The sequence below is a fragment of the Neovison vison genome, chromosome 10, assembly GCF_020171115.1.
Source record: "Neovison vison isolate M4711 chromosome 10, ASM_NN_V1, whole genome shotgun sequence".
Taxonomy (NCBI): domain Eukaryota; kingdom Metazoa; phylum Chordata; class Mammalia; order Carnivora; family Mustelidae; genus Neogale; species Neogale vison.
This window is the reverse complement of record NC_058100.1, coordinates 59,101,111-59,389,468: the sequence shown is the minus strand read 5'-3', so window position 1 is coordinate 59,389,468 and position 288,358 is coordinate 59,101,111. Positions and strand designations below refer to the sequence as shown.

The following is a 288,358-nucleotide window of genomic DNA, read 5'->3' as shown; positions in this document are numbered from 1 at the left end:
ATTTTTCTGATATTAAAGTTACTGAAAGAGCTATCTTTTAAAAATTGATTCAGGTTCTGGTATATTCAGGGTGTGCTGTAAGACAGGTCTAAAATAGTATTTAAAAATACTCAACTCAGCCTCTTCTACAAAGTAAGACGATGCTTATAAACATTGCTAAACTATTCCCTTACCCACGCTTACTTCCCAACCATCATAGTGTTTATATGGTATGACTCTGACTTACATTAGTCAAAATCTGCAGGGAAAGAACTAAGACAGTGTATCCAAGCTTTAGGGGGACTTCATGTTTAAATTAATGTTGTGACAATGAACTACTCTGTTTTATTCTGTAGTCCAAAGGATTAGTGCCAGACATCTCAAAGATGTTGGAAGGTTCTAAAATTCTGACTTTAAATTATCTTTGTGCTTCAGAGATTTGGGCAGGAGAAAGGGAGAAGCCCAGCCTCTGTGAACACCTCTATTACCTGTGTTGACCATGGAACAGGTAATCTGCTGTAGGCATCATTTTGATTTCTTGGTAGTATTGTTAAGGGTGCTTTTGTCTCAACTTCCTCTCTTTAGTAGTAATTAGAATAATAATGGAAATTTGTATCTTTTACCATCCATGGGCCCAGATCCTGGGGTCCCAGGGAAGGTATCCTTTAACATTTTACCAAGCTCAAAATGACTAGGCAAAACTTCAGAGCATGAGCCCTATTTCTGCCCCAAGCACATGTTGTACATCTGCTTCAAGAAGAAAAAGATTAAAAAATAAATAAATAAAATAAAATGCCATTGCAAACAAGATAAGAAAAACAAAAGAACCTCTCCTGCTCCCATAAGATTAAAATCATACTGACTTGCACATACTGAAAACATAAGAAAAAGTCTGTAGCTTTCTGGAATGTTCTTCCTCATGGTGATGTGTAACTCTGTATGTAAAACAAAACAGAATGAATATAGAAACCTGCCCCAGATGTTCCTTCTCCAGAGCACTCCCTTCCTTGTGAAGATTGTGTTTCCCAGGCAGCTGTCTTTAATAAAACTCTCTTCCTTTCTCCCTAAAATGTTTAAAAGGGTTTGTTCCTTTAGTGTCAACAGTAACAATTTTTTTTTTTTTTAATGAAAAATCCATGTTCCTGGTTCATCGCTCCAATAGCACAGAAGAGCGGTGGTTCTTGTTCATCCTGGAGCTTCCCTGCAGAACCAAGCACATGTATATATATTCTAGCACAAATGGCCTCATCCTAGAAGGATGCTCAGAAGGTCTGAGAAAACTATCCATTCCATGGATGAGACCAGAAAGTGAAGCCCCTACTGCTTAGAGCATTACTTTTTGGGTCTTAAAATTGCCTTGGAAATGTGGGAAGCCATTGCATTTCCTAAAGTCCAAGCCTGGGAAGGTCTGAGAGCAGCTGACCTTGCTGGGAACCAGGAACAGCTCTGCAGGCAGGACTGATGCAGGAAGGGAAGGGGCAGGGCTCTGAGGGTGGTCTGCAGCCAGACAGGTCCCGGATGGGGCTGGATGTGTGGTGAGGGGGGCCCTGCCCACCACCGGCCCAAGCCTGCCCCACCCAGACAGGTGTTAGGGTGAGGAGGGGCCTCCTGGAGTACCTGCAAAACCAGGGAGGTGTGCGTGTAAGGGCAAGTCACCAATTACAGACACGCATGGCAACCAGTGGGCTCAGGGCACCACGCTCTCTGACCTATCAGTGTGGGGGTGGAGCTACGTCCTCTGGGCAGACTGGGAGCTGCCTCCGGATGCAGAGGTGGGGCAGGCGAACCGGCACTCTGAGAAACCCCGGGCGGAGGTCCTGGGTAGGTCAGTGTGCTCTGCGCACCGAGGTGGGGGTCCTCGGGGTAGGGTGCATGCTCAGGTGAGAGGCTGGGGTCCTGGAAGGGTGCATGGAACATGCTAATTCTGGGAACTCAGACAAGTTCTCTTTTTCCCTTGAACAAGTCTCTTTTGCCTGATGTCCGTCAACTGGCCATATCCCCCAGACCCTTGAGCTTCAGGGCGCCTGCTCACTCGATCTTTTGTGGGATGGGTTGCAGACATTTCAGGGTTTCCCATGTTCCTTGGGAAGAGTGCATGTAAGGACTGCACACAGTCCCTAATTCATTGGGGTACCCCCTTGTCCCCTGGCATAGGCAGTGCAGGTAATGGACCTTGAGCAGCACCCCAAGTTCAGGAGGGTGTCCCCTGTTCCCTCAGGCACAGGTGTAGTGCTAACTAGCACTAGAACAGTGTCCCAACGTCATTCAGCATCCTGCCCCATGTCCCCGGGGATGGTGGTTCTGGGCTGTCACAATCATGTGGGATGGTATTCCAGCTTCCTGCTCCTCTGGGCACAGATGTGGCAGTAAGAAGCCCCAGAGCTGTCCCCTAGCTTCAGCATTATTGTGCCACATGTCTCGACCCCCAATTCCAGGGATGGTGGTAATGGGCTGTAAAGATCCTGCAGGAGAGCCCTCCTGCTGGGGCCTGGAAGCTGGAGTAAACCAGACTCCACTCAAGTTGCATGAGGAACAAATGAGTTGAGGTGTTCATTTGGAAGAGTAATTTTGGGGCACCTGGGTGGCTCAGTCAGTTAAGTGTCTGCCCTCCACTTGGGTCATGATCCCAAGGTCCTGGGATGGAGACCTGCACCAGGCTCCCTGCTTGGCAGGAAACCTGTTTCTCCCTTTCCCACTCAGCCTGCCTGTGTTCCCTCTCTAGCTTTCTGTCTCTCTCTGATAAATAAATAAATAAAGGAAGGGAGAGTAACTTCACTCCTCCAAAAAGGGCAAGGCATTGGTCAACTTTAGAATGAAGCTAATTACTACTTTAAAAAAAAGCACGTGTCTCCCTTCTCCCAGGAACTGGAGCAGGTGTGCCAGCCTTTTTTGGGGGGTGGAGATGCCTTTTTTTTTTTTAAAGATTTTATTTATTTATCAGACAGAGATCACAAGTAGGCAGAGAGGCAGGCAGAGATGGGGGTGGGGGAAGCAGGCTCCCTGCCAAGCAGAGAGCCCGATGTGGGGCTCGATCCCAGGACTCTGAGATCATGACCTGAGCCAAAGGCAGAGGCTTTAACCAACGGAGCCACCCAGGCACCCCAGGAGGTGCCTTCTTATCCCTACCTGACAACACTTTTCCACTCTGGCTCCATGAGACCCAAAGTTTTGAAATCAGCATCTGAGTCAGCCATGCAGCTTGTCACAGGACGTCAGCATTCAGAGAAAGCAGCAGGTACATTGGGCGCAATGTCACCTACATGTTAGGACTGGAGGTAAAGTTTCTTTAACCCCAGACCTCCTGGGCTTTTCTCTTGTCTCTAGTGGAGCCACAAAGTCAAACTGAAGCAGCTGTCAGCAATCTAGAGTGGGTGTAAGAGTTCCTTACTTTCCCTGCAGGTAGAACATGGAAGGGAATCCCATTTTCTCTGTTCGTTTCTGGCTTTCGAAGGTATTTGGAACATCTGTTTCCTAGGCAATCACTTTTATTAGAAAGGAAAGACGAGATTTACTCTGTGTGTGGTTTTAACATAGAATTTGTTCCTTCATCTAACAGTGTTTATTCCATTGGGCCTAGGCTGTGGCGGAGTGGCCAGCATCTAGAGTTAGGTGGCTGTGGTCAGATAGAGACTTGGATAATGTCTTGTCATTTGTCAAAGGTGATATCTCTTAATTAATTAGTTTTTTCATCCAAAGAGTTACAATGAGGGTAGAGGGAAAATTCAAAATGATTCCAAGGAGCCTTTGACGATTTAAAAGTGAAGCTTGACTTTCTGGTTTCACTCAATGGATCATCTAGATATTTGGACATGCCGTATTTTCTCTGTAGTTTCATTTGTGATGAAGTCAGAAGGAGAGTCTTCAGGAATTCTCCTGGATAGAGGCATGCTGGTGGCTTCAAGGGGCTTGGCATCAGGATCCCTGGGGTGAATATCTGGAACTGTTTGCCTGACGCGTTGGTGAGTCAGGTTATCCCCCAGGTTTTCCATTTCCTCCTTAGGAAATTGCTAGCAGGTAATGTTGTGCTTAAAGCAGAACCCTCCTGCACTGTCGCTGGGCATGCGGGCTGCTGCAGCCACTCTGGAACAGAGTTTCGTGGTTCCTCCAAAAGCTAAGAATTGAACAAACCTAGGATCCAGCAATTGCACTCCTAGGTATTACCCAAACAACACAAAAGTGCACATTGAGTGGATACAAGCACCATGATTAAGCTAAGAAAAATCTGTAAGGAAAGACAAATACCCACTACTTCACTCCTGTGGAATTTCAGAGAGAACACGGATGAACATAGTGGGGGCAGGAAGCTAGGCAAACGAGGAAGCAGACTCAACCTCAGAGCACAAACCGAGGGTTGCTGAAGGCAGGTGCGCGCGGGGAAAGGATAGAAGGGTGATGGCTATTCGGGAGGGTACTTGTGATGCGCTCGGGCTGTTGTATGCAGGTGGGGAATCCCTCATTCCTACCGCTGAAGCAAAGGAATGAACCCTTCATGGAAACTAACTGGAACTGAAGTCAGAAAGGAAAAGACGACCATGTTCTGCTTCATGAAGAGTGAGGTTAAAATGGAGGGATTTTTACTCTCCTATTCTGTAGATGATAGTTTTCAAACACACTGTGGTCAGATTCTCACTGCATAAGGAGTCCTCGGAAAGCTGCAATGAAAGATTCAGATCTCAGGGCACGTTCATGTTCCATTGATATGTTATTTACAGTTTGCCCAGATAGGAAGGTAAGTGCAGCAGAAATCTCAGCTTCTGCATTGGGTTCCATGACCAACAGCTCACCAGTCTCCTTGAAGCTCTAGTTCCACATGGGGCCTGATGTGCGGGACTGAAGCCCAACCTGGGCAGCCTGCTGCTGCAGGTTCCTTCCTGAAAACTGTGCAGCACAGCCTGGTTTGTGATGACATCCCAGGAAAGGAGGACAGGTGCACCATTCTGGTCCAGCACAGGAGGATGCCAGACATCAACCATAGGTGGCTGGTGTAAGGAGGAGGGATGTCTGTTTCCAAGGACCTTGGCCAGAGGGAGATTTGGACCCTGGGCTGCTTCTCTGCTCAGCTTTCTCAGATGACCACATCAGGCAAGGGGAGGAAGTATGTGTGCTCACGTGGAATCGAGGAAGGTGTCTGGTTTCAGGTTTCATGTGCAAGTGGATTCCTCTTATGGCTCATTTTCCTGATGGTCTTCAGGGTGCTGTAGGGAGACCCATTGTCCCGGGCAGGAATCATGGCTGTGCAAGAGCTCTGGTCACCTTTTTTCACCAGGGCTCTGGTCTGGAAGTCAGAGGGAGTCAGTGGTGAAACCATCCGAGTAGGCCTTCATTTCTCCCTTAACGAGATGGCCTGGTGACTGTGAAAACTGCTCCGGGAATATAAAGCAGGAGACAGGGCTGGATGCTGAAGGGGAGGTGGCGGTGTTGCTTGCTATTCACATAGGGGCCAGGTGGGCCTTCACTAGGAAGGTGATGCTTGAGTCAAGTTCTCTTTTTTTAAATTAAATTTTATTTTTTTGACATTCCAATATTCATTTATGCACCACATCCAGTGCTCCATGCAATACATGCCCTCCTCAATAACCACCAACAGGCTCTATCCCTATCCCCCCACCACCTCCCCTCCATAATCCTCAGTTTCTTTCTCAAGAGTCCACAGTCTCTAATAGTTCATCTCCCCCTCCAATTTCCCCCTCTCCATTTTTCCCTTCCTTCTCCTAATGTCCTCCTTGATGTCCTCGTAATGTCCTGCTATTCCTTATGTTCCACAAGTAAGTGAAACCATGTGATAATTCTCTCTGCTTGACTTATTTCACTCAGCATAATCTCCTCCAGTCCCATCCATGCCGATGCAAAAGTTGGGTATTCATCCTTTCTGATGGAAGTGTAATATTCCATTGTATAAATGGACCATATCTTCTTTATCCATTCATCTGTTGAAGGGCATCTTGGTTCTTTCCACAGTGTGGTGATTGTGGCCATTGCTGCTATAAACATTGGGGTATAGATGAGGTACATCTTTTCACTGCATCTGTATCTTTGGGGTAAATACCCAGGAGTACAATTGCAGCATCATAGGGTATTTCTATCTTTAATTTCTTAAGGAATCTCCACACTATTCTCCACAGTGTCTACACCAACTTGCATTCCCACCAACAGTATAAGAGGGTTTCCCCTTTCTCCATATCATTTCCAATACCTGTTGCTTCCTGTCCTGTTAATTCTGGCCATTCTTACAGGTATAAGATGGTATCTCAATGTGGTTTTGATTTGAATCTCTCTGATGGCTAACGATGATGAATATTTTTTCATTTCTCTGTTAGCCATTTGTATGTCTTCTTTGGAGATGTGTCTGTTCATGTCTTCTGCCAATTTTTTGATGTGATTATCTGTTTTTTGAGTGTTGAGTTTGAGGAGTTCTTTATAGATCTTGGATATCAGCCCTTTGTCTGTAGTGTCATTTGCAAATACCTTCCCTCATTCTGTGGGTTGCCTTTTGTTTTGTTGACTGTTTCCTTTGCTGCACAGAAGCTTTTGATCTTGATGAAGTCCCAAAAGTTCATTTTCATTTTTGTTTCCTTTGCGTTTGGAAACACGTTTTGAAAGAAGTTGCTTCGATACCGAAGAGGTGACTGCTTATGTTTCCTCTAGGATTTTGATAGAGTCCTGCCTCACATTGAGGTCTTCTAACCATTTCGAGTTTATCTTTGTGTTGGTATAAGAGAATGGTCCAAGTTTCATTCTTCTATACATAGCTGTCCAATTTTCCCAGCACCATTTATTGAAGAGACTGTCTTTTTTCCACTGGATATTTTTTCCTGCTTTGTCAAAGATTATTTGACCATAGAGTTGCAGGTTCATATCTGGACTCTCCATTCTGTTCCACTGGTCTATGTGTCTGTTTCTGTGCTAGTACCATGCCATCTTAGTGATCACAGCTTTGTTGTAAAGCTTGAAATTGGGCAACGTGATGCCCCCAGTTTTGTTTTTCTTTTTCAGCATTTCCTTAGCAATTTGGGGTCTTTTCTGGTCCCATACAAATTTTAGGATTTTTTGTTGCAGCACTTTGAAAAAAAGCTGATCAAATTTTGATTGGGATGGCATTGAAAGTATAGATCGCCCTGGGCAACAGAGACATTTTAACATTTATTCCTCAGATCCATGAGCATGGAATGTTTTTCCATCTTTTTGTGTCTTCTTCAATTTCTTTCATGAGTGTTCTTAGTTCCTCAAGTACATCTCCTTTACCTCTTTGGTTAGGTTTATTCCCAGGTATCTTATGGTTCTTGGTGCTATAGTAAATGGAATCGATTCTCTAATTTCCCTTTCTAAATTTTCATTGATAGTGTATAAGAAAACAACTGATTTCTGTGTCTTGATTTTCTATCCTTCCACATTACCGAATTGCTGTATAAGTTCTAGTAGTTTGGGGGTGGAGTCTTCTGGGTTTTCCATATGAAGTATCATGTCATCTGCGAAGAGAGAGAGTTTGACTACTTCTTTGCCAATTGAGTACCTGTTATTTCTTTTTGTTTTCTGTTTGCTGTTGCTAGGACTTCTAGTACTATGTTGAACAACAGTGGCGAGAGTGGACATCCTTGTCTTGTTCCTGATCTCAAGGTGAAGGCTGTCAGCTTGTCCCCATTGAGAATGATATTTGCTGCAGGTTTTTCATAGATAGATTTTATGAAGTTGAAGAATGTTCTATCCCTATACTTTGAAAAGTTTAGATCAGAAACAGATGCTGTATTTTGTCATCCTTTTTCTGCATTGAGAGGACCATGTGGTTCTCTCTTTTATTGATTTGTTCTATCAGATTGATTGATTTGGGAATGTTGAACTACCCTTGCATCCCAGGGATAAATCCCACCTGGTCATGGTGAATAAGCTTTTTAATGTACTCTTGGACCTATTAGCTAGGATCTTGTTGAGAATCTTGGCATGCCTATTCATCAGAGATAGTGGTCTGAAATTCTCCTTTTTGACGGGGTCTTTTCCTGGTTTGGGGATCAGGGTAATGCTGGCTTCATAGAAAGAGTCTGGAAGTTTTCCTTCTGTTTCTATTTTTTGAAACAGCTTCAGGAGAACAGGTATTATTTCTTCTTTGAATGTTTGGTGTAATTCCCCAGGGAATCCATCAGGTCCTGGGCTCTTGTTTTTTGGGAGGTTTATGATCACTGCTTTAATCTTGTTGCAATTATTGGTCTATTCATGTTGTCAGTTTCTTCCTGTTTCAATCTTGGAAGTTTTAGGTTTCCAGGAATGCATCCATTTCATCTAGGTTGCTTAACTTATTGGCATATAACTAACTGTTAATAATAATTTCTGATGATTGTTTCTATTTCCTTGGTGTTAATTGTGATCTCTCCCCTTTCGTTCATAATTTTATTAATTTGGGTTCTCTCTCTTTCTCTCTCTCTCTTTTTGGATTAGTTTGGCCACTGGTTTGTTGATCTTATTCTTTCAAAGAACCAGCTTCTAGTTTCATTGATGTGCTCTACTGTATTTCTAGTTTCTAACTCATTAATCTCTGCTCTAAGCTTGATTATTTCCCTTCTTGTGTGTGGGGTTGGCTTAATTTGTTGTTGGTTTTCCAGTTCTTTAAGGTGTAAAGATAGCTGGTGTATTCAGGATTTTTCAAAGTTGTTTTTTTTTTAAGATTTTTATTTATTTATTTGACAGACAGAGATCACGAGCAGGCAGAGAGGCAGGCAGAGAGGGAGGAGGAAGCAGGCTCCCCGCTGAGCAGAGAGCCCGATGTGGGGCTCGATCTCAGGACCCTGAGATCATGACCCGAGCCGAAGGCAGAGGCTTTAACCCTCTGAGCCACCCAGGTGTCCCCTTTCAGGTTTTTTTTTTTTTTTTTGGAGTGAGCCTTGGATGGCTGTGTATTTCCCCCTTAGGAGTGCCTTTGCCATATCCCATAGGTTTTGGACCGATATGTCTTCCTTTTCATTGGTTTCCATGAATTATATAAGTTCTCCTTTGATTTCCTGGTTGATCCAAACATTCTTGAGTGGATGGTCTTTAGTTTCCAAGTGTTTGAATTCCTTCCAAACTTTTTCTTGTGTTGAGTTCCAGTTTCAAAGCATTGTGGTCTGAGAATATGCAGGGAATAACCTCAGTCTTTTGGCATTGGTTGAGCCCTGATTTGTGACCCTGTATGTGGTCTCTTCTGGAGAAAGTTCCATGTGTACCTGAGAAGAATGAGTATTCTGTGGTTTTAGGGTGGAATGTTCTTTATATACCTATGAGGTCCATCTGGTCCAATGTGTCATTCAAAGTTCCTGTTTCCTTATTGATTTTCTGCTTGGATGATCTGTCTATTGCTGAGAGTATCATGTTAAGATCCCCTACAGTTAATGTATTCATATCAATATGACTCTCTATTTTAATTAACAGTTGGCTTATGTAGTTGGCTACGCCCATGTTGGGGGCATAAATATTTACAATTGTTAGATCTTCCTTCTGGATAGACCCTTTAAGAAGTTGGGTGCCTGGGTGGCTCAGTTGGTTAAGCAACTGCCTTCAGCTCAGGTCATGATCCTGGAGTCCAGGGATTGAGTCCCCGAATTGGGCTCTACAGGAAGTCTACTTCTCCCACTGACCTCTCTCCTCTCAGGCTCTCTCTCGAATAAATAAATAAAATCTTAAACAAAAAAAGAATGATGTAGTGTCCTTCTGTATCTCTGACTACAGTCTTTAGCTTAAAGTCAATTTATCTGATATGAGAATCTCTACCCCAGATTTCTTTTGAGGCCCATTGACGTGAAAGCTGGCTCTCTATCCCTTCACTTTCAGTCTGGATGTATCTTTAGGTTCCACATATGTCTCTTGTAGACACCATGGATGGAGTCCTATTGTTTTATCTAATCTGCAACCCTGTGCCATTTTATGGGAGCATTTAGGCCATTCACCTTAAGAGTGATTATTGAAAGGTAAGTTTTTATTGACATCATGTTGCCTGTGAAGTTCTTGTTTCTATAGATTATCTCTGTAAATTTCTGTTCTATGTTACTCTTGGTTTCTTTCTTCTTTTATAGAATCCCCCTTAATATTTTTCGTAATGCTGGCCTGGTAGTCACAGACTCTTTTAAACCTTGATGGTCTTGGAAGCTCTTTATCTCTCCATTCATTTTCAATATCAGCCTTGCTGGATAAAGTATTCTTGGCTGCATGTTCTTCTCATTTAGTGCCCTAAATACATCTTGCCAGCCCTTTCTGGCTTTCCAGGTTTCTGTGGACAGGTCTGACATTATTCTGATGGACCTTCCTCTGTAGGTAAGGAATCTCTTCTCTCTTCCCCCTAGCTGCCCTTAAGACCTCTTGTCTAAAACTATGATTTGTAAATTTCACAATTCAGTGGAGGTCTTTCCAGAATTGTTGATCTTGGGGGGTGACCTTCTGCCTCTAGGACATGAACATTTGTTCCATTCCCCAGTTTGGGGAAATTTTCATCCAGAATTTTTTCAATTATATCTTCTATTCTTTTCTCTTTTTCCACTCCCTCAGGAATCCCAATAATTCTGACTTTGGAACATTTCATGGTATCATTTATTTCCCTAATTCTGTTTTCATGGCTTCTAAGCTGTTTGCTTCAGGCCTCCTCCTGATGCTTCTTTTCTAGCAGTTTGTCTTCTAGATCACTAATTCTATCTTCTGCCTCAGTTAACCTAGCTATTAGAGTATTTAGATTAGATTGGACCTCATTAATAGAATTTTAAACTTCTGCCAGATTGGCTGTCACTTCCACCCTTAGAGATTCTATGTTGTCACTAATGGTTTTCTCCAACCTAGCCAATGCCTGGATAATTGTTACCCTGAATTCCCTTTCCAACATACTATTTATGTCCATATACAATAGTTCTGTGGCAGGGAGCTCAGTCTCTGAATTTTTCCTCTGTTGGGTGTTCCTTCTCCTAGTCATTTTGGTGAGAGGTGGTTGAGGGGATGTATAATTGAATATATGAACCACGATCCAGGCAAGGTGTACCCGGGAGCTTAATAAATTGTTTTCCCCTGATGTTGGGGGTTTTATAGTTTTATGGGAACCCTGTGGTGGTTGTCCTCTTGTTCTTTTGGCTTGTCTTCTGGGGGAGGGGCCTGCTGTACTGTTTTCCCATCAGTCTTACTTGGGTTGATTCACCCTGCCCACTATTAAGAGGCTGGGCTCTGTGGAAACTGGTTTTTCAGGCTTTTGTTCTTTGGTGGCTTTTTGTGGCTTTCCAGAGGGTCAGAGCAAAGAAAATCTGTCTACACCCAGATCTCCACCTCAGAGAGAAGCCTCAGACTGTTCCCCTCAAGGTGGTCCAGAACACACAGACTTCCCCTCTGCAAACTCCGCTGAACAGTGCAGCCTCCCACAGATGGTGCACACCCCCAGCCACCATCCCAGTAGTCACCCGAGGCCCCTGCTTCTTTCTGCACCCCTGTGCCACTAAAACTGCGAGATATATTTGTCCAGAGAGCCTGCTTCTGGTGGCTGCCATTGCTGGGACTTCTATCTAGAGTCCAGGCCCATGCCAGGTATGCTCAGACCCTGTGGTCATGCAGGTCTTGGACGGCTGCCACTGAGGGATCCCCCACCAGAGATCACTCGGGGTTCTCTCAGGCATGAGTGGGAGTGTGCCACACCTGAGTGGTGGAGCAAGTAGTGGAAAGCTGTAGGCACAGGAACCACAGACTGGAGACCCCACTGGACTCTCTGGCATGGGTGGTGGCTGGCGGTGACCATCTTGGGAACATGGGCTTAGGCCTGTGCCCATGACCTCCCAATTCCACCAGTTCCCCCTTAAGATCTTTTGCTCTTTTTTTTTTTTTTAAGATTTTATTTATTTATTTGACAGAGATTACAAGTAGACAGAGAGGCAGGCAGAGAGAGAAAAGGAAGCAGGCTCCCTGCTGAGCAGAGAGCCTTATGTAGGGCTCAATCCCAGGACCCTAGGATCATGACCTGAGCCGAAGGCAGAGGCTTTAACCCACTGAGCCACCCAGGCGGCCTCTTTTGCTCTTTTTGAGTGCTTTTAACCAGACTCTAAGCTAATGCTGGTCCCCAATCACAGGGCACTTTCATATTGGAGTATTACTTTGCAATGGGTCACTTCTGGTGGCTCCTCCCAACCTTCTGTTTATCCTCCGATATCAGTCCAAGTGTTCCCACTCTGCTTTACCTCTCCACTGATGTCTTCTGTCCCCAGAGAGATCCAGAAGTGTGTAATCTTACATCTCAGGCTGATTTCATGGGTGTTCAGAGTGTTCTGGTAGATATTTAGCTCACTTAAGGGAATTGGTTGAAACAGGGTCTCCTACTTTTGCTCCATCTGGCCCCTCCCTTTGAGTCAGGTTCTAAAGAAGGTGAGTGATATCACATCAAGAGTCTTTTAAATGGAAGGGAAAGCATATGCAAAGGCCCTGGGACAGAAGCATACCAGGTATGTCCAGGAGCAGCAAGAAGACCCAGTGCCACAGGAGACAGCTTAGGAGATGACCTTAGGGGACAGTAGGGTGACAGTAGGATGACAGAAAGCCATTGCAGAGCCATAACACCATGGGACTCTGTTTCACTGGGCCATCCTGGCTACAGTGTTGAGAACAGATGACACAGGGTTGAGGATGGGCAAGGGAGTTCAATGATAAAGCTTTTCCAGGAATTCAGGCAAGAGATGGCCTCCAGTGTGGACCAGACAGGTGGTGCTGGAAGGAGGGATGAGTCTGGGTACCTACTGAAGATGGAGCTCACAGGATTTGCCAATGGGTTTGATATTGGGAATAGGAGAAAGGAGGAAATTGAAGTAACTTCCAGCTCTGGTTGGCTGTCCTGAATAAGGAGAAGTAGAAGGTTTCTGGGGGTAGGAGGTAGTGGATGTTCCACCTGCTGAGGAAGGTGCCTATCACACTGGATCTGCTGATGTTTGTATCCAGGAGAACGTTGAAATTCTATCCCCTCAGCAACTTTCAAGCACAAATCTCCCCCACTTTTCTCAAAGTTCAATGGTAAGACACTTGGCTTTTTGGAAAGATCTACATTACCTGGCTCTAGTAGCAGGAAGAACCTGAAGAGGATTTCCCTCTCGTGAAAAAAGTCAAAAACTGTGCATCACATTCAGCATCTGTTTTGTGGGGAACCACAACAGAGGTGGCATGCACCTCAACCAGCTCCTTCCTGGACACTGCTCTCCATGTCCAGCCACCAGTACTTTGAATTGTGTCTGTGAGCATCTGCTGTGCTTCATCTCCATTTACTTTGGGCATCCCTTAGGATATTGTGTCCTGAGTCCTAAGAAGGGCCAAAAAGAAGGAATGTTTGGTGTCTGAGCATGCTTACTCATTTTTCTGTAGAAATTAATGGTCATTCCCTTTTCAGTTTACACCATTTCTGCTGTGAAAGGTTTCCTAGGACCACTGTACTTTCAAATAGCAGGGGAGACTGTACCGCATCTTGCAGGGTTAGCCTTAGTCTCCATGCTGCACAGAACATTCTGTGACTTATGGATCTTATCACGCAAACATGGCACCTTGGACCACCTTCACCCCTTTCCCTCCTTCCCTGAATCTGGCAACCACCAATCTTTTCTCAGTATTTATGCATTCAGTACTTTTTGGATTCCACGTGGAATGTCCATGAGCGTCTCTGGTGTTTGTTTTTCTGTCTCTGAGTGACTTAGCATAAGGCTCCCAAGGTTGATGTTTCCATGTCTGCTTATTGTGAATTATGCTGCAGTGAACATGGGAGTGCATCTCTCTTTTGGAGGGAGTGTTTTAGTGTTCTCCGAAGTCAGTGCTCAGTAGAGCACTGACTGGGTCGTGTGGTACTTGTATTCATTTTTTCTGGAATCTCCATAGCGTTTGTCTCAGTGTCTGCACCAATTTCCATTCCCGTCAGCAGTGCACAGGGTTCTTTTGTATACACACCCTTGACCACACCTGCTGTCTCTGGGATGATTGCTGTTCCAACATTTGTGAGGTGATAGCTGATTGTGGTTTTGACTAATGTTTACGTGATGACAATTAGTGATGTTGAACAACTTTTACTGTGCCTGTTGGCCAACTGGATGCCATCTTTGGAAAACAGTCACGCATTTTCCCCAGTTTTCATTTGGATTTGAAGGAGTCTTTTGTGTATTTTGGCTATTAGTCTCTTCTCACACATAGGATTTGCAGTTATTTTTTCTCTTTGGATAGGGTGCATTTAAGGGTTTGATGGTTTCTTTTGTCATGCAGAAATTTCAGTTTGATGTCCTTCTACATGTTTATTTTTGCTTTTGTTGTCTTTGCTTTTAGTGTCTGATATAAAAGACTCTTCCCCAAAACCAGTATTGAGAAACTTACTACGTGTGTTTTCTTCTTGGAGGTTTATGGATTCGGCTCTTAAGTTAAAGTCATTCATCCATTCATAATTTGTATTTGCAGTGTAAGAAAGTGATCTAGTCACATTCTTCTGCATTTAGTGTCCAGTTTTCCCAGTACCATTCACTGAGGAGACAGTCCTTTCTCCATTGTATCTTTTCTGCTGCTGTATTATAAGTTATGACCATACATGTGTCAGTTAGTTTCTGAGTTTCTCAGATGTCTTTCTCTCTCTCTCTCTCTTTTTCTGATCTTACACTTGATTTTTTGGGAAAATATTTTTCCTGGCAAAATATATGCAATGTGGACTTCATTGGTGACATCTTCATATTCTTTGTTAGGACTTTTTTCTGCCATCTGTGTTTTTATTAATGACTCGCTGGCTCTATAGCTTTCAACAGGTTAAACATTTGGGCAGAACTACTTAAGTAGTATTATATCTTCCATCAGATACCAGATTGTGTCTGATTGTCTTCTTTTGTGATGTTCTCAGTTCTGGTGTTGGATATCTATATTTCCTTTCCTGTGGCAGGTTTATTAAAGTGAATTGAATTTCTCTTAAAAGTGTGAATTCTAAGTCATCCTTATTCTATAATATATATTTATATAACACAGCATGTTTAAAGAAATGCATTTATTGGAAGAATAGTTGGAACAGGACATAAATATTATTAATTCCCATTCAGCGGTAATAATTCTATCAGTGCTAAGTTTAAATATACCTTTAATATACTAATGAATAAACTTTGCAAAAGTGCTATGATTATAAGTTTCTGAGCTTTCTATTGTGTTCTATTGACCTGTGTGTCTGTTCTTAGGTCAGTACCATACTGTTTTGATGACAACAGCTTTGAAATCTAGCTTGAAATTTGAGTGTGGTGATTCCAGGTTGCTTAGTCGCCTTTCTTTCTTCTTTCTCTCTTTCTTTTTTTTTTCTTTCTATCAATGAGATTATTTATTTACCTTCTCTTAGTTTACATTTGTATTCTAAATGTTTTTGTATTTCTGTGGTATTCATTGTAATAGCTCATGTTTCTTTCTTTCTTTTAAGTTTTTCACAATTTTTATTTAAATTCAGTTAGCCAAGGTATAGTTTTTGATGTAATGGTCAATGATTCATTCATTGCATATAACACCCAGGGCTCATCATCACTTGTCCCCTCCTTAATACCCATCACCCAATTATCCCACACACCTCAACGTACCTCTCCTCCAGTTTGTCTCCCATGAGACAAACTGTTCCATTCATGTTGATGCAAATGATGGGCATTCATCCCTTCTGATGGGTGAGTAATATTCTATGGTATGTACATACCACATCTTCTTTATCCATTTGCCCATTGAGAATGATATTCACTGTGGGTTTTTCATAGATGACTTTTATGATATTGAGGTTTGTACCCTCTATCCCTACACTGTGAAGAATTTTGGTCAAGAAAGGATGCTGTATTTTGTCAAATGCTTTTTCATCATCTACTGGGAGTATCATATGGTTCTTGTTCTTTCTTTCATTAATGTATTGTATCACATTGATTGATTTGCGGATGTTGAACCAAACTTGCAGCCCAGGAATAAATCCCATGTGGTTGTGGTGAATAATCCTTTTAATGTACTGTTGGATCCTATTGGCTAGTATTTTGGTGAGAAGTTTTGCATCTCTGTTCATTAAGGATATTGGTCTGTAATTCTCCTTTTGATGAGGTCTTTGTCTGGTTTGGGGACCAAGGTCGTGCTGGCCTCATAAAATGAGTTTGGAAGTTTCCCTTCCATTTATATTTTTTGGAACACTTTCAGGAGAATAGGAATTAATTCTTCTTTAAAGAAGAATTTTGGTAGATGGGTTAAGCTGCTGCCTTCGGCTCAGGTCATGATCTTGGGGTCCTGGGATCGAGTCCCGCATCGGGCTCTCTGCTCAGCAGGGAGCCTGCTTCCCTCTCTCTCTCTGCCTGCCTCTCTGTCTACTTGTGATCTCTCTCTCTGTCAAATAAATAAATAAAATCTTTTTAAAAGGGGGGGGGCGCCTGGGTGGCTCAGTGGGTTAAATGTTTGGTAGAATTTCCCTGGGAAGCCGTCTGTCCCTGGGCTCCTGTTTGTTTGGAGATTTTTGCTGACTGCTTCAATCTCCTTACAGGTTATGGGTCTGTTCAGGTTTTCTATTTCTTCCTGGTTCACTTTTGGTAGTTTATATGTCTCTAGGAATGCATCCATTTCTTCCAGATTGTCAAATTTGCTGGTGTATAGTTGCTCATAATATATTCTTATAATTGTATTTCTTTGGTGTTGGTTGTGATCTCTCCTCTTTCATTCATGATTTTATTTATTTGGGTCCTTTCTCTTTTCTTTTGGATAAGTCTGGCCAAGGGTTTATCTACCTTATTAATTCTTTCAAAGAACCAGCTCCTAGTTTTGTTGATTTGTTCTATTGGTTTTGTTGTTTCTATTTCATTGATGTCTGCTCTGATGTTTATTATTTCTCTTCTCCTGATGGGTTTAGGCTTTCTTTGCTATTCTTTCTCCAGCTCCTTTAGGTGTAGGGCTGTGTATTTTGGGACTTTATGGCTGTGTATTTGAGACTTCTCTTGTTTCTTGAGAAAGGCTTGTATCACTGTATATTTTCCTCTCAGGACTGCCTTTGCTGTGTCCCACAGATTTTGAACCATTGTGTTTTATAATTTGTTTCCATGATTTTTTTTTTCTTTAATTTCCTGGTTGACCCATTCATTCTTTAGTAGGATGCTCTTTAGCTTCCATGTATTTGGGTTCTTTCCAAACTTTACTCTTGTGATTGAGTTCTAGCTTCAGAGCATTGTGGTCTGAAAATATGCAGGGAATGATCCCAATCTTTTGATACCAATTGAGACCTGACTTGTGACCCAGGATGTGATCTATTCTGGAGAATGTTCCATGTGCACTAGAGAAGAATGTGTATTCTGTTGCTTTGGGATGGAATGTTCTGAATATATCTGTGATGGCCATCTGGTCCAGTGTGTGATTTAAGGCCTTTATTCCTTGTTGATCTTTTGCTTGGATGATTTGTCCATTTCAGTGAGGGGGGGTGTTAAAGTCCCCTACTATTATTGTCAATGTGTTTCTTTGATTTTGTTATTAATTGGTTTATATAGTTGGCTGCTCCCATGTTAGGGGCATAGATACTTAAAATTATTAGGGGGTACCTGGGTGGCTCAGTGGGTTAAAGCCTCTGCCTTCGGCTCTGGTCGCGATCCCAAGGTCCTGGGATCAAGTCCCACACTGGGCTCTCTGCTCAAGAAGCAGGGGAGCCAGCTTCCTCCTCTCTCTCTGCCTGGCTCTCTGGCTACCTGTGATCTCTGTCTGCCAAATAAATGAATAAAATCTTAAAAAAAAATAAAATTTTTAGATCTTTTTGTTGCACAGACTGTTGGGTCTGTTATCAAAGGAACAAGACCAAGACAAAGTGAAAATTATGCAAAGCCTTATTTTATGCCAAGCATTAGAAGTTAGACTGACTGGCCAGGGGAACGAGACTGAGACAAAGTGAAAGTTATGTAAAGCTTTATTCTATGCCAAGCATTAGAAGTCAGACTGACCGGCCAGGGCCGCCTCCGAAGAGAGTGACCCCCCTTGGTCTTACAGGCTAGTTTTTATAGGACACAACTGCAGACCTCTACATATGTGGCTTTGGCTGTTTGGATGTATTTTACCTGTCTGGTCTTATTTTAGAAGTGTGTTTTAGCAACGGTTACCCGGAACTGATATCACTAACTGCTGAGGTGTTTATTAAACAACAAAATGGCTACCTAGGCAACATGGAGTCATCTGGCTAAGCAGGCCCAGGCAGGCCCTCGGGGTTTAGCAGGTTTTAACATGGAATCGGCCCCAACAAGACCATTTGAATATGATACAGTGTCCTTCCTCATCTCTTATTATAGGCTTTGGCTTAAAATCTAATTGATCTGATATAAGGATCGCCATGCCAGTGTTCTTTGGTTGTCAATTAGCATGGTAAATTGTTTTCCACCACCTCACTTTAAATCTGGAGGTGTCTTTTGATCTAAAATAAGTTTCTTGTAGAAAGCATATTGATGGGTTTTGCTTTTTTAAAATCCATTCTAATACCCTGTGTCTTTTGATTGGGGCATTTAGCCCATTTACATTCAGGGTAACTATTGAGAGATAGGAATTTAGTGCCATTGTATTACCTGTAAGGTGACTGTTACTGTATATTGTCTCTGTCCTTTCTGGTCTACTACTTTTAGGCTCTCTCTTTGCTTAGAGGACCCCTTTCAATATTTCCTGTAGAGCTGGTTTGGTTTTACAAATTCTTTTAGTTTTTGTTTGTCCTGGAAGCTTATCTCTCCTTCTACTTTCAAGGATAGCCTAGCTGGGTATAGCATTCTTGGCTGCATGTCTTTCTTATTTAGTGCTCTGACTATATCAGGCCAGTTCTTTCTGGCCTGCCAGGTCTCTGTGGATAAGTATGCGCCTATCTAATATTTTTACCACTGTATGTTACAGACTTTTTGTCCTGGGCTGCTTTCAGGATTTTCTCTTTGTCACTAAGACTTTTAAGTTTTACTATTAGATGACAGGTTGCGGACCTATTCTTATTGATTTTGAGGGTGGTTCTCTGCATCTCCTGGGTTTTGATGCTTGTTCCCTTTGCCATATTAGGGAAATTCTCTACAATAATTCGCTCCAATATACCTTCTGTCCCCTCTCTCTTCTTCTTCTGGAATCCCAATTATTCTAATATTGTTTCGTCTTATGGTATCACTTATCTCTCGAATTCTACCCTCATGGTCCAGTAGTTGTTTTTCTCTCTTTTGCTCAGCTTCATTATTCTCTGTCATTTGGTCCTCTATACCACTAATTTTCTCTTCTGCTTCATTTATCCTAGCAGTGAGAGCCTCCATTTTTTATTGCACCTCATTAATAGCTTTTTAGATTTCAGCTTTGTTCGATTTTAGTTCTTTTATTTCTCCAGAGAGGGCTTTTATTTCTCCAGAAAGGGTTTCTCTAATATTTTCCATGCCTTTTTCGAGCCCAGCTAGCACCTTGAGCATCATCATTCTGAACCCCAGATGGGACATATTACCCATGTCTGTATTGATTAGTCCTTAGCCTTTGGTACTGCCTCTTGTTCTTTTTGTGGTAAGTTTCTCCGCCTTGTCATTTTATCCAGATAAGAATATATGAAGGAGAGAATAAAATACTAAAAGGGTGGTAAAGACACCGGAAAAACGTGTGTTAACCTAATCAGAAGAGACCCCAAATTGTGGAGAGAAGAAAGAGGGTAAAAAGAAGTTAAAAAAAATTTTAATTTAAAAAAAAAAAAAAAATATATATATATATATATATATATATATATATTAGACTAGAACAGAGCCACCAACTTGATTTGGGGTGTATTTTGATCTCTTAAAAGAAACTACCTTCCAAAATTTTAAAATACAAGATAAGGGTAAACAAAAATACAAAAATAAGGGTAAATACAATGAAGGGATGGAATATGACTGAAATATGAAAATTTTTTAAAAATTCTAAAAAAGGAGTTGATAAGATAAGTTGGTTGGGAAGAGAAATAGAAAGTGGAGAAAATTTGTTCAGGAGGAAGACTAGAAAAAAGTCCTGTGCTAGACTTAGGGTATATTTTCATCTATTAGAAGAAGTTGTATCCCAAAATTTTTTAGAAGAAAAAACCCTATATGTATACAAAAAATAAAGTTAGGTACAATGAAGGATAAAATATGACTATATTAAAGATTTGGGGGGCAGGAAAGGTATTGTTAAGATAAACTAGTTAAAATACCTTAAAAGAGGAAATAGCAAAAGTTTTAAAAATTAGAATAAGAAAAAAAATAAAATTAAAAAATTTAATTAACTTAGCAAGATTAAAGAACCGTGGGGAGAAAGCCATGAATTCCATGCTTTTCTTTCCCCGCCTCTGGAATTCCACTGTTCTCTTTGACCAATGAGCTTGGTCTTGGCTGGATGTTCTTCCTGATCTTCTGGGGGAGGGGCCTGTTGTAGTGATTCTTAAGTGTCTTGCCTGAGGCAGAATTGCACTGCCCTTACCAGGGGCTGGGTTAAGTAATCTGCTTGGGTTTGCTCTCAGGAGCTTTTGCTCCCTGAACACTTTCCATAGAGCTCTGGAGGACGGGAATGAAAATGATGGCCTTCCAATCTCTGGCCCAGAGGAACCACAAGCTTGGGGCCCCACTCCTCAGTGCACCCTCAGAGAAAAACAATCACTCCCGTCTCCCTGGTCTCTGGCTGTGCTCCAAGCTCACCCGGCCTGTGACAAAGCATTTCTATCTCTGGCACACAGCCCCATTTGGAGTATCCAAACTCAGCAGATTCCTGCTGCTCTGCCCTTCCAGGGGGTTCCCTGCTCAAAAAGCGGTGGTCTATGTCACGGATCACAATTTAAGGTAACCCCGAGTTGAGAGCTCACTTCTCCACTCTGTCTCTGTAGCCAGCTTCACTGTTCTAATACCTGTGAGCTCTGCTATATTCAGACACCCCTGATCCCTCTGTGACCTCGCGGGACCTGAGACCACGCTGTCCCTGTGCAAGCTCCACCCCCACTTAGCCTCTAGAGTGATGTCCCTCAGTGGAGCAGACTTTTAAAAGTTCTGGTTTTGTGATCCGTTGCTCTGCTGCTTGCCAAGCACCAGGCCCTCCCCCCATGGTCTATCTTCCCGTCACTTTGGATTCACTTCTCCGAACATACTATCTTTCGGAAAGCGGTTGATTTTGTTTCTAGAACTGCTGCTCTTCTCTTCAATATCCTGTTGGATTTGTAAGTGTTCAGAATGGTTTGGTAACTATCTAACTGAACTCCCGCGACCTGATGTCATGTCAGCCTGCTATTCTTCTCTGCCATTTTGACTCCTCCCCCTGTTTTGTTAATTTTAGCCATTCTAACAGCTGGAAGGTGGTATCAAATTATGGTTTTGAATTTACTGATGACAAGTGATATGGAGCATTTTTTTATAGTCTGTTGGCCACCAGGAGTGGTCAAGTCATGTTCTGCTGCTGACAAGTGTGTCTCTAGCACTTGGAGTGTGTATTACAAACCTAGAGATCAATAGTGAGGTGGTTACAGTGGTCAGCAGGCTATTGCTATTGATAATTTTTATGGGTGAATTCCACAGGATGAGAGGTTAGATCTTATGGTTAGGGATCCTCATTATGTACCCACAAAGGGTGCTTATTCTGAGTTTCATATTAAATGTTTTTTGTTACCTCTAATAGCCCTCCTTGTACTTGGTATTCCAATGAGCAGTGCATTGCAACATTGCTTGCATTTTACTCCTGTGTTGATGAGGCTTTGAGAAAAGAAAATGTTGTCAATGCTTCTACAAATTGTACACTGGAACAGCCAAATAATAAAATTTTATTTTTGATACAAAGTAAGAAAATTTCCTTCAAAGAGGCAAGCTGAGTCCTCTGCTATTGCCCAGGTATCTTGAACTCCTGCCCTTTGGGGCACGGCCACTGGGGATGGACTACTCAGTCCACTGAGATGGACTACTCATCTACTGGACACCCAGTAGATGGACTACTCAGTAGGACTACTACTCCTACCCAACCAAGGGTTAGGATTAGGGCTTAGAGGTATGGAAGGGCTGATCTAAAGGTGCTTTTGGGACTGTTCTGAGGGATGAGTTAAGGGCATGGGTCAGGGTGACTGCTGGCTCTGGGTTTGTGTCCAGAGGTCCACTAAATATGGGCATGGCCTGAGGTAGGCATGCATATTTCTCTTGCTCTGAATCCTTTCTGGTGTTCCAAATGGTGATTCCTTCTGGGTGGCAGAAGGAGTCCTCTTGTATTGCTCAGGTGTCCACAATCCCTAAGGCTTGAAAGCCAGGCCTCTGGGGACAGAAGACTCCAGGATAAACCTATTTTTAGGTTTAGGGCCTAGACACACAGCAAAGATATATACGCACACCTTGAAGCAAACTTTCCAGGGGGCTGAATCAGGGCATAGGTCAGGGGAGTGTCAGTCTCCCCTGTTGTGTCCAGGGACCCCTGAATGTGGGATGGATTCAAGTGGGAATGAACATTTGTCCTGTTCTGAATCCTTTCCGGAAATCCAAATGGCAGGGTTTCCTTCTGGGTGACAGAGTCCTATGGCATTTTTTTCTTCTGTCCTCTGGGGACAGAAGCCTCAAATCCAACTGAGGGTTAGGGTGAGAGCCTAGGGACATGGCAGACCAAATCAGCCAGAGTTGAGGCAAACAACTTCCTGAGGGCTGAGTTGAGGGCTTGGGTCAGGGTGAGTGGCTGGCTTCTAGATCAAGTGCAGGGGGCCAATAAACTTGGGGGTGGCCTCATGTGGGCATGCAGATTTCTCCTGCTCTGAATCCTTTCCACAGTTCCAAATGCCAAGATTTCTTTCTGGATGCCAGGCGAGTCCTCTGGTATTTTTCAGATATCCCCAATGTGTAGAGCTCAGCTACCAGGCCTCTGGGGACAGAAGCCTCCAAGTCCAACCTAGGGCTGGGGTTAGGGCCTAGGGGCATGGCAGGTCTGATTTTCTGGTGCTGAGGTGAACTCCTTTCCATAGTAAGTTTCCTTCTTATAAACATCAATTGGTACATGGAATTAGAATTTGTCAAAGAAATGTGTCACTTATAAAATGTCTTACGGTTTTTTAATACACCCAGACCTTTATTGATTTTGAAGTATAAGCTCCAATAAGGCAGGGATGTCTGGGTGGCTCAGACAGTTAAGCTTCTGCCTTCAACTCAGGTCATGATCCTAGGGTCCTGGGGTTGAGCCTCACATCAGGCTCCCTCTCCCTCTGCCCCTCCTCCCTGTTCGTGCTCTCCCAAATAAATAAAATCTTGGAAAAAAATGTTTTTTCAACAAGGCAATGTTAAATGTGTGCTACCACACATGTTTGTTTACCTTTACCTCAGGGTAAAAGTTATGCAAAATATTTTAAAAATTTAAAAAGCTTTTTCAATTTTTTAACCAAGCTAATTTTATAGACTTTCTTTATTGTTGGGGGGATGCAAACAGGGGGAGAGGCAGAGGGAAAGAGAATCTCAAGCCAACTTCCTGCTGAGCCCAGAGAATGAGTGAAGTCTTGTTCCCAGGATGCTGAGGTCATTATCCAAGCCAAAGATCATGACCTAAAACCAAAAGTCAGATACCCAACTGCCTGCGCCACCCAAGCACCCCTAAAACAGTATTTTTAAAGAAATCAAAATAAATATCCTACCTGTTGAATTCCTTATCCTTTCTGAATTCTGTCCATGTGTTGCTGGATTATTAAACATATCTATCAATCAAAGGACTAGGATACACTCTGGCTGAAGGAACTGGGGGCACATTTGGTGAATATTTAGGAGTTTCATAATCTTTCCCAATCTGTGAAAAATTCCTCATTAGTTTAGTATTAGTGTAGCACAAGTGATGGAATTACACAGATTCCCAGGGTTATTTTAACATGCTTTAAATTCCACTTTCTTCCCAAAGTTCTCTTGGTTGGATAGCAATGCCCCATTCTGAATTATTTCATGAATGTCACATTCTTTTTTTTATTTTTGTCATTTTTTTTTTAAAGATTTTATTTATTTATTTGAGAGAGAGACAGTGAGAGAGAGCATGAGCGAGGAGAAGGTCAGAGAGCGAAGCAGACTCCCCATGGAGCTGGGAGCCTGATGTGGGACTCGATCCCGGGACTCCAGGATCACGCCCTGAGCCGAAGGCAGTCGTCCAACCAACTGCGCCACCCAGGCGTCCCTATTTTTGTCATTTTTTTTTAAAGGCATTTACTTCCCCATTTCCTACCACCTCCTGGCAACCACTAATTTACTTTCTGTCTCTATGGATTTTAGGGTCCCTCCTAGGTGCTACTTAGCTACAGGATTCCATATTTATTTATTTTTAAAGAAGATTTTATTTATTTGAGAGATTGAGAGAACAAGTGGAAGGAGGGGCAAAGGGAGAAGCAGACTCCCTGCAAAACAGGACCCTGGACCCTGGGATCATGACCTGAGCTGATGGCCAATACTTAACCAAATGAGCCATCCAGGTGCCCTAGTATTCTATGTTTAAAATAAATTTCAAACATTTTGCATGCATTGCACCATTGATTTCTAACATCTTGTTTTGATAATAAGAAGTCTGGTACCAGTGGAGTTCTCTTTTCTTTGTAAGTTATCTATTTTCCCCTCTCTCTGTAGGTATTTAGAATTTTCTCTCTATCCCCTTCTCCAGCTTGACCACAGTCTATCAAGGTTTTCTTTTTTTTCCATTTGTCCAGGCTCACTGTGGCTGCTGTGTTAAAGACTAGGCAGAGCCAACTATAGTAATCTCTGCAGACTATAGTCAGGGCACTGGAGGGTTGAGAAGTGGCTGGACTTGGATATGCTTTCAAGGTGAAAACAATAGGGCATGCCCAGGGGTTGGCTGGGATGGGTGGGGAGGAGGGAAGGAGTGGGGAGAGAGAGGGAGAGAAGTTCACATTTGTGCCCAAGTTACTGAAAGGATGGAGCTGCCATCTTCTGGATGGGGAAGACTAGAGAAGACCATTTAGAGTGAGAAAATCAGTCATCTGGTATTAGACAAGTTGAATTTGAGATCCCCATTAGATATCTGGTGATGATTTTGAGAAGGCAACTGGGTATCTCCAACCTAACATTATGTTTACATCCTCTCTCGGTTTTCGTTCTGTGTTTTGGGAGAGCTCTTTGGATTAATTTCCCAAGCAGTTCCATTCTATTAATGAGCCCATCCACTGGTGTGGGGGTTTTCTTGTTTATGTTCTTTGTGGAAGAGGGGAAGGGGAGGGAAAAATTTAAAAAGCTATTTTAGAAAAATTTCAAGCATATATAGGAGAAAGAACAGCACAATAAATCTCCCTGTATCCAACACCCAGCTTCAACAATTAAGAATTCAAGGCCAGTATTGTTTCATATATGCTACACCTATCTTCCCCTGTGCCTAGAATACGCTGAAGCAAATCCCAGACATTTCATTTGTGAATAATAATCCGTTTTTAATTTCTAAAATCTTAATTGAGTTCCCCTGGGGATGTAGTATCTTTTCATTTCTTTCTAAAGATTTCTCCTCTGCCCTATGCCTCTGTTGCCTCCAATATTGGTTACTTTTGTTTTTTCTTTCAGTGTGTCTTTTCATGATACTGGTTTTCCTCACTTGTTCAGGAATTCCTGTTTTCTGTCCATCTCTGTATTGTACAGCATTCCCTATTCTTCTGCCTATTTATCCTAGTCTGTATTTTGCCTATCCTCGTTGCCACAGACTACCCACAGTGAGGTGGGGACAGGAAAGACACAGCAGGGAGGGTGTCAGGCCTCTTCTGTGGAAACACACATTTTCAGCCAGTGGACAAAAGCCCCTATTGCCTACTGGTTGGTATAAGTGGGACACGGGTTAGAAACCAACCAGCTTAGAGGATGCGAATCGTCTAGAACTGACCACATACAGGAACACCACATGCCACTCTCCACCTCCTCTTATACCCGCTGGCTTTGAGCTCACTGCTCCGCCCTCTGCTGCAGTCTTGCCCTGCATGTGCTCAAGGTCAAGATTTTCTTCTCTTGATTCTCCAGACACAGATCTTGCCTTTCTCTCTTTGAGACTCCTTCAGTGTTTCTGGCCCACTGACAGCACCTTCTCTTATTCCCTATGCAGTTTTGGATCTATTCTGTAGGTCGTCAACTGGTCTTTAGCATCTTGGCTTTAATTTCAGAGGTTAGGGTGGACCCATGTGTATAAACTATCCACAGAATCCAAATTTCTATGTTTGTGAAAAGTAATAAAGCTGAGGCTCAAGGAACGGCAAACTGCAATGCCTGATTTCATTACCTTGAATACTTCAGTAGCTATTTTTTTCTGAAATACCTTACGTTGTGATGAATGCCACCAGAGCTTTGCTAATTATTCCCTAAGGCACCTACGCCTCCTTCACTGGGAATAAACTTACAAAGTTGAATCATTACAATTAAAAACAGTAACAATAACACTTCTAAAGCAAAGATAATGGACTGAATACAGCACTACACAGTGCTGAGCACTGCACAGCTAATGTCAAATCTGAAGGTAAGAGGGTCAGAGTGAGACAAGGGAGGACCTAGAAGAGGGGAGTACCTGTGACTGCCACCACCAAAGGCCTACATCCTTCATGCAAATTTGGCCCAAGTCCTATCAGTAAATACACAACTGAAATCTTGCAGAGAACCCATCCCTAACACGCTGCTTCTCTCAATCATCAGTGAGGGCTGGGGCATCCTGGACACGGGGTCAGAACTTGGGGTCCTTCTTTCCTCCATCATATTCATGATCTTCTTGGGCACTTTGGTAGCATCACCACAGGTTTCCTGCCACCAGGGCAGCTTGGAATTGAGTAATTCTGCAGACGGTGGATCAGAGAGAAACACAACACAACAAAACAAAAATGTGTACTGTTCAAAGAGCTGAGAAAAGTCACGTCAAATATTAGTGATAATGTTTTACTGACTTACTCATCTATGAGCTATGTTATTTGTGTTGTGTTGAGCTGTTTATTTGCTGCAAGCGCTGTGGGCCCCTGTTCTACATGAGCTTGTCCTCTCCCTCAGTGTGAAGGCAGAGTTGAAGACTGATGCAGAACACGCTCAAACATAAAAAGGGAAGGGTTGAGCAATCTCATTAAGCCCTGTTTTCCCAAGTGGTCCCAGAAATGCCAATCAGTGCTTTCTTCCTCCCACTCCTAACAGAGGGCAAAACCCTCACCCCAAACAACATATGGCCTCAGACTGTAGCCCTGACATGCCGACTGCTTGGGCCTACTTTGTCCAAGAAGCCACTGAAAGGACTGGGATGCTGGAGTCAGAAAAAGGGAAGGCACAGAAGTGGTTTTCAGAGAGGTGAAGAGACTTCCAGTGGAGAAAAGAAGTGGACTTCCTTCATGCTAAAAAGCATAACTGGGATCCAAGGTTAAGCATAAGAGTCTGCCACCAACTAGAGCTCTCTGCAGATAGGCCAGATTGCCTTGTGACATAGTGAGTACCCCATCACTGGCAGGGCTAGGCCACAGGTGGAGCTTCAGGGTCACTTGGCTTATGACCCTGCCCCAGCAGGACACCTACACCATGGAAACAGACACTGCAGAACTAAGTACAAAGTGATCATCTAATACTGCAATTCTTTCCTTTCCTGTAACAATGTTAGATCTTAGGGCTTTAGATTTAGTAGATGAATGGTCCTTCAAGTTGCAAAAACTATGGAATGTGTAACATATGACCTATGCATACATATAAGGCCAAGTTGTTCCCCCTGAAAAAGAGGAAGTTGCCTTATTTTCAAGCTCTTACAAAGCTTCTACCATGGAGCACTCTCTAAATTATTATAAATAACAATGAATATTTGACTTCATTCAATGCTAGTTTTAGATGCTTATACAGGCCCAATAAAATTTATATTAAAAAAAAGGAAAGGAAAGTAACATATATTTTGTAATGATTCCTAGAGGTAAAACCTCACAACTATGTGTGCTGGAAGGAGGTCAGTAAAGCCAGCTCCATAGGTGATGAGATCACGAGGAAACACCTTGAAGAGGAATGAAAAAGGAACCACAACTGCCCTGATATTGTGAATGGGTCTGTGGCTGGGACAGAACTTCCAGGGACACCTCTCTGCATGGACTCACAAGGTGAACACTCAAACTACCCAGGTGGGGTGGCCCTGGGACCCACTGGGAAGGCACTGATGAAGGCACTGATCTGAGGATGCATCAGAAAGAGTCTGAGAGAAGCTGACTCAGAGGCGAGAAAAGAAAAAAAGTACTAATTGTTGATCATTAAGCATTATTTAATGAAAGATTTTAAATATGGATATACTACTAAATTAATCTTATAAGCAATATTTAACAATTTCATCCACATTTCTGAAAGTTTACATAACCAAGTGGGCCAAGAGGTGTTTCTCTGGCATCTCTTCTCATCTGTAAACTAGGCCCACCGCTTTACATTGAGGCACATGTAGAAGGTGAGGCATTCCAAGGATATTTGAATATGAAATTGAATTATTAATAACAAAACACTATCACAAACCCACCTATAAATGATAATAATGCAAGTTTTTTGCAAAGCTACAGTGTTTGTCGACCAGAAAGCAGAAGTGCCTTTTCTCTTCAAGTAGAGCTTCTTTGCAATCATCTGCAATAAATTTCTGGATTTCGCTCTGGCGAGATGTAATGGTTTCTATATACTAGGAAAATAAATAATAATTATACAAGTATGTCATGAGGAATGAAAGCTGAACAGCCAAACATTTATCTTGTGCCGTCTTTACACTTAACAAAGTTGTAAACTGACCTGAGCAGGTATCATCATTCTCATTAAGATCCCTGACTCATGTGTAGAAGGATGTTGCCAAAGGGCCTTACATTCTGTGCAGGGCAATCTGCACAAAATATTACTTCATACTTCAGGGATAAGATTGTGTTCTACTGGAAAATCAAGGGCTTTGAAACCAGAAAGTTCAAATTTAAACCCTAGTTCTAATTAACAACTATGTGACTTGGCCTAAGCCCCATTTTCTTCAGCTGTAACATGGGAGAGTAATGCTAATCATGGAACATCTCTTACCAACACCCACTGCCACCCCCAAATCGGGAGAAAATGCCAGTGTTTTTAGGAGGCTACTAATTATTTTTAACTCTGGAAAACTCTGTAGCTTTCAGCTCACACCAAGTCAAAAATGCTCCTTTTTTAACTTCAACAGCATCACAGCAATGAGTGGATGTATAGTATAGTGTAGGTTGACTGAGCTAAGTAAGCAGCCCTGTAAATTGTACAAATTGTCAACAACAAAATAAAATAGTGCTGAAAAGTTCACCTCAATTTCTCTGTGTTTGTATCTGAGTACATTTCATCCTCCTTGACTTTTCCTTCTCATCTTCAACTCAGCTTGAGATTTCTGTTTGGCATCTTTTGAGAGTTGCCTGTAAGTTAAACGTTGTGCTGATTTGAGTGCAGCACCATCCCAGCTGTTGGGCAGTTACACTGGCGAACATTTCCACTGGGCGCCGCCCTGCACACCCTCACCTTACACTGCTCCCTCCCTTCAACATGTAGCTTTGTCTGACCTAAACTCCCCTGTTCATACAAGGGGCTACTGACCCTGAGGGCAGCTCTTAAAAGACAACAATGTCTTGTCTTTTATTCCTTGTTTTCTCAAATTTTTTAGGACACTGAGTGTTAAGTGCTTTGGTGAATAAATAAATAATATTAACTCACATGCTCCTGTTTTATGACTTATAATTTTTTTAAAAAGAATGAACAAGTATAAGCACTTCAGATTATTTTGGGTGCTGTGTAGCAGTGTTTTGGGAGCTTCACAGTCCTGGGTTAGAATTCTGATGAAATCCTTCACTTCCTGTGTGATCTCAGCAACTACTTAATTTCTCTAAAATTCATGTTTTCCCTTTAATCTGTACAGTGAGGGTAAGAGTAGCTACATTATGGAGTTTCTGTAGGGATCAAGATCTCGTAATGTATGGAAAATGCTTGCCATTACATCCCCCTCAGCTATTGTCCACGGTCCTGCCGCCTTCCTCCAGAGTGCACAGAGCACACGCACACAGAAGCAGTGGGGTGATTTCAGGGTAACTACACTGCTTACTACCATGTGGGGTCTTGGTGAGAAGGGGACTTTGAATGCCAAGGAAAACAGCTATTTCACAGCATATAAGGGAGATGGCAAGAGCCATGTGACAGGGCTGGAGGGTCAGGCAGAAGGAGAAAACTGCTGGAGTCATCAATACTAGGTGACAGGCAAGGGACACCATACAGGAGCAGTCTCTGATGAACGGACCTGGGGGTCCCAGGGAGACCTAGGTGATGTTCTCCCACCCACATCTCACATCCTAAAGTGCTGGTTTGTGAAAGCAACAGCTGCACTCATACAGATGTAGATGTTGTCCCCATATACATGTTCTTTGAAAACAATGCTTTGTAGAAGCAGGAGGATTCCTTGCAATATTTTCCTCTCTGCTTTTAAATAAACATCTCAGGTGTTAAAGCAAACAGGGCACCCAGCTCCAAGAGACCTTTCCAGTTTCATGCACCTGTGTATATACTCAACACTAAGCTCTGTCCATGTTCTCTGCTGCTGGATAAACAGTGAGAGAAAATTCTCCTCTGGCTCAGAGATCAGGCAAGTACAGCCTCCCGGAACACCAGGCCCCTATGCCCATACCCACCTCCAACCATGGAGGTAGAGAAAACTGTGTACTCACATTCATGTATTTTCCATCAAGTTCCATCTTCTTCTCCAGCTCATGTGTAATCTCTTTAGGGAATTTTTTTTTTTAAAGATTTTATTTATTTATTTGACAGAGAGAAATTACAAGTAGATGGAGAGGCAGGCAGAGAGAGAGAGAGGGAAGCAGGCTCCCCACTGAGCAGAGAGCCCGATGCGGGACTCGATCCCAGGACCCCGAGATCATGACCTGAGCCGAAGGCAGTGGCTTAACCCACTGAGCCACCCAGGCGCCCCTCTTTAGGGAATTTTTTAAACTGTTAACAAAGGGGATTAAAAACTCATACCAGATTTGAGACATTAAGCAACATGAAGTTTAGAAATAAAATACATTTTATTTTTATAAGTACTTGAATAGTTTACATACATTTTCATGAAGACTCTCATTGAGTTTCTTGTGGGTACTTAAAATCTCTATGAGAACATGGCCTGTGAATAAAACCAGATGTTAAGGGGGGGAAAAGTCACTGTGTGGATTTTGTAAAGATATTAAATAAAGTAAAATAATGGAATGAAGCACAATCTACCACTGCCCTCTGGTGCCTGGAAGCATCAGGCCCTGTGGCATGTCGGAAACACGGACTGTGTGCCTGTGGCAGGGTTGGTGCCAGAGGGGGACAGGCCCTAGGAAAGTTACTCTACAACACCCTTCATCCAAAGAATGCCAAATTTGTCTTCAAATTCACATCATGCCTTCTATATTTTCTCATTCCCTAAGCTGAATCTTATTTATCTGATTTAGTTTTTAAATTATGCAAGATTATCATGGTCATTACAATAACTATAAGAACAAATGACTTATTTTTATCTAATCCCCAGAATAATCTGATTATCTGTCAGGCATAAAAGATAAAGGTTACTTTTTCTCATACTAGTTCTTGTATCATTTTGGAAAATATTAATACCATGGGAAAATGTAGCAAGGACAGTGCTCTGCCTCACATCTCCAGGGACTACATCCATTCTTTGAAACAAGTACAGCCACATGGAAAATGTTCCAGAACTGAGCACTACTCCAAAAGTAGCAAGACAACCACTTGATTTGCAAAGTACCTCTCCTGCAGTTTGAGGCAGTGTGATGCATCTCTGCTACTAAACTCTGATAAAATGAACAAGAGCCTCTCCCTGTTCACTTACCTATAGGAACCAAAAAGGTCTGATATCTAAGAACTGGAAAAAAACAGAATCATTTTGAACAACCACCAGACCATAATAAACAATAACAAAATATGTTCGGTAGATCTTCCCACAGTTGGTAGGAATTCCTTGGGAAAACTGAAAGGCTGCAGATGAAGGAGAACTAAAATTAAGACTGTGGTAGATACAGAGAAAGAGAATACCAACGAGACTGCGACTTCAGCTATCACCTTTACACAAATGATACTACAGTGCCCTGTTTTAGAAAGTATTAAGACGTGATTCTCAGGGCACCTGGGTGGCTCAGTTGTTAAGCGTCTGCCTTCAGTTCAGGTCATGATCCCAGGGTCCTAGGATCAGGCCCTGTATCGGTCTCCCTGCTTGTCGGGAAGCCTACTTCCTCTCCCACTCCCCCTGCCTGTGTTCCTCCTCTTACTCTCTGTCAAATAAATATAAATCTAAAATAATAATAATAATAAAGACATGTGACTCTCAATTAGCCACTCTAGTCCCCCTACTCTATCTTCAGACTAAGAAATTCAGCCCCTTCCTGAACATGTCCAACTGGATGTCTCATTAGGTAACTCACATTCAACATGTCTAAAAGTGAATTCACCCCAGAGTCTCCAATCCCAGCTCTTGGCTGCTAGCTCACAGCCAGTCACATGGAGTTGACACTTTATCCATATGTCACACTCAATGACAAAGACTCGTTCCCTTGTGCATATGTGTCATCACTTAGGCCAGCCTATAGGGTGAAATCAAGCCCCTTTACTCACCTTGGTTCCTTGGGCAATAAATGTGCCAGCCCTTCCCTCCCTGGGAGAGAATGTATGTGGGAATGACTTGTGATGTCTCTGTGGGCCCAATCATCTGTTCCATGAGGGGTGGGGGAAGAGTATCCCTAGTCTGCCCCCAACCAATGCATTCAAACCTACCACTTGGACCTCTTAGGTCTTGCCCCTCAAGCTCTTATCATTTCTCTTGACTCCCAGCTTGTACTCTTCCACACCCTCTTCCTCAGAGGTGCCAGGGATCCCTGAAAATCAACTGTACCAGATCATTCCCCCAGCCTCCATAGTGTCCAAGATAAACCCAACTCCTCAGGATAAAGCTTACTGTGAACAATGCTGCTTAAAATAACCACGGCATTGTGGGGACAGAGAATATCCTCATGAGGTTATATAATTACAGGTACAGTACTGGAGATATAGAGTTGGGAATTCAAGTCCCACCAAATGAGAAAGCCTTGGTAAATACCACAGGCTTCCCACTGACATCCAGTAGGGACATGCATTGAGAATAAGACTAAATCATAGGACTAAGGGCAATACCAAAATAGAAACACCAGAAAAAATCTACAATCAAGCCTCTACAAATCAGAGTTATCCACTAGTAATTTAACTGCCTGACAGAATAAAACATCACAATCTTAAGAGGAAGATAACAAGTGTCTCTACACATTTTATCACAATATTCAGCATAGGAAAAAAAAATCAGGAGAGAGGGTGAATGGCAAACCTACAAATTCTGAACTTTTAGTGGTTTTTAAAAATTCTAATATATATTATTTTATAATAATAATAATAATAAAAATTTAATAAAAATTTATTTAATATAATTTGTAATATAGTATAAATTGTGTAGTATAAATTGATATTAATTTTTTTCCTTTTATAACTGGTTCACTTAATACCATGTCCTCAAGTTTCATCCATTTTACAGAATGTGTCAGAATTTCCTTTCTTTTTAAAACTGAATAATATCCCATGTATGGATATTCCACATTTTATTTATCCATTCATCACTTGGGAAAAAATGTTCATGGACACCTGAGTTCTTTCCACCTCTTGGCTATTGTGAGTAATGCTTCTATAAAAACATGGGTGTGCAGATATCTCTTCAGGACTTTCTTTTTATTTTATTTATATTTTGTTAGAGATTTTATTTACTTTTTTGACACAGAGGGAGAGACAGAGAGAGCAAGAGCACAAGCAGGGAGTAGGGGCAGAGGGAGAGGGAGAAGCAGACTCCTTACTGAACAGGGAGCCCAATGAGGGACTACATCCCAGGACCCTGAGATCCTGACCTGAGCTGAAGGCAGATGCTTAAACCACTGAGCCACCCAGGCACCCAAGACTTTCTTTTTATTTTTTTGAATTTAAGTATAATTAATATACAATGTTACATTAAATTGATAAAAATTTTAAATAATTCCAGAACTATTTTAGATCTACCATAGATTGAGAAAATATATAAATATGTTAAGGTTATTGGGAGCCAATGTTCACACACATATCCAAAATATGTAAGTGTATATGCTTATTTTTATATGTCCAAGTGTATATATGCATATATATGTATATACATAGGTCTGTTTTTGTGTATATTTATGTTTATAATAAACACTATATATGTGTATATTTCCTAGCTCTGTTTGCTGGAAAGACCAAGATGATACCTCAATAGCAATGAGCATACCTAATATTAAAAATTTACCTTCTGGGACGCCTGGGTGGCTCAGTTGGTTGGACGACTGCCTTCGGCTCAGGGCATGATCCTGGAGTCCCGGGATCGAGTCCCACATCAGGCTCCCAGCTCCATGGGGAGTCTGCTTCGCTCTCTGACCTTCTCCTCGCTCATGCTCTCTCTCACTGTCTCTCTCTCTCTCAAATAAATAAATAAATAATCTTTAAAAAAAAAATTTACCTTCTAATATCATTCCCCACTATAAAAGGAAGTATCACTCCTCAGAAAAAAATGGCCATTGATTCCACAACTGAGAAGAGACAAGATGAGCCTGGAACATACTATTATGCAAGAAAGTGAGGAAGTATACAAGAATAAATGAATGAATGAATGAGTGAACAAAGGGATGAGAGTGAGCCTGAAGGAGCTCCTACTGGCCAAATAAAGGAAAGTTTGAGCACCAAAGTAATTAAGACAGTAATAAGTTATAAAACATTGAAAAAATCTTGGAATCCACAGGTCCACAACAATAAATAGATAAAGAGGCAAGAAAGCAGGGTTCCTGCTAAAAATAAAATGCCAAGTGCCAACTGGTAAACATGGAGGGAGCGTTAAGTGTTAGAAAATCATCACTCAGCAACAAGCAAGCACTGGCCCCAGGCAAAATTCATTAATAGATACTAAATCTAAGGAACAAATATTAATGAGGAATAAGATATTTACATAGTCTGAAAGTGTTCCCCCCTAGATAGCTTATTAGTAGCAGTAGTAGAAAAAAATATTAACTTTACAGTGGAGAAATGAGATAAACTCTTCACTGGGCAATCAAAATTAGTGTCACAAATGAGAAGCAGATGAACACTTTATGCCCAGATTTGATACTACAGGACACAAAATGACTTAGCATTCTAGCCAAGAATGTACCACCTAGATCTAATCACAAAGACATGGCATTTCAGAGGTAAGATCTTGTGTTCCTGATCATTCATCCCCTTTTAGGGTTTCTGATACAGGTTCTTTTCATTCATTCATTCATTTATTTATTTATTTATTTATTTTTGAAGAAGAATAAAATGATTTCACCTTCCTTTGGTGGTCAGTCCCGTGCTGGTTGATGAAGAAGTATGTTGAATTCTCTGAGCCAAACAGAAGTTGTAGCTACAAACCTAAACATTTCTTCCCTCTTGGAGAGGAGTGGAGTCCCTTTAGACACAGAACAAATGAACTTTTATATATTGGTCTATAATAGATTGCGCAAAGAACATTGTTCTTTTGTAATAAAAGGCCAGCAGCTACTGCTGATCTCTCAGCAACAGAACACAAGATGTTTAGGAAAAAGAACTCATGAAGATGAAAGGCTGGTCAAGGAGGCTGGAAAAGAATGGGGTCCTGTGAAAGCAAAAAGACTGGAAGCATTCTCAGATAGTGGGGTGCTCTGGACTGTAATCACCCACAGACAACTCAAGGGGAACAAAGATTTGGGCAAAGGTCAGAGCATCTTCAGAAGATGCAATGGTTTCAAACAAGCCTCTGGTAAGTTCCTTCACCACCTTTCTCCAGGTAACCTCAAGGAGCATCTGTACTCTCAGCTGTATGGTGATAACTAGAATATCTACTTCACAGGGTTGGTGAGTATAATGCCTTCCTGTGCTCTGAAGAGAAAAGCTGGCTGGTAAGGTGTGTGCATCCAGACATGAGTAGCAAATCTGTTCAATAAAGCATGATACCCAACAACAGACCCATATGGCTTTCTTTTTGCGTGAGTACTTGTTTTCTGGAAATAAAGTCCACATACAAGGCATCAACTTAGAACTAGTTACCGCATTTGTTTCTATGTGTGTATACACACCCCTATATATTCTTTCAAATACTTTAATATGCTTAAAATGTTTCAGACTTAAACATCTTAAACTTAAATGAACTCAAATTAAAACTTACAAAAAAAGACAAATGGACACCTACCTCTCCTAAACTGAGCTCAGTGCTCCTCCTATGTTTCTTCCCCCATTCCTAGGGTCCCCAAAAGAGAAACTGTCCATCTGCTATTATCAAAAAAGAACACACACAGTATACTCTACTTTCCTCCACCTCAGTTTTAAGTACTGACAATCTATAGCTAAATTGTAACAGGAATGACCCATTAGAGAACAGACATATGTGACCGACCACAGTTGGTTAGAAATAAACTGCTGAGGGTACTTCTGGTTTCTGCTCCAAACATGTAAAAAGCTTAGAAATCATCAGTCTCTTACTCACATCAAGAAACAAGCTAAACAAATAGAAAAACAACAGTGCTTCTTAGATTCATTAGAGAATTAAGCTCACAGGTAAAGATCTGCCCTGAAAACCAGAGTTAGGCAATATGGAGAATCATAGTTGACTGGCAACAGAAACCAATGCAGGGCCAGTACCGCTAGAAACTTTTCATCCGTAACTGATGGTTGCTGGAGGCCCATCCTGGAGCAGCTTGAGTTTTAAAAACTCCAGGGTGCTCAGTCTTACAGGGGAGTCTCACACTTTCATGATTATTACTGCTAGAAGTCCCCAAGAGTTCTTACTATGAAGACTGGAGAAAATCTCCTTGGGGCTTCTGGCAGGGGAAGGGGAAAATAACCACTTTGAAATCTGCCCAGTGTTGCTCTGTTCTTGTTTTGTCCTGTACAAGGAAGGCTAGCGCTGAAGAGAAACTGTTTTACTAAAGCCTTATCTGACCTGAGGAAGGACAATTAGCTAAATCCAGGCCTCTAGCCTTCCTGTCTCAAGTAAGTAAGGGGGGCGGGGGAGGGAATGAAGGCTAAGAAACTCTCCTGAAGGTCATATCCCAGGCACTCTGACTCACTAAAAACTACGAACACCCCCACAGAACAAAAAATGGAGATTTAAATCTAAAATTATAGAATTATCCCCCTCCTCAATTACTTTACTATTTATATGACCCATCAATGGGGTTTACATCTGACTTCATTTGGAAGGATTTCTGAAAGAAACCTAAAGACAAAAGGTGGTAGAGGGAAATAGAAACAAGAGCATCAGAGGAAAACTGAAGTCAGGTTCTTCCAGAGAAAATCATATAGGTCAGAAACTTGGATCACCATATAAAAATGAAAAAGAACAAAAGAAGCCTCATTTCAAAGGGAGTCAGTAAGCTCTGAAGGGGGAGTTCTGCACACCAACACTTGTAACACCTAAAGACCTCAGCAGGAAAAAAGCAGTATATCTGCATTTCCCAACAGGAAGCAGCTTACTGTTGGGTCCCCAATGTTGGGTCCCCCAATAATGGGTCTGTGATTAAGGGAGCGAGGCTGATACAAAGTGAAGGTCAGGAAAAGCTTTATTTTGCGCCAAGCATTGAGAATCAATCCCCAGCCAGAGCCAAGCCTCTGACAGAGAGCGGGACCCCACCCTGCCTCACAGACTAAGCTTTATAGAGCAAAGGCCATGTGGTTGGGCCTGGCCACACACAGGTAGCGAATGAGATTGTAACACACAGAGAAAGCTGCACAGTCATGCTAGGTCACACATAACTGACCAACTGAGTTACAATTTACCCTATAGTAGACATTTGCACTAGCCTATCACCTTGGTGAGAATTGGCACCCAAAAGGCGGGGCCCACACTCCTTGGTAGCTAGGGAGACAGTATGTGTGCTTTACTGACTGGGTGTCTCCACCCGACTGGACTCATCCCTGCATTTGGGCTGTTATCTCTACCTGACCTGACCCACCCTTGTATTTGGGCTTTGTTACCCGGGACTGGTTTCCCAGACTTGCTTTTAAATAAGTTCCCCTGGGGGGGGGGCAGGCAGGATCAATTTAAGTTTTACTGCATAAACAACAAAATGGCAGTTCAACCAAGGTGGGGTCGCTCTGGCTAAATAGGCCCTTACACTTACCACCCCAGGAGGAGGGAAAAATGTCCTCCAGCCCAGCAAGAGCTCAGCCATGAGAAGTCCCCACAACCCTGAACTCTCTCCCTCCTCCAGTAGGCTTTCATTCCACACAGCCCCTAACTTCCTCCTCTTCTCTATAAAAGCAAGCTCCCCTCCTTTGTTTTCTGCACTTCCCTATAGTTTGTTACAGTTTGTACACCCCAAATTGCAATTCCCAAATAAACTAATTTTGCTGGTCCACTAGCTGGCTATTTTACTTTTAAGGTTGACAGAAATGAAGAGCATTAAAGAATAAATGAAGATAATTAAATCTTGTATTTCTTATTCTTAATATAACAGATAACTCTTTATTCAAAGTCATAATAACAACAACGTATGGAGTGGTTCAAGCTTGTGGATTAAGTTCAATGAATGACAACAGTGCTACAGAGGGCAAGAGGGAAGAACAGTAATGCTCTGCCACAAGGAACCTGTGCCCCCTCTCCCCGATGAAGTATATGGTGGAATCTGAAAGTGAACCTAGACTGGCTGTAAATATATACTACCAAACCTGAGGGCAACCACTAGAATAACTTTTTTTTTTTTTTAAGTATAATCAATACGCTAAGAGAGGAAAGACAATAGAACAGAAAATGCTCAATTAAAACCATAAAGGACAGAAAATGGAGACGATTTTTTAAAAAGAAAATGAACAAGCGCAAAGAATACAAAACAATTACAAGTATGGTGATATTAATCTAATCATATCACTAATCATTTTAAATATAAATGGCTTAAATGTACCAATTAAAAGACCAGCAAAAGAGACAAGACCCAAATATATTCTGTTTACAAAAAAGCCATTTTTAAATATAAAGAAACATACAATATCAACAGTAAAGGGATGGAGAAGATATGCCAAGCTAACACTAATCCCAAAAGAAAGATAAAATAGCTATAGTAATTTCATTAAGAGCAGACTTCAAGACCAAAAATTATCCAGGATAAAGAGGGGCGTAACACTGGAATAAAGGAGTCAATTCTCCCAGAAGCCATAGCAATACTTCATGTGTATGTGCTCCTGAGAGAGAGCTGAAATGCCTGAGGAAACAGATGAACCAACCATACTGGCTAGAGACTTCAGTACTCTCTCTCAGTAACTGATCCAGCCAGCAGAATAACAGCAGGATAACAAAACTGAACAGCACCATCAATCAACTGATTCTAAACGACAGAATATTTCATCTAACAGCAGAATGTACATTCCTTTTTTTTAAATGGCCAGTCAGCCAACATATAGTACATCCTTAGGGTTTTTTTTAAAGATTTTATTTATTTATTTGATAGATAGAGATCACAAGTAGGCAGAGAGGCAGGCAGAGAGAGAGAGGAGGAAGCAGGCTCCCTGCTGAGCAGAGAGCCTGATGCGGGGCTCCATCCCAGGACCCTAGGATCATGACCTGAGCCAAAGGCAGAGGCTTTAACCCACTGAGCCACCTAGGTGCCCCACATCCTTAGTTTCTGATGTAGTGTTCTTTAGTTCATTGTTGCGTATCACACCCAGTGCTCATCACACATGCATTCTCTTTAAGTGCGCATAAAACATTCGCTAGGACATACTATATTCTGGGTCATAAAACATACCTCAGCAAATTTAAAAGAATGGGAATCATACAAAGAATGCCCCCCAGACCACAATGGGATTAAACTAGAAATCAGTAATAGGAAGCTGGTTGGAAAAAAAATCCCAAAATATTTGGAGATGAAACAAGAACTTCTAAATAACACTGGGGTCAAAGAGGAAATTAAGAGAAATGTAAAAATATTTGAATGAAAATATAACACATCAAATTTTGTGCAATGCAGCAAACGCAGTACTTAGAGGAAAATTAATAGCATTCAATATGTATATTAGAAGAGAAACATGTAAAGTCAATAATCTGAACTTCCAATTTAAGAAACCAGAGAAAGAACAATTTAAACTAAAGCAAGCAGAAGAAAAGAACTATAAAAGTTAAAGCATAAACAAATGAAAACAGGAAAACAATAAAGAAAGTCAATGAAATCAAAAGCTAGCTCTTTAAAATACTCCTGGTAAACCTCCAGCTGGGATAACCTAGAGAAAAAGAGAGAAGACACAAGTCATAGGAATAACTTGTTTTATTATGCTCTGCCTTATCACTTTCCAGATACTGCATTTTTTATAAATTGGAAGGTCTGTGACAACCCCATGTGAAGAAGTCTATCAGTGCCATTTTCCAACATCTGCTCACTTTGTGACTCACATTTTAGTGACTCTCAAAATTACTCTAACTTTCTCATTAGTATTATATTTGTTATGGTAATCTGTGACCAATGACCCTTGGTTACTATTATAATTGTTCTGGGGCACCATGAACCTCACCATATAAGACTGCAAACTTAATAAATGTTGTGCTCTCACTAGTCCACAAACCAACAGCTTCCCTGCCTCACTTCCTCTGCTCAGGCTTCTCTATACCCTGAGATACACAATATTGAAATTAGGCTAATTAATAACCCTATAATGGCCTTAAAGTGTTCAAGTGAAAAGAAAATAAATAAATAAATAAATAATCTCTCACTCTAAATAAAAAAACTAGATGTGATTAAGTTTAGTGAGGAAGGCATGTCAAAAGCCATGACAGGCTGAAAGTGAGGCCCTCTTGTACCAAAACAGTTATCTGAGTGGTGAATGCAAAGGAAAGGTTCTTGAAGAAAATTAAAAGTGCCACTGAAAAAATAAAGTTTTAATAAATAAATAAATAAATAAATAAATAAAAGTACCACTCCAGTGAACAAATGATAAGAAAGCAAAACAATCTGATTGCTGATATGGAGACAGTTTTAGAGGTCTGGACAGAAGAACAAACTAGTCACAACATTCCCCTAAGCAAAAGCCCAATCCAGAGCAAGGCACTAACTCTCCCCAAGCCCATGAAGGCTGAGAGATGAGGAAGTAGCAGAAGAAAAGTTTGAAGCTAGCATGGCCTGGTTCATGAAGTTTAAGCAAAGAAACTCTTTCCATAACATGAAAGTACAAAGCAATGTAGAAATACAAGTGCTGATACAGAAGCTGAGAAAATTATCCAGAAGATCAGGCAGATCATTCATGAAGGTGTCTATGCTAAACAACAGATTTTCAGTGTAGATGAAACAGCCCAATATTAGAAGAAAGATGCCATTTAGGATTTTCAGGATCTTCATAGCTAAAGAGATGTCAATCCCTGGCTTCAAAACTTCAAAGGGACAGGCTGATTCTCTTGTCAAAGGATAATGCAGCTGGTAACTACGTTGAAGCCAATGCTCATTTACCATTCCCCAAATCCTAAGGCCCTTAAGAATTATGCGAAGTCAACTCTGCTTGTATTCTGTAAATGCAACAACAAAGCCTATTTGTTGCAAAACAACATCTATTTACACTATTGTTTACTCAATATTTTAAGCCTACTGTTGAGATCTACTGCTCAGAGAAAAAGGTTACTTTCAAAATATTACTTTTCATTGACAAGGCATCTTGTTTCCCAGGAGCTCTGATAGAGAGGTACCATGACATTAATGCTGTTTTCCTGCCTGCTAGCCCAAAATTCCATTCCGCAGCCCACGGATCAAGGAGTCATTTCAACTTTCAAGTCTTATCATTTAAGAAATATATTTCATAAGGTTATTGCTGCCATAAACAGTGATTCCTTTAATGGATCTGGGCAAAGTAAATTGAAAGCCTTCTGGAAAGGATTCCCCTCTTAGATACCATTAAGAACATTTGTGATTCATGGGAAAAGGTCAAAATATCATTAACAGGACCGTGGAAGACATCACGGAAGATGTGGTGGAGACAGCAAGAGAAGTGGAATCAAGAGTGGAACATGAAGGTGGGACTGAATTGCTACAATCTTGTGATAAAATTTGAATGGATGAGGATCTGCTTCTTGTGAATGAGCAAAGAGTAGTTTCTTGAGATGGAATTTACTCCTGGGGAAGATGCTGTGAAGACTGTTGAAATGACAATAAAGGATTTAGAGTATCACATAAACTAAGCTGACAAAGGAGAAGCAGGGATTAAAGGACTGACTTCAATTCTGAAAGAAGTTCTACTGTGGGCAAAATGCTATCAAACAGCACTACATGCCACAGAGAAATCATTTGTGAAAGAGTTAATTGATGTGGTAAGCTTCACTGTTGCCTTATTTTATGAACTCACCACAACCACCCCAACCTTCAGTAGCTAACCCCCTGATCAGTCAGCAGCCATCAACATTGAGGCAAAACCCTCCTCCAGCAAAAAGATTACAACTCACTGAAAATTCACATGATGGTTAGCATTTTTTAAAGCAATACTTTTACATTAAGGTATGTATTTTGTTTTTCTAGACATTATGCTATTGTACACTTAAGAAACCAAAGTATAGTATAAACATAACTTTTATATGTACTGGGATACCAAAAAATTTGACTGGCTTCATTGTGGTGGTCTAGAACCAAACCAACAATATTTAGAACCAAACCTACTAATATCAGAAATGAAAGAGCAGGGCGCCTGGGTGGCTCAATGGGTTAAAGCCTCTGCCTTCGGCTCAGGTCATGATCCTGGGGTCCTGGGATCGAGCCCCACATTGGGCTCTCTGCTCAGCGGGGAGCCTGCTTCCTCCTCTCTCTCTCTCTGCCTGCCTCTATGCTTACTTGTGATCTGTCTGTCAAATAAATAAATAAAATCTTAAAAAAAAAAAAGAAATGAGAGCAGCCATCACTTCTGATCTCCTAGACATTAAAAGAATATAAACTCTATGCCACAAATTTGATAACTTAGATAAAACAGACCAAGTTCTTCCACAACTGAACCAGGAAGAAATAGAAAGCCTGAACAGACCCATAACCAGTAAGGAGATTGAAACAGTCATTAAAAATCTCCAAACAAACAAAAGCCCAGGGCCAGACGGCTTCCCAGGGGAATTCTACCAAACATTTAAAGAAGAACTAATTCCTATTCTCCTGAAACTGTTCCAAAAAATAGAAATGGAAGGAAAACTTCCAAACTCATTTTATGAGGCCAACATCATCTTGATCCCCAAACCAGACAAGGATCCCACCAAAAAAGAGAGCTATAGACCAATATCCTTGATGAACACAGATGCGAAAATTCTCACCAAAATACTAGCCAATAGGATTCAACAGTACATTAAAAGGATTATTCACCACGACCAAGTGGGATTTATTCCAGGGCTGCAAGGTTGGTTCAACATCCGCAAATCAGTCAATGTGATACAACACATCAATGAAAGAAAGAACAAGAACCATATGATACTCTCAATAGATGCTGAAAAAGCATCTGACAAAGTACAGCATCCCTTCCTGATCAAAACTCTTCAAAGTGTAGGGATAGAGGGCACATACCTCAATATCATCAAAGCCATCTAAGAAAAACCCATCGCAAATATCATTCTCAATGGAGAAAAACTGAAAGCTTTTCCGCTAAGGTCAGGAACACGGCAGGGATGTCCATTATCACCACTGCTATTCAACATAGTACTAGAAGTCCTAGCCTCAGCAATCAGACAACAAAAGGAAATTAAAGGCATCCAAATCGACAAAGAAGAAGTCAAACTATCACTCTTCGCAGATGATATGATACTATATGTGGAAAACCCAAAAGACTCCACTCCAGAACGGCTAGAACTTGTACAGGAATTCAGTAAAGTGTCAGGATATAAAATCAATGCACAGAAATCAGTTGCATTTCTCTACACCAACAACAAGACAGAAGAAAGAGAAATTAAGGAGTCAGTCCCATTTACAATTGCACCCCAAACCATAAGATACCTAGGAATAAACCTAACCAAAGAGGCTAAGAATTTATACTCAGAAAACTATAAAGTACTCATGAAAGAAATTGAGGAAGACACAAAGAAATGGAAAAATGTTCCATGCTCCTGGATTGGAAGAAATAAATATTGTGAAAATGTCTATGCTACCTAAAGCAATCTACACATTTAATGCAATTCCTATCAAAGTACCAGCCATCTTTTTCAAAGAAATGGAACAAGTAATCCTAAAATTTATATGGAACCAGAAAAGACCTCGAATAGCCAAAGGAATATTAAAAAAGAAAGCCAAAGTTGGTGGCATCACAATTCCAGACTTCAAGCTCTATTACAAAGCTGTCATCATCAAGACAGCATGGTATTGGCACAAAAACAGACACATAGATCAATGGAACAGAATAGAGAGCCCAGAAATAGACCCTCAACTCTATGGTCAACTAATCTTCGACAAAGCAGGAAAGAATGTCCAATGGAAAAAAGACAGCCTCTTCAATAAATGGTGTTGCGAAAATTGGACAGCCACATGCAGAAAAATGAAACTGGACCATTTCCTTACACCACACACAAAAATAGACTCAAAATGGATGACGGACCTCAATGTGAGAAAGGAATCCATCAAAATCCTTGAGGAGAACACAGGCAGCAACCTCTTCGACCTCAGCCGCAGCAACATCTTCCTAGGAACATCGCCAAAGGCAAGGGAAGCAAGGGCAAAAATGAACTATTGGGATTTCATCAAGATCAAAATCTTTTGCACAGCAAAGGAAACAGTTAACAAAATCAAAAGACAACTGACAGAATGGGAGAAGATATTTGCAAATGACATATCAGATAAAGGACTAGTATCCAAAATCTATAAAGAACTTAGCAAACTCAACACCCAGAGAACAAACAATCCAATCAAGAAATGGGCAGAGGACATGAACAGACATTTCTGCAAAGAAGAGATCCAGATGGCCAACAGACACATGAAAAAGTGCTCCATATCACTCAGCATCAGGGAAATACAAATCAAAACCACAATGAGAGATCACCTCACACCAGTCAGAATGGCTAAAATCAACAAGTCAGGAAATGACAGATGCTGGCGAGGATGCGGAGAAAGGGGAACCCTCCTACACTGTTGGTGGGAATGCAAGCTGGTGCAACCACTCTGGAAAACAGCATGGAGGTTCCTCAAAATGTTGAAAATAGAACTGCCCTATGACCCAGCAATTGCACTACTGGGTATTTACCCTAAAGATACAAACGTGGTGATCCAAAGGGGCACGTGCACCCGAATGTTTATAGCAGCAATGTCCACAATAGCCAAACTATGGAAAGAACCTAGATGTCCATCAACAGATGAATGGATAAAGAAGATGTGGTATAAATACACAATGGAATACTATGCAGCCATCAAAAGAAATGAAATCTTGCCCTTTGCAACAACATGGCTGAAACTAGAGCGTATCATGCTTAGTGAAATAAGTCAAGCAGAGAAAGACAACTATCATATGATCTCCCTGATATGAGGAAGTGGTGATGCAACATGAGGGCTTAAGTGGGTAGGAGAAGAATAAATGAAACAAGATAGGATTGGGAGGGAGACAAACCGTAAGTGACTCTTAATCTTACAAAACAAACTGAGGGTTGCTGGGGGGAGGGGGGTTGGGAGAAAGGGGGTGGAGTTATGGACATTGGAGAGGGTATATGCTTTGGTGAGTGCTGTGAAGTGTGTAAATCTGGCGATTCACAGACCTGTACCCCTGGAGATAAAAATATATGTTTATAAAAAATAAAAAAATTATTTAAAAAAAACAGACCAAGTTCTTGAAAGACACAGTCTATCAAAACACGCACAAGAAATAGATAATCTGAATAGACCTAGGTCTAATAAAGGAATCAAATCAACAATTAACAATCATCCATGGGACGCCTGGGTGGCTCAGTCGGTTAAGCAGCTGCCTTTGGCTCAGCTCATGATCCCAGGGTCCTGGGATCAAGTCCCATATCGGGCTCCCAGCTCAGCGGGGAGCCTGCTTCTCCTCTGCCTGATGCTCTCCCTGCTTGTGTTCACTCGCTCTTTCTGACAAATAAATAAAATATTTTTTTAATTATTATTTATTATTATTTTTTAAAGCTTTAATTTATTTATTTGACAGAGAGAGAGCTCACAAGTAGGCAGAGAGGCAGGGAAGAGAGACAAGTAGGCAGAGAGAGAGGGAAGAAGGCTCCCCACTGAGCAGAGAGCCCAGTGCAGGGCTCGATCCCAGGACCCTGAGATCATGACCTGAGCTGAAGGCAGAGGCTTTAACCCACTGAGCCACCCAGGAGCCCAAATAAAATCTTTTTAAAAAAATAATTAAAACAAACAAACAAACACAATCATCCAAAAACAGAAAGCAACAGGCCCAGATGGTTTCACTGGTGCATTCTACCAAATATTTACATATTTGGAGAAATGATACCAGTTCTCTACAATCTCTTCCAGGAAACAGAAGCAAAGGGAACACTTTCTAATTTATTCTATGAGGCCACCATTAACCTAATACCAAAACCAGATAAGGGTATAGCAAGGAAGGGGTGCCTGGGAGCTCAGTTGATTAAGCATCAGACTTTAGTTCAAGTCACGATCTTGGGGTCCTGGGATTGAGCCCCATGCCGGGCTTCACACTCAGTGGGGAGTCTGCTTGTCTCTCTCCCTGCCTGTCCCCCAGCTCATGCTCCCTCTCTCTCTCAAATGAATAAATAAAATATTTTTAAAAAGATAAAGTAAGAAAGAAAAACTATGAACCAATATCTCTCATAAAGAGAGATGCAAAAATCCTCAACAAGGTATTAGCAAACCATTTCCAGTAATGTATGAAAAGAATTATACACCGTGACCAATGGAACTTATCCTTTGTATGTAACACTGGTTCAACATTCAAAAGTCAATCAAGGCAATTCATCACATCAACAGGCTAAAGTAGAGAAGAAAAATCATGTGATCCTATCACTGACCTTCCACCTTCCCAAAGATTACACTCAAAATCCATCATGGCCTTAAATGCAAAATGAAAAACCATAAAACATCAGAGAAAATCTCTATGACCTTAGTTTAGCAGTAAGTTTTTAGAGACAACATCAAAAGCATGATCCATGAAAGAAAAAAAACTGGTAAGTTGGACTTCATTAAAATTAAAAACCAGGGGCCCCTGGGTGGCTCAGTGGGTTAAACCTCTGCCTTCGGCTCAGGTCATGATCTCAGTGTCCTGGGATGGAGCCCCGAGTCAGGCTCTCTGCTCGGCGGGGGGCCTGCTTCCCCCCCCCCCTCTCTCTGCCTGCCTCTCTGCCTATTTGTGATCTCTCTCTCTCTGTCAAATAAGTAAATAAAATCTTTAAAAAAAAAATTAAAAACCACAGGGCGCCTGGGTAGCTCAGTGGGTTAAAGCCTCTGCCTTCAGCTCAGGTCACAATCCCAAGATCTTGGGATCAAGCCCCGCATGGTGCTCTCTGCTTTGCAAAGAGCCTGCTTCCTCCTCTCTCTCTGCTTGCCTCTCTGCCTACTTGTGATCTCTGTCTGTCAAATAAATAAATAAAATCTTTTTTAAAAATGTTAAAAAAATTAAAAACCAATCTGTGGGGCACCTGGGTGGCTCAGTTAGTTAAGGATCTAACGCTTGATTCCAGCTCAGGACATAATCTCAGGGTTGTGGTGATAAAAAAAGAAACAAGCTATTAAGCCACAAAAAGACATGGAGCAAGCTTAAATGCATACTGCTTAGTGAAAGAAGCCAGTCTGAAAAGACTTTGTACTATTAAATCCCAACTAAATGACATTCTGGAAAAGGCAAAACTACACAGACAGTAAGACAATCAGTGGTTGCCAAAGAGGGTATGTGTGGGGTGGATACCGTAATGGTAGACATATGCCATTAAACATTTGTCAAAATTCATGTAAATACAAACAGTAAACCTTCTATGGACTTTAGTTGATAACAATGTATTGATACTGGTTCATCACTGAGTGGGGGAAAGAGGAGTCTGTAGGAAGTCCAGGTAAGATCTGCTCAATTTTCTATAAACTTAAAACTCTCTAAAAAAAGAAATCTATCAAAAACAAAGTAACAGGGCGCCTGGGTGGCTCGGTGGGTTGAGGCGCTGCCTTCAGCTCAGGTCATGATCCCAGGGTCCTGGGATCGAGTCCCGCATCGGGCTCTCTGCTCAGCGGGGAGCCTGCTTCCTCCTCTCTCTGCCTGCCTGCCTCTCTGCCTGCTTGTGATCTCTGTCTGTCAAATAAATAAATAAAATCTTTAAAAAAAAAAAAAAACAAAGTAACACAAAACAATAGAACATCTGGAACTAGCAGTAATTAGGAACTAGTACCCTGTTCGGAGGAAAACACAGGCACTGTCTGAATATTTCTGGAAGTTACTTGTGGACAAGAACTTCATCTTCTGATCCTAGTCACCTATGTGATGCCAGCGCCTACCTGGCACATAATAGTCCTTAAAAGTCTGATCAGTAAATAAATACACTGAACAAATGAATGAAAGGTAATTGCAGCGAAAGAGAATATAAAGAAGTACAGTGTGGGCAAAGAAGGAAAACTCTGGCAAGTTTGACCCATCATGAGGTGGTAGCTGTAGCATTTGAATTTATTGCTGTACACATAGGTGTTACAGAAATTCCCTCAGGAAGAATCATTTTTGTTGAACCTTTATGCCTGGTTCCCAACTTGCCCTCTCCTTCCCCTCCGCCTCTCCCTACCCCCACTTTATCCATTCATCTGCTGATGGACATCTTGGTTCTTTTCATAATTTGGCTACTGTGGACATTGCTGCTATAAACATTCGGGTGCACATGCCCCTTCGGATCACTACATTTGTATCTTTAGGGTAAATATGCAGGAGTGCAATTGCTGGGTCGTAGTGCAGCTCTATTTTCAACTTTTTGAGGAACCTCCATGCTGTTTTCCAGAGTGGCTGTACCAGCTTGCATTCCCACCAACAGTGTAGGAGGGTGCCCCTTTCTCCGCATCCTTGCCAGCACCTGTGTCGTTTCCTGACTTGTTAATTTTAGCCATTCCGATAGGTGTGAGGTGGTATCTCATTGTAGTTTTGATTTGTATTTCCCTGACGCCAAGTGATGTGGAGCACTTTTTCATGTGTCCAAGGTGAGTTTTAATGTGCCACTCTTATTTTAGTGAAAAGGTTGACATTAATTTATTCAAGCTTATCAATTATATAACACAAAGAAATAATTTATTAATTTTGCATTCATATACAGATTACAAGCAATTGTTTTCTTTACATGTGAATGTAAAAAACAGCATCAGAAAGCAGTTGTATTATCAATAATGAATGAAGCTGACAACTCGTTATTCCATATAGGATCACTAATTAACTATCGACATTTTCATGCAAGCCTAAAAAATGCCACATCTGAAATTTTTTAAAGTACTTAAAAATACCAAAACAGGTAGACATGTGAAAAGTCCAACTTGATTTCAGCTTAGGTCATGATCTCAGGGCTTTGAGATCAAACCCCTGCTTAAGATTCTCTCTCTCCAGCCGAGATGCCCTTCAACAGATAAAAAGATAAAGAAGATATGGTCCATATATGCAATGGAATATTATGCCTCCATCAGTAAGGATGAATACCCAACTTTTATATCAACATGGACGGGACTGGAGGGGATTATGCTGAGTGAAATAAGTCAAGCAGAGAGAGTCAATTATGGTATGGTTTCCCTTACTTGTGGAGCATAAGGAATAACATGGAGCATATCTGAGCATTAGGAGAAGGAAAGGAAAAGTGAATTGGGAGAAATCGGAAGGGGAGAGGAAGCATGAGAGACTGTGCACTCTGAGAAACAAACTGAGGGTTTGGGAAGGGAAGGGGGTGGAGGGATGGGTGAGCCTGGTGGTGGGTATTGAGGAGGGCACAAATTGCATGGAGCACCAGGTGTGGTGCATAAACAATGAATCTTGGAACATGGAAAAAATAAAATTTAAAAAATATAATAAAAATAATTTAAAAAATAAAAATGAGAAAAAAAATAAAGGTTATGGGACAATCCTAATTTTCCCCATTGATTATTAAGAAGGCCTCCAAGGGTTTTAACTTGCATGGTCATTTTTATGGTCCTGCACTGTGGTCTAAAAGGAGGTCTGCGGGGTGCCTGGGTGGCTCAGTCAGTTAAGTGTCTGCCTTGAGCTCAAGTCAGTTAAGTGTCTGCCTTGAGCTCAAGTCATGATCTCAGAGTCCCTGGATTGAACCCGGGATCAGGCTTTCTGCTCAGTGGCCAGTCAGTTTCTCCCTCCCTGATCTGCCTCAAATAAATAAAATCTTAAAAGAAAAAAATAAAAATAAAAAACAAAATGAGCTCTGTTTGTAAAATTAATGAATTAAATGTATCATTTCAGAATTCAGAAAAATAACAACAGAGTAAACCCAAAGATAGTAGAAAGAAGAAAATAAAGGTAAGAGTGCAGATTCATGAAATTGAAAACAAAGATACGGGGCGCCTGGGTGGCTCAGTGGGTTAAGCCGCTGCCTTCGGCTCAGGTCATGATCTCAGGGTCCTGGGATCGAGTCCCGCATCGGGCTCTCTGCTCAGCAGGGAGCCTGCTTCCTCCTCTCTCTCTGCCTGCCTCTCTGCCTACTTGTGATCTCTCTCTGTCAAATAAATAAATAAAATCTTTAAAAAAAAAAAAGAAAACAAAGATACAATGGAGAGAACTGAAAAACTGGTTCATGACTAATCAGGAATAATCAAGGAAAATGTATGTGCTTACACACTTACATCACCTACTCTAACTCTACAGAGGAGAATAATGTCAATGAAAAAACTGTACTTTTTTGAGTTCTCAAATATTTGAGCATAATAAGTGGCAACAGAGAGGCATCTTTCTGGTCTTCAAAACTTTAGAGTCCATAAGACACATTATCTCACTGCACTGTCAGAACAGTTCAGAAGGTGTTGTCATCATCCCCTTTAGCATGCCAACTGGCTCACAGACATGAAACATTGCCCAAAGTCAAACAAGTTGACAGCAGCACACTGAGGTGCTGGGCAGCCTGCTATCTGCCAGGGTCTCAAGGGAAAATAAAATTTAGCCTGGCCTCCTTGTCCTAGGTCATAGGATCTTTCCCATGCTTCAGGCTGACACTGAAGCCACCTACCATACTCTCCAGGGGTCACCAACTCTTATAACCCTTGTTCTGTCTCGCTTGGCTACAGAGCACATAGTCAAGGACCCAACAGGTTGTCCACCAAGTGGAAGAAGGTGACCACCAAGTTACCCTTAGGGCTTATTAGCTGCATCAAGGAAACCCTGGGTTATTGCTCATCCTGCAAATAATGAAGGGAAAAATTCATCCATGAGGATCCTGAGGATGAGATGAGGCAATGAATGAAGTACATGACACACAGTACTTAATGAGATTTGAGTTTCTATATGAAGCACAGCAATACAAGTGCAAAAGTAAAGCAGTCCCTGTAAGAGCCATATATGCTATATTATCTAACACACATTTTACATACATATAAAACTTCTCTGTAATTTCCATTCTTCCTAACCCTGTAACATAGCACCTGGCATTTATGGTCAGCACCCTAGTGAAATCACCACCCTTTCCCAGGGGACCAGTGAGCTCTCATCATCTCAGCTGCCAGCCTCTCTTTGGCCTCTGTGGCCACTGACACTCTGACATTCTGCTTCCTGCTCATCTCCCTCTAGAAAAGGGAGATCATGGGGTTCATGGGGTTCCCATGTTCTTTCTCTTTAATGGCCCCTTCTAGGCTGGTTGGCTCTTTTTCCCTTTGCCTCAAAGAAGTATGGTATAGTGCAAAGAGAGGAACTCAGATTCTAAGGCTGAACCACCTATTATCAACTGTGTGATCTAAGGCACACCCTTCCCTTCCAGGTCTCACCTATGAAGTCAGAGATAGTGAAAAGTGCCTACACCCAAGTCAGGGCCGTTGGGCGGATGAGGTGAAATGACACCCACTGGGTGCTGCACCCTATGCCTGGCACAGCGAGCACCTGACGTCTGCTGTGAGACATGCTGTATATGAGCATCCTCAAGGGAAGAAAAGACCGGAAAAGAATATAGTGGTGACAAAGTACTTGTGTTAAAGTGGTAAAATTATAGGTGACTTTTTTCCTCTGGTCCCCCATTTTTTTTTTGTTTTGTTTTTCAAGATTTTATTTATTTATTTATTTGACAGAAAGAGAGATCACAAGTAGGCAGAGAGGCAGGCAGAGAGAGAGAGAGAGGAGGAAACAGGCTCCCGGCTGAGCAGAGAGCCTGACTCTGGGCTCAATCCCAGGACCCTGAGATCATGACCTGAGCCGTAGGCAGAGGCTTTAACCCACTGAGCCACCCAGGTGCCCCCGGTCCCCCAGTTTTTAAAAATGAAACGAGGCTGTGAGGTCAGACACATGAACAGAGAGGAAGAAGAGAGGAGGAAAGAAAGTAAAGTAGCAGAGGCGGAGAAAATGCCCCTCAGAGTTCATGATTACAAGTCACCCAAAGGCTGAAAAGAAAAACAAAAGGGCAGAAAAACAGAAACTACCCCCCAAATCCCTAACTCTTCCTCTGCTTGGAGTCCCACTTCCCAAAAAGGAACAGACTGCAAAAGATGGCTATGGTTTTCAGATGAAAAAGCAAGTGTCCAGAAAAAGCAATGATCGTAATGTCTGAAGTATATACATGCTAGTGAAACCACACTCCATGTGGGAGAAAAACATAATCCCACTCAGAGACACAGAATGCCGGAAGCACTATGCAGTCTGAGGCACAGCTAAAGTAAAGGACATTTGTTTAAGTCCTTCCCTTTCAATGAAAATTGCTGAAACAAGACCTTTGATATCTGTCCTCCTAAAAGCTATGTCCTCTCCCCCTCAGATGTATTCCTTGGCTAACAATGCTGAAGAATGCTCTCTGGCTGCAGGGTCATGAGACATGAGAGGATGTATATGCTGGAGCTGCGAAAGAAAGGTTTCTTCCTTTGTAAAGGGCACAACTGAGAAGAAATTCCCCTTCCTGCTTTTGGATACAATGGGAAGAGACAGGATGTGATGCTTAAGACTAGCAATGGCAGCCATCTTGGCCCCATGAGTTAGACTTGAGGATGAGAAGGAAGAGAGAAGGGACATTAGCTCCTAGTAATCATTACCTAACTAGGAATTTGTTACCCCTGGCCTTCTCATGTGGGTTAATGAACATCGTTTATGCCTAAGCCACTAATAATTGAGTACTTGTTACTTTTAGGCAAAAGCATCTTAAAATAATTCACAAAGCATTTGGTGAGCTGTTGTGTTAAGAGGGATATTTAAATGAAAACACCCATAGCCAGGATCAGAAATGGCATGGCTATAGCTCTGTCTTAATAGATGCCAATCCAAATGACAACTATAAAATAAGCAAAAGGTGAATTACCTTTTTCCTCCAGCTTTTAGCTCCTTTCCCACCCTCCCCCCACAAAGTGAGAAGAGAGACTAAAATGCTTAGTTCCTAATTCATACTCCTAATACACTTGGTCAGGTTTTTCAAGTAGAATCCTCACACCCCTCCCAAAGCACAAAAGTATCAGAATATAACAGAAATTCCATGTAGGGGTGCCTGGGTGGCTCAGTGGGTTAAGCCTCTGCCTTTGGCTCAGGTGATCTCAGGGTCCTGGGATCGAGTCCCACATTAGGCTCTCTGCTCAGTGGGGAGCCAGCTTCTCCCTTTCTCTCTGCCTGCTGCTCTACCTGCTTGTGATCTCTCTCTCTGTCAAATAAATAAATAAAATCTTTTTTTAAAAAGTTCATGTAAAAAAGTATATAAAATCAGAAAGGTTGTCCTATAGCAACATTAAAAAATATTTGAATTCAATATTAAAATGAAAACTACTGCTGTAATCTCAGTTTTAGAAAGGATAAGAATTCTTCAGCATCCCTTTCAGTGCCTTCCTAAGCAAAAATTTTAACTGAAATTTTATTTTATTTTTTAAAGATTATTTATTTATTTATTTGACAGACAGAGATCACAAGTAGGCAGAGAGAGAGAGAGGAGGAAGCAGGCTCTCCACTGAGCAGAGAGCCCGATGCAGGGCTCAATCCCAGGTCCCTGGGATCATGACCTGAGCCGAAGGCAGAGGCCCTAAACCACTGAGCTACCCAGGCGCCCCTTAACTGAAATTTTAAAACTAGGATTTGTTGGGGATGGGGGTTGGGGGGGCAGCCACAAAGGTTTTTCAGAGACAATACTCTTCAGGAATGAAAATTTTGAATTGATTTGTGATCTTCACAATGAAATGCCCCTTCAGTCTTATCAGATGGGACTTACAATGTTTCATTATAAAGTTATGAATATCAACATCAAAAGTCAGTAATTAGACAATAAAACCTTCTTGAAAAATGAGAGAAACAGAATCTACCTTAGGTCTCTTTCATCTATGAAATCTGATTATTCTTTCATACATGGAATTTAAACAGACATATGGTAGTATTTTAGCCTACAGTTTAAACAAAACAAAAAACCAGGCACGGGAAAACAAATTAAACACTGGGCCTCCAGAAGCAAAGCTTGCTAGGGCGGCACTTTATTGTAAAATTGCTGCAGGTGAGCAGATAATTACTAACTAGACTACATGGTGACTATAAGCAAAAAGACAACTTGAAACAAAAATAAGACACAGAAGTTATTTCCACTCCCTCCAAACAGAACGCATATCCACATGAAAGAAATTTTGTCACTGCAACATAGTTTCCTCGTTGAAACTGAAATTTTCAGCCTGTGTTTGCAACAACATGGTTGCTGTGGAAATAGCTGATTCAACATTATGAATTCAAAGCTGAAAAAAGGTGTGGAACAGAAATCTTAAACAGTGGCAAGAACCATAAAACATTAAAAAGGCACACTAAATGACGGTGAATCAGAGCCCCATATGGTTTAACGTAGGGGCACCTGAACAAATAGGATGCTTTTCAATTTAATCCTATTTTTGGAAATCTCTAATCATCTCCATCATCCCAGTAAGTTTTACTACCTGCTTCTGTCTACACAAAGCAGTGTGTATTTTATTAAACAAACTCTGCTGAGGACAGAGTTTCTAGAATCCATACCTTGCCAGAACATGCACAAGTGACAACACCAAAAGAACACGAGTCAGGGCTTTGAAAAATTTCTGCATGTAACTATTCTAGTCTATTAAGTAGAGAAGTGCGGACTTACTCATCACATGACATCACTTCAGACTTGGGTTTCAAGACTCTTTACAAACTCTTCAAGAACCGAAGTTGTCAGAGAATGTTCCTGAGCCCCAGTTCCACTTCACATCCTGCAGCCCAGCCCCCAACCCCAACCCTGTTATCACACCTTCAATCTGTTCCTCCACTTCCATGGGCCAGGTAAGAGCTCTCCAAGCAATCTTGAAAACCCTTAAGACACTTTATATAGAAATGATGTGAATTATCTGAATCCTAAATGTGTATGTTCCCTACAACCTCCACCCCCACCTCCAGCTTCTCTTTCTGCTTTTTAATTGGAGAAACACTTTTCTTTACATACACACACTTTACCGATATTTTCCTCTGGTTCTGAACATTTCAAATTATGGCAAATATTTTGAAGCCAGAAATCTTACCTCCTGTAAAATAAAATATATTCATTTAAAATAAAACAATTCATTCTTTATTTAAGATTTTAAAATGTTTAAAAATGATGGTTAGGTGTGGGGCTATTAGAAAAGGAAAAACAGTGACTTTTCCACCTTTAGGAGAGGGCACAGTGAACAGACTCTGTAAACAGAAACCAAGGTTCCCTTGGTGGCTGGAGGTGCTAAGGGTATGGCAGCCCTCCGAGTGTGCACGGGAGATCAATTCACACCAGCAAACCCGGCAAAATCAAAACTGAGAGCAACTGTGGAAGAAGCAAGAGCCAAGAGCAGGATGTAAAGGAGTCTGACTTTGTGCTAGGTGAGTCACAGGAAACACTCCTGCCACAGTCAGGAGGCCTACCATGCCCATCTCCTTAAGAATGTAGGTCAAAGCTCCCTGGGCTTCATGCTCTAGGGATCCAAGGGGAAGGGCTAGGGCCCTAAGTTTAGAGGCAGATGCCCAATTCCTAGGGAACAGGGAAGCCAGCCACTGGCCTTGGCCTGCCCTCTAACTAAGCCTCCACTTTCAACAGATCACAGCAAACTCAATCATCCTAGAAGTGAACACACTGGAGTACTGGGCTAGCTCTTCTTACTATTCTGGATTTGGGCCACTTCGTATGTTCTTACAAGGGCTTACAGAAGGAAAGGCCCTGGAACCAGCTTAACTTGTGTTTGTATATAATGGATAGTCAACTCATACAGCTCTGTCGACACAGGGGACCCGGTGGCAATCTCACCAATCTTGGCCACTCCATCATAGTAGGCTTTTCCCACAAGGCTCATAGCTAGACAAGAAAGGTAACACGAAAAAATCATCACTTAGACAAAGGAAAGAGGAAGTGCCATGGAGGTTTGCTTCCAAATACCTCGGTTCCTTCAGGCTGCAGGAAGGTTTGGGCTGTGCCAAGGATGGCTTTCAGAAGGCATGACTGGTGCTTAATAGCTGTGCCAGAGACAGAGGTCCCTCCATTGCACTTCCAGAGGCCCCCACTCAGTGGAAAACCTTATAGGACCCTCACCTTAGACCAGATCTGGGGAACCTTAACAGCAGGCTCTGGAAGTCCAGAAAAGATCCTGCCTTCATCACGATGCCAATTCCAGAGTGGATGTGTTTTCAACATCAAATTAGGGCTGCAAACACATCCACTCCAGCAAGAAATCTTTCCTTAGCTAGTTATTCTACAGCTCTACAGGTCTGCAACATTATTAGTTAGAAGAACATTTGTATGGGATGCCCCAGGAACCTGGTCTTTCAATGGCTTTTACCTGGGTGGCTTGGTTGTTAAGCCTCTGCCTTCGGCTCACATCATGATCCCAGGGTCCTGGGATTGAGCCCCATCACAGGCTCCTTGCTCACTGCGGAGCCTGCTTCTCCCCTGCCTACTTGTGCTTGCTCTCTATCTCTGTGTCTCTCTCCCTCTCTCTTGCTTGTTCTGTGTCAAATAAATAAAATATCCAAAAAAAGAAAGAAAGAAAGAAAGAAAGAGGTATTCTGAGCCACAACCAATAATACATTTGTTGTCAGGGGAAAAAATCTATGATATTTGAAATAAATTATCATTCTAGAAACACAACAGAATAACCTGAAAAGTAACTGAAGGTTCTATCCTCTCCCCACCACCTTTTTGTCAGAGAGAAGGGAAACTTTCATTGCTGTAGAAATGGATTCTAATCATCTTAAAATAGTATCTCTCCTTTCAAATTGATTCTGATGACTAAATTTTAAGGTACAAAAATCTGTTTTTGATCTTTCTTTTCATTTCTTCTTCTTTAGGGAGGGGAATTGGGGGCAAGAGAGACCTGGGTTTGAATTCTACCTTACTTATAAAGTAAATTCTTACTTACTTATAGCTATCCTTTCTAAAACAAAAGACGGTCATCAAGAAAATGTCTTAATAGCATGAGCACTGAACAAACAAATGAAAGTTATTAATACGAATTCCTTCTTTCACTTTACAACAACAAGATCTTAAAAAAAAAAAAAGACTTTATTTATTTATTTGACAGAGATCACAAGCAGGCAGAGAGGCAGGCAGAAAGGGAGGGGGAAGCAGGCGTCCCACTGAGCAGAGAGCTCGATGCGGGGCTCGATCCCAGGACCCCGGGATCATAACCCCAGCCGAAAGCAGAGGCTTTAACCCACTGAGCCACCCAGGTGCCCCTAAATAAATAAAATCTTAAAAAAAAAACAACAACCCTAACTTCAGAATGGCAAAATATCCTTGCTTTTACATAAAGTAGAGCTAACTTTAAAAACTATATAATTTATCCAGAACTTAATAAAGAATCAAACAAAATTCTCATAATTTTGCCATCCCCACTTTGTGAATAAGAGAGTTTAAGAGAGTTTCTATCACTTATTGTTTTAAGGAAACAAAGCACATTTGTTCTATTTTAGTGGTTGACCAACTAATTTACCAATCTAATCTATATACTTCTACCAGATAATTTTCCCTTAAGATATGAGTTCATTAGGCTACAATTCTGCTCAAAAACTTGTAATGGCCTCTACTGCCCAAAGTGTAAGCCCATACATCATAGAGTTCATGGTAGATTTGTACAGTAATGGCCTTCAATAAACCACACCTCCCAGAATTCCCAACCTCTGTAGTTGCGATACATCGATGGGTGGCTTGGTCATCTGACTTGCCTTGGCCAATGGGATGCCAGCAAGCATAACTCCCACAGAGGTCTGCACTCTTGCAACAGCCTGCTGTGTCTCCAGGAGGGAGGCAGGGAAGTCAGCCCAGAGCCCTGGCTGACTGCAGCTGCAGGATTGAGCCCCTGGGGGCTAGAGAACTGCACTGTCTTTACAGGACCTTGAAAAATAATAAACTATTGTCTTAGGCCACCAAGTTTAGGGACCCTTAATAAGGTGACAATAGGTAACAGATGCTGCATTCAAATGCATTAATAACCTGACCCTACTCCACCCTGTATTTTACTATTCCCCAACAGCTTCCCACCCATGCCAATGTGGGTCTCAGATCTTGGCTTGAGTGTTGTCTTTTCTGCCTGAAACCTAACATCCGTCAGTTAGCACAGCTCCTACAAGGCCCCCTGCCTGCTCCGTTCCCCACCAGCCTTCACTACTCAAATTCCTGTGATGCTGCTCTTTCCATGCTCTTTGTTAGCTTCACATGTTGTCCTGATTTATGACCCAAGTGTAAAATGCACATCTGGCATCCTAAACTATGCTACAAATTCTTACCAAGGACTTTACAAATTCTTGATTTCTCAATGGCTTCAGTAAAAAAACAGATGGCCTGCAAAAAAAAAAAAAAAAAACCTGGAAATACTTTAAAAGTGCAGAATAGTCCCTTTAGGGAGAAGCCTTGTTAGCAAGAGACTAAGCTGCTGGCAGGTCACTGAGTCACTTTGTAAAACTCTGCCTCAGAGAGGTAGCAAGTGCCAGAAACCAAACAACCAACCACTGGGGGTCATAGTGATTTCCTTCACAGGGGCATCTAAGGCAATGACTTTGTGGCCTTGTGACTAAGCAGTCATCAAGGGAGAGTCAGCTGTGCAAGAATTCTAAAACAAGTCTCCTTCCTGCTCTTTGAAGGGGTGAGGGGTTACCTACAGAAGTCACTGACACTGCTTGGGGGATGAGGGAGGATTTCCGAGCGCTGCAAATTTCTGGCAAACAGCACAGAGATGCAGAAGAAAGTAAATAAGCACTTTACTTTTCCATGACTATGACAAATGGACACCTGTCATCCAAAGGCTAGCTACCATACCCCCCTTTTCCTAGGGCATGCTTATGCTGAGGGTGTGTAAGTTCATGAACTTAGGCCCAAGAGCACTTTCAACTAAGCTGTTATTCTTGTACTTATTTCCATAGTTTGGGATAATATTCTTGACCTTTCAATTTTGGAAAACAACCACTGGCTTTCTACTACAGTACATGAGGGCTCTGCTCTCCAAACCACCCCACTTTCCCTACTTCAGTCCTTCCTATACAATTAAATGGCAATTTCCTAGTAAGTTGATAGTGTTTATTAGGACTTTGTAAATACCCGTCATACAATGCAAGCAATATACTAAGGATTATGTTTCCTTTCTTGATACAGTCTCTCTTTCTCCTGGGATTAACAATCATCTCATCCCCCCTCCTCCCAGCTTAGTTTTCCATGAATCCACCTTAAATTTTTTCATATGCTCTATCACATCTAACAGAAGTCTATCAGCATTTTTCAAATGCACAAAGTTGTCAGCTAATCTTCCATTCCATTTTCTCCCAGAACTTCCTCCAATGACTCTCCGTCCTCTTGCTCAGTCTGGCCTGACTGTCCCTGCCATGCTGTTACCCTTGCATGTCCCTTTCTGATCCCTGTGTTAGAGCTTTCATTAACTGGACTCCACACCTTCCTCTTTCTTCATTTAATCCTATTTGCTGGAGATCATTTTCCAAGAGCAACCTAAGAAATGATACCTAAGAGGTTAAGTTTGAGTCCCCATGTGTCTGAAATTATCTTTACCTTGACATTTGATTGATATTTTGCTGGGTAGAGTATTACAGAGCATAAGTGGATTCTCCCTTAGAATTTTAAAGATATTGCTCCACTATTTTTAACATCCAGTTTTGCTACTTATAAGTCAGCTGTCATTTCTTCTTCCTTTGTATAGAACTTTGGTAGGGGGATGCTTATTTCTGGAAGCTCTGTATACTACGTAATCGTCTACCTCAGTGTGGGACTTTTTTCTTTTATTTTACTGGGCACTTGATTCACCCCTCCTATATACAAAATTACATCCTTTAGGTCTGAAAAATGTTCCTATTTTGTTTCCTATCTCTCCCAACTTTCTGAAGTTCTGATGAGTATTTTACATATCCTGATTTCTTCTCTAATCATTTTACCTTTTTTCTCTGGTTTTCCACTTTTTGTTTCCCCATTTCTGACAGATAACAACTTCACATTCTAAACTCTTTTATTATGTTATTCTATTTTTAAAGATTTATTTATTTTGGAGAGAGGGAGGGAGGGAGTGCACCCAAGAGCAGGAAGGGGCAGAGGGAGGAGAGACAGAATCTTTAGCTGAGTCCCGACTAGGGCTCTTTCAGAGACTTTAGTTATCCTCCTGCATCCCTCTTCCCATCTCTCTTCAGGATTTATCTGAGAGAGAAAGCACAAGTGAGTGAGCATGAGAACAGGGGGAGGGGCAGAAGTAAAGAAACTTCAAGCAGACTCCCTCACTGAGTGCGGAGCCCAGGGCAGGGCTCAATCCCATGACCCATGAGATCATGACTTGAGCTGAAACCCAGAGCTGGATGCTTAACCAAGTCAACCAGAGCTGGACACTTAACCAAGTCAACCAGGCCACCCCTGGTTATTCCTTTTTAAAAGCGTCGCATTCTCATTTTGTGAATGTAATATTGTCTCTAATTTGAATCAACTGAAAGTAGTATTTTTGTTATTTTCTTCCAGTTCCCCATGTTATCTCCTGATTATTTCTTTTCATTGTTTGGTATCCATCTGTCTTTTATGTTGGAGACTTTCATCAAACATCTGATAAAATGTGATCACCAGTTCGTATTTAAGAGTAAAGCCCTAGAAGAGCACCTAGGTGGCTCAGTGGGTTAAAGCCTCTGCCTCTGGCTCAGGTCATGATCCCAGGGTCTTGGGATTGAGCCCCGAATCAGGCTCTCTGCTCAGCAGGGAGCCTGCTTCCTCCTCTCTCTCTCCCTGCCTCTCTGACTACTTGTGATCTGTCTGTCAAATAAATAAAATCAATCTTAAAAAAAAAAAAAAAAAGAGTAAAGCCCTAGAATGGTGGTTTGAAGCTTGTGGGTGTGGGTGTATACACAGGGTGGCTGTTGACTAGCAGGCTTCATTTGGAGTGACTGGACAAGTCAGCTATAGAGAAACTGGCCCTGTGACAGTAACCAGGGTCCACTGAGTCTCTTCAGAGAAATTTCTCATTTTCTATTAAGGGTAAGGGAAGAGGCAATCACCAGGTGGTCAGCTTTCCCCATCACAAAGGGGAGTGAGTTGGGAATTCCACAGTTTAGTGGCCCGATTTTTACTGAATTCCCCTGTTCTCTGCTCCAGGGTTTCTTCCTTCCTGGTGTTTTCACATGGAGAACTCCTCTGATTCAATATATCCTAAGATTAAATCTCCACTCTGCCAGGCAGAGAGAGCTGCTGGTAGTACTGGTGACTGGAGTAGGAAAGGGAAACTAGCAGTTTAACCAACCTGTGTAACTCCTACTCCAGCCCTGGGTGTCCCCTCCACCCCCACCTTCTGTGAGGCGGCTCCTCAGCCTCTGGTTGAACCGCTCCGCCCTCATCAGTCCTCCCACTGCAGATTCTTTAGGTTTTCTCAAGGCACATACCATTCTTCTGTCCATTTTCTATCACCCCAAATTTTCTTAGGCCTTTTGTCAACTGCTAAGTGATTTTTCAAGCCTTTACAGCATGTGTTTATGGTCCCCTCCCTTCCTTTTAGAGTTCTGCTGCTTTCAATTAATTTATTCTTAGAAGAAAAAGAAAAAAATACCCTCATGGTCAGTCTGCTGTGTTCAACTGGAAGTCCATTCTCCTGTGTTATTAGAGCCCCGTGTCTGAGCCCTATTCACAACCAACAGCCATCAAACCCCAAAGCCAAGGATGACTCCCCTACCAGTCTCTCTGTAAGATGGCAAGCCTCAACACCTGATCACAGAGACCTGTGGCCACAGCTGCTATTTCTATCATCTTTCTCAATTCCCCTGTTTTGTTTTTAAGCCTATTTTGAAATCATTTAACATTCACAAGAAGTTGTAAAAACTGCACGGAATTCTCAGGTAGGCTTCCCCTAATGGTAACTTATATAACCATAGTATAGTATCAAAACCAGGAAACTGAGAATGGTACAACACTTATTAGCTAAACTACAGACTTTATTTGTATTTACCAGTTTTTATATCACTCATTTGGGGGAGGGAGTGCATTATTCCTATGAAATTTTACCACATGTGCAGGTTTGTTTAACCATCACCAGAGTTATAATATAGAAATATTCCATTAGCACAATGATCACCCTCTATAGCCACACCCTCCTCAACAGTCTTGGCAACCACTGATCTCAATCACTGTAATTTTGTCATTGTGAGAATGTTATATAAATGGAATCATACAGTATGTGACCTTTGAGACTGGCTTTTTCACTCAGCACAATGCACATAAGAGCGATCCAAGTTGCTGGGTATTATCAATAGTTTATTCCCTTTTTGGCTGGTAGTATTCCACAGCATGAATGTATCACAATTTATACATTTTCCCATTGAATATATGGGTTGTTTATAGTCTTTTGCAATTGCAAATACACCTGACATGGACAATCACATAGGGGTTTTCTCGTGAACGTAAGTATTCATATCTCTAGGATAAATATCTAGGAGTTCAACTGCTGCATCATATGGTAGTTGTATGTTCAACTTTCTAAGAAACTGCCAAACAATTTCCTGAGTGCTTGTGCCATTTTACATTCCCATGATTAATGTATGAGAGTTTCAGTAATTTTTTTTTAAAGATTTTATTTATTTATTTGACAGAGAGAGAGATCACAAGTAGGCAGAGAGGCAGGCGGCGGGCGGGGGGGGGGGGGAAGCAGGCTCCCCGCTGAGCAGAGAGCCCAATGTGGGGCTCAATCCCAGGACCCTGAGATCACGACCCAAGCTGAAGGCAGAGGCTTAACCCACTGAGCCACCCAGGCGCCCCAGTAATTTTTAAAATCTAATAACTTCATTAGAAAATAATTACTTTTTATAAAAAAGATAAAATTACTCTTCAAATATCTCTTTTTATTTTTTTTTTAAAGATTTTATTTATTTATTTGAGAGAGAGACAGTGAGAGAGAGCATGAGCGAGGAGAAGGTCAGAGAGCAAAGCGGACTCCCCATGGAGCTGGGAGCCCGATGTGGGACTCGATCCCGGGACTCCAGGATCACGCCCTGAGCCGAAGGCAGTCGTCCAACCAACTGCGCCACCCAGGCGTCCCCAAATATCTCTTTTTAAATTCTTATAATAATTTTACGAGCCCAAGTCTGGATGTTGAGAACGTAAGTTTTAATTAAAAGATAAAACTTTTAAAAACATCATTTAAAATTCTTACACTAATCTTTTAATGCTGAGTCTCAGTGGGTAAAAATATAAGGAAACAGATACAGAGCTAACCCCCCTACTAGCATATAAGCAGTCATAAAAAGAAGCCCAGACCTGTGTTCTTTCTTAAGATTATTCCTAGTTCAGCTTACCCAAAAAAGGGGAAAATATAATTTGGTCTCTTGATATTATTCTTGAAATACATGTAAGTCCTATCTTAAAATATGAAAAACAGGGGCACCTGGGTGGCTCAGTGGGTTGAGCCTCTGCCTTCGGCTTGGGTCGTGATTCAGGGTCCTGGGATTGAGCCCCACATCGGGCTCTCTGCTCAGTGGGGAGCCTGCTTCCTCCTCTCTCTCTGCCTCTCTGCCTACTTGTGATCTCTGTCAAATAAATAAAATCTTTTTAAAAAAAAGTAAAAATTAATGAAAAAAAATTAATGATAACTTCCAAAGTTAACACCAAGCATAAACCACTATCCAAATGATGCTACTGGGGAAAAACAAGTTAACTACTAAGACCTGGGACTACAATAAGCTTCAGAGAAAAATATAAGGGTTTTTTTTTTTTGGCTTTTTGTTTTTTAAAAGATTTTATTTATTTATTTGACAGAGAGATCACAAGTAGGCAGGAAGGCAGGCAGGGAGGTGGGGGGGCCAGGGGGGAGGCTCCCTGCTGAGCAGAGAACCCAATGCGGAGCTTGATCTCAGGACCCTGGGATCACGACCTCAGCTGAAGGCAGAAGCTTAACGCACTGAGCCACCCAGGCGCCCCCAAAATACAAGTTTTTAAGCCTGAAAGTTCAATATATACTTCTATTCCTTATTATTTAGCTTTAGCTATGGAAATTTTTCCCCCAGGAACTCTTGCCCCTTTGAACAGTGGAAAATCCACTTCTACCCTGGCTCTTGCCATTAATCTAGTAATTTTAGCTGAAGTACATGTATTTTTAAACCCAGGAACAAAAAAGCAGTGCTGCCTTTGATATTCCACAATCTGCAAAGTTTTATAAGTAGCAGTGGCTATCTTTGTCAATTGAATGGGTCCCTCTTTTTTTTTTTTGGAGAGGGCAGCTATTGGGCCAAAGGTCATATGCTTTGTTAAGGCTTGTTGAGACCCAAATTTTTTATATAGCCTAGGATTTTCAGAAAATCACCAGTAGTAATGAACAGATCCATTTTAATGTAGGTTTGGCACTAAGAATAAAAGGTTCAAGATACAAAGTACAAAAACAAAATAAATTATAAAAAGGCATTAATGGGGGGCGCCTGGGTGGCTCAGTGGGTTAAAGCCTTTGCCTTCGGCTCAGGTCGTGATCTTGGGGTCCTGGGATCGAGCCCCGCGTCGGGCTCTCTGCTCGGTGGAGAGCCTGCTTCCTTCTCTCTCTCTCTGCCTCTCTGCCTACTTGTGACCTCTGTCAAACAAATAAATAAAATATTTTTTAAAAAGGCATTAATGGTCCAAGAAACACTATTTTGCTATAATCAGTAACAAAAGCTTAGTATGTATTTTACCTGTTAATTCCTGGCAAGGAGGATAATTTGCCAAATCAGTTTCAACCAGAATGAGTTTCATTTCGATTCAGAGAGCAATATGGGTAGTCTAAACTAAAATAACTGGTGATATCACTGTACTACTTGTGCTGAGTCTCCTATGAAGAAGAGTTGGTTCTGGGATAAAAGCTCAGTGGGGGTGGCGGGGAGAAGCTCAATCAGCGAGATTAGAAAATTAACAATTAGCTGTTCTAAATGAAATGTAGAGGAACAGACCATTCAGAACCTAGAAGGCACTTTCCACTAGATTTCTTTTTTTTTTTTAAATATTTTATTTATTTGACACAGAGAGAGAAATCACAAGTAGGCAGAGAAGCAGGCAGAGAGAGAGGAGAGAAAGCAGGCTCCCCGCGGAGCAGAGAGCCCGGCCCAGGGCTGGATCCCAGGACCCTGGGATCATGAGCTGAGTCGAAGGCAGAGGCTTTAACCCACTGAGCCACCCAGGCGCCCTTCCACTAGATTTCTAACTGTCCATTTATCTCGTGCTTTTTCCTCTGCTTCCTGCAGACCAACACATTATAATTTTAAACATAATTATACAATCTCAGGATGGCTTTAATTTCCTCACCATTTATATTTTTTCTTTCATTATTGAAAAATTATTACTTTTACCAGTATGGTACTATAGACTATGAAGCATAAATTAATACAATTATGACTAGCCAGATAGTTAAACTGAACTGAATTTAAATTTCTAAGAATTGGTTTCTTTACATTCCTTTTTTCAATTTTGTATAAGACCAAGGACAAATTATTTGATACTTCTCATTTGAAAAATGCGGGTGATATTTACACTGGAATAAGCTTTTAAAAGTGATTTAAGAATCTCTAGTAGAGTTTTATATTTTTCATACCTATCTCAAATGGCAAGCACAAGCCAACAGAGATGTTTTGTTTGAAGTATTAAGTTACAGAAGAAATATTCAAGCATCAAATTTGTAAAACACAAAAATGCTTATCAGTCAAATGTGAATAGTGTTTTGGTTCTCCTTCAATCTGTATTATCTATCTACACTACTAGCTATCAACTTGCAGTATTTATCAATTTGTATTATCTATCATTTTAAACCCACCATCCCAGTAGTAATGGGCCAGGGGAACATGGGATGAAAAAAACTGGGTGGGGGGGAACCCTGGGCAAATCACATAAACACCTCGCTAAGCTTCAATCTAATGAATGATCATTAAATAATGATCATTTGGATCTCATGAGGAGTATAAAGATTCAATGAGATAAGAAGTATTTATGAACACTGATGTGCTCTTCCAAGCACTTGACAGTACACACTGAATCAACTGTAATAATTGATATTCCAAGAAAAAGTCTAAAATATTAGTCAACTCTTCAAACAGATGAACATTTCTATTTCCACAGATGTCTCCAGATACCTTACTTCCTGTCTGTACCATGGAAGTAAATGATACTGGCTATTCTACCTTGAAGTATCACATCAGGATGAGAGAAACCATGAATTAAAAAACCTCTAAAAATTGTGGGATACAAAGGAAATATAAAGTGTTATTTCTTTTACTCAGAACATTTTATTCCTTTTCTCCCTATGGGATACATTTGATGTTTATGGTGTACCACTATTTTTCAGGCTCTATGCCTAGCGTTTTACATGGGCTGTCTCATTAGATCCTAACAACATGATTATTATTATCTTCATTTTATGGATGAGACACCAAAGCTTTCAGATGCTAACTTTAAAAATCTTGCTGAATCAGGTCCCACAGGTCATGCCCAGGCAGCCTCCCTGCTAACCTTTGCACTCACCCCTCAGGACTCAATACAATTCCTCGAACTAGATTGTTGGATCAAGTGAACTGAAAATGCTTGTATGACAGAGCACTATTCTAGTGTGAGAAATTATGAGAGTCTCTACAATATTTTCTTTTTAGATGATTTCTTGTAATAGTACTCCTGACTTTTTATGAATAATATCTTCTAATGGCAGCACAATATTGACCAATTCTACCCAAGCAAACGAATATTTGACATTCCTCTTCTATTTCCCTTAAAAAAAAAAAAAGTAAAGAAGATTCCTCAACTACCTGTGGCCTCATAGGAATAATGGTCAATACTACCATATTGATTTCCTTCAGCATCAAGGAATTACAACACTTCAGAATGACATTACCAAACCACAGGATGCTCTAACCACCCTAGTTGATTCTCCCTAGGGAGCCATCAATTAAGAAGCTGTTCATTTTCTAACTCCTATTTTATACTTTTATATGTACATGTATTTAGTCATGAATGATACAGAATTTTCCTTTGTACTTTTTAATAAATGGTATCATAATACATTTTAGCCACATTTTTTAAAATTCAGTGTTACATTCCTGAGACCTGTCCACCTTGTTATATATAGACTAGCCTGTTCCTCTTTAACCTCTGTATGGTATCCCATTGTGACGGCTAGTGTTAGGAGTCTGCACAACAGGGGTATGGTATCCAGTCAGTCAACTAGATACTAACGTAGGTGTTGTTGTGAAGGAATGCTACAGATGTGGTTAACATCTACAACCAGTTTACTTTAAGCATTATCCTCAATAATCTGGGTAGGCTTCATTTAATCAGCCAAAAAGCCTTTAGAATAAAACTAAGGTTTCCCTGAGGAAGATGACATTCTGCCTGTGGACCACAGTATAAGCTTCTAGCCTGCCAACCTGCCTACAGATTTCAGCCTTCACAATCAAGTAAGCCAATTTCTTCACTTCCTCTGAGTGGCATTTAGATGGTTTACAAGTTCTGGCTAATATGAAGTATGGAGCAAGGGACTGTACATGTCTCCTTGTACACAGGCATAAAGAAATTACCTAAACAAAGAATTGCTGAAGCGCAGGGTTTGTGACAGATTTTTCAATTCTGTTAGATACCACCAGACAGGTGTACCTGAGTGGCTCAGTAGGTTAAGCATCTGCCTTCAGCTCAGGTCATGATCCTTGGGTCCCAGGATCAAGCCCTGCATGGGACTCCCTGCTCAGTGGGAAGTTTGCTTCTCCCTCTCCCTCTGCCCCCCTTCCCCTGAACACTTGGCTCTCACTCTCCCTCACTTGCTCACTCTCTCTCAAATAAACAAAACCTTAAAAAAAAAAAAAGACACCACCAAATACTTCGGAGAAAGCGGCTGCAACATGTGCTCCTACTACAACCACTGTATGAAAGTACTATGCTACCACACTCGAACCAACACTCGTCAGCATACCTGAAGAAAGTAGTATTATGGGAACAGATGAAGATATCAAACACTGTATATAGCTAGAGCAATAAACACACAAGGCAACTGGAACCTTTGCAAGCTAGTCAAATGTGAATAGTGTAAACCACAGTCCGCACTGGAAGCCATCTAGGCAGGGACATTTATTTCCATATCCCCAATTAAACCCAAGTCCAGAAAATTTAAAAAAAAAAAAAACAAATAAACAAAACCTAGTATACCTGCCGAGATGCTTGTCTGACTTGATAAAAGAATAAAAGTAACTCATTATTTAATTAAACAAATTTTTGTTCAAAACAAAGATGATGAACAAAATGGCAGAAAATTCTGGTGATATTTTAGATCACCAAACTATGAAAAGGCCTTTGATTTGTGCATTTGTTGACCACTAGAAACTAAACTACTGTACAGAAAGGAGATGAATGGAGGCTGGCAGGGTAAATGACATGTGGACACTTCCCTCCTAGACTTTTGGGTGTCAGTTTCTTCACAGTAAACAAAATCCACATCCACCTTGAGGGTTGGTATATACTTAGAATGAAACAAATGCTCTATGTAAAGTGTCAAGAGAGGTAGGGGAGCCTAGCACAGGTATTCACTAAATAAATACATGTTCATATAATCAACAAACTCACATACCTGCCAGTAACCATTCAGAATATAACAAAGCCAAGCTCCTCTCCTTTGGGAGCTCACACAGTAGTTGGAGAGGATGAGAGATAAACGAGTCTGTTATACAGAGTATCATAAGATACTAAGCACTCCGTGGGAAAGGTCAAGTCAGTGGGAATGGGAGATGGATGGCAATTTTATTTTAAAGAGTTGTTTGAGCAGGTGACATTTAAACGAAGACTTCCCTACCCCTTCCCCCCTTTTTAAGTGATTTTCTCCCCCTTTACTGCTGCTTATTTAGCAAGGGTAATGTAGGTACAGGATGAATGACATCATACCCATACCTCCTCAACTTCCTAAGACTTTGGCAATTCTAACTTCTAGGAAGTTAATTAAGGGTATGTTTGTCTTTTTTTTTTTTTTTAACTTTACTTCTTCCTTGTACCACTAAAACATGTACTGAACAGAAAACCATGTGAAATCACAAGCAAGCACTAAGGGCAAATTATGGGCATACTATGTAGAGATGTAGAGACCGGGATCGATCTTTGGCTGAACTCTAATTAGCAACAGTAACATTACTTGACATTTGGGGGGTTATTATCATACCACTTTTTTGTGAAGCCATAAAACACACGTCCTCCTGGAATTCAGTATGGATCTCCAGTAATCAATTGTCTAAGGACACATTCTAGAGAACTCAGCAAATGTGTAAATAAATACTGAAAGATATTTGATACTGCATTACAGAGAATTACACTAGTTTATAATTCCTCACTTTTCCCAGAGAATTTATACTTTTATTTCAAAGTTGAATAAATTTGAGTATTCAAAAAAAAATCTAAAATCCATACTAGCAGGTCATTAAATCTCATTTCCAGGTGCTATTGTCAACAAACCTGGTTAGGTTATGTTTCTATGAGTAAAACACCGTAGGTTATTAGGTAACATAAAGGAAATCTCTTTGAAAAAAAAAAAACAACTAGATTCAGTCAGTTAAGCATCTAACTCTTGATTTATGCTTAGGTCATGATCTCAGGGTCATGAGATTGAGCCCCTCATCCAGGCTCCATGCTAGGCTTGGAGCCTGCTTAAGATTTTCTCTCTCCCTCACCCCCTCTACCCTCCTCCCTCCCTCTCTCAAAATAAAATGAATAAACAAATTAAATAAAATAACTAGAGTCATCACACTGCAGGAATTTTACCACATTAAGCTTAAAAATTTTCAGCTTTAGTTGTCAGGCGTGGGGTAGGGAAGAACTCAACAAAGAGGTGGTGAAGGTGTTCAGGCTTTCAATCAGACCTGTGAATGTAAGATTTCACTATGCACTTCCATCATAGCCAATGCATGAGCCAGCACTGTTCCCTTCATAGACTATATATAAACTTTGTCTGGAGCTATAAATTCTTTTACCACCATTCAACATAAAAAACACAATCCCAAAACATTAAAGAAAAAATGGTGATTAAAGTCACCATCGACAAACACTCGTGAGCTTTTAATGTTTTAAGACACCTAGGAACGGAAAGTAGTCAGTAACTAGTCTCTGATGTTCACTGTAACTTTGCAAAGTATGAAAACGATTTACACTGCCTAATGTCTATAAATACGTATAACCCAAACTTGAACTCGGCACTTTTGCATCTTGTCCCAGTTCTTTGGGGTTGGCACTCGTGGCACTATAATTCACTTGAGTACAGCCCCTCCACTGAGTCACTGCTAAAAGTAAAACAAGTGGGAGAAAAGGAAAAGAAGTGGGAGAAAAAGCAAAGAGCTACTTCAGAGCATCTGATTGCTTGTCTCAAACTGATCTACTAACCCAGACTGGAGAGATACATGTGCCTGTCTTCTTGGAGGCAACTTAGGTGTTCACGTGTTTTTGTGCCCCACTAGATACTAAGACTGCCTGAAATCTGCAATGATCTGCATTCCTCAATTACCTAGTTTTTCCTTAACTGACAGTCATCAGAGTGGCTCCAATTCCCCAAATCTAAGACAGTCTTATTAACACACTGTCAACACCTCACACTGCCTGCCGCACTATCTTCAGGATTATTGAAATATTAACAATCAACAATTTCTGGGATTTCTAAAAATTGCTCTATCAAGACAACACAGTTACTCACTGAGACCAAAAATGCCGTGTTAAATGCGTATACCGTATGTATCCAAAGGGTGTAATTCACGTTACCTATTTGTGTATCCAGATGAAGGGAATCAATTATATCGAACCCCAAGGATACATTATGAATAGATTTTCATGCTCTTCTTGAGTCTTATCCTACAACAGTCCATAAGCCTCTCTGACTTCAGGAATTCGCTTTAGAAACCAATTTCAGGGTTTAAAAAAAAAAGAAAAATCTATACAAGTGACCAAACTGTTGGCTTTAAAAATTGCTACAAATGAATTGGGAGAACTTGTGTCCAATGAGCCTACTACGCCGGATTAAAACAAAAGTTGTTTTGAGTCTGTGAATAGCCAATGATTAAGCACGTATCTTATCTCAACTGGAACGCATTTACAAGTACTTAAACTTACGAAACCGACCATTATCCTACATCTGTGTCTGTTACTAGAAAACCGCCTCCACGAGAAACCCAAGTTAAGGGAATGACCGTCAACGCTTTCCTGCAGGTTAGGTCCATTTTACTGGGACTTTGCGGAGCTGTCGGTGTGTCCAGGCGGAGCGGCTCGGAGCGCCGCACGCGGCAGGGTCCCCGAGGGCGAAGGCTAAGGCCGGCAGCCCGCGGAGCCCCCCAGAGGCGCCCCTGGCGCGGCGCTCACCCCCGACCCCGCGCGCAGGAACTAGGCGCTGCTCGCGCGAAGGGAGAGCTCGGGCACAGCGGCCACACCTGCGCGTCTCCGACTTCGAGGGGCAGCCGACGAGAGGACGCGGCCCTCAGGGAGGGGACAGACCCCACCCCACCCCCCTCTCTCCGACGCCCTCACGACACGTTGGGCTGTGAAACGTACGGCTAGCAAGGCAGCTCCAGCGCTGGGAGGGGAACGGGGGAGGGTGTTCCGCGTTAAGTCCGCTCCTCGCCCCGACCCCCCCACCCCCGGCGACGACCGCGAGCCACCGCGCGGCCTCCCCGCTTCCCGCAGCCCCAAACTCCGACCCCCGTCCACGGGTCCCGGGCCTCCCCGCACCCCCAGCCGCGCCCCGCCCCCGGTCCCGGGCCTCCCGCCCTCAAATCCCGAGGTCCCGGGCTCGCTTACCCGCAGGTGCTCTCCGTGAGCGGGTTCACCTTCTCCGGCCCCCGTGACATGACTGCAGCCGTCCGGCGGGCGAACGCGGGAGGACGCGGCCGGGTGTCGCGGCCGCCCGACTCTAGGCTGCGGGAGCGCCGGGGCGCGGATGAAAAGCCCTCGAAGGTCGGCTACTGCCACAGCTTTCGGCTCCGAAATGCTGGCGCGCTCCTCCGCCGCCAAAATTTCCAAACTTGTAGCGCAGCCGTCCCTGCAGCCACCACCCCTGAGGAGCTGAGGAGACGCAGACCCGGCTGGGGGGGGGGGGGCGGCCCCCTGAGGGGCGCGGGGTGGGCGGGGCCAGGTAGGCGGACCCCCACCTGGCGGCCGAGTGGGCGGGGCCGAGAGGCCGGGGCGGGCCGGGAGGAGGGTAGGCGGGCCGAGTGGACGGGGCGTCCCCACCAGAGGCGTCCCAGGCCCTCTGCTATCCCTTGCCTTTTTGCTGCTGTGGAAGAGCTCCTGGTGACGATGCGACCCGGATCCCTCGTGCTGGATGCTGTTCTACTTGGACAGAGCCCGCACGGGGGCGGGGGAGGGGGGAGGGCGGTGGGTCCCCGAGACCCACGCTTTCCGTGGGCGCCCCTCCCTGCTGCCTTTTGGAGACTGCGGGAAGAGAGTCTCATGCCCCACAGTTGTATCGATTTCCCTGTTTGACCCCCTGTCCTGCTCACCCCACTCGCTGACCTCAAAGATCTGTGGGATCCTAGGGCATGGTCTCCCATAGATGGAGAAAGGAGCTGCCGGGGTGCCTGGGTAACTCAGTGGGTTGGGCCTCTGCCTTTGGCTTGGGTCATGATCTCAGGGTCCTGGGATCGAGGCCTGCTTCCCCCCCGCCTCTCTGCCTGCCTCTCTGCCTGCTTGTGATCTCTATCAAATAAATAGATAAATAAAATCTTTAAAAAAAAATAAAATAGAAAAGAAAGGGGCTGCCACCTGTAATTTTGGAAGCTCCCAATGTATTAGAAACAATAAATGCCAAGATCTGGTTGCAGAAACTGGTTGTTCGTTTTTAAACTTTAAGAATGACCTTTAACTCAATGTAATATAGCTGTGCTATTCATGAGATGGTTACTAGGTTTAGAAAACCGTGGAGAGCTTAAGTGTTGTGGAGGTTAACTCCTTTTCAGCACTCGATGTGTTCTGTCTCCACGCCAGCCCCAGCCCAGATCCCAAGGATCCAGAGCAGGTTTCTCCCAACAGGAACCATGGCTTACTTACTACCTGAGACATCCTCCCAATAGGGAGGTCTAATTCTAGTTTTTAAAAGCTTCCATTTGGGTGCAGTTGCATCTTTTATGAGATGTTACGATATAAAGCTTCTAAACTGCTTTTGTGATAAAAGTTCTATTGGAAATGCACACGAAGAAGATGCCGTGCGGCCCAGAACGGGACACGAAGAGAATGAGATGCGGCTGGACTTAGAACAGAAACAACAACTTGGACTCTGGGACAATGTTACCAGGTTTTGCAAGTTGTAAAACATCATGCTTGGGAACCAAAAGATTATATATGTTCTTGGGTGTTGGTTTCAGGCGATGGAAGCAGCTTTCTCCTTCCTCAACAGATTTCTAGCATTTGACTCCTAAGATTTGCCAAGTAGGTTTCATTTGCCATATTGAGATGAACTTATGACCTTATAATTACCACCAATATGTATTAGGCTCTTCGAATATGTCTGCTGGTTTTCATTTAAGCTTGAAAATCCTTGCCTTAGGGCGCCTGGGTGGCTCAGTTGGTTAAGCAACTGTCTCTATCTCTCTCTCAATCAAATAACTAAATAAGATTTTTTTTAAAGGGGGCACCTGGGTGGCTCAGTGGATTAAACGTCTGCCTTCGGCTTAGGTCATGGTCTCAGGGTCCTGGGATCAAATCCTGCATTGGGCTCTCTGCTCAGCAGGGAAACTTCTTCCTCCTTTCTCTCTGCCTGCCTCTCTGCCTACTTGTGATCTCTGTCAAGTAAATAAACAAAATCTTAAAAAAAACAAAACCTGCTTTTGGAAAAAAACAAACAAACAAACAACTAACCTAAAAAAAGAAAAAGAAAAAAAAAAGAAAATCCCTGCCTTAACTTTGCAGGTCACCTTTTGTCATAGCACTCACCTCTGTGCCTTCTGATGAATGGGTCATTTCACTCACTGCTGCAAGCCAGGCAACTGAGGAGCTATGATAGTATCATATCATCTGCAAAGAATGTTTGTTTCTATTTCATTGATTTCTGCTCTGGTCTTTATTATTTCTCTTTTCCTGCTGAGTTTAGGCTTTCTTTGCTGTTCTTTCTCCAGCTCCTTTAGGTGTAGGGTTAGGTTGTGTATTTGAGACCTTTCTTGTTTCTTGAGAAAGGCTTGTACCGCTATATATTTTCCTCTCTGGACTGCCTTTGCTGTGTCCCACAGATTTTGAACCATTGTGTTTTCATTATCATTTGTTTCCATGAATTTTCTCAATTCTTCTTAAATTTCCTGGTTGACCCACTCATTCTTTTGAGAGATGGTCTTTAGCCTCCATGTATTTGGGTTCTTTCCAAATTCCCTCTTGTGATTCAGTTCTAGCTTCAGAACATTGTGGTCTGAAAATATGCAGGGAATGATCCCAATCTTTTGATAGCAATGAGACCTGATTTGTGACCCAGGATGTGACCTATTCTGGAGAATGTTCCATGTGCACTAGAGAAGAATGTGTATTCTGTTGCTTTGGGATGGAATGTTCTGTATATATCTGTGATGGCCATCTGGTCCAGTGTGTCATTTAAGGCCTTTATTTGCTTGGATGATCTGTCCATTTCAGTGGGGGAGTGGGGTATGTTAAAGTCCCCTAATATTATCATATTATTGTCAATGTGTTTCTTTGATTTTGTTATTAATTGGTTTATATAGTTAGCTGTTCCCATGTTAGGGCATAGATATTTAAAATTGTTAGGTCTTGTTGGACAAACCCTTTGAGTATGATATAGTGTCCTTCCGCATCTCCTATTATAGTCGTTGGCTTAAAATCTAATTGATCTGATATAAGGATTGCCACCCCAGCTTTCTTCTGATGTCCATTAGCATGGTAAATTATTTTACACCCCCTCACTTTAAATCTGGAGGTGTCTTTGGGTCTAAAATGAGTTTCTTGTAGACAGCATATTGATGGGTTTTGGTTTTTTTTATCCATTCTGATACCCTGTGTCTTTTGATTGAAGCATTTAGCCCATTTACATTCAGGGTAACTATTGAGAGATAGGAATTTAGTGCCATTGTATTGCCTGTAAGGTGACTGTTACTGTATACTGTCTCTGTTCCTTTCTGGTCTACTACTTTTAGGCTCTCTCTTTGCTTAGAGGACCCCTTTCAATATTTCCTGTAGAGCTGGTTTGGGGTTTACAAATTCTTTTAGTTTTTGTTTGTCCTGGAAGCTTTTTATCTCTCCTTCTATTTTTTTAAAAGATTTTATTAATTTATTTGACAGAGAGAGATCACAAGTAGGCAGAGAGGCAGGCAGAGAGAGAGAGAGGAGGAAGCAGGCTCCCTGCTGAGCAGAGGGCCGGATGTGGGATTCGATCCCGGGATGCAAGATCACAACCTGAGCTGAAGGCAGCGGCTCAACCCACTGAGCCACCTAGGTGCCCCTCTCCTTCTATTTTAAAGGACAGCCTGACTGGATATAGTATTCTTGGCTGCATGTGTTTTTCTCATTTAGTACTCTGACTATATCATGCCAGTTCTTTCTGGCCTGCCAGGTCTCTGTGGATAAGTATGCTGCCAATCTAATATTTTTACACTGTATGTTACAGACTTTTTGTCCTGGGCTGCTTTCAGGATTTTCTCTTCATCACTAAGACTTGTAAGTTTTACTATTAGATGACAGGTTGTGGACCTATTCTTATTAATTTTGAGGGGAATTCTCTGCGCCTCCTGGATTTTGATGCTTGTTCCCTTTGCCATATTAGGGAAATTCTCTACAATAATTCACTCCAATATACCTTCTCCTCCCCCTCTCTCTTTCTTTTTCTTCTGGAATCCCAATTATTCTAATGTTGTTTTGTCTTGTGCTATCACTTATCTCTCAAATTCTCCCCTCATGGTCCAGTAGCTGTTTGTCTCTCTTTTGCTCAGCTTCTTTATTCTCTGCCATTTGGTCTTCTATATCACTAATTCTCTCCTCTGCCTCATTTATCCTAGCAGTAAGAGCCTCCATTTTTTATTATACCTCATTAATAGCTTTTTTGATTTCAGCTTGGTTAGATTTTAGTTCTTTTATTTCTCCAGAAAGGGCTTTTATTTCTCCAGAGAGGTTTTCTCTAATATCTTCCATGCCTTTTTCGAGACCAGCTAGCACCTTGAGAATCGTCATTCTGAACTCTAGATCTGGATATTACCAATGTCCATATGGATTAGGTCCCTGGCCTTCAGTACTGCCTCTTGTTCCTTTTTTTTGTAGTGAGTTTTTCCCCCTTTTCGTTTTATCCAGGTAAGAATATATGAAGGAGAGAATAAAATACTAAAAGGGTGACAAAAACCCCAGGAAAATGTGCATTACCCAAATCAGAGAGACCCCAAACTGTGGGGGGAAGAAAAGGGGTAAAAAGAAGTAAAAAAAAAAAAGGGGGTACCTGGGTGGCTCAGTGGGTTAAGCCTCTGCCTTCAGCTTGGGTCATGGTCTCAGGGTCCTGGGATTGAGCCCCGCATTGGGCTCTCTGCTCAGCAGAGAGCTTCTCTCTCTCTCTCTCTCTCTGCCTACTTATGATCTCTTTCTGTCAAATAAATAAATAATAAAATCTTTTTTTAAAAAAATAGAGAAAAAAAGAAAAAATATGTATATTAGACTGGTGAGTGGAACAGAGCCACCCACTTAATTTTGGCTGTATTTTGGTCTCTTAGAAGAAACTATCTCCCAAAATTTTAAAGAAAGAAAAACTTTTGGGGCACCTGGGTCGTTTAGTGGGTTAAAGCCTCTGCCTTTGGCTCAGGTCATGATCCCAGGGTCCTGGGATCAAGCCCTGCATTGGGCTCTCTACTCAGCGGGGAGCCTGCTTCCTCCTCTCTCTCTCTCTGCCTGCCTCTGCCTACTTGTGATCTCTGTCTGTCAAATAAATAAATAAAATCTTTTTAAAAAAGAAAGAAAAACATTTATACACACACACATATATATACATATATATGTATATATACAAAAATAAGGGTAAACACGATGAAGGAATGGAATATGACTATAAAGATGAAAATTCTTTTTAAAAAATTCTAAAAAAGGAGTTGATAAGATAAGTTGATTGGGAAAAGAAAGAAAAAGAAAGTGGAGAGAATTTGCTCAGGCTGGAGACTAGAACAAAGCCCTGTGCTAAATTTAGGGTATATTTTGATCTATTAGAAGAAGTTGTATCTCAAAACTTTTTTTTAATTTTTAAAGATTTTATTTATTTATTTATTTGACAGAGAACACAAGTAGACAGAAAGGCAGGCAGAGAGAGAGAGGAAGGGAAGCAGGCTCCCTGCTGAGCAGAGAGCCTGATGCGGGGCTTGATCCCAGGACCCTAGGATCATGACCTGAGCTGAAGGCAGAGGCTTTAACCCACTGAGCCACCCAGGCACCCCCCTTTTTTAGAAGAAAAAACCCTATGTGTATACAAAAAATAAAGTTAGATACAACGGGGATGCCGGGTGGCTCAGTCGGTTAAGTGGCTGCCTTCAGCTCAAGTCATGATCCCAGCATCCTGGGATCAAGTCCTACATCAGGCTTCTTGCTTGGCAGGGAGCCTGCTTCTTCCTCTGCCTCTGCCTGCCACTCTGCTTACCTGTGCTTGCTCTCTCTCTCTCTGATAAATAAATAAATATTTTTTAAAAAGTTGGATACAATGAAGGATAAAATATGACTATAATAATAAAGGCTCAAAAAGATTTTTTTAATGAAAGGTATTGTTAACATAAACTAGCTTAAAAACATTAAAAGGGGAAAGAGTAAAAGTTTTAAAAAATTAGAATAAGAAAAAATAAAGTTAAAAAAATTAATTAACTTTGCAAAAGGATTATGGGGAGAAAGCCATGAATTCCATGCTTTGCCTTTTCTTTCTCTGGAATTCCACTGTTCTCCTTGATAAGTGAACTTGGTGTTGGCTGAATTTCTTGCTGATCTTCTGGGGAAGGGTACTGTTATAGTGATTCTCAAGTGTCTTTGCCCAAGGCAGAATTGCAGCACCCTTGCTAGGGGCCAGACTAAGTAATCTGCTTGGGTTTGCTCTTGGGAGCTTTTATTTCCTGAACATGTTCCATAGAGCTCTGGAGAATGGGAATGAAAATGGCAGCTTCCCGATATCTGGCCCAGAAGAGCCGAGAGCTTGGGGTCCCACTCCTCAGTGCACCCTCAGAGAAAAGCACTCAATCACTCCCATCTCCCTGTTCTCCGGCCGCACTCCAAGCTCACCCATCCTGTTACCATATGTCTCTGTCTCTGGCACACAGCTCTGCCTGGTGTCTCAAAACCCAACAGATCCCTGCCACTCCAATCTGTGCATTGTCCTTTGAAACACACATACAAAATTGAATTTTGCATACTATTTATCTATTTTTTTTTTCTGTTGTTGCTTCCGATTTTGGTGTCATAAGAAATCTTGCCCAACCGGAGGTCACAAAGATTTACCACCATGTGTTCATCTAAGAGTACTATAGTTTAAGCTCTTATATTTAGATCTACATTTCATTTTGAATAAATTTTTGGATCTAGCATAGAAATCTGAATTTTGGATCTAGCATAGAAAGGGTTCCAACCTCATCCTGCAGCTTGTGGCTATCCAATTGCCCCAACACTATTTGTTGAGAAGATCATTATTTCCCTCATTTGTATTGTCCTGGCGCCTTTGTCAAAAATCAATTGGCTGGAACACCTGGGTGGCTCAATTGGTTAGGCAGCTTAGGTCATGATCCCAGGGTCCTGGGATCCAGCCCCATATCAGGCTCCCTGATCAGAATCTGCCTCTCTCTCTCCCTCTGCCTGCTGCTCTGCTTACTTGTGCTCTCACTCTATCTCTCTGTCAGATAAATAAATAAAATCTTTTAAAAGAAAAATTGACACTAAATATAAGGATTTGTCTCTGGACTTTCCATCCTATTCAACTGATCGATATGTCTGTCCTACCACTGAACTGTTATACATACTGCCTTGATTACCGTAGTTTTGTAGTAAATTTTGAAACTGGGAAGTGTGAGTCCTTTGACTTTTTCAAGATTGTTTTTGGCTATTGCTGGTACCTTGTATCTCCATATCAACTTCAGGATTTGCTTATTAATTTATGCAGGAAAAGCATCTGGAATTTTGATGAGGGTTTTGTTGAATCTGTAGATCAATTTGGGAAGTATTACTGTCTTAACAGTTTTAGCTCTTTTGATTCATGAACATGAACTGTCCTCCTATTTATCTAGGTCTTACATTTCTTCAAGCAATGTTTTGTAGTTTTGAAAGTGTAAGTTACACTTCCTTTGAAGAAAGATTTTATTTATTTATCTTAGAGAGAGAGAGAGAGAGAACACTCAAGGAGGGAGAGGGGCAAAGGGAGAGAATCTCTGGCAGACTCCATGCCTAGCACAGAGCCCAACATGGGGCTCCATCTCATGACACTGAGATCATGACCTGAGCTGAAATGAAGAGTCAAACACTTCTGACTAAGCCTCCAGGCACCCCTACAGTTCTTTTTTTTTTTTTAATTTATTCCTAAGTATTTTTGATCATTTTGTAAACTAAACTGTGTTCTTATTTTCATTTTCCAATTGTCCATTGAGAGTATACAGAAATATAATTGATATATTTCTATATATATTTATAAATATGTATATTTATGAAATATATATTTCAATAGACACAGAAAAAGCATTTGACAAAAGTCTAACATTTTCATGATAACGACACTTGACAAACTAGGGATAGAAGGGAATTTCCTCAATCTGAAGATGAGGTTATATCTATCTATCTATCTATCTACCTATATAGAAATGTTTTATATATATATAAATATATAAATATATTATTTATCTATATTAAATTATAAATATATATTTATGAAATATATCTATTTCTCTATATATAAATATATATATTTATGAAATATATATATTTATGAAATATATCTATTTCTCTATATATAAATATATATATTTATGAAATATATATTTCTCTATATATAATTTAATATAGATAAATTATATATTTATATATTTATATATATATATAAAACATTTCTATATAGGTAGATAGATAGATAGATAGATATAACCTCATCTTCAGATTGAGGAAATTCCCTTCTATCCCTAGTTTGTCAAGTGTCGTTATCATGAAAATGTTAGACTTTTGTCAAATGCTTTTTCTGTGTCTATTGAAATGATCGTGGGTTTTTTCATCCTTTATTCTGTTGGTTTGGTGTATTACAATGATTGAACTTCTGTATTTTGAATCAACCTTGCATTCCTGCGATAAATTCCACTTAGTCATGGTGTGTAAGCCTTTTTATTACTGGTGGATTCAGTTTGCTAGTATTTTGTTGATGACTCTCACATCTATATCATAAAGAACTTTGATGTGTTGTTTTCTTGTAATATCTTTGACTGGTTTTGATAACTGGGCAAAATCTGACCCTATAGAACAAACTGGGAAGTATTCCCTCACCTTCTGTTTTTGGAAGAGTTTATGAAGATTTGGTATTTATTTTTCTTTAACTGTATAGTAACATTCACCAGGGAAGCCAACTAGGTCTGAACTTTGCTTTGTTGGAAGTTTCAAAATTGCTAATCTAATCTCTTTTTATAGGATCTTCCAGTTTCTTTTTTGAATGTTATTTTGTTATGGTTTCTATTCCTTCATCTGTATAATCATTTAAAATATTGTTTTATAGTCTCTCCCAGATAGTCCTTTGTAGTTTCTATTTACTGATTTTCTTTTGTCTGGTTTGGTTCTTTATCATTTCATCTAGCCACAATTGTGTTTACTGATTCTCTATCATGGCAAATCACAACATTTCCTTATCTGTTTTAGGAATTTGCTGTTGTTGTTTAAGGTTTATTGAAGCACAGCAGATTCAAATGACTCTCCATGGTATTTTGCAATTTATCCCAACTGTAGACTGCATGACCTGCAGGTTGCCAGACTGTCCAAATCCAAGAGTTTCAACATTTCCTTAGTGTCAGAATCAACTTCAGTGATTTCCTGATCCAGGATGGAGACCTCAGCAACATTATCATCTTTCCTTTCTCTCTTCTTCTGCTGCAGATTGATGGAGTTACCACTCACTGGGCCCCTCTCACTCCACTTTGTCAGATGTGTGGCATGGCCTGTGATCTTGCTTCAGAATTTCTTGCTGGGAATAATGGCAATCTCCTCGCACACCTGGTGTTGGTGTGGGAGTCATTGTCTAGGTACATGTAATATTTCTCAGTGGTGACCCAGGATGCCTTTTTCATGGTTTTGGTGTGAATGGAGCCCATGTTGGTGGCTCTGGTAATTATCACGAGGTCATCTTTAGTGGTGATCCACTTTGTCTACAAAACCCTCATGTGGCCTGGGTTATAAAGTGTTCCTCCAGACAAGCTTTACATCTGTTTCTGCCAGGCACTCCAAAAAGATCACCAAGGGTGGGGCACCTGGGTGATTCAGTTGGTTAAGCATCTGACTCTTGATCTCAGGACAGGCTTGATTCTGGGGCCCTGAGTTCAGGCCACACATTGGGCTCCACACAAAGTGGAGAGCTTACTTCAGGAAAAAAAAAAAAAAAAAGATTACCAAGGAAGAGTATAAAATTCAGACTTTGATCCTGCCCCATGTCACAGGCTTGGTAGGTTAATTTCTCTTAGGATGGTATTTTTTTCTACTAAACACCCCCAATGAAGCCAAATTCCTCTGTCCCCCTACGCCCAAAAGTACTTTCTAATGCCCCTCTAACTGACATGCAGTCTCCTAGGGTCACACCGGTGTGAATAGGTCTTAATGTCTACTCTCCATCTTGTACAGGTCACAAGTCCTTATACAAGCAGGACTTAAAATATTTGAAAACTCTGACCATTGGGGCCCATCTCCAGCTCCAGCACTCCCAACCCCACACCCAATGGCTGCCATATCATCTGTCCCAGGGGCTTGTTTTGCTTCCCTTTGTGTTATTGGCGTTTGGTGTTTCCTTTATTTTCACCCCAAACTCAACTGCATGTTAAAATATTTTTGTTACATTTTATATGTAATTTTGAATATTTATAATTGGATGAAAGGGATTTTGTAGCCACTTGTAGCTACATCCATGTAGCTGCTTATGGAGTGATAAGCACAGGGCTAGGAGACAGAGGATCACGTTCCAGTTTGCCTCTATCAGTATGGAGGACTAGGCGCGGCATTTTCCACTTCTTGGTCTCAGCCTATTCACCTCCAGAATAGGGTTTGGTCTTCAGGTTACTGTCAGTTCTAAAATTGTCTGATTTTTTTTTTTTTTCAAACTTCTGTCCACGGTGCTTACTCTGAAGTCTTACTCTCTAGGCACAGATTGGCTTCTGTGAGGAGAGGCTGTTTGCCAGAGGCCAAGATAACCTGAACAGTCTTTACTTTTCCAAGAGCAGAAAGGGAGAAACACTTGTCTGTTGTCCTGAAAATCCCTCAGTGATTTGGCTTCATGGGGGGAAATGGCTGCATTTGTGGGAGTGGATAAACCTGGCCTGCCTTCATTTGCCCTTTTATTTTTTTCCATGGGAAAACATCAGCAGAGGAAATTCCAAACTTCCTTTTCCTAAGCAGCTTTGTTTTCTGTATTTAATGAATGCCAAACATCAACCATGTCTGCAAATTTCCTCTTTGTAAGTAAGACTTAAATCCTTACCCCATGTGCCCAATATTTCATCTCGATATGATAAGCATGATAAGTTCTTGAACAATTTTACCTTGAGTTGGGGTTTTTTCTGGGGGGACAGACTTGGGGAAAGACACTTTGAAGGGCTTTTATAGAAATCTATGGAGCCAGACAGACAATTCTCACATGCTTCCCTGTGACTGCTGTGGCAGCAGCAAAGCCAGAACACTGGATTGTCAAGTAATCCCCCCCCCCACCCCAGAGTGAACAGCAGGGTGTGCTGAGAAGGTGGAATGTACTGGAATATTCTTTTCCACTAGGACAATTTGTCTTTCAACACTTTATTTCTCTTTCCGATAGAGCAAAGGCCTGTCTCTGATGAACTTTTTCGTCTGTACCTCCACCTTACTATGCACCCATGTTTGTGTCCACGGACCTGCCAGGTGCCGCCTCACCAGACGGGCCCTTTCAAGCTTGGACCCAGGCATATCTAGTGAATTTGTTTCCAGAATAGCTCAGACCATCTGTTACCTTTCTAACATTGTTCCTCCACTCTGAGTCTGAGTTTTCATAGATCTAGGAGAGCAATAAATGAAGAAAGTAATGCAACTGTTTCACTAAAAAGGGAAGTAGTAGCCCTGAGGATCTTCAAATTCACCATAAAATAAAAATTTCTATTAGGCAAATGCATGCAATTATAAATAATTAGGCAAAAACCATGACTAGTAATTTATGTGTTTCTTTAAAAATGTCCTTCACATTGACATTGACCAAGAAGCAAAAGAAGCCTGAAGAATCAATGGGAACTCTGCTGAGTCCAAAAGGCAGATTTTGCCATGTAAGCCAGTTTGTAATGTCCCATTAATCCGCTCGCTATAAAACTTTAAGCATGTGTTTGGCTATGATGTCCGGCAGTACTCTGGGCCCAGAAGTAGGAATCACAAATTCATGGTGGAAAGAGCATCACCATTTTAATACTCTCAAAGGATGCACTCACCAATTAAAAGCATGCATTTATTATTTGCATTATTTGTTGTTTTTAGAGATCTTTAAAGTCTGCAGTCACTATAGCCTTGGTAAAGGAACAAGCAGGCATACGATGTCAGATACTCAATGTCCCTTTTCTATTATAGGGTGTGGAGAGCAAGAAACTTGAATTTCTGGTCTTCCTTGCAGTTAGAAGTGACAAGAGACACCATCCTCACCAAAGAGACAAAGTAAATAAAGTTCTGCTGAGAAGGTAAAGCAAAGTAGTTAGGGTTTGGACAATTGTTTGTTTAAACCCCGCCCCCATAACTTCCTAAAAAGAAGATGGTCATGTCCATGTTAGAAATGGCCGCCATCTTGCAAGCTCCAAGCACCAACAAGACTGATGCCAAAGAATTGAGAGGTGTATGGAAAGAGAGAATGAATGGGACCCCAACCACGTGAGCACTGGAGTTTTCTGTTCTTTGCGGCAGAAAGCATTCCTAAGTGACATATTTTTATTAAAATCTGGGAAATTTTGTGATTGCGTTTATGTCGACGTATACAAAACATGATGAATCTTCTAATGAAAAATCCAAAAAGTGAGAAAACACATTTTGAAACTTTTAAAAGATTTAAATGCCTTCATTTTGGAGAAGACTATATTTTACAGGTAAAACAAAAAGATCTATAGACTGCCACATAAAAATGTGATTATGGAGAACCAGAGTGGGGAATGTTATTAAAATTGGGACTCTCCTAGAAAATCCTAGAAAATTGTCTGTTGAGTTTATATCTTTAAGCCACTTTTTTAAAGCACTTTTATTTTACTTTAATCAGAGAATTTAATTTTGCACCCACTTTCCAAGAAATACGTTTCTGAATCATTTTTCAAAGTATGCAAATAAAAGTCTTGTAGAGATAAATCATCTACTTTGCTTTTGAGTCTTTCATTGTTCCCACAAAACAACTGACAATATTCCCAGAGGACACAAAATAAAAGTATTCATGCATTATTATTAGCTAAAAAAGATAATCCATGTCTAGGCCTATAATTGAGCTCATAAGTCTCAGAAGATTTCCCCTAATCAGTGGCTTTCTTCCAAACATGAAAGGAGATGAGATTTTGGTGCAAAGTGTCATTGGAAGCTCCTTAGGGGGTAAAACATTTGCATCTTTGCTATCAAGCAGGCCCATTATCTGGGTGTCTGCATTTCCTCCTGTTCTGATTGAGTAAGCTGTTGGGTTCTTGAGTAGACTCAAGTATAGACTCAATGCCTCTTCCTGTAGAAATAGCTGCTAAGAAAGAGGAGCCACATTTGTGCCTTGTGGCGTTCCCAGGCCATTGGAAGCCTGACCTTGGCATTGGAGTAGCCCTGGGCTCCTGGGGCCTGTCCCTACTGCAATGTGCTGACTCAGGTGTCCTGCTGGCATTGCAGTGGGATACGGTGTGATGACAGTGTGGTGGGAAGTAGTCTTGGTGATAATGGTCCCTGTGTGACTCCGAGCCAGTCATGCCGTGTCCCTGGCCCTTTGTGTCCTAATCAATAGGAGTGGGTGGGTAGACAGTATTCCACATGACCTGAGGGTGGTGAGGGCCACGCTTTCCCCAGGAGCCCTTCTCCAGAGATGTGGCTACCCGGCCAGGCTCCCCATCTGAATATACAGGAGGGAGAAGCAGTGGCGTAGACCAGGCAGTCGCCCTGCTCTGGGGCCCCTGGCCAGGAGGAGGCTGGGGAGGGCTAGAGCTGCCTTACGGGTGGCTGAGGGAAGGTCCCCGGTCCCTATTCTGGGACTGTAGCATGCCCACCCCACCCCCTTCACAGCTGCCTTTGATCTCCAGAGCATTCCATTTCACTGTCAACAGATTGCAGTTCACCCTGAGATCAGCTGACCTGCTTTTCGCCCCCAGCTCTGCCTCCGAGCCTGGTTGTAAAGTCATATGGAATTTCCACACCCCTCATGGGCAGGTGCATCTCAAGTTTTGTGATTATTATTATTATTATTACTTTTTGAAGGTGAACTTTTCTTGGTTTGACTTTTTGACTTTTAGCAGTGTCGAGAAGGTGGCCAGCCACAGACAGGCCAGGTGACCAGGCTGAAACTATGCTGGGCTTCCCTGGGACTTCCAAGCCGCTCTTTGCAGAAAACCACCTTGGAGGAAGCTATACCAGCTGCTGGAATTTGGGCCCACACCCCAATCTCCAATCTCAGTTTCCTGGTTCTTTCCAACCTAGTTTGGCCCACCTTTCTGTGGCCGGCCCCTCAAACCCCCTCCACCCCCGCCTTTTGAAGTCATTGCTCTTGGCCTGGCTTTGCTGCTCCTGCTGCCAGACAGAAAGCAAACCCTTCTGTGTCTTGTTTGCTGTGTGTCTTTGGGCAAGACATGTCACCCCACTGAGTCTTTGCCTCCCCCATCTAAAAAATGGGAATGAGATACTGGGAGCTCTACGTACATTGGCGTGGACAGAGGTCGCTGTAGGCTGCTGAGACCCCCCCTTCATTGACGCTCCTTACGTCAGATGCTACCTCTTACCTGTAGGGTCTTACTCCAGCTTAGCTCCCCAACGACTGAGGCCCTCCTGGGAGCCAGAGTCTTGCTTGTTCTGTAGGTCAAGGCATGACTCACCTTGACCAGCAGTTCACCCCTGAGTCACATCGATCAGAAACCCGGGAGGGGGGCGCCTGGGTGGCTCAGTGGGTTAAGCCGCTGCCTCCGGCTCAGGTCATGATCCCAGGGTCCTGGGATCGAGTCCCGCATCGGGCTCTCCGCTCAGCGGAGAGCCTGCTTTCCTCTCTCTCCCTCTCTCACTCTCTCTCTCTGCCTGCCTCTCTAAAAAAAAAAAAAAAGAAAAGAAACCCGGGAGGGATGTGACATCATGAGTAAACACAGACAGATACAGAGGCAGCTCTGTTTGCCTTGGAGATAAATGCCCCTACCCTGGTTGGGCCTCTGTGGACAAGGGGAGGACACCAAGCCCAGAAGGGCTCACTCTGGGGCATGGCATGTCTGTGGAGGCACCGAGAATCACAGGGTGGGGAAAAGTCCCCAGGGGTCATCCTGTCACTTTGCTATTGTAAAGCATTTACTTCCAGTAAAGTTTTAGTTTGTTGTGTTTTTTTTGTTTTTTTGTTTTTTTGTTTCAAAGTCCAAGCAGAGAAGTTCCTGACATTCTGCTCTCGTCCATACCTGTTTCAACCAAAAGATGGTGGGCATCTTGAGGGCACGCTTGGCTCCTAGCTCGGTGCCTGCCTCCATCACTGAAGAGAGAATTTAAATCAATCTCCTTCCCTGTTGAAAGGACGAGCTCCCATTGGGACTGGAATTTGCCATTTCCTTCAGGGTCACGGGACTCTTGGTTATGGGGTGCCCCTGGTCCCCCAGGCTCTGCCTGAGCCTGGTCACCCGGCTGGTGCATCAGAGGCCCTTCATCCCTTGTGGGTTCCCCTAAGACCAGGCTGACGCCGCACAGGATCTATGACAGGTCTGGTGAGCACTTCTGGGCCTAGAGATGGGTACAAAGATGCGGAAAAGCGATCCCATTATCTATATTTGAGCATTTGCTATTTTGTTCATCGTGGATCTTTTTTTTTTTTTTTTGCATTTGACTTTCTAAAACATGTCACGAGGATAACTTCACTACGAAATTGTTCGACATTCCCTTAAATATTGTGCCGCTTCCATTTCCTCCCTTGCTTTATGTGCGCAGCGCCGTGTTTGTGAACCAGACAGATAGGGACGGACAGAAGGATTGTCCCAGGGCGCCCAGCCCTGCAGTTCCGCTCTCCCCTTCACGGAAGGCCTCTCTTGCTGTACAGTTTGCACAGACATGGAACCCCTTCAACCTTCCTGATGCCAGCTGCGGCCTGCGATCCTGCAGGGCCAAATGCGTGCAGACAGCCGGGACTGCCCGCCGTGTCCACTAGATGGCGTGCAGGCTGCGCAGGTGAGCGCGGCTCGGCATCCTGGGGCTGGGATTCCATGAGTCGCCTGCGCTGTTGATCTCCACCACAAGCCCAACGCATAGGGGAGGATACTGAGGCTGGGAGGCGAAATGACTCCCCTCCTAGCCCTTAGTTCCTAAATACTATCAGCCATGGCCGGGAGAGGGGTGGGGGGAGGGGTGTCTGGCATTCTACCTGATACGCCCCAACTTCTCCTCTTCCTGACTCAGTAGCTCTTGATCTGTTTTAGAGGCATCTTTTAACAACCTGGTGAAAGCTCTAGGGACCCTCCTTGGAAAAGATTTGAAAGTAGTTTCATAGGCTTGGAGAAGAGCGCAGAAATAGATTAAGAGCCTCTTTCCTATGTGTTTGCGGTAGGTGTGGCTGATTAGGGGTTTGTAATTAATTCCTCACTTTTGGTTTCTGATACAAATCTAACCAGGTATGCCACCCATTCATTCAAGAGCACCAACTATGTGCCAGGCACTGTTCTAGGTGCCTTTATGGAGCTTCTGTTCTAGAGCGGGAGGGGACAAGGTAAACGCTGACAAAATTGTCATAGCCATTGTTGTCATTCTCTCAATGGTTCCAGTTCTCCTTGGCCTGGGCAGTTGGATTTTACTCCCTGGCCTTCTTAAGGTTGAGTGAAACCGTGTGGCCAGTTCTGGCGAATTAATTGTGAGAAGTGGTGTGTTATTCTGGGCCAGAACATTTGACAGTGGGTGTGAGACCCTTCAAAGCTTTCCTTCTGCCTCCCTAACATGGCAACTGGAAACATTTCGCACTGAGGCTGCACACTCAGCCCAGATCCCCAAGACGTGCAGCCTGAGTGAGAAATCAACATTTTTTTTCTAAGTCATTGAGATTTGGGGGGTGTTTGTTGCCATAGCACGACCTCATCTATTCTGATACAATGATTAAAAAAAAAAAAAAAAAAGGAAGAAATGTAATTACATTGGTGGCCAGAAGGATATCAGAGCCATGGGGAAAAGAAAAAATTGTGTAGGGTAAGTAGTATTGGAAGGGGGGGGGGGTGACAAATGAGGTGGTCTTGGAGAAGGAAGCAAGCCATGCAGGTAAGAGTGTCCTGGGCAGGGGGAATGGCCAGGACAAAGGCTGGAGGCATGTCTGATGGCTTCAAGGGGCAGCGACAGGTTGATGTGATTGAGACAGACTTTGAGGAAGGGTCCGGGAAGTAACAGAGCATCATTACATGGGCCCCTGTGGCCACGGAAGGATGTTGCCATTTTCTATGAGTGAAAGGGGAACCTTCGTGGGGTTTGAGCTCAAACACAACATGACATGATTCACATTTTCAAAGAATCAGTCCAGCCTTTGGGCTGAGACCATACTGTGAGTGGGGGTGGGGCAGGATGGAAGCGGGGAAGCCTATTATAAGGCTACTGTGTATTGTAGGGGAGCGTTCCTGGTGGCTCATGTGGTCAGTGAGAAGTGGTCAGATGACAGATCCTAGACATAGTTTGAAGACGGAGCTAGATTTCTTGATAGATTGGATGAGGGATGGGAGGGATTCAGGGCTTTGGCATCATCAAATAGGAGGATGGACTTGCTATCAGCTAAGGGTGGGAGAGGTTGTGGATGGAGGAGGTCTTTAGGAGAAGAGGAGGAGTTTGGCCATGTGAAGTTTAAAATGTCTTTAGAGGATGTGGGAGGAGCACTGAACATACGAACTGGGAGCTGGGAGAGTACAAGCTTGAGAAGAGTTGATGGAAAGATGGTATCAACCATTTAAGAACTTAAAACACTTCGGCTGGTTATAAAGAGAAACTTTTACATGCACCTTTATCTATATACACAGGGCTGATTCTAAAGACCTCAGATGAAAATTATGGACGATGAGGGTAGCTTACGTTTGATGGTGTCAGAAGAGTTTTGTTCTCTTTGTTTTAGGAATGTCAAGGGCAGGATCCATTACACCATGCAATGCTCCCTCCATCCCTTCATCTTTTTCTTTTGGAAAATTTTAAAAGATTTTGTCAGAGAGTGCATAGGAACACAAGCAGGGGGAGTGGCAGGCAGAGGGAGAAGCAGGCTCCTTGCTGAGCAGGGAGCCCAATATGAGACTCAATCCCGGTACCCTGGGATCATGACTTGAGCCAAAGGCAGACACTTAACTGACTGAGCCACCCAGGCATCCCCCTTCATCTTTTTCTAAATCCTGGGAAAAGCTCTGCTTTCCCTGAGGAAATGAATATGCTTTCTCCTTCCCCAAAATGAAAATCATGAAAAAAGTGTGTGCCTCTTCAGCTGTCAGGGAGCTCGAAGTCAAATTAGAAACTCAACTGTAATACATTATAACCACTTGGGTCTATAGGGTCTGCATTTTTGTGTTTTTACTTTCTCCCACCTTGACTTCCTACTTTTAATTCCCAGTCTTAGTTTTATAATTTTTACCTTATACATGTTCTTTTTTTTTCTGGTTTATATGTTTATATTTTATTCATTTGTTCATTTATTTGTATATATATTTTTTATTAATTTATTTATTTTCAGCATAACAGTATTCATTATTTTTTCACCACATCCAGTGCTCCATGCAATCCGTGCCCTCTATGATACCCACCACCTGGTATCCCAACCTCCCACCCCACCACCACTTCAAACCCCTCAGATTGTTTTTCAGAGTCCATAGTCTCATGATTCACCTCCCCTTCCAATTTACCCCAACTCCCTTCTCCTCTCTAATACCCCCTGTCCTCCATGCTATTTGTTATGCTCCACAAATAAGTGAAACCATATGATAATTGACTCTCTCTGCTTGACTTATTTCACTCAGCATAATCTCTTCCAGTCCCTTCCATGTTGCTACAAAAGTTGGGTATTCATCCTTTCTGATGGAGGCAAAATGGATAAAAGACCTCAATGTGAGACAGGAATCCATCAGAATCCTAGAGGAGAACATAGGCAGTAATCTCTTCGATATCAGCCACAGCAACTTCTTTCAAAATATGTCTCCAAAGGCAAAGGAAACAAAAATGAAAATAAACTTCTGGGACTTCATCAAAATCAAAAGCTTCTGCACAGCAAAGGAAACAGTCAAAAAAACAAAGAGGCAACCCATGGAATGGGAGAAGATATTTGCAAATGACAGTACAGACAAAAGGTTGATATCCAGGATCTATAATGAATTCCTCAAACTCAACACACACAAAACAGGCAATCATATCAAAAAATGGGCAGAAGATATGAACAGACACTTCTCCAATCAAGACATACACATGACTATCAGACACATGAAAAAATGTTCATCATTACTAGCCCTCAGGGAGATTCAAATTAAAACCACATTGAGATATCACCTTACACCAGTTAGAATGGCCAAAATTAACAAGACAGGAAACAACATGTGTTGGAGGGAATGTGGAGAAAGGGGAACCCTCTTCCACTGTTGGTGGGAATGCAAGTTGGTGCAGCCTCTTTGGAGAGCAGTGTGGAGATTCCTCAAGAAATTAAAAATAGAACTTCCCTATGACCCTGCAATTGCACTCCTGGGTATTTACCCCAAAGATACAGATGTAGTGAAAAGAAGGGCCATCTGTACCCCAATGTTTATAGCAGCAATGGCCACGGTCGCCAAACTATGGAAAGAACCAAGATGTCCTTCAACGGACGAATGGATAATGTGGTTCATATACCTTATACATGATCTTGCTAGAATTGTCTCACATCTCTATGGAATGAGGGGGAGGATTAAAAAAAAAGAAAGAAAAAGGCATAATTAAATAAAGTTGCTTTTTTATTAACAATTCATTTATAAGTAAAAAAGATATTGAAAATGTGTCTCTAAAGTAATTTTCTATGTGCAGTCATATATTCCAGCTGACTTTCATTATAAAATTGAAAATGTGTTCCTTAAGGAAAAAGGACACTAGTCCTGAAATGTTATAAGAATCACTTTAAAATTGCAGCAAATAGATAAATTCACATATTTTAAAGCAAACAAGCAAGTTATTGCAAGATACTGCGAATAATATGCAAAAGAGGTAAAATACAAATGCAAAAGAACTGGAGTTGTTTTTGTGTTTCAGTCCAATGGTTTAAAAGTTGCAGGGAAAGGATGTGAGTTTTCCTAAGAGAACATGCTGTTCTGTGACACTGCACAGCCCGTATTTTCTGAAATCTGCTGAAGTGGTGCTTTTCAGACTTTGGTCCGCCTCCTATACCCACACTCACATCTATTAAACCAGGATCTTTCCTAAGTTAAAAATTCTACCATTGGTGGGAGATACATTCCTTTCTCAAGGGTGATAGGTTCTAAGCCACTGGTATATAGATACACCAGGGAGATGAGACACATCGGGAGATTGCTGGGTTTTATTCCTGACTATGAATTTATTGGGGTGGCATCTTCCCACGGGTAACAATAAAGAGAAAGGAATGGGCTGTGCACCTGGGCTTGGTTTTTGTTAGAACTGCCCCAGTCCCTCAGCTGCAGGCACTGGGCGCCCCGGGGTCCACCAGAGCTCCAGATTCGTTTGGGGACGATCTCTGTAGAACTTCTTGTCTCAGCCACCGGGGGGGGCGCTCACCCCAGCAGTTGCCTGAAGCTCCTGCAATGTTCAAACCCAGGTTCGGCTAGACTGACAGAGCCATTCCCGCCGTGCTCCGTTTCCCCTCTTATTTCGGTCACTTGCAAAGGACCAAGCGCCATGGACCCTCGTTCCAGATCTGCGCATTCTCTAATCTGACTCAGAGCCCCTCCTTAGCCCTATCCTTCTCACCTTCCTAAGCGGGCTGATGGCCTCCTCTGCCGCCGGCAAACTCCCCGAGCTTCAGCCTCAGCCTCTTCTGAGAAGCTTCTCCTCACTCTTACCTGGTCCACAGCCTCACCTGGTGCCTTCGGCGGGGGCTGGGGGTCTTTCTTCTCTGACGCCCCACCAAGCCCCGAGTCTAAGGTGGCTCAGCCTCCTCCATGCTTGCCAAGGCTGCTTCTAAGACATTTCTCTTCCCTCTCATTCAAGAAACCAGCCACATCACCCCTTGTCAGTCCCGGTGGCTGCCGGTCCACTGGTCTCAGGGTCACCGAAGACCCCTTCTGCAATTTCCTCCAGCTCCACTTGTCCCCTTCTCAATGACCATACAGATGGCCATATTCCTCCCTGGCCTCCTGCTACCTTGTCTTGCTCACCTCCAAGGATCTCGGCCAACGCTGGCCCCCTTCCTGCAGCCCCAGGACCCTGCCCATGTGGGGGGTGGAGGGCGGGGAGGGAGACTTCTTGCACCCCTACCTGCCCCCACACTCCACCAGCCCAGCCATAGCTCCCTTGGCGGACTCCCTCTGCCTCTATATGATCACAGCCCTCCTCCCTCTCTCCCTGTGGCTGACATCCACAGGCTCCCTTTCCCCTCCTGCGCCCACTTCCCCTTTGAGGGCGGCTGGCATCCTGGGGGAAAGCTCTTGATCTGGGCACGACTTCCACTTTAAATTCATGCTCACCAACCTAGGGCTGCGGCGGGCAGCCCAATGCTGGCTCCCACTCTCCGCTTGCCTGACCTCCTCTCCACGTCTCCTGGAGCTGCCCTCGCTCCCACCCTCCCACCCCTCTGCTCCAAGGAGCCCATCTGACTTGGTGGAGAAATTCGAAGCCAGCAGAGTGAGCTCTCTGTCTTCCTACCTCCGTCTGAACCTCTCTGCATTCCTACTTATCAAGGCGGAAGAATCCTGGAAGAATCGTGCTTTCTCCCTAGGAAGGCAGCTGCCCGGCCCCCTCATCCCAGCTGGGGTTCCCATCCCTTTGTGTTTGCTCTGGCTTGACCCATTTTCTTGTCAACAGGACACTTCCACTGGAGAGTGAGGAACTGGCTCTTTAGTGGGGGACCCAGTGTCACTCAGCTTTCCGTAAAGAGGGATTTTTCTAATTGTCACATGGCTAGGATTGGAGCAGGGTTAGGGGGTGGGAGGTCTACTCTTGGTACACAGTCTTGCAGGATGACTCCTGGTCTACCATCTGTGCGTGTCCTCTTCAGGGTGACTGACACATCCTGACACACCATGTCCTCATCTAACCCTTGGCCCAATTCAATCATCCTGCCACTGGCAGGTGAAAAAGGGACACCTGTGTGTCCATGAAGGACATGCCTGGGATGGCAAGTGGAGAGCACCTCGCTCTTCCAGGAAAGTCCCACGTGGGTCCCTAAGCGAGCCCATCTGAGGATGTTCCTCCCATCATCAGTCATGCTGGGGATAGAGAGGTGTCCTGGATGTCCCTCCTTGGGGAGGTGGGGTAGGCAAGGTGGCCAGAAACACACAGCGGAATACGATGCAAATGAAGTCAGGGCAAACAGGTTACATGTGCACATGGCAGCATCTCCAAGCCCAGTGTTTCCTGAACACTAGGAGAAAGCCCAGGAAGCCCATCACCATTTGTGTACATTGAAACAACACAACACAACAATGCAGGTGTTTCAGAACACCCTTGAATAAAAGTGTACAGTGGAACCCATCAGAAGGGTTATCAGGTCAGCGGGGGGCGGGGCCCACAGACATATGGGGGTGGGGTGTGGCATGGGGCTGTGCTGGTGTGGGTCGTGGCTCCAGACTGAGACACAACATGATGCCCTCAGTCCTCAGCCCTGCTCTGCCCTCTCTGTTGAACTCACGAGGGGAACATCGCTGAGCCTTCTGCTCCAAGGCTCCCCTACAAAGACCCACTGTGGGTGCGGCTCACAGCCCTGGGCCTTCCTGGGTCTCACGGCCCCTCAGAAACAATGTTCTGTTGGGAAAGGTGGGAAGCCCATTCCTTCCTGGGACCATAACCCAGGTCCTGAGTAGTGAGGAAAAGAAACCTCCAGCATGCTGGGGACCACACTCCCACAGAGATCCAGGCCCTCAAGTCCCTGGGGTCTAGCTGGGCCCCGTCTTGGGTAGCCGTGTAGGCTTATGTGGAACAGTGGGGGTGGGGACACCTCAGAAGGGTATTGTCCCCTCTGCCTATGACATGGGCCATGAAGTCTGGTTTCCTCGAGTCCCAGAGATAGTGAGTTGGAACTGTCAGGGTCTGGGGATGTCCTGATTCCTCTGATGTGCAGTCCTGTTGTCTTACACCGGCAGGCTTCCCGGGTAGGCCGTGGCTGATGCCAAGCCACCGGCGTGGTTAGGAGCTGGGAAGAGATGCATGCGGTCGGCCTTGGGAGTCTGGTGGGGCTGTTTCCCACTGCCTGTGACTTGCTGGAGGTGGCAGCGGGGGACAGAGCTCCGAGGAGGCGTAAAGGGAAGGCTCCACCTGTCAGAGGCTGAGGACCTCTCTGGTTTGGGCCAGAGTGACTCTCATTTAAGCCAGACCTGAGGGAAATGCTTAATGAGAAAGCTGTCCTCTGTGGGCCTCAGGAGGGAAGTTGAGGTTTTGTCTACTTTTATGTAGCAATCCACTGGGACTGGACGTTCTCATTAGTATGCAGATAAAACAGGCCAGACCTGGGTTTGCTGGTGAGAACTTTCATTTCCAGAGCCGTGGGACACGTGTCAGACCTTTTGGTGGAGTGCATCAGGAACCAGGGAGATCGCTGCCATTTTTATACAAATGAAGCTCGAGAGCTTCCCTCTGTAGAAACTTCCAGTTAAAAAAGAGGGCAAAAGTCTGATCTCCAAGTATGAATTCCTGTTTCTTGCCAGTGAATTCATTGCTTCCCACCTTGTAATATTTACAGAATACTGATGGCATACTGAGGGGGGAAGAGGAAAAAGATCTTTTGAAGAGGAATTTTTAGGCACAAAAAGGAAACTGTGTTAGTCATTCTCCAGAGAAACAGAACCAATTGGAGATACACATATATACACTCCCACCTGTGTTCAGTCAGGTTGATACATAAAGTCAACCATTGCAGAAACCGTGTCTGCTAAGTGAGATAAGATGTGATTTGACCTTAAAAAGGAGCGGCCACAGAGGGTGGGTGACTGCCCTGGGCTGAGGCTGGGTAAAAAGCCCTGAATGGCCGCACAGAAGGACTTCTGGATGTGCACTTAGTGGGTCCTTCTAGAACCTTCTAGTAACAGTTCCTCTCAACTTACAGTCTAGCACATCTTGGCACTGAAATGCACACTTCAACCTTTGCCAGGATTCCATGGGATCCCAACAGAATTAGAAAGCAGGAATGGTGGTTGTCTTTAAACTGAAACTTTAAAATGTTCCCATGATTCATTTACAAAGCAGTTCATTTAATGATCACTTCAAGTCACCAACAGTTTCACTGTCTTTCAAAAAAAAATCCTTTCCTAACGGGCTAACCATGAACGGCTAGCCTTGGGTTACCTGACGCAGAATATCCAGCCAAGGCCGAGCTGTCACCCACATTTTTAGGGTCTTCCTCCTCTCGGAGGCCAGGCGCTGCCTCATCTGACCCCATGGCAGAATGTGCTTCTGAGGCTGAGGCTAAGCTTCCCCAGCCCCACTCTTTTCCCATCTGTGAGGCCCACATCTCACAGAGGCCACGGCAGGACCTGGTCATCCTCTCTGGGCTGCTTTGGGACAGACAGCCAAGTGGGCATGGCAATCCCGCTTCCTTCTAGACTTCAGAGTCGGGCTGGTGCTGTGTGCTGAGCGCCCGTGCCCCCAACTCCCTACCCAAACTCATACGCAGAATCCTAACCCCTGAGGTGATGGTATGAGGAGGTGAGGCCTGTGGGAGGTGATTAGGTCACAGGGGTGGAGTCCTCATGAATGGGATTCGTGCCCTTCGAGAAAAGACGCCAAAGAGCTCGCTCACCCCTTCGGCCATGTGAGGACATAGCAGGAGGGGACAAGGACATCCATGAACCAGAAAGCAGGCCTTCGCCATATCCTGAACCTGCCGGCACCTTAACCTTGGGCTGCCCAGCCTCCAGAGCTGTGAGAAGTAAGCTGCTGTTGTTTGTAAGCCTGTTGGTCTGCCCTACTTCCGTTACAGCAGAGACAGGTGGAATGCATCAGAAACAAGGGTGATCGCTGTCATTGTTATACAAACGAAGCTGGAGAGACTGCCCAGCTGGTCTCCATTTCCCAGCGCCCCACCCCTTATATTTTTGGCAGGGGTGGGGTGGGGTGAGTGCTGGAGGTTGTATTTTTCTCCAAAATACTATTTCTTGTCAATACTATTTCTGGTCTCGTCTGTTCTTGCTGTGTTTCCATCAAGAAGGGAATCTGTGTCCATCTCCCTGCATGGGGAAACCGCCCCCCCCCTGCACGGGGAGAGGGTCTTGGTGACAGCCTCATCCAGCAGAAGTGAGTAGATGTAATGCTCTGTGACTTACTTCCGAGACAGGAGCATAGAAGGTGACACAGCTCGTGCCCGGCTCGCTCTCTCGTGACATGAGTTCTTGCGAGCCCTGAGCCTTGGGAGCCCTGGGGTGTCGGGGAACCCGCCTGCTGGAGAGACCACATGGAGATCAAGGCACACAGACCCTGTTGACTCTTTCCAGCCCCACCAAACATGTGAGTGAGAGAACCTTCTCGACAACCCGCCTCCCCCACCCCTGCCCTGCCTGCCACTGCCCCCACGGCACCCACAGAACTGCCCCGCTGATCTGAGATTACCCTGCTTTTGTGAGCAAAAGATGATCCATTATTGTCTTAAACCAATGTTTCAGCGTGGCTTGTCGCACAAAAATAGCTAACCATAATACCACGAAAAGGGGAGTGAAATGGGTCATTTCCCGATCGAGGTGTTTGAGGAGAAGGGAGACCATATGGCCCACTTTGCGCAGACTCGATTATGCCTATTGTCTTGGCCTAATTTTTTTTTTAAGATTTTGCTTGTTTATTTTTAGAAAGAGAAAGTGGGAGTACGAGAGCAGGGAGAGGGCCGAGGGAGAGACAGAGTCTCAAGCAGGCTCCTCGCTGAGCGAGGAGCTCAACATGGGGCTCCATCTCACGACCCCAAGATCATGACCCAAGCCAAAATCAAAAGTCAGGTGCTCAACTGACAGAGCCACCTACGTGCTTCTGGCCCCCATTTTTTTTTTTTTAAGATTTTATTTTTAGGGCGCCTGGGTGGCTCAGAGGGTTAAGCCTCTGCCTTCAGCTCAGGTCATGATCTCAGGGTCCTGGGATCAAGTCCCACATCAGGCTCTCTGCTCAGCAGGGAGCCTGCTTCCTCCTCTCTCTCTGCCTGCCTCTCTGCCTACTTGTGATCTTTCTCTGTCAAATAAATAAATAAAATCTTTAAAAAAAAAAAAAGATTTTATTTTTAGAGAGAGAGAGCACAGGAGCAGGGGGGGAGGAAGAAGACGACTCCCCGCTGAGCAGAGAGCCTGACGTAGGGCTCCATCCCAGGACCCTGGGATCATGACCTGAGCCAAAGGCAGACGCTTAACCAACTGAGCCACTCAGGTACCCTGCTTACCCTAATTCTTTTTTTGTGTGTGTCTCAGTTTTGGGCTTTTTTTTTTTTTAATTAACATATAATGTATTATTTGCCCCAGTGTACAGTCTGTGAATCAACAGGCTTACACAATTCACAGCACTCACCATAGCACATACCCTCCCCAATGTCCATAACCCAGCCACCCTCAGTTTGTTTCATGAGATTATGAGCCTCTTATGGTTTGTCTCCCTCTCCAGTCCCATCTTGTTTCATTTTTTCCCTCTTGCCCCCCCCCACCCCCGACCTCCCACCCTGCCTCTCAAATCCCTCATATCAGAGAGATCACGATAATTGTCTTTCTCTGATTGACTTATTTCACTCAGCATAATGCCCTCCAGTTCCATCCATGTCGTTGGAAATCCACTTGCCCTAATTCTTTTTTTTTTTTTTTAAGATTTTATTTATTTATTTGACAGAGAGATCACAAGTAGGCGGAGAGGCAGGCAGAGAGAGAGGCAGGGAAGCAGGCCCCCTGCTGAGCAGAGAGCCGGATTCGGGACTTGATCCCAGGACCCTGAGATCATGACCTGAGCGGAAGGCAGCAGCTTAACCCACTGAGCCACCCAGGCGCCCACACTTGCCCTAATTCTTAATAAGGCCCCCTTTCACTCTCAAAAGTGCCTCAGTTTGGAAGGTATGTTATATGGTCGCCCTATTCAGAATCAGTTGTGCACTGGGTTGGTGTAGACAAAAATCAGTGACATTGGAAGAGTCACAGATGGAAGACACCTGGGCCACGGAATCACAGCGTCAAGGAACACACACACACACACACCGTGGCTCCAGACCCCCGTTCAGGACTCAGGGTGAATGAGACATAAACTGCCAAAGGGAGTCACTTTCTGGAGCCCCAAAACAGCGTGTTACAGCAGCTAGCATTACCCTGAAATTAGTTATGAGCAGAAATTAGAAATCTCCATCCTGGTTAACAAAGCTGGGACCTGTAAGGGTATCAGTATCGGGAATCTGAGCCCATTTGCATTTTACATACAGACCCCTAAAGCATGTGAATCCATGGCCAGCGTTATGCAATTTCTATGAACAAATAAATCTTTTTTTTTTTTAAACCACATGTCCTGCATGTGGACAATGTTTCTGCCAGCTTTCCTCCCAGTTCTTGCTTTAGAAGATCAAATATGCTTGTGACACCACATTCTTATGTTTTAAAGGAAGAAAAAAAACTCATTGTGTATTCAAGACTGTGGGCTTTGGGAATCAGAAGGGCTTAGTATGAATTTGGATGGGGACGTTCCCTGGCTGTGCCGTCCAGGGAAACATCACCAAATCTCTACGTCCCGGGTTCCTTACCTATGAAATAGCAGTAAAAGCGCTGATTTTCCTCTTCTTTTTCTTCCTCCTCCTCCTCCTTTGTCCACCTGATATTTTGACAAGTGAATCCACGCACAGGTATGAAATACAAGGTCCCAAAGTGCATGTATCATGGAGAGATGATGGGGTCAGTACTGATATCCTGGTGTCTGTCCCCCCCACCCCGCCCCCAGCCCTTCGTCCACCTCTGACGTCATCTGCCGCCTGATGAGTGGCTCATGAAACACTGAGGGGGTGGTTGGCCCAGCTGGGTGGGAGAAGGGCTGGCCAGGCCTGACTCCATCATTCCCCAAATCTCGGGATCTGAGGTCAAAGAAGAGAGGCGAGCACGTGACAGGCCTGGAGCTTGACCTGTACCCCCTGCACCTCCCTCCTAGGAGTGCTGGGGTACATTAGGGAAGCCTGGTGAGCAAGTCTCGCCCTAGAATCCTGAAGGAAAAGCCAGGTGAGATCATGTTTGCAAAACTGCTTTATGAATAGTTAGGTATAATGTACAGGACAGATAAAATTTTAAGAGATGGAGAGAACCCCAACCATAACTCCAGGAAAGTTTCATGAATCAGAACTCTCTTTCCTGGACATTCATTGCTCAGAGAGTGGCGGGTGCTAATTATGTGATGTGGGAAAAACCTTCTTTCACATCTAGAACAAGCTGGGAGATATTCCACTCAGTTTTTCCTGTGGACTGGTCAGATGGAACCATCTCTCTGAATAGTCCTCCCGTTAGCCGCATCAGATGCCTGGAGAGGCAGGCCTGCTGGTGGCCGGGGAGCTCACCTCCAATGCTACCCAGCAGCTCACAGGAGACAGACGCCCCCAAGAATTTAAAAGAAATCTGGTTATAGCTATAAACTGTGTTTAGAGCAAGTTGGGGGCTGAGGGAATCACAGAGGAAAGGAGGTCACCAAAGGAACCAGAGTTCTTCCTTCCTTCCTTCCTTCTTTTTTCTTACCCTTTACCTGCAAATAAAAGATCAGTGCTGACCTGTGAATCATAATGTGGCACTGAGCACAGGCCTGCGGTATGAAAGATGCTGGAAGATGAGTCCGTGCGGCCTGTTGGAGCCTGAGGGCAGTGGTGAGGTACTGGTGGAGAGGCCCTGAGAGGCGACGCATGGTGGCTTCTTTCTCCAGGAGGCAGCGGTGAGCTGTAGAGTCTCTGTTTCCCCAGGATCTCGAGTGGTGCTAACAGCCCCTAAAGCTGTCCACCCTCTCAGCATTGTGCCCCGTGTCCCCAGGCTTGGTGGGTACGGGCTGCCAGGATGGTGCAGGAGGGACCTGAACAAAACTGGACTGAACAGAAACCGGGGAGAATACGTGACTAGATATTGAACATGTGAGAATATGTGACTTTCCATAGATGGCAAATAGGTGGCCAAAGGGGCCAACATCAACATCACTAATTGTCGTCAGGGAAACATAGGTCAAAACCACAATCAGCTGTCACCTCACGACTGTTGGAACGGCAATCATCCCAGAGACACATCAGTTGTGGTCAAGGGTGTGTACACAAGGGGCCCCTGTTGGTGGGAATGGAAATTGGTGCAGCCATTATGACAAACACTATGGAGGTTCCAGAAAAAATGTATACAAGTACCACATGACCCAGTCAGTGCTCTACTGAGTATTTCTTTGGAGAACACCAAAACACTCCCTCTAAAAGGGAGATGCACTCCCATGTTCACTGCAGCATAATTCACAATGAGCAGACATGGAAACATCAACCTTGGGAGACTTATTCTAAGTCAGTCACTCAGACACAGAAAGGCAAACACCAGAGGCTCTCATGGACATCCTACACGGAATCCAAAAAGTACTGAACGCATATATACTGAGAACAGATCAGAGGTTTCCAGATTCAGATTCACTTCCTATACTACCCAGCAACTCCCAGGATACAGAAGCCCCCAAGAATTTATAAGAAATCTGGTTACAGCTATAAACTGTGTTTACAGCAAGCTGGGGGCTGAGGGAATCACAGAGGAAAGGAGGTCACCAAAGGAACCAGAGGTATTCCTTCCTTTTTCTTCCCCTTTACCTGCAAATAAAAGATCACCGCAGACCTGTGAATCATATCGCAGCACTGAGCACGAGGCCTGCAGGAAGGGAGGGAAAGGGGTGAAGGTGGTCCAAGGTGCCATGTTTGCGTGATAAAATCCGTATGTCACAGAATGTTCTGTGCAGCATGGAGACTAAGGCTAACCCTAAGGCTAATCCCATGCAGGATGCGGTACAGGCTCCCCTGCTATTTGAAAGTACAGTGGTCCTAGGAAACCTTTCACAGCAGAAATGGTGTAAACTGAAAAGGGAATGACCATTCATTGCTACAGAAAAATGAGTACGCATGCTCAGACATCAAACATTCCTTCTCTTTGGCCCTTCTTAGGCTTCATGACACAACATCCTAACAGATGCCCAAAGTAAATGGAGATGAAGCACAGCAGATGCTCACAGACACAATTCAAAGCGCAAGTGGCTGGACACAGAGAACAGTGCCCAGGAAGGAGCTGGTTGGGGTGCTTGCCACCTCTGTTGTGGTTCCCCACAAAACAGACGCTGAACGCAATGCTTAGTTCTTGACTTTTTTCATGAGGGAAATCCCCTCCAGGTTTCCTCCTGCTCCTGGAGATGGGTAATAATGTAGATCTTTCCAAAAAGCCAAGTGTTTTACCATGAACTTTGAGAAAAGTGGGGAAGACTTATACTTGAAAGTTGCAGAGAGGGTAAAAGTTCAGAGTTCTCCTGGACACAAACATCAGCATGTCCACTGTGAAAGGCACCTTTCTCAGCAGGTGGAATATGGACTACCTCCTACCCCCAGAAACCTCCTATTTTCCCTTGCTCAGGACAACCAACAAGAGCTGGGAGTTACCTGAATTCCTCCTTTCTCCCATTCCCAATATCTAACCCACCGGCAAAACCTGTGAGCTCCATCTTCAGGAGGTACCCAGAATAGCACTTACCCCTCCTTCCAAGGCCACCTGTCTGGCCCACACTAGGGCCCATCTCTTGACTGAGTTCCTGGAAAAGCTTCACCATTGACCCCCTTTGACCCTCGTCAACCCTGTGTCATCTGTTCTCAACACTGTAGCTGGGATGGCCCAGTGTAACAGGGTCCCGTGGGATTATGGCTCTGCAATGGCTTTCTGTCACCCTACTGTCACCTCCCTAAGGTCATCTCCTAAGCTGTCTCCTGTAACCACAGGGTCTTCCTGCTGCTCCTGAACATACTTGGTATGCTCCTACCCCAGGGCCTTTGCATATGCTTTCCCTTCCATTTAGAAGGCTCTTGATGTGATATCAATCACCTTCAGATTTGACTCAAACATAACCTTCATAATGAAGTCCCACCTGGACCCTTTGTGAATAGCAAGCACCACTTCCACCTTGCCTTTAGCACCCAGCCCTGTCTCCTGCTTTCTATTTCGAGAGCAGTTATCACTGTCACCAGGCCATCTTGGCAAGGGAGAAACAGAGGACTACTTAGTTGGTTTCACCACTGACTCCCTCTGATTTCCTAGCCCAGAGCCCTGGGGGAACGGGTGACCAGAGCTCTTGCACAGCCAGGATGCCCGGGGCCAATAGGTCCCCTATCAGGAAGAATGAGCCGTAAGAGGAATCCACTTGCACATGAAACCTGAAACCAGACACCTTCCTCGATTCCAGGTGAGCACACACACTTTCTCCCCTTGCCTGATGTGCTCATCTGAAGCTGAGCAGAGAAGCATCCCAGGTTCCAAATCTCGTCTGGCCAAGGTCCTGGGAAACAGACATCCCTCCTCCCTGCACCAGCCACCCATGATTCACGTCCAGCATCCTCCTGTGCTGGTGCACCTGTCCCTCTTTCCTGGGACATCATCACAAACCAGGCTGTGCTGCAGTTTTCAGGAAGGAACCTGCAGCAGCAGGCTGCCCAGGTTCGGCCTCAGTCCTGCACATCAGGAACTAGAGCTTCAAGGAGACTGGTGTGTCTTGGAACCTAATGCAGGAGCTGAGATTTCAGTTCCAAATGAAAACTGGCCTCTTGCACACAGCACAAGAAAGGGGAGGATTTCTCAGGGCTGTGGCTCTGAAAGAAGAGCTTCTGCCGGCTGAATTCACAGACACCAGGCAGAGGACACCTGCAGTACCTCATCCGAGGAAGCAAGGGGCACACTGGGCAGGAATCCAGAATGCTGCCTGTGGGCTACTTCCCACCAAGTCCCCTGCTGAGATGAGGCCTTGAGAACCCAATAGGAAGCAAGTTTCCTATCACATCTGCGGCAGGAGGGCTGGCCGGGGAGCAGAGCCCGGTCTCTGGAGCAAGCTGGCCTGTGCATCAAGAGTGATGGCCACCACCACGGCTCACGGTCTCCCAGCTGTCTGATCTGACTGCCTTGCTGGGCTCACACCTGCTGACATGGTGACTCCAAGACCCAGAGACTGCTTTCCTCCCCAGCTCAATGCTACTCACAGAGAAGCCAACTCCAGCCTCAGAAACGTGTTCTTGGTTAGCTCTGGAATTCCCTGGGTTTGTCTACACTGGCCCACCCAGGTGTCCCCTCCAGATCATTCCCCCAGTGCCCGAGGGCTTCAAGCCACCTTCAAGCTGCCCTTCAAAAGTCTGGCATGGGTCCATTTGGGCAGACAAGCTGAGTGACTCTGTGTGTGGGAAACTCGGACCACATCCTCCCTGAACACCAATGCTTCCAAGTCCAAGCTTCAAACCCTCACGCACTGGGCAAGGAATACCACATCAGCATGAACACTGTTCTTTCAAAACTCTTGTCTCCCATTCCTTCAAATCAGAAACCAAGCTCTAGTCACCACCCTGTTTTCCCTTCAGAAAAGTAAGGAAAAGGTTGGAATAAAGCACTCTGTGTGCACAGCACACTTCTATCCAAATAGAATTCCTTGTTCTTTCTCATATGCACAGCCCTATGTTGCCCACACTACTGAGAGGCACCACAAGTTCAGTCATCATATATATATATATTTTAAAGATTTTATTTATTTATTTGCCAGAGAGAGAGAGAGCGCACAGGCAGGCAGAGTGGCAGCAGAGGCAGAGGGAGAAGCAGGCTCCCCACCGAGCAAGGAGCCCGATGTTGGACTCGATCCTAGGATGCTGGGATCATAACCTGAGCCGAAGGCAGCCGCTTAACCAACTGAGCCACCCAGGTGTCCCATCCTATATATATTTGACCTTGTGTTTTTCCTTTAGATATTTGATTCCCCAAGTCAATATCTAGATTGCTTTCTTAAAATAACAAGAATAATGACGACGTGCTCACGTAAAGGTCTGGGTCTCCCTAACCAGACAACACGGCTCTGGTTCAGATAAAGATGAAGACACAACCTCCTCCCGTGAAGCAAAGCCCACACTCTCAGGGATCCCGCACGCCTCATGGGTGAGGAGTTCCTCTGCTCCGTGGAGTTGTCCCAGTGCAAAGGGTACAGGCACCTTCCAGGGTTCATTCGGTTTTCTTCCTAAATTCCCCAGTTCAAGTCACAAGTCACAAGTGATTCACTGGGTCAGGTTTCAGAGCCCAGGATGGGCCACCAGGTGAGCAGAGCCCCACAAACAGAAATCTTATAATACTGGTTTGAAAGCTTTAGCCATAAGACAGGTATGATAACACAAAATTCACTAGTTTATAAAAGAACAGTTGAATCCAATTGCATTTCTGATAGATGGAACAAGTTAAGGATACCTACTTTGATGGCTAAAGCTTTTTCACTAAGCATTTGTGCAGAAGACTTTTAGGATTCGTATTTGCCCTCTACTGATAATCTTATGGAGGCTGTGGACTAAATTTTGGGCAAGGAAGTTTTCATAGCAGGTTTTTTTCCCCCTAAAAACTGACCCCTCTTTTTTGTATGTGGTGTAAGTATGGGTCTAACTTCATTCTTTTGCATCCAAAAGTCCAGATGTCCAGTTTTCCCAACACCACTTGTTGAAGGGATTGTCTTTTTTTGTTGAGTGGCCTTGGCACCCTTGTCAAAGATTATTCTACCATGTACATAAGGGTTTATTTCTGGGATGTCCATTCTGTTTCATTGGTCAATATGTCTGTTTATGCCAGTACCACACTGCTTTGGTAACTATAACTTTGTAATATGTTTTAAAATCAGAAAAGTGTAGACCTCCAGCTTTGTTTGTTTTCAAGGTAGTTTTGAGGCTATTCAGAGTTCCTTGGTATTCCTTATGAATCTTAGAATATATTTTTCCTAAGAAATAACTTTGGGATTTTTTTTTTTAAGATTTTATTTATTTATTTGACAGACAGAGATCACAAATAGGCAGAGAGGCAGGCAGAGAGAGAGGAGGAAGCAGGCTCCCTGCTGAGCAGAGAGCCCCATGTGGGGCTCGATCCCAGGACGCTGAGATCATGACCTGAGCCAAAGGCAGAGGCTTTAACCCACTGAGCCACCCAGGTGCCCTTAACTTTGGGATTTTAATAGGAATTACACTGAATCTGTAAATTGCTTTGGGTTAGTGTTAACATCTTAATAATACTAAATCTTCCAATCCATGAATATGGGGATATTTTTCCATTAATTTGTGTCTTCTTTAATTTCTTCAAGTAATGTTTTGTAGTTTCCACTGTACATGTGTTTTAAATTTTAGACAAAAATTTCAAGAAGTCACTCACGGAAAATAACTTAAGTTCTCTTACTTTAACTTTACAACCACTGAGCTTTTGTCATTTACTTCAAGTCTACTATTTAAATGCAGCAATTATTAAATGCAGGAATTAAAGACAGAAACTGTGCTGGAAGACACCTTGACCCATCATCAGTTAACTCTTGAGATGAATGAGGTCCACATATCAGAAAGCTGACTCTGTAATGGAGAATTCTCTAAGTTAACTTGTATGCAGAATACTTTTTTTCCTAGAGGATAATGAAAGGGTACTAAGCTAGAGTTTATGCATAAGTTATTAAAAACTCCACAAGAACTGTAGCACTCACTGATAAGTTAGACCAGTATCAGGATTTTTCTAGGAGGACTATTTTATTACTAACATTGCTTAGAAGTACCAGATTTTGTTGATAGTAACAGGCAGATTGCTATCTTTGTTGTGGTTGTCGTTGTTGTCTTTCAATTCTTAGGAAATGCAGAACTTGATTCCCTGTACCTGGAAAGGACTTCTCCCACCACTGCCGATCTATAGCTCCCTCCTGGCACTAGGCCTTCAAGAGTTTGACTTTGGGAGCTAGCCAGCTGCTAGTCCCCAGTCTAGCATTAGTGATCAGTGCTTACCTTCAGCCTGGGTCACCTGATGCTCTGCTTCTCGAGTTCCTGGTACTCTCCACCCTTCTCACAGCCGGCTCACAGCTTCTGCTCCCTACGGCCTTACCCAACCATCTCTCAGCTTCTACCTCTGCTGTGAACTGCTGACCAACTCTGCTGTCTTGCATTCCGTCACCGAGAGAGGATCCCATAATAAAACACTTCATGCCAGGCTCCCTCAGAGGCTATTAGCCTGTCTGGAGGCCAATTGCCCGTGGGCCAACAGCCAGACCTGAGCAATCAGCGATGGCCAGAGTGGCAGGACCATGTGGTCAGCCTTCCTTTGGAGGGAGCTGAGGCAAGGCAGGCAGGCATTCAAATGGGTTTTCCCTTTCTCCCTGTTTTCCTTCTTTCTTTGGCCTGCCAGCTCTTGTGACTCCTCGGCTCTCTGCTTTTCCTCTTTTCTCTCCCTCTTCCCGTTTCCCCTCTTTCTCTCTCTGACAGTTTCTGTTATACACCCATACGGAGCTTCACAAATTTATGCTTTTCGTTAGCACACAGGGCCTCTTAGACTTAACTAAAAGCAGGTAAAAGAACTGGTTAACTTACCTCACCACCCCTCAAACAATTCTAAGTTGGCTTGTGGCTTTTAGTCACCCAATTATTATAGGATGTCTCTAAATCTAATTCTTTAAGCTCTTATGAACAAATTCTACCTCCATCCACTCCCCCCCCAAAATCATTATTGGTGAAACTTCATCAGCAGTCTCTTTCAGGGTAAACAGTAAGCTTTCAGGGTGCTTGATTTGGGAAAATAAGTGTCAGAATTTATGACTCCAGAGCCCTGCTGAGTTATGATTCATCATTCCAGCATTTTAACACCTGTTATCTTTTCATTTTCACTCCTACAATGGTTTCCTTCCAGACCGCAGGTGTCCCACAGTAGATACAGCAGGGAGGAGTGACCGCATTACACAAGACAGAGAAGAGCAGTGGAGAGACCAGCAGCCCCACTCACACAAGCCGGTGGGCCAGGCCAGGCTGCCCTAATCAGCACACAGTTTCCTGTGCCCTGGCCTTCTTTCTATTTTTATGTCTGAAAAGACAATCCGATTTAACAAGAAAGCTTATAAGAATTGCTTTTAAAAACCCAATTCCACCTTCCTAAGATTAATTTCAAGTTTTATATTTCTCCTCCCACACGCATAAGGATTCTTCCCCAGGCACAGCTGTAACTAGGGACACATGGCTCTTTTATCCCCAGCTGTCGGTAGACAGACTCTGTTGTTGTGGCTGCAGGAGGAAGCTAACTGCTTCTCCAATACTTTGTGTAACCTAGCCCCATGCCCCCCCTGTCTAACAGGTCACAAGTATTTATCAGTAAAATATGGTCAAGCCTTGAGGAGTTCACAACCTAGTGAGACAATGAGAGAGAGAGAGAGAGGGAGAGAGACAGGGTAACGCACCGTTGGTGTTACAAATGGCCATTGCCAATCTTCTCACTCCTTCCTTCAGTCTGTCCAAAGCGGTAAAGGAAGAAGAGACTATCAGTCAGGCAGGAGTCATAGCCCTCTGAAAATCCCAATAATCACAACCTTCCTGTCACCCAGGAGTTACTTCTAAGAACTTCAAATTCTCCCCAACCCTGCCACCTGCAAAAAAATATTTTCTCCCTGATATCAGAGCCTCTACCCTCTTTGCAAAGTAAATCTCTCCCTCAGCCTAGTCTCCCTTTTCCACATTCTGGTCTCTCCCTGGAATGACTTCCTTGCCCCTTCCCCTCACCTCCTCCCCATGGCACCTCTTGCTAGCCTTCGGGGTAAGAGCTCGAATTTCTTTCCTCTGGGATGGACTCAGCCCCATGGAGCACCTACCTTCAGGATAGCAGAGGTTAAACTAACTCCCTACAAGGACCAGGCAGGACAGACAGTATTCTTTCAGTTCTGCACATTAAGTACAAGGGAATATTCTTTTCTTTGACAAAGAAATGTGCTCTTATTCCTCCTTGAAGTATATGGCCCTTAGTTAACCTTTCACTTTCACAATTTTGACAGAGATAGGAATACATTAGGATAAGATTCATTTTCCTCCTAATTCTATTATAAGAATAATAACAGTGCAAAAGTGGGGTTCAAGTGACAATAGACACCAATGTTGGTAAGTGGTGAGGGACCTTCTGAATAATAGGGAACATAGGCACTCTTAGAAGTCCACTCTCCAGCCACTGCTTCCCCACATGGAACATGGTCCCAGTGTGGCTAGATCTTCTGACTTTCCAAGAGACAGAAATCCAGATATTTTTGTAAAAAAATTCTGTTTTTCAAATGCTGTCATTTAATTCAAAAGAACTTAAAATGCTGCAGAGGTGAATCCCAAAAAGAATGCAGGGTGCCAGAAAACTTCCCAGGGGACAGTCTCTGGCACTGACAAGCCCAACAGGCATTTATCTTCTTTTATTACACTTGCCCAACTTACAACAGTTCCACAACCATGATTTTTCCAAAGATCAATAGTCTATTTCTGTATTAATTCTCCAAAGTTGTGGCATATCTGTGTTTCCTACCCTATTTCCATGGCATTAATAATAGTGTATTAAAGTCAAATTACCCTCCTCTCCCTCCTCTCTGCAAAAGGAGTTAAGACATAGTGCTTTTAAAAACCAAAGCTTGTAGTCAAATTAGTTTAGATATTAAATTACAGTAGCTTCATAGAGTTCTCTGGAGTTTCTAGAATTTTTACCAGTAATCTTACTGTAAATCCTTGTTCAGGGGAGAATGGAGTAAATAGGGTATGGTTAGCATGCACACCCCCCCCCCCCACAAACAGCACTATGATGAAAACTGAAATCACAGTATGTGAGTCACTTAGCACTGCCATGTGCCTTCCTCAAGCCTAAGGAGCTCTATGCAGAGGATTTTCCCACTTCTGAACTCCAACCATTTAGCACCCTCCCCCATCAGCATTTACTCTACATTCTTACCCCAACTGTATATACATCTGCCTTCCCTGTAAGAGCAGGGACTGTAGCTCTCGACTGTATCACCAGGCCTGGAACAGTGCCTTACACACAGTTGGCTAAGCATGACGTATTGCATAAGCCATTATCATCACCCAAATAGCTACTACTATTTCCAGAGCACTTACTAGGGGCTAAGTAGTTTACCTACATTATCCTAGAGGCTTTCCCAGACCAGACCATCTGATCCAAAGCAGCTCCTAGTCACCCTCTAGCATGGAAACTTATTTCATTTCCCTAAATAGGATTTACTGCTATCTAATATACTCTTGTTTAATTATGTCTTCCCAGTTAGAAAGAAAGATCCTAGAGAACAGCCATTTTGTCCCCCTCATGCTTGGCACGTAGAGAGCAAATAAATGAATTTAAACTTCCCACTTCCTTGGGTGGCAGAGTTGATTTGCACACAGGTAGCAGTAAGTATGCTTTAAAATGTATATGCTGTATGCTGACTAACATAAATAAATAAATAAATAAATGAAATAAAATTTATATGCAGATTTCAGGGACACCTGGGTGGCTCAGTCCAGTGAGCGAATAACTCCTGGTTTCCACTGAGGTCATGATCTCATGGGTTGTGGGGACAGAGCTCTTCCCGGGGAGGTCGGGAGGGTGGGGGGGGGTTCTTGCTCAGCGGGAGTCGGCTTCAGATTCCTTCTCCCTCTGCCCCTCCCCCCTCTCTCTAATAAATCTTTTTTAAAAAATGTATATCCAGATTTCAGGATAATTGCGTTGAATATTTAATGGTTCACAATACCGGGAGAGGGGAGTGATATAAAAGTTTAGTCGCTTTCCCTCAAGCAGCGACTGATGACATAGGTGCTGGAATTTTTGCTGCAATATGAAAGCCACTTCCTCTGACATAAGGTCCATTGCCAAGTGCAGCTGTTGCCACATCCTCTGATAAAGAGTTCATGATGGCTAGGTTGGTTGGGGTGGTCAGGATTCCAGAAGCTCACACTTAAAAAGGGGTAAGTGGAGCGGTCAGACGACCAAGCGTAAATGTACAGGAGGATCTCCGCGGATTCGTCATCCCCCACCCCGATTCTCTGCCTTGGGGCTCCCCTTCTACCGCGTTCCGCGGCTTCCTTTCACCTTCAGACCCCAGACGCACTGCAGGATCAAACCCCGCTCACCCACAAGCCTCCAGGGGGCGAGGTCCCCGAATCCCACGTCACGTGAGTTGAGACGCGCGCCGGTGCCAGTAGACTCCCGGAAGGTTCAGAGGCAGCGACGGGTGCCCAGGGCTCACCCACCCCTACCCCGCCCCTCGCTCGGGCAGTCGGGACCTTCCCTCGCAACCGCACGGACCTCCGCTCGTGACCTCCAGCCCGCCGCCAGGTCCCGGCCCGCCCCTAGCTCCACCACAGCCCCGCCTACCTAGACTCCGCCTCTTTCCCCGCCCACTCCGCCCTCGTCCCGCCCCTCGCGGCCGCGCTCACTCTGCGGCCGACAGCTACACCCCTAGAGCCGGCAAGCGGGTGGCTGTCGCTGCTGCTCGTCCTCGTCTTCCCGCGTCACCGCTGCCGCCATGCCCGGAGGTCTCCTTCTCGGGGACGAGGCTCCCAACTTCGAGGCCAATACTACCATCGGCCGCATCCGTTTCCACGACTATCTGGGAGACTCGTAAGTGGCCACCTCGTAGCCCTGCTGTCGGGTTACGCCCGACCGCGGAGGCGCCTTCCCTATTTCTTCTCCCTTCGGTCCTCCTTCCCGCTCAGCCTCCAGCTCGCCGCCCGCCTCCTCCCCGCAGCGGTTCCTGCACGTGCCTCTGGCCGAGGGGCCCCTGCCCCGCGTCGGCCGAGCGCTGCTGGGCGCCGGCCACCGGATCCGCTCCCGCTTGCGGCCCCCTCGTGGCTGAGCGAGCTCCGCGGCGAGAAGGGGGAGGGGAACGAAATTGGGTTCCCGCAGGTCGGGGAACCCGGGGCGGATGGAGGCCTGGTTGCCTATCGCACTCGGTTTAGTAAGCGGTGCCAAGGAGCGCGGCCAGGCCGAGGCCCGGCGGGGGCGAGGGCCGGGCGGCATCCGCGGTCACGTCCCGGGATTCGTGCCCAGGGTCGCGCCTCCCTCCCTCCTGCCGTTCTGGAATTTGCTCCCGGGGGAAGGTGGGTGTTAAAGGCCACGGTCTGAGGACACTCCTGCTGGCTGAAGGTTCGGAACGGCCCAGCGCGTTATCTGAAGTCCCGCTTGCGGCCGTGGCATTCGCAGGCTTCTCGACACAAAACGTACATTTAAAACTACCAGCTGCCAAATAACTGGCTAAAGGACTTGTTGTCCAGAGCCTCCTGCAGTGGCTGGACCATGATTTGATAACAGCTCTGGGAGGAACCAAGAACACTCTGTCTGTAGGTGTGTCCTTCATTCCAGAACTTGCAACGCGGTGCGGGGGAGGGCTTTCTGAGGTTGCTGCGTTGCAGTGGCCGGTTTTTGCCTTCCCGCCGCCGCAGGCTCTTGGGGCGCCAGCACGCGTGTACCTCCCGGCTTTGGAGACCCTTTTGTTTCCCAGTGTGTGCCCCTCACCGCTTCCCGTCTCCTGCTGCCCTGCTTCGCGCACGTGGCCTTGCTGGTGATCGCCAAATCCGGCCTGGCAGTACCGTTACGACTAGGAGTAAATCGGTGTTCCCTGGTTTACATTTTATAGTTCCTGAATCAGCAAGCTTTCAAGTTCACTAGTTTTAACCTGAAAACATCCCAGAGATGTGTCCTTATATTATGGTTCTGGAGTTGCAGCAGTCCCACCACGCTGGTTTTCCTTTTTTTCCCTTTTTTTACATTATTGAAGGATAATTGGCACACAGTGTTTCATTAGTTTCAGGTGTATAACAAAATAATTACACAGTTTGGTATATTACTCGGTGCTCATCACAGTGAGTGTAGTGACGGTCTGTCCCCATGCATTACTACGTTACTGACTCTGTTCCCCAAGCTGTACTTTCCTCGTCCATAACTAGATGTTCTATAAACTGCAAGTTTGTACCTCTTAATTCCCTTCATCTATTTCACCCATCCCCCCATCCCCTCTGGTAGCCACTGGTTCTTTGTATTTATGAGTCTGTTCCTGGCTTTTTGTGTGTGTGTGTCAGTTTTGCACTGTGAGGTTGTACGGCTTAACAATTCCTCCATAATTTGTATACTTTTTATTCACAGCAACCAAGTATATGTGCATATAGACAGAGGGACGTTTATGAGATTAGTTAGTAACTCGGTGGAGCTCTGCAGAGAATCTGGGAGAGATTCTTACATTTTAGGCCTATACATCGCCTTAAAAATGCTTAAATCCATTGTCCAGCCTCTGAGTATGGGAAAAGCTAAGCTTTGTGAAAGAGAGGACTGGGCTAGAAAAAAAAAGAAATGGAATATTCAGACCTTAAATGTAGGAGGACACCTCAGATATATAGATTGTGTCCAATCTCGTAATCTAGGTATTAGTGTTCTCTCAAAAGTCCATGTGATTTTCAGGATATATGTTTCTTCCTATTCCCATCTATAGCCTTCACCCCCATACAGCAAAATCTTACTGGAGCTCTTAGATTGTATAGATTAAAGATAAATAATAACATACTGTGCCAATAATTATAAATGTTGCAACTGTTTAAACTAACCCTACGTTTTGGATTTCTTGTTGTTGTTTATTGGCCCCTGGATCTATCTAGATTTCATTGAAAGTGGTACCTTCTCAGGGAGCCACCAGGAGGAAGATGAGAAAAACACCTGCATCTATAAACAAGTAGTATTACAAGGGCTGCCTCGGATCAGGCATGATCCCTCCCCTACCCCAAAAAGAAGTTTGAGCTCTTTATATAATTACAGCAGAAGGATTTTGCCTAATACAGTTTTTCTCAACTCTGTTCTGTGCATGATCTCAGTTCAGATGGTACTTTTTGATCCAGGTGGGTTTTTTTGGAAGAAAAAAAATAATTTCAAACATTACAGGTATCTGCCCTACCTCTGACAATTGGAAACAACTAAGGGGGTTGGGTGCTGCATTTGGTGAATTTTATCACTATTTTTGTACGTATGCAGTAGAAGCAGCTGCTTTACAGTACATTTTTACCAAACAAAGCGTGTTCTCCTGGTGTTTTGAGGTGAGTGGGGACCCTTCCCTTAAAGGATGAAACCTTTTGTTTCTTGAAAATGAGGAAGGAAATGGGATAATGTAATTGAACTACTCTTACTCTTAAGAGCACAGTAAGGAGACTTGGAGGGGAAGGCGTGCTGTAATAAGACAGTCTGGAGAGTTATCCTATTTGGCAAACTGGAGTGTGGCTTCTGAGGGGGGCGGGATGTGAAGTGGCTTAAACTCAGTTCCTCAGCATGATTCAGCAAAAACCTTCCCAACACACCATGGAAAGTTGTATGTCTATCACTTACAATTTCATCAACCATTAACAACACAGGAAGAAATGACCTGTTTATTTTTCTTCAACTTTTTTTTTTAAAGATTTTGTTTATTTATTTGATAGAGACAGACACAGGGAGAGAGGGAACACAACATGCAGGGGGAGTGGGAGAGGGAGAAGCAGGCTCCCCACCAAGCAGGGAACCGAATATGGGACTCAATCCCAGGACCCTGGGATCATGACCGGAACTGAACGCAGACGCCCCACCTGTTTATTTTTTTTCTCAACTCCTGGAGACTTTCTCTTGAGTCTCATCTGACACTTAAGCCGATCCTTTTCTGCAGAATCTAAGACCTAGATTTTACCCATGCCTAGATTATTTTCAAAAGATGTATGTCCCTCTTACTGCCCTTTATAGAAAAGTAAACCTACCGCAATCCTCCAGAATCTTAAAAATACTACCTCTCTCTTCCCAGCCTTGCCGTCTATCCTTTTTGTGGGAAGGCTTTTCCTCTCCTGAAGCCTTGGGAGTCCCAAGTGGCAGATGTAGGTGGGAAGGAGGAGGTACCCTTGTCTCTGCTTTTGTTCTCTGTGCTTCAGGAAACTTGGCGAACTTGGGAGAGGTCAGCTTGACATCTAGGTTACGTTTAGTAATCTGTAGTTTAGAATCCTGGTTTAATGTCAGCAAGGATTGTGGAAAACCCGAGTGTTAAATTTTCCTTTTCAGTCAGAGGAGTAGTTCTACTCTTGCAGAGGAGAGGGAAAGTGTAGTCCAAAAGTTCTTGGTGACCGTTAGCTTGAAATGTGCTTAAAATACATACAAAGTTTTACCTTAGCTAATGACGATTATTTAGATAGTAGGATTTACCTAAGAATCTGTAGTTGTAAAAATCTGTTGTAGGTTCTCAGCGTTCTGCCCACTTGGTCTAAAACAAGAAGAAAAAGAAACTGCAAACAGAGGCGAGCAAAACTATTTTGTCAGGGTGCAGAGATCAGGTGTCCTGTTCGGCAGGCTGGGTCAGTAAAGTCGATTTAACAAAAGTTTTTATATCCATTCACTACAAAGAAGCCAAGTGTCAACTTTAATTTTACATATAAATAGGGGATAGAAGCCTATTTATTTCAGATTACATAACCTGCTTATTATTGCAATCAGGGATTTGTTTGGATTGGGGCACATTGGGACGTCCATTGTTGAAGCTCAATGTCGGGATCTCCGTGCCTAGGAAATAAATAGAAGTGAGTAAGTGGTTGGGGAGGTGGGGAAGTTACTTCACTAAGTTTGTTGGTATGAGTAGCACAGATTTTATGAGCTGAAAAGAGTCAGGGTGGCCCTGTAGTTTATTAAAGGAGGCGACACCCTTAAATTAGAGTCTTTTAAGACATATATCATGTGGAATTTCCTATCTTTGATTGAATTGGGCTTTAAACATGGGCTTTTCTGGAAGTAAGAAAATCAAAGCATTCCTCAACAAAAATCTAGAAGTTATTGTCCTCATAAGCACATTCCTTTTAAAAAGAAAGTCTTTTTTGACCTAGGATTTGTGAACTTCTTCAGTTAAGTTGTGACTTCTTTTTCCTTCCTTTCAGATGGGGCATTCTCTTCTCCCACCCCCGGGATTTTACCCCTGTGTGTACCACGGAGCTTGGCAGAGCTGCAAAGCTGGCACCAGAATTTGCCAAGAAGAACGTTAAGATGATTGCCCTTTCAGTAGACAGTGTTGAAGACCATCTTGCCTGGAGCAAGGTATAGTACCAATTGGCATGTGCTATGAAATTATAGATCAAGTTATAAATTACATAGAGTAGCTTGGTTTAGGGTTGTTTTTTTTTTTAATTTTTAATTTTTAATTTAAATTCACTTTAGTTAACATATAGTATATTAGTTTCAGAGGTAGAGTTCAGTGATTCATCAGTTGCATAGAATACCCATTCCCCCACCTCCCTCCCCTTGAGCAACCCCCAGTTTGTTCCCTGTAGTTAAGAGACTCCTACCGTTTACCTCCCTCTCTGTTTTTATCTTACTTTATTTTTTCCTTCTCTTCCCCTGTGTTCCTGTTTTGTTTCTTAAATTCCACTTACGAGTGAAGTCATATGGTATTATTTGTCTTTTTCTTTGTCTTTCTCTGACTGACGTGTTTCACTTAGCATAATATCTTCTAGTTCCATCCACATGGTTGCAAATGGTAAGATTTCATTCTTTTTGATGGCTGAGTAATAGTCTCGTGTGTGTGTGTGTGTGTGTGTGATCCGTCAGTGGACATCTAGGCTCTTTCCATATTTTCCTTGTTGTAGACATTGTTGCTATAAACACTGGGATGCATATGCCCCTTTGAATCATTATTTTTATATCCTTCGGGTAAATACCCAGTAGTGCAATTGCTGGACTACTACAAGGTAGTCCTTTTTAACTTTTTGAAGAATCTGCATACTGTTCCCCAGAGTAGCTGCATCAGTTTACATTCCCACCAACAGTGTAGGAGGGTTCCCCCTTTGCATCCTCACCAACATCTGTTGTTTCCTGAGATGTTAATACTCTAAGTATCTTGGTTTTTTTTTTTTTTTTTTTTTTTTGAGGTAAAGGTACAAGTGACCTTAGATTCACTGATTTTTTTTTTTTTTTTTTTTTTTAAGATTTTATTTATTGCGGGGGCCGGGGCACCGAGAACATGGAGAGGGAGAGGAAGAAGCAGACCCCTAGCCGAGCAGAGAGCCCCATGAGGGGCTCATTCCAGAATCCTGAGATTATAACCTGAGCCGTAAGCAGATGCTTAATTGACTGAGCCACCCAGGCGCCCCTCAGATTCACTGATAATCTGAAAGTCTGACTTAGACCACACTGTGACCTCTGCCTTTGCTAAATGCAATGCTTGGGTCTTAGCCCTGCTCTTTCTTGGCCTGCTAGGAGCCTTTAACCCAGTGATCACTATATTCTGAAACATTTTCCTCTCTTGGCTTCCAGACACCACATCTGTAGCTGTTCTTATTCTCAGACTGAGCTCCATCTCTTAACTCCTAATTTATGCTGAAGTTTCCCTGGACACATTTCATGGATGCCTTCTCTTTTTATCTACACCTTTCCTGTTGGTGAAGTCATCCACTCACCTCTAAATGCTGTAATGCCCAAATTCCCATCTCTAGTTAGACTCTGCTGGCTTTCAGACCGATACAACCTGTGCTAACTCAGCCTCTTCCCAGGGATGTCCTGTCATCTCATACCTAGTATGTCTAACACGGGGTTCTTTTTCTTAATCCAAGGTCTTACTCATCTTAGAAAACGGACACTGTGTTTTCATAGTTGCTCAGGCCAGAAATCCAGGCATCATCCTTAATGCCTCTGGTTTTTCCATACCCATGTCCGAGTCATCAGTAAATTAATCTCCTCCACCTTAAAATTATCCTTAATCCTATTTTGAAGACTCTCTACCCAGGTTGTGGCTTGCCCTCACATCCTTCTGGTCTTGACTCATTAAAGCCTCCCATGGCCTCATTATCTAAGATTATAACTCTGCTCCACACTCCCTAGCCCCCTCTGCTTGGTTTTCTCCTTAGCACTTGTCACCATCTAAAAGAAAATGCTCTGCACATCGCTGGTTTCGTTTTGTTCATTTGTCCGCACCCAGCGGAGTAGAGGCTCGGCCAGAACCATGCTTGGTACGTCCTAGTTGTTTGGTCTGTAGGTGTAGAATGCAGGAACTGAAGGAATTGTCTACTTGCAACGAAGGATGTACTTGTCCAATAAATGTGGTGATCTAGGCTGAACTGAAGAACATTCTGATGGCTTCGCTGTGATGTGCCACTGAACAAGGCTGATAGGTCAGCTCGGAGGGATGGACCATGTGCCACCCACTGTGCCAAGCACTTCGCTATACAACTGAAGAAAAGACGTCCCGACTTGGGAGTTGGCCACGTGGGGCTGCATCCCTTGGCCATTTTATACTCATTGATTCTCGGTGTCTGAGAGAAGAACCAGAACAGGAGAAAAGAGAAGCACATTGCTCTTTCTCAGGGTGGAATTCTTCTCATTCCTTACTTCTGGCTGTGAATAGTAAGCTGCCTTTCCATAGCGATCTCATGGGCTGTTTCTCGTTTGTTTCCAGGAGCAGCCCTGGAGGTATGTGGTTCGTGCCCTTGTGTTTGCCACTGAGAATACCTTTTCCTCCCACAGAGCTAGAGGGACTTGCTCAGGATTGTCCTGCTGTAAAATGATGGCAGTGGCCCATTGGAACTCACACCCATGCTGTTGTAATGCTAGGTGCTAGAGGGCAGGCATTAGCCCGATTTAGGATAGAACAAAGGCAAAGTATGTGGTTCATTGGTGCTCACGGATGTCACGGAATACCCACTGGGCAAGCGGCAGTGTTGACAATTGATGGCATAGCGATCGTTAAATCAAGACATCACTGAAGGAAGAGCTCTTGTATAACATCTCTTAAAGCATCTTGGCTGGTGAGCTTCTGCCTTAGAATTTTCCCAGTTGGGATTGCGTTCAATAGGAGAGGGAGACACGTCCCAGCTGTCAAAAACAGTGACGTTCAGCTAATTAAATAGGAAACTTCGCGGTGCGTCTCGCACGAATCCATATGGATCATTTTTTTAGGTGTGATGACTTGGTCGGGAGCCGGTGGCAAGAAAAGGGAAGCTAAGATAATAAATCTAAGGAACATGTCACAATGTGTAGCTACCCTTTTCAGAGTTCGATATGACTCTTAACCCTGTCACGTCTCCGTGGAGAAATTAAAGAGTCTGTGACTACCATGACTTGCATCCACATCCATCCACTCCATTTTCAAGGCCCTCCGTAATAAATAGAACTCATTCTAATTTTAAATCCTCTTTTCTGCTTCTTCCTAAAACTACCCAGCTAAGGGACTTGCTCTCTTTTCAATTCTTTATGCTCAGACTTACCTGCATGTTTCATTAGTACTGTTCCTCTTAACCTGTGAAGAGCTCATCCATCCTCCGAGGCCCCGGGGTCAGAATCTTGACTGAAGTCTCAGCCAGCTCAGCAGAACTGTAAGTGGGGACATTAGTATACTCAGCATTCACAATCTGTCATGTACCCGTCACAGCCCTGCATTTGCTGCAACTTCGTAGGAGAGTCGTCTGAACCAGAGTAGACATTTCTTTGAAGGCAGGAACTGTGTTTTACTCGTCCACACTGCTGGCCCCACTTTGAGTGCCGTATGGACACTTGATCAAATAATGAAGCTGGATTTTTTTTTCCCCCAAAGGCTTCTAGGGACCGGAAAAGTAGAAGTGAATGAGTGCAGTTAACTAAGGGGAGAGAACAGCGTAGGGAGGAGCATACATTATGGTCTTTCAGTTCAGACCTGAAATGCCTTGTTTCTGTGTGGATGTCTCTGCCTTTTTTACCCATAAAATTTTTACCTGTTACTTGTCCTTAAAGTATATATATTTAGCTCTACTCTTGGGTTTGCTTTGTGATTTTTTTTTTTTCCTCCCATTTCTTAATAATCTGCCTTCCAGTAGTGTTGTGTCTGGGTCGGGGTACTTAGCGGGCAGGGACCAGATCTAGAGAATTATCTCTGCATGTGGCATTATTTCTAGAACTGATGTATTTGGGGTGCCTGGGTGGCTCAGTGGGTTAAGCCTCTGCCTTCGGCTCAGGTCATGATCTCAGGGTCCTGGGATCGAGCCCCACATTGGGCTCTCTGCTCAGCAGGGAGCCTGCTTCTCCCTCTTTCTCTCTGCCTGCCTCTCTGCCTACTTGTGATCTCTGCCTGTCAAATAAATAAAATCTTTTTTTTTAAGATTTTTATTTATTTATTTGACAGAGATCACAAGTAGGCAGAGGCAGGCAGAGAGAGAGAAGGGGAAGCAGGCTCCCCGCTGAGCAGAGAGCCCGATGTGGGGCTCCATCCCAGGACCCTGAGATCATGACCTGAGCCGAAGGCAGAGGCTTAACCCACTGAGCCACCCAGGCGCCCCTAAATAAATAAAATCTTTAAAAAAAACGAACTGATGGACTTAATGAACCCCTTATTTTAGATGGTGTTTATGTGTTGGGAATCTGGTGGTGGTTTGGATTGGAATCTAATTCTACAGTATTCAACTCTGCTGCTTGCTTTCTTGCTGCTTCAAGCAGTAAAAGCATGCCAATTTTTAAGAGGACTGGCCATGAAAAGGGTCTACAGTTATAACCTAAGTACTGTACCACACTGTTCTTTCTGTCAGTGACTGATTGGGATAAGGGGTGTTTATTCATTCATTTTCTTACTCAAATTGCTTAGAGTAAATTACGATTGTGGTCCTCTTCCCTATCTTCCAAGATAATAGCTGTTAACTGATTGAATTCAGAATGATGTGCTTGGTTTAGATTTCTTTTTCCTCTCTCACCTGCATTTCAGGATATCAATGCTTACAATGGTCAGGAGCCCACAGAAACATTACCTTTCCCCATCATTGATGATAAGAATCGGGACCTTGCCATCCTGTTAGGCATGCTGGACCCGGCGGAGAAGGACGAAAAGGGCATGCCTGTGACAGCACGTGTGGTGAGTGCAGAAATCCATTATGGAGTCCTCAGGACTGGCCAGGCTTTTCGTCTGATTGAGTGCTTGCACCAGCTCCAGGAAAATAGGGGAATATCTCTGATTGCAAAAATAAATTAGCGGCAATCTCACTGAGCATCTGTACTGCTAATGCAAAGTAAAATTTTCAGCTAAATTTTAAAGTTGCTGAATTTGACAGCTTTTGGAAATCTGCGTAAAATAAGTAGTTATCCTAAGATGTCATCTAGAAGTGGGGAATCTTTTCTCCAGCTCTCCTGACAGCCCTCTCCAAAGTGGTGGGCTATCCCCTTTCCCATAAGGGAGTTCTGGCGTGGAATTTCTATTTGTTCTGTCCTTACCCACTAGAGAACAAACTTAGGCCCTCAGCTGCAAAACTGTACAACTATTTAAGGATGAGGATCAATTCCCATTAGTATATTTTAAGATAATCATCCCCAGTTAACATAGTACCTTCCCAGGGCCTTTCTGGATTCAATTTGAGTATCAGGTATTCTTACTGAGACAGCCAGAGCCAATAGAATCCCCTTCTAAGTTTAGAAAAATAACATGGAGGGGGCCACCTGGCTGGCTCAGTCGGTAGAGCATGTGACTCTTGATCTTGGGGTTGTGAGTTCGAGCCCCATATTGGGTGCAGAGATTACTTAAAAATAAAGAATAAAAAATAAATCTAAAAAAAAAAAAAAAAAAACAAAACAAAACCATGGAGAATAAAGTAATCTAAACTCCAGCCACCTAGATTAACAGTTTACTGTATCCTTCTAGATGTTCGGGATGGAGCAGGTAGAGGATGGTTTTATATATTTTTTAAAACCCTTGAACATTTCTAATGACTGATGAACTTTCAGAGAGGCTGTAATATCAAAAACACTTAAAGAATTCCTCTATTTATGCATTTGTGTGCTTTGCAGGTATTTATTTTCGGTCCTGACAAGAAGCTGAAGCTGTCCATCCTCTATCCAGCGACAACCGGCAGGAACTTTGATGAGATTCTCAGAGTAATTACCTCTCTCCAGCTAACGGCGGAAAAGAGGGTTGCCACCCCGGTTGATTGGAAGGTAAAGATGTTAAAAGGGCAGGTGCTCATGCTGTCTGTAAGGTCCTAGGGGCTGATCTCTCAGTGGCTGTCTTCAGGGTCATTGTTACCTGGGGATCTTTTTCTGACATGCACACACACTGGCTGAGTTCTCAGGGCTGAGTTTCCAATGTGCTGGAGGCCATTGTCAAAATCTTTGACACTTTACAAAGTGCACACTCCCTGTGTTGGCTTCCTAACTTCTAGATCATTTGATCAAGTTAATTGGTCAGAATGATGCCTTTTAAAATAAGAGAATTTTTTTTTAAAACCTTTAACTCTTCCCCAAATTAGCAAAATGATGGCAGAATATTTATAGCTAGACTTAGATTGGCCACTTAAGACATGGCTTTAAAACGCTGTGGTGTATTAATGTCACAGAGCATTTCATTTCTCTTAAGCTTCATTCGGTCTTTTAAACTCATGTAGAATTCTTGAAATCTTGTTGATAAATTTTTAATTTCTAGGATTTCTGCAAAAGGTAGGACAGGGCTATCCCAAGGGTAATTTCATGTAGCTGCATTTTTTTTTTTAAATATGCTAGCCTGAATACCAGGTTGTGTTTTGTTATTCCTGGCAGGCAAATCACTTAAACTCTGTATATCCGTCCACCGAACATGTGTTTACTGAGCCAGGGCAGTGGGCACTGGGATACAGCCTCAAACAGTATAAATCGAAATGTAAATTGAAGTCGCTCCCCTCCTAGAGCTCACACTCCAGTGGGTGGAGACAAACCGTAAGCAAGTCTGTGTGTTAGGTGACAGTGAGTGTGGCAGAGGAATCAAGCAGAGGTGGCGAGAATGGGAATGCAGGGGTGGGAGGAAGGCCTTCTCTGAAGGGACCTTTGGGAAGGACACAAAGCAAGGGACCAAGTCACACGCTGCAGAGAAGAGCAATGCTGGCAGCAGGAATAGCTGGAAAGCAAGCTTGGTAGGTTCGAGAAACAGAAGAGCCAGAGTGCCTGAGAGAGGAGGAGCAGGAAGTGGGGTGAGGAGCCGGGGATGAGCGCGGAGTCAGGAAGGAGTCAGGAAATCATTGACACAGCGCAGCAATAAGGACTTAGAATTAACATTTTAAAGTGTGATGCGAAGCCATCACTGGGTTTAAAATAAGACTACTACTTGTTTACATAGGGAAATAGTTCCCTCACAAAAATGTCACTCTGTGCAAACAAAATTCCTCAGGGGAGAGAGTAACCAATACTGAGTTCTTCCCAGGAGCACCTGTAGCCACTTTTCTAAAGTCAACTCTTGGCCTTGAAGCTTCCCTCTAAGATCAGATTTCACCATTGCTCAATGTCTTTGAATAGGACGGAGACAGTGTAATGGTTCTTCCAACCATCCCTGAAGATGAAGCCAAAAAAATCTTCCCTAAAGGAGTCTTCACCAAAGAGCTCCCCTCGGGCAAGAAGTACCTCCGCTACACGCCCCAGCCGTAGTCTCCAGCCGTTGGCTGAGCTCCGTGAGGCAGACGATGCCGGCTGCCCATCGTGTTCTCCTGCAACTCTTCATAAAAACATCCTGGTGTGATCACAGCCAAGGTCTTTAGGTTGCTCTACTACTGGCTTATTAAATGAAAATGGCACTAAAAATTTCTCGGGATCCTTTACTCTGTGCCTTCACCAGCATTCAACTCTGTGCGTGTACCTTAGCTCGCTCCTCCACTGACTCTCTTTGAAACACGGTCTATAGGAGAGGCTCGGATCTTGGATCTCTACGGGATTTGGGATCAGTGAGGTAGTGTTGAAAAAGCCTGCTTTGCTCCATCATAGAATGACTTTGTTTTTCAGCTGTTCTGATCAAACCCAGAACTTGAGGTTCAGAGTCCTCTGTGATAAGCGTGTGTACGAACCCAAAACTGAGCGTACCCAGATGTATCTTCCCTGTTCAGTGTTTGGATCACAGCAGGGGCAGAGAACCTTTCAGTTCTCTACTTTTTCAGGAGATAAGTGGGATAAACAGGGGAATGATCTTTTAAGTATTTTGCTATAAAGAAAATGTTCCGGTAAATTTCTATCAAAAGAGAAAGGCGGCTTGCCTGCGGGGGAGGTGTACCTGGTGCCCTGTGCCTATCATACAAAGTATTTCCGTCTGTCAGTCTGCTCTTCGCTGATGGATGCCAGCAAGGGCACACCTCGGGAAGAGAGGAGAAGATGATGGCAAATGTTTTTTTCTAGAATACTTCTTGCAGTGAGGCGGGTGGGGCTGTTTTCTGACTCTTGATTTGGGGAATCAGCAAATAAATTCTTTATTAAAACTGGAGCAGAGGATTCTGTCGTCACGTCTTGAAGCACTAGTTTAGACTCTGTCCTGCAGGGCAGAGGTTTGCTTTCCTAAATTGGCATTGGTACTTTTCTCCAAAGGCAGATCCATAAAATTTCATACAATGAAAGTCCAGGAGCAATGGACGAACAAGGGATTTCACAACTCTTGGCCCACTTTGCTCCTTCCTGTTGCTTCCCTTGGGTCCTTGAGTTTGTGACTCCCACTGTGAAGAGCTCTTAATTGGATTACTAGGCTTAATCTTGAAACTAGTACGTCTGCGCTCTTCTGGAAAGGATACTAACTAACCTGAGCTCATGGTCTCTCAGACTTTCTTTGGACCGTGCTAATATGTCATGGGTTTGGAGGTCGTCTCTTGCCTGTAGCCCTTTATATTTTTATTGAGTTTGATAATATAAAAGGTGATGCCTGGTGCCAGGTATTAAATGGGTCATTCAGTCTTTAGTTTCCTTGAATTCTCCACATGTAAAATTCTAGTGATACCAGGAAGTTGAGGAATGGAGTGAAAATTCCCGTTACCCAATATCCTGAAGAATGCCGTCTAAAAGACCAGAAGACTGGTTTTCCTGCTTTCGCCTCTTCAATTAACAGTATTTCTGCCAGTTAGAATTCATCTTAAGGTGATAGGTGTGGGTACCTGACAGTGCTGGCCCAGGATGAGGTCCATTTCTGACAATAAGGCAAAAACCTCATACAGAGAACTTGCCCTCATTTTGCTAACCTGAGGCTCAAAGTCCCAGGCCCAGCCTCTAGGGAAGAGGCTGCAGCCTAGCTTCATGGTAACCTCCTCAAGTAGCTGCACCTGCTTGCCCTGCCCTGCCCCCATTTCCAGACATGTTGTTACCATAATAATAGAATAAGTCACATGGATGAAGGGTGCGGCATAGGGGAATATTGTCAGTGCTACTATAAATAGCATCATGGGGTGACAGATGGTGGCTACACTTGGGGTGAACACAGCATAACGTTTAGAGAAGCTGAATCAGTAGATCGTATACCTGAAACTATTAGCATGGTGTGTCAACATGTTTATATATAATGAAAAAAGGAAGACAAAGCCTTTGTGGTTCAGTCATGGTGGCCAGGTTCCTGCATGTGCAGCCACATCCAGAATTTGCTGACGCTGGTCATCTGCACTGAAATACTGCCCTAGTATGCAAGGTACCCAGAGCTGCTGAAAGGACTGATTTTTTTTCTCACCTTTTCTTCTATTCTTACCTCTATCCTGGTTTTTCCTAAAGTTGAGAACCGAATATCCTTTCAAAATCTTGTTAAAATGAAAAAGGATAACGCATTCCAAATAATAAACAACCAGGCCATAAAACTGAACTTTATTTGACTTTTAAAAAGAAATTGAAAAGTGATACCAAACAGTATTATGCAATGTAAAATTGTTAATTTCTCCTGAACTTTGCTTTCACTAAGATGGTGGAACATAGTTCCGTTTTTCAACATTTACTAAGTCGGGGAGGGAGGGAATAACTTCTCTGGAAAATGTTAGGGAGGCACTGACAGCATATCAAATTACATAGGTTCCTATGCTTCAGTCTAATACCAATACTCCTAAGAACTTCTATTACTCTCCTAAATTGCTACAGCTCTTTGGTTTCGTTTGGTAGGCCATGAATTGCATCATGATCCTGACAAATTTTTGAACATCTCAGGTATGATGCAACTGCTTCAAATTAGACCTTTTACAGCAGTCCATCAGTTTTGAAGTAAATACAGCAGTTCACTGTTCCAGCAACTTCTAACTCACCACCTTACCAGGTAATCCTTCCGCACTTTGGCCAGGAGGTTAGCTCAGTCTGTACCCTAACTCTGCATATATCACATTAGCAGCGTTAGTACTCTTTCCTAAAATGGGATCCACTTTCCAACGACACAAACTCAAAAGCAAAATATTAAGACAGCGTTTCAGGAGAAACGTTTTTAAGTATTAACTGCCATCAGAAAACTTAGAAGTTTCTATTTTATCATCTGGAACATTCCCTCTAAAGAAGATTCTAATTAAGGGCTTTGAGAGAGACATTTGCATCTCTAGACCATCAGACACCCTCTTGTGAAGAGATACTGTGTTAACTCAGCAAGAGTAGTCCAACAAAGTTGTGCCTCGGGAAAAATGTCAGGTGAGTTGAATTCCCGGTTAACTTTGTGACCGATTCCAGGATAACTGGAAACCTCTTTCCTAAAGAAAATGAGAATTTTTGTTAAATAACGGGGCCCGGAAAAGATGGAGACAACGAGGAGTCAGTTAAGTCAATTACTTGACTTCAATTAGGTTCCCATTTGTGAAAATGAGTCCTTGTTAAGAAAGGAGAAGTAGACCCTAAGAAGGCTGCCTAAAAAGAACTAAGTTACTTTGTTTAAAGGAACCATCATCAGTCATACATTTGGTCCATGCAACTTTACCCTATCACAGATGACTGCAGGCCCACAATTCTATTAAAAGGGTCTTAGGGTGACTGGGCCTGCAATAGGTCACGAGACTTCTGAAACTGCACATAGATGGCACAACATTTTCCCTTGGGAAGCATATTTATTTGGGGTGACCTCACAACTGGGGGAGAGAGGGTGCTGAAGGGCCTGGAGCCCGTCCCTGGCACCATTTACAGCTTCCCCGCCCACCTATGCATTTGCCTAGCGCCCTAATGCCCTGTCAGCGCCATCTTCACTCAGCTGCATAGGCTTGGGCCCAAAGGAGCTGTTAGTGGTCCTGACAGAAACCCCTCTAGTAACTAGCCTCGCAGGTCCCCCACCCCCCAGACTTCCCTCCACCCTGTCCTGGCCCCATGTGACCAGCCTTCCCCTCTCCCACTCCACAGGCTTTCCCGCACTTCTCAAGCTTTCCAAATTGACCCCGGTTGCTGAGGAAAGCAAAGATGTCAGGGCAAAACTTGCGTGACTCTCATAACAAAAGTCTCCTGGTTTATCTTAAAAAATTCATGCAAATTTGTCACCCTACTCCATAATACGTTTGTTTTAATATAAAACATTTCAAGTAACCTAATGGTTAAATGAGTTTCCTCCCTTTAAAAGAGCATCAGGTAAAGATTCCTAGAATCCGCCTGTGGCTCCCAATGCCCCGGGGACCCCACCTCTAAAGGGAGAGGCACAGGCATTCAGACACTAATGTCTAATCTTGCTTGTGGCCTGACCCTCCCCATCCTTAACGCCTGTAGGGGCGCCTGGATGGCTCATTCGGTTAAGTGTGGGCCTTTGGCCCAGGTCATGATCCCTGAGGTGCTGCGGTTAAGCCCCACGTTGATCTTCCCGCCTGCATGTGCTCTTTCTCGCTACCGCTGTCCCTGTCTGTCTCTCCCGGTCTCAAATAAATAAAATCTAAAAAAACAAACAACAAGAAAAGTGTCCTATAGATTCCCACAATGGAGCCATCGCGGGAAGGAGGTCAAGAGAGGGGAAATTGGGACAGGGGACCTGGGGCAAAAAATCACATCTTTCCAAAAAATTCCATCATTTGAATTGTTAAATAATTCAGATGTGCTTTACCCAATTTTTTCGATCAGTGAGCTGCCACTAACGGTCTCTCTTCTCACCCCCATACCACCCATATTTTGCTACTTGGCTTCACAGCTCCTGGCAGCTACGTAGTTTACTAAAAAATAAGAAAAATAAGAAAAATCGAATCCAAGTGTCAAGTTTATTACCTCGTTCTTTCTCTTCCAACTATATTCTCTCTGGGTCATTCGAAGACCAGTGTTGACTGAACCAGTCCAAATACATGCATCAGACAGAAAAACGAAGTTAGGGGCTTAAGAGTAAAGGTAGCAGAAGGCTATTCTGAAATATCAATTGCTTTCTCCCAGTAGGTCTCCTCTTTCCCTTCTCCCCTTTCATATGGGCTCTTTAGCATCTTTCCTCAGGGAGGTTTGCTATTAGCCTCCCAAGAGCCCCAGTCAAGGGCTGGCAAACTCAAATGAGAACAGGCAGGTCACACAGATAAGGCAGCAGGCTGTAAGTAAGACAAGAGGGCAGGGTGTGGACTGTGGCCAACTGCACAGCATGTTTTACCCCTATGCTCAGCTCCACGTGTTGGCACATATAGGAACAAGCACCGAGTGCTGGCACGCTTTTGAGTTTTTCAAGAAAAGCTCAAAATCTGGATTTTTTTCTTGCATTTGAAATGTTCAAATGTTCCTACTTTGCAACTTACTTTAAAAGGGGCGCCTGGGTGGCTCAGTGGGTTAAAGCCTCTGCCTTCGGCTCAGGTCATGATCCCAGGGAGCTGGGATCGAGCCCCACATCGGGCTCTCTGCTCTGCAGGGAGCCTGCTTCCTCCTCTCTCTCTCTCTCTCTCTCTCTCTCTGCCTGCCTCTCTGCCTACTTGTGATCTCTGTCTGTCAAATAAATAAATAAAATCTTTAAAAAAAAAAAATTTGCAGACAAAGCATGTAGGTGGATCATACACACCCAGTGCACTGGCTGAATCCAGTCCTTGAGCCTACCATGTATGACTTGTGCCCCAAATTCACTGGGGAATACAGAGTGATATAGGACCATCCATCTAAAACTGGTAGATTGCAGGGAGCCTGAAGAAGGAGTGAGGTCTACAGGCCCAGGACCAGTGGGGACCTGTGTCCTGCTTCCTGGCAGTGCTAAGATCACTGACTCAGCAGCCCGCAGGGTGCCCCAATGGGCTTGACACTAGGCCCTGAGCTCCAAGTCCTGCCATAGACCCCGGTGCCCCAAGAGAGCTGTGGAAGGTGCAAAGTGACTGGAGTCAGGATTCTTTCAGTGTTCACCGGCTTGAAGAGAACACCTGAAGCAGAGGGAGCTCCCCCAAATCAGATGCTGCACATGACCCCAGAACAGAGCCTAGAGAGTGAGCTGCAGCAATGTCTGAGGTTGAATTTGCTTTTCTCGAGGAGAAGGGGAATTACTTATTGAATGTCTTTCCTCCCCACAAGGGCAGAGACCTAGTTTGGCCTGCTTCCCATCTAGCTCTGGGCATGGAGCCCAGCACCCAGTGCGGCTGCATTTTATAAGAATTGTGCAAATGAGGGCGCCTGGGTGGCTCAGTGGATTAAGCCTCTGCCTTCGGCTCAGATCATGATCTCAGGGTCCTGGGATAGAGTTCTGCATCAGGCTCTCTGCTCAGCAGGGAGCCTGCTTCCCTCCCTCTCTCTCTCTCTCTCTCTCTCTGCCTGCCTCTCTGCCTACTTGTGATCTCTCTCTGTCAAATAAATAAATAAAGTCTTAAAAAAACAAAAAAGGAATTGTGCAAATGAGAAATGATACATAAAATGTCACTTTCTGCACACAATTTAAAATCATGTAAACCCAACCCCCCCCACACCCCTGGAATTAACAATTCACGGAGAATTGCATGACATCTAAGTTGGCCGATCACATGAATTGGAAATGCCAGGATGCTGCCCATTGGAGAAGCATGCTAAGGCTGACTGTTTTTGAGCTAGGGCACTTGGGGAGATGACAACGCAGCTTGGTAGAGCAAGGGTACTAAGCATGAAATGAAAGAAGGGAATGCATGTTCTCTAGAGCAAGTCCTTCCTACCTCATCCTCTCGGTACACTGCTTGGCAGGGTCAGAAGGCAGCTAGCCTCTGTGTCGTGGGGCACTTAGACACATTTAGAGACTGTCATTACTGAGTAACTATCAAAGTGCCCCTCGGGCAAGACAATATTCAAAGAGCACAGGTGGGGTTCCATATTCCCTTTGGTGGTTGGGATCACACCAGCTCTCCACACCAGGGCCCCCTGTGAGAGGGTCTCTGCCCTCCCCATTCTTGCTCTGCACTTTGTGATTCCAGCCTGCTAGAACCAGGACGGGGTACAACAGAGACGCTCCTCTCTATCAGCACAAGTGTGAAGGAAGGGATGTGAGAGAGAAAGGAGCCACCTGGATTTTAGGGTCTGGAAGACGCTGGTGGATGGCCTCCCAGAAGCAATATGGTAGCCAGCGTGTGCTCAAGCATGGGGACCGACAACAAACCCACACTGTACCCTCAAGTCATTTTCTTAGCATTAAGAGAATGTTGCATGGTTTTCCCATCAGTAACGGGCTGACCCTTACCCATGACTTTGGAGTCGGTATTTTTGGCAGGCTCGAACGCTTGCACAACCAGCAGCTTGCTTAAATCGGAAGTTCCCTGAACCTAAAAGGGAAAATTTGAAATCAGTCAGAAAAGCACCCTTTGATGGCGAAGCTGCCTCATTCCTAATGTTTTCAAACAATGTAAGAAATGAGCTGAAACCCAGAACTGGGCTTCCAGCCCAAGATCTTCGCCTTTCTCATTTCAATCCCCTTGAATGTTGTTTCAAGAAGTCTTGGACCAGAAAATTACCTTTTGCATCTGTATAGACTTCAGAAAGGAACCTTCTCCGCCTTCCTTGTAACCAGACCGGACATTCCCAATTTGGAAAACAGGGAATTCCCAAAATCCACAAGCTTACTCCCCCACCACTACACTGATGTTCAAGCCTTCCCAGGCGGGAGGACTGTCTTCTTTTTTAGAACTTTCACTCTGTGTCTCTCGCTGACATCTGCCTCCAGGAAAGCACATGGGTTACAAGTAACAATTATAACTCTCATCTCTAGAGACCAGATACCGTCTCCCCGGATTCTCACAAGAACCTTACCAGACGGCTGCTGTTGTTGGCCTCCTTGCACTAACGGGCAACGGAGGGTCAGAAGGCAGCTGGCCTCTGCTCACACCCCAGTGGGCACAGGCGTCAGGCTTTTAACCCAAGTAGGCCTGACTCCAAGCCCTGTGTCTTAAACCAAACTGTGAGCATTGCTCCTGCTGTTCCCAGCCTCGCCCCCACCCCTAGCTTCAAAGCTAAAGAGATTTTCATGTTCTACTAGAAAAGCATTTAGATTTACCGTCATCCTCTGAATTACTGAGAGATACAAAGACAGGAAGGCCACAAAAGGGACAAATGCACCCCTGTTCCCCAGGAGGCACAACCCCACTCCAAGGCAAAAGGCTTGGCAAGCAGAGGGCAGGTGGATTCTGGGCCCCTGAGCCCCCTGCGTCTCACTACTGTGTCGGGCACACACTGCTTAATGGTACCGAAGCCCTGGGCATGTGTTGACTGTTTCGTTAAAGGTGCTGGGAACTGCAGGGTCCTTCCTGGTTACATTTCTTTTTAAGGTGATCAGTTGAGTTTTCAAGTCACTTATGGGGCACCATGGAAAGCAAATGACTCTTTAGAAATAACTGTCCTTACCTGCTCACAGGTTTTAGGCAAAATGCAAGGTGCAAGATATGCTACCTCTGTCTTAGTATCAATGACACTGCCATACACAATAATGACGAATTTCATGGTCACATTATCAATAGTCATTTCATTATAGCTGGATAAAGTCTCCACGTATGCCAGATTGAAAGCCACACACTTCTGAAAGTCCAAGTCCTACAATAAAATTATATTTTTTTTCTATAAATCATGCAAATGACCCATGGAATCAAGAAGGTGGCACATTCACTGATTGAGCTGAGTTCTTCACAGGTGTCAAAAGGCATTTAGACCCAGGACCAACAGACAGAATATATTTAGAGTTCAGAATGATCTCAGCCAAGATTATGAACTCAAGAGGTTTTTTGTTGCTTCTTCTAGTGGCCCTGGTTATGGATGTGCAGCCTGATTTCCAGGTTTGCCGGAGCTCTCAGTCAGCGTCCGCAGGTGGTCCGCCATGCCTTGTGGATTTGGTTTTACCTGGCAGTAAGCAAACACCCCACTGGGCAAGTGAGCAAACAATAGCAAAAAGCCAAAACCAAACAAAGCAACACGCTTTGAGTCATACTTCAAAGCTCAGAATAACAGTCTTCAGAGGAGGGAGGAAGCGGTTATGCATGGGTTGAATTGTGTTCACCCCCCCCCGCCCCAAAATTTATATGTTGATATTCTGAGCCCGGGTACATTAGAATGTGAATTTATTTGGAAATAGGGTCATTGCAGATGAAATTGTTTAAGTTAAGATGAGGTCATACCAGAGTAGGGTAGGCAAATATTCTAATATGACTTTAGTCCTTGTAAAGAGGGGAAGAGGTGCCCAGGTGGCTCAGTCGGTTAAGCACCTGACTCTTGATTTCAGCTCAGGTCATGATCTTTGGGTCAGGAGATTGAGCCCCGTGTGAGGCTCCAAGTTCAGTGGGCAGTTGGCTTCCCCTCTGTGCCCCTCCTCTGCTTGTGCTCTAGTGTGGTCTCTCTCTCTCAAATAAATAAATAGGGGAGATGATTTGGGGGCACCTGGCTGGGTCAGTCGGTAGAGCACAGGACTCTTGATCTCAGGGTCATGAGTTCAAGTCCCACACTGGGCAGAGCTTCTTTAAAAATGGGGAAGTGGGGCGCCTGGTTGGCTCAGTGGGTTAAGCCTCTGCCTTCAGCTCAGGTCATGATCTCAGGGCCCTGGGATCGAGCCCCGCATCGGGCTCTCTGTTCAGGAGGGAACCTGCTTCTCCGTTTCTCTCTCTGCCTGCCTCTCTGCCTACTTGTCTGTCAAATAAATAAATAAAATCCTTAAAAAATAAAAACAAAAACGGGGAAGTGAGGGTTGCCTGGGTAGCTCAATCAGTTAAGCATCTGCCTTCAGCTCAGGTCATGATCCCGGAGTCCTCAGATCGAGTCCTGCATCAGACTCCTTGCTCAGCAGGGATCCTGCTTCTCCCTCTGCCTGCTGCTCCCCCTGCTTGGGTTCTCTCTCTCGCCTTTCTCCCTGACAAATAAGTCAATAAAATCTTTCAAAAAAGGGTGGGGGAGAGATTTGGACACAGACACACATACAGGGAGAACTCTGTGTGGGATAAAAACAGTCATCTGCTGCTTAACCGATTGAGCCACCCGGGCGCCCCAAGATTTCAACTTCTTCTGATAAATCTCAAGGATACGGATTACTGATTATATATGGTAAGAGTATGTTCAGTTTTCTAAGAAACCTCCAAACTTTCTGAAGTGGCTGCACCATTTTGCATTCCTGCTAGCAATGAATGAGAGCTCTGGCTGCTTTACATCCTTACCAGTATTTGCGGTTGTCAGTGTTTCAAATGTTGGCTGTTCCAATAGGTGCGTAATGGGATCACACGTTACATTTTTCTGAAGATATGTGACTGTAGAACATGTTTATTTGCCATCTATGTATCTTCCTTCTTTTTTTTTTTTTTAAGATTTTATTTATTTATTTGACAGAGATCACAAGTAGGCAGAGAGGCAGGCAAAGAGAGGGGAGGAAGCAGGCTCCCTGCTGAGCAGAAAGCCCCATGTGGGGCTAGATCCCAGGATTCTGGGATCATGACCTGAGCCGAAGGCAGAGGCCTTAACCCACCACGCCACCCAGGTACCCCTATTTGCCATCTATGTATCTTCTTTGGTGAGATGTCTGTTAAGATCTTTGGCCCTTGGGGCGCCTGGGTGGCTCAGTGGGAGGGTCAGATCATGATCCCAGGATCCTGGGATTAACCCCCTGGGGCTCTCTGCTCAGCAGGGAGTCTGCTTCCTCCTCTCTCTCTGCCTGCCTCCCTGACTACTTGCAATCTGTGTCTGTCAAAAAAATAAATAAAATCTTTGAAAAAAAAAAGATCTTTGCCCCCCCTATTTTTAGTTTAAATGCATTTTATTTTTAGATAACCTCTATGACACGTTTTTGTTTTTCTTAAAAACAATGCTTCTGCCCCAAATAAGTCATGGTCAAAATAAATGAAGAGCTCAAGATGACATTAGTCCCATTTGTCTAAGTCCTGGCATTCTATGGGTGAAGGGCAGCCATCAGTTATGACAAGGTGATACACCCAAAGTAACAGCCAACATTTTTTCATTTCTGAACCAACCTTAAAGAAAATAATTATTTGGGGTCACAGCAGATTCCAGTAAAGAACTGGTCATTTATGAAACTAGCACGGACATGCTTGATTAGTTCTGCAGCCCCTGTCATAAAAGGATTTATTCTTTCTGGCTTCTCTTCTTCAAGTTCGCCTTCGACTGATTTCAGGCCATCATTGATGTACTTCTTGTAGGCTTCTTCTGTGAAGCTGGTTTCCTGCAAGTGATGGTTCATGACAATGTCAACAACAATGGCTGTGCTTTCAGCACCTTCACCCTCCGGGCCTTCAGCAGAGGCATTTCCACTGATGAGCAAGTCATCAGTGGTACCCTCTGTCCTGCTGGCCATCTTCTCCTCCATCTCCAGGCACAGTCCGTCCCTGATCTCCTGAATCTTGTAGATGTTGGAGAACATCTCATCATGGTTGATGAATTTCCAGTAGATGATCATGATGATGGCTGGAGAGAGATATCAGGGGCACTAGCTCAGTAGGAGTCAGGAGCTCTAAGAGAGCCCCACGCAGCTGGAAGGGCACTTGCGGGTGGGGCAGGTGGAATCCTGGCCCATTTTTTAATTGGGTGGTTTGTTTTCCTACTGTTAAGTTTTAAGAGCTCTTTGTATATTTTGGATAACAGTCCTTTACCATATGTGTCTTTTGCAAACATGGTCTCCTACTCTGTGACTTGTCTCCTCATTCTCTTGAGACATGCTAATTTTTTAACCCAACATTCATATCCAGTCTCTCAATGCAATGAATATTGTTGAACTCCAGGTCTGTTACTTCCCCTGTTCCTAACTTATAATAGGGGCTCAAATAATTATTAAATAGGATACAAATATGGATGGTAAATTATGCCAACCTAAGAACAGACTTGAGCTACTAATTTTTAGAAAGTTCATAAAAGAGTCTAAGTTACCCCAATAAAGATTTTGAAAAGGCACAAGCTTTATATTAATTTGGTAGAGTAGACTATAATAAACACGTCCCCAATCAGTCCTCACTCAGGTCGTGGAAACAGCCAAAATGCATCCAGCGCAAAGAGGAAACTCAATTGCCTTCTACCTGGGCCTACACAAATCTCATAATCTCATAAATGCCTCATAATCCTGGGGATTTTGAGCTTGAAAGCAAAAGTCATTATGTTTCTGCATATTAGTGAAAAGGGACCTTTATATCCTCTGGAAACCTGCTATTCCTCTTGTATTTCCTACTGACAGAATTTAGAGCTGTGGTCCTCATCATTGGATACACATTGAAAACATCCAGGGGGCTTCTTTTAAAAATGTCAAAGCTCTAGGGGCACCCAAGTGGCTCAGTTGTTAAGCAGCTGCCTTTGGCTCAGGTCATGATCCGGAGTCCTGGCATTGAGGGCATTGAGTGCTGGGATCAAGTCCAGGGATCAATCCCCACATCAGGCTCCCCGCTTGGTGGGGAGTCTGCTTCTTCCTCTCCCTCTGCCCCTCCCCCTGCTCATGTTCTTTCTCTCTCAAATAAATAAATAAATCTTTTTATTATTATTTTTTTTAATGCCAAAGCCCAGACACACACACGCAAAATGACAATGAATAAACACCAAACTTCATCAACTCATTCTGATTAACGCTAATTTGGTTCCCGGGAATCTACTTATTTAATATTTGCTGAATTTACTCCTTTTTTAAAAAAGTATGACTTTTTTTAAAAAGGTAGCCTGGAAAATTAGCTGTGACAAGAGGATTGAAGATCTGCAAGAAGTCAGGACAAGAGTGGTTAAAATTCTAGAATCCCATCTTATTTTATTTTATTTTATTACTCTCTACACCCAATATGGGGCTCAAACCCACAAACCCAAGATTAAGACTCACACACTCTTCTGACTGAGCAAGCCAGGTGCCCATAGAATCTCATTTTAAATGTCAGACAGAGCCTTTCTTTCTCCGTCTCAAAAATATCAAATGAATTTTATAAATAAAAGTTAATAAATAATAAAAGTTAATAAAAGTATAATAAAAGTTATAAATAAAAGTAAATAAAAGTTCATTCATACATGAATCATTTAACTTACCTCATCACTGAGACTTGATTCAAAATACTGATAGGCAATACCAAGCGCAAGCTTTAGCCATATTTTATATTCCAAGGATGGCCAGAAGACATCAAAACCTTCATACAAATCCTCCAGGGAGATAAAGCAAGCCTAAAACCACAAGATATCAAACAACAAACTTGATTCAGAGCTGAATTACAAGGTCACCAGAAAACAAGTGCCTGTTAAGATTTAATTCGCCCCTCTTACCATCAAATCTAGTTCAATTCTGATACTCCGCCATTTAAAAGCATTGCATTATGGAGAAATTGTTTTAATAAAATTTACAGTTCAAATAAAGTGTACACTTAGCAATAGCCAGTAAATTTATAGCAGTCAATAGCTATGATACAGGACAAGCTATGATTCACAAACTAAGCCACATAAACTTATTTTTATTGCCACAGTAGGTGAAGTAGGCTCGAAAGGGGACTTTGGCTGCCTCCGTTTTGACCTCAAACTTTCTAGTTGGGTTTTGCTTTCCAGCTTGTCTCTTGGCTTGGGCAGAAGATCCTGAGGGGGGCGCCTGGGTGGCTCAGTGGCTTAAGCCTCTGCCTTCAGCTCAGGTCATGATCTCAGGGTCCTGGGATCGAGCCCCACATCAGGCTCTCTGCTCATCGGGGAGCCTGCTTCCTCCTCTCTCTCTCTCTGCCTCTCTGCCTACTTGTGATCTCTGTCTGTCAAATAAAGAAATAAAATAAAATAAAATAAAAAGAGGAAGACCCTGAGGGCGAAGCATCCCTGGACGGGAAGGACACTATCTCTGCGAACAGTGAGGACTGCCCTAAGCCAGCAAGACCCTGCTAGTGACTCCACGATAGTGAGCTATTTGACCTTCGCTGCCTACCTGCACATATACCCACCTTTGCCCCACATTTTCCTTACTTCCTAAACCTGGAAATATTTTCAGCACGTTGGAGAGTCTTTGAGCTTCTCACTTGCTGTGTTCCCAGTGTTGACATCACTGAAATAAATTTCCTGTCTTGTTTCACCACCACTAGTGTCTCTGCCACTGGATTGTGTCAGGCGAGTGGCCAAACCTGGTCTGTTGGGAAGCCCCAGAGCCAGTGCTCTCAGACCCCTGTGTGCCAGCCACAGGCTGATTCACAGTATTCATTTCCAGAGGTCAACTTCCCTGAATAAGGAAGACTGCTCCTCCAGAATTTAAGCTACATGAACTTCAATGACTTCAGTTCAGCCTTGTGAATCAATTATGCCTCCTGTCCTCTTCCGGAAATGAAACGGTATGAAACTGACAAAGCGACATTGCCTTCTGTCCCACGCACCCCCAAGACTCTGCACCCCGCTTGATTGCATGTAACAGTCCCCAAAGCTGGAGAATTCCTTGTAAGCAGCAACTCTGGCTCATTTCTGTTTGAATCCCCCACATGTTGTGGGATATCAGGCCACTTATTTGGTGAATAGATAACTTCTTTCTTAAGCCAGTGAGAAATGGAAGAAAGGGAGTTTAAAAACAAGTGTTCTTTAAAAACACTGCTCCCAGAACACGGTGGTCCTTCACTGGGTGTCTGTCTGTGCCAGGATCTTCACTTAGAAATTTCCCTCATCTTCATATTGCCCAAAGTTAGACATTCTCTCTTTTAATAAACAAGGACATTAAGACACAAAGAGGTTAAAATAGCTCTCTAGGTCCCACAGCCAAGATGTGAGACACTGAATCTTTGCTCAGCTTGTCCACGGGGGACTTCACAATGGCTGGCTGGGCGGATTGCCTAAGATATCAGAACCCAGAGGAAGAAAAGATTGCTGGCATTCATTATGTACTTCAGAAAGAATTAACTAATAGCCCACAATACAGACAGAACCAGGTTCTTACCTGTAAAATAGTTTCACAGATGACGGTGTATTCAATTTCACGCTTAAGCAGACAGCTCAGCTCTCCAATTACGTCCCCACTGGTACAGTATTCTGTGAACATGGTTTTGGACCCTCTATCAGACCTTAGGCTACTGTCTATTCCGAAGGTAGGAGGTAAACTATGCAACTGCAAAAGGGAAATACAAAATTAAAAATCCTTGATCAAATCGTGGGAGCTCCCACTGTTTGCTGCAATTACTAACGATGGAGGGAAAAGATTCTTTTTTTTTTAATTTTTTTTTTTATTTATTAGACAGAGATCACAAGTAGGCAGAGAGAGAGGAGGAAACAGGCTCCCTGCAGAGCAGAGAGCCCGATGTGGGGCTCGATTGATGTGGGGCTCGATTCCAGGACCCTGGGATCATGACCTGAGCCGAAGGCAGAAGCTTTAACCCACTGAGCCACCCAGGTGCCCCATGGAGGGAAAAGATTCTTTATGAAGGCCTTCAGGTGTGAAAAAGGTATTAAAGCTTCCCCCAAAAGTCACAGTTTCTTTCACATTTCAACTCTTCATGGGAAGGATTGTTTCCAATCTTCATCCTTTATAGATGACCCCGTTTACAACACTTCTACTTACTCGTACCTTCCTTCTATAAAAATCCCACCAAAAGTACTGATTGCAGTCTGCAACCAATGCAGCCGTCCACTCTGAGTCTATTAGCTGGGGTTTTAGAATACAGGTGAGGTTAGGTGGGGATGCGGTCAGTAGCCGACGACCAAGAAGGAATTCTTGAGATGTCTTTGGTGCAAAATGGTGGTTTTATTAAAGCACAGGGACAGGACCGGTGGGCAGAAAGAGAAGCTGCATGGGGCTGTATGGGGTGACATAATAAACTGTCGGGTTGGAGGGGTAAGAAAAAGGAAAGTTTCAAAAGGGTTTTCATATGTTAAAGAAGACTCACTGGATTACTTGCCATTGTCAAGTTAAAGTTGTTTTTCCCTCTAGCAAGGCATTATGATTCATCCCAATATTAAGATAAGTTTGGAGCTTCTACTCTGCCAGCCTCAAGTATTTGTCAATGAGCTGCAGGTTTTAAGGACATTTAATTGTATCTACATTTCCTTCGGGAAGCTAGGCTATTGATAGAAATGCTTTATTCTTGTAGATTGCTAAAATATTTGTAAACTGAGGTAGACTCAGGTCTTGCAGGATTATGATCTCTATCAGTTAATTACTTGTTTTTCCTTTCTTTAGCTTTAGGGCAGCCAGAAGTGCATGAGGAATGTCACATATATCCCATGGTGGAGGGTTGTGGGGTGTCAGCTTCTGCTTTGTCCTCAACTTGACTTCTGATCCCTCATCATTATTAGAAATTCTTATCATAATGGGCCAGTGTCTGGGATGGAAGAAGACCTTTGATTTTATGGATGCAGAAATCAGATGCCAGAAATTAATACGCCAGCCACGATTTCCATCAACTTTGTCAACCTTTAAAATGCTTAAGAATAGGAGCACCTGTGTTGCTCAGTTGTTAAGCATCTGCCTTGGGCTCAGGTCATCATCCCAGGGCCCTGGGATCCAGCCCCACATTGAGCCCCACATCGGGCTCCCTGCTCAGCGGGAGGCCTGCTTCTCCCTCTCCTGCTCCCCCTGTTTGTGTTCCCTCTCTCACTGTGTCTCTCTCTGTCAAATAAATAAATTAAAATCTTTAAAGATAAATAAATAAAATCCTCAAAAATAATTTCCATGGTGGTGAGCGGGGCACCTGGCTGGCTCAGTCCATAGAGCCTGTAACTCTTGATCTCGGGGTCCTGAGTTTGAGCCCCATGTTGGTGATAAAGATTACAAAAATAATAATTTCCATGGGCCATCAACAGAAAAAGTTTTTAGGGTGAATAAAGTATGACTGAATCACTTCAGAAAGGAATGGATAGGCAAGGATGGGGAAATAAGAATGCTATCAGATTTCAGGAGGAAGCTGCTGGAATCAACCAGAAGGATTACAGAATTTTTCAGAAAGTTTAGCTGTAAACATCTAAGAGGAAGGCTATTGTTCAGGACACAAGAAACAGGGAACAAAGGGTCACTGAAGAAGTTGCTGTGAAACTGCCCCCTGCCAGTGATTACCCTTGAGATATTTAGAGGCATTCATGCTTCCAAAGGGCTTAGACATTTTTCTAATTTGATTTTGAATGCAGTTCAAAGACTGTGAGTAATGAACAATGTCTCTGCTTTTTACAAACGAAGAAAAGAAGATAATATCTACCAGCAGAAGTTAAAGAAGTCCTTCCAAGATTCCTATCTCTTTGTTATTCAATCAAACATTAATCTAGGTGTCCTGGGGGAAGGGACTTTGCAGATGCAATGAAGGTCATTAATCAACAGACTTTGGAGAGACCGCTCAGGATAATCTTGGTGGGCCAAAGGAATCAGTCACAAGAGCCCTCAAAGGCAGAAAAGGAAGTAGAGTCGATCAGAGAGAGGGGGCGTCAAGAGAGGGATTGGCAGTACTATCCCTGTCGCCTGCAGGGATAGAGCAGCGGACGGTGGGTCTGATTCTTGACGCTTGGCGTGAAATAAAGCTTTGCTTGACCTTCGCTTTGTATCAGTCTCACTCCTTTAATCACGGACCCATTATTGGGGTACCCATTTTGGGGGGACCTAGCAGTCACCAAAAGCCTCCTTTTGTTTAAGTAAAGGTTGTGATTTCAGTCCTCATTCTATTTGACCTGGGTAAGGATCTGACATTGCAGTCTATCCCCTCATTCTTTTTTTTTTTTTAAGATTTTATTTATTTATTTGACAGAGAGGGATCACAAGTAGGCAGAGAAAGAGAGAGAGAGAGAGAGAGAGAGAGAGAGAGAAGCAGGCTCCCTGCTGAGCAGAGAGCCCATTACGGGACTCAATCCTAGGACCCTGGGAGTTGGAGGCAGGTCCAAGCTGGCAACCTACAAAGAAGCACGGACGTCAGTCCTATAGCCATAAGGAACTAGATTCTATCAACAACCTCAAAGAATCCGGCAATGGGCTCTGCCCTCGGAGCTTCCAGAAGGGAATGCTACCCTGCCAACCATCTGATATTGGCCTTGTGAGACTCAAGGAGAGAAACCAGGACTGCTGAACTAAGAACTCTGAGAAACCAATCTAAGCCACTAGATGTATGCTGCATTGCTACAGCATCAGTTGAACACCAACATGACATCTTCAGCCGGAATACTGTTGGATTTACTCCTTAAGAAGAATTAACTAGGTCAGTCATTGCAGGAGGATTCCCCAAAGGGAAATGTATGTTGCAGCTTCTAAAAGTTCGAGTTGACATATCTAAAAAATACGAGTAGCAGTGTATTTTTGTTTTGATTCTAAAGGGAGCATAGCACAAGAATTCTACTGGAAGCAGCATAAAATAATGTCTAAGTACATGGATACTGAGGCCAACTCCATGAGTTCAAAGCCCTTCTTGACCTTTTACTCTGTGCCCTTGGGAGACAAGTGAATTAATTTGTCTGTGCACCAGTTTTCCCATGTGAAAAATAAGGCTATTATAAGGATTAAATGTCGTAACATATTGCCATTTGACCACCCTTTACAAAATTACAACTAACCTCTTTAGTTGTCAATCACTTCTAATGTAAGGGCCTACTTAGCCAGAGCGATTTCATCTTGGTTAAACAGTGATTTTGTTGTTTATGCAGTAAAACTTAAACTGACACCCCCCCCCCCAACTTACTTAAAAGCAAGTCCGGGAAACCAGTAAAATATGGTCGACCAGTCCCTGATAACAAAGCCCTAATGCAAGGGTGGGTCAGGTCAGGTGGAGATAACAGAGCCGGGATGCAGGGATGAGTCAGGCCAGGTGGACACATCCAATCACTGGAGCGCGCATACGGTCTCCCTAGCTACCAAGGAGTGTGGGCCCTGCCTTTTGGGTGCCTTTTGGGCGCCAATTCTGACCAAGGTGATAGACTAGTTCAAATAGCTACTATGGGGTGAATTGTAGTTCAATTGACCACCCGTGTGTGACCTAGCATGACTGTGCAGCTTTCTCTGTTACAATCTCATTGGCCACCTGTGTGTGGCCAGGCCCAACCACAGGGCCTTTGCTCTATAAAAGTTAGTCTGTGAGGCTGGGAGTGGCTCCCTCTCTCGTAAGAGGTGGCCCCGACGGTCAGTTTGAGTCTCGATACTTGGTGCGAAATAAAGCTTTGCTTGACCTTCGCTTTGTATCAGTCTCGCTCCTTTGATCACGGACCCCAACACTAATATACTGTACAATTAACTTATTTAATTTGCTCATTATCCCATCACCTTCCATGCCTCTGCTAGAAAGTGAACTCTAAGAAGGCGGGGATTTTTGTCCCTTTGGTCAATCCCTGTGTCTAGAATGAACAGTGCCTGCGGCAGGGTAGTAATGAAGTAAACATTTGTTGAGTGAATGAATGAACATTTAAAAATTTAAAAATGCAATACATGTGTATTATATTTATCAAAATAAGTTTTATATCAAAATAAATATTTATCAAAATAGTTTATTTCCATAATCAATTAGCTACTTATAAGGCCTGAAATACCCCTTTCAAAAAATAGAATGCCAAATACGTTATGTGGACTATAATAATGGTTTGTCACTGATAAGTATCATTCAAGGCCTAGGAATTATTTGGGCCATAAGCTGGGGCTCACCATGTATTCAGCTACTGGCATTCAGACTCAAAAGGATTCTTGTTCCCTTCACTCTACTAACATCTTTCTTTCTCTGGTCACCAAAAGCCTCCTTTTGTTTAAGTAAAGGTTGTAATTTCAGTCCTCATTCTATTTGACCTCTGTAAGGCTCTGACATTTCAGTCTATCCCCTCATTCTTTTTTTTCTTTTTTAAAGATTTTATTTATTTATTTGACAGAGAGGGATCACAAGTAGGCAAAGAGAGAGAGAGAGAGAGAGAGAGAGAGAGAGAAGGAAGCAGGCTCCCTGCTGAGCAGAGAGCCTAATACGGGACTCAATCCCAGGACCCTGAGATCATGACCTGAGCTGAAGGCAGCGGCTTAACCCTTTGAGCCACCAGACTCTCCCCTCATTCTTGACTCTCATTTCCTTTAGATAATCAGCCACTCCAAGTATTGCATTTCTTATCCGAACATCATGGAAAAAACCACTTCCTCCCAGGATTGCTGCAAGAAATAAGTAAGGACTCTAAAAGCATTTTGCTAAATGGGAAGCACCTTTCAGATGTTGGGTCTTACCCTTCAGCTGTAGTCTTCACTCTGAGCAGAAATGGCTTCATTCAGAAATTATGTTTAAAAATTTAAAACTTTCGGGGTGCCTGGGTGGCTAAGAGGGCTAAAGCCTCTGCCTTCGGCTCGGGTCATGATCTCAGGGTCCTGAGATTGAGCCCTGCGTTGGGCTCTCTGCTCAGCGGGAAGCCTGCTTCCCACCCCCTCTCTCTCTCTGCCCGCCTCTCTGCTTACTTGTGATCTCTCTTTCTGTCAAATAAATTAAAAAAAAAAAAATTAAAACTTTCAAGGCCCCTCAGTGGCTCAGTCAGTTAAACGTCTGACTCTTGATTTCAGCTCAGGTCATGATCTCAGGGTCCTGAAGCGGCATTTGGGCTTCCTTGCTCAGCACAGACTCTGACTTTTTCTCCCTCTGCACAAACCACCCACCCCCCCACCTTCCACACTCGTGTTTTCTCTCTCTCTCTCTCAAAATAAATAAATATATCTTTTAAAAAGAATTGAAAACTTTCCCGGTTCCTAAATGTCTCCTTGTATTAAAATCATATATTTCAAAAATACATTTTCAGCAAAGAATAAATAGTCCCTCACAATTGCCATTCCAGAAATAACTAAGTAGATTCCTTGCGGCATTTCACCTTCTCTACAAATGACATCTCCGTAGTCAAAATAAGCAAGTTTGGCTCTTTCCTGCAAGAAAAATAAAAAGGGAGTCAACACAAAGTTTCTAAATGGAAATAAGATTTTAAAGTTAAGGGCACCTGGGTGGCTCAGTGGGTTGAGCCTCTGTCTTCGGCTCAGGTCATGATCTCAGGGTCCTGGGATGGAGCCCCGCATCGGGCTCTCTGCTCAGCGGGGAGCCTGCTTTCTCCTCTCTCTCTCTGCTTGCCTCTCTGCCTACTTGTGATCTCTGTGTGTCAAATAGATAAATAAAATCTTTAAAAAAAATAAAATTAAATTAAAATTAAAAAAAAAAGATTTTAAAGTTAAAATGGTTTCCAAGTAGGGAAAAAAAAAACGCACTGACTATATTCTCTGGTTTATTAATGAATTATAACTTGGGGACATGCTTCATCAGTTTTTTTGAAAGAAAGGGACAAGCAAGCAAACTGTTGACTTTGTGATCAGCACTGGGCACAGTGACTAGTGGAAATACCCAATAAATGTTCAGTTGAGTAGATGTTTCTAATAAAGTGTGATACTTCCTGATGAAGTTCTAGAACCTAGGTGAGGTTCAGTGGGGTGAGGTTCAGAGCCGACGGCTAAAGAAAGAATTCTTAAGACGTCTCTGGTGCAAAAAGGTGTTTTATTAGAGCACGGGGACAGGACCCGTGGGCAGGCAGAGATGCAGCTGCCCCGAGCCTGTGAGGAGTGGCTGGTTATATACACAGGAGTTGGGTAGGTGAGGACAAAGGGGTGTTCAGAAGAGCTATTGGGGCAAAGAAGACTATCAGGATATTGAAGGCCTGGTTACTATCAAGTCAAAGCCACTTCCCTTCTAATGAGGCATTAGCATAAAGACAATTGGGAGTTTCCTGGTGGAATGTTACATTCCTGCTATCAAGCGTCCTTGTGAGTGAGATTTAGGTTTAGAAGAAATTTAACTTTATTTACTTTTCTTTTTACCTCCGCCTCCTTTGGTTTCTTATGGAGGGGAGGGTGGCATTAGGGCTTGAGGAACTGGGTTATGTGTCTTTGGAAATTGGGCTATTGATAAGGTAACTGCTTTGTTTGTAAATCTCAAGGACATTTGCAAACCAAGGGAGACTCCAGCCTTACAGGACTGTGATCTCTGCAATATAACCATTTGTTCTTCTTTCAGGGCAGTCAGGGGTGCCTGAGGAATGTCACACATATTACTAAGGGGAGTGGGTGGAGAGGGGGTGCAAGGTGCCAGCCCCTGCTCCCTCCTCAGCCAGCCTCCTGCTCCCTCATCACTTCCGACAAAGGAGACAAAGATAGGATGCTCTGGAGAAGTCCAGAAAGGCCAAGGGACCCTGTCTTGGGTGTCCAGGGAAGACTTTAAAGAGTAAAGTCTGAGGGCAACAGATGGCCAGGATACAATGAGCTGAATATCATTCAGGGCAGAGGATGTGGTACATGTGAAGACCCAGAGGCCATTAGAACATCTGCCCTTGGGGTAGCCGCAGAAGACCCAGTATGTCTCAGACGGGAGGTGGGGGCGGGGGGGGGGTGGTGCGGACCAAGACTGAGTTATGGATTAGGCCTCAAAAGGCATAGTGCATAGCATTCACAATACTTTAGAGACTCACAACAACATTCTGGTTTCTTTTAAAATCAGAAGGGAATAAAACAACTTCTGAAAGAGGAAAATGTTTCAACACTAATATATTCATCTTTATACTAACACGGTCATAAAGTATAATTTTTTGTACTTTTTGATGGGGCAAGAGGCCCACTAAGGCAAAAGTGCCTGGGCTCGTGAGAGTTGTCATGCAGCTGTAGTAGGGAAAGGACCGGAGAGGTGACCCCAGAGTCAGACCTTGAAGGTCCTCACAGGCACTTTAAAGAGTTTGGGCTTTTCCCCAAAACTTAGGAGGAGCCACTGAAGGGTTTGTAACTGGAGAATCAGAGGGATAGATTTGCAATTTACAAAGATATGTAGGAAACATATTTCAAAATCATTCATATTGGTTATCTCTAAGTGTGGGCTAAGTGACAGGTTTTCACTTTTTACTTCGTGTTATTCTGAATTATTTGACAGCATTGAAACAGGCACTGATGACTTCACAGTGTTTTGTTTTTTTTTTAAATTCCCTAAAGCCAAATATCCAGCTTATGTATTATTCAGACCTTGGTTTTCTACCATTGATTTCTGGCTTATTGTTATAGACCTTTGTGTTTTTAATTAACCACACCAATTGGAGGATGAAAGGAGGGAGGAGTATTTAGATTGAAATTATAGTCTACAATAAGGGGTGTTTCTTTTGTCTGCTGTGTGGAGTTCCCTGTTAGTCACATAATCCCTGGGCGGCTCCTAATGAGAATAATGCCTGTTTATTCCCAACTCATCACAATTTTTATCCTGGTCAAATCAATTGAAATGTCTATCAAAAACCAACATATGAAGGAAAGAGGGCTCTCAGACTGAGAGAAGCCTGTAAGAGGGTAACGAAAGTCCAACAGCCTTGCAGAGATATGGCAAGTTAGGGACAGAAGGAGGCTGTGTCCCAGTGGCAGGTTCACCTCAGGTGTGCGTGAATCACTAATTTATAGAGTTATCTTCTTCTCATGGGTTTCCCATTCCTCCCCATTCACTGCTGGATGGTCAGTTAACTAATTACACTTGTGAAAATTACTACCTATAAAGAACCAAATTCTAATTTTATCTTAAATTGGATTTTAACAAAACTAAACAGAATGCAAATTATAAGAAACATTTTTGAGATACCTTCCTCCCAGTCCAAGCCCAGCTCCCACCTCCCACTCCCATTTATTTGAGCTCTATTCTCCGAACTATCCCCGATGGCCCCTGGCCATCCCATCGGGTTTCCTCTTCCTTCTTGAAGCCACACTTGCTCTCGCCAAAGCAGGACATCAGATCCAAGCCTGTTCGATTTCTCTCTCAAGGATTTGAACAGAGAGAAAAAGAGTCTGGGAATTGAGAAATGAGCATGATATCCAAGTGCTAGAAGAAAGGTCCACAGATGCCCACCAATGATATTCCTGAGCTGGCCTGAATCCCACCACACCCACCGTTAGTTGGCTAGCCATTTCTTAGCATCTTCTACACACCATCCCACTGTCTTTTCAGTCAACTTTCCCTTTGCGTAAACTAGTTCAAGTAAGCTTCTGTTACTTGCAACCAAAGGAGTCTTTTTTTTTTTTTTTTAAAGATTTTATTTATTTATTTGAGAGAGAGCAGGAAGGAGTATGAGCGGGGAGGGAGAGGGAGAGGAAGAAGCAGACTCCCTGCTGGGCAGGAAGCCCAGTTCTGGCCTTGATCCCAGGACCCCAGGATCATGACCTGAGCTAAAGGCAGACACTTAACCAACTGAGCCTTCCATGTGCCCCAAAACCAAAGGAGTCTTAACTCAAGTAAATTTGAAATCAATTTCAAAAGAAAAATTTAAAAATTTCTGGCATGAAGAAAATGTTAGTAAAGCAAGAAAGGAATCAACTCAGCAGAACCTCATTAAGACTGCTGTCTTTCTAGAAAACAAGGAAAATGTCCTCATTATGGACAAACAGATGCCTTATATATCTACGTGCCTAGATCACAAAGTATGGTACAACGAAATTTGTGGTAAAGCAAACATCATTCCTTGTCACAGAGTTCTCCTAATTCTAAAAATCTAACAGAGGTTTTAACAGGTTGATGAAAAATCATAAACCTTGTAATTCATACAAGAGCCGTTTAAAACCAAAGTCACGCACTGGTCTATGGGTCATATCTAATTCAAGGATGTATTTTGTTAGCCCTGCATGACACTTGAAAAATTTTGAATTCGTGCCAATTTTTTAAAATTTGGAAATTTCACATAAAAATTCAGATCTATGGGCTTTTTAAAAATCTGAGCTGTACATTATTAAATCTAAGAGTCAATTTTCGATCATCATCTTATTTGGTCTCAGCCTCATTTGACATAGTTGCTTACAGTCTCCTTTATGAAATATTTTCTTCACTTGGCTTCTGGAAGGCACTCTCTTTTAGTTTTCCTACCACCTAATGGATTACTCCTCAATTCTTTTTTTCCCAATTTTATTGAGATGTAATTGACATACAGCACTGCTCAAGTTTAAGGTTTATAGCATAATGACTCAACATAAATATATTGTGGGCGCCTGGGTGGCTCAATGGGTTAAGCCTCTGCCTTTGGCTCAGGTCATGATCTCAGGGTCCTGGGACTGAGCCCCGCATTGGGCTCTCTGCTTGACAGGGAGCCTGCTTCCCCCTCTCTCTGCCTGCCTCTTTGCCCACTTGTGATCTCTTTCTCTGCCAATAAATAAATAAAAATCTTTAAAAAAAAATACCTGTATTATGAAACAATTACCATAAGTTTAATTAACATCCATTACCTCTTCTAGTTACCAAAAATAATTCTTTTCCTTGTGATGGGAACTTATAGGACTTAATCTCTTAGCAAGTTTCAAGTACACCACACAGCAATATTAAATATATACTCATCATGTTGTATAGCACATTCCTAGCACACCTTTATCTTTTAACTTGGAAGATTGTACCCTTTGACCATCTTCCTTCAATTCCCCCTTCCCCCATCCTCTGCCTCTGGTAACCACAAATCTGATCTCTTTTTCTATTCTTTTCACTAGTTCCTCCTCATCTCCCCTCTAAATGTTGGATAGCCCAGGACTCAGTCCTTGGATATCCATAGTAATTCTGTAAATTATCTCATCAAGTTTCTATGCTGACAACCCCAAAATCTCTATCTCCCATTTGGCCTCCCACCTGAATTCCAGTCACATATCCTACTGCCCACTCGACATCTCTATTTGGATGTCTAATGGCTTTCTTAAATTTAACTCATTCAGAATCGAAGGCTTGTGCCCTCCATATAAATCTTCTCTTCTCCATCTAAGTCAACAGAAACTCCATCCTATTTTCTGACTCAAATCCCAGAAGTTATTCTCGGTCTCTAACACTCCATCAGCACCTAACAGCTCTACCTTCAAAACACCTCAAGAGTTTGACCACTGACCACTTGTTCTAATCCAAGTCCCCATCACTTCTTGCCTCCATTACAATCATCATCTTCCTGGTTGGCCTGTGTCACATTAGAGCCTATCCTCCACACAGCACCAAGGTGGACATTTTTCTTTTTCTTTTTTTCTTTCTTTCTTTTTTTTTTTTTTTAAGAGCAGGTTTGTTTGTTTGTTTTTTTAAGAGTTTATTTATTTATTTGACAGAGATCACAAGTAGGCAAAGAGGCAGGCAGAGAGAGAGGAGGAAGCAGGCTCCCTGTCGAGCAGAGATCCTGATGCAGGGCCCTGGGATCATGACCTGAGCTGAAGGCAGAGGCTTTAACCCACTGAGCCACCCAGGTGCCCCAAGGTGGTCATTTTTCAATATGAGTTAGATCATATCACTTCTCTGTTTGAAACATTTACATAAGTTCCCATTTAATTCAGAGTAAAAGCCAAAGTTCTGGCCTACAGAGTTGTGCGAACTCGGGCTCCACACCCACTTCAACTTCATCGGCTCCTGCCATCACTAGTTCTGCCACAGGGACTTTGGGGATGTTCCTTGAGCAAACTGAGCCGGCCATTGCACTTGCCAGGAATGCTCTTCTCCCAGACTATCTACCGTTGGAATGCTACTGCTTACAGATCTCTCTTCAACCATCACCTACTAGAGCAGGCTTCACTGATCACCCCATATAAAATAGCTTCCCAATTATATTCGCTTTTCTCCCTTGTTCTCCATAGCACTGACAATCATCTACTAGCCCATATATTTGTGTGTTGGTGTGTTTATTGTCCATCTCTATCCAAATAATATAAAGTGCAAAGCAAGGACTTCATTTACTTTGTTCACTGGCATTATCCCCAAACCTATAATGGTCTCTGGCACAAAGAGGACTTTCAATAAATATTTCTTTTTTTTTTTTTTAATTTTTTTTTTTTAAAGATTTTATTTATTTATTTGACAGAGAGAAATCACAAGTAGATGGAGAGGCAGGCAGAGAGAGAGAGAGGGAAGCAGGCTCCCTGCCGAGCAGAGAGCCTGATGCGGGACTCGATCCCAGGACCCTGAGATCATGACCTGAGCCGAAGGCAGCGGCTTAACCCACTGAGCCACCCAGGCGCCCCTCAATAAATATTTCTTGAAAGAATCCAAATTCCAATAAAAACACTCAGCTGACTTTAGACAGACCATGAACTCTGGATTATACCCCAGATCTCATTGTTCCCTATTATACTATACACAGCTTATTTTACTTTTAGATCATCTGCCTGGCGTGTATAGTAATTAAAACTCAAGAACCTTACTCTTAAAAAAAAGTCCTTTCCAGAGGGTGTATCTAGAAGTACGAACTCTACAACATAAAATAAGATGGATTGGTAATAATCAGGTCACACAGACATCTTCTCCTAAGCAGATAAGCCATTGTGAAAAACCATCTTTGCCTTGTAGGCTCAAAGTGAAATCTCCTCTTCTGGGTTTTGCTGGGCCTCCATTTTGGCTTACCCTTCGCTGGTCGTCGCCGGATTCTTGCTTTAAATATGCTTCTTGTTGGTCTTGCATTAGAGAGTGCAAAGTAATTATCATCAAACCTGAGCAGAATAGAAGACAGAATCTTTACCTTGAAGAACTCAATGAGAACATCCTTATTTTCCAGCCAAACAATATTATGAAGATATTTGTCAGGAGTAGGCGGTGCGATTGCCATTGGAAAGTTATTCAGTGCTTTTATTTTTGCAAGGAGTACCTGAAAACAAACAATCAAAATAATGGTGATCAGATTCTGCGACGGAAAAGGGACAGTAGGTTAAAAATTAAGGAACTCTAACAAAACTACTGTTCTGTAAATTCATTTTGATGTTGACTCACAGTTTCTCTCACCCTACTGAAATTACCCTCTAACCTTTATTGGTCCTTACTCTTCCCTTAACTCATTGAATTTCTGAATTGGTATATTAACTCAATTTGAGTTTATTACCTTTATAATCCAGTTAACACTGTCTGATACTGTGTCTTAATTTCAAATCATCTAAATGTCACAGTTGATCACTGTACAATTTAAATCCACATTTTCTCAAACCTTTTTCATGTGTGTGATTTGCTTTTCTAAATTATTCTAATTTTGAAGGCTATAGTTCCAGCTTTGTGGGCTCTCAGAAACCTTCTCTGGCTTCTCAGTATGAGATAATCACTTGTCTGCCTTATTCCCATGGCATCCCCTACAGATCTCCCTATGCAACTGATAACATTATACTATTATTGTTTTTACTTAACTGCCTCACCCTCACCCAACATTTGTTGATTGTATGAATAAAGGACTGAATGAAAGAACAAGGAAAAGCCTGTGGACTTTGTGGACAATGTTGTGTTAAGTGTCCTAATCTCCTCAAGAATCTGTGACACATGGTAGGTATCCTGTATGTATTTACTCAATTAAATTGAATTAGCTAGCTAACTCTTTATGCCTTGGAAGATAATTATAGCTCTTTGGCTGACAGGCAATCAGTATGCATTCAATAATTAACTATGGGATGACTAATTTACCCATTACCTTTCTAAACAAAGCTATAGGAAAAAAAATCTCTCTCCTCATAAGGCTATTATTTATTTATTTTAATTAATGGTATCAAGTATTCAACTGAAATCTGATCTAGCCTTCAAAGTGATAAGTGAAAAAAAAAAAAATAGAATAGAAAACGTAGTGTGGGGGCGCCTGGGTGGCTCAGTGGCTTAATCGACTGCCTTCGGCTCAGGTCATGACCCCAGAGTCCTGGGATTGAGTCCCACATCAGGCTCCCAGCTCCATGGGGAGTCTGCTTCTCCTTCTGACCTCCCCTCTAATGCTCTCTCACTCTGTCTCTCTCTCTCTCTCAAATAAATAAAATCTTAAAAAAAAAAAAAGAAAGAAAATATAGTGTGTGTAGATGCATAACCTGAAGATTACTGTAATGTAGCCCTTTTCTTTGGTCTGTCAGACACTAAGGAGAAATCGTATTACCCATTTAGTCCTTTACCATGATATTAGCCTAAAGAGATAGAACCTTAAAGGGGAAAGCTGGCCTGCCCCACACCCATTTCCCTTTGGGGCCACTAAAGAGGGGACTGTATCTTGGGAATGACTAGAAGCACAGTGCATGAGACACTTGGCTGGGAGCTGCCAGGGGTAAAGAAAAGCATGTGACACTCCAGAGCAGCTAATCAGTGGGCAACACAAACAGAATGTGGGACCAAAACGTCCATATTTCTGCCTTATGCTGGGAAACAGATTCTTACAAAGGATAGAAAGAATAATCATATTTGCACAAATACATGGTCTAGATGGTAGATGTGACAGAGTGATAGCATTAAATATTAACAATGTTTTCCTCTATCTTATGTCCCTATTTTTTTTGCAAACACATATGTCATTTTTGATAAGTCTACCTATCAGTAACCAAAGGTGGTGTCTTCCCTGCTCCTCTCCTCGCAGAACTGCCACCGATACACACAAGCTGATCTTCTTCCTCTCGTGTTAGCATTATGTGATTCCCACCTCCCTCATCACAGCTGCTAAGACTGGGCACTGCACATTTACCAGTGGACAGAGAAGCAGAAAGTGTTGTTGAGTTTTTGGAGGGAGCCACAAGATATTGGCACAGAGGGCAACCCTGATAGGAAATGGGAGAATCTGGAAAACTTTCCAGTTCTGTAGTCAAGTCCTTTCCTCAGGCCTGGCCACATGGTCTGGCTACTGTGGATTCTGTAAGAGACACCATGTGTCTTTTATAAAAAAAAATATTTATTTATTGGAGCACCTGGGTGGCTCAGTGGGTTAAGCCTCTGCCTTCGGCTCGGGTCATGATCCCAGGGTCGTGGGATCGAGCCCCACATCGGGCTCTCTGCTGGGCCAGGAGCCTGCTTCCCCTATCTCTCTGCCTGCCTCTCTGCCTACTTGTGAGCTCTCTGTCTGTCAAATAAATAAATTTTTTAAAAAAATATTTATTTATATATTTGACACAGAGAGAGAGAGAGAGATCACAGTAGGCAGAGAGGCAGGCAGAGAAAGAGGGGGAAGCAGGCTCCCTGCTGAGTGAAGAGCCCGATGTGGGGCTCGATCCCAGAAACCTGAGATCATGACCCGAGCTGAAGGCAGAGACTTAGCCCACTGAGCCACCCAGGCGCCCCCAGCATGTGTCTTTATAATAAATCCTTCAACCCCATTTCTTGGCTAAGCCTGACTCAGGCTGGTTTCTGTTACTTGCAGCCAAACGGTTTTGACATGGTAGGTATGTACCAGGTAGCGTTGGCACTCGCTGCCGCTGGTATTGACAAAGGCTTTAGGCAAAGGACAGAGTTAACAGCTGACTTAACCCCCTTACTCATTACACTCTGTCCAAGCTGCAATGTGGGCTTGGGTGCTGGGCCCATGGAATCAAGCAAATGGAAAATCGCTTTCTTACCTTATTCATCTCGATGCCCTCATGTTTATCAATAATGCCTCTTGACCACAGGAAGGTGAGGTTTTTCAGAGCTTTAGCAATCACACTCCGGATTGCCTGCCTGGTCTTCAAAGCGATGACAACATCGCGACCCTCATGCTCGATGAGTCCTGAAGCAAATAAAACTGTTCGTAAGCAAACAGTGCCATGACCGCAATGATAACTAATACTTGTGTAGTGGTTTATAGTGTCCAAAGTATTTACACGATACCTGTCATGCCTGTTCCATACAGAGCTTGTGAGGCTGGGGGTCTAGAGCGATCTTCAACTCCATTTGACGGATGAAAACATTGAAAACTGGCTTCCCCCTCCAACTAGGAGAAACTCACCTTCTCTGCCTTAGTCCCATGGCATGTCCTACATATCTCCATTACGGAACTTATTACATTGTGGCATTTTGATTTTTATTTATTTGTCTCATCTTAAATATCAAATGACTTAATGAAAGAGCCTCTGGACTTCAGCTGGTGGAACTTTCTGAGATCAGATCACGTAACTTGTCCTCTTTAATGAACACAGGAAGTCATGAACTGGGCTGTGACTCACGACCAAAACTGCATCTCTTTCATCTTTGTACTCCTAACATGGAGCAAAATCCCTGACGTCAAACTCTTTTTTTTTTTTTAACTGGCTGGTAAAATGAAAGATAGCGTGATTGGGAACATAGGTTGTTGGAGCACTTGGCTCTTGACCTTGGGGTCATGAGTTTGAACCCCATGTTGGGTGTGGAATCTACTTAAAATTTAAAGGAACTTAGGTTTCAATGTCCAGTACACCTTGCCTGGATATCCAGCTCACTACTTACAGCCCATAGGACTTCAGGCAAGTTAACCTTTCTAAAGCTTAAATCTTATAGCTTCATTATCTATAAGATGAAAATGATCATAGTATATGCCGCGTAGAGTAATCATAAAGATTAAATGAGATAATGCATATAAACCTGTTAACACAGTTCCTGACATAATTAACATTTAACAATCACTTGCAGTAACTATTTGGGAACAGGCACTCCTTTTTATGGGACTGAATCAAGAGGACTTTCTAATAGTCCCTACTAATCTAAAAGCATAATATGAGACAGCACCTCCTAGACCCCTAATCTTTAAAAGCACAGAAATAAAAAATCTACCTAGGTGTAAAGGCAACAATGGGTCCTGGATTTTCTGAGACAGCACCAAAATTTCTGGCACATTGTCTCCAAATCCACAATTTCATTCATGAGGCCACATTCTTCCAGTTTTGATTTGGAAAGTCTGATCGTCATAAATCCATATGGCATCTTATAATACGGTTATGAACATAAAGTGGTTTTACTTGATTTCTTTTATACTAACTTCCGTTTCTGCCAGGCTCTCTCTCAAGTACTTTTGCATACACTGAGAGCCTGGCCTACAGCCCCTTGCAAGGAAAACAGACCCAAGAAGCTTTGTGTAGACTCCTGGGCTCCTGCTGCATCTTCAACTCAAGCGAAGTGATTGTAGATACTCAAGTAATGACCTCCCTTGTAGCCCCACATTCCTGAGCATCCTTGCAAGCAAAGTAGAACAAAACAAAAACACCCTTTGTCAAATGTAATTCTCATGTGTCTTACTCTTGCAGCCTTAAGGAATCTGATCTTGCCACTTTTAATATACTTTCTACGCTCCTCATTCTTTCCTTTACGTTCCCACAGCAAGTACAAGACTTCCTCTCACTTTCTGCAATTATCCACTGGTATTCTCATACCCTCCACCAGGCTCTGCATTTTCAGCTTACCTGGCCTTCTGCATGCATTCAGTAAATGCTTGTTGAATGAATAAATGAGTAATAAAAGGAAAGTTTGAATTTGTCTTCCCTCAGTTAAATTATGGATAATAAGCTGTGATTTCGGGAAATCAGACACTCCCAACTACCTACCTAGTTCTTTGACAGCATCTCGTTTGTTGGTTTCCAAAATTTCATATAATTTCTGTAAGAAGTTAAGAAAGACGTTAATTTGTTACTACAGCAAGTGCATGTCTGCCTTTAAAATCTGAGAAAAGAAGCAATCCCACTTAGTTTATGATGTGGGGGAGAGGTTTGGCTCAATTCTTTTCTCTGTGCGGATTCTGCTGCTTTCTCCGTGCTCCTACTTCTATTACAATGAATAGCCTCGCCGGCAGCTTGCAGAACCACCAGACCCAGCCTTTCTCCGAGACAATGAGCGTGCCTTCCACTGTGCGCCAAGGAGAATTCTCACAGACAGAGCTCTGTGAAGAGAGAGCCAACTGAGCAGCTGTTTGGGCAGCTAGTCTATCCGGAGCATAAAAACCAGCAGAAGAATGAGAAATGATGGTACTGATTAGTTCATGTTTCCGACGGAAAACTCCCGCCATAAGAAACAGCTCTATGCCAAGGCTCACGCTGCTTTAAGCAGCGCTCAGTCATGTGGTAGGTGTTGGTCAGATGCCCACATGTCCCAGGCTCTGCTCTTTGTGGAGCTTATTCTCCAGCTTTCAGTCTTTCTGGACCTTGCCCTTGGCCACACCAACAGCCCTGGCCGCAAACAACCAGCAGTTCCCTAGGATTGTCAGGGACAGATGACTGAAACCCTGCGCCCGAATAACACACAGCATAGTGCTGTTCACTGGGAAGAGGAACAAACACGGTGTTACTTTACTGGCTTGTGGTTTTTTGTTTGTGGTTTTTTGTTTGTCTGTCTGTTTGTTTGTTTGTTTGTTTTAAGATTTATCTATCCATTTTAGGGGCACTGGGTGGCTTAGCCAGTTAAGTGTTTGCCTTCGGCTCAGGTCATGTTCCCGGGTTCCTGGGATTGAGCCCCACATCAGGCTCCCTTTCCCTTTGCCCCTGTCCCAGCTCCTTCTCTCTCTCTCTCCCGCCTCCCTCTGCAGCCCCTCTCGTGCTTTTCTCTCTCAATCTCACTCTATCTCCTATAAATAAATATAAATCTTAAAAAAAAAAAAAAAGATTTACCTATCCATTTGAGAGAGGGAGTGTTTGTACACACATGGAGCAAGGGGACAGAGGGAGAGAATCTCCAGGAGGCTCCCGGTTGAGCACAGAGCCCAATGCTGAGCTCCGTCTTAGGACCCTGAGATCATGACCTGAGCCCAGATCAAGAGACTGATACTTAACCAGCTGAGCCACCCAGGCACCCTTACAGGCTTGTCATCTAAAATTTAAGTAGCTAAAGTTAAGTTTTTGCTGTTGTTTTGGCCTAGAAAAATTACATGTACTAAATCCCTCATTTGAATATAAGAATGAGGTATACAGTTTTAAAAAATTGTTTCTTCTCACTTGATAATGCTGAATCAATATTGGGAAGGTGTCAAATTAATGGCCTGCCCACAGCACCCACACACCGTGGTCCCTCCCTGCTTGCACAGCTGCATAGGTGGCTGCAAAGATTCCTTCATATCAAACTGGACTGATAACAACTCTGTAAAAATGCTATAGAACGACCTGCACCAGAGAGCAGAGGAATCAACTCGGACCCACACAGAGAACAGTCATGAAAGCCCGGGCACACGTGTGTCTCCTCTAAATGAGAGGCCACTGGTCAGTTTTTGAACCAAGTCACTTTCAGAATAAACATAAGTTTGATATCTAAACACATCTCAAAACAAAATTAAATCCTTACTGAAGTTCCTTTATAAATGCCAAAGGGAAATTCGTTTCATCTCTTAGACTTTTGAGGCTAAGCACCCCTTCTCCCAATGCCTTCTCCCAAACTCCTCAAAACCCATTACTTCCCACCCCTGACTGCTATTTTCTTCCCTCCTCTTCCAGTTTTTGGAATCTTTTCTTCTAGAATACCTCTATCTTCTTTCTACTGTAGATCCATCTAGACTTTCTATACTTCTTTTGTCCTCTCTAACATCCAAGGTTAATCAGCAAGATTCTGTTGCACATTTGATCCAATAATTGATACTACTTTGAGGGACGCCTGGGTGGCTCAGTTGGTTAAGCAGCTGCCTTCGGCTCAGGTCATGATCCCAGTGTCCTGGGATCGAGTCCCACATCGGGCTCCTTGCTCGGCAGGGAGCCTGCTTCTCCCTCTGCCTCTGCCTGTGCTTGCTCTCTCTCCCTCTCTCTCTCTGACAAATAAATAAATAAATAACATCTTTAAAAAAAAATTGATACTACTTTGATAAATCTAGAGAAAAGTTCTCTAGCCTATCTATAAAGATGTCATGAAAGATGTTAGATGGGGCGCCTGGGTGGCACAGATGGTTAGGCCTCTGCTATCGGCTCAGGTCATGATCCCAGGGTTCTGGGATCGAATCCCACATTGGGCTCCTTGCTCAGCGAAGAACCTCCTTCTCCCTCTCCCTCTGCTGCTCCCCCGGCTTGTGCTTTCTCTCTCTCTCTGTCAAATAAATACATAAAATCTTAAAAAAAAAAAAAAAAAAAAAAGAGGGGCGCCTGGGTGGCTCAGTGGGTTGGGCTTCTGCCTTCGGCTCAGGTCATGATCTCAGGGTCCTGGGATAGAGCCCTGAATCGGGCTCTCTGCTCAGCAGGGCACCTGCTTCCTCCTCTCTCTTTCTCTGCCTGCCTCTCTGCCTACTTGTGTTCTCTGTGAAATAAATAAATAAAAACTTGGGGCGCCTGGGTGGCTCAGTGGGTTAAGCCGCTGCCTTCGGCTCAGGTCATGATCTCGGGGTCCTGGGATCGAGTCCCGCATCGGGCTTTCTGCTCGGCAGGGAGCCTGCTTCCCTCTCTCTCTCTCTCTGCCTGCCTCTCCATCTACTTGTGATTTCTCTCTGTCAAATAAATAAATTAAATTAAAAAAAAATCCTTTAAAAAAAAAGTGAAAGCTGTTAGATGCCTTGCTAAAATTCAGCTAAAATTTGGAACTTGGAAAATCAAGCTGGGGGATTCTCACTGCAAAGAGGAAAGACTTGGAAGTTATGAGAAAATTGAAACAAGGACTAAACCCAGAATTTCAAGAATTTGTTTAAAAGGGTGCCAAGGGCGCCTGGGTGGCTCAGTGGGTTAAGCCGCTGCCTTCAGCTCAGGTCATGATCTCAGGGTCCTGGGATTGTGTCCCGCATCGGGCTCTTTGCTCAGCGGGGAGCCTGCTTCCTCCTCTCTCTCTCTCTGCCTGCCTCTCTGCCTACTTGTGATCTCTCTCTGTCAAATAAATGAATAATAAAAAAAAAATCTTAAAAAAAAAAAATAAAAGGGTGCCAAAAGGAGAAGAGAAACCAGGGGAGAGAATAATCGAAGAGGTGATGGAAGAAAGACGGCAATCTTCTGATCATGAAAGCTCCAACAAGTGCTGAACGGGAGGATTCTTTTTTTATTGTTTTTATATTTAAATTTTTTTTATTTTTAAAGTTATGTCTCCCACCCAACATGGGACTCAAACTTATGACCCCAAGAACAAAAGTTCTATGCTCTACCACCCTAGTCAGCCAGGTACTCCGATAATTTTTTAAAGATTTATTTATTTATTTGAGAAAGAGAGAGAGAAAGCATGCACACACAAGTGAGGGGAGGGGCAGAATAAGAGAACCCTCGCACTGAGCTCGACGTGGGGTTCGGTCTCACAGTTCTGAGATCATGACCTGAGCCAAAACCAAGAATCAGACACTTAACTGATAGAGCTACCCAGGCGCCCCCTAATTTTTTTTTTTTTTTTAAGTCACACCTAGACACATTCCGGTAAAAATTCAGAACTCTGAGGAGAAAATCCTATAAGCCTCTAAACAGAGAGAAAAAAGTCACCTACAAAAGCACAAGTAAAGGGGTGCCTGGGTGGCTCAGTCGGTTAAGTATCTGCCTTCGGCTCAGGCGATGATCCCGGGGTCCTGAGATCCAGTCCTGCATCGGGCTCCCTGCTCATCGGGGAGCCTGCGTCTGCCTCTTCCTCTGCTATTCGCCCTGCTTATGCTTTCTCTTGCTCTCTCTCCTGCCCTCTGTCAAATTAACAAACAAAATCTTTTGAAAAAAAATAATAAAAGTACAAATAAAAATACAAAAAAAGTACAAATAAAAGACTTGTATCATCAATGCTGAAGACAGATGGCAATATTTTAAGAAAATAGTGAAAAGATTAATTATGAGAACAAAATATGAAGACTTTTGCATGTATAAGCCCATACATCTCCTATGGAAAAAAATTAGTTATGGGCATAATCTAGCATGATAAAAAGGAAAGCAAAAAGGAGACTCACATGGGACTCCAGAAAGGGTAGATGAGGGATAAAAGCTGAAGGAAGAGAGGAAGGTAGCTTAAAAAACATTTTTTCTTTAATTTTTTTTAAATCTTTTTTTTTTAAGATTTTATTTATTTATTTGACAGAGAGAGATCACAAGTAGACGGAGAGGCAGGCAGAGAGAGAGAGAGAGGGAAGCAGGCTCCCTGCCGAGCAGAGAGCCCCATGCGGGACTCGATCCCAGGACCCTGAGATCATGACCTGAGCCGAAGGCAGCGGCTTAACCCACTGAGCCACCCAGGTGCCCAAAAAACATTTTTTTAATTAATCCATTTGACTGTTTGATTTAGAAGAGTCTCAAGTAGTAGATGTTTAATGATACTCATCTATTTTCTTTGTGATGGGTTGAATCAAATGATAGATTCTACACTGAATGATATTTATATAATCATAACAAAGTAAACGTTTTTTGGTTTTCCATGTATGGAGTCGTTGAAAAGAATGAAGACAAAATTACACTTACAGAATAAAATATGTTATAAACCTTTTCTCTGTAAAAATAATAGCTCCAAAAATTTAAGATGGGGAGAAAAAGAATGGCTTTTAGCCCTAAAAGTAATATTCTAATCTCTTTATACCTCATGGCAGAGGGCAAATAAAGGCTGTTTAGAGATAATAAATCAAGAATAAAATACATGTGCACCTTATTAAAATTATTATGGCAAACAGTAGAGGAATTAACACAAGAATGGTTACCATAGGGATGCCTGTCTTCATCTCAGGTCATGATCCCAGGGTCCTGGTTACACTGGTTATACTGGTTACACTGGAGCTGTTTCTGGGAAGTGGTAGCATGGAGGGCTGGGAAGGATACTTTCCTTCTTGCATTTTATTACTTCTGAGTTGTAAAATTCTGCATGATTCTTCTTTTAACATCTTTTCTGTGTTATCTCTCTCTCTATATATATATATATATATTTGGACTCAAAGACCTTACCTCTTCGGGCCATAAAGAGCCACTGAATGTTCTCCCCGCCCCCGCTTTTTTTTTAGGTAGGCTCCATATCCAATGTGGGGCCCAACGCAGGCTTGAACTCACAACCCTGAGACCAAGACCTGAGCTGAGATCAAGAATCTGACTAATCTGGGGCGCCTGGGTGGCTCAGGGGGTTAAGCCGCTGCCTTCGGCTCAGGTCATGATCTCAGAGTCCTGGGATCGAGCCCCACATCGGGCTCTCTGCTCAGCGGGGAGCCTGCTTCCTCCCCTCTCTCTGCCTGCCTCTCTGCCTGCTTGTAATCTCTGTCTGTCACATAAATAAATAAAATCTTTTTAAAAAAAAAAGAATCTGACTAATCTGACTCAGCTTAAGCAACTGAACTGCGCAGGTGTCCAGCTACTGAATATTCTCAAGCAGAAAGTCACATGTGAATCTTGAAACGTTACTCATTTGCAGAGGGTCCTGTCTGGACAGCCTGGCAGGAGGGAACTGAGTCAGGAGGTAAGTCACTCCATCTTCCAGTGCCTGAAATACTCATGTCCTGATTTCCCCCTTGGTACTTACCTCATGCTGCCTGGAAATAAGGAGGATCTTGAATGATTAAATAAACAAACAAACAAGCAAATACTACTATTCAGCCATTCTTCAGCACCAGCATTGCAAGTTTTCACCTTCAAATCTTTGTTCTCTTTCCCTCTCTCTTCCTCTCCACCTCAGACCTACACTTTCTTTGAAGATTCATGTGAGTTCTGATTCCTGCATGAAGCCTTTTCCAACTTGCCCTCCCCTTCAGAGAGTGTTACAAAGGTAGACGAATCTCTAGTTTGCATTCAGAAAATAAAAACACAAGGTAGACTTGCTTCTGTGCCAATTATAAAGGAGTTTGGTAAAGATACCTGACCTTGACAGAGCCAAGACTGACCGCTGTAACACCTGTCAGAGCATAACGAACAACTGAATCCCCTTCACTTACCACAGTTGATGGGTTGGGCCAAATACATACGGAAGTAGTCCTTTTTTTTCTTTTTAAGATTTTATTTATTTATCTATTTGTTTATTTATTTGTTTGTTTATTTGACACAGGGAGTGGGGGAGATCACAAGTAGGGAGAGAGGTGCGGGGGTGGGGGTGAAGCAGGCTCCCCACTGAGCAGAGAGCCCAATGCGGGGACTTGATCCGAGGACTCTGAGGCCGTGACCTGAGCCCAAGGCACAGGCTTAACCCACTGAGCCACCCAGGTACCCCACAGAAGTAGTTTTTAAAGATACATGACTTCATTCAAGGGATTGTTTTCCCAATCTTGTCTCTCACCTGGTATATTGATTCTTGGCTGGAAATATGTTTTATTAAAAGCTTGGTATCCTCTTGACTTTTGACATAACCTTTCGTAATGCCATACATCAAGCGGAGACGCTTTTTAATCTGCACATCTACGACATTTATCAGTAGTGGGATTATTATCTGGAACCACAAAGAGAAAAACAAGTCTGAAAGTCTGATGTGGGAAAGCACCTTCCAAGGCAGGCGTTCTCAAAGTGTCATCTTGGGGAGCAGTGGCATTACCCACAGACTTGTTAGAAATGCAAATTCTCCGCTGCCTCTCCCCGCACCCAGACCTGCTGAACTGGAAATTCTGGGGGTGAGTCTCAGAAATCAGCATCTTAAGAAGTCCTCTAGGTGATTCTATGCGCACTCAAGTTTGAGAGCCATTCTTTAAAGAAATGAAAGGTCAATGACTCACTAACTGGCTCTGGAGATTTAAGGGGGAGTCCCCACCACTGCCTTTATCCCCCATTCTCCACACCCCCCTATTTCAGGAGACAAGAGGAGTGGTCCCCTAACCTGCATGATAGTCACTGACCAAATCAATCATCCCTTCCCTCCTCAGTTTCTTGACTTGCAAGATAAGGAAAATGGGATATTAAAGATACTTCTTAGCTCTAAATTTCTCAAATCATAAGCTGAGGCAAGAGAGTATAGTGACTGAAGAGAAGGGAATATTAAATATAAGTTTTCTGAGGTTCAAGTACTAGCTCTCCTACTCACCAGCTCTGTGACCTTGAGGAAGTTACTTGTGACCTTGAGGACTCTTGTCTCCTCATCTGTACTTAAATAATAATATTTAAGTACTCAAAGTCCAATGGAGCAGCCCCTCACAACCGATACAATCACAGAGACAGAATCAGGTCAGAATGCAAGGCAGATGGTGAGGAAACAGGTCCCAGAAGAGGAAGGTGAGAAGAGCAAAACAACATCATAGCAAAGGAATTACAAGAGCAGAGAAAGAAGAGATTTTTAGCTGCTCTTATGGTTGTGTCACTTTGGTTGGAGGGAGAGATAGTAAAGGGGATTTTTACAAAGTGTTATTCCGTGATGCACTGAGGCCCCCTGAGCTGTTCCTAAAAGGATCTAAAGTAAAAATCTCCAATATTCTTTCAAGCTCTCCAATACATATTTCATTCGAAAGTCACACTGCGCTGAGACTGGCTATTAGAGCGCCTGACTTTACGTAGTGGGAACACCTGGTTCACAGGCCTATTGCAATAATTTCATTAAATAATGTATGTCAAGGGCTCTGCACAGTCCTGGAACATAGTAAGTGCTCAATAGAAAAAGTTAATCCTGATTATATTAATTCCTTATGTATATTTCATAGAGATTTGTCAAAGTGTGCTGGACAGAAGTAGCAACTGGGTCACACTCTTTACTTCCCTCAGAGAGATACTTCACAAAGTATTACTTCTACAATAATTATTTTACCTTCATCTGCAATAAATCTCTATATAAAAACTGATTACCTAAGAAGCTTTTCCCTTCCATTTTAAGACAGCCTCATACTACACATCCTGATTTCTAGCGTACTTTGTGTTATGGAAGGGCTATGCCTTATGTAGACCCTCGGCTCTAAGCTCAAAAAAGCAAAAATCACTAATAATCAAAATTACCCCTTACAACAACATTTTTATGTATGAAACAAAACAGCATTTTATGTATAGTAATGCTTTCGAACACCAAAGCTTGGTAACACTGATACAGAACCAAGGAAGGAACTGACAATAAAGTTTGCAAGTGCAGTCTGAGCATTTAAACAAGTCTGCCTTTAGGAGGACTATGAAATTTCATGGAGAAAGATAATAGAGGATTCTTTGGTTACCAGAGTTGTCAGGAGTTTGTTTTTTTTACATTAATCCTGGGGTACCTGGGTGGCTCAGTGGATTAAAGCCTCTGCCTTTTGCTCAGGTCATGTTCCCAGGGTCCTGGGATCCAGCCCCGCAGCAGGCTCTCTGCTCAGCAGGGAGCCTGCTTCCCTTCCTCTCCCTTCCTGATCTGTCTGTCAAGTAAATAAATAAAATCTTTAAAAAAATTAATCCTTCATAACGTCAACTGATACCAATAAAAACTTGTTTGAAATAATAGGAATTAAACAACACACACACACAAAACATAGAGTGGCAAATGAAACCACCTTAAGCTCCCAACTTAAACGCTTATGTAAGGCAACTTCATTGGAAGAAAGCCTCGCCCCATGTGCCCCTCATCCCCACCCTGCCGAGTCAGGTCCCCGGGTCAGCTGCGGGTGGAGTCCCTTCCTCCTCCCCAGTGTCTAGTGTTCCCCTGCCCCGTGCTGTGGCCGTCCGTGCCTCGGGGGTAGAGGTTGCACAACGGTGCTCCCGGTTCCCCTCCGACTCCGGGTTTGCATGGAAGAATCCTCTTTCCACGATGCCACTGGGCTACGTGGCGGCGTGCGGGGGAAGGAGGACCGTGAGGGAGCCCCCGCCCGAGACTCTTGGTCGGCCTCCCTGCCCCAGGCGTCACTCAGTGATCATGGGTAGAGAGAACTGTTTCCAAAAAAAAAAGCTGACTGAAAATCTGAAAATCTACCTTCAGAATCAAAACTGTGGAAAGAAGGAATAGTAGCTGTTACAGAGACTGAAGGCCACAGCAGAATGAAGTTCCATAGGCAGTATGCAATATAGAAGTGGCCTGTAGAGAAAATATTTTCATGCTTCTGCACTGTTAGGCCTTTCTGAGCAAATTTACTAAAACCCGGAGAGTTTGTTTCTGAGTTACCGTGCTTCCACGGGCACCAACATTTTCGTTCTTGCACTCGACAAATATTTGATTAAGAACTTAACTGTATGCTAGGCGCCATTCTAGAGCTGTCGGTTACCTCAGTGACCAAACCAAAGATCGCTGCCTCATGGGGAGTACGTGCCACAACAGTACAAAGGTAGTAAGTGCTATGAGGAAAAACTAAACCTTAAGCAGGTGGAGGGGGGTCAGGAAGCTGGTATGTGCCAGGGAGCAGGTTGTCATTTCACACAGGGTGATGAGGGAAGGCGTTCTCTCTGAGAAGCTGAGGGGGTAAACCAGGCAGACGCCTATAGAGACAGCATTCCAGAAACAACAGCCCCTTCTCTTGTTTCCTTCGAAATAATGAGGTTTCTTAACACATTTAACAAACAGTGTGGGGAAAACAACAACAACAACAACATTTGGAAGCATGATGTTTTACCTTGATGAAAGGAATAAACCTAATTATTCTGAAATATCCCAGTATTACTGTAATCTGAATAAGAACCAAGTTGTCTGGTCTCAGTTTGACAAAGTATAAACAAAAGAGGTCAACGATTCCAAGAAGCACGATAAGAAAGTCCAAAGTATTCCAATATTGATCAAAATACTTCCTTTTCAAAATTATTATCTATTTAGAAGACAAACAGAACATATGTTATTTCATAGCACCTATACAACTATGGGGGAGGGGATAGGTCTTCAGAATTAACACTTCAATTCTCAACTACAAATGAGTTGTACTCCAAAAGTTGAGTTTTAAGTTATTCATTTGGAATTAAAAAAATTTTTTTTAAATCTCCAACATCAAAATCATAATTTGATTCAAAATAATTCATTTATAATCTTGTATTTATCATTATTTATTAAAATAGTTCATTTATAACCTATAAATCAAGTTGAAATGCTGGAAACAAGCAATTAAAAATAGCAATAAACAGTCATTGCAACACTATTAATAATGAAATATGAAAACAGTAATGTTGACAAATCATCTTCAAACCATTTATCCTAAAAAGCAGTTCTCATCTTATGACAAAGACCTAGCAAACCAGTTTGGATTTATTCACTTACTTGCTTTTTGCATCATTACAGAAAATATTTGAGAGAAACAACCCTTTGTATTTTCCATCTGGATTCCCATTTCTCTTCATGTCTTTGGGATTCTCTCCACTTTTATGATACTTATTTTACCTGATACCCAAGACCATGACTATGTTACTGATTTCACAATTAAACTCAGAAAGTTCAAAGAAGAATACTAAAATTCCAGGATCCTATCAACTATTACATCAAATGGCTTCTAGTATCAAATTATTTCAACATGACACAGATAGATTCAAAGATATCTGAATTGTTCTTTTCACTGGATACATCCTTTTTTAAACAGTACCTTCAGTGCTGATCGAAATATGTATAAAAATACATAATAGTAGTTTACTGATAAAAGTGCTGACACATTTAACTCTCTTGCCATTGGCCACAGATGTATTATCATAGGATAAATGTACATTACTGTTATAACATGTCCCGCATATTCAAATTCTTCTGAAAATACTATATGATGTACAAAAAGCAGAAATTTATTATTCCTGGGGAAAAAAGAGATCAATAAAATGTTAGATCGCTTTAAAAATATAACAACTGAGATCTGAAGTTCAGATTTGCTTTAATAAATCATTAACATTAATTTGAAGAAGAATATAAAAATTTAAAATAAATAAGCAGAAACCTAAAGCATACTTTCTGTATATAATAATCATCAAAGAGAAAGATAAAAATATAGCTCTTATTAATTAATCAGGATGGGGAGCATTTTTAAAAATCAAGGCTAATTGCACAGAAGAAACAAGGCAAAGATTCATTCAACAAAAGCAAGAAACAAATAAATGCAGAGAAAAACATCAGCATCACTTAAAAGTCAGAACAGGAAAAAATACTCTATTCAGTAATTACCATGATTTTTTTTTTTAAAAAGATTTTATTTATTTATTTGACGGAGAGAGAGATCACAAGTAGGCAAAGAGGCAGGCAGAGTGCGAGCGGGAAGAAGGCTCTCCGCTGAGCAGAGAGCCCGATGCGGGGCTCGATCCCAGGACCCTGAGATCATGACCTGAGCCAAAGGCAGAGGCTTAATCCACTGAGCCACCCAGGTGCCCCTGTATTTTTTTTTTTTTTAATTTTCCAATCCATCCTAAGTAGAGCCTAATAAAAAGTGGTTATCTACATATATGTTAAGACCCTATATTAATTCCTTATATTTCTCTTTAAACTTAATACATGGGGAAAAGTTAAGAAATTATCAGGATTTGTTATGAAAGGTATGTCAGCGCCCACTTAAAATTTAGTAGCATGAATTTTTCTCGTATTTCTCATTTTTATATCTTTTGTTAATAGATAAACTTTGTCTTCCTGCTCTAAAAAGCATATAAGTTCACAACTCATAATAAGTTAAGTAAAATTCACAAGTTAAGTAAATCCATATCTTGCAATAATTTGGAAGATTGGTTACAGGTATTATTAAGGCCCTGTTGTTTTTCCTAGTTAGGGATATCAACAGAGCTGCCCCATGGCACAGATGAAATGGAGTGGAAAATATAGGCCATGAGTTTGATATTTCTTTCCCCTCCCTGCTCAATGTTATACCCAGAAGAACATGAAAGCAGTCTAGTTTGTACTATGACCCTAAGATATGGCAATTACCACTTAAAGGAGTCCAAACATGACCAGTCTTTGCTTCTCCTTTCCTACTCACTCCCTAACAGAGGTATCAACAAAAGTCGCTCAAACAACTCAACAAAGAGAGAGATGCAAGTGCTCTGCTCCTTCCCTCACCACTTGATCAAAAAGGGCTGACCATAATATTAGTTAATTTTTTTAATAAGGAAACTTAATGTAATCAATACTGACAGGGTAGAAGCGGTGATATTTTTAGATATATTGCTATTAAAGATTTATAGTACTTACACATACAGAAAAAGAGGTGCCTTATCTTTATGATATTCCAAGACAGTTAACATGTTTTTAAACTTCATAAGCCAACTTCTAGCTCTTACATAAGTTGAAACATCATAAATACTCATGAATCTAACAGAGAAAAATATACATATATGTTAAAATAAAAATCAAGTGCTATACTTCTGGGTAAATATAAAAAGAGAACTCCCTTTTATATTAAAATATATATTAAAAATGCTCTGTCCTGAAACTCTGTATCGATCTATCAACCCAATGGTCATGTATAGGAAACTCCTGCTGCCTGTTCCTGGAACCATTCTTGACTTGACATAGAGCATAATTAAAGTTTCTCCAGACCAGTTCTTTGGGGTTCAGAATCAAGCTCCCCTTTGTCATGCCTTCCCTAGCTCCAGCCTCTCCAAGGCCCTGAAGGCCCTACCCTTCCCAAACTTTAGGAACTGATGTTAGATCTCCCAGAGAGATTATCAGACTGTTGAAATGTTGACTACCACGTGGCAGGATTTCCTGTCATTGTTGCCCCCACAAACTTTGTCTTGGATCACCCATTAGCGAATGCTTGTCAGGACTATGACCGGATATAGACATATCTCCAAGACACTTGAACTTTTCCCATCAAATTTAATTGTATCTCCCAGGTCCATCAGAAGGATCAGTTCCTTCAAGCCTGGCTGCACCTGACTAATGGCAGGTTCCAGGCTTCCCTACCTACCCTATCCAGTAACTTAGTAAATATGATATAAAGAAAAGATAAGTACAACAGTGTATGAAATTACATAGGTTGTCTTTCATGGCTCCCCTAGTCTCTTATCTAATTACACTGTAGTCAGATCTTCCACCAGAATCTCCTAATGACACCAAAGTTATGGACCTTCCAGGGAAAAATGTAAATAAGTAAAAATAAGTAGATGGATGGATGGATGGATGGATGGATGGATGGATGGAGATAGGTGAAATAAATAGATTGATCAATCTGGATATTTAACTCTCAGTTTGATTTTTTTTTTATACCATATAGCCATTTGATTCTGGAAATAACAATTTAAGAAGTATTATACTTACTTTCCTTGGGTGGGGCAATAGCTTTTGCTTGCACCAATTAATATCCGGGCTGCCTCTACACTGAGGATTCCATCATTACACTGTTTTTCAAAGCTGCTCTAAACACACAATTTTGAACAAACATTAAAAAGGACCAAAAATATATATATCATAATGTATTCTGCTTTACCTTTACATAGGCCTCATTATTATTATTGAATTCATTATAGGAAAATATACTTTTACCAGAAAAATCTTGTAGCAGCAAAAAAACCCTAAATTCATTCAATTTAAATATTTATTGAATATTCATTTTTTGCAAAGTCCTATCCTGGATGCAATAAAAGATACCAAGTTTCCTAGCTTCAGAAACTCCAAATCTGTACAAGTCAAAAAGTTTTCTTTGGTAATATAAATAGCATCATAGCATCATCTTTCTGCATCAGGATAGTGCAAAGTATCAATTCAAAGATTAACTAATCATCTCACCCTCTTAAAAAACTACCAAGAGAGAAAAGTAAATTGTGTTCTTTTGTTTCCTTTTTGCTAGGTTTATTGTGATATAGTTGACATATAACATTGTGTAAGTTTAAGGTGTACAATGTGATGATTTATACACTTGTATATATTGCAGAATGGTTACATGACAAGATTAGTTAACACATCCATTACCTCACATAATTACAACTTTTTTGTGTGTGATTGTGTGTGATTGAAGATCCACTCTCTTAGCAACAATCAAGTATGTAATATAGAATTGTTACAGTCGCCGTGCTGTATATTAGAGCCCCAGAACTTATTCATCTTATAACTTATAAAAAAGTTTGTACACTTTGATTAATATCTCCTCCACTCCCCTACCTCCCAACCCCTGGAAACCACCATTTCGCTCTGTTTCTATAAGTTTGGCTTTTTTTTTTTTTTTTTTTTATATTCCACACATACATGAAATCATACAGTATTTGTCTTTCTCTGTCTGACTTATGTTACCTAGCATAAGATCCTCAAATCACAGATGGCTGTTCTGTGGTTGAATAATATTCCATTAGATAGGCAGATGATAGATAGATAGATAGATAGATAGATAATAGATAGTTATAGATATATAGATAGATAATAGATAACATTCTCTTTATTCATCTATCGGGGACACTTGGGTTTTTTTCCATGTTTTTGATATAGTGAATAATGCTGAAAATAATGCTGAAAGAAACACAGGAGCACATGATCACTTTGAGATCCTATTATCATTTCCTTCTGACATATACCAAGAGGTGGGGTTGCTAGAAGATATGATAGTTCTAGCTTTAATTCTTTGAGGAATGTTTATATCAATTTCTGTAGTGACAGTTTTGATTAGCATTTCCCTGATGATTAGTTGAGTACCTTTACATGTGGTTGACCACATGTCTTCTTTGGGAAAATGTCTATTCAAGTTCTCTGCCTATTTTCAATCAGATTATTTGTGTTGTTTTTTTTTAATTGACTTTTATGAGTTTCTTTCATTTTTTGGATATTAACCTCTTACCTGACATATGGTTTGCAAATAATTTCTCCCATGCTATAGATTGCCTTATCATTTTGTTGACTATATTACTGTCCAGGAGCTTTTTTCGTTGCAGTTGCTTCTGTTCCTTGTGTCTTTGGAAATATATTTTAAAAATTGGTTGTCAAGACCAATGTCAAGTACCTTTTTCTTTATGTTTTCTTCTAAGAGTTTTATGGTTTCAATCTTATATCTAAATCTTTAATCCATTTTGAGTTAATTTTGTAAGTAGTGTAAGAGAGAGTTTCAATTTTTTTCTTTTGGATGTGAATACCTAGTTTTCCCACAATTATTGAAAACACTATCTTTTCCATTGATATTTTTCACTCTTCTGTCAAATATTAGTTGACCACACATGCATGGGTTTATTTTGGGGTCTCAACTCTGCTCTGTTGGTCTGTGTGTCTGTTTTTATGCCAGTGCTATACTGTTTTGGTTACTACAGCTTTGTAGTATAATTTGAAATCAGGAAGTGTGATGCCTCTAGCTTTGTTCTTTCTCAAAATTGTTTTGGCTTTTCAGGTTCTTTTGTGATTTCATACACATTTTTGGATTGTTTATTCTATTTTTGTGAAAAGGGCCATTGGCATTTTGATAGAGATTGCATTGAATCTATAATGGCTTTAGGTAATATGGACATTTTAATAATAATGTTTCTGATCCATGAATATATCTTTCCACTTATTTGTGTCTTTTTCAGTAATTTTCATCAGTGTCACAGTTTTCAGCCTATAGTTTCACCCCCTTGGTTAAATTTTTGGTGGACTCCTTAGGCTTTTCTCTTTTTTTAAGATTTTATTCATTTATTTGAGAGAGAGTGAGAGAACGAGAGAGCATGAGTCGGGGCAGGTGCTAAGGGAGAGGGAGAAGCAGACTCCTTGCTGAGTAGGGAGCTCTCTTCTGGGGTCCAAACCCAGGATTCTGTGATCCTGGCCTGAGCTAAAGGCAGCCATTTAATCAACTGAGCCACCCAGGCGCCCCCTAGGGTTTTCTAGATATAAGACCATGTCATTTGCAAACAGTTCTATTCCTTCCTTTCTATTGCTCTGACTAGAACATTTATTACTATGTTGAAAAGGAGTGGTAAGAGTGGACATCCTTGTCTTGTTTGTCATCTTGGAAGAAAGCTTTCAACTTTTCACCACTGAGTATAATGTTAGCTGTGGGTTTGTTGCATATGGTCTTCATTATACTGAGGTATATTTCTTCTGTACACAATTTGCTGAGAGTTTTTATCATGAAAGGGTGTGGAATTTTTTCTGCATCTATTGAGAAAATCATATTATTTTTATCCTTCATTCTACCAATGTGGTATTTGACTGATTTGTAAGCGTCTTATGCTTTACCAACTGAGTTAGCCAGGAGCCCTTTTTTGACTGATTTATAGATATTAAACCACCCTTGCATCTCAGGGATAAATCCCATTTTATCATGGTTCATAATCCTTTTTTTTTTAAAGATTTTATTTATTTGACAGAGAGAGATCGATCACAAGTAGGCAGAAAGGCAGGTGGGGGGTGGAGGATGGAAGCAGGCTCCTTGCTGAACAGAGAACCCGATGCAGGGATCCATCCCAGAACCCTGAGATCACGACCTGGGCCGAAAGCAAAGGCTTAACCCACTAACCCACCCAGATGCCCCAGTTCATAATCCTTTTAATGTGCTGTTGAATTTCATTTGCTAGTATTGTGTTGAGAATTTTCATCTGTATTTTTCAAGGGTATTGACTTTTATTTATCTTTTCTTGTAGTGTCCTTATTTGGGTTTGGGAGTGTTCCCTTCTTTCAATATTTTGAAAGACTTTGAGAAGGGATTGGCATAAATTTCTTCTTTAAACCGTTTGGTGGGGGGGTGCCTGGGTGGCTCAGCGGGTTAAGTGTCCGACTCTTGATTTTTGGCTCAGGTCATGATCTCAGGGTCATGAAATTGAGCCCCATGTGAGGCTCCATGGTCAGCAGGGAATCTGCTTAAGATTTTCTCCCTCTCCCTCTGTCCTTACCCCTGTTTGCTCGCTCTCTCTCTCTCTCTCTCTCAAATAAATAAATAAAAATCTTTTTAAAAAAAGATTTATTAGAGGGATGCCTGAGTGGCTCATGGGGTTAAGCCACTGCCTTCAGCTCAGATCATGATCCTAGGGTCCTGGGATAGAGTCCCACATCAGGCTCCTTGCTAAACAGGGAGCCTGCTTCTCTCTCTGCCTCTGCCTGCCACTTTGCCTGCTTGTGTGCTCTCTCTCTCTCTCTCTCTCTGACAAATAAATAAATAAAATCTTTTAAAAAAATGTTTATTAGAGTTCACAAGTAAAACCATCTAGTCCTGTGCTTTTCTTTGTTGGGAGGTTTTTATTTTTGATATTATTTAAATTTGAGTTAGTTAACACATAGTGTAATATTAGTTTCAGGAGTAGAATTTAGTGATTCATCAGTTGCATATAACCCCTAATGCTCATCCCAACAAATGTCCTATTTAATGACCATCACACATTTGTCCCATCCCCCTACCCACCTCCCCTCCAGCAAACCTGTTTGTTCTCTGTAGTTAGAAGTCTTTTATTGTTGCCTCCCTATCTGTTCTTATTTTTCCTTCCCTTCCTCTGTGTTCATCTGTTTGGTTTCTTAAATGCCACATATGAGTGAAATCATATATTTGTCTTTCTCGACAGACTTATTTCACTCAGCATAATACACTCTAGCACCATCCACATCATTGCAAAGGGCAAGATTTCATTCTTTTTGATGGCTGAGTAATATTCCATTATATATATATATATATATATATATACATTTTCTTTATCCATTCATCAGTTGATGGACATTGGGACTCTTTCCATAATTTGGCTATTGTGGACATTGGTGCTATAAATACTGGGGGGCATGTACACCTTCAAATCAGCATTTTTGTATTCTTTGGGTAAATACCTAGTAATTCAGTTGCTGGGTCATAGGGTAGTTCTATTTTTAACTTTGTGAGGAACTTCCATACTGTTTTCCAGATGACTGTACCAGTATGCAGTCCCACCAACTGTGCAAAAGAGTTCCTCTTCCTCCACATCCTCACCAACATCTGTTGTTTTCTGAGTTGTTAATTTTTAGTCTTTCTGAAAGGTGTGAGGTAGTATCTTACTGTGATTTTGATTTGTATTTCCCTGATGGTGTGGGAAGTTGAGCATTTTTTTCATGTGTCTGTTAGCCATCAATATGTCTTCTTTGGAGAGATGTCTGTTCACCTCTTCTGCCCATTTCTTAACTGGATCATTTATTGGGGAGGGTGTTGATTTTGATAAGTTCTTTATTTTTTAAAAAGATTTTATTTATTTGTCAGAGAGAGGGAGTGAGATTGTGAGCACAAGCAGGGAGAGCAGCAGACAGTGGGAGAAGCAGGCTCCCTGCTAAGCAAGGAGGCTGATGCAGGACTCGATTCCAGGACACTGGGATCATGACCTGAGCCAAAGGCAGAGGCCTTAACTGACTGAGCCACCCAGGTGTCCCGATTTTGATGAATTCTTTATAGATTTTGTATACTAACCCTTTATCAGATATGTCATTTGCAAATGTCTCCTTCCATTCTGTCAGTTGCCTTTTAGTTTTGTTGTTTATTTCCTTCACTGTGCAGAAACTTTTTATCTTGATGAAGTCCTAATAGTTCATTTTTGCTTTTGTTTCCCTTGCTTCTGATGATGTGTCTAGTAAGAAGTTGCTACAGCCAAAGTCAAAGAGATTTCTGCTTGTGTTCTCCTTTAGGATCTTGATAGTTTCTTGTCTCACATTTAGGTCTTTCATCCATTTTGAAGTTATTTTTGAATATGGTGTAAAAAAGTGGCCCAGTTTTGTTCTTTTGCATGTTGCTGTCCAGTTTTCCCCAAACCACTTGTTGAAGATACTGTATTTTTTCCATTGGATATTCTTTTCTGCTTTGTCAAAGATTGGCTAACCACAGAGTCGTGGGTCCATTTCTGGGTTCAGTATTCTGTTCCATTGCTCTATGTGCCTGTTTTGTGCCAGTACCATACTGTCTTGATGATTACAGCTTTGTGACAGAGCTTGAAGTCTGGGATTGTGATGCCTCCAGCTTTGCTTTTCTTTCTCAACATTATTTTGGCTTTCTGGAGCCTTTCGTAGTCCCATAAAAATTTTAGGTTTGTTTGTTTTACTTCTGTGAAAAATGCTGGTGTTATTTTTTTTTTTTTAAAGATTTTATTTATTTGTCAGAGAGAGAGAGGGAGAGAGAGCGAGCACAGGCAGACAGAATGGCAGGCAGAGGCAGAGGGAGGAGCAGGCTCCCTGTCAAGCAAGGAGCCCGATGTGGGACTCGATCCCAGGACGCTGGGATCATGACCTGAGCCGAAGGCAGCTGCTTAACCAACTGAGCCACCCAGGCGTCCCTGCTGGTGCTATTTTGATTGGGATTGCACTGAATGTGTAGATTGCTTTGGGCGGGAGAGACATTTTAACAATGTTCTTCCAATCCATGAGCATGGAATGCTTTTCCATTTCTTTGTGTCTTCCTCAATTTCTTTCATAACTTTTCTATAGTTTTCAGAGTACAGATCTTTCCCCTCTTTGGTTTGGTTTATTCTTAGGTATCTTATGGTTTTTTTGTGCAGTTGTAAATGGGATTGATTTCTCCTTCTGCTATTTCATTATTTGTGTATAGAAAGACAACAGATTTCTGTACATTGATTTTATAGCCTGTGACTTTGCTGAATTCACGTATCCCTTTTAGCAATTCTTTGGTGGAGTCTTTCAGATTTTCTACATAGAGTTTCATGTCATCTGGAAAGTCTGAAAGTTTGAAAGTTTGACTTCTTTCTTGCCAATTTGGGTGACTTTGATTTTTTTTTTTTTTTTTTTTTTTTTTTTGGTCTCATTGCTGAGGCAAGGACTTCCAGTACTATGTTGAGCAACAGTGGTGAGAGAGGACACCCCTGTCGTGTTCCTGATCTTAGGGTAAAAGCTCTCAGTTTTTCCTCATTAAGTATGATATTAGCTGTGGGTCTTCTGTATATGGCCTTTATGATGTTGAGGTATATTTCTTCTATCCTTACTTTCTTCAGGGTTTTTTTTTTTTTTTTATCAGGAAAGGATGCTGTAGGGGCATCTGGGTGGCTCAATAAGTTAAGCATCTGCCTTCAGGGCAGGTCATGATCTCAGAGTCTTGGTATTGAGCCCCACGTTTGGCTATCTGCTCAGTGGGGAGCCTGCTGCTTCCTCTCTTTCTGCTGTTCCCCCATCCCTGCTTGTGCTCTCTCACTTTCAAATAAATAAATAAAATTTTTTTTAAAAAAAGAAGAAAGGGCACCTGGGTGGCTCAGTCATTAAGTGTCCAGGGTCCTGGGATCCAGCCCCGCATCCAGCTCCATTTGGCGGGACCTGCTCTTCCCTCTCCCATTCCCCCTGCTTGCGTTCCCTCTCTTGCTGTCTCTCTCGCTGACAAATAAATAAATTTTAAAAATAAATAAATAAAAACAAAAATGGAAGTATGCTGTATTTTGTCAAATGTTTTTTTCTGCATCTATTAAGAGGATCGTGGGAGGTTTTTGTTATTAATTCAATCTCCTTACTCATTATTGGTCAGCTGAGATTTTTTTTTTAAGATTTTATTTATTTATTTGACAGAGAGAGATCACAAGTAGGCAGAGAGGCAGGCAGAGAGAGAGGAAGGGAAGCAGGCTCCCTGCTGAGGAGAGAGCCCGACTCGGGACTCGATCCCAGGACTCTGAGATCATGACCTGAGCCGAAGGCAGCGGCTCAACACACTGAGCCACCCAGGCGCCCCCAGCTGAGATTTTCTACTTTTTTTATGATTCAGTCTTAGTAGACTCTAAATTTCTAGGAATTTATATATTTCATCTAGGTTATCTAGTTCTTCGGCTTACAACTCTTCATAGTAACATCTTACAATCATTTGTATTTCCGTGATGTCAGTTTGTATAGTCTCTACTTTTTTATAATTTTTTTAAAAGATTTTATTTATTTGACAGACAGAGATCACAAGTAGGCAGAGAGGCAGGCAGAGAGAGAGAGAGAGAGAGGAGGAAGCAGGCTCCCCGCTGAGCAGAGAGCCCAATGCGGGGCTCGATCCCAGGACCCTGGGATCATGATCTGAGCCAAAGGCAGAGGCTTTAACCCACTGAGCCACCCAAGCACACCTACTTATTTATAATTTTGAGTTCTCATTCTTTATTGATTATTCTAGTTAAGTTTTGGCAATTTTGCTTATACTTCCAAAAGCCAACTCTTAGTTTCATTAATTTTTTTCCCATTATCTTTCTAGTCTTTATTTCATTTATTTATATTTGAAGATTAATTATTTCCTTTTCTCTATTAACTTTAGCCCCACAAAAATGGGCCCAAAAAACAAATTGTTATTTTTCCTAATTTCTTGATGTGTGATGTTAGGTTATTTCAGGTCTTCCTTTTTTCTTAATGTAGGCATTTATCACTATAAATTTCCCTCTTAAAACTGCATTTCCAGCATCCTGTAAGTTTTGATAGATTGTGTTTTCATTTTCATTTGTTAAGATATTTTCTAACTTCCCTTTTAATTTCTTCCTTGACCCATTGGTTGTTCAGGAGTGTGCTGTCTAATTTCTACGCATTTGTGAATTTTTCAGTTTTCTTCCTGTTATTGATTTCTCTCTATTTTTACCATTGATTTCTAGTTTTATGCCATCTTTATAATGATATAAACAAAAAGATTTTTTTTAAAGATTTTATTTATTTGACAGAGAGAGATCACAAATAGGCAGAGAGTTTTGTTAATATTTGTTTGAAATATTTAGATACTCCAGTGGTAGGGATATATATTTACAGATGTTATATCTTGATATATTTGTACCTCTACCACTGTATGGTGAACTTCTTGTCTCTTATGACCAATTTTGTCTTAAAGTCTGTTTTAACTGATGTAACTATAGGCACTCCTGCTCTCTTTTGGTTACCATTTGCATGGAATCTTTTTTCCAAACCTTCACTTTCAGCCTATATATGTCCTTAAGCCTTAAGTGAGTCTCTTGTAGGCAGTGTATTGTTGGATCTGTTTTTTTTTTTTTTTTAAAGATTTTATTTATTTATTTGACAGAGAGAAAGATCACAAGTAGGCAGAGAGGCAGGCAGAGAGGGAAGCAGGCTCCCTGCTGAGCAGAGAGCCCGATGCGGGGCTCGATCCCAGCACCCTGAGATCATGACCTGAGCCGAAAGCAGAGGCTTAACCCATTGAGCCACCCAGGCGCCTGGATCTGGGCTTTTTAAATCCATTCATCCATTCTGTATTTTGATTGGAGAATTTAAGCATTTGCATTTAAAATAATTATTGATAGATAAGGACTTTTCTTGCCATTCTGTTCATTGCTTTCTGTTTCTTTAGTTCCTTTGTTCCCCATTAACATCCATTGTGATTTATTTTTTGTAGTAGTATGCTTTAATTTCTTTCTCTTTCTCTTTCATCTACTGTATGTTTTTTTTTGTGATTACCATGAGGCTTCTATAAAACATCTTATAAATACAAGTATTATATATAAATATATATAAGTATTATATATAAATATAATATAAATTATATATAAGTATTATATATAAATATAATTATAAATATAAGTATTCTTGTGTCAACCACCCAGCAAAATTCAGGAGAAAAATCACACCTTTTAGGTGCCACTAATAGTAAAGATTAAAGTTACCTTCTAAGACTACTGCCTAAACTTACTTCCTCGATGCTGACAAGGTTGCTTACCCATGTTTATAAATGTTGTTTCCAAACTCCACTGCACTTAGCATATTTTCTCAAGTTTTGCAATTGTAAGGATGCTAGTCACTACAGAAAAACAAGGAATTCATGCTACTTATTTCTGGAGGTAATAGTCATCTACCCACCAGCTTCTTTTCCAGGAAATAGGAAAATCATCCACCCATAACTTGTGGGTAGATAAAGCACATGAACTCTGAAGCTAGATTCTAAAGGGTAGAGGGGCAATGGCCAAGCTTTCCTTATTCCGAGGACCACTAAGGCTGTTGATAGATATCTCCATTTTGTAGGATTTCTTGATAGCCCTGGGAAGACACCCACTATAAGAGAAGGTATGTCCCAGAGTTCAGTTCTAAAGCATATATATAATTATTACACCTATAGTATCTCCAGCCCTGCCCATCCAGGAAAAGGTTTGGCTCAAGAAAATTATCATTTACTTTTATGCTATCATGATGGAATTTTTAAATTAAAATTTTTTTTGAATGTCTACTCGGTTCCAAGCCCCATGCCAAGGCACTGCAGATAAACTTTAAGGAGTTCATAGCCAAGTGGAGGAAGGGGAAAATTAGACACAGAGACCTGTGAAACAGGGTGGAAATGTGAGAGGATAAAAATAACTACAGGGCACTAATTAAAACTTGATATGGGGTGGGGTCAGAAAAAATTTCCTGAAAGAGATGACAACTCAACTGAGTTTTAAAGATGAGCATAATTATCCAAATGAGAAATGGAGGTCCGGGGGAGCAAAGTGGAGAAGGAGGTGAGCAGAGAGGGGCATCATCAGTGCACGCACAGAGATGAGAAACAGCATGGTGAGTGCGTAAAGGAAGGACAAGTTGTGGGGCAGAGAATGGTGATGGAACACTGGAGAAATGGGTAGAGGTCAGATTACAAAAGACCCTGTACTTACATATAGACTTGATCTCATAGATAAACTCTTCCTGGTAGATAATAAGCTAATCCTGTGAGACACGACTAGAATTAACCACAACCGCCAGCACTACCCCCGTCGTCATAAATGTGCTATGTGAGGAAGTGGGGGTGGGAATATTCAATATTCCCTTTTAGAGAGTCTTGATGCATATCAGTATGTTAAAAATTCTGAGATATTCTACTAGAAGGGGTTCCATAAGAAACCATTTAACTTCCTTTAAACTATCATTTCCCCAAAAAATTTGAGCATGGAAACTTCTTTTGTTGTTATGCAATTACTATTAACATTCTGTAGAGCAAGTGTTCTTTAGAACTCACTTTGGAAAATGCTGTAGGACCTGAGAAGCCATTTTAAGCAGGAAGGTGGTATAGTCTCTTTGTCTTTTAGATAAGTCACTGTAATTTGATAATGGAAATACTGGAGGTAGGAAGACCAGCTGAAGGTTAGTATTTAGGCAAGAGGTTATAATGTCCTAAATTAACAGACAAAAGAATGGAAAGGGGGATATTTGATAAATATTTAGAAGGTAAGATTGATAGAGCTTGGAAAAAGAAGGAGAAATCTGGTTGACCTGAGTGATCGCAGGGGTAATGAGCTCATTCACTGAAACTAGGATGTATTAGCAGGTTTTAGATGATGGGTTCAGGGGGATTTAGGTACAATTGATAAGTCTGAGAGACATCTAGCCACTTGAATTTATGAGTCTAAAGGCATGGTACTGAGAGTTTTGGAAGGAAGAATACAGATTTGAGGAGCATCCACGGATAGCATTAAACCTGTGAGTGCAGCTGAGAAGAAGGATGGAGAGATTGTAAGGTAAAAATGATGGAGAGAGTTAGCTCTTCTAAGAAAAACTAACATTAAAGAGATAAAAAGAGGAGTTCATGGAACAGACCAAAAAGAAAGGGGTCACAAAAATAGGAGGAATGCCAGTAGAGAGCACTCTCAGAAAAGCCATTAAAAGACAGGTGGAGCCTGGTGGGGAGCCTGGGTGGCTGAGACAGTTAAACATCTGACTTGATTTTGGCTCAGGTCATGATCTCAGGGTCCTGGGATTGAGCCTCACTCAGGATCCCTGCTCAGTGGGGAGTCTGTGTGAAGATTCTTTCCCTCTCCCTCTGCCCTTTCCACTGCTCACACTCTTCCTCCCTCTCTCTCTCTAATATATAAATACATCTTAAAAAAAAAAAAAAAGACAATATGGAAGAATGCCTAGATGGCTCAGTTTGTTACGTGTTGGACTTTTGGGGCACCTGAGTGGCTCAGTGGGTTAAGCCTCTGCCTTTGGTTCAGGTCATGGTCTCAGGGTCCTGGGATTGAGCCCCACATGGGGCTCTCTGCTCAGAGGGGAGCCTGCTTCCCCCCAACCGCTGCCTGCCTCTCTGCCTATTTGTGATCTCTGTCAAATAAATAAATAAAATCTTAAAAAAAAAATGTGTTGGATTCTTGATCTCAGCTCAGGTCATGAGTTCAAGCTCCTTGTTGGGCATGGAGCCTACTTAAAAAGAGAAAGAGAGAGAGAGAGAGAATAGGAGTGGGAGTGGTCATTACATGGGATTGCTAGTTTAAAAAAAGTAAATGTGGTAGGTCATTATGGCAATGGTCCCAATGTATCCATGCCTTCCTGTGTCCATGCCCCTTGCAACTGACCCTATTGCTTCTCCCAAGAAAGGGAGTCTACCTCTTCACTCATTGTCTCTGAGCTAGCTTTGTGATTTGCTTTAACTCATAGAATGGGAATAAAAAATAATGTTATTCAAGTTCCAGAACAAAGGATTCAGAGGCCTTGCAGCTTCTCCTCTTACCCTGCTGGAATCCAGAGTCCACAATGCTGAGAAGAAACCCAGGCCACTCTATGGAAAATAGAAGGCCATATGGAAGACAGCCAAAGTGCTCTGAAAGACATCCCACATCAACTGCCAAATCTCTGAATGAGGACACTCTGGACCCTCTAGTCCCACTGAACTATGAGGTGACCACAGACACATGAACGCTCCCAGCCAAGACCGACAACAGAATCATCCAGATTGCCAATCCAACAGAACTATGACATAATAAGCCATTGTCTTAAGCCTGTAAATTTTGGTCTGGTTTGATATAGAGCAAAGGCCAACTAAAATGGAAATCAGTATCAATTGTGCAGAGCCTCCCTAAAAAGGGTTAAGACCTGTGACAGTAGCTTTGGGACTTAGGGGTGAGTAGAGTCAGAGACGTGCAAAAACTGATTTAAGGTACAGGAGGGAGCCAGCCGCGCTAATGAAGAGACACCACATGGGCAATACTGTCACCTGAGGCCCCTGGGAAGGTGAAAAATGTGCCCAATGAACTTATGAATCTGGCAGCTAAGATTATTTCTAGATTTCTAATATTCAAGAAATACTAAAACTATCAATATTTAAGCTACTTATGACAAAGTACAGGAAGAGAGAGAGAGAAACCAAAGAAAAACAGTTTACTCTACAGCAGAAATTAGAGAAAAAATAGAGTCCATGCTTTGCCAGGTTGCTAACTAAACTTCTCTCTCATCTGCAGTCTCTCCAGCTGGCAAAAGACCTAAACGTAAAGATCGAATCTAGAGTGCTGAGAGTAAAATATGCCTTTGGGTTCAAGATCAAATAAAGGATGTGCCTGAAGACCCTTTGTTAAGACCACTGAAAGATTAAAGCTGGCAGTCAGTCTGTCTTCTCCAGCAGACGGAAGGCTTTCTCAGACGCATCTTCAGACATGTGGCCCGTCTGAAAAGGAACCGTGGCCCCCACAGTTATCGGATTGGTTGAACACACACACGTTTTTAGGGAAGACAGAAATGATCCTAAATGAATAGAAACATCCCAAGTTCCAGCTGACAGAAATCAGGCTGAGCAGGCCAGTCAGCTACAAACATAGATTATTTCCTGCGGAAATATAAAGAATAAGGTGCTCTGGTGCATAGTTCCAGCTCGATTTCAGAATTGCCATGGACCAGTGATGCATCAGGACTTCCTGTTATTCCCCGTCTTGAACAGAATTATCTGTTGATTGGCAAGAAATGTTGGGGAGTGGCATGGGGGATGGATTACTCATTTCTTAGTTCATGGTTGTCCAGATCAAGAGGAATCATACTTAAAGAGATGCAGTTGGGGCACCTGGGTGGCTCAGTGGGTTAAAGTCTCTGCCTTTGGCTCAGGTCATGATCCCAGGGTCCTGGGATCAAGCCCCACATCGGGCTCTCTGCTCAGCAGGGAGCCTGCTTCCTTCCTCTCTCTGTGCCTGCCTCTCTGCCCACTTGTGATTTCTGTCTGTCAAATAAATAAATAAATAAAATCTTTTTTAAAAAAAAAATAAAGAGATGCAGTCAAGGAACCTAGACCAAATGCAGATCATGAGATACTGGACTTGGAGTCTGACCCCAAGATAGAATGAAGGTATGTGTGTGGTGCTGGGGGTTGTAGAAAAGGATAAGTGTATTTTGTTTATAGGACGAACATAAATATTCGTGGCCGGCAAACACACAAAGTGATATTAAATATGGTTATATCCTAATTTTGTTTTCCTTTTCTTCTTTTTTTCTTTCTCTTATATCTATTTAGAGAAGATGAATGTTAGCTAAACCTTCCATGGTAATCATTTCACAATATATGTAAATCAGACCGTCACTCTGCATTAAACTGATACAGCGATATATGTCAGTTATTACTCAAAAAAACTGGGTGGGGGGAAGCATTCAAGAAAATATATACGTAGTTATATAATACGTAACAAACAAAATATGGTCACAAAATCTTTGCATCTCTTACCAATTGAGAGGTTGGGTCTACTTTTTTAATTAACAGGGCCCTATTTAGTAGGCCCTGGTAGTAGGGTACCAACTCTTGATTGCACGTCTCAGTTTATTTTTATGTGATATCTCACGCTTCAGAGGCAAGCCAGTTTCCTCACATGATAATCACAGGTTGGTATTCAGAGTAGAAGAAAGTGGAAACTGTAAACCTTCTTGAAGCACAGGCTCCAGAACATTCCCAAAGTCACTTCTGAAACATTTTATGGGTCAAAACAAGACACAAGAACAGCCCAAATTCAATGAGGTAGGAGTAGCAGGGAGGGATATAGGCACCACCTCTTAATGGAGGCTCTACAAATAAATTGTGACCATACTATACTGCTCTGGGTAAGAAACTTTCAAACTCTGAGAATATTTTAAATTAAGCTTAGAAATGCTTAAAAAAGGGAAAATATAGTATTATTACTTTATTTTGTATTAAGGAGAAATACGTTCTTCAACAGAAAAATTAAAAGAGAGGAAGGAATTTATAGGTTAAAGAGACTTAAAGGGCATATCCATTAATTACAATGTAACTGTAATTTTACAAATACAAATACAGATTCAATTTGAAAGTATAAACTGTGAGGGGCGCCTAGGTGCCTCAGTTGGTAAAGAATCCAACTCTTGATTTTGGCTCAGGATCGTGATGTCAGGGTCATGATCTCAGGGTTGTGAAATCAAGCCCCAAGCTGGACTCCATGCTCAGTGGGGAGTCTACAAGAGATTCTCTCTCTCCCTCTCCATTTGTCCTTCCCCCCTTCTTGTGCTCACTCTCTCTAAAAAATAAATAAATAAATCTTTAAATATATGTATGTAATACACATTGATCACATTAACAAGACAATTGGAAATTTGATCATTGACTCGATATTTGATTAAGGAACTATTATTAATTTCTAGGTACATATTAATATTTTACTATGTTTTTTAGAAGGCTTTAAAATTTTGAGATACATACTGAAGTATTTACAGATGAAATAATATGATATCTGGGACTTGTATTAAATTAATATGGAAAGTAGAGTAGTGAATGAGGCTGCTGATGAGGCAGGGTTAGTCATATTGGTTTTTAAGGCTAGATGATGGGTACATAGGGACTTATTATAGTATTATATCTACTTTTGTATAAGTTGGAAATTCTTCATTGTAAGTTTAAAAATAAAATTTAAAAAATGGACTTTGGGCATAATAAATATATGGGCATATTTTTGTGTATTTGTAATATTGAATAAAATGTGTTCTATTAGACCATAACCCCAATTTAAAATGTGCAATTTGATAAGTTGATTTAAACTTGATTTTACCCAGTAATCATATTTTTAATATGTTATATAATATGTAATTATTTTAAATTATGTTATATAATATATAATTATTTTTATTTTTAATATAGCATATAATTTTTAATGTTATATAATATATAATTATATACAAATATATTTATTTAAAATATAATCTTCCTTATATTAAAACATTTAATCTTATTTTAAGAGAATTTTTGATTCATTGGTTTTATTTTAATGTATTAGATTTGTAAGAGTTAAAAAAGCACTTAAGAGAATTTTATATAAAAGAAACTCAAATACATTAAATTTATAAAAGTAGTTTCAGATATTTGAAGATGTTCAGTTAGATAAGTACATAAAGGGCACCAAAGATTATTCAAAGTCCCCTCAAAAGCCAACTGCTAAAAATTACTAGACTTAGAAACAGAATAATAAGATAGGTGACTTGAATTTAAAGCTTAAGACTTTTATTGTTATTTTTTAACTTTAATAAAGCAAACAAACTTTAATAACAATAGGCTATCAAAAGGTGAAAACTTTTTTTTTCCCAGCCACCTGAAAGCCTTATTTAAGAAATAGAAGCATTATTTAAGAAATAAGAATAAGAATTAAAAATAAATAAATAAATAATAGATTATGTGAACTGTACCAACCATTTGGATTATAGCGACATGCAATCTGGCTTCTTCTATTAAAACTTCTTCTGTTGGGGACTCCTCCTCTTTGTTATCAGATGAAACACAATAAGGGTCAGACTAAGTTTAAAAACATAATTAGATTAAATTAAAACTACGCTAAAATATATAGGAGCTGCCAAACACTTCACTCAACCAAGATTCAAATAACTCAGATCAGAACTGCTATCATGAAGGGATATGTGTAACTGGGTTCACTCTCTGTATGAAAAATGTGGCTTTTAACTGTGGTAAAGTAACAATTCATTGGGGAGATTTGCAAGTCAGATTCTCCCCCAAACCTACCTATGCTTGACTGCTCTCTGAAGAAAACTGTGTTCTTTGCTTTTTATAATAACATGAGGACAGATCGCTCAGCTCCTCAAATGGTTGGAAACACGGGCTTGCCAGAGGCCATTCATAGTTAGTAAATCAACCACTGTGTAAAAATTCCAATTCTCCTCTATTGGACAAATAAACCTAGATAACTAAGACCTTCTCTTTAGAGAGAATTCAAAGTCTTTTCACCAAGATAGCAAAGCTAGTAAATATATCCCACCCCCCCACCCCCCACCCCCCCCCACCCCATCCTCAGTTTTCTGACATTTCATTTGCAGGATCAAATTTCTTTATAAGAGAGGCAGGAGAGAAGAAGGACTCCTTTTTTTTTTTTTTTTTTGCCGGGTATCAACTCACAGGAAAGTTGTATTCAATCTTTGTTTTTTCTTCTACTAAGGTCCAATTAACATTTGTCAACATTTTTTCTGTTTTGAATAGTGTGATTGTGTTCTGTATTATCTCTTGAATGTGCTTAATGGCATTTTGCATGGCCATTTGCCTTGGGAGGGAAATAGAACACAAACCTGTGACCAAAAAAAAAAAAGCAAGTGTCTTAATAGAATACAGTGAAGACTGTAAGAAGAGGCAAAGTCCTGCAAGGTAGAGTAAAATCTTGTTGCGGTAGTGAATCACATGCACAGCCAAACCACAGTGTTTAGAGCAAGGACAAACTTTGGTCCAAAGTCTTCCAGAAAATTACCCAACTATCTGTTTCTTCTAGCTACAGAGCTCAACTTACCTGACTCAGCTGCTAAGGAACGCTTTATTAGTTTCCTCCCATTCCCGTAACCGAGAGATGTGACTTGTTACTTCAAGGTCCCTAATCAGTATTTCTCAAAGTATAAGAAACCACTCATATCTTCTTCAGGTAGGAAGGCTACCTATTAATCTGTGCAAATTCCCTGGCCCACCTCATTCCTAGAGAATCAGACTGGCCTTGGAATTTGCAACTGAACTGACTCTTATAAAAATTTTAAAATTAAAAAAATTTTAAATAAAAAGGTCACCACAATAGAGACCCCTCAAATTTAGTATATCTGTTTCCTGGCCAGCAAATTTACATGCTCCAAAAATTGTAGCCATTTGTATTTTCTTGAGGTATGAATTTGAAGTTACAGCTATGAGGCTCACTCACCGAAAAGAAGAATTAATTTTTTTTTTGAAGATTCTATTTATTCATTCCACAGAGAGAGAGAGAGAGCACAAGCGTGGCAAGTGGCAGGCAGAGGGAGAGGGAGAAGCAGACTCCCTACCAAGCAGGGAGCCTGATTCCAGGACCCCAAAATCATGACCTGAGCCAAAGGTAAATGCTTAACCGAAAGAGCCACCCAGGTGCCCCCCAAGAGAATTTAATTAGTGAGTAAACTTGGTCTGCTCACGTGGAATTACATCTCAATAAAATTGTTCTCTCTTCATATTGTGCATGAACGGTCTCATAGAGAGTTAAAACGAGTTCTAAATGTTTAGCTTAACTTTATTGTATTCTCTGTGGGACACTGTGTGTAATGATGGTATTTGAAATTTTCAGGATTCCCAAGGTCTGGAAACATATCCCTCTTGACTCATAATGGTCCAGAGCAAACATGCATTTGACTGTAGGCTGAAGTTAGAAGTTGTCAGCTTTAGATTCAAAATTCCCATGACCGAGACCACACGAGAAGAAATTTTTCTCTCTTTTGGGGGAAACATGAGTATATGTGGACCACTTGGTGGCACCAATACATTTGAGTGAACTCCCTGTTTTTAGATGATCCTGGAAGTATATGAGGAGGGAACCTTTTAAAGCCTTAGACTAGACAGAAGCAGTTAGTTTGAAACTCCTACTGATAAAACTCAACTCTGTCAAGTATTAAATGTGTGCCATGTAGTATTTCTAGAAAGGATGAGTATGGATTCTGAGCGGAGAAAGACTGTTATCATACACTTCCGTTTTATAATGAAAATTTTTGAGGTTTAGCTACTACAATAAAAAAAATTTGGAGGGGGGCGGAGGTGCCTGGGGGGCTCAGTTGGTTAAGCATCAAATTCTTGATTTTAGCTCAGGTTATGATCTCAGGATCTTGAGATGGAGCCCCACACGGGCTCCATGCTGAGTGTGAAGCCTCCTTGGGATTCTCTCTCTCTCTGCCTCACACATACACACACACTCTCTCTCCCAAAAATAAATAAATAAATAAATAATAAAATTTTTACAAATTTTGTAAGGGAGGAAAAAGAGAAGGAAAAATATTACCATGACAGCCTTGAAGTGTCAGAATAAGAGGAATCACAGGAAAGAAGCATGGGGAGAAATCCAGATGTTACATCCTAACCAAAGAGAATGGAGTGGGTCTGGACCCCTGGGAGTCAAAGGAATTGGTGGGAAGGGAGGTGTGAGAAAGTCTTCAAAGATCAAATTAACTTTCCTCATGCTCCGGTGTGGGCTTTTGCTGACAAAGCATACCTTTCTACTGAGAATGAGAACAAATCCATCATTGCGGGAAAAGGAGAGCTACCGAAAGTCTGCCCAATGTACTAGTTCAGTTGACGTATTGGGACCCTTGGGTTTGAGGTGGGCAGTAACAGGAAGTTCTGCTAGAGTTTTTGTGGGGTTCAGTTTTACAAAAGGACATGACTGAAAAGATACAAACGGAGGTGATATTTCTCACGGGTAGGATAGGGTAAATTCACCAGGCTATTTCCTTGACTAGAAGAGCTCTCTTTCAACACCATCCTTCCATTGCCTCTCATTAGTTCCAGGCTTTCCAAGAAACTTCCTGATGACTAGTTTTGTTTATCGAGGAAATTGGTATTTAGAGGTAAATACCATGAATAATGATCACAATTACTTCAGACATAGAAATAAATCATCTTATTATAAATTAATAAATTGTTTTTCTGCTTTATCCATATTTTCCTGTGAGTGCAGCATATGTGAATCTCCAGCAGTTTGATCAATTCTAGATACACTGAAAAAATCAAACACCACCATAGCTAAGACCAGGCCATGGGATACTGAATGATACTAAGGCCCTATTCTAAGACTTCGTGTAATCCCACCTCACCTTCTCCATCCCCAGTTGACTAGACTGCCACCAATTATCTTATCCTAGATTTCTCTATTGACCATGTATCTCTGTGTGATTTAATCATATTTATGCATTTTACTACCAATGGCCTCAAATGTCTTCTGGAAATAAGCCACTGTGGCACAGTCTACTGACTGTCTCCCAATATCCATTTTCCCCTTCTTCTTTTACCAACCGAATTTCCAAATTTTGGCTAAGCACACGGTCAGCCAGATAGGAATAGTATTTCACAGATTCTATTACCCATGAATGACTATGTGACCAAATTTTGGCCAATGGAATGTGAGTGGTAATGATGCATACAATTTCTAGATTCTGCCCTTAAAAGGAAATGGCTTACCCTCCATTGCCACCTATCTCCTCATTTCCCCATCTAGTCAGTTGGATTGAAGATATAGTGGTAGTGAGCCAACTTCTACCCTGCAGACAAGAACACCACCCTGGGGAATGGAGGAGAAACAAAAAAGAAGCAGAACTACCCCCACTCTTTTGGACACTTAGGTAGGGGTGGGGGGAGAAAGTCCTCTATCTTGTTTGAGCCACAGTGAATGTGGTTTCTGTTGAACTGGCTGAATCAATACCCCCAATTAATACAGCATCAATAAGTAATAAGTGAATGAAAATGAATGATTTCATAGTCAATTCCTTGAACTTGATAAGAAATGTCCTCATGACCCTCAACAATAATCTATTTGCATTATCTTCCCCAGTTAATTAATGAAAGACAGATTTACTTTACCTAATGTCCTGGCTGAATGAGTCATCATGTACGAATTTATTCCCATAGTCAATAGTGATATTACCTGTACATATAATATGAACTAAAAAACAAAACACACAAGTCGTTAGAATCAAAAAATGAGTAAGTTCTCCAAAGGGCATCATTATTCAACTAACCAACATCAACAAAATTCTATCTTAATCCACATTTATTAATCCTACTTCTGAGAAGTAAATTGAGGCAAAAGTGTTGTTTTATAGACACTGTCTGAATATAAGACACTGGAGCAGAAATTAGTTTTCAATGCGAATGAGAGAAGAGTTTATAATTTCTGGGAGGGATAAGAACACTGACGGAAGAGCTCTCCACCATTGCTGCTTGCTGCAGCAGCCTTGCAAAGCCAGCAAGGTGGTAGGCATCACAGACACAGCAGCTCTGGAGCCTGCAGGGCCGGGGGGTGAGGAGGACCCAGCAACTGCAGGCAGTGGTGACACAGCAGGGAGGGGAAAGGGTATCTGCCACCAGCATTTACTACAGCTGCTAAGGAGGCTCTGAAGGAGCCCACAGGAACCATGGTGGGGTCTGGAGAGGCACCATGCAGAAGCAAACATACAATCACTTTCGCAGGTCTTAGCTCTGCCCCTATTAGCCATGTAATTTGGAGTCAGTTAACTTAACCATTCTGAGCCTCAGTGCCCTTCACTGGAAACTGGAGTTAATAGTAGTATGTCTTTTGGAGAGTGTTTCCCAAATTTGACTAACAACACTAAAAACCTGAAGTACATCTAAAAGATACCGACTTCCAGGTTTCTTCCCTGAAGGTTCTCATTGTGCAGGGAGAGAGTGGCGCTAAAGGGATTGGTGTAACATCAGACAGATTTGGGAAATACTGTAAATGATATTCCCATGTTAGCATTCCATTGACTTGGTTTTAGGCTGATTCCTTGCACAAAAGATAATCGAAGGAGCTCAGATGTTTGTTATGGTACTTTTTCTTTGGGGCATGAAAGGATCCTAAATCTCTACAAAACCACTGGTTAGTCTGAACTCCAAATTCCCACATGATAACTATAGATAAGAAGTGCAGATCTTCAGGAAAGACTGTAAGGAATATAATACTCCATTTAAAAAAGAACTTCTTTCTTTAGGAGTTAGGACACCCGAGTTCTTCCCCTAACATGCTATTCTCTTTGTTTTGATGTCTCTACAGGCAAGATGGAGAGGGAGATAACTGATCCCCCAGAGAAATTTTTAAAATATTGTACTGCTGGAGTCTTCTGGAACAGGAGGCAAAATGACAAAGAGAAAACCCTGAACTGGAAATCAGCCAATATCAAAAAACCCTGTACATCTACCCGTAGATTAAAGTTCCTTGGGAGGTGGGCAGGTGTTCTTAATTCACATTATTCTAGTGGCTTTTCTCCCTCCAGCAGCAGGTTTGGAATTCATCTGACTGGGAGGTGGTTGGGGATGTCCTGGGGATTTCTAGCAACTTTTATCAACTTCTCCAGCTAGCTCCCACCATTGTCACAAATGACGAGGGGCCCTAACACTGTCAGCAGATGCACTGGGCTCTTTGGATCTTCCCTAGAGTCTCGGTGACACAGACACTGCCACCATCAGATTGCCCAGAAATCCACCAGCTAGCCTATGGAGAAAAGGTTTTAAGGGAGAGTAATATTTATTTATCATTTGCTAAGTGGCAGGTATTTTACTAAGTATCATCTCAATCTTCAACTGGAAATTGAGGTTCTACAAATCTGGGAGACTTGCCCAAGTCAGCCAGCCTGTGATGGTAGAACCAGGATTCGATCTCAAGTCTATCTGATTCCCACACCATTAACCACTACTTGGCTGTTGGTCCCTTTAATACTGTCAAAACAAACTTTCCTCTGAAAGTTCCTTTCTACTTAAAAGAATGCATTTTTCAAATCTAATTTTTAAAATGGTTAATTTTGGTGGTGCCTGGGTGGCTCAGTCGGTTAAAGATTGCCTTTGGCTCAGGTCATGATCCCAGGGTCCTGGGATGGAGTCCCACATCGGGCTTCCTGCTCAGTGGAGAGTCTGCTTCTCCCTCTCCCTTTGCCTGCCACTCTGCCTACTTAGGTTCTGTCAAATAAATAAATAATCTTTTAAAAAATGGTTAACTTTGGGAGAAGAGAAGAGAAGATGGTGAAGGAGTAGGAGGACCCTAGGCTCATCTTATCCCCATAAACATAACTAGATAACTATCAAATCACTTATCTAAATACCCCCAGAAACCAACCTGAAGACTGACAGAACAAACTCCACAACTAAAGGAAGAGAAGAAACCACATCAAGGAAAGTAGGAAGTACAGAGAGGTGGTTTGGGGAAGAAACAGATCGCAAGTGCTGTGGAAGGGAGGGAGTCCTGGTCATGGAGAAAGGTGAGAGAGAGAGAGGCACACAGGGGAATGCACAAGGAGAACATTTGCCTAAAGGCACTGGCTGGGAAAACAAGAGGGGTTGGTTTTTGTGAGTTTTTGCACCCAGTGGGACTTAGAGACAAGTTTTAGAGGCCAGCGGGCTTGGCTGGGATAGAGCCCTGAGGAACCTGCCCTACTCCTGGAGAGAAGGCAGATAAATAACCTGGGGGCAGGTGGCATGGAAATAGCATCTGAAGAATGCCTGGGGCACACAGCAGGGAGATAATTCACTCTTCTTGGAGCATGTACCTGAGAGGTAGGATTCTTAACCTCTCTCTGGAGACAAAGGAGCCAGCAGGTGCCATTTCCCTCCCTTGCCCCTCAGCATAAACACATAGCCACCTTCAGGAGGTAGCATAGTGCCCACAGTGGCTGCCTAAGATGCTTACACCAAGTCCAACCTCCGCCCGGCCCCCACCGCGTTCACTGAAACACCTGCCCTCTGTCAGGCTTGCCTCTGTCCCAACATGGCCAGCCCCTTCCCCAGAAGGCCAGCAGAAATCCCTGCCCATACCATATCTCCTGATCAGAGTTCTGCTGGACTTCAGTTCTAGTAGAAGTAGTATCAGGTCTCTTTTAACAAGCAGACCAGAGCACACCTAGTTAAAACTCACCACACTCTGGCCAAGGACCCAACAGTGCCCACTGCAGGCAAGGAGAGTCTCTGCTGACACCTGGCCTGAGGATACAGCAGTCAAACACAACAGCAGAGTGCACACAGCATGCCTCAGACACTCTCTGAAGTGCCAGGCCCTAAACACTCTATGACCTTTTCTTCATAAAGCCATTACTTTCAGGAACAGGAAACATAACTGGTTTTTCTAACATGGAGAAGAAAGCAGAGACTTAGACAAAATGTCCAGATGGAGACAAATGTCCAGAATCCATCCTACATGAAAGAACAAGATAAGGTCACAGTCAGAGATCTAAGCAAAACAGATATAAGTAATATTCCTGATAGAGAATTTAAAGATTTTATTTATTTATTTGACAGACAGAGATCACAAGCAGACAGAGAGGCAGGCAGAGAAAGAGAGAGGAGGAAGTAGCCTCTCCGCTGAGCAGAGAGCCTGATGTGGGGCTCGATCCCAGGACCCTGGGATCATGACCTAAGCCGAAGGCAGAGGCTTTAACCCACTGAGCCACCCAGGTGCCACCCTGATAGAGAATTTAAAGCAACAATCATAAAGATACTCACTGGGCTTGGGAAAAGAATAGAAGGTTTTGAGGAGACTTACCACAGAGATAATACAATTTAAAAAGTATCTGTCAGAAATGAAAAATGCAGTAATTGAGATTGGAAACAGGCTTGAGGCAATGAACACAAGGCTGAAAGAAGCAGAGGAATAAATAAGTGATATAGAAGAAAAAATAATGGAAAACAAGGAAGCAGAACAAAAGAGAGAAAGAATTATGGAACATGAGTATAGACTCAGGGAATTGAGTGACTCTGTCAAAAGCAATAACGATCACATTATAGAAGGAAGGGGGAGCAGAAAATTTATTTGAAAAAATAATAGCAGAAAACTTCCCTAATCTGGGGCAAGAAACAAACATCCCAAAACAAGAGACACAGAGAACTCCCATCAAAATCAAGCAAAGCAAGCCAACATTAAGACATATTGTAATTAAATTTGTAAAATATAATAAAAAAACCCAACTATTGAAAGCAGCAAGACAAAAGAAGTCCTTAGCTTACAAGGGAAGACCCATAAGGCTGGCTATAGATTTCTCAACAAAAACACGGCAAGCCAGAAGGGAGTGGCATGACATACTTAAAGCGCTGAATGGGAAAAATCTGTAGCCAAGAATATTCTATCCAGCAAGGCTATCATCCAGAAGAGAAGGAGAGAACAAAAGTTTCCCTTACAAAAACTAAAGGATGGGATGCCTGGGTGGCTCAGTCAGTTAAGTGGCTGTCTTCAACTCAGGTCACGATCCCAGCATCCTCAGATGGAGTCCTGCATTGGGCTCCTTGCTCAGAAAAGAGCCTGCTTCTCCCTCTGCCTGTCATTCTCCCTGCTTATGCTCTCTCTCTCTCTGACAAATAAATAAACAAAATCTTTTTTTAAAAAACCCCCAAAACACACAAACAAAAAACTAAAGGAGTTTGTGACCACAAAACCAGTCCTGCAAGAAATACTAATGGGGTATCTTTGAGTGTGGAAAGACCAAAAGTGACAAAGACAAGAAAGGAACAGAGAACATCTCCAGAAACAATGACAAAACAAGTAATAAAATGGCCCTAAGTACATATCTATCAATAATTACTCTGAATGTAAATGGACTTAATGTTCCAATCTAAAGACATAGGGTATTGGAATGGATAGAAAAAACAAGACCCATCTATATGTTGGCTACAAGAGACTCATTTTAGATCTAAAGTCACCTGCAGATCCCAAGTGAGGGGGTAGAGAAACATTTATCATGCAAATGGGTGTAAAAAATTAAAAAAAAAAGGCCAGAGTAGTGCTATCACTAGCCAGAGCCCTTAAAGATGTTCCTCTGGAGATGCCCTGCTTTCTGGTTATTGTTTAGTTTGTTTTTTGTTTTTTTGTGACCTTGTCAAAAGTCACCAGTCCAAGATGGTAGAACTTTTGGACTTGCCTTACCAAGGCCTGCAAAAGTGAAATCCTCCTAGCATCCATCTTTTGAGGCTTTCTAGAAGATTTTAGGTGAAGAAAGCCACTTGCCTGGGTGGCTCAGTGGTTTGGGCCTCTGCCTTCTGCTCGGGTCATGATCACTTATCACTTGCCCTCCTTTATTATGATGGGGTGCCATTTTTCATCTCTTGTTATAGACTTTATTTTAAAGTCTAGCTTGTCCATATATATTTTTTAACAAAAACAAGATAAAATTATTTATTTGTAACACAGCCCAGTCTCCATCACTTCAGCACAGCATAGGAGCCCCGCGTTGGGCTCTCTGCTCGGCGGGGAGCCTGCTTCCCCCTCTCTCTCTGCCTGCCTCTCTGCCTACATGTGATCTCTCTCTATCAAATAAATAAATAAATTAAAATCTTTAAAAAAAAAAAAAGAGATTTTATACTCTTCTGTCTTGCCTCCTATATTCTCAAAACTATTACCTCATGCAAGCTTCTGTGCTTGTGTTGCCCTCTGAATCTAAAACTAACTTGTCTTTTTTTTTTTTTCCAATTTATTTATTTTCAGAAAAATAGTATTCATTATTTTTTCACCACACCCAGTGCTCCATGCAAGCCGTGCCCTCTATAATACCCACCACCTGGTACCCCAACCTCCCACCCCTCCGCCACTTCAAACCCCTCAGACTGTTTTTCAGAGTCCATAGTCTCTCATGGTTCACCACCCCTTCCAATTTACCCAAAAGCACATACCCTCCCCAATGTCCATAACCCTACCCCACTTCTCCCAACCCCCCTCTCCCCAGCAACCCACAGTTTGTTTCGTGAGATTAAGAGTCACTAATGGTTTGTCTCCCTCCCTAAAACTAACTTTTCTTAAACGGATTAAAAAATATTTATAAAATAATCTCCAGAATCTTTGGAAGGAAGCAGAAGGAATCTTCTTCTAAGCTATCAGGGCCTTTCCTCTCAGTCTCTGAAAATACCTCTGTTCCTTCCTACCCTGGGATGAGGAAAACAGCCTTTAATAAAGTCAATAGGAAATGCTGAGTATGGAGCTGTGAGGACAATCACTTTAAAACTGCCTGCATCTATGGTGAAGAGAGGAAGAGCTGCCACTGCTGATTAGGATTATGAATGGGGGAATCCTTTTGAACTTTCTAGGCAACAATGGATTTCACAGGCCATTATTTCTTTAACACTTAAAGCCTTGTTAATTATCCCACAAAAAAAGCACTCTGGTGACTCAGAGGTTAGGAGTTGGCCCAGTTGGGGGTGGAGGGTTAGAAGGATACAGGCAGGAAGCTTGTAGGGCTGTAGGGAAAGGGTGAGATGTTCTGAGACCTGGGACCAACTTCATTCTGGGCTTGCCTGTGTGTTCAGTTTGGCTTTGGGCTGGATTCTGGGGAGAGATGGGCTTGCTATTCAGGGAGGCATGAAGTTCTGCCTTAGACTAAATGATGTTTATAGTTGTGGCTCTTTTCTACTCCTATGCTGTGCTGAAGTGATGGAGACTGGGCTGTGTTACAAATAAATAATTTTATCTTGTTTTTGTTAAAAAATATATATGGACAAGCTAGACTTTAAAATAAAGTCTATAACAAGAGATGAAAAATGGCACCCCATCATAATAAAGGAGGGCAAGTGATAAGATGAGCACTAGGTGTTACACGCAACTAATGAATCATTGAACATTACATCAAAAGCTAATGATGTATTATATGTTTGCTAATTGAATTTAAATTTAAAAAAATTTTAAAAGAGCTGTTACACAAATTCTGTAATACAAAAACAATGTACAAAAATCTGTTGCATTTCTATACACCAATAATGAAGCAGCAGAAAGACAAATTAAGGAATCAATCCCATTTACAATTGTACCAAAAATTCTAAGATACTTAGGAAAAAAACATAACCAAACAGGTAAAAGACCAGTACTCTGAAAACTATAAAACACTGATGAAAGAAACTGAAGAGGACATGAAGAAATGTAAAGATATTCCATGCTCAAGTATTAGAAAAATAAATATTGTTAAAATGTAGACATATTCCATGCTCCTGGATTAGAAAAACAAATACTGTTAAAATGTCTATGCCACCCAAAGCCATTTACACATTTAATGCAATCCCTATCAAAATAACACCAGCATTTTTCACAGAGCTAGAATAAATAATCCTAAAATTTGTATGGAGCTACACAAGACCTCAAATAGCCAAAGCAACCTTGAAAAAGAAAAGCATTACAATTGCGATGGAGGCATCACAATTTTGGAGTTCAGGTTACGTTACAAAGCTGTAGTGATCAAAACAGTATGGTACTGGCACAAAAACGGACACATAGCTCAATAGAACACAACAGAAAACCCAGAAATGAACCCACAACTCTAGGGTCCATTAATCTTTGGCAAAGCAGGAATGAATATTCCAGGGAAAAAGACATTCATTTCAACAGATAATGTTGGGAAAACTGATAGCAACATGCAAAATAATGAGACAAGACCACTTTCTTACACCATACACAAAAATAACTTCAGAATGGATGAAAAACCTAAATATGAGACAGGAAACCATTAAAATCCTAGAGAAGAACTTAGACACTAACCTCTTTGACGTCAGCCATAGCAACATCTTTCTAGCTATGTCTCTGGAGGCAAGGAAAACAAATGCAAAAATAAAGGACTGGGACTTCATCAAAATAAAAAGCTTTTGCACAGGGAAAGAAGAAATCAACAAAACTAAAAGTCAGCCTGTAGGGGAAGGATGGGGAAAGATATTTGCAAATGACATATCTGATAAAGGATTAGTATTGAAAATATATAAAGAACTTACACAACCTAACACCCAAAAAAACGAATAATCTAACTAAATATTAGGTAAAAGACAATGGATAGAAATTTTTTCAAAGAAGACATACAGCTGGCCAATAGACAGATGAAAAGATGCTCCACACCAATCATCACCAGGGAAATACAAATCCGAACTACAATGAGATATCGCCTCACACCTGCTAAAATGGCTAAAATAAAAAACACAAGAAACAACAGCTGTTGGTGAGGATATGAAAAATGGGGAACCCTCCTGCACTGTTGGTGGGAACACAAACTGGTACAGCCACTAAGGAAAACAGTATGGAGGTTCCTCAAAATGCTGAAAATAGACCTATCCTATGATCCAGCGATTGTATTATTAGGCATTAACCCAAAAAAACACCAAAATACCAGTTCAAAGAGATACATGGACCCCGATGTTTATAGCAACATTATCTATAATAGCTAAACTATGGAAATAGCCCAAGTGTCCATCGACTGATAAATGAATAAAGAAAGTGTGGTGTGTATGTGTGTGTGTGTATATCTTTATATCTATATATCTATATATATATTTGGACTATTCTTCAGCCATCAAAAAAAAATGAAATCTTGCCATTGCAACAACATGGATAGAGCTAGAGAGTATAATGTTAAGCAAAATAAGTCAGAGAAACATAAATACCATATGATTTCACTCATATGTGGAATTTAAAAAACAAAATGAAGAGGCAGATAAAAAAAAGAGAGAAAAGGAGGCAGACTGAAAAACAGACTCTTAACTATAGAGAACAACTGATGATTACCAGAGGGGAGGTGGGTAGGGGTGGGTGGGTAAAATGGGTGATGGGGATTAAGCAGGGCCCTTGATGTGATGCGTATTGTATGTAAATATTCAATCACTAAATTGTACACCTGAAACTAATATTACACTGTACGTTAACTAACTGGAATTTAAATGAAAACTTTTAAAAAATGGTTAGCTCTATTAGTGGGAACTATGACAAGTACTACAAAATAAATAAAAATGAGTAAGTATGAGTAAATATGGGATACAATTTTTTCCTACCAATTGTGGTGACTCTATTTTTTTTTCAGCCAGATTATGAATATCAGGAGCCAGGAGTAAGCTAAAAACTCCTTTAATTCCAGACCATGCTATAACAATTCCCCATTTCCAATTATATTCATAACTTGCATGCATCAGAATGGGGCTCACTAACACAACAGTGACCAACCTGTGGAAAGAAAAATATTTTTTTATTAATCACAAGTGATGTATCAATGTTATTCATGGTTGAATACTACATTTCATATCAGATTTTTTTTCAGGAAAAAGAAAATAATCAGTTTATTAACAAGTTGCTCAAACTTTTGGGGACAAACCAAATCTACTATCTAAATTTTGCATATAATACTCATATCTTGAAAAATAGGCTAGACATTTTATACAAATATAGGGATTTATTATTAACACTATTTGGCACTATTCGGATTTGGGTAGTAAGTTTCTGAAAGGAAGTTCTTCAAATAGCATTGACAAGCTCATTTATTCCATGGAGGGCTATGACTAGATTCAGAAATCGGGCCAAGAGGACATGCAGATGATGGCCAGAAAGGAAAAATTATTGTAGGCACATTAATAAATGGCTTAACCAAAGTTTTCTTGAGCTCCCATGAGACTCATAAACTAAATGTCACATAAGTAATCTCAATTTGTGCCTTTTTTCTCTCCAGAACATTTTTCTTTCCTTTTCTTTTTAGAGTGGGGAGGGACAAAAGGAGAGGGAGAGAGAAAATCTCAAGCAGGCTCCACGCCCAGCACGGATCCTGACACGGGGCTCAATCTCACAATCCCCTAAAATCATGACTTAGGCTCTCAAGAGTCAGACGCTTAACACAGAGTCATCCAGGTGCCCCTCTCTTCTTTCTTCTTATTGGAGTATAGTTGACCCATGATGTTAATGTTAGTTTTATGTGCAACCTAGTGATTCCACAACTCTATTCTTACGCTATGTTCTCCACAAGTACCTACAGATCATTTTTCTGTAAGACCTTCTATCAAAAATGTAGAATCTATATTTAGAGGATCTGCACCAAAAGAATATCAGTACTATCCCTCGAAGGAGATTTCAGCAGAAATAAAATTGACATGTTCTCAGCCTCAAAAAATATATTGTGTATCAGTTGCTCAGCTGGGAATTTCACAAGCCAGTTTAGAGAATTTCTATCATTGAGAAACAGAAAATCTGCAATTACCATCTGCAACATATATAATTAATTTGAGCAAACTCCTCTGCCTTGCATTTAAGCCTTTTGCAAAGTAATTCTTACCAACATTTCCAGTCTTACTAAATGATCTCTCTCTGAAATACCATGGAGTCCAGCCAAAACAGAACAACTCATATCATTTCCTGATATCAAAAACAGAAAGGCAGTGTAGTAAAATCTCAGGAGTCAGTCTACCTAGGTTTCAAATTGAGGCTGCTTTTACTAACCATGTAAACTTAAGCAAGTTCTTTAACCTACTTATTTATTTAAAAGATTTTATTTATTTGTTTGAGAGAGTGGGCGAGAGAGAAAGAGAGAGCACAAGAGGGGAGAAGTTCAGAGGGAGGAGGAGACTCCCCATGGAGCTGGGAGCCTGATCCCGGGAATCTGGGATCATGACCTGAGCTGAAGGCAGGAACTTAACCAACCGAGCCACCCAGGCACCCTTTTTAACCTCTTTAAACCTCAGTTTCTTCACCTGTAAAGTGGAGGTGATATATAACAATAAGTAGACTTGCCTCAAAGGATTATTGTGAAGACTCGATTAAATGAGGCAACATACATAGGACTTAGAATGATGTTTTGAATGTGGTTAGCACTCAATACATGTTAGCAGTAATTATTGTGACCAGGCCTTAGTTTGGCTTATCCTCTAACATGTTTTTCTCAACAAGTCTCTTATGAAAAGTCCACCCATATTTTGAGGGACCCTCAGGATGACGCCTTCCATTAAAGCTTTTCCTCTAGTGAGATGGATCCAATAGTTCACCTCAGATCCCTGGCACTCCAAGCCATTTGACTTTGGGCAAGGTACTTTGCCTTTGTTGGCCAGTTTCTTCATCCATAAAATTCCCATCTCCTACTGTTGTTATGAAGATGAAATGAGACACCAGAAGTGTAGCTGAGCCAAACAATGTGCATATTCTTCATATTCTCTCTTCATATTCTGTGACCAGTTTCAATTGGAACATGAGCTTTCATCGTACAAAGAAGCGTAAATTGTATACACATCCTTGTGTGTGAGAGTGACTATCTGAGTGGCGTGCAGGACCTTCAGAGTCAGCAAAAGCAATGTCCCCTGAGAACCTCTTATAAAGGAATATCCCTTGGCCAGGTCTGTCCTCAGTGGAAATGACACTGTAATGAATTCTTATCAAAGACACACCTACCATGAGTGGGCAATGGCATTTAAAAGAAAACATGTTCATGGGCTCAGATTTAAATCCCAATTTTGTGGAATACTATGCAGCCATCAAAAGAAATGAAATCTTGCCATTTGCAATGATGTGGATGGAACTAGAGGGTATTGTGCTTGGTGAAATAAGTCAATAGGAGAAAGACAACTATCATATGGTCTCCCTGATATGAGGAAGTGGAGATGCAACATGGGGGGTTGGGAGGGTAGGAAAAGAATAAGTGAAACAAGATGAGATCGGGAGGGAGACAAACCATAAGAGACTCCTAATCTCACAAAACAAACTGAGGGTTGCCAGGGGGAGGGCAGTAGGGAGAGTGGGGTGGGGCTATGGACTTTGGGGAGGGTATGTGCTATGGTGAGTGCTGTGAAGTGTGTAAACCTGGCGATTCACAGACCTGTACCCCTGGGGCTAATAATACAGTAAATGTTCATAAAAAAAATTATTTTAAAAATCCCAGTTTGGGGGGCACCTGGGTGGCTCAGTTGGTTAAGTGTCTGCCTTTGGCTCAGGACATGATCCCAGAGTCCTGGGATCAAGCCCTGAATCGGGCTCCCTGCTCACTGGGGAGCCTGCTCCTCTCTCTCTCAAATAAATAAATAAAATCTTTTAAAAAATAATAAATAAACCCCAATTCTGCCCTTCAAATTGGGTAACTCTAGGCAAGTTTTTAACCATTCTGGGCTTCATCTGTGAAATGATGCAATAACACCTACTTCATAAGATTGTATTAGTATTAATAGTATAATGTACATGGTAGGTGCTTAATAAATGGCTTTATCATAGAAATAAGGATTAAGGTCAACAAAAATGTTAAGAGTCATTAATCTACTCCAGTGTTGCACAAACATTAACACACATGTTTCCTGGATCTCATCTCTAGAGATGCAATCCAATACATTGGGATGGGCCCATGAGTGAGCATTTCTATCAAGCTCATGGGTCCTGATACTGCGGCTGCTATCCTTGCCCCTTCTCCTTTTCTAGATGTAACTATGAAGCATGAAGAGACTTCCCCCAGTCGCACAGCAAGCTATTGTCAGGACCTTGACAACAACACAGGTTTTCTGACGTCACATCCAGAACTCTTCTTGCTATCACTCACTACCTCCCAATGCTAATTCTGGGCTTAAGAACCTAAGTCAAGGAAGCAAACTTTAAAAAATAAAAATGAAAAAAAAAAAACTATAATTCTTACCTTACAAAATTTACTGTTGCAAATAAGATGAACAAGAAAACCACAGTGTGAAAATTTAAATACTTGGTTTCTCCACATCCGATTACAATACCAAAGAAAATATATAATAATTGTTGGAATACAGCTGAAAACATTATTAGGAACCTTGGATGAATGGAAAACAAATCACAGTTTAAGCAATGGGTTTTTTAATAGTTGCCTTTTCACATAAAAGTATGTATCACATATCTATCACTCTTGTCTTATTAGCAGAGGTCCTTGCCTCCAAGCACTGTTGCAATCAACATTTAAAAGTATTTTGTTGGAACTAAAATCCACCCGGCTCCATATTCTCCAATACTCTTCATCACACCATGCCCATGGGCTGCCTCTCACAGGAGAACCGTAGGAGCAAGGCAGAAAAATAAAGCTCTCCACCTCTTCCCTGATTGGTGATGTGACAGTTTGCTGAGGTTAGCTGGCATCATATCAAACTGTTGGGTCTGCCACAGGTAAGCCCAGAACCACCTACTTAACCTTGACTTTTCAACATCTGACTGGATCATCTCACTGTCCTCTGCAGGATTTCTTCCTTCATGATTTGCTTGAAAGTCCCTTACCTTGAAAATCTCTCCTGTCTGCTTTTCTATCTACTGAATTCCTAAAAATCTCATAAGGCTAACTCTAATCCCATGTTCTTCATAAAACCATCCTAAGCACTCTCATTGGAAGTGACCCTCCTTTAAATCCCTACAGTCCCAATTGTCTATACCACCATGGTTTGTTAAGCAGACAAGTGAATTAGAATCACCCGTATTGCTTTCCATATAGCTATATACCTGGCCTGTCCCCAGAGTCTTACTGAGCAGATGGAACACAATGGTTCAGGCTTAGAGCTGTTGTGGTACCATGTGGTAATATGCTTGCACCCAGTCAAGGTTTGACTTCTATAAGCAGATTGCCTCCTCTTGGGCTCCTCCACTGGAACTTTCCCTTTCAACTAACTAGGTGAGTGTGCCTGTTCCACAAACCAGCCTCCTCACAGGTGGGTCCCAAGATCTACATTTGGAAAGCAGCATTAGGAAGCCTCATTTTGGCTTCGGAGGAAAACCATATTCTGTGACACAGCATTACACTCATCAAGTAGATGGTCCGATTCTCTATCTGATTCCCATCTCCTGCTTCATTAGATTTAGAACTCAGAGAAAGGAGGGGTTTGAGGTCCTCCCAGCCCCCAATGCTTAGTGTTCTGAAATTCAGAAATGATGGAATAACTGAGAATACTTTTTCAAATGTCTCCACAGGACCTAAAAAAAAAAATCCATACATATAGCAGGATCCCAATAAATATATAATGATTCATACTTACTGGTTTCTTACATAAACACGCCCAATCACTTAATAATAAGTGCCTTCTGAGAAGGGGACTTACTTACGTAACCCCAAACTGAGATACAACATCCAGATCACAGAAGACATTAAGAAAGGATAGGTTGAATAGGTTCAAGGATAAACAATTAAGTGAATACAATGCGTAATATATAGTGATGCTGACAGACAGCATGACTGAGCTCAGGAAACTGTCCAAATTCAGACAAAAAGTTCTATGAACTATTTATCCCCAAGGTTCTGGAGTCTAAAAACCAGGTAAGTGTCATATTCACATAGACACAACATTAGAAGAGTTACAGGTGCCAATTTTTTAATTTTGCCAAGAGAAGTTATTTTTAAAAAGATACCATCTTCTATCACTGGGATTTCATAAAAGAAAGAACATTTTAAACACCAAAAAAAGGAGAGACAGACCATAATTTCAGAACCATGGATAGTCGTCTATTTTTAAAAAAATGAATCTTCCTGGGAAAATTCAGGATTATGGCTTCTTGTTTTAGCATTTGCTTTCGTTTGATCTATGCTGGGCTAAGACTTATGAAGTAATTCTGAAACAATCCTATAAATTAGTACAGCTCTCTGCAGAGCCTAATTTATTTATCTGAGAAGACAGGCCAATGGTTTTCCCTCCATGCAGAGACAGTCACACGACACCTTGCATTACCAAATGTAAGAGTTTGGCTGGTGTGGCATCTTTCTGCTACTTTTCTTCTCCAGCTCTTCCTATATTAGGATGCTGCCATTCATAGATGTCATGAAGGAAACAAAGGAATGAGGTATTTTTTAAAATTTCTCACAATCCAAAGTAAATTTTTATCAAGAGTTATATATAAAAAGACCACAGCCTCTGAGCCACACCTACATAATTTGTGACAAAAGAATACCAATCAATGTCAACAATTGTTGGTACCTTAAGTGCTTTCAAATATAACCGGTAATAAAATTCAGAATTAAAAGGCAGAAGAAAGTTACAAAAGGGGTGTCTTATGGATCCAAGAAGGCAGAACCACTTAAGCACAAAACTTCTATGATATCTATGCCAAGTACACAATAGGAGACTTACTTAGTAACTATTAACTCAATCCTTGGTTTAAAGCTTAAGGAGTCTAAATTCAGTCCTACAGTGACTAACGCAACCATTCCTGACATTCCCAAAAATTCCACTGGGGAGGAAAAAAAAATGAGTAAAATTAGTTGCATTCAAATCCGCACACTGAGGTCCTTTATCTTGAGTGAAGAACTGGTGAGAGACTTAAGGGTCACAGTGCTTGGAAAGTTGTTCCAAGGATTGGCCTAATCCTGTAAATCAGGGGTTGGCAAACTTCTTCTGTAAAGGATCATAGAGTAAATATTCGGGCTTTGTGGGCCACCACAATGGACCTCAACCGTCGTAGCAGAACAACAGCCACAGATAGCCTGCCAACAAATGTGTGTATATTAAATAATAGACCCTAAGAGCTGAAGCGCTTTGGAGTAGGGCAGAGCTGGCTGCTCTGGGAATGTGACCTCCCTTTTCTCTCTTAGCATCCCTGCATCTGTAAAATGGGTGTAAAAGAATAATAATGCTCCACAGTTGTTGTGCAGATTCAACTAAATAACATGAAAAGTGCTTGGCATACTTTTAAATCAATGACTGTGTGATAGTCACTATTACTATGCTTTTATATATTTACTTTATACAGTCACTATTTACTAAGCCATTACTTAGTAAATTAATACTGTTTATTTAAATTTTATTTTTTTCAATATTTTCCATATTTATTTTATTATGCCTTTGGTTTACCTGGTCACTTAAGTCCACTTGTGATTTAGTTTTACCTACGTATCTAACTGAATTTAATATAAATAACCAAGGACAGTAAAACCAGGAGTGCTGGGAACTATGAGGATAGGGAAACTGTCTTTTGAAATCTCATTTCCACTTCCCTATAATTAGTATTACTGGATTTTAAAGCTTATCAAAAGTCTTTCTCAGTAACAGACAGTAGTACTTAGAGACAACATCTGCCATGAAGAAACCAGTAAATAACTTCATTTTAGAAATGATGTCATCCTATTTAGTATAATCCCAATGTTATAGGGTTGCATGGTATGAAGGCATACATTAACATATGTGTGTATGTTTATATGTATTTTTTTAAAGGCTGAGGACATACACCAAAACATGTCCGTGGTCTAATTTATAACACTGGTATGTAGGTGATTTTTTTTCTTCTTTAATTTTTCAGAATATTTCCAAAATTCTATAATCAGTATGTATTACTTTTATAATTAGACAAGGTTTTTACAAAATTATAAGTGCCATTCTGTTCAATTGTATTTTAAATGTTCCGAAGGGGAAAAAGTCGTGGACCATTTAATAAAGGAAGTATTTTTCATCTTCATAAAGCTGAGTAGTTAAAAATAGACTTGTATAGTTTTTCTGACTCAGTGGAGAAAACCATCACAGAAAGCCGATGCTGTAGACTAATGGCTCTCTCAGTCTTTGTCTCTCTCTTCCTCTCTCTGGTGTAGAAAAAGTGAAGGTTCTCCTCATAAAATCAAAGGGATTTTTTTCCCCTAAAATCAACAGGAATGATGACTGGATGTTTTCTAACTAAAATATATTTGGAAAATGATGGAAGTTTGACATTTATCACCCAGACCAACGATGATAGTGAAGAGACGGTGGAGCCATCAGCACTGACATGAGGAGGAGGGGGAGGCACTGTTTGTAGGAGTTTTAAAACAATAAAACTAATGAAAAGTTTTCTGCTCTTCATTATCTCCATTCCCCAGAAATTCTGAATCACGTCGACAAAATATTCCTCTTGCTTCTAGAAGCAAGAGGTATACCTCTGGCGCACACTATTATAAAACCCATTGTGTCTCATGAATTATACATTGACTCTTCAAGTGCCTTTTGTCCCCTCAATCAAATTTTCTTCCATGGGCTGATATGTTAATATTTCCAACTGTACGACCTGTCAACCGAACAATGTTCCTGAAGCCTTGTGTCCTTTGTGAGGCAGTGTCTGTGCTATTTTTGTTTTGTTTCATGAAAAAGAGTGAATGTGCTAGTACAAGTGATTTCTTGAGGTCCAGATTTCATGACTTGAACACAATTGAGACAAAAAAGGAAATTAGTGCATGTGCTCAAAGAGGTGATGCTCTAACTTTAATCAGATGTTCTCTGGACTTAAGCCAGTTGGCTGAGTGTTCCTTAGTGAGGGAAGAAAACAGAATTAGGCAACATAACAGAAATGTAACATTAGAGAATGTGTAAATTTGAATTTTATCTATGTTTGACAATGGAATTTCTGGCAATGGAACTTTTCCTGATAACATGTCTATTACTGACTTCTGCTGTCAGGAACTTATTAAATAAAAGAGTAAAGGACTGCCCGAAGTGTTTCTTTAATTCCTGAAGCAGAGGAAAATGCAACGAAGGAGAGAGGACTATCCGTTTCTGGGGCTGCTGGAACAGAGTACCACAAACTATCTTAAACAGCATGAATTATATTGTCTCAGAGTTCTGGAGGCTAGAGGTCCAACATCAAGGCTCAGCAGTGATTCCCTCTGGGACTAGGAGGAAGCATCTGTTCCAGGCTTTCCAACCACTGACTGGAAGCACCTTCATCTTTTAGAAGGAAAGTGGAAAGGAACCAACATTTGTTGGCTGCCCTAACTTGAGTCCAGTGGCGAGCTGGTAAATGTTAAAATCAGCTCTCTGGAGGTAATAAATAAATAAATAAATTAATTAAAAAAATAATAATAAAAAAATCAATCAATCCCTGCTGCCAATTTCCATGGTGTAAATGCTCCCAATAGGCCCAATTTCAAATGATGCTGCCTGCACAGAGTTCTGAAGACATATGTGCCATCAGCTCCTGCAAGGAGGTAAGTTCTATCTCCAGCACATCAGCATGAGCAAGTCACCTAACACACATTATCTCGCTGGTGCCAGCAATAACCCTATAAATTAGGTGTCTCTATACCACTTTCATAGATGAGGAAACTAGCTAAAGCTTAGAGAGAGTGAGTAAAATCCCAAGGTCAACAAGCGAATAAACTGTGAAGTTTGAATTCAAGTTTGAATAAACTGTGAGGTTTGAATTCAAGTCTGCCGAACTCCAAAGCTCTTCAAGAACTCGTATCAGTTTATTCGACCAACATGTGTTAAATTACTTTCAGGCATATGGGGAGCACTGGGCCCGGCTGGGAGGGGGACACACAGAGACAGGAATAAATAAAAAGTTGAATAAAAGACAGCCTCCACGCCTCAAGAAACTCGTGATCTAGTGGAAGAAATGGAAATATTAATTTTTAAAATTTTCTCTTCAGATATTTAAGGCATCCATAAAGGTTCACGGGGAGAAAGAAGAGAGGAAGGAAGAATGGGAGGGAGGGAGGAAGGGAGGGAGGAAGAAAAAAAGAAAGAAGGAGGAAATGACCCTTCAGTGAAGGCTTTCTGTAATTTTACTGATTGGGGCAGTAAGCAGCTCCTGGGTGGCCATTTACCTACAGAGGAAGTAGCACTTTTAGGTAACGGGAGGTGACAGGAGGAGTAATTAAGCTCTTGATATCTGAGGTCTTTCCCAGGTCGAAGTGGCTCTACTGTGTGGCGTGAGAGCAGAAGCAAGATCTGACTGTCTCAGTGTAGTTCCTACAGCTCTTGGGGACTAGCTACCTCCTTCAGGCCAGTAACAACGTGAACTGCCCATCTCACTAGACGAAACCAACAAATGATCATTGCCGGGCTAGCAGTGCTAGGCTCTCCGCTTCCTGCGATTATTCCACTCCCTGCTTCTCTTCCAGACACAGGTATGCCCGATTTCTCCCTCTCTTTCCCTGCCTCCTAGCTGCTGGTAAAGGCTGCCGTTCCTACAGTCTCCTCAGTCTGGTACCCACTGAATGAAAGACGGTTGGGTTGGAAAGACTTCAGGAGCGTCTCTCCCAGCAAACTCATTTTAGAAATGGGCTGCTAAGGGTCAGGACAGGAATCAGCTCAGTGATGATTCCTCTTGCAGGGGACTGCTGGTGATTAAATGAAAGTTCAAAGGGTGCCTGGGTGGCTCAGTGGGTTAAGCCTCTGCCTTTGGCTCAGGTCATGATCTAACGGTCCTGAGATCAAGTCCCGCATTGGGCTTTCTGCTCGGTGGGGAGTCTGCTTTCCCCTCTCTCTCTGCCTGCCTCTCTGCCTCCTTGTGATCTCTGTCAAATAAGTAAATAAAAATCATCGGGAAAAAAAAAAAAGTAAGGTCAAAAGGTGGGGCTCAAAAAGAATAACAGAGTATTTACAAGGAGAAGAAATACAGAGGGAAGGGATGGGGACTTGGAATTAAGGGAACCTTAGGAGAGACCGGGAAAGAGCTAGAAGTGGCAGAAGGATAATATGACAAGATGCACAGAGGGGCTATCACAAGGAGGAAGCAAATGAGAAGAGGCAACTGGATTCAAGATCAATGAAAACCAAAATATGGGGCGCCTGGGTGGCTCAGTGGGTTAGGCCCACTCAGGATCCCAGGGTCCTGAGAGGGAGCCCCGCATCGGGCTCTCTGCTCAGCAAGGAGCCTGCCTCCCCCCTTCTCTCTGCCAGCCTCTCTGCCTACTTGTGATCTCTGTCTGTCAAATAAATAAATAAAATCTTAAAAAAAAACACAAAGATACATAAAATTCCCTTTAAGGACAGCAGTTTTTGTATCTGCTTCTGCCTTACCAATGTAGAAAGTCATGTACACCATTGAAATGCAAAGAATGACACTGGTAAGTATATTGCTAAAGAGGTCAGTCAGTATAAACTGAATGATCCTTGCACACGAATATCCACATATTATGCTTCCCAAGATGTCCAAGCAGAGGCTCAAGATTATTTGTAACTCTGGAAAAAGAAAATAAGAAAAAAAGGAAGTTGAACTACAGTTTTCATTTCTCTCACTGATGGCATTTGTGTCTATGCACTTTGGTTTGCTTTTTGATTTTGAATGGGACCTTGTTCTTCAGCAAGTGGAAGCTTCCCATGAAAGCCTGGCAAAACAGACACTCTGGGGTGTATTTCCCTTACAGTCGGCTGCTGGAGATTCGCTTCTCCGGGGACAGCAGACTCGAATGTCCTCAGAAGCCAGGCAGGGAGCATAGATGTGAAAAGCCTGTGACAAACTGGGGAGTGAATGTCTGACCAAAGGACATCCGAATTCATATTTTTTACAAACTGTATTAGGGCCAAGCAAATCATGTCCAGAGTCCCCATCAACCTGTTGTCTATTTGTGACCCCGGCCCCCAGCCCAGGGGCATTTGGGAAATGGAGAAGAGGAATTTTCCATAGTCACAATAAATGAGGGCAACAGTGGTAGGAGTGAGCAGGTTTCAGGCAATGCCGAGGGTAGTCCTAAATAACAGACTGTCCCATCCCAAACACCTGTAGCTCCCCACTGAGAAGCCCTGCAAAGCCCTTTTATCACCAATGTTCTTCCTCCTTTTAGCACCTCTGTCCTAAAACTATCAAACCGATCAGGAGTTCACCTTTTCCCTTTTCATGCTGTGATTTCACTGCCTGCTTTCTTTTCTAGGAGAACCACATCTGGAAACCTTGCAAAGCAGCGGGCTCCATATCCCAGTGAACTTCAACCACAAGAATCTAGTATGGCTTCTAGGACCTGACTCTGCAGTGCTGCCAGAAACGTTCTGCCTCCGCCCGCAGGCTCAAAGTCAGGATCAGGTAAATTCTTAATATCCGCTCACTGAGACCCGGATTGATCCAGGCAAGAAGTTACTCTGAGCCAGATGATGTGTGTGCCTGTGTGTGTCTGGGTGTGAAGGAAAGAGATGAAATGGATTTCTTTAACATACTTTCTCCCTTACTGTCCAAGAAAACACATAGATGGTAATTATTTTCTTGTTATCTGATATGCTATTTTGATTGGTCCAAAAGTAAAGTATAGAGAAAGCAGTAAAGTTAAGAAATCTTGAATGTGTTTTATTTTATTTTTATTTTTTTTAAGATTTTTTTATTTATTTAAGTAATCTGTATACCCAACATGGGTCTCGAACCCATGACCCTGAGATAGAGAGTCACATGCCCTCTGATCAAACCAGACAGGTGCCCTTTAATATATTTTAATTTCAGTGTGAACTGAAATGTATCATACAAGAATGATTCTAGAAAATAAAACAAAAAAGATGCTCCTACCTGTAAATACAGCCACGTGGAGACTGTTGCTCCGAAATACTCCAAAACAAATGGATGTGAAGCCACAAATGATCATTGATTCTCCTCTTATGATATCAGTATACATTTTGGAAATACCTGGAAAGGGAAATAAAAAATATAATTTAATTTGGTACATGAAAATGATGCTCTTGCACAAGAAACACAAAAATAGAAGAGAAGGAATATGTCAGACAAAAAACAAGAAAGCCATGACTGGGATGGTTCTGTGAGACAATCACAATCATCTTTTTTTAAAAAAAGATTTTATTTATTTATTTGACACAAAGAGAGAAATCACAAGTAGGCAGAGAGGCAGTTGGGTTGAGGGGGGAAGCAGACTCCCCATAGAGCAGAGAGCCCAATGTGGGGCTTGATCCCAGGACCCTGGGATCGTGATCTGAGCCAAAATCAGAGGCTTAACCCACTGAGCCACCCAGGTGCCCCACAATCACCATTTTTAATCTCTCCAATGATAGAGGAACAGGACAAGAGCATTCTTTGAAGTGTCCACGGCCTCAAACCATGCTTGAGTTTTGGAATGAGACAGAGCACTTCTCAGGACACAATATTTAGCTTGAATAAACATGAATAGACTCCACAAAAATCACATTTTAGAAATAAGTACAGAGGTGCCTGGGTGGCTCCTTTGGTTGAGTGTCCAATCTTGATTTTGGCTCAGATCGTGATCTCAGGGTTGTGAGATCAAGCGCTGCATCAGGCTCCACATTGGGTATGGAGCCTGCTTAAGATTCTCTCTCTCCCTCTGCCCTTCCCTCCTCCCCCGGTGCACACATGTGCGCGTGCGCTCGTGCATACACACACACACACACTCTCTCTCTCTCTCTCTCTCAAATAATAAAAGGAAAAAGGAAAGAAGTACAAAGGATGACCCAGCAATTCTACTCATAGACATATGCCCAAGAGAACTGAAAACCCATGTCCACACAAAAATTTGTACACGAATGTTCATAGCAGCATTATTCATAATAATCAATTGAATTATTAATCCACAGAAAAGAATGAAGTACTAACTGATATGTGTTACAACATGGATGAACTTTGAAAGCATTATACAGAGTGAAAGAAGCCAAACATGGAAACCATGTTGTATGGTTTGATGTGTATGAAATGTCCAGAATAGGCAAATCCATAGACAGAAAACAGACTCAGGGTTGCTAAGGGTTTGGGCAAATGGAAGAATGAGAAGTGACTGCTAATGGGTAGGAGATTTCTTTTGGGGTGATAAAAATGTTCTAAAATTATATAGTGATGATGGTTGTATAATTCTGCAAATATAGACCACTGAAACCTACAGTTTAAATATTTTTTAAATTTTTTCTTTTTAAGTAGGCTCCACACCCAATAATGGGGCTTGAACTCATGACCCTGAGGATCAAGAATCGCGGGCCCTACTGCCTGAGCTAGCCACACACCCTTGTAGTTTAAAAGGATGAATTTTATGGTATGTGGATTATATTTCAATAAAGCTGTTAATAAAAATTAAATACAAAATCTTACTGGTACTTAGCATTCACAAACAGCTTAGTGTAATGGTAAATATAATCAAATTAATTGCTCTGTGATATACAGACAGAGGATGAGAGTGACTGGCACTTGTTCAACTGGTATCCCTCTTCTGATGTTGGTAAAAATACTGGTTTTATCCAGGGTGACAATGTGTCCCGTTAAATGACCACTTTTCCTCATAGCCTAGGCTTCTAAGAGTACCCACTGAGATAAAAATAAGCGGAAGTCACCAACTGGTACTTCAAGAAAATTTCTTGGAGGGAGAGGTGACTTGATTGAAAAGAGCATTGGGGCGCCTGGGTGGCTCAGTGGGTTAGGCCGCTGCCTTCGGCTCGGGTCATGATCTCAGGGTTCTGGGATTGAGTCCTGCATGGGGCTCCGTGCTCAGCGGGGAGCCTGCTTCCTCCTCTCTCTCTCTCTGCCTATTTGTGATCTCTCTCTGTCAGATGAATAAATAAAAAATATTTAAAAAAAAAGAAAAGAGCATCTTTTGGTCCCTTGTTGTTCTTCCTCTTCTTACCTGAAATGTGGAATGTGATGGCCGGAATTTTAATCACCAACTTGTGATCCTGAGAGTGGGAACCATTCGCAAAGAATGGGGGAGCAGATAAATCCACCCCACATTTTGCTTTAAATGTCATCTTTTAAAGCGATTTAAAATAAGAAAAAAGTCGTATTTCCCCATATGTTGCCAATTACAGTACTTCCTACTGCTTTGTGTAGATCCAAATTTCCATTTGATGCCAGTTTCTCTCTGCCTAACTTCCTTTAACATTTTTTTTTTTTAAATAGCGCAGGGTTACTGGTGGTAAATTCTTTCAACTTCAATATATTTAAGAAAGATATTCTTTGCTTTTGAAAGATATTCTCATTGAGAATTCCTAGCTTTTCTTTTGGTACTTAAACAATGTCGCTCCACCATCTTTTGGCTTGCATTGTTTCTGAAAAGAAGTTATTATTTTTGTTCCTCTGCATATAATGTGTCTCTTTTCCCCCCTCTGGCTGCCTTTAAGATATTCTCTTTATCATTGCTTTCTAAGAACTTGATTTTTACATGCCATGATGTAGTTTTTTGTTTCTTGGGCTCATGGTATGTTGAGCTTCTTGAAATCTGTGGCTATAAAATCTTCATCAAGTTTAGAAAATTTTCATTCATTATTTCTTCAAATATTTTTCCTTTCTTCCTGTCTCCTCTCTTTGGGGGACTTGGATATTAAGCCACATGAAGTTGTCCCACAGGTGCTCACAGATGTTCTATTCGCTTCTCTTAGTCTTTCTCTCTGTGTGCTTCATTTTGGGTTGTTTGTACTGCTGATAGGAGTAAGTTCTACCCCAGCATTAATCTTTCCTCTAATTTTTTGAACATATAGAATACAGTTACAATAACTGCTTTAAGGTTTTTGTCTACTAATTCTACCGCCTGCCTCACTACTCCCTCTACTTACTCTTTTTGTATGCTTTATGGGTTATATTTTCCTGCTTCTTTGATACCACCAAGAAGATATGACTGGCCGTTGACCCGTGACTTGGTCCTGCATGACTGAAGGCCCTTCAGCCCCTCCCCTGTCCCTGGAATGTGAGTTCCACTTGCCTTTCCTGCTCCCAGAGGTTGCTCCAAGGACAGAGCCTTGAGATAGTGATGTGGTGTTCAGAACTCCCGCACCGTGTACGTGACTGGACCCAGGGAACTTCTCTAGATAAACTTTCCAGATTTGGTGGGCAGGTGCAGGAATGTCTCATCTTAGCCCAAGCTAAGCCCTGTACGTAAGTTTCTTTTGCTTACAAAAACTGTCAACTACTAACCTGCAGTGACCTGCCTCTTGCTTTAGTCTCTCCCCTGCCCTCCACGTATGCGAGTCAGTTTCAAATCACACCCAGGAAACTCCCAGGAGGGCTGCTAACCAGTCTTCAGCTTACTACCTGTTGCTAGCTTTCACTGTAACAGAAGGCACAACAATACTGGTTAAAGAGGTGTAGAAACTATTAGCACATTTGGTTTAGTTGGTCAAGAAATCCTTTCATCCTTCATCAAATTCAGTGAGTCAACCAGGAATAGGTAAAATATGAGGTCTGAAGTATGAAGATTTTTTTTAAAAGATTGTATTTACTTGAGAGAGAGAAAGAGAACACCAGCAGGAAGAGGGTGAGGAAGCAGGCTCCCTGCTTAGCCCTGATCTGAGGCTGGATCCCAGAACCCTGGGATCATGACCTGAGCAGAGATCAAGACACTTAATTGGTTGAACCACCCACATGCCCCAGTATGAAGCTTTGACCTTGACTTACAGCGTTTAATAGCAAAATACCGTAAGAATTACTTCCCCATTCTTTATTGGCTTAATGTGGAACTAACTTAGGTTCTCTAATTCATTGTGAAATTTGGATAAGGAAAGAATAAAACAAAAACCACGTACAATTTCACAACTCAGATACAACCTTAATGTTGAGGTCTTTTTCTAAGCTTATAAACTTTTTCCTCAATTGAGATCATACGAAAACTAAACACATTACTCCTTTATAAGGACGTATTCCAGATTTGTTTTAAAGCAAAAATTTCAGCCCAGTACATTCTTTTCAAACAGGTAATAAATAGACAAGTTCCTTTTCTTTTTTTTTTTCTTTCCTTTTTAAGATTTAATTAATTTATTTGACAGAGAGAGAGACAGGGAGAGAGGGAACACAAGCAGGGGACGTGGGTGAGGGAGAAGCAGGCTTCCCGCTGAGCAAGGAACCCGATGCAGGACACTATCCCAAGACCCTGGGATCATGACCTAAGCCAAAGGCAGATCCCACGCCCAATGACTGAGCTACCCAGGTGCCCCGACAAGTTCCTTTTCTCTTGCATGTGAACACCCACTACTTTTTGCAGTGGCTCGGGCCATTGAAACTGCAGAGTTTACACGGCACAAGGGTACCACATCAGAAGAAGCACTATTCAAGCGCTTATAGGAACTATAGTTTTGTGTATTATGATAATTTTAGGCATGTGGCAAAACTATCTTTCCTTTAAAAAATTAATGTATTACAACAGTTAGAAATGAACTGTTTTTGAAGAAAGGACCATTTATCTAATTCACACATAGAGCCTAAATGATGACTCTGTGAATACCATAAAGAAGAATGATATCCCCCCTAAAAATGAGCCAAAATTTGTTTTACAAGGAAAAAATGTTATTGGATCCAGAATCCACATACCACCTTGAGCATTACTGACATAAAGAAATATCAACTAAGAGCTAAATAGCTTCATTAGTTTTCTTTTAAAGAAATTGAAAACTTTCCATTATACTTCTTTTTTGAAAAAAATTGAATATTGAAACTGCAATAAATAATGTTATAAATAGTGTTATTATAGTCACTTACAGTCATGAGATTTCAGAAAAAGGAGCAGGAAAAAAATGAGATGAATAAAACAGCTGGTAAATACAAATGGCTAAATGAGAAAGGCAGATGAAGGAAAAATAGGGAAAATTATACTTAAAAAAGAGAGAGAGAAAGAAAAAAGAGTGAGAGAAAAAAGAGAGAGACAGGATGAGATTCTTTGAGAAATATGACAATTTAGGATATCATTACCAAAAGTGTCTTAAAACTTATGTTTTCCCAACTGCACATATAAATGGGTATAAAATTGGGAATCCCACTTGTGGGCAAGGTTGGATGTTTCCCATTCCAGTCATAAGGCAATATATTTCCACTCAAATAAATACCTTAAAATTGGTTAGGAAAATATTTTCAAGTCAAAAACAGAAACCACAGCATCTAATCATTTCATGTTTTTGCTGCTGTGTTAATAAAACATGACAACAGGGGGATGTTTCAGAGTAAAACCATCTTTTACCAAATAAGAGGGAAGTACTGCAGGACTTGAAACCCTCTTGGGAATAAGCTATTATTGAACATGTTTTTGCCCAACTATGTTCCTACCCATTTCTTTTAAATAAACTACACCCCCTTCCATACCTGCTTTAAAGTTAGCTAGTTCAAAAGGAGACTGTTCTTCCTTCTCTTTATTTTGTTCCTTTTTTCCTCCCCACCTAACTCCCTCCATCACCCCTCAGTTTGTTCTGTATTGTTAAGTGTCTCTTATGTTTATTTCCCTCTCTCCCTTCCCCCCCATTCCCATGTATTCATTTGTTTCCTTTCTGAAATTCCACCTATGAGTTGGATCATACTGTATTTGTCTTTCTCTGACTGGCTTATTTCACTTAGCATAATACACTCTCCTTCCATCACATTGTCACAAATGGCAAAATTTCATTCTTTTTGGTGGCTGAATGATATTCCATTGTGTATATATACTATATTTTCTTTATCCATTCATCAGTCAGTGGACATCTGGGCTCTCTCAATAATTTGGCTATTGTTGATGATATTGCTATAAACAGCACGGCGCATGTACACTTTTGAATCAGCATTTTTATATCCTTTGCATAAATATTTAGCAGTGCAATTGCTGCATCTAGGGTAGTTCTATTTCCAGCCTTTTGAGGAACCTCCATACTGTTTTCCGGAGTGCCAGTTTGCATTCCCACTAACAGTGTAAGGACGTTCCCCTTTCTCCACATCCTCTTCAACACCTGTTGCTTCTTGTATTGTTAATTTTAGACATTCTGACAGGTGCGAGGTAGTATCTCATTGTGGTTTTGATTTTTACTTCCCTGATGATGAGTGATATGGAGCATTTTTCATGTGCCTGTTAACCATCTGGATGTCTTCCTTGGAAAAATGTCTGTTCAGGGGCGCCTGGGTGGCTCAGTGGGTTAAAGTCTCTGCCTTCCACTCAGGTTATGATCTCAGGGTCCGAGGATCGAGCCCCGCTTTGGGCTCTCTGCTTGGCGGGGAGCCTGCTTCCTGTCTCTCTCTCTGCCTGCCTCTCTGCCTACTTGTGATCTCTGTCTATCAAAGAAAGAAAGAAAGATTTCTGTTCATGTCTTCTGCCTATTTCTTGACTGGATTTTTTGGGTTTTGGCTGTTGAGTTCTTAACAGACTTTGGATACTAACCCTTATCAGATAAGTCATTTGCAAATATCTTCCCCCATTCCATAGGTTGCCTTTTGTTGGTTGTTTCCTTCACTGTGCAGAAACTTTTTATCTTGACGAAGTCCCAATAGTTCATTTTTGCTTTTGTTTCCCTTGTCTCTGGTGATGTGTCTAGGAAGACGTTGCTACGGCCAAAGTCAAAGAGGTTTCTGCCTGTGTTTTCTTCTAGAATCTTGAAGGTTTCTTGTCTCACATTTAAATCTTTCATTTATTTTGAAGTTATTTTTGTATATGGTATAAGAAAGTGGCCCAGTTTTATTCTTTTGCTTGTTGCTGTCCAGTTTTTCCCAACACCATTTGTTGAAGAGACTGTCTTTTATCCATTGTATATTCTTTCCTACTTAGTTGAGGATTAGTTGACCACATAGTTGTGGGTCCATTTCTGGGCTCTCTATTCTGTTCCATTGATTTATGTGTCTGTTTTTATGCTGGTACCATACTGTCTTAATGGTTATAGCTTTGTAATAGAGCTTGAAATCTGGAATTGTGATGCTTCTGGTTTTGTTTTTCTTTTTTAGGATGCTATTCAGGGTCTTTTGCGGTTCCACACAAATTTTAGACTGTTTATTCTAACTCTGTGAAAAGTGCTGGTGTTATTTTGATAGGGATTGCATTAAATGTGTAGCTTGCTTTGGGAAGTATAGACATTTTAAGAATGTTTGCTCTTCCAGTCCATGAGCATGGAATGCTTTTCCATTTCTTAATGTCCTCTTTAATTACTTTCTTGGGGCGCCTGGGTGGCTCAGTGGGTTAAGCCGCTGCCTTCGGCTCAGGTCATGATCTCAGGGTCCTGAGATCGAGTCCCACATCGGGCTCTCTGCTCAGCAGGGAGCCTGCTTCCCTCTCTCTCTCTGCCTGCCTCTCCATCTACTTGTGATTTCTCTCTGTCAAATAAATAAATAAAATCTTAAAAAAAAAAAAAAGAAATTCTTTAATTACTTTCTTAAGTGTTTTTTAGTTTTCAGAGTACAGATCTTTTACTTCTTTGGTTAGGTTTATTCCTAGTTATCTTATTGTTTTGGTGCAATTGCAAATGGGATCAATTCCTTGATTTCTTTTTCTGCTGCTTCCTTATTGGTATATAGAAATACAACAGATTTTTGCACATTGCTTTTATATCCTGCAATTTCACTGAATTCATGTATTAGTTCTCGCAACTTTTTGGTGGAGTCTTTTGGGTTTTCTACATAGAGTTTCATGTCATCTGGAAAGAGTAAAAGTCTGACTTCTTCCTTGCCCATCTGGATAACTTTTATTTCTTTTTGTTGTCTGATTGCTAAGGCTAAGGCTCCCAGTACTATGTTAAATAGTAATAGTGGAGTGCACATTGAAAGAGAGGCAGTTCTAACAAAAGGTAGCAAGACCTTGGAAAACTTTCACTGAGGATAGGGCAGAGTTTCTACCTTGAGACTTAGAATTCAGTGGAATGGAATAAGAATGCTATTTTTTTTTATCACCTTCTAGAAAAGTTTCTTTTCTTCTTGAAAAAATTCTTTGAGATTATAATTAGTGCTGTTTATCCCAGATTTGGGGTTGCCTTATTTGCATGGCATCTTTCAAGTCCATCAATGTCCCATCTCCAAGAAAAAATAGCATAAATATCTACCCTGCTGCATGTATAGTTCATGCAAAAAAAAGAAAAGAGAAACCAAGATAAAAAAAAACAACTTATCTCTATATCTCCAAGGTGAGAGAGAGAAATAAATATGACATACCAATTGTTTTCAGTGAATTCACAGAATGAATAGGATCTGTCATGCCAAGGGTCATGCTAAAGAGTAGGGAAGTCTGCAAATCCCAGAAATCTCTGTTGAATTTCAGAACCACGTATCCAATTATGATGAATGACACAACAAAGCTAATTAATCCTGTTAACAAGACCTGTGAAACCAATTCATAACACAGAGTTAGATTCAACATTTAAAGATGGCATGGGTGCATTTACTTATGGAAGAATCAGATCTTATTTATATATTTTATATGACTACTCTGAAAAATAACTTTAAAAGGTATTCTAGGTTACCTGCCTCAAAGAAACCAACCTTTCCAAACAAAAGAAATTCTATCTTATTGTTACAAGAGCAATTCACTAATCTTTCTCTTTGCAGTCCAACTTAATAGTTCCCAACATCAAAATGTTCTTAAAATGGAATGCCATTTTTTCCTGCTTCTGTGTGAAATGTTGCCTGGTTTTCTCAGTGTTGATTTACAGGGCTCTAGGCAGAAAGAGAGGTAAAACAAAGGGCAAAAAGCATATTCTGGCTGATTTGGCCCCTTATTAAGTGCTTTCTGGAAGGCTTTCTCAACAGACTTTTGTATATATTTCACTAGTCACACTCTCTTTCTGAGGCTACCCAGCTACCACTTGCTGGGAAATAGAATAATTCACACTGGGCTCACTACCACACCAAGCAAAATCTAGTAAGTTTCTGTTATGAGAAAGAGAGAATGTATATCAGATAGGCAAGCAGTGTCTGTCTCAAAGCATAAATTAAAAATTAGTTTTAAAAAAGCAAAAGAAATAGGACTGCCTGGGTTGCCAAGTTGGTTAAGCATCTGCCTTTGGCTCAGGTCATGATCCCAGGGTCTTGGGATTGAGTCCTGCATTGTGCTCCCTTGCTCTCCCTCTCTGTCTGCAACTCCCCCTGTTTGTGCTCTCCATCAAATAAATAAAAAAAATCTAAAAAAATAAAAAATAAAAAGAAATAGATTTGGACTTGTTTCTCAATATAATTTTGCACTTTGCATTTACCTTTGCTTCTCATTCTTTCTTCCCTTTATTTATTTAATTTATATTTTGTATTAAGCTCGAAAACAATATAAAGACTCCTCAAAAAACTAAAACTAGAAGTATCATAAGATCCTATAATCTCACTTCTAGGGTTTTTAAAAATCAATTAATTAATTAATTAAAAAAATAAACATATAATGTATTTTTATCCCCAGGGGCACAGGTCTGTGAATCACCATGTTTATACACTTCACAGCACTCACCATAACACATACCCTCCCCAATGTCCATAACCCCACCCCCTTCCCCCAAGCCCCCTCCCCCCAGCAACCCTCAGTTTGTTTTGTGAGATTAAGAGTCACTTATGGTTTGTCTTCCTCCCAATCCCATCTTGTTTCATTTATTCTTCTCCTACCCTCTTAACTCCCCCATGTTGCATCTCCACTTCCTCATATCAGGAAGATCATATGATAGTTGTCTTTCTCAGATTGACTTATTTCACTAAGAATGATGCCCTCTAGTTCCATCCATGTCATCGCAAATGGCAAGATTTCATTTCTTTTGATGGCTGCATAGTATTCCATTGTGTATATATACCACATCTTCTTTATCCATTCATCAGTTGATGGACATCTAGGTTCTTTCCATAGTTTGGCTATTGTGGACATTGCTGCTATAAACATTCAGGTGCACGTGACCCTTCGGACCACTATGTTTGTATCTTTAGGGTAAATACCCAGTAGTGCAATTACTGGGTCATAGGGTAGTTCTATTTTCAACATTCTAGGTATTTTTGTCCAAAGAAAACAAAACACTAATTCAAAAAGATATATGCATCCCTGTTTATAGCAGCATTATTTACAATAGCCAAGATATGAAAGCAACCTAAGTGTCTATCGATAGATGAATGGATAAAGATATGGCACATTTATTTATTTATTTATTTTTAAAGATTTTATTTATTTATTTGACAGACAGAGATCACAAGTAGGCAGAGAGGCAGGCAGAGAGAGAGAGAGGAGGAAGCAGGCTCCCTGCTGAGCAGAGAGCCTGATGTGAGGCTTGATCCCAGGACCCCGGGATCATGACGAGCCAAAGGCAGAGGCTTTAACCCACTGAGCCACCCAGGCACCCTGGCACATATATTTAAAGGGCTATGACTCAGCCATAAAAAAAATGAAATTTTGCCACTTGCGACAACATGGATGAACCTAGAGGGTATTGTGCTAAGTAAAATAAGCCAGAAGAAAAAGACAAATACTGTATTATTTCATTCATGGTGGAATCTCAAACAAACAAACAAAAGCCAGAAATAGACTCATAAATACAGAGAACGAACTAAAGGTTGCCAAAAGGGAAAGGGGTGGGGGGATGGGCAAAATAGTAGAAGGGGCCTAAGACGTACAAACTTTCAGTTATAAAATAAGTCACTGGGATAAAAGTACAGCATGGAAAATATGGTCATTAATATTGTAAATCTTTGTATGATTTTGATAAAAGTCCACATCCAAAGCAGCATCCATAGATAAAGGGTAACTACACTTATCACGGTGAGCTTTTCATATGTATATAATTATCAAATCACTAGGATATACACCTGAAGTTGATATAATATTGTATGTCAACTATACTTTAAGAATAAATAAATAAAACAAACAAAATTCCTCCACACATAGGGAAAAAAAAATTAATGGTCCAAAGGAAAAGTATAGTAAAAGTTTTAGGTAGGTTCAGGATGATAATGAGAGCACTAAAAATCATGGGGGACCTGGATGGCTTGGTTGGTTAAGCATCCGACTTGATTTCTGCTCAGGTCATGATCTTAGGATTGGGAGCCAGAGCGCCTTGCTGCTCTGCACTGGGTGTGGAGCTTGCTTATGGTTCTCCAGCTGCCCTTCCCCCAGTGCCATGTGTGTAGACCCACAGGTGTGTGTGCACTCCCCCCCCCAAACAAAACAAAAACAAAAAAACACTAAAAATCAAAACATGGTGAAGCGAAAAGAGTAGTTACAGCAAATTTAAAAACTTAAGTGTACAAAATACAAAAAAATAAGAAAACTAAAAATCAATCAACTAGCCTCTAACTCAAGGTGTTAGAAAAAGTACAGAATAAAACTAAAGAAAATGTGTTCTTTGAAAGAAAGAGTAAAATCATCTGACAAGCCATGATTAAGAGAAGCCACAAGTAAAACAATGTCAGCAGTGACAACAGACAAATCTACAGATATATTTGAGATGAAGTCAGATAGGAGATCAGAATCTAGGCTCTGCCTTGTTTGTGACCTGTGAACTGCAATTTGTTTACATACAAAATAAAGATACTTGCTCAGTGCCTCATCACAGTGGTCACTCAGCAAATATTTATTCCTTCTCCCTACCCCTCACTCCCTTTTAATTAGTGGTTTCACAAAATAAGGAGAACAACTAAACTGTGAGATTTGCCAATGATTAATCTTCTTTATAGACAAACATATTTTCTGCTAACATAAATAAGCAAGATTGGGGTGCCTGGGTGGCTCAGTGGGTTAAGCCTCTGTCTTTGGCTCAGGTCATGATCTCAGGGACTCTGCTGGGCAGGGAGTCCGCTTTCCCCTCTCTCTCTGCCCACCTCTCTCCCTACTTGGAATCTCTCTCTCTCTCTCTCTCTCTCTGTGTCAAATAAATAAATAAAGCAAGATTGACCATAATCTTTTTAAATTGTGTTCTTACCTGCCAAAACACATTCTTAAGGATATAAAAGTCCACATCCAAAGCAGCCATAAATATAATTATAGGTGCAAAATAACAATAAAGTGAAAAGCTTGGTGTTCTTAGAAGAGGGTAGACAATTTGGTACACCTAAAGTAACAAGAACAAATAAGAAATTAGTTGGCTGCCATTTGGTGGTATTAAAAATCAGTGGTAGGTAATTTGAGGTATTAGAAATTGATGTGATATCAATCATTGTAAGTTTTAGTATATTCTAATCTGCAACTATCTACAATTATCTACAAGACCAGTCCTGAGGGGGTTGTAGATTTCTTTCTTTTTTTTTTTTTTAAAGATTTATTTATTTATTTATTTGACAGAGAGAGTGAGAGAGATCACAAGTAGGCAGAGAGGCAGGCAGAGAGAGAGGAAGGGAAGCAGGCTCCCTGCTGAGCAGAGAGTCTGATGTGGGACTCGATCCCAGGACCCTGAGATCATGACCTGAGCTGAAGGCAGCAGCCTAACCCACTGAGCCACTCAGGTGCCCGGGTTGTAGATTTCTTGATCTGACTGTCCAGATGAGGTGCATGCACAGTCCTCTGTTCACCAGAGAATTGTGTGAGTTTGGGCTACATAAACATTGTTTGTGATAAGTACTGTAATCAGCATTTTCACAAGTGATACCCCTGCCACTGGTGATCCCTGATATGACTTTAGGTATCCACAGATAAGTATTTTTTTATTTGACTCTTAGATATTTATTCTAATTTGCATTAAGAAACAGAGAAGAGAAACTTACACAGGTACTTATGATTTCACAAACATTTGCTTAAGATTTTTCATTTCTCCTTCAGTGAGCTGGGGCACCTGGGCAGCTCAGTTGGTTGAGCATCTGACTTTTGGTTTTGGCTCAGGTTGGGGTCTCATGGGTTGTGGGACTGAGCCCCAGTTTGGATCCCTGCCAGCCAGGAGTCTGCTTAAGATTCTCTCCCACTGCCCTCCTGTCTCCTGCACTCCCTCACACTGGTGCTCTCTCTCTCTCTCAAATAAATAAATCAATCTTTAAAGAAAACAATAAAGTCCTTCAGTGAATCAAGTAGAGAAAAATAACACATAGATAATAGCACATACTGTGTATGTAAGACAGAAATTGTGAAGGTTGTACATTTAAAAGTTTTGGACTCAACTAATACTTTATTCTTCATTACTTAACCTCCCTGTGCCTCAGTTTCCTCATCTGTAAAATGGGATGGAATACCTACTTCCACTGAGTTTCTGTGAAAGTGAATGAATTAACTCAAGAATTAGTTAAGAAGTTGAACATAGCATAACACAGAAGTCGAATCACTATTTTGGATACCTAAAACAAATGTAACATGATGTGTCAACCATACTCAAATAAAACACATTTTTAAAATAAACAGCTACATTTTTAACTGGAAAAAAGAATAAATAATAAGTTAATAAACTAATAAACACAAAACACTTTAAAGAGAAACGGGCATATAGTAAACACTCAAAAGGTGTTAGTAGTAATGCTACTAACATTACTAACATTACATAGTAGTGTTTCAGAAGAGTAACAAGAGGCTTTTAAAAATCCTAGACAGATATAAGCATCATCTTAATTTAAAAAAAAAAGAAAAGAAAAGGGGAGACAAGTTGTTATTGATCACGTTATGCATTTGAAATCAAGAGTTAGTAAATTAAGAAAATGTTTCTTGTATCTATCTATATTATATATTATATGACACATTTTGCATTGAATCTAGCAGTTAGGAAAGAGTAACCATGTTTCATTATGACAATAACAGCTGCCTTTGATAATGTCTCTACATTATCATTATCTGCATTGTGTTGCAGACAATGAAGCCTGTGTACGGACATGGGAAAGAAACAAGAGCAAGGCTCCCAAAGAAGAACCCAAAATGCAATCCAATTTTACTCACTTCCATACTAATGTCTTATCTTAAGTATAAGGACCTACTTAATCAGAGGGAGCCATTTTGTTGCAGTAAACATAGATTGACCCCGCCCCTCCCAGAGGAACTTACTTGCAAAGCCTAGATACAAGGACAGGTCAGGCCAGGTGAAGACATCCAATCAGTGGGGCGCACATATATCTACTAGGGTAAATTGAAATTCAATTGACCACCCCTATGTTACCTAGCAGTTTTTTTCTGTGTGTGGCAGACTTAGCATGACTGTGCAGTTTTTTTCTGTGTATTGCAATCTCACTGGCCACCTGTATATAGCCTGGCTAAACTACCTCTATAAAAGTTAGTCTGTGAGGCTGGGAGGGGTCGCCTCTTTGCAAGAGACAGCCCTGACTGGTCAGTATGATTCTCCATGCTTGGCGCAAAATAAAGCTTTGCTTGACCTCCGCTTTGTATCAGTCTTGCTCCTTTGATTACGGACCCTAATATTAGGGACCTCTAATTTATATGTCTTTTATTGTATGGTTTTTCATTTTCAAAATTTATAATATCAGATGAATTTTTTCAGTAGCTGTTCACATTTTTAAATTTTTTTTTTTTTATTTAAGGTGGGTGTGGAGTGCAACCCCGGGGTCCGAACTCACAACCCTGCGATCAAGAGTCAGACACTTACCAACTGAACCACCCAGGAATACCAGCTGTTCCCTTTTTTTTTTTTTTTTTTTTAATTCCATACATTCACAGACGGGGTGAGAGTAGACCTTGATTTTGGTCTCTGTTCTTTACTAACTTATTATTGTACACACATACATAAGGTACATACATACCTTAAAAGAACTGTGAGCCAGTTGTCCTATCACAAACCCTGACACTGAAAGAATTATCAAGACAGTGACTTCAGAACTCCTTAAATAGGTCCTCAAAAATCCTGAAGAAATACATGTATGTGTTATTTAGACATAATGTATAGTTTCAAAACATTTAATATCCCCTTTCTCTATTTCATTTTAAACTTCCGAGTGTCACATCATATAAAAAACAATTGACAGCTCTTACAAATGCTGTCTCTTAAACACATAATGAAGCTTTTCTTACAGGTGAATCTGGAAAATATTGAAGTTCCAACAATTTCCCATTTGCCCACTGACAGGCATATCATGATCACTGTACAAGAGGATCTATGGATCTGATGACGAGAGATTACAAAAAGTCAAACGTCGGGGGCGCCTGGGTGGCTCAGTGGGTTAAGCCACTGCCTTCGGCTCGGGTCATGATCTCCGGGTCCTGGGATCGAGTCCCGCGTCAGGCTCCCTGCTGAGCGGAGAGCCTGCTTCCCTCTCTCCCTTTCTCTCTGCCTGCCTTTCCGTCTACTTGTGATCTCTCTCTGTCAAATAAATAAATTTAAAAATCTTAAAAAAAAAAAAGTCAAATGTCGTATCTACCTGGTATACCTTTTATTAGTAATTATTTATCCTAAACTACAGCAACATATATTCTATAGTTTTCCTAAAAGTCAGAAATACTTTCAACTGAGCTCCTACTAGAGGGAAACTGCCTTCACCAGACAAGTCACAGGAGACCTGTGTTATTGTCTACGTGCATTTTCTTACCTTGCCACTCTCTCCTCTGTTCAGTATTATTCAGCTCATTCCTTCCAGAAGCAATGTATGGACTTTAATCCAATCACTTTATGCCTAGGGCAAGATTCATTGGCATTCCAGATTCTGCGTTTCCTGTCTTCCAGCTGAATTAGTGCATATTTATTGAATAACTCTTTTGTGTAGGGCTGAAGAAATGTTTCTCCAACTATTTCTGCAATGCCCCTTACTGCTGAGCACTTATCTCTATGTAATCATTAAGGATCTAGAGCTGGTGAGATTCATGGTCACCAGCACCTCCTAGTACCACAGGGGACCAAAGTCCTCAGTGTGTGTTTTCAAGGCTTGCCCCAGAGGAGGTGATTTTACTCTCTGACAAGTAAAATGGAAGACGAGTATTTGCTTCATCATTTCTTTATAGTATTCCCAATTCCAGAAAGGACTTTAAAGCAGCTGACCTTTTTTCCCCCAAAGAAAAATGTTTTAAAGAGCACTGGAAACCTTTCCCTCATCACTAGCATTGAACTGGGGGAATAAAGTACCTGTGTTTTTCAATCTGGTATTTCATCCGTGTGACTGACATTCACCATTCCTACTGAATTCTTTTTTTTTAACATTTTATTTATTTGACACACAGAGAGAGATCACAAGTAGGCAGAGCAGCAGGCTCCCTGCTGAGCAGAGAGTGCGATGCGGGGCTGGATCAGAGGACCCTGAGATCATGACCTGAGCTGAAGGCAGAGGCTTAACCCACTGAGCCACCCAGGTGCCCCTCCTATTGAATTCTTTTTTTTTTTTTTTTAAGATTTTATTTATTTATTTGACAGAGAGAGATCACAAGTAGGCCAAGAGGCAGGCAGAGAGAGAGAGAGAGAGAGAGAGGGAGGTAGGCCCCCTGCAGAGCAGAGAGCCTGATCTGAGGACTCGATCTGAGGACCCTGAGACCATGACCTGAGCTGAAGGCAGTGACTTAACCCACTGAGCCATCCTATTGAATTCTTAATGATCATTTAAGAGTCCCTTAATTGTGAAGTCTCTCCTAATTCCCCACTAGGTGTTAGAGTGGGGGGGATGTTCCCTGAAGTAAAATCACATCAAAAGCCATAATAAAATGGACAAAACTAATTGCAACGACTGTGCACATTGTGGAACAAATGTCTGGGTCCTATTTGCCCCCATTGCCCTGTCCTCATCCCAGATACATGTTGGTTAGGTTGGGCCTGGCAGGCAGGCAGCATGAGGCTTTCTAGGCCACTACCGGACAGTTACACCAACCCCACTGCATCACAATTCCTGTCTTCCCAGTGAGAGGACTCCTTGAGGTTAAGGAGTCTGACTCCCCTTCTGCCTACCACTCTGCTGTGCTCAGCACATGCCCCTGAAGGAAGGAACATAGTACTGATGCTTCTGATAGTTAAATGAAGCTACCCTGCCAGCGTTCACTCACATCTTACAGTTCCACCAGACTTCTTTTGATGATGTTGTGATGGCTTTCTGCCCTGAAAAAAGTTCAGAGAGCAGAGGAAAGATGACATTTAGAAACAAGCACTTACCTCCCAAAACAACAGTGGAACACACAAGCATCAGGAAATGGCTATTTACAACGGTGTAAGTGGCTGAGCGCCCGCAGAGTAAGTCAGGTCTGCTACCTTCTCCTTGCACCCAGAAGGAAGAGTTCGTGTTTGGCATTGCTTTTTCAGTCCTAATTTGCTGAATTTATATAGGAGTTATTATTTTCACCACCACAGACTAACCTGTTAGGATACGCAAAAAAAAAAAAAGAAGAAAATGAGCGCGGCATCCACATTCTTTCTACCTAAGATGGTACCACACTTGGATCTGAGCACCTTTCTTCTTGTCACGAAGCACACACTGATACTTCCTCTTCTACCTCTTGCTCCAAGAGCATGTCATAGGAACACCAAGAACACTTCCTCCACACTTCTACATATACTAGGGGAGCAACAGCACTGATTTCTGCACATAATCATTGTATGAGTGGTGTGTTTGCCTTCCTCATTGAATAGTGAGTTTCTCAAGGCCCAGGGTTGGTTATTATTTTTCCTTAAGACTGTGCACACAATATGTGGCCCATAATACACTCTCCATAATATTCGATCAACTGAACTTTTTTGGAGCGGTACCTCTTCCTCTGTGGGTACAAGTCATTCTGGAATTCCCCTTTACTACGTCAGTCCCATGTCCCTTTTGCCCTCTCTTGGGCCCCTCCAAACCCCAAATGGGAAATGAGGTCAAAGTTGAGTCACACCAGATAAGGTTGGGATGGAGAAGTGGGATGAATAACCTAAAAACAAAGGAAAAGACTAAAATTGTGGTTTTATCATACAATGCCTTTAAGTGAATTAGAAAAATTCCCCTTCCCAATGACAGGGCACGTGGCTTGGCACATAAATAATGGGTTTGATTTCAGTCCAAGTACCTACCCTCAGCTGGCGCCCTTGTGCAAAACATAGCCTGCAAAAATCTACGCGGTGGTCCTGAGAAGGACTCATTTGGTTTTATGTTTCCCTGCAGTTAACCTTAACCTAAAAATTCCTAGAGGTTCCTGAAATATCCCCAATAATCTTTGGTTCTTTGTTTTGTACTTGTTTGGACTACAAGCCACAATGATCCTGGTGTGAAGCAGAAATGGGCCAGAAATGAGATTTAAAATGCTACATCTTCAAATCACTTCATCTGTCCCTCAAATTGCCCTTCACGTCCTTGGTTGGCATCCTCACCTCCTGCCATCCCCACCTGTTACTACAGCATCACGCTCAAATCAAGTTCTCCAAACTACCAAGACCAGAGTTACCGTCTTCCAAGGCCAAGCTGGTTCAGAGTTGAAATCAAGATGAAGCTCTTGAAAATCACAAAGAAAAATGCTCAGCTCTGCTGGCTGTTTGCCAGGGACAGTACTGCCAACTGATATCACACCCAAAGTTATTTCCATGCCTATGTCCCATTGGTTGCTTGCCAACTTACTTTCACTCTGATTGGCTACATATAACATCCCCACCCCCAACCCAGAAGCAGCTAAGTGATCCAGTTCGGGGAAGCTTGCATTTCCTAATGCTGGAGCTGTATCTATACCCACAACTGTTTTAACTGATTTTTTTGCCTGGCATAATAGCTGAAATGGTCATTCACCATGTAGACAGAAGATCCTCTTATATGTTTTTAAATATATATTGTTTTTCATTCTCCAGCCCTAATCCTCAACACTACCTGCTCTCCCATCTGACTTTTTCATTCCTCCTTTCCCATTTTCTCTTTTTCTACCTATCTCTCCTTTTTGATGGGAATTTCTCACTTTTGGCCCTTAATTTGAAGAAACAACATTTTACTCACTCTTCACAGGAGGACAAACGTATCCCAAATTCTGTGATGTCAAAATTAATATATTTTTGCCTCAAATCTAATCACTAAAAACACAGTACAGATTTAAACTAATGAACAGCTAATCAATTTATAGTTTCCTTCCAAGGAGGTTATTTTGTGACAATGAAATTCTTCTCATTCTTACGTCATACTAGTATAATACTCTTCCCCAGGGTACCAAGAATAGTACCACAGTAGTGAGATTACAAACTCTATAATCAATCTTCTCCATTACTATATATCAAAGAACGTTTCAACTCAAAGTCCCAATTCCTACTTGCAACTGAAGAGTTTTAGTCAACAGCTTTATGTCTGGCCCTGATTGAAGCAACCACCTTTGGTACCCATATACCATTCTCCAAAATTTTTCCTTCAGCATTTTGTTGTTGTCTGGTATGGTTCTTTTAAACCATTCAGCCAATAAAGCCATCTTATTCACAGGCTGTCTCTTGAGATACCCATTCCTTAGTCTTTCCCATGCCCACCCTTAACTCTCCTGGTTACCAAGTTCACTACTCTTTCTCCCATTTCATCTTTATGTTATCTGAACCTCTGGTCACCTTGAATTCTCTCAACTGCTTTCATATCATTTTGAGTAATGCCCGTTCACCTTCTATCTAGTTTCTATCCTGCTATTCCCTCAGATTCACTTGGGTCACCTAGACCCTACAGGAAAGTCTCATGAAGCTTTACATTTCAAAATTCAGATTCTCCATGGCTTTTAGAAAAATCTTCATACCTTGAGAAAAATTGGACAAAATTCATAGTTGGCTCTAGATTACATAGTTCTCCTAGAGATAGAATATAACTAAAATATAGAGATGATCAAATTTAATTCATAATTTTTTCCATAGAACTCAAAGAAAAGCAATAATAAATCATATTTCACCAGTTTTGGTAGAGCCAGCTGAGTAGACTATGATAGCTTTAGGAGCTGAGGGCTGAGAGGCTGCCCAGTATGTTTCCCCTACCCCCAGCTGCATATTCTGAAAATAGACTATATTATCTGGCTGAGACAAGGCTGGTTAGTCATATTTTCTCATTCCCCCATATAATAGTTGGTTCAGAAATGGGCACAGGACTCAGATAGGACCAATCAGATGGCTTCTAAGCATGATATATACCATTATTGACAGAGAGCTATTCTCTTTGCATTGTGGTTTAGCTATGACAATGACTGCCTCCAGCAGATAGAGGTCATCATCCTAGATGCACTGAGAAAGCCTATCTCAAGGCTCAGAAGTTCCAGGAGGCACCACCTTAGGTATCTCTAAGGCCTTATGACCTCACAATCCCACCTGAGATTCTTACTTTTTATCAGAATCCATTTCCTAGTTTGAGAACTTTTTGTCATCTAGAAAGGCTAGGCATGAGAAACAATATTATTTTTAAACCCAGTGAGTACTGGTTGCATTATATTTCTTTTAAATTTCATTTGAAAACTGAACTGTTCTTTTCAGCTCATCTCTCTTCTCATATTGCCATAGAAAAAGCCAAGTGGCACTTGACTACTACCTAGGAAAATCCTTAGCATGACCATTAAGCTCATTACTTAGACAACAGTGTGATTGAACTTACCACCATCACCTAACAAGGGCCCCTTTTCTCTAGCTTCTACTATCGCTTTCCTCTCTCATAACCCCTACTAATCACGTCCAAGAGGCCTTTAAACATTCTGCAGGCTTTCACTGACACTCTCTTTTAGACCCTTTGGGCTTCTGTCTTTCATCCAATCCCAAAAAAGGCAATACCACATATTTTAGGGTTTGTTATATCCATTTCTCACTTCCAGCATCCAAAATTGGTATGTTATATATTGCAGCATAACAGACACAAAGCTTTGTAGGTTAAAACAACAACAATCATTTATTTAGCTGAAATCTACAATTTTGACAGGACTCAACAGAGAAGGCTTCTCTTTGCTCCATATAGCACTGGCTGTGGTGGCTTGATTGGAGGATCCACTTCCAAGATGGCTCACTTCTATGGCTGGCAGGTTGGCGGGGACTGCTAGCTGTCCCTAGACAGGGCTTCGGGTTGGGGCCTCAGTTTCTGTCCACATGGGTCCTTCCATACAGACTGGTTCCCAAGACTGGGCATCTCAAAAGAACTAACTGGAGACTGAATCCCTTTTTATGATCTATGGAAATCACATAGTATTACTTCCACTATAATCACAGGCCTGCCCAGATTCAAGAGGAGAAAACAGAGACCCACCTCTCTGCCTGAGGAAGGTCATGATCACATTGTAAGAAGAACATGTGGGGCAGAAGATGTGGCCAACTTGGAGAATACAATGTATCACAGATCAAATGTCAATATATTGTCAGTGCTTTACAACTCGGGGCATCATGTTAACCTAAATAGCATTCTGCCTGGTTCAGCTCAGTCTAAACAGTTGTTCTCAAAGGATGGACCATAAACCAGTGGTGATTCATGACAAAAGTTCCAGCATACATGGCAAAATGAGAAAAATATATAAGTCCATAATTAAGCTTAATTTATTCAATTTAAACAGCAGAGCCTTACAATGGATCATACCTTTGCTTCTTTTCTGATGTTAAAATGTCACTTATTAAGTAATAGTGATAGCAGATAGTAGTTGTTTTCTTAGTGATGTCATTTCAATGTCCTCCATTTTTTCACATTTTTTTCCAGTGAAAATACAGAATTCTTTAGAAACCACTGTCTAGAGTTTATCACAGCACTGAATTTAGCCTTTGCTTGACCACTTCTCAAATAATGTGATTTGATTTACTAGTATGCACACTGAAATTAGTCTGTGGGTGTTCAGAAAACATCTGCTGCTACCTGTAACAGTTCAAACTCAAAACACACGGGTATTTTAACGCAATGACAGATCACGAGAAGTACTATAGCTCTCAAAACTCAGATCCTCACATCAATGGAACCTTTGACGTGAGATCCAGGAATCCCTTAGTAATCACCAGGTTCACATGACTACAAAGTCATGTGGAATCCAAAGTAAAGGTCAGAAAATAGAAAGTTACGGGGAAAACTAGATACATAGTCATGATGCTGTGTGTACATGCGGCTAGTCTCCTGGGAGAGTGGGAGTAGAAATGGGGCACTGGCACAAACAAGATATGCAGAGGAGGGTTCAGGAGTCATTTTTAGAAAAGGTGAATAAGTTCTATAAATGAAGGAAGTCTAGTGAGCTCCAGGAATAAGGTAGCACCAAAAGAGAATTTAGTCAACTGTTATTTATTAACTTACTATCTTACAGGCGCTTAAGGTATGAAGAAAAACATGACAAAACCCCTACCCTCAAAAAGCTCATAATTCATGTGGGGAGGCAAACGTGAACGATTAAATAGAATATATATGTAGCTACTATTAGCACTATGGGTGCCCCAAAGGAGGAGGGAACCTAACACTGGGAACAGAGGAGGCCATGGGGTGGAGAGTTACAGACTTCTTTGCCAAGGGTCAGAATTGTGGGGGTTTTTTTTTTCCTTTTTACAGCTTTATTGAGGTATACCTGGCATATAAAACTGTAAGCTAGGGGTGACTTTCGAGAAGCTTCTGTTGCTGGAGGCAAGATGAAGAACAGGAGCTGGCATCTTGGTTCAAGCTGCTATAACAAAAGACCATCAATTGGATACTTTATAAACAATGAACATTTATTTCTTACAGTTCTGGAGGCTGGGAAGTCCAAGATCATGGTGCCAGAAGATGCACTGTCGGGAGAGCCCATCTCCTCAACGCATGTCCTTTCACTATAACCTTGCATGGTGCATGGGGCAAGCGAACTGTTTGAAGGTGTCTTTCATAAGACGAGACCTTCAAAAGGCCCCACCTCCTCACACCATCACATTAGGATTAGGTCTTGACATATGAATTTTGGGGGATACAAGCACATTCAGACTACAGAAACTAGTGAAGGTGTTAGAAAAGGAGATTGTTAAAAAAGAAAAGGAACTGGGGTGCCTGGGTGGCTCAGTGGGTTAAGCCTCTGCCTTTGGCTCGGGTCATGGTGTCGGGGTCCTGGGATCAAGCCCCACATCTGGCTCTCGGCTCAGCGGGGAGCCTGCTTCCCCCCTCCTTCTGCCTGCCTCTCTGCCTACTTGCGATCTCTCTCTCTCTGTCAAATAAATAAATAAAATCTTTAAAAAAGAAAAAAAGTAAAGGAACCAAGAGCACCTGGGTGGTTTTCAGTTAGTTAAGTGTCTGCCGATGGCTCAGGTCAGGATCCCAGTGTCCTGGGATTGAGCCCCACATCAGGCTCCCTGCTCAGTGAAGAGCCGGCTTCTCCCTCTCCCTCTGCCCCTTCCCCAACCTGTGCTTGCGTGCGCTCTCTCTCTCTCTCTCTCATAAATAAATAATTAAAAAAAGAAGAAGTAAAGGAACCATAATGACATAAATGTGCCAATCAAGGAATTCCAAAAGACAGCATGACTATATACATTACAAGTTTTAGGAAGTTTGAAGATAAGGACTGAAAGATAAAAAAGAGAGGGGTTTATTATTTTGTACCCAAATCTCCGTAAGTGCCTCAGTCTCACCTAGGAATCTCTGAAGTGAGATTCAGGAATCCACCCTAATTACCGGGACCACATGCCTGGGAAGTCACGTCATACTCAAGAGCGAGGCTCAGAAAACAGAGAGTTAGAGCAGAAACAGTAAAAATGGCAACTAGCCTTGTCCCAAATTACTGCAGTGCTTAAAGGTAATGGACTTCTCACAGCAGGAGAAGGATGGAGCAAACACAGAACCACCTTCTTCTTCGTAGGGCTCCCAGAGCACCACTGGGCCTACCAGAGGGGAGTGACAGTTACTGCCCTGTTCTTTTGCTTAAGGCAACTGAAACTCAAGTGCTCATGCATAAAAATGATCTCAAAACTTAAAAATCTGTGACACAAATTTAAAAGTGTTACCAAAAAATCATGGTTGAGAAAATGTCAGCCGACAAGGAATTACTAAATTCCCTATTTCTTCTCTTTCCCTTCTATAAGGAAAAACCAGCTTTCAGGGAAGGACAAAAAAGGAAGTCATAAGGACAACAAATAAACATGGGGTTTTTTCTTAAACATGTTCTTTCTAGAAAAGTTTTCCACAAAATCAGAATAATGGGAGGTTCAGGGGCTTTCAGATAAACTAGGGGAAAAAAGACATTCCAAATCACTAACATGAAACCAGCAGTGATACTTAAAACCTAAAAAATATAAAACAGAAAAAAACAAAAGATACCATGGAGTTCTGCTAAAATTTCTATATCGCCAAACCTACAGATTAGGTAAATCTAAATATGTGTGTGTGTGTGTGTGCGTGCGCACATGCGTGGAGAGAGAGAGAGAGAGAGAGAGAGAGAGACCAAGGAGGTGGAAGTTAAAGAAACGAGGTTTCACTAACAGACTAAATGCCACCTCACAGGTAAATTTTAATTTGGATGTGAAAAGTAATAGCTTATTATTTCGTTGCTCTAGAATGGTGTTCTACAGTTTTCTTTTGAGAAAGGAAGAACGAATTTTTTCTAACTAATACATCTTTTTTTTTTTTTTAATATAATTCCTCAGTTGAATGGAAATGTCCTGCCTCAGTTACACAGAAAATTGTTAGGTTCTCTGTGCAGATGGGAGGGCTTGCGGAGAGCCTTGGTGAGTGATTTGCACCCGCGTGCTCTCTGGAAAGAGCATGTGGGACTCACAGGGTCCTGCACTTGGGGCAGAGGCAAGGCCAGAGCGTCTGGATGTAAGCATGCTGAATAGGGTAAAATTTTGAAAAGGGTGATTTAATTTCATACTTAAACCTTTTTATAAAACCCCACATCGATTTTCTTAACGTCGGTTGGCGTATTAAGTTTGCTTTTATAAATACTAGAAGGAAGTGTGGTCTTTTATAAAATACATGTTCAGTAGAAGGTATGATCTTGACTTCTTTTCTGACCATGGCTTAGGCTACAGATTTGCCACTTTTCACATGACCTGAAAGGAAGCAGATTTTAAAATTACACTCAATTAGCTTGTTTTATAAAATAAAAATGAAGCCATTTTTAAAAATAATTAGCATGAAATAAATGAGTATGCCCCAGCCTGAACCAGTCTTAAATTAAGACTTGGTGTTATGTCAAGTCAAGAATTTTCCCCTACCCATCTTTCTCTCTTTTTTTTCATATTTAAAGCTATGAGGTCACATTTCCCATAGAGCCGGTATTACTCTTCCTAATTCTGCTATGAATAGACTAACTTTGAATAAACTGCTTGCCCTCTCTGGTCTTTACTTTCTTCACTGTAAACTGAGGGAGTCATTTCAGAGGTTCCATCAAGACACAACACTTCTATAACATGAAAGTGTAAGATACTGGGTGCTTGGAGGGCATGTAGGAGATGTGGGGGGAGAGGTGATCTTCCTGGAAGATGGGAAGGGAAGCAGGGAGAGGTTACGGGCCAGGCTAACGGCAGTGGTGGAACAGAGGGTGACGTGGGAAACGGTACCATTAGTAATTCAGGCCTTAGTCATCTCCCTCCTGGATTATGTTGGTCTCACTCTCTCTAATCTCTTCTTCAGCCATTTTATAAGGAAAGCCATAGTATTCTCCCCTACTAAATTCTTCTTCTCTGCTACCCAAAGTTTTTAATGGCAACCCTCTGCCCTGGAAATAAAGACCAAACGTTCAAGCTTCTAATTCAGTACTTTTAATGAAGTGAGCACCAGTTAACTCTCCAACTTAGTTTTCTACTGCCGCTCACACACTCAACCACAATCAGCCAAATGGATCTTGGCCACTTCTCTATTCCCGTGTTTGAACATTTCATCATCATACTGGGCTTTCATTCTAGAATTCCCTTCATGTTCCATGCTTGCTACCCATCCGTTCAGGCAATTCCTCTTCCTTCATGATGCTTCCTCTTCATACTTAGGCATCTTTGAACATACACAGCACTGAGTTTAACTTTTCAGGTATGCACGCTCACTCACAAACTGGGAGGTGGGCTGCTTACAGACAAGGACGGTGTAAAGCCTCAGTCTCCCTACAGGGGACTAGGCATGGGCTATGCATAAGCGCTACAGATACTGGGTAAAGACGGCAAGGGATATTCTGCCAGAAGATCTAGATTTGTTTGTCTTAACCTTTAAAAAACCATAGCGTCTTTTGATAAACAAAAAAATCTTAGGTACTGAGTGTCCACATTCAAAAGAATGAGTTCACATCCTATATAAAAAAAACTTAGAATGGACCATAGAGCTAAAAGAAAAGAGCTAAAACTACAAAACTCTTACAAAGAAAACATAGGAGTAAATCTTGGTGACCTTGGATAAAGCAAGGTTTCTTAGACATGACACACACAAGCGACAAAAGGAAAAACGGATAAATTGGACTTCAAACTTAAAGCCTTTTCTGTCTCAAAGAACACAAGAAAATGAAAAGCTAATCCACAGATTGGGAGAAAATCTTTGCAAAGCATATATCTGATAAGGGACTTGACTCCACAAAATACATAAAGAACTGTTACAAATCAACAATAAAAAGACATCCCAGCTTGGAAATGGACAAAGGATTCGAATAGATACCTCTCCACAGAAAGTATACAAATAGCCAGTAAACACATAAAAATATGCTTAACATCATCTGTTATTAAGGAAATACAAATTAGAACTACATTAAGGTATCACTTCACCCACTAGGATGGCTAAATTTTTTTCAAAGGACAATAACAAATGTTGATGATGATGCGGAGAAAATGGAGTCTTCACATATACTGCCTAAATGATTAGGCACAGCCTGGCAATTCTCCCAGGAGAAATGAAAACCAGCAGTCATATAAATTTGTATAGGAAAAGTTCACAGCATTGTTATTTATAATAGCCAAAAGCATGCAAACTCAAATATCCACCAACTAATGCACGAATAAATTTGAATCCATATAACAGAATATTATTCAGGAAAAAAAAAAGGAACACTGAAACATGTTCCAACATGGGGGAACCTTGACAATAATAAGCTAAATGAAAGAATCCAGACACAGAACACCACAGATTGGATGATTTGTGAAAATGTCCAGAACAGGAAAAACTACAGAAATAGGAATGATTAGTGGTTGCCGGAGGCGCGTAGGAGGTGGGAGGTGATTGCCAATAGTGTTTCTTTTTGGGGTGATAAAATGTTCTGAGATTAGATGGTGGTGATGATTATATAACTCTGTGAATACACTGAAAACTGCTGACTTGTACATTCTTAAATGGTGAATTTTATAGTCTAAGATTATATCCCAATAAACCTGATATTTAAAAAATTCTTAGGTATACCTGCCGCCAAGATTCTGATAGTGCACCCTCCTGATAGTGGGACAGAAGAGTATTCCCCCAACAGGCTTTACAAAATCCAGTTATAAAACTGAAAGTGCTTTTTCAAATTCTGCCACTCTATCTCCTAGGAGGACATGCCTTCTTAGTTGAAATTCAAAGGTACAATAAATTATGTAAAATTAAACAATGAGTAATGGTGACAATAGTAAGATTAGTATTAGACATTCTCTGTAAAAATAATTCAGTTATTATTTTTAGTTATCCTTAATACTGAAACTAATAACAAACCCAGGGAGTTCATACTCGTATATGTGCTGGTAAAAGGTTAATGGCTACTTAATGAAGGTTGTTAAAATCAGAGTATCTCAGAATTAACAACACTGAACCTCATATTCATCTTTTCTGACATTCAAACTATTTTCATCCAAAACTTACGCGGTGTTGCCATTTTTGTGAAGATAGGAGTCACAATATCTTCCAATTGTTGTTTCTGTTCAAAAATCTCGTTAATGGAAGCTTCCAGATTGGTTTCCAACCACTCATTTTTTACACGGCATGCAGTGAGGATGGTATTCTAGAGACAGAAACAAAGAGTTCATTTTCTACTTGTTTATTGGAAAATAAAACTCTGTAGTATCTCTAAACTAGCACTGTTCAACACAATTTTTTTAGGATGATGGATATGTGCTATCTGCATTGTCCAAACCAGTCACCATTTGACATTTATAGCCTCTGAGTACTAGAAAAGGGGCTAGTCTGACCAAGGAACTGAATTTTTAATTTGATTTAATTTTAATTAATTCTAACTTAAAACAGCTACATGTGGCTAGTAGTTGCTATGTTGGACACACAGCTCTAACATCAGTGGAATGTCGCATATAATAAAACTCATAATCTAGAGTCATTAAGTCTTGGGCCAGTGAATACCCTCTCCCTAATTCTTTAGTTTCAGTGGGCCCTGTGAGAAGAGAAGTGTTTGCAAAGGTTGGAGAAGAACAGATGGATGGTATGACCCAAAGGCAACTAAATACACAATGCTATTTTATTCCCTCTCAGATGGTTCAGAGGAGAGGAAGTGCAAGAAATTCCAGAAGAGCTCCACCTCACTGAAAACGTCTCAGTTTGCACTGCAAAGCTAACTTTGTCGTGCACAGCAAACTGAGGGCGTCTGCTTTAAGATGTTTACTTGGAGGCCCCTGGATGGCTCAGTCAGTTAAGAGTCTGCCTTCGGCTCAGGTCATGATCCCAGGGTCCTGGGACTGAGCTCCAAATCAGGTTCCTTGCTCGGCAGGGAGTCTCTTTCTCCCTCTCCTTCTCCCTCTGCCTGCCACTCTGCCAACTTGTGATCTCTGTCTGTCAAATAAATAAATAAATAAAGTCTTAAAAAAATAAGATGTTTACTTGTTCTATGGTTAGTAATAAGAAAGAGAAATGAATGCTTTATTGTATGGCCTGTCCATATTATTAAATAAGCAGTACTGTACACAGACATAGGTAGAATCAAGTGGATTTGAAAAGATGTTCATAATATATTATTAAAAGAAAGAAAAGCAAATTAAGGAATTATATTTAGTTTAAAAAAAGAATAAAATGTATAGTGTAATCCCACTTATATAAAAACAAAACCTTATAAAATGTATGTATGTTTATGTGTGCGTACATATGTTTATAGAACTGATGGGACAGGTATGGCAAAATTAACACAAGCTTGTTTCCAGAACCACAGGGTAAGGTAGTAAGACTGGAAATGGAAGAAAAAGGTTAAGTTTACTTTAGGCATTTCAATTTTATTCTAATTATTACTACATGTACACAGTATTTTCTAGTTCAAATAACCAAATATTTAAAAATTGAAATTAAAAAAGCTTTTATAGTAACTTGTTAGACAAGGTACTGTCTGTGGCAGGAAATTTTTGTGTCCCAGATCCAAGAGCTGGGAATTAGAATCCAATAGATTCTAATAGAATTTTGCCTATATTTTGTTGGTCTCAAAAGAGATTTTTTGTAAAGTGTTTTACAAACCACAAGTAAAATGTGTAACTTCTCATGTTCTCAGAGGTGGGGATGTATTACATTTTGAGCAATAGGTAATTGCTTTTCATCAGAATTTTAAGTTACAAGGAATTCACAGAACATCTTGTACAGAAATGCAAGACATAATTTATTTTTATAAAGATTTATTTATTTGAGAGAGAGAGTGCATGCCCAAGCAGGGAGGGGCATACAAAGAGAGAGAGAGAATCTCAAGCAGACCACTAAGTGAGGAGCCCTATGTGGGACTCCATTCCACCACCCTGAGATCACAACCAGAGCTTTTGAAATCAAGCCATCCAACCGAGTGAGCCACCCAGCTACTCTGAGAGAGAGAATTTAAAACCAAAACACATTTCTGGTACCTGGAGCACATTTTCTTATTTTAGTGTATATCCAAAGCAATAAACTACTCTATATGCAGAACTTAATATATGGTAAATGTGGGAAGTTGGCTTGACAATTAGCTCTCCTTATATTTGTGTATCTTTTTTTTCACCATTATGTAAACTTTGAATATACAATATATGTACACAAAGAAACTAAAATATGATATATATGTAAGTTTTAAAGCAAAACTTAATGAAATGAGTATCAATAGACCCCACTAATCAACAGAATAACCAGAACATTGCCAGAACAACGCTATTTCTGTGCCCTGCCTGTAATTCATCTCCCAATCCTCCTCCAAGAAATAATGACAATCTGTGCTTATAACTTTGCTTTCTTTTTTAATAGTTTTACTCTATACATAGGTATCCCTAAACAATACAGTTTTATTTTGCTTGGTCTTGAAGTTTATGAAAATCTCTGTAGTCTTTCTTGATTTTTTTTTCCACTCAACAATACATTTAAAAAATGTATTCAAGTTCAGGTGCCTGGCTGACTCAGTTAAGCATCTGTCTCTTGATTTTGGCTCAGGTCATGATCTCAAGATGGTGAACTCAGGGTTGTAAGATTGAGCCTTGCATCAGGATCCCCACTCAGCATGCAGAGTCTGCCTAAGGCTCTGTCTTCCTGTCCCTCTGCCCCGCCCCCTCCCCTCTTGCTCATGCATGCTCATGTTTTCTCTCTCAAAAAATAAATAAATTTATTTTTTTGAAAAAGTATCGTGCTATTGAGTGTGATACTTAGTACATACATCTCTATGTCACTCCTTAATACTATTTCATTTAATTTTTATCAGTCTATTTCTTATTAGTAGTTTACTAAGGAAGGAGTAAGGGAAGGAAGGAAGGAGGGAAGAAGGGTAGGAGGAAAATTGGAAGGGAGGGACAAGACAGCAATAAGGACCACCATCTACCTCTAGAGCATTAGTATAGAAATTAAAGATGGAAAGCAAAAATCTCAAAAGACTTCGGAACGAACAATAATCATAATGCAGTACCTTGTCTTCCTTAAAGAGCTTCCCTGGTCCCTTTTCTGTGTCTGTAACAGCTCCAGAGATCTTTGCAATATATTTTTTCAGAGCCAGCCTTGCCTCTGAAGGAATAGGACAATAAAATGCACAACAGTAAGACAAAGACTAAAAAATAGGCTCAATTATTTACAAGGTACTATTATATATCCGGAGTTTATAAAGACTATGTAATAGAAGGGGCGCCTGGGTGGCTCAGTGGGTTAAGTGTCTGCCTTCAGCTCAGGTCATGATCTTGGGGTCCCGTGATTGAGCCCCATGTTGGGACCCCTGCTCAGTGAGGAATCTGCTTCTTCCCCTACATCTGCCCCTTCCCCACCTGGCTCATTCTCTCTCTCTCTTGCTTGCTCTCTCTCAAGTAAAGTAAAAAATTTTTTTTAAAGTGTGTAGATTTGTTAAGGTTGTTTCATTGAATTTCAAGATAGATAATACTTAACTCGCATAACACTTTGGGACATTCATTGTGTTCCTAAAATGATGCTAAAATTTTGAAGACAAATAAATATAAAATGTGACACCTAATCCTAAAGAGTCCATAGTCCATTAAAAAATCTACTCTAGAGGGCACCTGGGTGGCTCAGTGGGTTAAGCCTCTGCCTTTGGCTCAGGTCATGATCTCAGGGTCCTGGGATCGAGTCCCACATAGGGCTCTCTGCTCAGCAGGGAGCCTGCTTCCTCCTCTCTCTCTGCCTGCCTCTCTGCCTCTCTGATCTCTCTCTGTCAAATAAATAAATAAAATCTTTAAAAAAAAATCTACTCTAGAGAAAGGAACAAAAATTCATTCCCAATAAATAAGCTGTCACTTGCTTTTACCCTTTGTGGTCCTTCAAAATAAACTCAAAAATAGTTTTTTCTCTTTTTAAAATATTTATTTAGGGGCGCCTGGGTGGCTCAGTGGGTTAAAGCCTCTGCCTTCGGCTCAGGTCATGATCCCAGGGTTCTGGGATCGAGCCCCGCGTCGGGCTCTCTGCTCCGCAGGGAACCTGCTTTCTCCCCTCTCTCTCTCTGCCTGCCTCTCTGCCTACTTGTGATTTCTGTCTGTCAAATAAATAAAATCTTTAAAAAAATATATATTTATTTATATAAGTAATCTCTACACTCAACATGAGGCTCGGGGCGCCTGGGTGGCTCAGTGGGTTAAGCCGCTGCCTTCGGCTCAGGTCATGATCTCAGGGTCCTGGGATCGAGTCCCGCATCGGGCTCTCCGCTCAGCGGGGAGCCTGCTTCCTCCTCTCTCTCTCTGCCTGCCTCTCTGCCTGCTTGTGATCTCTCTCTGTCAAATAAATAAATAAAATCTTTAAAAGAAAAAAAGAAAAAAAAAACATGAGGCTCAAACCCATGACCCTGAGATCAAGAGTGGCATGCTCCTCCAATTGAGCCAGCCAGGCACCCAGATTTATTTTCTTTCTTTCTTTCTTTCTTTCTTTCTTCCTTCCTTCCTTCCTTCCTTCCTTTCTTTCTTTCCTTCTCTTTCTCTCTCTTTCTTTCTTTCCTTCTTTCAAGTGTCTAAAATAATTCCATTCACCATAGCATCCATAGTAAAGTCATCACAAAATCTGCAAAACCTATTTGAATAAAATTACACCTTGAGAGAAATAAAAGACTCAAATAAATGGAAAGGTTTACCATATTCCTAGATGGAACAACTGAATATTGCAAATTGTAGATAAGCCCCAAATTAATTTGAAGCTTTGGTGTATTTACCTTCTGTGGCTGCTATAACAAATGGCCATAGATTTTGATAGCTTACAACAACACAAATTTATTCTCTCATAGTTCTGGAATCCAGAAGTTTAAAATTGGTATCAGTGGGCTAAAGTCAAGGTGTTGGGCTGATTTCTTCTGAGGAACCTAAGAGGAAGACTCATTTTCTTGCCCTAGTGGTAGCTTGTATCCATGACTGGTGGCTCTTTCCTCCATCTTCAAAGTTCATTAGGTCTCACCTTGATAATCCAGAATAATCTCCCCATGCTTGACTGAAGGATCTACAAAATCCAATTTGCCATGTGAAATAACATTCACAATTTCCAGGTATAAGGACCTAGATATGTTTGGTAGCCATTTTTCAGCTCATCACAGCCTGCCCTAAAATTCACAACTATCCCACATGCAAAATACATTTACCTCATCCCAACATCCAAAAACCTAACACATTACAATATCAACCCAATGTCTAAATGCTCATCTAAAATATCAAGTCAGAAGTCTTAAATCTCATTATCTAAATCATCTAAACAAGCTATGGGTGAAACTTTGGTATGATTCATCAACCTGGAGTAAAATTCCTCCCTACCTACAGACTTGTGAAACTAGAAATCGAGTTCTCTACTCCCAAAACACAATGGTGGGACAGACGCAGTGTAAGAGTTGTAGACACTGCCGTTCAGAAAAGGAGGAAGTGGAAGGAAAACAGGAGTCACCAGTCCCAAGCAATTTTGGAATCCCACAGGGTAAATCCTATTAGATGTCAAGACCTAGGAATAATCCTATGTGGCAGAAGTTTCTATCCTCTTGGCCTGTGCTCCAGACTGCATTCCATTTTTTTTTTTTTTTTTTAGGAAAGGTAGCATGTGTTCACAGCTGAATAGCCTCATCAGTCTGTTTCCTGCCTGCAGAGTTCTGGGAGTCCAGCAGCCTTTTTTCCTTTTTTTTTTTTTTCTTTTAAGATTTTATTTATCTATTTGAGAGAGAGAGAGAGCACAATCAGGGGGAGCAGCGAAGGGAGAAGGAGAAGCAGACTCCCCACTGAGCAGGGTGCCTGATGACACGATGCAGGGCTCGATCCCAGGACCCTGAGATCGTAACCTAAGCCAAAACCAGATGCTTAACCAACTGAGCCAGCCAGGTGCCCCAAACAGCCTTTTTACTTTTTGTTTTCTCATCTCCCTTTGTTCAAACTGACAATGCTCCTACCGGTATAACATCCTCAAAAACCTTGCGAGTCTCCCTGCAAACCACAGAGACTCATTACGTTAAACAACAGGCTCCTCCATGGATCCTTCTTAGATAATCTTATTTCTATTTCTGGCTTCTGCTAAGATGGCTGAGGGAAGCCATGAGTAACACACCCAATCTCTTCAGCACCCACAAAACACTGTTAAGTCACATCCTTGCTTTTTCTCCAGAGCACCCTTTCCTAACAGTGAATCTCCTAATTTTAGCACTTTTGCTACCTGGATAGGCTGAGAAGTTCCCAAGTCATCAAGTCCCATTTCTCTTTTACATAACAGATTTTTTCCTCAGTATATCTTTTCCCTCTCACATTTTACTATAAGCAACAAGAAGAAACCAGGTCATGACTTCAACACTTTGTTTGGAAATCCCTTTAGCGAAAGGTCCAAGTTCCCCACTTAGAAATTCTGCTTTTGATATACAGATAGGACACAATTCAGCCAAGCTTTCTGCCATGCTTGTCTTTCCGAAGGCAGAGGCTTTAACCCACTGAGCCACCCAGGCGCCCCCATGCTTGTCTTTCCTCCGTTTTCCAAGAACATGAGCCCTAACCAGCAGAATCTCTACTGTCTGTGTTTCTACCAACAGTCTGCTCAGGCAATCTAAGCTTTTTCTATTTTGCACCTCAAAATTCTTCTATCTACTCACTATCTAATTCCAAAACTGTTTCCATGTTTTTAGATATATTTTTATAGCTGTACCTTAATTCCAGGTACCAAAATCTGTCTTAGTTTTCCATGGCTGCTATAATAAATTATCACAGACTTGATGGCTTAAGACACTAATGTATTCTTTTACATTTCTGAGTGCGAGAAGTCTGAACTGACTTCACTGGACTAAAGTCAAGCACAGACAGGGCTGACTCCTTTTAAAGGCCTGAGAGGGGAAACTATTCCTTGTCTTTTTCAGCTTCTAGCAATTTTCTGTTTTCCTCAGATTGTGGTCCTTCCCAACACCTTCAAAGTACATCATGCCATTCTCTGCTTCCAGTCACATCACCTTCTCCTCTTCGTGTCAAACATCTATTTCCTTCTTTTAAGGACACTTGTGATTACATTTAGGGTCCACTAGGAGAATCCAGGATAATCTCTCAATCTCAAAATCCTTAATCATATCTGTGAAGTCCATTTTGCCCTATAACATTCATGGACTCCAGTTAATGACCTGGATATATTTGGGGGCCATTATCCAGCCTACCATGATCATCATACAGTCTCATGAAAGTCCATATGGGAGTTTTTGAGAGAGTTAAAAAGATCAATATACAGAGAATGATGGAAGCAGGATAGGGGGACTATAGGCTCATCTTGTCCCACAAACACAAGTAGATAATGATCATCCTAAATTTCCCAGAAACGAACCTGAACAAATTCTACAACTAAAGCGAGAGAGGAAGACACACAGAAGAGGAAGAAGAAGAAGAGGAAGAGGAAGAGGAAGAAGAAGAAGAAGAAGAAGAAGGAGAAGAAAAGAAGAAAGGAGAAGGTGGTGAAGAAGAGGGGGACGAGGGGGAGAGGGAGGAGGCAGCAGAGACTTAAACAAAGTGCCAAGATGGAAGAATTCAGACCATATGAAAGAATAAGATAAGGTTATGGATAGAGATCTAAATGAAACAAATATAAGTAATGTGCTTGATGGTGAATTTAAGGCATCATAAGGATACTCTCTGAATTTGAGAAAAGAATGGAAGACTTCAGGGAGACCCACCACACAGAAATAGTAGAGTTAAAAGGAATCTGTCAGAAATGAAATTGCAGTAACTGAGATTAGAAACGGGCTTGAGGCAATGAACACCAGGCTGGAAGAAAAGGAAGAATGAATTAGCAATACAGAAGACAAAATAATGGAAAATAAGGAAGCTGGACAAAAGAGATAATGAATTATGGAACATGAGAATAGACTTAGTGAACTGAGTGACTTCATCAAAAGTAATAACATTTGTATTCTAGGAGTCCCAGAAGAAGAAGAGAGGAAAGGGGGCAGAAAATTTATTTGAAGAAATAATAGCAAAAAAATTCCCTAATCTGGGGAAGGAAACAAATATCCAGATCCAAGAGACACAAAGAACTCCCATCAAAATCAACCAAAGCAGGCCAACACCAAAAATACTCTAACTAAATTTGTAAAATATAGTGATAAAGAAAAAAATCTTAGAAGCAGCAAGACAAAAGGAGTCCTTAACTTACAAGGGAAGACCCACAAGGCTGGCTGCAGATTTCTCAAGAAAAACACGGCAAGCCAGAAGGGAGTGACATGACATATTCAAAGTGCTGAGTGGGAAAAATCTGTAGCCAAGAATATTCTACCCAGCAAGGCCATCATTCAGAAGAGAAGAGAAAAAGAGTTTCCCAGATAAACAAAAACTAAACCAGCCCTGCAAGAAATATTAAAAGGGACTCCCTGAGTAGAAAGGAAAGACCAAAAGTGACAAAGACAAGAAAGGAACAGAGAACACTTCCAGAAACAATGCCAAAACAAGTAATAAAATGGCACTAAGTACATATCTATCAATAATTATTCTGGGTGTAAATGGACTAAATGTTCAAATCAAAAAACACAGAGTAAAAAACAAACAAACAAGACATCTATATGCTGCTTACATGAGACTCATTTTTTACCTGCAGATTGAAAGTGAAGGGATAGAGAACCATTTATCATGCTACTGGATGTCAAAAGAACACCAGAGTAGCAATACTTTTACAGGAAAACTAGACTTTAAAATGAAGACTGTAACAGAGATAAAGAAGGGCATTATATCACAATGGGATAATCCAACAAGAAGATCTAATAATTATAAATATTTATGCATCTAGTATGGGAGCACTCAAATACATTAAATAATAAGGAAACATAAAGGAACTAATTGATAACAAAACAATAATAGTAGGGGACTTTAACACCCCACTTATATCAATGCATACATCACCTAAACAGAAAATCAACAAGGAAATAATGGCTTTGAAGGACACACTGGACCACATGGTCTTAACAAATATACTCAGAACATTCCATCCTAACCAGCAGAGTACATATTCTTTCCAGTGCACATGGGATGGTCTCCAGACCAGATCGCAGACTAAGTCACAAATCAGGCCTCAACAAGTACAAAAAGACTGAGATCGTACCATCCATATTTTCTGACCACAATGTTATGAAATTTGAAGTCAACCACAAAAGAAAAAAAAAAAAAAATTGAAAAGTCCACAAATACATGGAGCTTAAACAACATGCTACTAAACAATGAATGTGTCAAACAGGAAATCAAATAAGAAATAAAAAATAAATAAAAACAAATGAATATGAAAACAAAATGGTCCAAAAGGTTTGGGATGCCCAAAAGTGGTCACAAGAGGGAAGTATTTAGCAATACAGGCCTACCTTAAGAGGCAAGAAAAATCTCAAATAAACAACATAAAATTACACCTAAAGGACAGAAAGGACAAGAAAAAGAGCTCAAAGCCAACAGAAGAAAAGAAATAATAAAGATTAGAAATAAATGATATAGAAACTAAAAAAAAAAAAAACAGTGAAAAGATCAATAAAGCCAGGAGATGGTTCTTTGAAAGAATTAACTAACTTGATAAGCCCCTACTTATCAAAAAGATAAGAAAAAGAAAAAGGAAAAGAAAAGAAAAAGAACCCAAAAAAAATCACGCACAAGAGAGGAGAAACAACAACTAACACCACAGAAATACAAACAATCATAAGAGAAGATTATGAAAAAGTATGTGCCAACAAACTGGACAGCCTAGAAGAAATGGATAAATTCCTAGAAACTTATAAACTACCAAAACTGAAACAGGAAGAAATAGAAAACTTGAAGAGACTGATAACCAGAAAGAAACTGTATCAATAATAAAAATCTCCCAACAAACCAAAGTCCAGGGCCAGACGGCTTCACAGACAAATTCTACCAAATATTTAAAGAAAAGTTAACATCTATTCTTCTCAAACTATTACAAAGAATAGTTTTGAAATTCATTCTATGAGGCCAGCAATACCCTGATACCAAAACCAGAAAAAGACTCCCCTAAAAAGAAAACTACAGGCCAATATCCCTGATGAACATGGATGCAAAAATTCTCAACAGCAAACTGAACCCAACAGTACAATAAAAGAATCATTCACCAATCATGGCCTCATAGAATGATTTTGGATATTTTTCTTCCTTTTCTATTTTTTGGAATAGTTTGAGAAGAATATGTATTAGCTATTCTTTAAATGTTTGGTGGAATCATCTGTGAATAAAGGAAGTGGGATTTATTCCTGGGCTGCAAGCATGGCTCAATATTCACATATCAATCAATGTGATACACCACATTAATAAAAGAAAGGATAAGAACCATAATGACCCTTTCAATAGATGCAGAAAAAGTATTTGACAAAGTACAACATCCATTCATGACAAAAATTCTCAACAAAGAGGGTTAGAAAGAACAAATGTCAGCATAATAAAGTCCATATATGAAAAACCCACAACTAATATTATTCTAAATGGGGAAAAAAACCAGAGCTTTTCCTCCATGGTCAGGAACAAGACAGGGATGTCTACTCTCACCACTGTTATTCAACGTAATACTGGAAGTGCTAACCACAGCAATCAGACAACAAAAAGAAATGAAAGGTACCCAAATTGGCACAAAAGAAGCCAAACTTTCACTATTTGCAGATGATATAATACTCTATATAGAAAACCCAAAAGACTGCACCAAAAATCTGTAGAACTGATACACATAATCTGTAAAGTCACAGGTTACAAAAACAACATACAGAAATCTGTTGCATTTCTATATACCAATAATGAAGAACCAGAAAGACAAATTAAGACATTGATCCCATTTACAATTATATTAAAAACCATAAAATATCTAGGAATAAACCTAACCAAAGAGGTGAAAGAGCAGTGCTCTGAAAACTATAAAACACTGATGAAAAAGATGAATATGAAAAACAAAGAAATGGGAAAACATTCCATGCTTATGGATTAGAAGAACAAATATTGTTAAAATTTCTATACTACCCAAAGTGGTCTACATATTTAATGTAATCCCTACCAATAGTATTTTTCACAGAGCTAGAACAAATAATCCTAAAATTTGTATAAAACCACAAAAGACCCCACATAGCCAATGCAACCTTGAAAAAGAAAAGCAAAGTTGGAGGCATCACAATTCTGGAGTTCAGGTTATATTACAAAGCTGTAGTGATCAAAACAGTATGGTACTGGCATAAATACAGACACACAGATCAATGGAACAGAACAGAGAGTCCAGAAATGAACCCACAACTATAGGGTTAATTTATCTTCAATAGGGGTGCCTGGATGGCTCAGAGGGTTAAAGCCTCTGCCTTCAGCTCAGGTCATGATCCCAGGGTCCTGGGATCGAGCCCCACATGGGGCTCTCTGCTCAGCAAGGAGCCTGCTTCCTCCTCTCTCTCTGCCTGCCTCTCTGCCTACTTGTGATCTCTGTCTGTCAAATAAATAAATAAAATCTTTAAAAAAATTTATCTTCAATAAAGCAGGAATTAATAGCCAATAGAAAAGAGCCTCTTCAACCAATGCTGTTGGGGAAACTGGACAGCAACATGCAAAAGAATGAAATTGAGCCTCTTTCTTACACCATACACAAAAATAACTTCAAATAACTGTCACCTAAATTTGAGACAGGAAACTACTAAAATTCTAGCAAAGAACACAGGCAGTAACTTCTTTGACATCAGCCACAGCAAATTCTTTCTAGATATGTCTCTGGAGGCAAGGAAAACAAGAGCAAAAACAAAGGATTGGGACTTCATCAAAATAAAAATCTTCTGCACAGAGAAGGAAACAAACGACAAAACTAAAAGTCAACCTGTGGAATGGGAGACAATAATTGCAAATTACATCTCTGATAAAGGGATTGTATCCAATATATATAAAGGACCTATACAACTCAGCACTCAAAAAACAAATAATCCAACGAAAAAATGGGTAAAAGACACAGAGAGACATTTCTTCTAAAGAAGATATCCAGCTGGCACATGAAAAGATGTTCCACATCACTCATCATCAGGGAAATACAAATCAAAACTACAATGAAATATCACCTCACACCTGTCAGAATGGCTAAAATAAAAAACACAAGAAACAATAGGTGTTGATGAGGATGTGGAGAAAGGGGAGCCCTCTTGCACTGCTGGTGGGAAGCAAACCAGGGCAAGTATAGAGAATCCTCAAAGAGTCAAAACTAGAACCACTCTACAATTCAGCAATTGCAGCACTATGTGTTACCCAAAGAATACAACAACACTAATTCAAAGGATATGTGCGCCCTGATGTTTATAGCAGCACTATTTACAACAGCCAGATTACCGAAAGAGCCCAAGTGTCCATCAACGGAAGGACATCTATACTGATGTGGTATATATAAAAAATAGAATATTACTTAACCTTAAAAAGGATGCAATCTGGCCATTTGCAAGGATGTGGATGGAGCTAGAGAGTATTATGCTAAGCAAAGTAAGTCAATCAGAAAAAGACAAATACCATATGATATTGCTCCTATGAGGAATTTAAGAAAAAAAACAAAGGTGTAAAGGGGAAAAAAAGAAATAGATTCTTAACTATAGAGAACAAACTGATGGTTATGGGGTGGGGGGGACTGGGTGAAACAGGTGATGGGGATTGAGGAGGGCACTTGTCGTGATGAGCACTGGGTGCTGTGTGGAGGTGTTGAATCACTAAATTGTATATCTGGAACTAATATTACACTGTATGGTAACTAACTGGTATTGAAATAGGAACTCAAAAAAACTCACTGTAATATTCATCTATGTCATCTCTACTACCTAACAAACTCTTAAGCTTCATTTGTCTATCTGTAAAGTGGACATAATAAGAGAGGTCAAATTCAGACCTATGTCTGGAATAGTTTTGGGGGGTTTTGTTTGTTTGTTTATTTCTTCAGTAGGCTCCATGCTGGGCTCAACACAGGGCTTGAATGCACAACCCTGAGATCAAGACCCAAGTCAAGATCAAGAGTTGGACACTCAATGGACTGAGCCACCCAGGTGCTCCAGGAATTGTATTAATGTACAGGGACCAATTAACTAGTATCCTTGCTTTCAGCCCTTCACAGCTTCAAACTCATCATTCATGCTACAAGCAAAATTAATTCCCTAAACTGGAATCCAAGGTCTAGATTTTGGCTACACTATTTGGGTAGCTTGGAGTCAGTGGTAGTTCCAGAATTCCAATACAGGATGGAGGAATTAGAAGACAGGACTAAAGAACTTGTCATGAAACTGCATTTTCATAATAAGAGCACTGATTTTACCAAGAGCATGTGTTTATTTGGGGTGGTTTGGTAGAGAAAGGAGCATCCTCCTAATAGCACCTGTGTAAGGCATTCAGGCTGTTATGGCAAAACATCACTGGCCGGGTAGATTATAAACAACAGAAATTCATTTCTCAAATTTCTGGAGACTGAGAAATCCAAGATCAAGGCACCAACATGGCTGCGGTCTGAGGAGAGTGCTCTTCCTTCATAGCTGGCACCTTCTCACTATGCCTTCACACAGTGGAGGGGACCAGGGAGCTCTGTGGGAACGCTTACAAGGGCACTAATCTTATTCGTGAGGGTTCCACCTAAAACTATGACACTGGGCATTAATATCCAACATATGAGTTGGGGGTGGGGGAGACACAAACATTTAGACCACAGTAACACCTCTGAGTTTTGTCTATAAAAGGGAAGTATTATAGTACAGTCCTCACAGAATTGTCCTAAGAACCAAACAAAGTGTACTATGATGCATGCACGTGTCTTGGCGCAGTGCCTGGGACAGAGTAAAGCACTGGCTAAGTTTATTATGATGTCACTCCTCTCCTCAAAACTCTCTAAATGACCCCCTACTGACTACTGAATAAAACACAGATGCCTCCAACACCCATCTAGCCACAAACTACCTGTCTAGCTTCATCCCTTCCAGCATTCATCCAGAGAGTTTAACCATTGTTTACAGAGCAATATCCCCACCTGCCAACCTCACTCTCAGTTCTTCAGGTCTCTGTTCCGACATTTGCCTATCAGAGAGGCCTTTCCTGCTCGCCCTCTCTAAGGGAACACACACTCCCTCATTCCCTTACTGGCGACTTCATAACCCCCTTGCTGCTCTACTTTTCTTGAAAGCACTCCATAGATTTATAGATTTTGACATAAATTTCTGGGTCTTCCTCCTGGAAAGTAAACGTCAGGAACATATTCTGTTTTGTGCCAAGTTGTACATATATTCTCAGGTCCTGGAAGAGTATTTAGCACATAGAGGTACTCGATAAATATTATATGAATGTTGACATACAATTTATTATGTTTCCTCAACCTAAGATGCCCTCTCGACATTGTCATCTTCCAAAATTTTACTCCTTTTCAAAAAAGATTTTATTTTACAGACAGATATCACAAGCAGGCAGAGAGACAGGCAGAGGTCGAGGGGGAACCAGGCTCCCCACTGAGCAGAGAGCCTGATCCCAGGACCCTGAGATCATGACCTGAGTCGAAGGCAAAGGCTTAACCCACTGAGCCACCCAGGCGCCCCCAAAATTCTATTCATTCTTTAAAGCTGACTCAAATACTCTTCTGTGAAACTTCTGATTCTCCCAAGTAGAGCTCATTGCTCTCTCAACCGTTACATGATTATAATTTGAGTTAGCTCTCATTTTAGTCTGTCTTATAATTTTTCTGATCTTATTTTTTGCTTCTATCTCTAGACTGTAAGCTTTTTAAAGGCAGGATCTATGTCTTCTCTTTTTATCATACTCCATGCCAAATTCCCCACCCCTCACTCCCTATCAGACAGTACCACATTGCTGCCACAGGGACATAATTTAAGAGGGTTGGAACTCAGTTTTTGCTTAGCTATTTGAAGGGAAGAGTGAAAAAACAGAATGAAAAAAAAACAAACAAACAAAACAGAAGCAAATGCTAAATTGTGTGGAAGGGTATGGCTCTAGCAACTTATAAAACTGCCATACTTCAGAAGGCTTGGAAGAGATAGAAGTAAATTATTTCCATGAAAATCTGTTAATGTGATTACAGAAGTTATTAGCAAACAAAAATTAGGAAAGTTTTCATTTTTCAGGAAAGGGGAAAAAGTCCAAAACATTCTGATGAAAAGCAAGGAAAAACATCCCTAAGAAATGCAGAAGGGAAGCCGGGCTGGCTCAGTTGGTGGGGGTTGTGAGTTCAAGTCCCATGCTGGGTGTAGAGATTACTTAAAAATACAATCTTAAAAAGAAAGAAAGAAAGAAACCCAGTAATTGGCTGGATGACACCTTTTCGTTCTCAAGTGGTCCTTTATGACATCACTGAATCTATACTGAATCACTATGGCTGATGATGTAATAATGGTCATCGGTGTATATTATGCTGACGATGCGTCCAGTGGAGCACCATATTAACTGATCCCAGAGTGATTCTGCTCTGTGACCAATTTTTTGGCTTTAGATTTTTTTTTTCCCAATTAAGAAAGATGTCCATTCGAGGACTATCCCTAACTTTTTCTCTGTTGTTTATCTGTTTCCTTAGGGAGAGCTGCTGCATTTGTGATGGAACTATCTGGACAAAGGTTGGATGGGAGATTTTTCCAGAAGAAATGCATTATCTGAAAGTTAAGCCTTCACCGTCTTACTGTCTACCTTACCCTCTGGACAAACTATGCTGCAATTTTGCTAATATGGATCTATTTCAGGGTTCTTTACATCTCATTTATATTTTAGTACAAGCTCTCTTTTTAATACTGTCTGTTTTATCTGTACATTACCTGTGGATGAAATGGAAAAAACACCAAAAAAAGGTGAATTAGTGATGCAAATAGTAATAGTTCTAAATACCATAGACTTTAAAACATAAGATTATCAGCTTCTTTGAGGGAACATACCGTGTCTTAATCCTCTTTGTAACATCTCCTTGCTCCCACCACTCACCCCCAAACATGTAGTACATTGTCTTGCACATACTTGGGGTTCAATAATGTGTATTGAATTAGAAAGTCTTTAAAATAATCTAGTTCATCCTCTTTCAAGTTACAAAATATATCAGGAAGATAATGAACTACAATGAGTAGAATGGTTAAGAGATGAAGTTATCTGTTGGGGCCCATAGGTTAGTCACTCAATCTTTGCTGTCTCACCCATAAATGAAGTGTCTGGACAAGGGATCTGTAAAGTCCCTTGCAGACCTACCTAACAAAGTTAAGTATGTCAAAGTTGTCATGTATTATGTTTTCTTTTTTAAATAGACTGCAAACTCATTTCTAAGGTAAGGATAATATTCTGGGAAATGGTGCTCTTAACCTAATTTCCCACTTTGCCAATGGAACTGTATTTTTTTTTTTAAGATTTTATTTTATTTATTTGACAGAGAGAGATCACAAGCAGGCAGAGAGGCAGGCAGAGAGAGAGGAGGAAGCAGGCTGCCCGCTGAGCAGAGAGCCCGATGCGGGCCTCGATCCCAGGACCCTGAGATCATGACCTGAGCCGAAGGCAGCGGCTTAACCCACTGAGCCACCCAGGCGCCCTGGAACTGTATTTTGAGGCAATCTTAAAAGCTCATTGACTGGGGCACCTGGGTGGCTCAATGGGTTGGGTCTCTGCCTTTGGCTCAGGTCCTGATTTCAGGGTCCTGGGATCGAGCCCCGCATCGGGCTCTCTGCTCAGCAGGGAGCCTACTTCCCCCACCCCCTACCTGCCTCTCTGCCTATTTGTGAGCTCTCTTTCACTGTGTCAAATAAATAAAATCTTTTTTTTAAAAAAGCTCATTGACTTTCACAACAATTAGATATTTATGACATTACTAGGATTTGATTGCATTATATGTTGATGCATATTGATGATATGTTAGTAAAGGAAAATATTCTACTAATATTCAAGTAATTTCTTTCAGCAGAATGCTCTAACCATAAAAAGCACATACTAAATGCTCGCTGATCATGATAATGATCACTGTAATTTTAGATGATATACAAAAGAGCATTTCTTCTGCGCTTACACCTTTCTTTTATAGTAAGCTTTCTTTTGTATAGATAAATCATATGTAATCATATGATAAATGATAGATATAAATATAAATCATAGATAAATCAGTGTTTAGAGTTTAAGTGTACATATCCAGAAAACAAATGTAATTTGAATTACAGTAGGAAAAAAAAATCTGTAATATCTGTCTTCTTTTAGCTGAAAAAACGAGCCTCCTCAGATACATTTGTTAAGGACCTGGAAAATCCGTCTATCTATGACATTGATCAAATACTCTGCCGGCTGGTGGCCACAACATCAATGATGACCAAGTACCTGAATCAGATGTCCCAGCATACTCCAGCTAAGAAAGTCAAGTACCGAAAACTGAAAAAGAGGAGTGAAGAAGGAGCCCGAGGATACTAGACCCATCTGTATGCCAATGTAGCCCAGTCCAACATGGAGGTTACATAAGAAATCTGCTGAAACAACTCATGCAAGGATAAAAATGGTTCTTTGAGAGCCTTTGTAATTTTTTTTGTCACATATTTTACTGAATCTTTCCAAAGAAGTATGGATTGAAAAATTACTTTTGCTAAAAAGGCATCCATACTTACTAGAAAAAGATTGTATACAATTACTTCTTCATATTTGTGTTTTTTCCTTTTAGTATATTAGATTATTAATCATTAACCAATATGTAGAATAGAGTCTTGATTAAGTATTTCAATAAATCTGATTAAACAAATATTTGTGGGGTGCCTGCGTGATTCAATTAAGCGTCTGACTCTTAATCTCAGCTCAGGTCTTGATCTCTCAGGGTCATGAGTTCAAGCCCCACATTGGGCTCCACCCTGGGTATGGAAAGCTACTTTTAATTAATTAATTAGTGAGTTAGTGATTTTTTTCTCACTTTCTTGAGTAGATTTTTTTGGCCACACAGAGACTTTTAGGTTCCCATCTCAGATTGCTGAAATAGTATGGAAATATTAAGAAATGGGATAATTTTTTAAAGTATAAATTTTTCCATTTTCATTATGACAAATGATTTAAGTACCAACATTTTTAACATTTCAGGCTTTGGTTGATAATATACCTCAGTTTTTAGAAAGTATTCTGGGCTTTTGTTGATCAGCCACCTCAATTTTTATAAGTATGGTTACCATATTTTCAAAAAAAATTGGGAGACCTATCTGAAACCAGGATAGAAGATTTGATTTAAAACATGTTGAAAAAAGCCAGAAAAACATGCCAGCTCTGTAACATACCTCCCATCAATATAAGGGGGAGGGAAAAAAAAAAAAACTTTAAAAACTTTTAAAAAACAATTCTCGAAACAGTAATATATAACTCTACAGTCTTTACAAGTAACAGAATAGTGCCTGCTCTGGGTTATTGTGGATTATTAAAAATTTATGAGTCCACTTTCCAGACTTTCCTCCTTACCTTCCATTCTCCCTTAGCACAGCCCTACTCTTGCATCTCCAAAAATGTCTCTTCCATCCTTTCAGAGTTCTGACCTGTCAACCAATTCCCTCTAAGAAAACACTGATACAAATTTCTTTTAATGAAAAGTCTCCAAAACTCAAAAATCCAAAGCAATTGATCTATGATAGTAGAATTTTCAACAGTATGGAGGAGACCCTTTTTAGGGTAGGTACTGGAGTAGAAAGGCTTTAACAGGATGCCTGGAGGCCAGCAAAGGGGGAGTTAAAATGGATAGCGATTGGCAAAGTAAAGACTTGTCCTGACAGCACTCCCAATAGAAATGAAATGAAAACACGTTAGCCTGGCATTTCAGGCACTTATCTGGCTGTGATAACAGCAATAGCATTTTTCAAGTGCTAATCATAGACCAGGCCTTGCGGGAAGTGCTTTGTATTTTCTCATTTCATTCCTCACAACAACCCCATGAAGAATTTAAGTACCTTGTCCAAGGAGTCACAGGTTTCAAAATGGAGACACCAGTATTTGAACTCCAGCGAAATACCTATGTACTTTTTGCTTTTATGATTCCACTAGTGCTGTAGCCCTCCTTTGCAAATTATGACTTGCTAATATTCTAGTAAGACAATCTCATCCCTGTCCCCCGATATGCGCACTCATTCCCAGCCCTCAGGGTGTGTTCATACCCTGTCCCCTTCTCATGTATTAAAATCCCACCCATTCTCCAAGGCCCAGCTCCAGTCCAGCATGCTCCAACTTCTTCTTCTCTGACCACCCCATAGCATGGACCACACCCTCTGCTGAATTTAACCCTTCTTGGTAGGCTTTCTGATGTTTTTATGTCTATAGCTTATCATCCCCCACTTAACAAATGTCCAGAGGGCAGGAACAACCAGGTGTACCTGCAACAATGCTATTCTCATAGTGGGCATTTAATAAATGCTTGCTGAAAGCACAAATGCAAGAGAACCATGCGAAATGAATGCCAAGAACTTCACAAATACTAGTTTTTTAACCAATGTATGTATACATTCATAATTACACAGGTATTATCTCCCTGGAATCCCTAAGGTATGTTTCTACATGGCTGTGGAAATGAATTAACCAAAAAAATCACTAAAACTCAAAATAACACACAGCTTTTTGACCTTTGATTGCAGCATTAAGATACATGCAGAAAAGTGCAAAATTATAAATCTATAGCTCAACAAACTTTCACCAATGAACACACCAGGCACCAGATCAAGAAAAAGAACACTACATCCTAGAAATTCCCTTCCTGCCAGAAAGATAACTGCTATTCTGACTTCCAGCACTAAAATTTTCCCTGGAAAGTCATTTTAAATTATTATATTACTCTATCTACGTGGGAAGGCAATATATGGTTCAAATACACCATTAAAAAAGAAAAGGAATGGTCTACTCTGCCTAAGTCTCTCAGAAAATGGCCCTGAACATATTGCATACATATAGCCTTATAAGAAATTATTGATGAAACTGTTAGAAATTAGTCAATCAACTAACTTCCAATATGTACAGTTTCTATTGAGTACAATGTTTGTGGTCAATAGCAAAATAGAAAAAAAAGCAGATTTCACACACCATCAGCAGCCGTGATTACATGTACAAATAAAACTTGATAAAAGCTGAAAATGCTTGAAAAACAAGACAGAGGATCATAGGGAAAGGGAGGGGGAAAATGAAACAAGATGAAACCAGAGAGGGAGACAAACCATATGAGACTCTTAATCTCAGGAAACAAATTGAGGGTTGTTGGAGTGGAGGGGGGTGGGAGGGATGGGGTCACTGGGTGATGGACACTGGGGAGGGTATGTGCTATGGTGAGTGCTGTGAATTGTGTAAGCTGATGAATGACAGACCTGTACCCCTGAAACAAATAACACATTGTATGTTAACTTTTAAAAAAAAGACCTATATCTTAAAAAAAAGGGGGGGGCATGGTATATATACAATGGAATATTATTCAGCCATTAAAAAAGAATGAAATCTTGCCATTTGCAATGACACATACGGAGCTAGGAAATATTATTATAAGTGAAATAAGTCAGAGAAAGACAAATACCATATGACTTCACTCCTATGTGGAATTTAACAAATGAACAAAGGAAAAAAAAGAGAGAGAGAAAGAGAGACAAACCAAAAAACAGACTCTTAACTATAGAGAACAAACTGATGGTTGCCAGAAGGGTGGGGGGGGGGATGGAGGAAACAGGTGATGGGGATGAAGGCGTGCACTTGCGATCAACACTGGGTGTTGTATGGAAGTGCTGAATCACTATATTGTGCACCTGAACCTAATATGACATATTAACAATACTGGAATTAAATTTTTTTTAAAAGCTGAAAATGCTAATTATCTCTTGATTTGTTGATGGTATAACCTATAACTCAGAGGGGAAAAAATCCATCATTCAGTCCTTTTGCTACTGTCACCTAGATCCCAAGAGCTGGCCTTTACTACACACCTGGCTGTGCTCACTAACCTCTGTCCCTATTTTTCCTTAAGCACTTCTTTCCAGCTTCTCTCTTAACTCAGGCAAATGGAAATGAAACTAGCCCTTACGCACAGCAACTGCCCTGAGGCCTCCAACCAGCCCAGACTACCCAGACCAGTTTGAGCATAACCCATGTCTCCTGCCTGCACAGAAGGGCCATGGAGTGACCCCAGAATAACCAACAACTATCTTTATCTCACTCTAATACTAAAATCTCCACTGAGGAGGACGCAAGCCTCGTTTACGTAACATAAAATGTATGTATAGACATGTTGCCTTAAGGCGCATGGGGGACCTGATACTCACCTGCACAAACAATGATGAGGATCCCCTTTCTAAATACCCTAACCCTTAATAAAAGGAGCCCATGTACCCTTGCTTGGGGAGTCATAGCTTTGGAAGTTGTTCTCTTCGATATTTACTGCAAATAAAGTTTTGTTTATGTGACAACTCACCTGGGGTAGTTTCCATCTGTGACTTAACAAGGCGTGAGAACTCGTGCTACTTAGGTACACTACCTTGGGTCTTCCTTACCTGCCCAGTCCAGGAATTCCACACACTCCGTCTGGGAATACCGAGCAGCAACATCTCGAGCTCTTTCTTCCCGGAAATTCAGCGCTTCTATATCAACGTCCAACTCCACTAGTGCTTTCAAAGTTTCCAGACGGCCCCAGGCTGCAGCACAGTGTAAGAGTGTGTAACCTAACAAGAGAATGAAGATGGTCAGGTCGAATAGGCTACATTGTTTCAGGCTTGTTTTACTGAACAGAAGATCATAATGAAGATCAACTCTTGAACAATTACTGTGAGCGAGGCACTATTCGACATACTTTATACACAGTAAACTCATTCAGTTCATAAAAACCCTGAGGTCAGAACTATTATAATCCTCACTTCACAGATAAGGAAACAGGCCCAGAGAAGTTAAGAAGGAAACTGAGGTCCAGAAGCTTGCCGGAGGAATGCAGCCAGTGAGTGATGGATGCAAGATACCAACACAAGTAGCCTTAAGTCTGAGCTCTTTAACGCCTTTTAAAAAGGAAAACAGCAACCTCCCCAGAAGTAAACTATTTGGGAACACAATTAGACCCACAACTCTAGTCTAAGGGACTTTCAGCTAACTCTAATTATATTGGCATTATTGTTAATGCAATCATATAAATTATGATCACTGTGTATGCCTTTGGTTTGAATATTAATCATTTGAATGAAAACTGAAATCATGACCCACCAGATTAGAAAGTTGTTTTTTAGATTTGCAGTGGCAACTACTAGGAGGGTGATAAAAAGGAAGGCATAATTAAAATTCTTTCACACTGGTTTAAAACAATCAAGTTCAAACTTCTTTGTTTTAACTTACCCACAGGAGATATTTATGACTCATTTAACTGGCCAAAGAGGCAAGTACTTCTAACACACGAAGAGCTGAGCAAAAGAATGAACAGATATGTTGACTCTATTATGTACCAGGCACTTTATGTACTAATACGTGATTCAACCCCTTCAAGAACCTCTGAGGTCTGTACTGTTAACCCCATTAAAAGACACAAAGGAAAGTGAAGTTCAGAGAGGTTATCCCTTGCCCAAGGCCACACTGGTAGTTAAGTAGCCAAAGCAAAATTCAAACCCAGGTCTGTTGCCAAATAAAGCATTTGTAAGGAGTAGGAAACAGTACCTAAATGCTTGCCACTGAGTAGAGCAGGAAAAAAGAGAATCCTGATTCCTCCACTGCTGCTGCCCCCCGGAACAATTTGTTACTTAAACTGTAACCCCTGGAGGATTTTACTAGTTACCAAGCACATTTAGATATGGCCTTAAGAAATACATATACTGGGGCGCCTGGGTGGCTCAGTGGGTTGAGCCGCTGCCTTCGGCTCAGGTCATGGTCTCGGGATCCTGGAATCGAGTCCCGCGTCGGGGGGGGGGGGGGTCTCTGCTCAGCGGGGAGCCTGCTTCCCTTTCTCTCTCTCTGCCTGCCTCTCCGACTACTTGTGATTTCTCTCTGTCAAATAAATAAATAAAATCTTAAAAAAAGAAAAAAGAAATACATATACTGACAACAGGTCTTTGGGGAGAAGGACACTGTACGACCACGAAGCTGGGCAGCTGGGGTTGCCCGGCCCGCTCAGGGCCGAACGCCGCCCCTTCACCGGAGCCGGGCAGCCAGAACGCATGGCCCGCCCAGGGCGGAAGGCCGCGGGCTTCAGGGAAGCGGAGCACCCGGGAATGCAGGGTCAGCTCAGGGTGGAATGAAAACCGCCTGCTTCCCTTTTTCGTTGTCGCTCCTTTCTCTTCCCAGAAGTGCTCTTGTTAGTTAGGTAAGTCCTTTGAATGTGCTTGGTTAACTATAAACCTTACCCTCCTCCTTGCTTGCCTGCAAGACCTGTCTAACGTTTGCCTTCATCGATCCTTCTGTTGGCTATTGTTTTCTATCTAATAAAAGTGAGACTGTGGAGTTGCTCGTGGCAGCAGTCCTTTTCCACTGTTGTCCCCTGCTCCCAGTCTCTTGCAGCTGACTTGATTGTGCCTAATTCTTCTCTCGTTGCTGACTGGCACTCCACTTCCTTCCAGAAGCCTCTTCTTGGCTCCCCACTTGCCACATTCCCACAATCCCAGGTCTGTTTTACATGAGGTTGTAAACTACCTTTGTCTTGAGGATATCATAACCTGAAGGGTTAATAAGGGAATCAAAAGGAACATCAAGTGAACTACTCCCAAGATCAGCCAAAATTGGAATGACCTCTCCTCTTTGGCCCAACTTTTTTTTTTTCTTAATATCATAGCAAATGAGAAATTTCAAAAATGAAGAGATAGAGACTGGCCCAAGAATTTCACTGTGCCTTTATCCTCTACAAAAAAAAAAAAAAGAGAGAGAGAGAGAAATACCCTGATATCACCTCATTGCTCTTGCCTTCTGCCTGAAGATGCAAGTCTTCAATGAGCCAAAAAAGTCTAGAGCCCCGAAAGCTGGAGGTGGGAGACACTGTCTACAAACAAGATGCTGCTAGCATGAGCCATTCCAAATGAGTTCTGGCTCCTTATATTGCTTTTCTCAAGGCTGAAGTTCCACACCACTGGTAACACCTATTTTTTTTTTCCTATTTAACATACATAGCTTAAAAACAAGAAAACAAGATTTCTAAACAGAGGCTTTTAACAAAAGATTTGGATGTTTTAAAAAGACCGTTACATTTTTTCCCCCTTGTTGGGGATGGTCTGTTTTCTAGAGAGAAACACACAGATCTTGTAGTACATTAACCCCACTGCCTTCCCAGAAGAAGAAAAACATTTAAATAAGATGAGTTCAAAAGTAACCAGAAGAGAAAGGGATTTTCCTAAAGTTCTCCCATAATGTTGGCAATGAGTGTTGGACCTCAAGTGATGTATACAGAGGGCCACATGACAGAAATCCCAGTAAGAAGAATGGTACCATAAATGGAATTAGGAAGGCTTGGGGTCGATTCTGAGAGAAAAAATAATCTCTTTGTGGAGGACTACTGGTTACTGAATACAGAGTGAGTCCGCTGAGCAGGTAGCTCATAGTAAGGCAAAAGATCAGACAGGAAAGGAATCTTTTCCTCTATGTGGGCACCGTTCTGTGCACTTCACAGCTATGAACTCATTTCCATCCTATGAAGTAGGCACTAGTGTGTTCTCCTTTGTAAGAAAACAAAAGTACAGAGAAGATAAGTACTTTTCTCAAGGTTGCTGCAAGTTAATGAAGGTATATGGTGAGGTCAAAGTCCAAGACAGGGATGATGAGTCAAAAACAAATAATAGGCCATGGAGCAAAATACTCACCTATCTAATCTAGAATATTTCTCACAACCTGCCTCCCACCCCAGTACCAGACTCTTTGAATTCCCCAAATCATGTTTCATCCTCTACAACTTTGCATATGCTGGTTTTTTCTGACCTGAAATAGTAATCACAGTAATAGAATAAAGTAATTCCAGTACAAATGTAATGTTTACTTAGTATTAATACTGGTATTTTATAAAATGGAGTTCAGAATTAATTTTTTAATTTTTTAATTTATTTTTTAAAAGATTTTATTTATTTATTTGACGGACAGAGATCACAAGTAGGCAGAGAGGCAGGCAGAGAGAGAGGGGGAAGCAGGCTTCCCACTGAGCAGAGAACCCGATGCGGGGCTCAATCCCAGGACCCTGAGATCATGACCTGAGCTGAAGGCAGAGGCTTAACCCACTGAGCCACCCTGTGCCCTGAGAATTCATTTTTTAAATTTGTGAAACTATTTAATAAACTTTAATGTTAATACATTTATGAAAATGTACAAACAAAAGATATCCAAAAAAGCCTAAGTATGAAATAGAAATGTTAAGAATGGATTTTCATTCTATTAGCCATAAAAATTGTCAGATAAAACTGACAAAAATTGGGACACCTGGGTGGCTCAGTCGGTGAACCATCTGCCTTTGGCTCAGGACATGATCCCAGGATCCTGGGATCCAGTTCTACATCATGCTCTTTGCTCAAGGGGAGCCTGCTTCTCCCTCTGCCTGCCGCTCCCCCTGCTTGTGCTCTCTTACAAATAAATAAATAAAATCTTAAAAAAAAAACAACCACACACACAAAAATTAAGAGTTAAAAAAAAACACACTACAAAAATAAAGAAATGTAATTAATTAATCATGAAAATTTCAAATGAAACATTAATTTTTCTAAGTGTATCAATGGTATCACCAAGACATTTTTGTACAACTTTTTTTTAGCTGTTACAGTTTTTCTCATTCAATATTAGTTGGAAGTGGTTATAAACTAATCTCAAGTATGTTACATTTTTTAAAAAGATTTTACTTATTTGAGAGAGAGCACAAGAGCAGGGTGATGGGCAGAGGGAGAACCAGACTCCCCACTGAGCAGGAAGTCTGATGCCGGGCTTGATCCCAGAGGCAAAACAACATGCTACTACTAAACATGGAATGTGTCAACTAGGAAATCAAAGAAGAAATTTAAAAAATACATGGGAACAAATAAAATTGAATATATAACTGTTCCAAACCTTTGGGATACAACAAAAGTGGTCACAAGAGGGAAGTATATAGCCGTCCTGACCTATCCCAAGAAGCAATAAAAATCTCAAACAATTCAACCTTACACCTTAGGGAACTAGAAAAAAGAACAACAAACGAACCCCAAAGCCAGCAGGAGGAAGGAAATAGTAAAGATTATATCAGGTAAATGATATAGAAACTAAAAAAAAAAACCCAATAGAACAAATCAATGAAACCAGGATCTGGTTCTTTGAAAAAATTAATAAAATTGACAAACCTCTAGCCAGATTTTCCAAAAAGAAAAGGACTAAAATAAATAAAATCACAAATGAATGAGGAGAAATAAAACCAACACCACAGAAATACAAGTTTTTCATGAGATCATGAAAAACTGTATGCCAACAAATTGGATAACCTGGAAGAAATCGACAAATTCCTAGAAACATATAAACTACCAAGAATGAAACAAGAAGAAATAGAAAAGTTGAACAGACTGATAACCAGCTAAATCAGTAAAGAAACTGAATCAGTAATAAAAATCTCCCAACAAACAAAACCTGAGGACCAGATGGCTTCACAGGTGAATTTTACCATTTAAAGAGTTAATAATATCCTCAAACTATTCCAAAAAACAGAAATGGAAGGAAAACTTCCAAATTCATTCTACAAAGCCAGCATTACCCTGATACCCAATCCAGATAAGATTCCACCAAAAAAGAAAACTACAAGCTAATACCCCGATGAACACAGATGTAAAAATCCTCGACAAAATACTAGCAAACCAAATCTGACCGTACATTAAAAGAATTACTCACCAGAATCAAGTAGGATTTATGCCTGGGCTGCAAGAGTGGCTCAATATTCACAAATCAATCAATGCGATACACTATACTAATGAAAGAAAGGATAAGAACTATATGACCCTTTCAATAGAGGCAGAAAAAGCATTTGACAAAGTACAACATCCATTCGTGATAAAAACTCTCAACCAAGTAGAGTTAGAGGGAACATACCTCAATATATTAAGAACCATATAAGAAAAACCCACAGAGGGAGACAAACCATAAGAGTCTCAATCTCAGGATTGCTAGGGTTGCTAGGGAGTGGGCAGGGAGGGATAGGGTGGCTGGGTTATGGACATTGGGGAGGGTATGTGCTATGGTGAGTGCTGTGAAATGTGTAAGACTGATGATTCCCAGTCCTGTACCCCTGAAGCAAACAATACATTATATGTTAATAGGAAAAAAAAAAAAAAGGAAAAACCCTAACGAATATCATTCACAATGGGAAAATGGAGAGCTTTTTCTTTATAGTTAGGAACAAAACAGGGATGTCTACTGTTACTCAACAAAAAGAAATGAAAGGCATCCAAATTGGCACAAAAGAAGGCAAACTTTCATGGTTTGCAGCTGAATGATATTCTAGATAGATGACATGATACTCTGTACTCTATCTAGAAAACCCAAAGGACTCCACCAAAAAATTGCTAGAACTGATACACAAACTCTGTAAAGTCACAGGATACAAAACAACATACAAAAATCTGTTGCATTTCTATACAGCAATAATGAAGGACCAGAAAAAGAAATCAAGGAACCAATTCCATTGTAATTGTACCAAAACTGTAAGATACCTATAATAAACCTAACAAAAGAGGTAAAAGACCAGTACTCTGAAAACTATAAAACACTGATCAAAGAAATTAAAGATGACACAAAGAAGTGGAAAGACACTGCATGCTCATGGTTTGGAAAAACCAATATTGTTAAAATGTCTATACCACCCAAAACCATCTACACATTTAAAGCAATCCCTACCAAAACACCAAAAGCATTTTTCACAGAGCTAGAACCAATAATCCTAAAATGTGTATGGAACCACAAAAGACCCCAATTAGCCAAAGCAACCTTGAAAAAGAAAAGCAAAGCTGGAGGCATCACAATTCTGGAGTTCAGGTTATATTACAAAGCTGTTGTGATCAAAACAGTGCCTGGGTGGCTCAATGGGTTAAGCCTCCACCTTCCACTTGGGTCATGATCTCAGGGTCCTGGAATCAAGCCCCGCATCAGACTCTCTGCTTAGCAGGAAGCCTCCTTCCCTTCCTCTCTCTCTGCTTGCCTCTCGCCTACTTGTGATCTCTGTTGGTCAAATAAATAAATAAAATCTAAAAAACAAACAAACAAAAATATCCAGTATGGTACCGGCACAAAAATCAACACATAGATGAATAAAACAGAACAGAAAACCCAAAATGAACCCACAGTATATGGGCAATTAATTTGCAGGAATGAATAAATGTTCAAGTGGAAAAGACACTCTTTTCAACAAATGGTGCTGGGAAAACTGGACAGCAATATGCAAAAGAACGAAAACTAGGCCACTTTCTTACACCATATGGAAATATTAGATGTTTTTATCTTAAAGATTTTATTTATTTATTTGTCAGAGAGACAGAGAGATCACAAGCAGGCAGAGTGGCAGGCAGAGGCAGAGAGAGAAGCAGGCTCCCCGCTGAGCAGAGAGCCCAATGTGGGACTCAATCCCAGGACCCTGGGATCATGACCTGAGCTGAAGGCAGCAGCTTAACCAACCGAACCACCCAAGTGTCCCCAAATATTAAAATGTTTATCAATCTAACAAGTGGATAGTGATAGCTCATTGTTTAAATTTGCATTTTTAATAGTGAAGTTGACATTTTATGTACTTATTGGCCATGAACATTTCTCTTCCATGAATTGATTGCTTGTTCCTATCCTTTTTCTATTGGGTTCAATTATTCTTATTAATTAGTAGATGATCTTAAGTAGATACATCCTTTGTGGGTTGAAAAAATATTACAAATATCCTCTTGTAGACTGTGTATTATCTTGGCACTTTGTTTATAGTATCTTTTGTATAGAATTTTAAATTTATATATATAAAATATATATCTTTTGATGGTTTTGTTCTTATGTCTTCTTTTAAGATATTGAGTAATATCTCAAGAATATTACAATTCTCTATCTTTCACAAAGTTCGAAGCTTTTTCTTTTCACATTCACATCTTGCATAAACCTGTAGCTGATTTTTGTGCATGGTATAATGTAGGTATCTAATTTTTTTCCAAATTAATAACCACCGGTCTCCACACATTAAATATTTCATAATTTCCCCACTGAAATTAAGGGTCAGCTTCTTAGTTCTTATTTTTTAAAAAAACCTAATGTGATATTAACTAGATTGATAAATTAATTTGGAAGTTGCCATCTTTATGATATTCAATCTCACGTGTAAAACACACACAATTTGGGTCTTCTTTGATGTAACTCAGTAATGTTTTAAACATTTTGCCACAAATGTCTTGCAATTCTTTTGTCAGATTTAGTCCTAATTTCTGTATGGTTTTGCTGTGAATAAGATTTGTATTTTTATTACATTTCCTTTTTTCTTTTCTACTTCAGTTGTTATTTTAGTTATTTATATATATCATTTATAAATATATATATTAATTCTATGTGATAGTGGTATTTACACATTTGGGTCTTTAAAACATATTCTGCTTACATGTCACCACCCTACTGTATATAATTTTATAATTTGTTTAATTCTTATTTTTCTTGCCTCAATGTTTATTTAAATTTAAAAAATCAGAAGACATAGAGAATTTTAAAAATTCATCAGAAGGTAGATCTCAAGGTGAAGAGATGAGTTCATGACATTATTGAGGATGTAAGAAAAAAATAAGCAACTGTCTACTACAATACATTTTACTTTTGATATTACACTATCAAGTTCACATTTGGAGGGCTTCTGGGGGGCTCAGTGAGTTAAAGCCTCTGCCTTCGGCTCAGGTCATGATCCCAGGGTCCTGGAATAGAGCCCCACATAGGGCTCTCTGCTCAGCAGGGAGCCTCCTTCCCTTCCTCTCTCTCTGCCTGCCTCTCTGCCTACTTGTGATCTCTGTCTGTCAAATAAATAAATAAATTTTTTTTAAAAAAAGTTCACATTTGGATAATTCCAAGAAATTTCTCAGAATGAATGCTTCTTTATTACATTTCCTGACTGTTGATAGTACAGAGAAAGCTACTGATCTGGGGTATTGATCTTAATGTCCATTTCTTGCTAAATTAAATTCTGTTAGTACTAATAGTGGATTCCTTTGGATTTAAATCTGTATCCATATGAATAATGAGAGTTTTATTTCGTCCAATCAAATCCTTATATCCAGCAGTTTCCCGGTGAATGTTTACCACTAGTCCTCTGGGGGAAAATCCCTGATTTGTACCATTAGCAATTTCCATGATATATTCTCTTAACGTGGCCAACTTCAACCTACCAAAGTGATGTCAACCAATTTACAAAACCTCTAAAATTTCAACCATCAGCTGGCAAGAGCTCGTAAAAGCCAGCTCCAGCACAGTACTGTGTTATGTCTCCAATTTATTTTTTTTATCCTTACTGCACTTGATAGGGATGCCTGAGTGGCTCAGTTGGTTAAGTGTCTGCCTTCGGCTCAGGTCATGATCCCAGGGTCCTGGGATCAAGTTCCATGCAGGGCTCCTTGCTTGGCAGGGACCCAGCTTCTCCCTCTGCCTGCGTCTCCCCCTTCTTGTGCTCTCTCTCTCTCTCTGACAAAGAAATAAAATCTTAAAAAAAAAAAAAGGTCATGATAGTGAATATCATAGCCTTGTTTCTGACTTTATTTTTTTGAGAGATTTTACTTATTTATTTGAGAGACAGAGATAGCAAGAGAGATCGTGAGAAAGCGCACAAGCTGGGAGGAGAGGGAGAAAACCACCCGACTAAGCAGGGAGCAGGTCACCTCACACAGGGCTCCACCTCCTGATCTGAGCCAAAGGCAGACACTTAACTTACTGAGCCATCCAGGCACCCCTCATTTCTGACTTTAAAGAATGTTTCTAAAGATTCAATTCTGAGGTGCCTGAGGGGCTGCAGTTTAAGTGTCTGATGCTTGATCTCAGCTCACGTCTTAATCTCAGGGTCATGAGTTCAAGCCCCACATTGGGCTTCATGCCCTACTTTTAAAAAATTAGTTAATAAAAAATAAAGATTCAGTACAAGGTATTTTGCTTCAGGTTTTTGATAGAGAGCCTTAGTTAAGGAATTAAGGAAGGTTTCTTCTATCTCTATTTCCCTAAGAGCATTCATCATGGCTGAATGCAAGATTTTTTTTCAAAAGACTTTCTGCATCTTTTGAAATTATCATGTGCTTTTGTTCATTCAGGTTTTTAATGTAGTCACTTATACTAATCTTTTTTTTAAAAGATTTTATTTATTTATTTGACAGAGAGATCGAGTCAAGTAGGCACAAGTAGGCAGAACAGCAGACAGTGGGAAAGGGAGAAGCAGGCTCCCCACTGAGTAGGGAGCCCAATGGGGGACTCAATCCCAGGACCCTGGGATCCTACTGAGCCACCCAGGTGCCCCACTAATCTTTTTTCTAAAGTTAAATCATCCTCTCCTTAATGGGATAAACCCAACCTAGTATATTATATTTTATAAAATACAATCTTAGATTTAATTTGTTCATATTTTATTTAAGATGTTTGCATCTTTGTTATTAAAGGAGATTGGCCTATAATTTCCCTTTCTACTACCACTGTCCTTAACTTGTTTTGCTATAAAAGTTGTTTCTCTCATAAGTTAAGCAGTTTTACAACTCTCTTTATATGCTGTGAACATTGTAAAAATTAGAGATTACCTTTTCCCTAAAAGTGCAGTAAATCTTACCTTTTATAACATCTGAGCCCAGAGTTAGGTGGGGGGTGGGGGAGAGATGCCTATTTTTATTACTTATTTATTTTTTCAAGATAACCATTGATATAGTCAAGATTTCTATTTTTTCTGAATTAATTTTGGTAATGTATACTTTATAAGAAAATTGTCCATTTCATCCAACTTTTCAAATGTATTGTCATAAAATTATTTATAATATTTTCTAATTAATTTTTCTTCAAATTTTTATTTAAATTTTAGTTAACATATAGTGTAATATTGGTTTCAGGAATGGAATTCAGTGATTCATCACTTATAGATGATATCCAATGCTCATCACAAGTGCACTCCTTAATACCCATCACACACCTCCCTCCAACAATCCTCAGTTTGTTCTGTGTGGTTAAGAGTCTCTTATGGTTTGTTTCTTTCTCTCTTTCTCCTCCCTTCCCTTCTGTTCATCTGTTTTGTTTCTTAAATTCCATATGAGTGAAATCATATGGTATTATCTTTCTCTGACTTATTTCTCTTAGCATAATATACTCTAGCTCCATTCACATCATTGCAAATGGCAAGACTTCATCCTTTTTGGTGGCTGAGTAGTATTCCATTGCATATATATGTATATATACACACACACACACCACAATTTCTTTATTCATTCATCAATCTATGGATGTAATTATTTTTTTAAAAAAAGATTTTATTTGAGAGAGAGAATGAGAGAGAGCATGAGAGGAGAGAGGGTCAGAGGGAGAACAGACTCCCTGCTGAGCAGGGAGTCTGATGCAGCAGTCAATCCTGGGACTCCAGGACCACGACCTGAGCCAAAGGCAATTGCTCAACTGAGGTACCCAGGCACCTGGATGTAATGATTTTTTTAAGTCTTAGTTTTTCCTGTGTGCATTCTCCACCCTTTAAAATTCCAAATATTATTTATGCTTTCCACCTCTCTGATATTATTTAATACCAAAAATTATCAAATATTACAAAGGTTTATCAACTCTGTCTTTTTCACTAAACCAGATTTGGTGTTATTGATCCTTTCTATTGTTCCTTTCTTTTCTTTTTTTTTTTTTTAAGATTTTATTTATTTATTTGACAGACAGAGATCACAAGTAGGCAGAGAGGCAGGCAGAGAGAGAGGAGGAAGCAGGCCCCCTGCTGAGCAGAGAGTCCGATGCAGGGCTCGATCCCAGGACCCTCGGATCATGACCTGAGCCGAAGGCAGAGGCTTTAACCCACTGAGCCACCCACGTGCTCCTGTTTCTTTACTTTCAATGTCATTACTTCACTTCTACTTTTTTCCTATTTTTCTTCTACTTTCTTTGGATTACTCAGTTGTTCTTCTTTTTCTAACTTCTTGAGTTAAATGCCTTGTTTTCAATTTTCAGTGTTTCTTATATTCTAATATATGTATTAAGTTAGAATTTTAATTAGTTTTATTTCACAGGTCTGACATCAAGTGATCATGCTGTCAGTTAAATATTTCATAAGTTCTAGTGTATCTTCTATAACCAACAGATGATTGAAAGTATGCTTTTGTTTCCAAAATTACAGGGGATTTTCAGTTATCTTTTTGTTACTATTTTCTAATCTTATTTTATTGTGGTCAGAGAATGAAGACTGCATGCTGTAGATCCTTTGATATTTGTTGAGACTTTATGGACTTACTTGTGATCAGTATTTTTAAATATTCCATGTGAGCATGAAGAAAATGTATATTCTCTATTTCCTGCAGGTCATTATTTTCTTTTATTTTCTGTAATGACCATGTAATATATTTGCAATTGAAAAAAAGTGACTGAATAAAAAGTGCTAATTAGATCATGACTGCAAAACTAAAAAATCTTCAAAGAAAAGAGATAACAATATTATTAAGTAATTACTGTATATCATTTCGCTATGTGCCAACTATATGATAAGATATTTATATTTACTATCTTATTTAATCCTTATAACATCCTGTAAGGAAAATAACAATTATTACTCCCATTTTTCAGATGAAGAAACAGAAGCACAAAAAGATTAGGTAACTTACCCAAGTCATAGAGCTAATTAAGAGTAAAGTCTGTGGGGGTGCCTGGGTGACTCAGCTGCTTAACATCTGACTTTTGATTTCAGCTTAGGCTGTGATCTCGGGGTCGTGAGATCAAACACAGCAGTGGGTTCTGTGCTGAGTGTAGAGCCTGCTTAATGTTCTCTCTCTCCAAGGGATAGAGGGTTTAACTGAACAAATTATAGCTGAGAACTTCCTTAATCTGGAGAAGGAAACAGGCATTCAAGACCAGGAGACACAGAGAACACCCCTCAAAATCAATAAAAATAGGTCAAAACCTTGACATATAATAGTAAAACTTGCATAGTTCAAAGATAAAGAGAAAATCCTGAAAGTAGCTCAGAACAAGAGGTCCTTAACCTACAAGGGTAGAAACCTAAGACTGGCCTATGTGCAGAGGTAGGCCTGTGTACAGAGACCTGGCAGGCCAGAAAGGACTGGCAAAATATATTCAATATGCTAAACAGGAAAAATACGCAGTCCAGAATACTTTATCCAGAAAGGCTGTCATTCAGAATAGAAGGAGAGATAAAGAGGTTCCAGGACAAAAAGAAACTAAAGGAATTTGTGAACATTAAACTAGCCCCGAAGGGGATCCCTTCGGTGGAGAGAGAGCCCAAAATTAACAAAGACCAGAAAGGAACACAGACAATCTAGGAGGGAACAATGACATTACAGATAACACAACGGCACTAACTTCGTATTGTTCAATAATTATTCTGAATGTAAATGGACTAAATGCTCTAATCAAAATATATAGGGTATCAGAATGGATTAAAAAAAAAACCCAGGACCATCTTATATGTTGCTTACAAGAGACTCATGTTAGACCTAAAGACACCTCCAAATTGAAAGTGAGGGGGCAGAGAACCATTTATCATGCCAATGGACATCAAAAGAAAGCTGGAGTAGCCATCTGTATAGATTTTAAACCAAAGACTAGTAAGTGATGAAGAAGGATACTATATCATAAGTGTCTATCCAATAAGAAGATCTAACAATTGTAAATATTTATGCCCCTAACTTGGGAGCAGCCAAATATATAAATCAATTAATAACAAAATTAAAGAAATTCATTGATAATAATATAATAATAGTAGGGGACTTTAACACCTCATTTACAGCAATGGACAGAACATCTAAACAGAAGATCAACAAGGAAACAAGGGATCTGAATGACACACTGGACCAGATGGACTTAACAGATATATTCTGTTACATATATTCAGTGTATTTTATCCTAAAGCAGTAGAGTACATGTTCTTCTCAAGTGCACATGGAACATTCTCCAGAATAGATCACATACGGAGTCACAAATCAGATCTCAACCAGTATAAAAAGACTGAAATTATACTATGCAAATTTTCAGAACACAATACTTTAAAATTTGAAGTCAACTACAAGAAAAAATTTGGAAGGACCACAAATAAATAGGATTAAATAGTACCCTACTAAAGAATGAATGGGTTAGCAAATGAATCCATGGGAGCAAATGAAAATGGAAACACGACAGCTCAGAATCTTTGGGATGCAACAAAGGTGGTCCTAAGAGAGAACTATATTGCAATACAGCCTTTCTCAGAAAATAAGATAAGTCTCAAATACACAACTTAACACTACATCTAGAGCTGGAAAAAGAACAGCAAATAAAGCCTAAATCCAGCAGGAGAAGAGATATAATAGAGCAGAAATCAATGACATAGAAATAAAAAAAAATAATACGACAGATCAATAAAACTAGGATCTGATTCCCTGAAAGAATTAATAAGATCAATAAAATCCAGGGTGACTGGATGGCTCAGTCGGTTAAGTGTCTGCTTTCAGTTCAGGTCATGATCCCAGGGTTCTGGGATTGAGCCTTACAATGGGTTCCCAACCTAGCAGGGTATCTGCTTCTCCCTCTCCCTTCACCTCCTCTCCCCTGCTCATGCTCTGTCTCTGTCTCTCAAATAAATAAAATCCTTAAAAACAACAACAACAATAAAGTCCTAGCCAGACTTAACAAAAAGAAAAGAGAAAGGACCCAAATAAATAAAATCATGAATGAAAGAGGAGAGATCACAACCAATACCAAAGAAATACAATTATAAGAGAATACTATAAGCAATTATATGCCAACAAATTAGCCAATCTGGAAAAATGGATGCATTCCTAGAAACGTAAACTACCAAAACTGAAACAGGAAGAAATAAAAAACCTGAAAATACCCATAACAACAAAGAAATTGAATCAGTCATCAAAAACCCCCAACAAACAAGAACCCAAGGCTGAATGGCTTCCCAGGAGAACTCTACCAAATATTCAAAGAATTAATACCTATTCTGAAACTGTTTCAAAAAATAGAAATGGAGGGAAAACTTCAAATTCATTCTATGAGGCTAGCATTACCTTGATCCCAAAACCAGATAAAGACCCCACCAAACACGAGATTACGTACAAATATCCCTGATGAACGAGGATGCAAAAATTCTCACTAAGATACTAGCTAAAAAAAAAAAAAAAAAAATTAAAAGGATTATTCACCACAACCAAGTGGAATTTATTCCTAGGCTGCAAGGTGATTCAACATCTGCAAATCATTCACTGTGATTCACCACATTAATAAAAGAAAAGTCAAGAACCATATGATCCCCTCAATAGATGCAGAAAAAAGCACTTGGCAAAATACAGCATGGTTTCTTGAGAAAAACTCTCCATAGTGTAGGGATGGAGGGAACATACCTCAATATCATAAAAGCCATATTAAAAAAAAAATCCACAGTGAATATCCTCCTCAATGGGAAAAACAGAGCTTTTCCCCTAAGGTCAGGAACACAACAGAGGAACAGAGGGGAAGGAAAGGAAAAATAAAACTATATGAAAACAGAGAGGGAGGCAAAACATAACAGACTCTTAACTCTAGGAAACAAACAGGGCTGCTGGAGGGCAGGTGGATGGGGGATGGGGTAACTGGGTGACGGGCATTAAGGAGGGCGTGTGATGTAATGAGCACTGGGTGTTACACACAACTGATGAATCACTAAATTCTACTTCTGAAGCTAGTAATACAATGTTAATTAAACTGAATTTAAATTTAAAACAGATTCTCTCTCTCCCTCTGCCACTCACCCCTCCCCCCACTCACGCATGCACATGCAGGCTCTCTCTCTCTCAAAAAAAAAGTGTTAAGTCTGTACTTTACTATAAAATACTCTTATCAACATGTATACACATACTCGCATATGCATATGTATGTATGCATATATAATATATGCAAAACATAAAGCAGGCACATCAAATTTATCCAGCTTTAGAGATGGTACATAGTGTCTTAAATAGTCATAAGTAATACTGATGAGCGAAAAAGACAAAATACCTCTGGTGGTTTTTTCATTCAGATTCACACCGTATTTTGCCAAAGCTTTAATCACATCACTTTGCCCAGCCATGCAAGCTGCATACAACAAATTTCTCCCAACGATGTCTTCTTCCAAGAGTAGCTGCATGGCCTGATCATGATGAGGGTTCTCAGGATCCTCAAAAATCTTCTGCAAACCTTCTACATCCCCTGTGAGAGCAGGTTGTAAGAGGGGATTAAGAGGGACTGTTTCCTCTGGTTCTTTTGGTTCTTCTTCATCTTCTTCTTCTTCATTGTCTTCTTGCTGTGAGAAAAATGCTTTTTCTGAACTCTCTGATTCTGGAGGTCCTTCTGGCTCCATTAATCCCAAAAACACCTGAGGCCAAGAAAAAGTAATAGTAATCTACTCAAACTAATCAGTATTTGTTTATCTGCTTATTTCATCAGTCAACTGACAATATAGATGGGATAAAAATACTTAACTGGTTGAAAACAATTATAGAATAAGACACTTCATCCATGGAATCAAGAGAGTTTATTGTGAACCTACTATAAGTCAGCACACTGCCTGAATATACACTAAAATGCTGAATGTGTGATATAAACAGTAAATTCAACAGGAACAGAAGAAGAAACAGATCAGCATGGCTAGATTTATCAGGAAAAGATTGAAAGAGAATGCAAATGAGATTCACCTGCCTAAACAAGGGTTTATATTGGGGAAAAGTGAGAAATACAGAGGGATTACCGGAGCCAGATTAAAATCTTAAAATTTAGGCAATGACATTTAGACAGAACTATTCATTCAGTGATGGTTACTAAAAGCTTACTAATATACTAAGTGCTCTGTAGGCACTATGTAAATTACGAAGAAGAATCAAATTTATTCCTGCCCTCAACGACTTACTATTTTAAGGGAGAAAATATGAGATGCACAAAATAAGTGTGGTAAAAGGTAACAAGCACTAAGTATCATAAGAAGGGACGAGATTAATTCCAGGCACAAGTAATCAAGGAATTCTTTGTGCTCAGTCTATCAGAACACATATAAATTAGAGTAGCATAGTCCCCCCCCCTTCATATGTATAAGAATGTTCATAGTATCACTGTTCATAGCAATAAAAATCCTGTGCAGGGAAATGAAGCTCAAGAACAAAAGCATAAACTGTAGCAAGTCACACAAAATAGTATATAGTAATTAAAATGAATAAATTATAGTGACCCCCTGTGGTAGGCAGCTTCTAATATGGCTCCCAGTGACTCTCACCCTGTCTCCTGGTATTCACACCCTTGAATCAGTGACTTTCTTTTAATGAGAATACAGCAAGAGCGATGGGATGTCATTGCTACAATCAGTTATAGGAGACTGTAACTTTGTCTTGTTGGTATTCTCTCCCTGGCTCTTCTCATGCAATATGACGGAGAGGGTCACCTTTCAAGGAACAGAGGGCAACCTCTGGCCAACATCCAGTAAGGAATGGAAGCCCTCAGTCCATTAGCTCATGAGGAACTTAACTCTGCCAACAACAATGAGTTTGGAAATGGATCTGCCCCAGTTGAACCTTCAGATGACCGCAGTCACTGGCAACACCTTGATTGTAGCTTCATGAGAGATGCCAAAGTGAAAGATCTAACTAAGCTGTGCCCTGGTTCCTGAGCCAGAGAAACATGGAGATAATGCATGTGCACTATTTTACATGTTTGGGGGTGTTTTGTCACCCAGCAGTAAATAACTGAAGCACATAATATGAATGAATGAATCTTAGCAATACAATATTAATGGGAAAAAGTAGATCCAAAAAGATTATATATATCAAGATATATTTTTGTAAAGTTCAAAGCAATTAAAATTGCCATTTTAGGAATACAAATAGACTCAGTAACACTATTTTTTTAAAAGAAGAAAAGCTGACAGGGGCCCCTCGGTGGCTCAGTCATTGGGTATCTGCCTTCAGCTCAGGTCATGATCCCGAGGTCCTGGGATCAAGCCCTGTGTCAGGCTCCCTGCTCAGCAGGAAGCCTTCTTCTCCCTCTCATTCCCCCTGCTTGTGTTCCTTTCTCTTCAAAAAATAAATAAAAATCTTTTAAAAATATATTTTAAAAAAAGAAGAAAAGCAAGATTCAATAGAAGATTCAAGATCATGTTTGTGGCAGGAGAGTAGGGGGAAGACACAGGAAATGGGATAAATAGACTCATATATTTAGTAAAATATACAGCATTTAAGCTGGGCCATAAGAAATGGGAAAGATTTGGCCATTCAGAAGTCAGAAGGAAGGGCAATCTAATTAGAATAATATCTCTATTTACCATAGCCCTACATTAACCTCTAACCTTCACTAAATGTGTATACTTGTAAGCTGATGAAGTTAGGAATTCCTTGATTACAGATAACAGAAAAATAATAAGACTGACCTTCAAAAGTAAAAGATTATTCTTTCACATAACAAGAAATGTAAAGGTGGAGATGGTTCAGCAGTTCAAAAATACACATGCAAGCTCTTTCTATCTTTCTGTTCCACCACACTATGTAAGATTTTCATATCATGGCTATTGCCTCATAGTGACAAGAGGGTTGTCATAAGTCCTGACATCACATCTGCATTTGTGGCAGGAAAAAGAGGGAATCCTCGAGAGGATAGCTATGCCATCTATCTTTTTAAAAGTAAAAAGCAAAGTAAAGTAAAGTAAAGTAAAAAGTAAAAAGCCAAGTAAAATCTTTCCTAACAACCCCTAACAGAGGCCAAACTGTATCCCTATATTTAAAAGAAGCCCCAAAAATGAAGCAAATTTCTCTATTATAATTATTATATTATTATATCTCTATTATTTCTATTATAATAGAAGCAAACAAGGTAGACGGGGTTGGGAATGGGAATTGTTAGCCAATCAGCCATGACTTCACCATAAGATTTGGCCCAAAGCTTATCTTTTTTTTTTTTTAAGATTTTATTTATTTGGGGCACCTGAGTGGCTCAGTGGTTTAAAGCCTCTGCCTTCAGCTCAGGTCATGGTCCCAGGGTCCTGGGATCGAGCCCCACATCGGGCTCTCTGCTCAGCAGGGAGCCTGCTCCCCTCTCTCTCTGCCTGCCTCTCTGCCTACTTGTGATCTCTGTCAAATAAATAAATAAAATCTTAAAAAAAAAGATTTTATTTATTTATTTGATAGAGAGAGAGTGAGCAGAATTAGGCAGAACAGCAGGTAGGGTTCTGCTGAGCAGGGAATCCAGTGCGGGGGCCCCATCCTGGGACCCTGAGATCAGGACCTGAGCTGAAGACAGATGCTTAACCAACTGAGCCACCCAGGAGCCCCCTAAGGCTGATCTTTGAAACTGTTTCATTTAACTCCTTCATTTTACAGGACAAATATAGAAAAAATTTATAATCCTTTTGAGTGCTAGCATCTAACTCTCCATCCTCCCAACACACACACACACACACACACACACCCCTTCTTAAAGAATCCCAGTCTCCATTTTAGAGATTTCTAGTGGAAGACAAAGCTAACTTTCCACTATATAAGCCACAGAAGCAAGATCCTCCTCCTCTCCGTCTCAGCACAAGGTTGGGGACAAAAATGTAAATTAGGCGCTGCCAGTCAGCTGCTCAATTCTAGGATCTTGACACTTTCTGCTGTTGTTTTTAATCATTTCATTTTTTTCATTCACATATAACACTGTATTAGTTCAATTAATACAACATAATAATTTGATTTATATATTATAAAATAATTACCACAGCTAACAACCATCACCCCATATAATTAAGAAACATTTTCTTGTGATGCAAACTTTTAAGATCTAATCTCTCAGCAACTTTCAAATACAATAATACAATGCAGTATTGTATTTAATTCAATGCAGTATTGTTAACTATAGTCCCTATGCTGTACAGTGCATTCCCAGAACATATTAATCCTGTAACTGGAAATTTTTACCTTTTGACCCTCTTTACCCGTTTCACCTACCCCTAACTCTACCTCTAGCAACTACCAATCTGTTCTCTGTATCTGTGGGTTAAGTTTTTTAGCTTGTAAAATAAGGGACCAGGATCTTGACACTTGAACAGGGGACACAGGAATATGAGGCTAGTTGAAGGTCATTCATCACAGTGACTCAAGGGCGTACTGATCAAACTTCCTGCTATGAGACAAGCTGCGGTTCTTGTGGTCTGACTCTCCAGAGCTCCCTTGGTTCCTGCTCATTTCCAGGCTCTGCATGATCATGCAAGCCCCTGATATAGTACTCAGACACAGCTGTCGTCCCTAAAATCGGATCTCCCCTTTCTTTAGGAACAGAACCCTACTCTCTTTTTTTAACCACACATTTTTTAAAAAACCAATATTTATATTGGAATAAAACTGCTTCCCAGTCTCTTCTGCAACATGATGTGCCCATATGTCCAAATGGGAGACCTAAGATGTAAATCGTCATGTAGTATGCAACTTCTAGGAAAGTGTGGTTCCTTCTCGCTGGATTGGACATGACTGCTAGCGCTTGCTCAGCTAGTTTGGACCATGAGGTGGCTGTCCTGTCCAAACACATATATATTGTATTATACATAGTATATACAAATAACTTTTATGTATTATATAGTACATATTAGTTTATGATATCTTCATTCAATTTTACATATGTAAATATATATATATATATATATATATATATATCTTCTACTAATAGGTTAACCAACCAATTAATTTATTATCAGTGGTAATGGACACTTGGACACTTGTCCCAGGTACGCTGCATATATGGGATATACTTGCATGTATATCATTAACCTAAATACCATTTATCCTTACCATATGTAATACACTGATGTCTTTATTCCCATTATATTTTTAAAATTTTTCCTTTTTTTAAAAGATTTTATTCATTTATTTGACAAAGATCACAGGCAGGGAGAGAGGCAGGCAGAGAGAGAGGAAGGGAAGCAGGTTCCCAGCTGAGCAGAGACCCAGATGCGGGGCTTGATCCCAGGACCCCGGGATCATGACCCAGGTGAAGGCAGAGGCTTTAACCCACTGAGCCACCCAGGTGCCCCAAAGTTTTCATTTTTTTAAGTAATGTCTACACCCAACGTGAGGCTCAAATTCAGCACCCTGAGATCAAGAGTCGCAAGCTCTACCAACTGAGCCAGACAGGCATCCCTATTCCCATTATATTTTTTAAGGCTGGTGCCACCCACCAAGTTGATACAAACCACACTGTGAAAAAACATTAGTTTTGAATAACCTCTATGGAACTATACCAGGAAATCAACAAGAGAGAATTTAACAGAAGTTAAACAGCATGTGTTTATGGTTAATAGCTTGGGTGACATATGTTTCAATGTACCCAGGGCAGTTCCAGTTACATCTGTTCCCCTGCTGTAATTTTTAATAGCACCCCCTTTTACTCTCAAAGGTGTCTATCATTACCACACAATAAGTTATTTTGTCACCCTATTAATAACATTGTGATCTCCTGGAACATATCCACTATAGATATCCATATTCAAACCTTAGGGAACAGAAGCAGAATATGCTTAAAATGCCTTTCCTCACTGGCCTAGTGGGGTCCCAGAGAGGAGACCTTAAAGATACTGAGAAAATCCTACTTACATCTCATATATATTCCTGTTGCTAGGTCTAGAATAATGTTTCTTTTCTTCCTCCATTCCTACTATCCAAATCCTATTTAGGTCAAGCTATCAACCTATTTTCTTCCTGAAACTTTCCTTGACTCCTCTCTAGAATGTACAGGGGCCTCTTCCTCCTATGATCTCCAAAGGCCATTATACATAGTCTATAACATACAAGTTACCAAGTATGGTATTACATTATTTTCTATTTGTTTCAAATACAGAAGACATCACTTAATTAGATTAGAAACTGGATGGGGGCAAGGATCAAGCCTTAGATTTCTCTTATGTCCCTTCCAGACTTACCACAATTCTTGACGAATGTTTTCAATAATTCTTAACATCAAGCTTGCGATTCCTACTGCTGCTCTTCACAGGCAAGAACAATGGGTTTTGGAGTAAAAAAGACTCGAGTTTACAATCCAATCCTGCAATTAATTTACTAGCTGCATAAATACTGGGTGATTTACCTAATCTCTTATAGAAATACCACTAGACCTAGTTTGTAGGATTGTTCTAAGAATTAATAAATTTGATGTTGCATATGTCAAGCCCATGGTGAGCTCTCAGGAAACAAAACCAATCGTCGTCATTATGTCATCATTCCTCCAGCAAGAGCATTCATGAAATAAAAGATGGTAATACTATTATTCTTTTTCTTTAATACACAGTTGTCCTATGCATGGTGTGAGTAAATTATTTTCTACTCTACCACCACCAAACATTTGATTACAGACAGATTATTTTGCATCTAGAGATCAGTGTGGTCCCAAGTTAATTCAGAGATTGATAAATAAACTGGATCAAATACTGGAAATATTATTCAGGCCAGAATACTCAAAGCTACTTTGATATACCCTTGAATGGAGCTTAATTTCCATATCAGCCCAGAATTAACATGATTAGGGCAGCATTTCTCAAATTCCCTGATCTCAGGGCTCTTTACACTCTTAAAAATGGAGAGCCCCCCAAATTTTTGTGTGAGTTATATCTATCAGTATTTACCATATTAGAAAAAAAATTTACCATATTAGAAATTAAAACTTAAAAACCTTTAAGATATGTATTAGTTCATGTTAAAACAATTACGTGTTAACACCAAATTATAGTTTATGAAAAATATATTTTATAAGGAAAATTTGATCAGAAGAGTAGTGTTATTTTACATTTTTGCAAATCCCTTTAATGTCTGACTTAATAGAAAAGAGATGGGTTCGGGACGCCTGGGTGGCTCAGTTGGTTAAGCGGCTGCCTTCAGCTCGGGTCATGATCCCGGCGTCCTGGGATCAAGTCCCACATCAGGCTCCTTACTCAGCAGGGAGCCTGTTTCTCTCTCTGTCTCTTCCTGCCATTCTGTCTGCATGTGCTCGCTCTCTCTCTCTCTGACAAATAAATAAATAAAATCTTAAAAAAAAAAAAAGAAAGAAAAGAGATGGGTTCAAATTCCTGCTTCTGCTTTCATTCCCATGATGTGTGATGTTGTGATAGCAACTGTCATTGAGCCTCCAGAAAACCACCATAACATGTGAGAGAATGAGAATACAAAGACAAATGATGTGTAAGAATGAATATGCAGATAGCTTTATCGGTGAACTCCCTTAAAAATGTCGAAAGGACCTCCAGGGAATCCTCAGACCACACTTTAAGAGCCACTGGACTAGGACAAAGTCCTAGGACTTAAGTCACCCTGGTCTATGGTCAAACCTACAAGACTGTTCTACCCCAAATCTAGACTAAACTGAGATCAGCCTTTCCGAAATAAAAGGGCAAAGTGAAGTCTTCCAGAGCATTTATCCTTAAGCCTGCCTTTTAAAAGACATGTAATCTGGTGGAAAAAAGTAAACTCTTCTGTCATATGTTTGGTGGTCTGTTGTTGACTGTGTCCTTCATCATACTGTTTTTTTTTTTTTTTGAAGACAGAGCAAAGAATTCTATTCTTTATGGTTTCTTCTTCTTATAACATAGAAGTTTTAGAATATTTTAAAGTACTTTTACTGTGACTATAAGTACTAATAGGATGATCATAATAACATAGCTTTTCCTTTCTTCCTGTTATCAATATTCTATATATTGAAATGTTTTTTTAAAGATTTATTTATTTGAGAGAGAAAGAGAGTGAGCTTAGGGAGAGGGAGAATCTCAAGCCAACTCCCCACTGAGCACAGAGCCCAACACAGGGCTGGATCTCACTACCCTGAGATCACAACCTGAACAGAAATCAGAAGTAAGATGCTTAACTGACTGAACCACCCAGGTACACCTATACTGAAAATGTTTAACTCTACTTCCTCACTAATATTTTTGTTTTAGGAAATACTTATTTTCCACAAGAAATATGTAATTTATATTTAACATATAATAGAATTATTTTTATTATTGTTAAAAGAAGTAACGTGTTTTTAATTCTCAGTTTTAATTTCTAATTCTTACTATATATATTTTTTTTTAAAGATTTTATTTTATTTATTTGTCATAGAGAGAGAAGCGAGAGCAAGCACAGGCAGACAGAGTGGCAGGCAGAGTGGCAGGCAGAGGCAGAGGGAGAAGCAGGCTCCCTGCCAAGCAAGGAGCCCAACGTGGGACTCGGTCTCAGGACGCTGGGATCATGACCTGAGCCGAAGGCAGCCGCTTAACCAACTGAGCCACCCAGGCGTCCCTAATTCTTACTACATTTTTAATGCTGATTTTATGGCTAGATAAAACCCACCTAAAGGAAAGCTTTTCAGATCAGTAATTTTTTGAGTGTGTAATGGAGTACTGGCACCAAAATGTTTGAGGACCACTGTTCTAAGACATGGATGAGATCCAGAAATGGCAGTCTTCTTGTAGGGGCCGCAGGAACCAGAGCGCAAGGGAAGTCACAGAAGGTTCAGGGCACTGATCAAACCAGGAGAGATCTGTTCACAAGGGACAGGACTCCGAACAAGACAAAGGGAACTCAGTTGCCCAAAAGTTTCGTGAATCCCCATATATCCCCATATATATCCACACACCAGAACAGCATCTCAAGGACAGTATCAGGGGACAAGTTACCTGAGAACCTAAATATCCTTGCACAAGAGAAATTAGACAAAGTAGCCAGTTACAGATGTGTCTAAACTTTAAAACCACGGAACATTTTAATTTTTTTTTTTTCCTGATAATCGATGAGTGAGGGCTCACAAAAGAATCTAGGTCACAGACAAAAAATAAATTGTTTTCTTTGCCCATAGAAGTTACAACGTAAATCAAAATTGCAACCCAGGTACCTATAACCAAACGTTCATAGAGAATGTAAGCACAGAGAGGGGAGACAGCGTTGGAACTATGAAGGCAGAAGGGCAGAGCAGTCTGCGAGTCAGAGGGCCCATGCTTTAGTCCTAATTCTGGTATTTAATAATCACGTGACTTTTCTGAACTCACGCTCTTTATTCGTGAAATGAGAACAGCACCTGCTCGGCTTTACTTAATTCGTATTGGAAAGCAGGGCAAAAACTCTTCCTTTTAAGCATGAAGTGCGAACTCATTTGAGGTTGCTAGGGCACTAATAATAGAACATCACAGGGGCCACGGTCCTACCCGGTAGGCCATTCCCCAGTCCCCTGGGGAAGCCACCAGTAAGTGGGCAGTGACGGTGAGACGGGGATATAATGGAGATCCAAGCAAAGCGCGCTGAGAGTAAAGACACTGGACACTTAAATTAGACCGGCAGCGGGGAGGTTGGGAAAAGGCTTCCCAGAAGTGGGGACACCCCATGATGGAGGAGGAGGAAGGAGTCTTAAAGCGAGAAGAGAAGGGCAACCCAGGTCATGAGAAGGAGACACAAAGGGCAAGGAGGCAGACAAGCTCGACGTTACGATGAACAGATCTTAAAGCCCTTTTAAGCTAATTAAATTCTTCTTCAAAAAAACGTGGCCCCTCGAGGATTTTAAGTCCCAGCTCAAGGAGAGGGCCCCAAAGGGCAGCCCTGGGCCCCTGGGGTTAAACAAAGGAAGGCCCGAGGAAGCGCAGAGTGACAGTCCCAAGAGGCCCGGGCGGGGCGGACACCAGTCCAGAAGTCCTTCCGGCCTGAATCCCTCAGGGACACTCGGGGATCTCCGAGGCTGTCCGCGGGGCGGGAGCCGCTCTGCAAAGCTCTGGGCAGAGGCAAAGCCTGAAGACGCCGCGGTTGACGCCCACTCCCCTAGGCTCGGCCCCTGCGGCCACACAGAAAGAAACCCATTCCTCTCCCCACCCCACCACGGCCCAACGCGGAGCGCCCACCGCTGCCCTCGGCGCAAGACCCCAACTCACCGCTCCCCAGGCCCCTGACTTCCGCGGTTACCATGGCGACGGCGCACCCGCGCGCGGTAGCGCCGCCCCGAGCGCCGCGGTTCCGGCGGCGCGCGAGGGTCGAGGTCGGCAGGTGCGAGTCGAAAGGGCGGGAGGAAGCCCAGAGGAACTCATCCACCTGCGTTAAATCGCTGCGTCCGGGTGGGGGCGGGGGGGGGGTCTTTATTTTGTAAATTTTCTACCGTATGGACTGTATATACTCTACAGTTTAAAAAATAAATTTTGAAAATAAGGCGTGCGCATTGGTTGCAGGTCCGTCTTGAGTCTTATCTTTGGCTTTTGAACTAAACTTTCCCAGAAATACGAGGATGCGTTCTGAAAACTACGAAACGTAATATAACCGACAGCTTGCTTGATGTTCTAGGCTGTTAGAAGTCTTTTTCTTGTGGTTTATGGTCATTGTCACCAAGTCCACATTTCCTGAGAATTCACAAGTGGCAACTATGTCAGGCGTGGAAGGGCCTAGGAAATTAGTATCTAGCTTGCTTGAGGAATTTAAGACCCAAAACAAACAACGTTTTAAAAGGGAGGATGGGAAGGGGTGGACCAGGGGCATCAAAAGGAGACAGCAGAAAAGTGCCACACTTACCCAGAAACTATATAAATGTCCGCATTAATCACAGAGTGAAGACCAGGAAGTTTTGGAGCTGATTCATGAGTGAAGGAAAGCATTTGTTTATTTACTATTTCTACAAGGAAATAGTTAAGGAGGAGGTAATATTTCAGAAGAGCTCAGAACATCTGAGCTGAAGGCTGAATAGCTTAGTTTTAAAATAAATATTTGGCTTAAGATCCAAGTGAAATATTGCTACCATAGATCTGAACTTCTGGAATAAAAAATAAGTTTGAGAAAAAAATTAATTATTAGATTTCTCTTATTCAAAGTAGTTGTAATAGTCAAAATATTAGGTTGACATTATAGATAGGAACAAAAGTCTAGAAATTTTGTCATCTCCTAGCTCACTCCTGCAATCAACACACAGCACATTTGCTCTACTAAGCACTCATTTCCTACTGAAGTTGTTGGAAGAGCAAGATATTTTAGGTATTTCACTTTTAATATGTTATATGTATGTACTATGTTTTTCATAGTCTGGCTGAGGTTTCTTTTTTAGCATCTGGATGGGAGATGACTTCTGATGCATGATCGCGCTTGAATCTGTTTTTAATTTGTCTTCATTGGGTGTGAAGAATTCTCAAATACAGCTGTTTATGGAAAGTCTTAAATGGATTCCAATACTGAAAGTTAAATAGAATTCGTAAAAGATTATTTTTAGTGCCCTGAATGCTAGAAAGGATGGGAAGACTCTAAGTAGGTCCGAGAAACCTAAAAGCAAAGGGGCCCTATTCTCTGCTTAACTCCATGTCAGAAACAATTGCATGATTCATTTAGGCAGACCAGGTGAGAAACAGCCTTCCGGAGGAAAATTCTGGCATGGGAGTGGCCCAGATCCAGTAGAAAGATTTTCATGATCATCTCTAACTCCCATCCCCTCCCCCGCAATTTTGGCATGAGAATATTGAAGAGAGCCATTAGACCTGAAGAGGCCAAATGGATGCAGAGGAGCAACAACCTGTGGGTACTAATGATGGAGGTCCAGATATGACAATGAAGTTCTGGTGTACAAATGGCTTAAGGAGCAGATGAGTTAAACAGTATTCAAGCCCCCTCAAAATTAGGTCAGCTCCAGAAAATTATAGTGGGCTGGAGGTTTCCAAGTTGATTGAAAGTAGGAGTAGACATGCCTGAACCCATTTTTATTCTTTTTTCAATTATTACAATAAATTACTTTTTTATAGGGGCACCTGAGTGGCTCAGTTGGTTGTGTCTGTCTTCTGCTCAGGTCATGATCCCATGGTCCTGGGATTGAGCTCTGCATTGAGTTCTACATTGGGCTCCCTGCTCAGTGGGGAGTCTGCCTCTCCCTGTCCCTATACCCCTCCCCTTTGCTCCTTCTCTGTCTCTCTGTCAAATAAATAAATAAAATCTTTTAAAACACTACTTTTTTCTAAGTAATCGAAAAAAGGATTAGATTTCTATTACTTGTAACATCAATGTCTCATAATATGGAAAGGGGAAAATATAGTACGGCTTTATTTTAGAAACATGCTGTCCATCGAGATAAATTCCCGAAATGAAAGTTGGAAAGGATAAAATTGCAGGTAGGTGTTTTGCTTATAGAAGAAAAAACTGTGCATGAATATTATCAGTTAGAGGATCAAGGTTATACAAAGACAGGTTTCTAGCAGGATGCTCTAGTACTCTCTCACCCTCTCCATTTCAACAACTTTGTGTCAGTGACTTGAGTATAGCCCTATAAGGCACACCTAACAAATGACCCAATGCTCAGAATAATAAATAATATGATAGAAGATAGCAGAATGAAAATCTAAAACTGGGGGCGCCTGGGTGACTCAGTGGGTTAAAGCCTCTGCCTTTCAGCTCAGGTCATGATCTCAGGTCTCAGGAGCCCCACATTGGTCTCTCTGCTCAGCAGGGAGTCTGCTTCCTTCTCTCTCTCTCTCTACCTATTTGTGATCTGCATTTGTCAAATAAATAAACAAAAATTAAAAAAAAATCCAAAACCAAAGGGTAAATAGAAATTCAAAAGGCAAAGAAGTGGGAAAAAGCATTTCAAAAAAAATTATTAAAAAATGGAGTCATAAAATATGTCATAAGTCAAAAAATAGAGAAATAAATGCATATGTAGATAGAAACAGGCCAAGGACATGTGGTTGAAAGAGGCGGGAGATGTAGTTAAAGGGATTGGAAGAGGTCAGACAGCAATATGGAGAACAGTTTGGAGGAAGATAAGACAACAGGCACAAAGAGAAACCAAGGGTGACTCCCGGGTTTCCATTGGGTAACCAGGTGGCTAGGGGTCTTCTGATTCAGAGGGAAGGTTTGAATCAGGATGATGTGTGCAGTCTTAGACACGCAGAGGCAGAAATATCAGTGTACCTCCAGCCAACATATTTGAATCTAAAGGTCAGTAGAGGCACCTGGGTGGCTCAGTTGATTGAATGTCTGACTCTTGGTTTCAGCTCAGATCATGCTCTCAGGTCATGATCTCAGGGTCGTAGGATTTAGCCCCTCCACCTCCCCGACCAGGCTCTGTGCTCAGCGGGGGAATGTGCTTGAGATGCTCTCCCTCCCTCGGCCCCTCCCTGTGCATCCTCACATGCATGCTCCCTTCTTTTCTCTCTCTCCTCAAATAAACAAATCTTAAAAAAAAAAAAAAAAGCTCAATAGACAAGACTGGAATATAAATAAAAATGTGGGGGTCATTGGCATATAAATGTTAGGCATAAAAAAAAATGAAGGCATAAAAACCTTCAAAGAGTTATCCAGTGTGGTGCATAAAAGACCAGAGTGTTAAGGGCAAGCGATGGGAACAGGAACGGTAAGGAGTAGGCAGAGGAAGATAGGGAGAGAATGAACAGGCCCAGGTAAGCATGGCAGCATAGAAGCCAAGGAAATCATTTCAAAAAAGAGTTGGAAAAAAATGACAATGGAATTTGTCACTTGGGGTAATCTTTATGGGATCAGTTTTAGTGAAGGGTAATAGACAAAAATCAGGAGTGCAGTGGACTGAGGAGGAAATGAAGGGGGGAGATGAGGAAGTAGACCACTAGGAATAGAATATTCTAGCTTTGAAGAAGGTAGAATAAAAAGCTTTTTCAGAAAACTGTCTCCTTGCAGGAAGTATCTTTATTTTTAATGTAAGACAGGTTTGGCATTTGTCAGACATAACATCGTGTGATTGGCTTAATAACAATAATTGAAATGAAGTGATGGTAGAGAAGATATGCTATTCTTTTGAGAAATTCCAATAAGATGTTGAGAAATAAGAAATGGCTCAGTTGTTAAAGAAATACAAAGCATCAAGGGAGATGTTGTGGCAGGGAGAGGATCACAGAAGCCCACGTGTATCTATAATGTGACAGCAAGGAACTTGCTGAAAGAGAAGATTAAGAAAAAAGATGACAAAAAAAAAAAGAAAAAGAAAAAAGATGACCAAATGAAGTAAGATCCTAAGGGAAATTGAAGGGTAAAGGGCTAAATTATCTATGGAATGATGGCCTCAAATAGGAGGAACTTCACTTGCTCTTCTAATTTTGAAGTGCAAAAAAGTAACAGAAGCTTGGATGCAGACAATTTTTCATCCTATGGAATTTATGGTCAAAGAAAACCCAGCTTGGG

General features: G+C 41.3%; 4 protein-coding genes and 1 pseudogene across 4 annotated transcripts; 2 read left to right on the top strand and 3 right to left on the bottom strand.

Annotated features, from left to right (window-relative positions):
• Positions 1–81,274: 81,274 nt before the first annotated feature.
• On the bottom strand, positions 81,275–81,680 carry LOC122917990 (annotated as a pseudogene).
• Positions 81,681–111,288: 29,608 nt separating this feature from the next.
• PRDX6 (peroxiredoxin 6) lies at positions 111,289–124,062 on the top strand. Its single transcript, XM_044267390.1, has 5 exons — positions 111,289–111,479; positions 115,784–115,940; positions 120,565–120,711; positions 121,638–121,784; positions 123,111–124,062. Exons 1-5 carry the CDS (start codon positions 111,385–111,387, stop codon positions 123,237–123,239), a joined length of 675 nt encoding a protein of 224 aa, XP_044123325.1. The 5' UTR covers positions 111,289–111,384; the 3' UTR covers positions 123,240–124,062.
• A 1,498-nt stretch (positions 124,063–125,560) lies between these two features.
• Positions 125,561–226,776, bottom strand: SLC9C2 (solute carrier family 9 member C2 (putative)). Its single transcript, XM_044267389.1, has 28 exons — positions 226,641–226,776; positions 224,317–224,417; positions 221,574–221,702; positions 217,849–218,014; positions 209,548–209,664; positions 208,077–208,238; positions 206,879–206,983; positions 203,442–203,541; positions 201,008–201,151; positions 197,412–197,580; positions 188,505–188,586; positions 185,055–185,221; positions 184,338–184,439; positions 168,392–168,489; positions 167,321–167,440; positions 165,747–165,945; positions 164,796–164,984; positions 161,591–161,740; positions 155,038–155,089; positions 153,103–153,251; positions 150,285–150,410; positions 143,590–143,688; positions 137,788–137,955; positions 135,930–136,061; positions 131,295–131,480; positions 130,138–130,219; positions 127,752–127,807; positions 125,561–126,271 (listed from the first exon to the last, which is right to left on the bottom strand). Exons 1-28 carry the CDS (start codon positions 226,774–226,776, stop codon positions 126,230–126,232), a joined length of 3,528 nt encoding a protein of 1,175 aa, XP_044123324.1. The 3' UTR covers positions 125,561–126,229.
• A 7,151-nt stretch (positions 226,777–233,927) lies between these two features.
• Positions 233,928–284,159, bottom strand: ANKRD45 (ankyrin repeat domain 45). Its single transcript, XM_044267387.1, has 6 exons — positions 284,116–284,159; positions 274,239–274,596; positions 258,626–258,793; positions 240,155–240,249; positions 237,172–237,310; positions 233,928–234,413 (listed from the first exon to the last, which is right to left on the bottom strand). Exons 2-6 carry the CDS (start codon positions 274,579–274,581, stop codon positions 234,382–234,384), a joined length of 777 nt encoding a protein of 258 aa, XP_044123322.1. The 5' UTR covers positions 274,582–274,596; positions 284,116–284,159; the 3' UTR covers positions 233,928–234,381.
• TEX50 (testis expressed 50) lies at positions 252,647–254,555 on the top strand. Its single transcript, XM_044267388.1, has 2 exons — positions 252,647–252,970; positions 254,349–254,555. Exons 1-2 carry the CDS (start codon positions 252,647–252,649, stop codon positions 254,553–254,555), a joined length of 531 nt encoding a protein of 176 aa, XP_044123323.1.
• Positions 284,160–288,358: the final 4,199 nt, after the last annotated feature.

What these genes read in the sequence shown, in the direction of transcription:
- TEX50 (XM_044267388.1), top strand. Translation starts at nt 252,647, where the DNA reads ATGTCCATTCGAGGACTATCCCTAACTTTTTCTCTGTTGTTTATCTGT. An exon ending in GGAAAAAACACCAAAAAAAG is followed by an intron (nt 252,971 to 254,348) that starts GTGAATTAGTGA and finishes GTCTTCTTTTAG; the next exon opens with CTGAAAAAACGAGCCTCCTC.
- PRDX6 (XM_044267390.1), top strand. Translation starts at nt 111,385, where the DNA reads ATGCCCGGAGGTCTCCTTCTCGGGGACGAGGCTCCCAACTTCGAGGCC. An exon ending in CACGACTATCTGGGAGACTC is followed by an intron (nt 111,480 to 115,783) that starts GTAAGTGGCCAC and finishes CCTTCCTTTCAG; the next exon opens with ATGGGGCATTCTCTTCTCCC. An exon ending in TGCCTGTGACAGCACGTGTG is followed by an intron (nt 120,712 to 121,637) that starts GTGAGTGCAGAA and finishes TGTGCTTTGCAG; the next exon opens with GTATTTATTTTCGGTCCTGA.
- SLC9C2 (XM_044267389.1), bottom strand. Translation starts at nt 226,776, where the DNA reads ATGCCAAACACGAACTCTTCCTTCTGGGTGCAAGGAGAAGGTAGCAGA. An exon ending in TGGCTCACAGTTCTTTTAAG is followed by an intron (nt 221,703 to 224,316) that starts GTATGTATGTAC and finishes TTGTTACTTTAG; the next exon opens with GTGTACCAAATTGTCTACCC. An exon ending in GCCAAGAATCAATATACCAG is followed by an intron (nt 155,090 to 161,590) that starts GTGAGAGACAAG and finishes AACTTCTTACAG; the next exon opens with AAATTATATGAAATTTTGGA.
- ANKRD45 (XM_044267387.1), bottom strand. Translation starts at nt 274,581, where the DNA reads ATGGAGCCAGAAGGACCTCCAGAATCAGAGAGTTCAGAAAAAGCATTT. An exon ending in AGCTCTTTAAGGAAGACAAG is followed by an intron (nt 237,311 to 240,154) that starts GTACTGCATTAT and finishes TTCTGTCTCTAG; the next exon opens with AATACCATCCTCACTGCATG. An exon ending in CACAAAAATGGCAACACCGC is followed by an intron (nt 234,414 to 237,171) that starts GTAAGTTTTGGA and finishes GCTTCCTTTCAG; the next exon opens with GTCATGTGAAAAGTGGCAAA.